This window comes from Primulina eburnea, chromosome 6 (assembly GCF_022965805.1).
Source record: "Primulina eburnea isolate SZY01 chromosome 6, ASM2296580v1, whole genome shotgun sequence".
NCBI classification, from domain to species: Eukaryota; Viridiplantae; Streptophyta; class Magnoliopsida; order Lamiales; family Gesneriaceae; genus Primulina; species Primulina eburnea.
The window spans coordinates 36,484,084-36,704,932 of NC_133106.1; the positions used below are offsets into that span (position 1 = coordinate 36,484,084).

General features: G+C 34.9%; 33 protein-coding genes, 4 long non-coding RNA genes, 3 other non-coding genes and 4 pseudogenes across 59 annotated transcripts; 22 read left to right on the plus strand and 22 right to left on the minus strand.

The window, feature by feature from the left end:
• Window positions 1-4,166: 4,166 nt before the first annotated feature.
• Window positions 4,167-7,358, plus strand: LOC140834880 (probable choline kinase 2). Of its 4 annotated transcripts, none has more exons than XM_073200066.1 (7): window positions 4,167-4,711; window positions 5,482-5,603; window positions 5,705-5,900; window positions 6,209-6,326; window positions 6,415-6,462; window positions 6,568-6,680; window positions 6,964-7,357. In XM_073200066.1, exons 1-7 carry the CDS (start codon window positions 4,340-4,342, stop codon window positions 7,057-7,059), a joined length of 1,065 nt encoding a protein of 354 aa, XP_073056167.1. In that variant the 5' UTR covers window positions 4,167-4,339; the 3' UTR covers window positions 7,060-7,357. The 4 variants fall into 4 exon arrangements, 2 of the variants coding, with proteins under 2 accessions (XP_073056167.1, XP_073056168.1); XR_012118774.1 differs by having other exon boundaries at window positions 4,168-4,711; window positions 6,411-6,462; window positions 6,964-7,358; XR_012118775.1 differs by having other exon boundaries at window positions 4,169-4,711; window positions 6,411-6,462; window positions 6,580-6,680.
• A 2,579-nt stretch (window positions 7,359-9,937) lies between these two features.
• LOC140834881 (uncharacterized) lies at window positions 9,938-11,981 on the plus strand. The gene is made up of 2 exons (XM_073200069.1): window positions 9,938-10,987; window positions 11,376-11,981. The coding sequence occupies exons 1-2, from the start codon at window positions 10,327-10,329 to the stop codon at window positions 11,726-11,728; spliced, it is 1,014 nt and encodes a 337-aa protein (XP_073056170.1). The 5' UTR covers window positions 9,938-10,326; the 3' UTR covers window positions 11,729-11,981.
• A 1,020-nt stretch (window positions 11,982-13,001) lies between these two features.
• On the minus strand, window positions 13,002-15,168 carry LOC140834882 (peptidyl-prolyl cis-trans isomerase FKBP17-1, chloroplastic). Of its 2 annotated transcripts, XM_073200070.1 has the most exons (5): window positions 14,650-15,168; window positions 14,142-14,566; window positions 13,909-14,031; window positions 13,619-13,759; window positions 13,002-13,255 (listed from the first exon to the last, which is right to left on the minus strand). In XM_073200070.1, the coding sequence occupies exons 2-5, from the start codon at window positions 14,418-14,420 to the stop codon at window positions 13,136-13,138; spliced, it is 663 nt and encodes a 220-aa protein (XP_073056171.1). In that variant the 5' UTR covers window positions 14,421-14,566; window positions 14,650-15,168; the 3' UTR covers window positions 13,002-13,135. The 2 variants fall into 2 exon arrangements, with proteins under 2 accessions (XP_073056171.1, XP_073056172.1); XM_073200071.1 differs by lacking the exon at window positions 14,650-15,168 and having other exon boundaries at window positions 13,643-13,759; window positions 14,142-14,582.
• A 194-nt stretch (window positions 15,169-15,362) lies between these two features.
• On the plus strand, window positions 15,363-16,483 carry LOC140834883 (protein PHLOEM PROTEIN 2-LIKE A9-like). Its single transcript, XM_073200072.1, has 3 exons — window positions 15,363-15,659; window positions 15,804-15,892; window positions 15,976-16,483. The coding sequence occupies exons 1-3, from the start codon at window positions 15,606-15,608 to the stop codon at window positions 16,334-16,336; spliced, it is 504 nt and encodes a 167-aa protein (XP_073056173.1). The 5' UTR covers window positions 15,363-15,605; the 3' UTR covers window positions 16,337-16,483.
• A 1,647-nt stretch (window positions 16,484-18,130) lies between these two features.
• On the plus strand, window positions 18,131-19,800 carry LOC140834885 (lectin-like). Its single transcript, XM_073200074.1, has 3 exons — window positions 18,131-18,432; window positions 18,790-18,908; window positions 19,278-19,800. Exons 1-3 carry the CDS (start codon window positions 18,187-18,189, stop codon window positions 19,645-19,647), a joined length of 735 nt encoding a protein of 244 aa, XP_073056175.1. The 5' UTR covers window positions 18,131-18,186; the 3' UTR covers window positions 19,648-19,800.
• On the minus strand, window positions 18,439-22,943 carry LOC140834886 (uncharacterized). 3 transcript variants are annotated; one of them, XR_012118777.1, is made up of 5 exons: window positions 22,629-22,943; window positions 22,305-22,372; window positions 20,234-21,831; window positions 18,765-18,989; window positions 18,439-18,641 (listed from the first exon to the last, which is right to left on the minus strand). It is a non-coding gene; the product is annotated as an uncharacterized lncRNA (long non-coding RNA). The 3 variants fall into 3 exon arrangements; XR_012118778.1 differs by having other exon boundaries at window positions 22,570-22,943; XR_012118776.1 differs by having other exon boundaries at window positions 20,234-22,372.
• A 414-nt stretch (window positions 22,944-23,357) lies between these two features.
• LOC140834884 (uncharacterized protein At4g19900-like) lies at window positions 23,358-27,144 on the minus strand. Its single transcript, XM_073200073.1, has 5 exons — window positions 25,880-27,144; window positions 25,580-25,729; window positions 25,165-25,299; window positions 23,840-24,034; window positions 23,358-23,644 (listed from the first exon to the last, which is right to left on the minus strand). The coding sequence occupies exons 1-5, from the start codon at window positions 27,079-27,081 to the stop codon at window positions 23,458-23,460; spliced, it is 1,869 nt and encodes a 622-aa protein (XP_073056174.1). The 5' UTR covers window positions 27,082-27,144; the 3' UTR covers window positions 23,358-23,457.
• A 598-nt stretch (window positions 27,145-27,742) lies between these two features.
• LOC140834889 (14 kDa zinc-binding protein-like) lies at window positions 27,743-30,694 on the plus strand. Of its 3 annotated transcripts, none has more exons than XM_073200078.1 (6): window positions 27,743-27,890; window positions 27,981-28,082; window positions 28,420-28,503; window positions 29,061-29,208; window positions 29,629-29,746; window positions 30,444-30,694. In XM_073200078.1, the coding sequence occupies exons 1-6, from the start codon at window positions 27,868-27,870 to the stop codon at window positions 30,509-30,511; spliced, it is 543 nt and encodes a 180-aa protein (XP_073056179.1). In that variant the 5' UTR covers window positions 27,743-27,867; the 3' UTR covers window positions 30,512-30,694. The 3 variants fall into 3 exon arrangements, with proteins under 3 accessions (XP_073056179.1, XP_073056181.1, XP_073056178.1); XM_073200080.1 differs by having other exon boundaries at window positions 27,754-27,890; window positions 27,978-28,082; window positions 29,061-29,118; XM_073200077.1 differs by having other exon boundaries at window positions 27,757-27,890; window positions 27,978-28,082.
• Window positions 30,695-30,744: 50 nt separating this feature from the next.
• LOC140834888 (uncharacterized) lies at window positions 30,745-36,220 on the minus strand. 2 transcript variants are annotated; one of them, XM_073200075.1, is made up of 5 exons: window positions 36,105-36,220; window positions 35,717-35,827; window positions 32,238-32,717; window positions 31,981-32,142; window positions 30,745-31,896 (listed from the first exon to the last, which is right to left on the minus strand). In XM_073200075.1, the coding sequence occupies exons 2-5, from the start codon at window positions 35,805-35,807 to the stop codon at window positions 30,800-30,802; spliced, it is 1,830 nt and encodes a 609-aa protein (XP_073056176.1). In that variant the 5' UTR covers window positions 35,808-35,827; window positions 36,105-36,220; the 3' UTR covers window positions 30,745-30,799. The 2 variants fall into 2 exon arrangements, with proteins under 2 accessions (XP_073056176.1, XP_073056177.1); XM_073200076.1 differs by lacking the exon at window positions 36,105-36,220 and having other exon boundaries at window positions 35,717-35,869.
• Window positions 36,221-40,736: 4,516 nt separating this feature from the next.
• Window positions 40,737-44,253, minus strand: LOC140834890 (uncharacterized; annotated as a pseudogene).
• Window positions 44,254-45,895: 1,642 nt separating this feature from the next.
• On the minus strand, window positions 45,896-46,779 carry LOC140834892 (small ribosomal subunit protein eS28x). 2 transcript variants are annotated; one of them, XR_012118779.1, is made up of 2 exons: window positions 46,666-46,779; window positions 45,896-46,247 (listed from the first exon to the last, which is right to left on the minus strand). XR_012118779.1 is itself a non-coding variant. In XM_073200082.1 (2 exons), the coding sequence occupies exon 2, from the start codon at window positions 46,227-46,229 to the stop codon at window positions 46,032-46,034; it is 198 nt and encodes a 65-aa protein (XP_073056183.1). In that variant the 5' UTR covers window position 46,230; window positions 46,666-46,754; the 3' UTR covers window positions 45,896-46,031. The 2 variants fall into 2 exon arrangements, 1 of the variants encoding a protein (XP_073056183.1); XM_073200082.1 differs by having other exon boundaries at window positions 45,896-46,230; window positions 46,666-46,754.
• Window positions 46,780-48,089: 1,310 nt separating this feature from the next.
• LOC140834891 (uncharacterized) lies at window positions 48,090-51,916 on the plus strand. The gene is made up of 7 exons (XM_073200081.1): window positions 48,090-49,300; window positions 49,387-49,502; window positions 49,689-50,285; window positions 50,582-51,032; window positions 51,120-51,273; window positions 51,465-51,549; window positions 51,664-51,916. Exons 1-7 carry the CDS (start codon window positions 48,491-48,493, stop codon window positions 51,779-51,781), a joined length of 2,331 nt encoding a protein of 776 aa, XP_073056182.1. The 5' UTR covers window positions 48,090-48,490; the 3' UTR covers window positions 51,782-51,916.
• Window positions 51,917-52,826: 910 nt separating this feature from the next.
• Window positions 52,827-53,746, minus strand: LOC140833585 (uncharacterized). Its single transcript, XM_073197919.1, has one exon. It carries the CDS (start codon window positions 53,563-53,565, stop codon window positions 52,975-52,977), a length of 591 nt encoding a protein of 196 aa, XP_073054020.1. The 5' UTR covers window positions 53,566-53,746; the 3' UTR covers window positions 52,827-52,974.
• A 2,694-nt stretch (window positions 53,747-56,440) lies between these two features.
• On the plus strand, window positions 56,441-57,939 carry LOC140835530 (protein FAR1-RELATED SEQUENCE 5-like). The gene is made up of 3 exons (XM_073201019.1): window positions 56,441-57,543; window positions 57,640-57,704; window positions 57,779-57,939. The coding sequence occupies exons 1-3, from the start codon at window positions 56,441-56,443 to the stop codon at window positions 57,796-57,798; spliced, it is 1,188 nt and encodes a 395-aa protein (XP_073057120.1). The 3' UTR covers window positions 57,799-57,939.
• A 1,018-nt stretch (window positions 57,940-58,957) lies between these two features.
• Window positions 58,958-60,814, plus strand: LOC140834893 (UPF0481 protein At3g47200-like). The gene is made up of 2 exons (XM_073200083.1): window positions 58,958-59,782; window positions 59,897-60,814. The coding sequence occupies exons 1-2, from the start codon at window positions 59,069-59,071 to the stop codon at window positions 60,638-60,640; spliced, it is 1,458 nt and encodes a 485-aa protein (XP_073056184.1). The 5' UTR covers window positions 58,958-59,068; the 3' UTR covers window positions 60,641-60,814.
• Window positions 60,815-61,173: 359 nt separating this feature from the next.
• Window positions 61,174-64,135, minus strand: LOC140834895 (uncharacterized). Its single transcript, XR_012118780.1, has 3 exons — window positions 63,924-64,135; window positions 61,505-61,608; window positions 61,174-61,315 (listed from the first exon to the last, which is right to left on the minus strand). It is a non-coding gene; the product is annotated as an uncharacterized lncRNA (long non-coding RNA).
• Window positions 61,677-63,924, minus strand: LOC140834894 (uncharacterized; annotated as a pseudogene).
• Window positions 64,136-65,877: 1,742 nt separating the features above from the next.
• LOC140835531 (protein FAR1-RELATED SEQUENCE 5-like) lies at window positions 65,878-68,318 on the minus strand. The gene is made up of 2 exons (XM_073201020.1): window positions 68,237-68,318; window positions 65,878-67,289 (listed from the first exon to the last, which is right to left on the minus strand). The coding sequence occupies exons 1-2, from the start codon at window positions 68,316-68,318 to the stop codon at window positions 65,878-65,880; spliced, it is 1,494 nt and encodes a 497-aa protein (XP_073057121.1).
• A 1,999-nt stretch (window positions 68,319-70,317) lies between these two features.
• LOC140835603 (small nucleolar RNA R38) lies at window positions 70,318-70,396 on the minus strand. The gene has a single exon (XR_012118926.1). It is a non-coding gene; the product is annotated as a small nucleolar RNA R38 (small nucleolar RNA).
• Window positions 70,397-70,499: 103 nt separating this feature from the next.
• Window positions 70,500-70,583, minus strand: LOC140835607 (small nucleolar RNA snoR20a). The gene has a single exon (XR_012118929.1). It is a non-coding gene; the product is annotated as a small nucleolar RNA snoR20a (small nucleolar RNA).
• Window positions 70,584-70,702: 119 nt separating this feature from the next.
• Window positions 70,703-70,781, minus strand: LOC140835602 (small nucleolar RNA R38). The gene has a single exon (XR_012118925.1). It is a non-coding gene; the product is annotated as a small nucleolar RNA R38 (small nucleolar RNA).
• Window positions 70,782-73,027: 2,246 nt separating this feature from the next.
• LOC140834896 (metal tolerance protein C4) lies at window positions 73,028-78,329 on the plus strand. Its single transcript, XM_073200085.1, has 13 exons — window positions 73,028-73,468; window positions 73,592-73,643; window positions 74,292-74,424; window positions 74,525-74,580; window positions 75,009-75,123; window positions 75,219-75,276; window positions 75,388-75,506; window positions 76,514-76,633; window positions 77,116-77,217; window positions 77,298-77,370; window positions 77,496-77,563; window positions 77,898-77,958; window positions 78,031-78,329. Exons 1-13 carry the CDS (start codon window positions 73,183-73,185, stop codon window positions 78,144-78,146), a joined length of 1,359 nt encoding a protein of 452 aa, XP_073056186.1. The 5' UTR covers window positions 73,028-73,182; the 3' UTR covers window positions 78,147-78,329.
• Window positions 78,330-79,549: 1,220 nt separating this feature from the next.
• LOC140835532 (exocyst complex component EXO70A1-like) lies at window positions 79,550-80,716 on the plus strand (annotated as a pseudogene).
• Window positions 80,717-82,033: 1,317 nt separating this feature from the next.
• Window positions 82,034-84,195, minus strand: LOC140833587 ((R)-mandelonitrile lyase-like). Its single transcript, XM_073197920.1, has 3 exons — window positions 83,958-84,195; window positions 82,289-83,804; window positions 82,034-82,187 (listed from the first exon to the last, which is right to left on the minus strand). Exons 1-3 carry the CDS (start codon window positions 84,049-84,051, stop codon window positions 82,148-82,150), a joined length of 1,650 nt encoding a protein of 549 aa, XP_073054021.1. The 5' UTR covers window positions 84,052-84,195; the 3' UTR covers window positions 82,034-82,147.
• Window positions 84,196-84,494: 299 nt separating this feature from the next.
• Window positions 84,495-86,885, plus strand: LOC140834897 (DNA-dependent metalloprotease WSS1-like). Its single transcript, XM_073200086.1, has 5 exons — window positions 84,495-84,677; window positions 85,071-85,250; window positions 85,343-85,538; window positions 85,826-86,260; window positions 86,515-86,885. Exons 2-5 carry the CDS (start codon window positions 85,096-85,098, stop codon window positions 86,617-86,619), a joined length of 891 nt encoding a protein of 296 aa, XP_073056187.1. The 5' UTR covers window positions 84,495-84,677; window positions 85,071-85,095; the 3' UTR covers window positions 86,620-86,885.
• A 2,723-nt stretch (window positions 86,886-89,608) lies between these two features.
• Window positions 89,609-91,130, plus strand: LOC140834898 (mitogen-activated protein kinase kinase 4). Its single transcript, XM_073200087.1, has one exon. It carries the CDS (start codon window positions 89,837-89,839, stop codon window positions 90,872-90,874), a length of 1,038 nt encoding a protein of 345 aa, XP_073056188.1. The 5' UTR covers window positions 89,609-89,836; the 3' UTR covers window positions 90,875-91,130.
• Window positions 91,131-93,324: 2,194 nt separating this feature from the next.
• LOC140834900 (uncharacterized) lies at window positions 93,325-94,013 on the plus strand. Its single transcript, XM_073200090.1, has one exon. The coding sequence runs from the start codon at window positions 93,384-93,386 to the stop codon at window positions 93,930-93,932; it is 549 nt and encodes a 182-aa protein (XP_073056191.1). The 5' UTR covers window positions 93,325-93,383; the 3' UTR covers window positions 93,933-94,013.
• Window positions 94,014-94,191: 178 nt separating this feature from the next.
• Window positions 94,192-96,869, minus strand: LOC140834899 (O-fucosyltransferase 36-like). The gene is made up of 3 exons (XM_073200089.1): window positions 95,460-96,869; window positions 95,124-95,373; window positions 94,192-94,830 (listed from the first exon to the last, which is right to left on the minus strand). The coding sequence occupies exons 1-3, from the start codon at window positions 96,758-96,760 to the stop codon at window positions 94,654-94,656; spliced, it is 1,728 nt and encodes a 575-aa protein (XP_073056190.1). The 5' UTR covers window positions 96,761-96,869; the 3' UTR covers window positions 94,192-94,653.
• An 864-nt stretch (window positions 96,870-97,733) lies between these two features.
• LOC140834901 (RING-H2 finger protein ATL3-like) lies at window positions 97,734-99,466 on the plus strand. The gene has a single exon (XM_073200091.1). The coding sequence runs from the start codon at window positions 98,225-98,227 to the stop codon at window positions 99,104-99,106; it is 882 nt and encodes a 293-aa protein (XP_073056192.1). The 5' UTR covers window positions 97,734-98,224; the 3' UTR covers window positions 99,107-99,466.
• A 1,633-nt stretch (window positions 99,467-101,099) lies between these two features.
• Window positions 101,100-105,835, minus strand: LOC140834902 (ubiquitin-conjugating enzyme E2 34-like). 3 transcript variants are annotated; one of them, XM_073200095.1, is made up of 10 exons: window positions 105,686-105,835; window positions 104,658-104,720; window positions 103,930-103,984; window positions 102,721-102,759; window positions 102,497-102,560; window positions 102,323-102,384; window positions 102,214-102,253; window positions 102,103-102,130; window positions 101,897-101,988; window positions 101,100-101,639 (listed from the first exon to the last, which is right to left on the minus strand). In XM_073200095.1, the coding sequence occupies exons 2-10, from the start codon at window positions 104,712-104,714 to the stop codon at window positions 101,366-101,368; spliced, it is 711 nt and encodes a 236-aa protein (XP_073056196.1). In that variant the 5' UTR covers window positions 104,715-104,720; window positions 105,686-105,835; the 3' UTR covers window positions 101,100-101,365. The 3 variants fall into 3 exon arrangements, with proteins under 3 accessions (XP_073056196.1, XP_073056193.1, XP_073056195.1); XM_073200092.1 differs by having other exon boundaries at window positions 102,214-102,384; XM_073200094.1 differs by having other exon boundaries at window positions 102,214-102,384; window positions 105,663-105,809.
• Window positions 105,836-114,272: 8,437 nt separating this feature from the next.
• Window positions 114,273-126,795, minus strand: LOC140834903 (1-phosphatidylinositol-3-phosphate 5-kinase FAB1B-like). Of its 2 annotated transcripts, none has more exons than XM_073200097.1 (11): window positions 125,278-126,795; window positions 123,780-124,523; window positions 122,693-122,846; window positions 120,935-121,279; window positions 119,744-120,595; window positions 119,281-119,612; window positions 118,796-118,919; window positions 118,542-118,712; window positions 115,634-117,169; window positions 115,143-115,409; window positions 114,273-114,921 (listed from the first exon to the last, which is right to left on the minus strand). In XM_073200097.1, the coding sequence occupies exons 1-11, from the start codon at window positions 125,874-125,876 to the stop codon at window positions 114,673-114,675; spliced, it is 5,373 nt and encodes a 1,790-aa protein (XP_073056198.1). In that variant the 5' UTR covers window positions 125,877-126,795; the 3' UTR covers window positions 114,273-114,672. The 2 variants fall into 2 exon arrangements, with proteins under 2 accessions (XP_073056198.1, XP_073056197.1); XM_073200096.1 differs by having other exon boundaries at window positions 114,274-114,921; window positions 123,780-124,526.
• A 993-nt stretch (window positions 126,796-127,788) lies between these two features.
• Window positions 127,789-130,462, plus strand: LOC140834904 (uncharacterized). Its single transcript, XM_073200098.1, has 5 exons — window positions 127,789-128,379; window positions 128,852-129,004; window positions 129,127-129,268; window positions 129,610-129,851; window positions 130,035-130,462. The coding sequence occupies exons 1-5, from the start codon at window positions 127,951-127,953 to the stop codon at window positions 130,239-130,241; spliced, it is 1,173 nt and encodes a 390-aa protein (XP_073056199.1). The 5' UTR covers window positions 127,789-127,950; the 3' UTR covers window positions 130,242-130,462.
• Window positions 130,463-132,660: 2,198 nt separating this feature from the next.
• LOC140834907 (uncharacterized) lies at window positions 132,661-135,313 on the plus strand. The gene is made up of 6 exons (XM_073200102.1): window positions 132,661-133,010; window positions 133,391-133,484; window positions 133,722-133,795; window positions 134,134-134,184; window positions 134,544-134,780; window positions 134,902-135,313. Exons 1-6 carry the CDS (start codon window positions 132,906-132,908, stop codon window positions 135,019-135,021), a joined length of 681 nt encoding a protein of 226 aa, XP_073056203.1. The 5' UTR covers window positions 132,661-132,905; the 3' UTR covers window positions 135,022-135,313.
• Window positions 135,314-143,303: 7,990 nt separating this feature from the next.
• LOC140834905 (oligouridylate-binding protein 1C-like) lies at window positions 143,304-147,825 on the minus strand. Of its 3 annotated transcripts, none has more exons than XM_073200099.1 (12): window positions 147,513-147,825; window positions 146,953-147,014; window positions 146,482-146,584; window positions 146,293-146,369; window positions 146,159-146,220; window positions 145,967-146,054; window positions 145,677-145,752; window positions 145,564-145,594; window positions 145,319-145,438; window positions 145,082-145,167; window positions 144,531-144,707; window positions 143,304-143,868 (listed from the first exon to the last, which is right to left on the minus strand). In XM_073200099.1, the coding sequence occupies exons 1-12, from the start codon at window positions 147,633-147,635 to the stop codon at window positions 143,587-143,589; spliced, it is 1,287 nt and encodes a 428-aa protein (XP_073056200.1). In that variant the 5' UTR covers window positions 147,636-147,825; the 3' UTR covers window positions 143,304-143,586. The 3 variants fall into 3 exon arrangements, with proteins under 3 accessions (XP_073056200.1, XP_073056202.1, XP_073056201.1); XM_073200101.1 differs by having other exon boundaries at window positions 146,293-146,334; window positions 146,482-146,610; XM_073200100.1 differs by having other exon boundaries at window positions 146,293-146,334; window positions 147,513-147,618.
• Window positions 147,826-158,562: 10,737 nt separating this feature from the next.
• On the minus strand, window positions 158,563-160,739 carry LOC140835533 (protein TIFY 10a-like; annotated as a pseudogene).
• Window positions 160,740-164,019: 3,280 nt separating this feature from the next.
• On the plus strand, window positions 164,020-166,609 carry LOC140834908 (pollen receptor-like kinase 3). The gene is made up of 2 exons (XM_073200103.1): window positions 164,020-165,443; window positions 165,537-166,609. Exons 1-2 carry the CDS (start codon window positions 164,147-164,149, stop codon window positions 166,298-166,300), a joined length of 2,061 nt encoding a protein of 686 aa, XP_073056204.1. The 5' UTR covers window positions 164,020-164,146; the 3' UTR covers window positions 166,301-166,609.
• A 1,263-nt stretch (window positions 166,610-167,872) lies between these two features.
• On the plus strand, window positions 167,873-170,225 carry LOC140834909 (exocyst complex component EXO70A1-like). Its single transcript, XM_073200104.1, has one exon. The coding sequence runs from the start codon at window positions 168,014-168,016 to the stop codon at window positions 169,871-169,873; it is 1,860 nt and encodes a 619-aa protein (XP_073056205.1). The 5' UTR covers window positions 167,873-168,013; the 3' UTR covers window positions 169,874-170,225.
• Window positions 170,226-171,542: 1,317 nt separating this feature from the next.
• LOC140834910 (putative disease resistance protein RGA3) lies at window positions 171,543-176,754 on the plus strand. Its single transcript, XM_073200106.1, is given in 4 exon segments — window positions 171,543-172,125; window positions 172,128-172,506; window positions 174,475-176,069; window positions 176,072-176,754. Coding segments are annotated over 4 exon segments (2,910 nt in total). The 5' UTR covers window positions 171,543-171,737; the 3' UTR covers window positions 176,620-176,754.
• Window positions 176,755-181,452: 4,698 nt separating this feature from the next.
• On the plus strand, window positions 181,453-185,356 carry LOC140834911 (probable GTP diphosphokinase RSH2, chloroplastic). The gene is made up of 6 exons (XM_073200107.1): window positions 181,453-182,514; window positions 182,614-182,799; window positions 183,440-183,900; window positions 184,094-184,252; window positions 184,338-184,689; window positions 184,865-185,356. The coding sequence occupies exons 1-6, from the start codon at window positions 181,840-181,842 to the stop codon at window positions 185,162-185,164; spliced, it is 2,133 nt and encodes a 710-aa protein (XP_073056208.1). The 5' UTR covers window positions 181,453-181,839; the 3' UTR covers window positions 185,165-185,356.
• Window positions 185,357-187,595: 2,239 nt separating this feature from the next.
• On the minus strand, window positions 187,596-189,984 carry LOC140835534 (two-component response regulator ORR26-like). The gene is made up of 3 exons (XM_073201021.1): window positions 189,843-189,984; window positions 188,643-188,792; window positions 187,596-188,044 (listed from the first exon to the last, which is right to left on the minus strand). Exons 1-3 carry the CDS (start codon window positions 189,982-189,984, stop codon window positions 187,596-187,598), a joined length of 741 nt encoding a protein of 246 aa, XP_073057122.1.
• A 1,765-nt stretch (window positions 189,985-191,749) lies between these two features.
• Window positions 191,750-195,858, plus strand: LOC140834912 (uncharacterized). 3 transcript variants are annotated; one of them, XR_012118782.1, is made up of 6 exons: window positions 191,750-192,154; window positions 192,619-193,296; window positions 193,733-193,827; window positions 193,897-194,072; window positions 194,153-195,227; window positions 195,594-195,858. It is a non-coding gene; the product is annotated as an uncharacterized lncRNA (long non-coding RNA). The 3 variants fall into 3 exon arrangements; XR_012118783.1 differs by having other exon boundaries at window positions 193,897-194,016; XR_012118781.1 differs by having other exon boundaries at window positions 193,733-194,016.
• Window positions 195,859-199,124: 3,266 nt separating this feature from the next.
• On the minus strand, window positions 199,125-200,609 carry LOC140833588 (protein BIG GRAIN 1-like A). The gene has a single exon (XM_073197921.1). It carries the CDS (start codon window positions 200,396-200,398, stop codon window positions 199,187-199,189), a length of 1,212 nt encoding a protein of 403 aa, XP_073054022.1. The 5' UTR covers window positions 200,399-200,609; the 3' UTR covers window positions 199,125-199,186.
• A 2,731-nt stretch (window positions 200,610-203,340) lies between these two features.
• Window positions 203,341-208,856, minus strand: LOC140834913 (protein Brevis radix-like 2). 3 transcript variants are annotated; one of them, XM_073200110.1, is made up of 6 exons: window positions 207,954-208,856; window positions 207,441-207,817; window positions 205,841-205,976; window positions 205,309-205,706; window positions 205,126-205,224; window positions 203,341-203,716 (listed from the first exon to the last, which is right to left on the minus strand). In XM_073200110.1, exons 1-5 carry the CDS (start codon window positions 208,074-208,076, stop codon window positions 205,146-205,148), a joined length of 1,113 nt encoding a protein of 370 aa, XP_073056211.1. In that variant the 5' UTR covers window positions 208,077-208,856; the 3' UTR covers window positions 203,341-203,716; window positions 205,126-205,145. The 3 variants fall into 3 exon arrangements, with proteins under 3 accessions (XP_073056211.1, XP_073056209.1, XP_073056210.1); XM_073200108.1 differs by having other exon boundaries at window positions 203,343-203,746; XM_073200109.1 differs by lacking the exon at window positions 203,341-203,716 and having other exon boundaries at window positions 204,834-205,224; window positions 207,954-208,122; window positions 208,414-208,856.
• On the plus strand, window positions 203,627-205,204 carry LOC140834914 (uncharacterized). The gene is made up of 2 exons (XR_012118784.1): window positions 203,627-203,766; window positions 203,892-205,204. It is a non-coding gene; the product is annotated as an uncharacterized lncRNA (long non-coding RNA).
• Window positions 208,857-220,849: the final 11,993 nt, after the last annotated feature.

Genomic DNA, 220,849 nt, shown 5'->3' on the forward strand with positions numbered 1-220,849 from the left:
CCCTAATCAATGCCAGTATACAATTATACGAGAGTTGATTCTTACAAGTTACAAGAGAGTATGACAACTAAGATACTTATTTCTTAAATAAAAAAAAATCCCATATAAAATGCAATGATAATGAATACAAAGAAAACCATGTAATATAGGTGTTTTTTTTATTTAAAAAAAAAAAACAAGAAGAAAGAAACACAGTCAGGGTCATGACAGGACCCCTACCGATCCGTATAACCAAAAAAAAAAAAAGAGTTTGACAGATCGTTGCTAATTCATATAACAAAAACAAAAGAGGGGGGGAATTGGGTCAAAACCTTCTAAACGATGCAACTACCTTATTTATCCTCACCCAATGAAATTATTAAGCTAAAATCCGTCAATTAATTAAATTAATTATTAAAATAGAAACGTGGATGAGACTGGCTTGATTTTTTTAATAATTATTTTTTTTGTTTTCCTTCGTTTTTTGTGTTTTTAGAGTGGGCTTGTTTTTGGAATGAATTATTGAAAAATAAAAGAAAATTCATCATGAAACAGATAACGAATTGTTTTGACAACATAAGAAACATGAGAAAGAAATAGGATTCGGAAAAATTAAATGAAGATTTTAAATAAGAAACCCAAGAGTAGAGCATCGTTTCTTTTCCAATGTTAATACACACGAATACACAATAAACGTGTTGTATATATACGACATGCTTGGCTCCTGGTACGCCACCCGCCTCACCCGTTCCTACGCCCGGAATCGGTGTCACCGTGTGGCATACAGGGAGCCAGGCATATCCCATCCCATGCATATATATCATATCTATATAATAGGAACGATTAATTAGCCATGAGGATCCACGTACGACATACGCGAGTCGTTGAAAGACGAAAGAGCACCACCATAGACTCTAACGAGTACTGAAAGAAAGAAGTAATAGCAGGACAATAAGGCGAGTTTCATTTCTGAAACATTTGGTGTGAGGCTATTTTAGGAGTGTGGATGGAGATTATGGGGTGCAATATATATAGGGTGAGACTCGAGAGAAGAGAGGTGATTCGCTTTCCATGTATAAAAGATAGCGCCTGGGATCACTTTAGTTGCAGAATCACAAATTTCGGGCGTCAAAGGTATATACATAGAGAGGTGACCCGTAATTTAATGCACTTCCACCGTCCACATAAATCTTCTATCCGATTCTTTTAGACACGATCACACTCGTTCTTTGTTCAGATCATTCGGTATGCCGACAATAATAACAATATGTCATCATTGTTTACTAAGGTAAAAAATGAGTGAACGAGAGTACGTAGTATCTTAATGGTGTATCGAAAAGTCATATCTCGATAACTGTTAATATTAACGTGGACAATGTTAATATTACAAAACACGTGTCGCTAAATTTAAGGTTAGGATAGTATCATTAAGATAGCTTGAACTCAACCGCTAAAATGAATATATGCATACTCAAAGTTATATTCATCTATTTGGTTGAGAGCATGCTAACATAAGGATAATACGCTCATATAAAATATAAGAGTCCAAAATTAATTTGGACACATGAGATCTATAAAAATATATGACTCCACATAACCAAGTTAAAATTGGACTCTTTGATGCAGAATGTACGTACTATTCTAATAGATGATTGCTTCTTTTTTTTTTTTATATATCAAATGCGCCTTTATTGCCTTTTTCTCGCACCATATGAGTAAAGCGGATTGCTTTAATAGTTTTGAGTGAATTTTGTCGGGTGTGATTGGAGGAAATTGCGATGTTCCCTTCGCCAACCATGGCCTTTAATGAACTTTGTCGCCTCCCTGGCTTTGTCAACCTTAGCTTTTTTGGCCCTTTAGTCTTCTTTATCATGTCATCCATAGCATGGTCATGCAACAGATTGAATTACAGATGATACTTCTGCTCAATCAAAAAATAATATTTTTTTATGTACTTTCCATTTAAATTTCGTTTACCGTCTGCCTGGACACCACGACCTGTTAGTAAATGTTAAATTTTGTGTTGGTGAACAAGGCATGTGCTTTAAAAGAAAAAATAAAAACCATATCTTATCACATCAGAATGCGTAGCTAACAAATGTACATATACCTAAACAAAACCACAAAGACACTAGCTAATTAGGCCGAGTCAGGCTGTGCCTCCACACTGCACTGCATGATCTTGTCAACTCGTCTATGCTGCGAAGAAAATTAATCCATCATCTGTGTAAGCTCTCCCATACACGCTCCAATAGAATGGGATATCTCCTTGCTTTATAGTTCAAGTTATAATTCACTTTCGATTTTCGAAGTATTAGCAATTCATAGATTTAATTGTCTCCACGAATTTTTACATAAAACTTTGAAAATGCTATACAAAAAGGTTTGAAAGGATTATTTAACTAACGTGATTTCTATACTATTGCGCACTTATGATTATTTACACAATATCCAAAAGTCGCTTTCTCGACGGGTTATATCAATTGGCCCCCTCGAGCACAAATCTTGGACACTTTCAAAGGTAGCTAAGGGCATCCAAACCCTAATCATATTTTTTTTCACGATCTTCACTTTGTCAGATAAAAAAAGCATCATTCATCTATGGACTATGCACAGCAAAAAAAAAAACCTCAAACTACTTTTTTTAATCGACCCAACATCCAATTCAAATATTTTAATATTCTCATTCATTCAAAATTTTAAATATAATTAATTTTTAACTATTTAAAATAAATTTTATAAATAATATTAATTACAAAAAAAATTTGAAAAATTTAAAAATAAAATCTAGTCTAGAAATAAAAAAAATACAGCATCAAGCAAATAAAAAAAATTCATATTTAATCTCAAAAAAGTTTTTTTTTTTTTAAATTAATAATGGTGGCTTTGGATTATCCTTCATAGAAGTCTTTAAAAAAATAATTACTCTCGTCTCACTATACCTATGTAATCATTATTTCATTTGTGATGTGAATAATAAATATATTAATTTTATAAATGGACAATTTCGGATTTTTTAAGTCGTTTTGAGACAAATTGACACTGTCCAAATTAATCATAATATTAATAGAGTATCAAAATCAAAATCAAGATCAAGACACACCGGTAGATTTTATATTATCTTATGAGCCATTCAATATGTTTTGTAAATTTTTGAATGTTTTGTAAATTTCACGATTCAGATGTTTAATTTTTGGTAAGAAAAGTGTATTAAATGTTTTATATCGGATAAATTAAGTATTTGAAAATTGTACATATGAACTTAAAAAACCATCTATTTTAATAACTTTTTAGAGCTTTGTTAGGTCTAAATACAAATCTTAAAAGCTGGACGAACAACTCATAAAAATAAAAACGCAATATAGTTTGTCTCCCTATCAAAATATTTTTGGGTAAGTTTGTTATACACAGTTTTTTCGGTGTAATTTTATTGACTAGCTAGCGTAGTTTACAAACAACTGCATTAGTCCGTAGATTTATCCAAACGATTTACCTGGTTAGCATGATTTACAAACTATTGTATTAACCTCGAAAATTTACTACGTAAACTGTAAACACCGAAAAATAACAACTACGTGTTTCATTATTATAAAAAAAATATAAAATAATAAGTAAATCTCCAATGAGACAGTATCACATATTTATTTCATTGGGACGGATTGATCTAATACATGACTATCATGAAATGAATATTATCATAAAAATTAATATTTTTCATGATTTGTTAAGTCAAAAATTTGTATCACGAAAGTAACCAATATGGATTTTTGGGGTATATAATATAGTTTGGTTGAGTGTAAGGATGACAATAGGGCTGGGCTGGGTGGGGTGGGGCGGGTTTGCCATTCCCGTTCCTGAATTCCATCATTGCCCCTATATCCGTCTCGATTCTCGTTTTTCGAGGTTTGGGGACTCCCCCAACCCGAAACTATGAGGATCAAATCTTCATCTTTTTTTCAAAAATATTAATAAGACAGAACGATGATGAATTCATAGATTTTCGAACCAAAATTTATTATTATCTATTATCAATAGGAATAATTTTATTATGATATTCCATGATGAAAATAATATTCTCATGCCTACTTCAAATTAAGAAAAATTCGGAGATACACGTTCTCGTTTCGGATTTTTCACGTATTAAACTATCAACTTGATCACGTGAAATGCACGTGCATTCAGTTTCCCGGTAAAACACCGCCACCTGGCAACGGCATTGCAAACAGGTGTTCGTGAATTCGTTTCGTCAGCAGTTATTCGCCTCCCCCTCCTCCATTTCCCTCCGAGTTCAAGCTCGCTGAATCTCTAACTTTCGAATTCCATACCATCGAAAAACAACTCAATCCCTTGTTCGTAATCTATGGGATCCACGGATAAATCAAACAATTGTGAAAGAAAAGAGAATCGGATTCCGGATGAGGCGATGATGATATTGAAATCGGTGGCGGCGCAATGGGACGACATAGCCGACGTGAACGCGCTGCAAGTGATTCCGCTCAAGGGTGCTATGACTAACGAGGTGTACCAGATCAAATGGCTCACCAATTCAACACTTGAATTGCATCCGAGATCCAGGAAAGTTCTGGTCAGAATTTACGGTGAAGGCGTTGACATATTTTTCGATCGTGAGAACGAGATACGCACGTTTGAATTCATGTCCAGGAAAGGACAAGGCCCTCTCTTGCTTGGACGCTTCTCTACTGGACGCGTCGAAGAGTTCATTCGCGCTCGGGTAAGGTTCATTAGGTTTGATATAGCGCTGTTTCCGGTTGGCTGTGCTTGTAAATAGTGTATGCTCCTCTGTTATGCATTTGATTGTAGCTTTTCATACACGTCTATGTTTCTTGCAAGTTCGGTATGTTAACACGTCCGTGCATATGTTCATACTCAAAAGTATACGCCTACAAATTAGGCTCAGCCAACAAAGCCACCCAAAATCAATTTAAAAGAATATATGACATTTCACGTTTCTGGGATTTCAAGCATTTGACTTCCTGTCGATTCTTCCGGAAGCTCGGGCTTTTAGGAGCCATAACAAATTAACAATGTCATCGACTCATAATGCTATTTCGAGGAGCTCCAACTAGTATGTCTAGAATCACAGATGGCATCAACATCTTTTAGTTGTTCGGCTTATTATGTTTGGAGTCTTTTGTGGTTGGGACATGGTGCGAAGGGTGTCTTCAAGAAATTTATTTGGCCGGATAGTGAGCTCTCAAGAGCTGAATAAAAAAAGTACAAGATGAGAGGTTCTATTATGGCAACTCAAGCATCTTGTCTCTGCTATCAGTTCATAGACCATAGCGTAGGTAGTGGGTGATTATTTCATGGGTGTTCATGCTGGTAGCTCATGAAACATGCTCATTTGGCATTAGCTTATTATCATTTTTATTTACTGACAGCAGTTTGTGCCAAAACTCTAGTCTTGGCACGGGTGTTGGGCTTTGTTAAGAAAAATGCTGAATTGTCTAATGTTATCTTCCCTTGGTTGTCTCATTGTAGACACTTACAGCATCTGATCTGCGTGATCCTGAGATATCTGCTCTCATAGCTGCCAAAATGAAGGAGTTTCATAATCTAGATATGACCGGGTCCAAGAGCATTGTCCTCTGGGATAGATTGCTGTATGTTTATCTCCTCTTCAGCAGTTGATTCAATAGGTTGATGTCGCTGAATTATTTATTTAAAGATTCTTACGTTAGAGTTCCTCCCTTTTATGGTTCAGTAACTGGCTTAAAGATGCCAAACGATTGTCTTCGCCCCAAGAAGCGGAGGCCTTCCAGTTGAGTGTCATGAATGATGAAATATGTGCATTGAAGAAGAGTTTAACTACTGCTCATCAGCTTGTAGGATTCTGCCACAACGACTTGCAATATGGTAACATAATGATGGATGAAGAAACCAAATTAATTACCATAATTGTGAGTATGGCAATGTTTGATTAACTTTATTTATGATTGCAAAACACAAAAATCATTATTGTTAAAGTGAATTTAAGAAACTAGATCTCTTGTATACTCTTCCAAACCCATCAGCTGAAATTGTTCGATCCACACAGTATCTTGATTCTAATGTTGCAAATTTCCTTGGAGTTAGGATACCTTGTACTTGCTTCCTAATGCAAAATATCAAAGCAAAATAAAAGCCAACTTAGTTTTTGTCGTATTGCATTGATTTTGTTTAATATGTCTATTGCCTTTTGATCTATGTTGCCAATCACGGACTGTAGGATTATGAATATGCAAGTTACAACCCCGTAGCCTTCGATCTCGCGAATCATTTCTGTGAGATGGCTGCTGACTACCATACAGAAACCCCTCATATTTTGGACTACAATAAATATCCAGGTAATTTTCCGCTTTTATTCCTCTAGCAATATGATAAGGAATATGCAAAATAATCCCTTGAAAAATAATATCTTCACTGTGTAGCCAGGTTTAAAAGAGCGTCAAACATTCTTGTGTATATATCTGAGTTGCTCAGGTACTGTATTGACTGATAAGTTTATCAGCATGATTTTTATTTTTGACGTGAATCATTTCATAAACAAACTATAAGATGTACTATGAATTTCCTTTGAACCACCAGAGTTTTGTGCAGGCCATCAACCTAGTGACTTTGAGGTTGAGCAGTTAGTAGAGCAAGTGGAGAAATATACTCTTGCAAGCCATCTTCTCTGGGGCTTATGGGGCATAATCTCGGTATTTGCTACATAAACTCCTTGATATTCCGGGATTTCAATATCCCAGCGCATCAACATCTTTCAATACTTAATCTGTGTTTTAATTTGATTGTGTTTATGTTTTATTTCTCTCGGAAAAATTCCTTTAATGAGAATCAGATGAAGCCAAACGGTTTAAGTTGGTGTCACTATTTTAGGATCTGAAGACATCAGAATGAGCCAACATTTTTTGCTGGTTTTGTAACAGTCTAAAATTAATTAAACCCCTCAAGCTTCTCATAATCTTTTTAAACTTGTATCAGGAACATGTTAACAAAATAGATTTCGACTATATTGAGTATGCAAGACAAAGGTTTCGACAGTACTGGGCGAAGAAATCTGCAGCACTGAAATGTTGAAGTTCTAAAACAGATACTAAAAGTTGATGTAATGGTACCGGTTTGTTGTTCTACGTCTTGTCTTGTTTTAATATTTTTTCTATTTTTTGCCAAAAATATGCCATTGTGGCACTTGTGATGTGTGAATAAACAGCAAGTTTAATTAGAGCATTACTCACATCCATACCCTCTATCCATGTATGGTCAACACCCTCTGGAGTACCTGGTGTGACTTAAATGTAACACTATCGGATAATTGGTTGACCACTTTCCTCAGTTTATTTTTTAATAAATCAGAAATGTTCTGAGTGTATGTATTTAGTTCAAATTTTAGTGCAAGTTTTAATTTTTTATGTCATTACCAATTATCAGTTTTATTTCGGCACAGTTTTGGTGTCAAAATATGGGGAAATGAGATGCTATTAGCACTCCCAATTGTGCATCTAAACATAAACATTTATCGACATATGTGAGAACTATTGATTTTTTAATGGATTTCCTTCAGTTGTATTCATGATGTATTCTCGGCAGCATGAAATTTCCAAATCTTGGGATAGTGTGCTAAACGTACACCATTAAATTTCCCTAAAATATCTAATTTCTGAATCAAACAAAGATATTATCTTTAAATCCCATCTTGAAATAGCAAGAAATCAAATTCGGTCCCATTTTCAGAGGTGAGCAGTGTTTCGGAAGATATATTCTTGAAATTATATTGAAAATTGTCATGTATATTTAATTTCGTTTTCTAAAGGATCTTTTTTTTACTGTCAGTTTTATATCATGTAAGAATGTGTGGTATTTTTTTCCTAGTTGAAATATAAGTTATTGGGATAGAATTAAAATTGAATTAAAATTAATATTTATACATATATAAATAAATATAAATTTAAGTTCCAAACCAGTAGACTGCTTACTATGGATGAGCAATTTAGTTGTTGAAAGTTGTGGGAAATTAAGGTAAAAATAAAAATGAAAATAAAAGAATCCTATTTTTTGAACAAATTTTAATGTTCGATAATTTAATTTCTGGAATAAGTCTGAAATTTCGCTTTCGTGACGGAAAATTCGACCCTGTCCCTGCAGACACACACATACACTTTGGTCATAATTCTGAATCCACTACTCGAGTGCCAACTCAGCCACACCCGCTTGGATGCCATTGCCAACACAATTATGGTCATGGATGACTTAAACATCGGCGGCGTCCATTCACGATTTCCTTTTCTTGTTTGCAGATGATATTGTCGCCATTATTTTTACTCAAATTCTCAAACATCATAAATTATTGATTTGACTTGTCGGAGCTCCTTGATATCAGTTATATTGTCAACACTTAGTTTACCGTGGCAGCAAATTCAAGTCATGAACGTTGTACAGCTTACCGTTGGGAGGTTGAAATCCCATGTTATCATTATTAAAACTCCCGAATTTCTCTTCTTCCATACGAATACATTCTAATCCCACCTCGTTTCTCCGGATGCACAGAGAGATCAGTTTAATCAATTACACTCGAAGAGATCGATGAGGACGATGATGGTAAAAGTTGTGACCGGTGTAGGGTTGGGGAGATGCAGGCTAGAGTCCAAGAAAATTTGAGGACAGCGACGGGTCATGGGATTGGGTGGCCCCAATGGTCTGTCCTTTCGGTCAAAGCCCCATAATCAGTCAAAGCACCTATCATGTTACGAGCATATTCTAAAAAATATTAATTTCGATGTTTTTCAATAACCGAGCTTTTAAATCTGAAAAAGTAAATGTGATATTTTGTTTGGAGTAAAATTTGTAATTTCTATTTGTTATTTGCAAGAAAAATAATATAATATAAGATTTGAAGTAAAAAGAAATTTATTGTATACAAACCAAGTCGGCCGAATGAGGTAGGTATGAGAGCTAGGTTCCATGCTCATAATAATAGCAATGGATTGCCAAGACTAAGAGAGAAGTTACTCCTATATCATTTATGTATTTTTTTTTTTAAAATATTTTGAAAAATTTACTATTTTACTGTAATTTCCAAGTGTTTCAGGCTGAGGTGTCAAATTATGACTTGATCCGCCAACATGATATGGGGCTACCCGCTACCCAATTTGAGATTTTCGGATTGGGGTTATATTGGATTGGACCTATAATAATGCCAAGTTCGGTTATATAATTAAGAAATATTGTTTATATTTTTATATATTGTATGTCTAAAAAAATTTATTGTCATAAATTTTTATCATTATTTTGTATTTTTTAAATTGTTTATTCAATTTAATATATATAATTTTGATTTTCAACAATAAGACTTCTAAATTTAAATTATGTATAACCGAGATTTTGTTATTATTTGTTTAATTTAAAATATTTTAAAAAATAAAATAAAAAATAAAATCGGTTTGATCAGGTTAACCCGGTTTGGGTTGAACAATTTTTTAGTATTATCATGCATTATCCCGACCCAAACCCATCGGCCCATCCAAATTGACACCTGTAGTTTAAGGGTTCATTTTTTTTATTTTAAATTTAATATATCTTCTCGATAATCACTCTCAACAATATACTGAAATGGTTCAGAAAGAGACCGAACTTTAGCCTCGATGATCTTACCTGGTTTCCCACTTGTAATGGATCTTTTATAAAGCTTCTTCTCCCATTCACTTTCATCTGAGAGAAACGTAAAGTTTTCATAATATTTTTTGACCTTATTGGATTAATGAAAGCTCATGCATGTACGAATCGAAGATTTGGTGGTATGATTGGGGCAGCGTGTTAACTACAGAGGAGTGTAGTTCGTTAAAATCATAGTATTTCAGTTCCTCCCATGCATGCAATGCTGTAAACCAACCAACTCACACCACTCATAATTTCAATCTCTGAAAGTTTTCTTGGGTTTGTCGAATGGATGGCCCTTTTTCTTGGTTAATTATGACATGCTACTGTACCCGTCTCAAATCTAGTGGCTTGAATTAGTAGTTATTTCTACTTTGAAAATTCAAAGATTCTCCACAATTTAAACGGGGTGCTCATTGATTGATATATCAGCCAAGAGCAAGAGCGTCAAACTCGAAAACCAGAGTTAATCCTTGCTGTGTTTAATAATGCTAGTAAATCATATCATTACCACTCTTCTGTGACACGATTACGTCTCTTTAATCTTCCAACTTGAGAAAGGGAAACTAAAAGTTGAAAAGTACTCTCCTCTTATGTCTTTTTCGTCCATCTCACGGGTGGCGTAACTTCTCTTGTCACACCACAAAATTAAATCAAACAAGCTTTCTGCCTCGGCTGCGAGTTGTTGCATGCATGGATCTGTCGATAGGTGACACTAATAATGTGATGATCAGGGACCATAGAAAAGGGAACTGGACGCTTCAAGAAACAATGGTTCTAATTGAAGCGAAGAAGATGGATGATGAGAGGAGGATGAAGAGGTCGGGGGACGGTGGCGAGAGGGGCAAACCGGCGGAGTCGAGGTGGAAATGGGTGGAGGATTATTGTTTGGAAAAGGGTTGTTTGAGGAGCCAAAACCAGTGCAATGACAAGTGGGATAATTTGATGAGAGATTTCAAAAGGGTTCGAGAGTACGAAAGGAGATTAGCGGAGAAATCAGGGGGAGAAGATGAAGAAAATTCTTATTGGGGGATGGACAAGAACCAGAGGAAAGAAAACAACCTGCCTCACAATATGTTGCCGCAGACATACGAGGCATTGGTGGAGGTGGTGGAGAGGAAAGGTCCAAGGGCGGCGGCGGCCATGAGTGGTTGTGGTGCAGGCGGTTCAAATGCCCTTATGCTGCTCACAGCCGTGGAAAAATCTACTTCTCATATTTTTCGTCGGGCAGCCTCAACACTTCCCCCTTCAATGGAACACCCCATTATTCAGCTGGTTCCACCGATCCCTCCACCGGTACAAAGATCAGCGGAGCCTCCAACGTTTCCCTTTTCTCAGCCGTTACCTTCAGTGGGTAATAATATACGTTCTTGCTATCTATTCTCTCCTACACACTCTCACAGACATGATGCGTATCCCTCTCTACCTGTCCAAATCAATTCTCGATCGTTTTGTTTAGTACTTCATTATAATGCTCAATTCCTGTTACAAAATCGATGCCTGTTATCTTTTTAAGAAATCATTAATGCACCATATGTTTCCCGAGTAAATTTATGTGAGATTCAGATTTAATTTTCTGTCCATACGAAGTCCAGTTAGTTTTCTTCTACATTTTACCATGAAAATGACTGCAGCTAGCTGATTAGTCCTTATTAAGTCCTTGAAGTACTGTCCGGTTCCCTGGTTGCAATGTCTACATCGTGTTCTCCATTATTGAGTTGTGTAAATCTGTGCCAGCTTAGATCCCGACAGAAGCGAGTATTCGGACTCACCGGCAAAGAGAAGGAAGACAGGAGCCACCGGAGGAGAGGAAGGAAGCGGCGGCTATGATAGCACATTACAAGAAGTGGGCACCGCGATATCAAAGAGCGCTACAATGATAGCAGAAGCAATCCAGGCCTGTGAGGAGAGAGAAGAGAAAAGACACAAAAAAGTAGTGAGTTTGCATGAAAGAAGGCTGCAAATTGAGGAGTCAAAGGTTGAAACGAACAGGCAATGCATTAATGGTCTGGTGGATGCCATCAACAAACTCGCAAATTCCATACTTGCTTTGGCTGCTTCTTACCACAAAACCCAACAAAACACCTCTAAATAATACTAAAAACTTGACCTCAATTCACTCGAAAAAAATGAATCTTGATCTTGAGCTATCGAATCAAGATTTTTTCTATAGATAGTCAGTCATCTTTTTTTTTTTTATGACGTGAAAACACGGGATGACTCACCTATTCTATTGATTGTATAGAACTGGTGATCGTGATTATATTTATTGGTCATTAACTAATTTTCTTTAATATATATGTAATTCACATACAAGAGGCATGGTGGTCAAACATTAGCATAGCCAAGATGAGATGTCCCTTAATTTTCTTTACCCATATTTTTATTTTTTCAATTCAAATTTAAAATATGATTATTAGATTATTAATCTTAACTAATTCCACAGCTTTACTACTTCTGAAATATATATGTCATTAAAATTTTAAAAGTAAATTTGGACTATAACTCAAAACAAAATTATTAAAATCCAAAATGGGATGATGAATGTCTAAACAAAACGGATGAATTTTGTCCAAGTACACGGATAAAATCCCGTTTGCTCAGCCTTTGCCGCCAAGGAAATATTTTTCTGTGCAGGGGAATTGAGGGAACAAAGTGATGGCAGATGTCATTGTGATAGGGAAAATATGAGGCATGTGCCAAGTTGGTTACCGCCTTTGCCATTAGTGGCGGTGCCAGCGGATGAGAAGGAAAGAAAGTGGGAGGGTAGATGGGGGTGCTTGAATGGTGGGCGGGGAGGGAAGAGGATGATCGAGGACAAAGGGCGGTGAAAAGAGAGAGAGAGAGAGAGAAATAAGGAAATTGAATTGCTGGGGCAGGGAAAAAGAATGAAACTGGGTTTTATTGTAGGAAGGAATAGGCAACGGTAGAGTGATTTGAGCTGTCATGGGCCGCAGGACCGGAGGAAATTAGGATGGTGACAAAGGAAAAAATGAAGTTATGGAGGGAATGACACTTGTATTTGGTCAACAGTTACGAGGATAGCTGTAGAATTGAGGCGGAGTTATGCATGAACAAGATTGAAGGATGATGCAGATGCTTATGGCAAAAGTTCATTATTAGCTACAGTGATGTTTATAACTCAATGGAGATCATAATCTGAACTTCGTGTTATCTTGTGTATTGGTTAGTAGACAACCGCATGATTCTGCTCATTTTAGTTCAATACTTCCGAACGAAGCAAGTCTTTTTGTGCTCGCAGGTAATGTCTGATAATGATGGTGCAATGTTCAAAATCATCCATGCGCATACAAGCTGCTAGTTGGCAAGCGACCTGCTGAATATTTACGAGGTAGCAGACAGATGTGTAACCCAAATTATACGAAGTAGCAAAAGAAAATTTACAAACGCGGGATACAGCAACTGCAGGCTTGTATCTAATGGAATAAGCATGGTGTTTATATGCACATCAATGGTTTACATAACCAATACCACAAATGAGTCAACGTCTGAGGCTGACCAGCTCAATATCAAATATGAGTGTTCCTAAAGTTGAGCCTTCTCCATTGGCCAGGCGTGTTGGATTGAAGATCGTGGTAAATAACCTCTGTCTGTCAAAAAACTGCACACCAGGGAACCGATCAGCAATTCATTTATTCCAAAATAAAGGATATCTTAGATCAAATATAATTATTTGACTTCTGAATCGTTTTGGCCTAAGGTTGTCTTAACAGACATCTGCTGCAACTTTTTGGTATTTATTTAAATCGACCGACCCTTTATCAAATTATCTTTGCTAATTATATTTCAGTTTATTTCTTTATGTTTTTTTTTCTGGTTCCAGAATATTTTGTGCCCAAAATAGAGATTGGCAATCTCCTACGGAAGATTAGACATGATACATCTAGCTTCTGACAATGGCGTCAAGCAAACCACATAACTGTATCGTATGAGAAACTTCAGCCAAAACCAAGCATAAGAAAACGGAATAACTCCAGAGATCACAGACATTCGGTGGAATCGGTTCTTGAGACATGTTTTGATATCCTTGAGATGGTGGAATAACGATTCTGCGAATGCCACCAACTCTCATTGATCTTACAGCTGATTCCACTCCAGATATAACCTACTTAGTCCAAATGTGGCAAACAGAATCTGTTACTTGACAAATTTCACATTACACATATTTACTGACTATTAGTTTAAAGACTTCCTTCTATCTTTGTAAAGGATGAGAAGTCATTCCAAGTTAGAAAATCGAAGAGCATTGCTTACTTTTCCGGAACCAAGGACGAATACAAAAGGAACAGGTTCTCCATTTTCATCCTTATGATCATAGGTCGAGTCGAAGCGCCATCCCTGCTTTGCCGCCAATCTTCCATAATAATGAATTGCTACCTTTATGGTCCAAATTAGAAAAAGAGGATGACACAATCTAATCATGAACTCTACAAGCATCCAGTCACAAAGTAAATAAACAGTGAAAAGAATATTAAGGCAGACGAGACCTTATCGCCATCAACTGGAGTATCCCCACCTTCGCCAACTCGAAGGTCCAGAGCCTTGACACCGCCAGAGTCGGGAAGCTCCACAAAATCTGAAATGGTGGGATTGGAGGAGGCGTGATTAGGATCCGAGAAGCCCAGTCCGGTGAAAATGGAGGTGAATGTAAACAGCGAGAGAGCTTTCCTTCTGGTAGTGGGCAACGCACATGTGTGATAGGAAGGAAGCCGAGTGATGGAAAACGGTGAGGGCAAAATAGGCGAGAGTCGCAAGTGAATGGACATGATTGGCGGGAGGACAAGGGCTTATTGGTTGGGAATTATACGATCTCTCACGGCAGTTATTTGGGCTCTGTTTTGAATTGATCAAGGCCCACTGAAGGGCCAGGTCCATATGCTGACCAAATCCAGTCCAGGCCCACTGAAGGGCCCTATCTCCTTCCGAAGCAAGTACATTTGTAAATTATAGAAACAATTAATTTGTGTTTATTTTTTAATTTTTTTTTATAAACACTCTGCACCTACCTTTTACCTAAACTAAATAAAATGAAGAAAAGCAGGTTAGCTCCGGTATTCTTCGAATCTCTCCATGTGGTGGCCAAAGGAAGCAGAATGAACATGGTGGAGCACAGCGAAGAAGACCTATAAATCAAGAAATTCATGGTTTTTGGATGAAGGGGGAAAAGACCATGGAAAGCCTCACCTCACAGGAAGAAGGGAGAAATTACCATAAGGATGTTGAGAGAAAACTGCTGGCAGTTTTATAATATATCATCAGACTGATTGATTGTTCAGGGAAAAGTCTTGTGTACAAAAATGGAAGGGGTGTTATTGTAAAGTGGAGAAAAGCAATAAGTTTACCAATTGAATACATCATTGTATATATAGATCAACTTACATATACAGCATTCCTGGAATTGAATGGCATGCCATTTTGAATAGTATTATGCATTTGTGTCTCGAGCTTGGATGATATGTAAAAAAGAATAAAATCCTCTTGGTTCAATCTTCTACTTCTTTTCTGGGGTATTAAGTACAAATGAGTAGTTGTTTCGTGTGTCTTTCGGAGAATCTCAAATATCAATGAAGCAAGCAAGCAGAAGAGGAAGAGAGAAAGCGTGTGAGCGTGAGATGGAATATTATTTGTGTGGTGGGGACTGGAATCTCTTGATACAATGAATTAGGAATTCAGAAGTGAGATGCCGTTTGTTTGTCAAGCACCAAATGATGGCTTAATGTGATTGGAATTAATGCAACCTTACTTTTTCATATTCCAAACTCACTTGCTTCGTTCTTTCGTCATTCCCTTTTCCCATTCAAACGCTGGAAACCATATTCCTTCCAACTTCTTCATTTTCCCCGTCATTTTATATATATATGGTGGTGCGATGGAAGAATAGACATCTTCTTCATATTCATTAATTAATTTTCTAGCTTGTGCGTACATACAAACATCCTATCAATTTTGAAATGACTTCCAATAACCCACACCACATAGGAAACCCTCGATTAACATACAAAGAGGTATGTGTTTTCTTGGAACTAATTTAATCATCAAGCTTATAGATTTCGGCTGCATATTGCTTGCATCATCATACTTGTTCAAATAGTAATACGGCTGAGATCGATATCATCAATATTTTAATGAATGACTTAACGTGCATGCAGAATCCTAGTGCCGGGAAGATGATCATTCGACCCCAAGATCTTAATATTGTTTGGGGTAAAGATGACCGATACTGGAATATAGGAAACGGGTACGTTAATATATATATATATATATATATATATACTCTTGTTAAATATAACCGAGGAATGACACTTAGCATTGTAACTACAGGGACATGGCTGCAGAGTTATATCAAGTGAGTTGGCTGGAGGTTACGGGTTGTGTGGACCAAACAAATCCGAATAGGGATTATGAAGTGGGGTTCGAAGTATCCTTAGCGCCGGATGCCTTTGGCTGGGGTGCCTCTCCTCTCTACCTTATGGTTAAGAGAGGGAAAGATGGTAAATTTGCATGGACAAAATTTCAAGTCAACCCCGACGAGACCCAGAGGTTCAAGATTTCTGGGAAATTGATGCGTGCAGATAAATCTTCTCCCGATGATAAAAAGCTTTACTTTGGCTTGTATGAAGTATGGAGTGGAAAGTGGAAGGGTGGCCTCAGAATTCACAATGCTTATGTCAAAGAGATATGATCAGCAACACAAACTATACATTTATTCTTATACTTAATGTTTGAATCTTTATTAATTTTGATGTCTTTGTGTAATAAATCACTTCGAATGTATTAATGCCGCCGATGGAGATATGGTGTTATACTTAACAGCTCATGATTAATGTGACACCTGAGAGAGTTTTCATTACTTTGTGATGTTTAAAGTTTGTCGAGAGTTGTGCATTTGTAATCTGCATTGTATTATTTGGTTATGTATATGAACCGTACTTTTCATGTAAAAATTTACTTCTGCCTCGTTATCTCATTCGTCAGCCTAATAGGAACAACGTGTACGGATCATTACTTGCGTTTCTCATTCGTAAAAATTTGAGACTGACTGAGGTACCTTTGGCACCAAAAATATAACATCCAGCATTTATATGCTCTTATTTCTTCCGTCTAGTGTTTGACTCAAATTCTAGAAAATATGTTGTCTGAATCATAGAATGCAAGTACAAATTAAAACTTAAGATCCATTTTCTGTGTCAGAAAATACATAGCTTCAACTTCGGTCCACATGTTTTTCCATTTCAGCTCCCCGAAATTAAAGACCTAAAAATTATAGTTCATATATCCAATTTGAGTCTATTAATACTATTAATTGGCGAGTCTCTATTTCAGTTTGAACGTTTTATATCCACATTTGTAATTTTAGTAACTACAAATATTATGTTTTACCAGTATCCAAAAATCATTATTCTACTTTCGTATACAAAAAATATCAATACAATCTCAATTTGAGTCATTCCGTACCTGGAATGTGTATATTGATATCATAATTTCAACTATATGTGCTTATATCGACTAAAAAAATGTAATATCTTGTATCCGAAAACTATAGTTACATATCTAATTTTATTCATTTGATACTTTAAATTTGTATATTTGAGTTGTGATTTCGACGATATATACCTATATTTCTTGTTTTAATTTTTGTATAATACATATTCATAAATAATATACTAAATCAAAATATTTAGTGATATTCATAATTCATAAAGTTAGACCGAATTTTCAACATGTACCTATTTTTTTTTTGTAACCTAAAAAAGTCAAAGGAATTGAAATGGCAACACATGTAAGGCCAAACAGTTCAAACAAAATCTTCTGACACGTTTGGTGTTGATTTCTAAGTTGCCCGCGGAAGGTGGTGGATAGCTAGATAGGGGAATAGAATCTAGCAAAGAGTAAAAGGGGGGGGATAAAAAGATAAAGATATCATCGAAATGAGCCGCTTGGCATATGCTAAAGCTTGTAGAAACCAACTTAAATAAAGCAAGCGCATCTGTCGTACATACACGAAAGGGATATTAATATGCCAGCATCCTCTCTTTAACTCCTGTTAACCTTTTTTAAAAAGTAAGAAGTTGCGAGGGAGGAAGGGATTGAAATTACAGTGTATTGAATGAAAAACGTGAAAGCCCTCTAGTGGAATTATAGCAGTATATACCGAAGTGACCACCTAATTGTAAACTAATGTCTACCGTATTAAAAGCGAAAATCATATCTAGAAGTCAGCTTATTGAGACCCAAGAAAACCCATATGTCTATTCATGCATTAGATTCCAAAATCAGAATCATAGATATTTGATTTTCATCCGCAGACAGTTTTGTCAAACAGGTTGGAGATGAGTGGAAAATGATGCTTGCGAGCTTTATTAGTGCGATTCGCACCAATTTTCCATCAATTTCCAAAGCAAATGTTTTTCTTTCCCGCAACACCACCACATCTATGTACACGGTATAAACCAAATACTATAAAACTGGATTTCTGATACTAGAAAAAACAACCAAAATATTTAAGGTGGTGACTTCCTCATCTTTAGCATTATGGGGGCAGGGTCATCACAAGAAAAAGATGAGGCTTCACACCCAAACAAAGATACAACAAACCCACCCATTACATATAACACAGATGGTAAAGCTACTAGCTCTGCTACAACACAAGTTCCACTGCCTCATAACTGGGAAGGTATATTAAAAGATGGCGGCTCACCAACTGAAAAATCATCAACAAACACGCAGCAGCTGCATGATCAGCTTTATGCAGGCATATTCTTGAATCAAAACAGGAAGGCGAGTAAACCATTTCTGTCACTGTCTAATATGTGATCAACTATGATGAACATTGGTATACAAAACGAGTGCTGCATATATTCCCATTAAACCAGCACAAAAAAATTTCAAAAGAAAGAATACCAAAATATGATACAATTTTATTATAACTGTCATAACATCATATCAAGATTATGAGCAAGGCTGACGGGCAGAAGTGCTGCACCATGCTTCTGGGAAAATAAAACAGCATCCATCATTTACTCAACATCAAGTAACCATGAATGTCAGCAATGGAAAATATAAATTTTTAGCAGTAAGAACAGCGAGTAGCCTTTTTCTAGTTCTTACACAATACAGTATTTCGGTTGTTTGCAGAAATACTGGGTTGACAAGGAGACTAATAACAACTGCTTCATGTTGTTTGCACGAGATCTCTCAATAACGTGGGCAGAAGATAATCGCTTCTGGAACTGGCCCTTGGTCCCAGAGTCCAGGTAATCACAACAGTAGTAGGTTGACAAGCAAACAACCTCATGAAAGTTGTTTTCTTCAGGAAAGAATGATGAATGATACTTCTGCAAAAGAAAAATGGCCGTCTATATATCAAATGTTTGACAAATATCAAAATAGTCGGACATTGCCATCTCAGAATAGAAGCAATATGGGTAATAACCCTGTTCAGAAGTGCATAACAGACATTCGACTAGGATTTCCACAAGGCAAAATCATTCTAGTATTATTTAGAACACCATGTGTCCATGTCTAATTGAACGATTTGTAAAGGTTTTACTTTAATTCGTTACTACATGAGGATGGGTTTGCAATATAAAATATTACGTCTTATGCAACTTTTATATGTACAGTAATGTGACTATTGCGGCTGCCGAACTGCTTGACGTCTGCTGGCTAGAGGTACATGGAAGATTTCAGATTGCTAGCCTTTCACCGGGAACTACATATGAAGTTATTTTCATAGTGAAGCTAAATGAACCTGTTTATGGATGGGAAGTTCCGGTGAATCTTAGACTCACTTTACCAGATGGAAGCAGACAAGAACACAAAGAAAATCTTATGGAAAAGCCAAGAGGGCGATGGATACAAATCCCAGCAGGAGAAGTGAGAGCCTCTGCCGAGAAGGTGGGAGAAATGGAATTTTCTCTATATGAATACGAAGGTGGACAATGGAAGAGAGGGCTATTAATAAAAGGAGTTAGCATCCAGCCAAAGGCATGAAGTCAGGAACATCAGTACTTTTAAATAACACGTTTCATACTTTCATGCATGAAGTTACCGTATAAAAAATAAACGATATTTTTCTCCTTGAATCCTAATTCACCTGTTTCATCCTCAAAAAGTAAAAGAGAACCAAAAAAATTGAAGTTATTAGTTTGATGCCTCTTATAATCCAATGAGTTTGATCCCCTTCTGTCTGTGTTGGAAGAGGGCTTTTAGAGTCACCCGGTTTTACTGTAGGTGTTTATTTATTGGAACAGAAGAGCTAAAAATGCAGTAACCAAACCTATCAAATGTTGGAATTTGATAGCAACTACGCACAGATAGTGCCCAAAGTGATTGTTCAGACCTAATATTTCGATGTATAACTATGTCAATATAAAAGAGAGACATGACAGTAGGAACATTAATTATATAACCTCAAATTGCAAGTGTTCATAATGTTAACAAAGAGAGTTCATCTCCGCACCAGTCAACTGTAGTAGTACATCTGAGTAAGTAGGTAAAGTTGTCAACGGCTGATGTTTCTACTAGCAAAATAAAAATCATATAGCAACAAACCAAAAGAAATTATAGTGATGTTGACCTGAAGTATCACTGTTGTCGAGACATGAAGAAAGTCCGTAGCTCTCAGGGTTGCGTGCAGTAATTTTCAGGCTCATACCAGAGTGAAAAATCAATGCCTTTGATCTTCGATTTCTCTGTTGCCGGACCAATTCTCTCAAGAAGCTGTATTCCATTTCAAGTCGATGGAATGTCAAAAACACATATTATTATATCCTTTTGCTCATTTATAAGGGTGAACAAAATCACATAGAATAATGATGCAATCTTAGGATGGAGGATTCCATTGGACACCAAGACAGATCTATCAAAAACCGAAAAATTGCACCCATCCATGCAAGAAACTGTCCCCCCCAGCCTCTTCAACTATCTGCTCAAAAATGTAGATAAGAAATTACTGTAAAAAAATATCTTGTGAAAGGAATGTAAGAAAATAAAAAAGTGCAAGGATATCCAAAGCAGCTGTGAATTCAACCATTTAACTGGTGCTTTCATTCATGCTCCCGTATCCTTTCTCATTTCTTCCATTTTTCTTTGTCATTCAATACAATCAGGATAAGTTTTCACTAAAACTCATTAATTCATCATATTTTTAATGCAAAGATATCTGTAATGTTTACTTTAAGTAATAATATCTTTGAGATGATGCCAATTTCCTGTTGCAAGTCATGGTACACACAAATGTGTCTATGGATCAGGCGAACATCTGTGATGTTTACTTTAAGTAATAATCTCAGTAGCTAATTGTTTTACAATCCACGACATCTGTCTTTTTGCTAAAATCTATGTAATTTGGAAAAAGAACTATTAACTGTGAACATCAGATACCACTGTGGCGGCGGCGGGCTTTCCTTTGAACAAGACACCCACAGAGACAGCAAAGCTAGGATAGCCATGAGCAAAATTTGTGGTCCCGTACACAAGAAAGAAGAAGAGGTCAATAATATTTTTCACTGTCAAAAGTAAGTTAGCAAACAGAAGATCAAAATAACCATGGGCACATCTAAACAAAAACAGTGAGCAAACGATCCGTACCTAAGGGTCCAAATGCAGTTCTCATAGGCCATCTTGAAACAATATCACAGCCACTCGCACTTTTAGGTCAAACACGATCACAACACCACCATCATATTTCAACCCAATTTTCCTCGTTCAATAAGTTTAATGCTCACAACATCAGATACATGGTTGACCCTTCTGGATAGAAAATAAGCACCACATGTGCAAGTGCAACTGTTGGAGTTTTTGTGGAGTTTTAGTCATCAAGCAATTCACTATCCTTGACAGCTTAATTTAAAAAATATTGGCTACTCAAGAAACTCTGATTTCTTAAAGTCTCAATAATTTACAGTATCAATATCACCACTTTAATAGTTTTGTAGAGCTAAACATGGAAATAAATTCAAGTTCCACTAGGAAAAGCGGAATTTGGTAAACAAGGCAGAGAGAGTTGTTCCAGACAAGATTGATGGTTAAACCACGCTTACCTAAGGGATCAATGCACCAAAGATAATCAGAAGATGAATCCCCAATGAGACCTCCATCTTTCCTAAGAATTAAGCGATCTTGGAAGTTTTTCGCACCACATCCAGAATAGCAGCCTCACTCATTTTAACTGTACTGCAAAGTATTTAAAAAATAATAATAAAAAAAGAAGCATTGAGAAGAAAGCTAGAAGTGAACTTATACTATGAGAGCAAGCACAGTTTAACTGTGTACCCCTTGAAATATTAATGGGTTGATATCTAGTTTCACAACACGCAGACACATTACAACTGAAAAGGGGAAGAGAAAGATGATAACATGAACGAGAAGTTTTTATCACCGAGCAAAGTCATGATAATGCGTTACTGAAACAAATCTAGAACAAATCCAAACCATGACACAAATGTTAAAGAAAAACAAAATAACCATGCCATCTCAAATTGGAGAAAACCTTCGCTTCAACTCATTTTCCACCAGTCATTCAAGAGTTTATTGATCTATAGATACAACAGACCAAAATATCCCTCCATGTCACGATTCAAAAACTGTCAGATAACAACAGCATGGGGATTAAGACATCTTTAGGGAGTCAACAGTGAACGGCTTACTCAGTCACCAGATCAGTTAGTCCCTTATAGGAGATATTTCGAGGCTTATTCACAGCATCCATTACGACCTGAGACAAAAAGAATATTATGGCATTCAAAGAGTAATATAAGACATTCAAACAAATGTGGATATAATCGCGTATGATTTTATAGTTTCACATACAAATAATTTCAATTGCTTTTCAGGGTGGTAGATGTTATGTTTGAGTTTAAAAAGCATTTAATATGGCTTCGGACTTTCTCCTAAAGCAAAATACATCAATACAACCACCATTTGTTCGATAGTATTCGATACATTACGCAGGAAGTGGAGAGCTAGCAAACCTGAGCACCAGTCTCTGCGGCAGTTTGAACAACATGAAGAAGCTAATCAAAAGAAATGGATCCCGTTGATTCTGCACCCACTTTGCGGATTTTTTTTTGATGGGGAACCTCTGATAGAACAGCCTTTATGCCGAACACCCTTTGAGGCTGCGCATTAGCTCTGATACTCACTGGAAGCGAGAACCTTGACATGGGTTTATGAGAACATCTGGAGGTAACGAGTGAGAATGAAGATGAGATTACAAGGTATCTTCCCTTCCCGGTAGATTTTCCGTCCGTCTGTTCAGCTCCTCGCATGGTCTAATACTCTCTTTTCCCCAAATATCTGTTCCACTATAAAACTTTATTTTTTTTATATTTTGGTTTTAAAAATAATTATTTTTTATTTTTAAATTAAATAAATTTAACACCTAATAATATTGATAAAAATAATAATAAATCATATGAAACATAAATTGATGATAGGAATAATAATGATGTTCCAAATTTCATATTTGTACGTGGTAATTGGGTTACAACAGGAAAAATCATACGTTTTAGCAAGCTTTTGAGAATTTACAACTATTAACTAAGTGTATACTCAAATTCATTTTACATGTCTCGATATTGATTGATAGAAACACACTTGCGATCATCTCCAAGGATCACAAATTTTAATATGTAGGAATGTGAGCCAACATGTTTCTAAATATGCATAACTCCCTTGTTCAAAAAATTAAAAATATACGCCCAACAACTCGATCATTAAGGTAACTGCTAATGGCCATCTTTTTATATCAAACTGAAATTTTATCGAGATGTATGTTATGCTATACACAGACACTGTACATTACAACACGTCAGAGCATTTGATACAAAACTGGTTAAGAAGCCTAAAAATAAGGCTCCCAGACTCTGGAATCAAAGAAGAAGTTACACTGTTCCAGAAATGAACAGTCATCGACTCATTTAGAATTTTCTTGAAGAGGCCATCTTGTTCAAGTTGCTTGGTATTTGTTGCTGGTGCACTGAAGTATCTGCCAAGCCAACAAATGTTGAGAAATAAGTCTGAATCTTTTCAACGACATTAATTCAGATTTCTAAAAGCTGTCTACATTGATTTCCTTTTTAAAAAAACCAAACATGCAAGGCATGCTTTTATTTTATGAAATAGAAGAAACTACACACGTATTGGACTAGGCCAAACCAACTAAATGCTTTACCCAGCATACCTCAACATCGTACTTTCACTAATTGGGAAGAAGATAAAAGAGGGTTGCAATAGGAGTTCTTTCTTCATATCAACAATATCTTTATTTTTCGAAAAATTCTTGGCTACTCTGCTTAGAAGATCAGCTCCATTCCATCGCAACAGGGTATCATCGTATGATGCATAAAACTCTGTCAAGCATTCCATAATAAAAGGACTGCAAGAAAGGACACAAATCATTTACTGGAGATGGCATCCACATAAATACAAACATTATATGAACAATCCTGACTAATAATATCTCGCATTTGCCTTCAACCTTTTTAAAATCTCACATGCTATATGGAATTAGGCATGTAGATCCGTTTCCTGTTCTATATTTACTTAAGGGCATGAACATCTCATTCATCCTGAATTTAAACCTCAGCTAGAACCCCAAAAAAATCCCCTATGCACCTACGCATGTTTTCATTTTATTATTGTGCTCTTGAGCCCCAGTTACGCATCCAATGGATTTTCCCTGCCTAGCTAACTATTGACCTGTAGTATACGTTCCTCTAGCAAAGTTCACCCCTTCGTGTTAATAAAAAGGTGAATCAAAACTTGAGTCTAGATTCTATATATTTCCCAGCACTCTATGTCAACGGCGACAATCGGTACAACAAAAACAAAAGTGCAGAACATAATTAATGATGTGATCAAATGAATAATCATTTGTCCATGCCTACGCAGAAAATGGGACAGAAAAATAAGAATGCAATAGGTGTTGAAATTTAATTTTCACGCAGATTGTAAAATTAACAGTTGTTTCTCTTGCAGCTGAAAATACAAAACAAAACTTTAATTATATTTTATATATGTCTGCAAGCAATAAAGCAAATAAACAGGAGCTCTTCACAAATATCACAAGTAACAGAAGATAAATCTCAGTGAGCCATACAAGAACATGAAAATAATTAAAACTTGTCGGTATTCATCTTACGACCACGTAACTTCAGCAAAGAAACTTGAATAAGAGCACCCACCCACGTACGTAGTGTTGAAAAGGGGACATTACCCATCCTACAGACTACAACAGATTAGCAGCATGAAGAATGCCATGATGGTGGTGATTATATCAATACCATGATTCCTTCCATTCTCAAAATTCAACAATCTGACCAAAGCACACCAATTTAAAACATACAGGACATATTTAAGATAATAAAGGAAGCAAAAACGGCCAACAATACAAACAATGTACTATAGGACAGGTAAATTTCATCGTGTAAGGAGGAATTTAAGTTACTTTAAGAGTGACACCAAGATTTAACAAAACTCGAGAGCAGATGCAACATTTGTTGGTACCTGTGCTTTCTAAATGACATCACTGCACCATTTAAAGTTTTTTCAGCAAGTTCATTCTCCAGTCCAACAGTGTTATTGAGTTCAGATAATGGCTTCAACACGATGATGTCAGAATCAAGATAAACTCCACCATATCTAAAGACCACAACAAAAGGATTAGCAATGACTGATTGTGAGCTGGAAAAGTCACACGAGAATTTCTGATTTCTCAGGTGATTAAAAAATAGTTGTAACAATTAATATTTGTTGTTTTAGTGTACCAACTGGTCTTGGCAATGAAATACACCGGGTATTCCCAAGTAAATTTCATGGCTTATTTCTTACTCATGACACAAAGAATACCAGAGAAAAAACAGCCGAACACATATTGTGTTCGAATTAACACGTCTGTAGATACATATTTTCAATTGCTTACTTGTAAAGAGCAGCGAGTCTCACAAGTTCGCTATAGTGAGTCGGGTAATTCTTTGAATTCTTCCATTCTTGCCACACAGAAGCAAATAAGTGAGTTGGTGTATCTTTCAACAGCTCATCGAGATTTGGCATCACAACAGCCACATTATAACTGGACAAGGCAACAACCTTTAACACAGGCATTTAGTTCCTATAATTTATATGTAGAGCATCCAAAGTGCGAAGTTGTATTTTGGCTGAAACAAATGTGCAACCTATAATGCGATACATGACTCTGTGTTTGAAACCAACAAGAGATTACCCATGTTTAACAAATTCACCGAAGAAATTGAGCTCTATCGTTTCAGAGAACACCACTACACATGCACGTCTGTGATGATAGAGAATGCTCTCCAACGCCCTCTGCTGTCGAACACCAAACATCCACGGTGGTGAATTCCACACCGTAAAGACTCTAGTCTTACATTTTACTCTTCGGAAGAATGCGTCCAAAAAGTTCCCAAAAGATAGCCTCCCATCCAACCCTGGATAGTAACCCCATCTCTTCCCATCTGCATGTAGCTCTTTACTCGAACCCTCGGCACTCGTTCTTCTACTAATATAATCATTATTTAAAGTCTTCCTCTCCGTCCTCTTCGCCTGAATATCAATATTTTCACCCTTTCGTTCGAGATTTGCATTTTCAGATCCAGAAATGGCCAATGGTTTCTTGATCAAGAATGGGGTTCTCTTGAACTCATAGAAAACACCCTTTTGCAAAACTTTATCACCTTTAGTCAATCCTGTTAACCCGGCTCCATCGGGATCTTGCAAAATTGGATTATTCAAGGGATTCAATACCTCAATATTGGATTTGAATATTCGATCCCTCCGTAAAAAGTTTCCTTTCTTATCAAACCATTCACCCCACCCTTCCCTCAACACCGACCCTTTCAACAACAAGGCATCTTCAACTTTCCTCACTTCACTCAATTTCTTACGCAATTTATCGTCCACCAAAACATCATCCGACCCAAACGCGGGCGCGGATTTGTCACTCTCAAATCCTAGATCTGATGCGAGTTTCAAATTGAAGGGAACATAATCTTCCCACTCCTCAATCGAGCGTTTATTGTAAACTCTCCGCACAACGCCACTGACAGGATCAAAAAAGTAGTAGGGGGAAGAAATGGCGGGAGTTTGATTCTGGAGGGAGTCGTCGTCCTCTTCTTCGGTGAGGATATCGTCAGTGTTCTCAGAAACGGCATCGTCCAACTCGTCGATGCGGTCATCATTGGGATTGAATGAGCTGAGGGAGTCATTATCAAGACCATCGAGGAGGGGGTCATACGAAAGAGTGGAATCTAAGGAGAGCTGATGTGGGTGATTAGGGGAGTGTGAGTTGAAAAAGGCAAGGCGGCTGTGAAGTAGGGAGACGGAGAGGAGAAGAAGCACCACCGCGATTAAAGCGCAAATGTGAGTGCCATAGCGGGGACGGCGGCGCGTTCGGAGGTGGCGAAGCATGTGACGCTTCAGATAACAACACGAAACAAATTCCCGAAAACTAATAGATAATTGCACCAAATCTTTGTTAAAGTTTCCAAAAATCAATTTAATTTAATTAATCAAATATGTTAATTACACCTTAGGAGATTTATTGAATTTCATGATTAATAAATTTAATAAATACACCAAATCTTTGTTAAACTTTCCAAAAATCAATTTAATTTAATTAATCAAATATGTTAATTACACCTTAGGAGATTTATTGAATTTCATGATTAATAAATTTAATAAATAAACATGTGACACCAACTTTGAATATAGAAGATGTACTTTAAAAAATATTTAAATAAGTTCAGATTTTTTTTAAGTGTTTTCATGAAAATAAAAAAAACAAATGATTATGATGTATAGATAAATGTTAAAAAAAAATTTGTTTTAATTTTTTAAAAATTTAGAAATAAAAGTGGAGAAGACATAAATTTCAAGTTCTAATCCATGAGATTTTTTAGCCAAACGGGCTCCAACTGAACACAGAGAAAAGGAACCAAGAGAAATCAATGAAGAGGCAATGGGTTAAAAACTAAATAGGGCTGGATATTCAGCTACCAGACCGACCCCCAGTAAGGACATGGGCCAGATTGGGCTTCTGCCGTTGTTCCGCCCCTGGCTTTGGATAATCCTATATATATATATATTGACACACACATATTTATTTACGGCCAAACCTCGTAAATTTCGTCCCTGGAACTGGATTTGCCAAGCCCTCACTTTGCGAGCGCTCTTTGGAATTTATTCTGATTATCCATGAATTCCCTCTCTATTTTACGGTAATTTATCTTCTTCTGTATTTTATTCTCACATTTTGTTCAGTTGCCTGGAATTCGTATGAATTGAGCTCCCTCGTGTCGTTTTAGCAGTGGCCCTTTGCTAGCTGGCCGAGCGGTTGGTTTTGGTTTGATCAATGCATCCAAAGTTACTGCGAAGAATCCATCTTTCCTACTCTCTCGCCTCCCTCTTCAGTTCGTTGTCTTTTCCCTGCCTATGTTGTTTGCCTACAGTTGAAACATGTTCTTCATTTCTTTTGAAAGATTTTTGAGCTAGGAAGCTCGTGATGTGGTAATGTTTTATGTAGCAATTGCTCAGTTATAAGAAAAAGTTACTAATTTCATTTAAAAAAACTTTTTTAAGTTTCTTTGCTGACCCAAAACTTTCGCCTAAAAAAAGCTTTTTCCCTTTTAAGTCATTTACACAGAGAAAGAACGAGTTCTCTTGCAGCTACCCGTGATTAGTTTCTTTGTAAATATTGACGAACTTAACAGGTTTTTGTTAACCATGCCTTTATCGTGTATCTTTCAGTGCCTTCTCATCTATACGTGCAAGTGATGAAGAGGCCTCTGCTAGGGCTGCTGCTCTCAATGCTGATAGTGAAGCACCAACAATGTATCAACATTTATTCTGGCTGATGAAAATAGTGCATTGATTCATTTCACGTGAAGTTTTTCCTATTTTTGGATGAAAATATCCGTGCATAAGTTCAGGCAATTTTATATGGTTGAGATTGATTTTGTTCCAGTTTTGGTTCCTCGTAGTTTCGAATTCATGGCTTTCCATTTCCTCCTTCCTCCTTAATATCAAGACTATTCTTGTGCTACTGTTCTTCAAGAGTTGGGACTTGGAATCGACAACGAGGAAAGATGAAACATTATGCATTGACCTAAACTTGTAGGGATTTTGAAATGCTGTATTGATTAATAGTAGGTTCTTGTGAAAAATCTGCTGGGGTTCATCCTATTCAATTTTCTTTTCGTCCTTTTTAATACTATCACTTTATGTGTTTTTCGCGTTCTATTACACCCCCTAGAAATTCTAGAATTCCCTCAAACTCATTTATTAGGATATTGAGTTTCACTTGTTTTTTTTTTTTTTTTGTCATTGTATAATATTTGTATTTACTGTCTGAAGTGTGTCTTGATGCTTTACCGTTCATGTCTTTCAAGATTCGACAAGATTATTGCAAAGGAGATCCCTTCAACCATTGTATATGAGGATGAAAAGGTACTTGCTTTTCGAGATATTAGTCCACAGGCTCCTGTTCATGTTCTTGTCGTACCAAAGTTACGAGATGGTTTAACGCATCTTGGGAAGGTGTGTCTTCCTTCATTTTACTCTGTCACTATTGGTTGCTTCATATGCTTAATGGATGTTATACGTGGTTCACAGTTCATACTTTAAATTATTTATGCTTACGCCAAGACATAGCAGCAGAAAGGTGGTGAAATATGTATGAATTTGACTTTTAGAACAATATTCAATATCTGCGTAAAGGATACAGTTTGCTGTGGCAACTGTTTATGATGATTATTCTTTGATATCGTACCTTTGTTGTGTGCTATCTGCTTGCAACCAGCATTGGCCCCATTATGATTAGATATTATTATTGATAATCAAGTGATGTTACTTTTTTCACCATTTATATGTCAGTATGATCATGGAAGAGAAATCATACTAAGATTTTTAGATTCAGATCGGTGATAGACTTTAACGAGAATTGTTAGTGTTTGATAGGCAGATCAAAGACATGGAGAGATTTTGGGTCACCTTCTTTATGCTGCGAAAATAGTGGCTGAGAAAGAAGGCATCATAGATGGTTTTCGTGTTGTTATTAACAGTGGCCCATCTGCTTGTAAGTTTCACTCTATTTTCCCGATTATTTGCTCTTGACTGTGTAGCTGTATGGGCACAAGAAATAAGTGAGAATGAGTGTCCAATTCCCTATGCTCAAAGCATTGTCAGAAGAGGGAAAAATTTAATCCTGGCCCCCATATTTGGTCTCGTATTTGATTCTCATCATTGTATTATTACAAACCTCATCATTCATCCTTTAACTTCCATTTTGTTGTCACATTTTGTTCCCATCATTTAATAAATGTTCAAATTGTCCCAATTTTAGCCTGAAAATGTCATCCTCCTCCCTCTTGTTAATGTTAGTATGTTACGAACATGTTTTCAAATGATTTGGCACATTGGGATTGGGTTGAAATGTCTTTCTTTTTTGTTATTGTAAGGGTAATATTTCAACTCATGGAATATGATAGTATACTACCGAGCCTGAAAAGCCCAAAGGCATTAGCACAATAATATTACACCAGTTTCTGTAATGCAGATGATAAATAGCAACCTTAAAATGATCACTCAGCCCTGTCTAACCTTTTCAAACAAAGGGATCATCCCGGCAAGAAAATTAAAGTATCACTGTTTATTCCAAGGTCACCTTACCACTTATATGTAATAAATTAATAAATGGATTGAAGTTGTGATGTATTAATATTTACGACCTGAGCTATCCAAAAATGATAACATCGTGTTCTCTTTAAATTCAGGTCAATCCGTGTACCATCTCCACTTACATGTGCTTGGAGGGAGACAGATGAAATGGCCGGCTGGGTAATTTTTACCAGTTAAAGGTGGATCACTAAATATTCATTTTGAAGATAAGACAACTTTGTGGCAAGTGTAAGGATCTTCATTCGTCAATAACATCTTAGAAAGGCAACTTAATGTTGTTGCTCGTGATAATAGGAAGCAGACAGTTTTTTCTATCGATAAATAAAAACATATAGATTTAATTACACTGACCGTACCCAAATTATAATACAATCCTAACTAGGTACTCTTGCTTTCGTGGCACAGGAGGTGCGGTCAATTTATTCGTATTATGCAAATTATAGGTAGCTAGCTATGACAACCGCCTTTTTGAAAGAAATAACCACTTGCAACTATAGGTACTACGTAGTATGGTAACTAGAAGAGGATACTTTAAGGCTATAAACGTGACCGGCACAGTAGCAAAGAAAAACAGAAGAACAGTTACTGGTGCTAATCCGTGTTGATAGAAAATAAGACAGGTGCCGAACGCAACCATCATCGCGGCTATGGACATGAAAAGGGATGCCACCCCAATCACTATCCAAAAAGGCAATGACTCCAGGAAATCATTTTCTGCATAGCGGGACGTCAGTATGGACAGAAACATCAGCATTGATGTCAAAGAGGATAGGGTTGCCACTGCCTCAGAGATAGGAAAAACATAAAAAAGCCTCTTGTGCTGTAGACTTGGAGAACCGGCATCGTCGTAACCACCGGGCACTGTAAAGGCAGTTGTGAAAACAACCGTGGCAATTAGCATCGCAACGAGCATGCATGATTTGGCCGTCTGCTTCATCATTTTTTCACCTTCTTTCATCAAGCCTTGGTGCTCTGAGATGAACACATCGTGTGGTGTTTGGCCTTGATTGTTTTCCATGTTTCTGTATGAGTGTTTGACTAACTTTTCGACTTCCTTAAACCACAATACTTCTCGTTGCATCTGAAGAGCTGCCCCTGGTATGAGATTGAGCTGATTTTGAGGGGCTAACCTGCCGGCCAAGTGCAATATGTTATTGCCTTCAGCGTCTATATATGTTAGTATCAAATCTCTGACACCGTGTAGTTCATATATCAAATTGAAGCATCGGACATGGCGATGCAAAACAGCTATATGAAATATGCTGTGTTTGGACTCGTTGACTTTGTAAATGAAATCCGGATAACGACCAATCAGCTCGACCAAGAATTCATCATTTGCTGATTCTGCGGCTGTAAAGAGCAGTTTTGCATTAGCGTTTCCAAAAGCTTCCGTATTATTAGCTTGTCCGGTTTCGATATCATTTTGTTGGTGGCGTGATGCGGTTATAATCCACAGATAATCGAGCAATGTATATGCATCACACGATTCGTCATCCACATCAGCTGGCGACAGTTCTTGCTTCGGCCACTTCATGTTATGAGGTAGCACTGGAGATCAAACAATAAAAATATCATTTAGCAACGTATAGGTAATTACAAAAAATAATGAAATATATTTGCAAAATCACTAACTTGCGCGGGCAATGGTTTTCCAACTGAGTCCTTGTTGCATGGTGTCTCTAGGGCCACGAAAGTGTGAGGGATCCCGTGCAAGCACTTGTAAAGGTGTCTCGCCATTGCCGTCTTCGACCCCAGCTAGCGTGTTATTTTGTTGTAAGATTTTCATAGCCAGATCTGCATCCATGAATTGTTTAGCGGTTACACATATTGTCCTAAAATGTTTTTTTTTTTTTTTCAGAATCTAAAATGAACCCGAGTTAATCACTCACCATACAACCCAGAGGCGATGGATGTCGTGAGAAGCTCAATTTGATCGCTCTCATTCCACATCTCAAAGCCGGATAATGGGAAGAGATAATCGCCCATGTCGTGGTGGCCTGAAAATGCCGCCATATAGAGTGGGGTGACACAACCATCACCATGGATCATGGGCAATTTTTTGTTCTTCTGTAACATCAAAATAGCGATATGGACATGCCCAGCGACGGCAGCAAAACTGAGTGCAGTGTGTCCCTTCTGATTCTTTATTTCCAGTACAAGGGAAGATTGGTCGCCCATCTTTTCCAGTAAATTAGCTACAAAAGTGTGGTGTCCTTCCAAAGCAGCAACATGTAATGCAGTTTCCCCCCCTTCTGTTATGCGAGATTTACCCAACGTCATATCGTTGGCTAACAAGCTTTCAGCAGCTTCCCAGTCACCCTTCAGTGCAGCTTTGTGCAGTGGAACACAAGCACTAAGATATCTTCCTTCTGCGTGCGCACAAACCAACTCGACCGTTAATATCTATCTATATATAGTATTTATCAAATTTAAACTTTCTTTACGGACAAACTTTTGTATTGTGGTAAATATTTTTTATAATTATCGAATCACTCCCTAACAACCATACAATAATATACACCGTATTTTTCTTTTACACTTTATTTTTCTCATACCACTTTAATTTAAAAAGAGTATGTCTCATATGAGATGAGTCGATCTGATAAATATTTACGCTGAAAACTAATAATTTCAACATAAAGAAATTTATGGATCAGAATGTGTCAAATATATGTCTCATTAAATTGACATGTGATAAGAATGTCAAAATAGGCTGGCTGGACGAGCCAGCCTGCAACCCGCCATCAGACAGGTGTGGCAAATGAGCGACGTAACCATGGTTCGTCGGAACGGTTGCGATGCTTGGAACGGCAACCACAGTTCCAGTTTATTATGTTGCGGAACGGTCACGAATTTATAAAAAAAATTAAAAATTTAAGAAATTAGTAAAAACTGCACAAATATTACTAGCATTAATAATATTCTATCATAAATACATATGAATAAATTAATTAAATAGTTTACTATTTTTAAGTAGATGTTGTCATAATTTTAATTTTATGTTTTGAACTTAGATGAAGAAATAATGAATAAATTATGAAAGTTAAAAACGACACAAAAATATAAAAATGTAAATACTTAAAACAAGCCACGTAAAATATCAAAAAATCGGATAAAAACCGTTCTGTTCCACCGACATATCACCGAAAAACGGCGTTACGAAGCATCCAACGTTTTTGCCCAGAACTTTGACTCGGTGAATGCCATTCTCGTTCCGGAACGGTCGTTCCAGCGAACCATGGACGCAACCTGAACAATCTTAATTGGAAAAACTGCTAATTTTTTAATAAAGAAAGTCTAAAAATAATTTGAAATGTTAAAAATAAAAATAAATTTTAATCAAATTCTTCAACTAAAATTTAAAAGTATTGTTGTGAGAAATTAATAAAATTAATTAGTTAAATAAAGCATGAAATTTTAAAAAAATACTATAAAGTTAATTATCATTAAAATTTATTTAAAATAAGTTAGATAAGACTTAAAAATATGAGTGGGTCTCATGTGAGACCGTCTCACGGATCTTAACATGTGAGACCGGTCAACCTTACCCATATTCACAATAAAAAATAATACTCTTAGCATAAAAAATAATATTTTTTCATTGGTGACCCAAATAAAAGATCCGTCTCACAAATACGACCCGTGAGACCGTCTCACACAATTTTTTGCCTAAAAATATATATCTAACAAACTTAAAAATACAATTTTGTTAAAAATAAAAAATAAAAAAAAAATCATATTCTAGAGGATCGTTCCAACCCACCATAACTTACGGCCCCCGCAAGCACAACTCGTTTGGCCAGCATTTGGTCGGCCTCCAAACGGGTTGAGATTTTCCCAACCCAGTCCGCCTCAATTCTATGGAGGGGCAGGCTAACACGGCGAGTTCAATCTAATTTAATAAGTTTAACTGGCGAGACAGCTTAATAGGAGTTTTATGTTAAAACTTTAAAAGAAAGTTTTATTTCGAGCTGCTGTTGGCGTAAATGGTATGTTCAAGGTGTCAAACTAGTCATGTATGTGTATTAAAACTATATTCAATCTTTTATGAATTTTATGAAAATTTAGTGGAATTCAAAATATTTTTTTTATTGTTTTAATAGTTGTGATATTCGATGTTGACTTTTAAAAACTATATAAAAATTTAAAGTTATTCAAAATTTTCTAGACCAAAATTGCTTATTTACCCTATTTTAAAGCAGAATGTTAAATAGAAAACGGTGTTAAAAAAATTGTTTTAAAGTTTGTGTTGCTTCAGTTCAAATTATTCTCTTTTTTAAAATTATTTCTAACTATTGCGTTCGAAATTGTGAATGGAATATATATGTTAAAAAATGAACTTTTAAAATAATTTTCAGTGGACTCGAGTTGATTTATAAATCAATCAATAATGATAATACAATCAACAAAAGTCATATAAATTAAAAGACATAATATACGTCATATGTTTTGTCGATCAGTACGCCACAAGTTATAAAATTAATTGTGAGACTTATAATATACATGCGAGGGGATCCTACATGCATGGTATAGGATAAAATTAGGATTTTAGTATTGTAAGTTGACATGTTTTGGATTTTAATTATGTAATTTGTCAAAATTTAGTTTTAACTTAGTAAGTTGGATAATTTTTTGTTTATGATCTTTTTTTTTTTTATAGGAAATAACTCAATTCAACGAATATTGTTTATTTGACATAGATTCTCTTTTGCACGGCTCATATGATACAAATAAAGTCTATATTACATACATTAAAATAAACAAAGCAAAAATAAAGGAAAAAATAAACAAGAACGACACTCAATATTTAAAATATGAGGAAAAAATCTTTTCATTTTGATTATCTTGATTTTAAGATATGTGTAGAACCGAGCATTTGGCGTTTTACTAAAAATTATAACTAATAATAACAATGCAACTCAATTTTTTTAAACCATACGTATAGCAGTTCAAGTGTCACGTTTTAATTATTCTGTCCATTAAAGACATTTTTTTGCACACTAGCAATCTCCCAATTGCATTTATTGCAATCAATGAAATCAAATTCGTGACTTTTATTCAGATACAAATTTTAGAATCAAAGGTTTGTCGTTTTACCAAAAGTGATAGTTGGTGGTAACGTTACAACTCAAATATTTTAAACCGCAAGTCAAATACAACGTTTCGATTACTCTGTCCGTCAGTGTCGATTATTGCACACCAACAATAAGTAATAATGTTATATTATCGTCATATGAGTGAAGTAGGATAACATTAATATAAAATAAAAAAGTATTATTTTGAATTTAATATTTTGGACAAACGAACAAATACTAAAACAAAAGAAAATCTAACTGTATTAACCGAAGTACCAATACGTAGTACTTACGAGATGATGAAAGAAGCAGACGAGTTGCTCTCCGTTCGAGCCGCCTTAGCTTCTCATGGTTCGCTTCTTCTTTCGATTGGTAACCACCCATTTCTCTAATCAGTAACACACCTACATATACATATATATGTATATATATTTAGGGCATGCATGCACGTTAATAATGATCATAAAATACAAATCAATCTGTTCTCGATCAAATAACATGGGATCGTCACATAAAATATCTATAATCTCAACGTGCTGCATATTAACATAGCCCTAGCCGGATAACACTTTTTTCGCAGACGGCGGAGTGAAATTATATGTGAGTGCACGTGTATTTGAAACTGTTATGTGAAGAATGAAAGGATGTTAATTAATAAACGGAAAAGGATTAGTTACGTACATAGCGAAGAGGAAAATGATGGCGTCGAGTTTTGCTTTCCTTCACTGCAGGCTTGACTTATTTATCACTTGAAGGAGCGGTGATCAGCGCGATTTTGGGAGTTTCTTTCTAATTGGGTTTTGTCAATGCAGAAACTACCAACTAATTTCACATACATACATATATACTAGCTACTCTGCACACGCGGTGCGTGTGTGTACAATTTTTTTTTATAATTATTTATGGACTAAAATGAAATTTGACAAATTATCGAGGTACTAAAATGCTATTTGAATAATTGTAATAAAAAAAATAAAAACAAAAATGTTTTTTGAAATTAAAAAAAAAAAACAAAAATGTAATTTTGATATCAAATAGGGGCAAAATAGGGAAACCAAAAAACAGACCAAAGACACCAAAAACAGTTATTCTAATATGCTTAAACTTAATAAATAGTAATATATATATATATATATATATATATACAATTTTGATATATATATATATATATATATATATAGTTTTGATATATATATATATATATATATCAAAACTATATATATATATATATATATATATATATATATATATATATATATATATATATATATATATAGTTTTGATATATATATCAAAATTGTATATATATATATATATATATATATATATATATATAACCAAATAACCAATGCTGGCCAAGAAGATTGTCCAAACGACATAACAAAAATATTTAAACAATTTACAATTGCTATATTATTAATCTAATGGGGATTTGGTACTCGTACGTGATCAAGTCGTTCCTAACCTCAATAATTTGATTGAATTCGCCTTGAATTATATATATATATATATATATATATATATATATAATATATATATATATATATATATATATATATATATATATATATCATATTTGTTCCTTAAATATTATTTTAGAAGAGACAATTGGGACCCATTCTTGAGGCCTTTCCATAGCCGCCGGAAGAAAAAAGAAGATATATAATCAAGCCAGAAATTTCACAGAAGGCCCCCATGTTGGAACATCCACCTAATTTTTTAAGTCTTCTATTTTAAGTCTTCTTTCATCTATTTTATATATATATATATATATATATATATAAGATAACAAGTCTATATATATATATATATATATATATATATAGACTTGTTATCTTATATATATATATATAAGATAACAAGTCTATATATATATATATATATAGACTTGTTATCTTGCACCCCAAGGGTGCAGGGTAACAAGGGCGACAGCACAGCTGGCGCCCAGCTGGCGGCGCCAGCTGTGCTGTCGCTTTTGTTTTTAATTTTTTTTTTAAAAGTAAAAAAAAAATTTGATTTTTTACAAAATCATACCAACCTTTTCAAAAAAATATTACAAAAATCTTATTCCTGTAATTCTTTTAATTTTTTTTTTTACTTATCAAACAATTATTTATTTTCTATTTTCATTTTTCCTGATTAAATTGATGCAAAATTCGAAAATTTAATTTATAGATATGCTGGCTAGTTCGTGGAAAATAAGATAATATGTTTGAGTCATTAATTAATTAAATTCCCAGAATGCGACCAAATTTAAACAACAGAAAATAGATAAGATACGTATAATCAGGCCACAATTGAATGTCAATTCAATTTTATAAATAAAAATAAAAAAAATCAAAAATACATCAAGATTTATAGGACAGCCACCGTTAATCAGGAAAAATGAAAATGAAAAATAAATAACTGTTTGATAAGTAAAAAAAATTAAAAAGAATTGCATGAATAAGATTTTTATAATATTTTTTTGAAAAGGTTGGTATTATTTTGTAAAAAATCAAAAAAAAAATTTACATTTTTTGAAAAAAAAAAAAACAGCACAGCTGGCGCCGCCAGCTGTGCTGTCGCTCTTGTTAACAAGTCTATATATATATATATATGTATATATATATATATATATATATATATTGTAGATGTATAATTTTAGTTGGTCTTCAATCCAGTTCTATCTCAAAACAATAAACATAGGAGGCGGATTTAGGATTTTAGTTATGAGAGATCGGTCGTTTACAAATGGCAGACAAAAGATTGAGATATAATGAACTAATTCGAACCAAGGTGTAATAGAAGGGGAAAAAGAGAGAGTTGAGATAAAAGATATTTGAAACTAGTTAATATATAAAACATTGTCCACCCGTCGAGACGCATGCTATTTTCATTTATTTGGGCAGTTTCTAACAAATTAATAAATAGTAAAAAAAGCGAAAAAATTTGTGGGTCATGAATTCTTTTTTTGACAATCCACGTGTCATAAACATGATCCCGGGATTTCCTATATCATGGAGTCTTTGATAAATTTTTAAACTTGAGGAATACTCTGCTCAATATATTTACATTTTACAAAGAGCTGTAGTTAATGAGAAAAGACATGTGTCAACATCAAATTATAAAGAGTAGGTTTCGTGTAAGACGATATCATGAATTTTTATCTGTGAGACGGATCAATCCTATCGATATTCACAAAAAATAAATAACACTTGTAGCATAAAAAATAATTTTTTTTTCATGAATGACCCAATAAGAAATCCGTCTCATAAAATACGACATGTGAGATCGTCTCACACAAATTTTTACCAATTCTATATCAAACTACTAGTTAACGCCACACTAGTAAAGCGGAGTACCCAGTATGTGCACATCATGATTTGCCCATAGGAGCTCAAAGCTCAGAGCTGAGCGAATGGATCTATCTTTCGACTAGGTTTTCTTTGTTATGACGAAGTCACCCACTTTACGTTCCATCTTTGATCCTATGCTAGATCCGCCAATGGAAAATATAAATCAATTAAGTTTCTTGTTTTCTTTATTTATTAGTTTGGTTGGGTGTGTTATAATGGATTTGTGAGATATTAAATTAATAAAATATAATTTAGTTTAATTAGTTGTTTAAATATTTTAATTAAATCTTAAATCCATTTCATAAAACCAACTGATTTATTATTGATGATTCCTTCCTTTTACTGAATATGTATATAGAGTTTATATGGTCTCGAAACCAAATACATACATACATACATACATACGTATCAATTGAAGAGATTCGAGAACCTAATAATTATCTATACTATATATAATATTTAAGTTATAACAGAAAAATGATATACTTTTTGTTGTAATTTTATCTTCAAAATTAAAGATGTTAAAATGAGTTAGTGTTGGGTTTGGCCCAATATTTTCTCTGACCCATTACTATGGCCACCCTTATTTATATATGGGCTATAGGGCTTAAATCAATAGAGACGCTCCTTCCATTCTTTCTTCCGGTAGCCGCCAACGTTTTTCTTTCTTCCCAAGAAAATTGTGAGCTGCCGATTGAGAGATGAGAGAACGTGAGTCTTGAGAGAAGAAAAAAGGTTGCATCGTGTGTGTCTTCCTTCGGTGACTGAGAGTCTTCGGTGTTCTCTTTGCTTTGTGCTATTCTGTGTGTTTCTCTCTCGTTTGTTCATGTTACAGGAAGGGAAATCTTTGTGGTCTTCGTCTTGGTTCACTGTTTATTTGGAGAAGTCAAAATCAGTTCGTCTGAGCCCGAGTTTATCCTAACATATTATATTCTATTGTTTCCTGTTGTGTTGAAACTTGCAGGTTGTCCAGCAAGGTAGAGGCAGCTACAGCATCATCGGTGGACACTCCTAACAGTTAGATTAGTTGGGTCGATCCACTTGCTATATAAAATATGTAGGTTGAGTTGAATTAGATTGACAATTTCTTAATCCATCCAAATAACAGACCGACCCATTCTTGTTTAATGGTGGGTTGCGGAGGGGAAACCTGCCAAATTAATTTTCGATTTTAATTTCAATTGTTTTTAAAACGATTAGTAATAAAAAAAAAAATGACTTGAATGATAATTTTTCTAAATATTTTACTATCATTCAAAAAGATTTTTTCCTAATGAAATTCTTTGTTTTTTTATGTGTGTAGGACTCTATACAAAGAATAAAATCTAGGGGAAAAGAAAATAAAAGAAGATAAAACAACATAGCAGCTCGAGAGAGAGTCATGCATAAAGTTATTGATTGTCGAGTTGTACAGGAAAACTGAGAAGTGAGGATTTCACGTGATTAATTTACTCTGTTTTGTTGTGTTGTTGTAATATGTTGGAGACGCTCGAAGGCAACACTCGTGCAAAGTGTTTGTGGAACAGTTACTTGTGGCTTTGGGATTTTGGCAAATACAATTGGTGTATCTGTGATTTTGTAATTGTTTAGTTGGATGCACTTTACTTCCTTGACCTGATAAAGAAGAATGTTTTCCGTAGTTTCACTGGTATTAATTTTGTAAACTATTTACAATTTTCTATTGAATATTTTGTCATGGGACAACACACAAGTTTTATATTTATGCATGATTTATTCTATCTTGTTTTAATCTTAAAATTTTATTTGTGTGATTAACTAATTTATTCCGTTATATGTTGCGGATAAGTGTTACGATGCCTCTGAACACAATATCTAAAATTCGATAAAGATAATCTAAATATTTTATGTACTTTTACTTTAAAGAAATGAACTTTCAATAGGCATGCAGCGTATTACAGGAAAATTTGGACAGACGGACGACTCAAGCACACAGCATAGACATCAGTAGAAAGTCTTGACGAGTTCAAACTTAGACTGCACAAGACATGTCCGGTACTTTAGCTTTCGGGACACGTACTACAGGAGATGCAATCAATTTTTTATTTAATTATAGTATATAAATTATAGCTAGCTAGGACAACAACCTATTGTTTGAAAGAAATAACCTCTTGCAACTATAGGTACTACGTAGTATGGTAACCAGAAGAGGATACTTTAAGGCTAAAAAATGACCGGCACGGTAGCAAAGAAAAACAGAAGAACAGTTACTGACGCTAATCCGTGTTGATAGAAAATAAGACAGGTGCAGAAAGAAACCACCATCGCGGCTATGGACACGAAAAGGGATGCCACCCCAATCACCATCGAAAAAGGCAATGACTCCAAGAAATCGTCTTCTGCATAACGGGATGTCAGTATGGACAGAAACATCAGCATTGATGTTAAAGAGGCTAGGGTCGCCACTGCCTCGGAGATGGGAAAAACAAAAAAGAGACTCTTGTTCTGTAGACTTGGAGAACCGGAATTGTCGAACCCGCCAGGGACTGTAAATGCAGTTGTGAAAACCACCGTGGCAATTAGCATCGCAACTAGCATGCATGATTTTGCCGTCTGCTTCATCATTTTTTCGCCTTCTTTCATCAAGCCTTGGTGCTCTGATATGAACACATCGTATGGTGTTTGGTCTTGATTGTTTTTCATGCTTCCGTATGATGGTTTGACCAACTTTTCAAGTTCCTTTAACCACAATACTTCTCGTTGCATCTGAAGGGCTGCCCCTGGTATGAGATTCAGCTGATTTTGAGGGGCTAACCTGCCGGCCAAGTGCATTATGTTATTGCCTTCGGTGTCTATGTATGTCAGTATCAAATCTCTGACACCGTGTATTTCATAAATTAAATTGAAGCATTGGACATGTCGAAGCTTAACAGCGATGTGAAATATGCTGTGTTTGGACTCATTAACTTTGTACAGGAAATCTGGATAACGACGAATCAGCTCGACCAAGAATTCATCATTTGATGATTCTGCGGCTGTAAAGAGCAGTTTTGCATTAGCGTTTCCAAAAGCTTCGATATTATTAGCTCGTCCTGTTTCGATATCATTTTGTTGATGGCGTGATGCGGTAAGATACCACAGATAATCGAGCAATGTATATGCATCACAGGATTCATAATCAGCATCGGCTGGCGACAGTTCTTGCTTCGGCAACGTCATGTTATGAGGCAGCATTGAAGCTACTGTACACATATTCGGATATAGACAACAAAAAATATCATTTAGGCTTTAGCAACGTATTGGTAATTACTAGCATGATGAAATATATTTGCAAAATCACTCACTTGAGCGGGCAAAGGTTCCCCAACTGAGTCCTTGCTGCTTGGTGTCTCTAGGGCCATGAAAATGTGATGGATCCCGTGCAAGCACTTGTAAAGGTGTCTCGCCATTGCCGTCTTCGACCCCAGCTAGCGTGTTATTTTGTTGCAAGATTCTCATAGCCAGATCTGCATCCATTAATGTTTAGTAGATATACATATTGTCCTATCATATATATATATATATATATATATATATATATATATATATATATATATATATCATTATGAGCATAAAATGAAACCGAGTTAATTACTCACCATACAACTTCGAGGCGATGGATGTCGTGAGAAGCTCAATTTGATCGTTCGCATTCCACATCTCAAAACCGGATAATGGGAAAAGATAATCGACCATGTCGGGGTGGCCTAGAAAAGCCGCCATATAGAGTGGAGTGACACCTCCATCACCACGGATCGTGGGCAAATTTTGGTTCCTCTGTACCATCAAAACAGCTATATGGACATGCCCAGCGACGGCAGCAAAACTGAGTGCAGTATTTCCCTTTTGATTCTGTATTTCCAGTACAAGGGAAGATTTGTCGTCCATCATTTCAAGTAAATTAGCAACAAAAGTGCCATGCCCTTCCAAAGCAGCTATATGGAATGCAGTTTCCCCCCCTTCTGATATGCGAGAGTTACCCAATGTCATATCGTTGGCCAACAAGCTTTTAGCAGCCTCCCAGTCACCCTTCCATGCAGCTTTGTGCAGAGGAACACACCCACTCAGATATCTTGCTTCTGTGCAAAAACCATCTCGACCGTTAATTTTATATATACTATCTGTATTATTATTATTTTATTAAGTCTGAGACACTTAGACTCTTAGAGTTTGGTGTCATGGTCTGTTTTAATAATTATATATATTAATAAAATGTTAAAATTTTAATTCAATTTATATGTAGTTCAGTGGTTAAAGTCATTGTTTTTTGGGTTTATGTTATAAGTTCAATTCTTTCTGAAGTTATTTTTTATTCTTTTATTTTTCAATTTTTTTTTTTAATTTATATATCAAAATTACAGTGTAGTCTCTCATTATTTCTTATAATTATATTTTGATCCTCATTTGAATATAAATCAAATGAATTATAAAAAACATTATACAAGTACGCAACGCGTGCGTCGATGCACTAGTATATATGATGAATGAGCAATATATATATCAAATATAGCTTAACTTGAATCCACTGAAGCCTATATATTAGAGAAATTATTTTAATCTCGTCCGCATGCAATATTTAGGTATCATTCAATTGACAAACGTCAAATAAAAACGCATAATATATGTTTTTTTTCACACCCCACAAGTTATAAAATTGTAAAGCTTATAAGATGTACGAAGGGATTATGCATGCATGTTCCATACGGTATAATTAATTTCTGGCCCAGACGGACCACTACGCCCACCTCTCACCCACCCACTTTATTTTAACCATATAACATTTTTTGTTCTCGATAAACCTTGGATCCATTTGTATCTAGCTACAATTAATAGCTTCCTAAGATTAATTTTTAGAAAAGCAGATCAAAAAATCAATGCATGAGCAGTGGCTCTCTCAAATGTAAATATAGATAAAATTGATATGTCTCACGATTAAAAAAAAATTTGTAGTACTTACGAGATGATGAAAGAAGTTGAGTCGCACTTCGTTCGAGCATCCTTAACTTCTCATGGTTCTCTGCTTTGGATTGGAAACCTCCCATCTCTTTAATTCATGTGCCACGTCGAATCCATAACACACCTATACACACACATACATACATACATATATATATATATATATATATATATATATATATATATATATATATATTAATGATCGATCATCAAAAACAAATGGTAGCTCAATACGTACCGGCCGGCCGGAAGGATGGAGCGAAGAGAAGAACGATGACTGGCAGAGTTTGGTTTCCGTCACTGACTTATTTAACAACACTTGAAGGAGTGAGGGAGGACCGTGGTTGGCAGTTTCTTTCCAAATGTCTTGGTCAATGAATGCCGAAACTACCAAGTAATTACAATATTGTCTCCAAATGACCATCCAAGTCAGGTGAATTCAATCCAATTATTGAGCACGTACGTAGGGACATCACGAGTATGCCAAAGCAAATAGCACCTATATATAAAATTAACGAGCTTTGGTTTATTTGTTGATATTGAAAGAGACTTGATCCATGTTCGACCTTCTTTGAAATTTCTTGATTAAAAAAGAAACATGAAAGTAATGGAGGCCGTCATGTCTCATCTAATCTAATTTAATTATTAAAACAATATTGATGAAGTTTGTGTTGTGGGGCAATGTTTATTCATTTTTTTTGTTTGCCTCCGATCACTAATTAATTAATTTATAGTGATTTCTGCATTAATTCATCTTCCATCAATTTAATATATTCTATACTTGTAATCTGCATGGACTATTTAAATTAATAACATATACATTATTAATTTTATGTCATGACTCAACTTATAAGTTTAGGAAACTAAATTAATATAATACAATAATTTCAGTATGAAATCTCCGACACCGTGGAGTTCGTATATCAAATGGAAGCATTGGACATGGCGACGGGAAACAGCGATATGCTGTGTTTGGAGTCATTGACTTTGTACATGAAATCTGGATAACCAAGAATTCATCATTTTCTGATTCCGCGGCTGTAAAGAGCAGTTCTGCATTAGTGTTTCCAAAAGCTTCCGTATTATTAGCTTGTCCTGTCTCGATATCATTTTGTTGATGGCGTTTTATACCACAGACAATCGAGCCATGTATATGCATCACACGATTCTTTTAATGCACATTCCCTTCACTAATTTCAGTTGCGAGTTATTGTAAACCGATAACCAAGAAATATACTCAAATTCAAATACATTTTAGCTGTATAATGCACAATTGGTATGTTTAAAAGCAAGGGCTTTTGTCGCATTTGATTACTTTTTGAACTTCCACAGTTTCCTCTGGTTCTTAGTGAAGCTTATTGTTCATGATTTTATATGTAACTTTGAAAGGTTCACAAGGGTATGCAGGAACTGTCCCTATGATCATACGGCAGGATCCTCTGGCTGCAGCTGCTGAACTGATTGCGTTCCTGGAAAGTCTTTGTAAACAACCTGAGGATTACTTGTGCTATGATGTAAGTGCACAGCATCTACAGTAAAAACTCTCGCAGGATCCCTTATTTGCACTGTTGGAGAAATTTCAACATGGCCAATTGCAAGTAATGTAATTCCTGGGCAGGCAAGCACAATAGGTCCAGAAAACTCATCTATGAAGAACTTCAGAAAAATGAGATTTTATTTTATGTTACTTTTAACAGGTAACCTTTACTGTTGATATTCGTGCTATGGATGACCTAGGACGAGAATATATTATCTACGAAGTGTTGAACAGAATGCACCGAATATGCGATAGGCATTCACTCCTATGCTGTTATCGAACGAAAGATATGAGATTTGGGTCCTCAATTGTCTTGATACTTGTGCCAAGAGGTAAATTATGGCACACTTGAAAGTTTCGATCATTTCAGCATGATGCCAATGGAGTGATCTGCGACCCTGGTTTAAGTTGCAAGCTAAAACCAGCTGCTGTTGCTGCTTTGAAACGAACGAGTGGCGAGAATCCAGATGATGTTCATGTATTGATGAGTGGAGCAGGACATGACACAACGGCTATGTCTCATCTAACTAGGATGATTGTTATTTTTAGATGGTTTGTTCGTGTTGTTGGTAATGAATGATATAATTGTTTTAGGTCGGGATGCTTTTTAGACAACCCCATACATACATATGGGAAAAAACCCGCGATCAAAACAGATTTCATCCAAATTCAATCAAAGCAAAAAAGAAGCAGGCAGTGTCAGCTGCTGATGTCTGGAAAATACCAACAAGCTTACATCAACATGATCATATAAAACTAGAATATATAGATATCTCGTCCTCACCGCAACCTGCGTGCCTCTCTTTCGGACTCGAGGAGAGTAAGAACATCACCCTCTCTAACAGGTCCCTTCACGTTTCTCATGATAAATCGGTTCTGGTCATCAATAAACTTGACTCTCACTTGGGTCACTTGCCCACGGGACCCGGTCCTTCCAATCACCTTCACCACTATCGCATGCTTGATCTGTGATTCCATTCTTCAAAAGCCAAAACACTGTCAAATACATGCTAAAAGTGAGTGGTGAACAGTGATAATTGCAACAGTGGAACACAATAACTAGTGGCATCCAATACTTGTTGCTCAAATGACTAAAAGATTATCCACGCGTAGAATTCGACAGCAATAACGATTTTTTTTTTTACTTTGAACATGTTTCATTAATCAGAAATTCAAGTTACGCAAAAAATACAGATCCAGCATTCTGAAAAAAACTTTACCAAAATCATACAACGCCGACAAATGATAACACAAGATAAAAATTACATAAACACGTAGAGTACAAGTCAAAATTTAAAGCGTAGGCAACAATAATCATCCGAGAAATACTGTTAAAACGAAAAAAAAAACAAACAAATAAATCAAGAAAGTACAACAGAAGCCAATGATCACTAAGAAGAGAAATCGGAATAACCTGGTCGGAGGAGAAATTTGGCTGCAAAGAAGACACTCGACGGCCGAGAGAATTAGTTCACGGAATATGGTTAAATTTGTAACCCTAGCTATGTATTTTATCGTAGAGTTTGGCCACAGAGCCCACTAAAACAGATTGTTGAAGCCCATGAAGAAAAAAATATTATAATTTGAAGCCCAATTAATATATTATTGAAGCCCACCAAAGGTAGAGAATATTCTGTTGAAGATTTGAAGCCCAATTTTGAATACATTGTAAAAATCCTTCGAATATACATGCATCTAAAAACCCTAAATTTTTTTTTTGTCTCATAATTTACTTTATTTTTTTAAAAAAATATTCCATAAAGATGTAAATAATAAATATATATCATGATTCTTGTATGTTCAAAGTAAATATTCACTAAAAAAAATGTTGTTTAACTACAAAGGAACCCACAAACCCGACCCGTTCATCAGCCCCAAGTATCTCAACTACTTGACAAGAAAATGCAGATTAGCATCGGAATATGTGGACTTCGACCCTGACGCCGCATAAATTCGATGTTCAGTACTACAAGAATCTTCAGATGAAAATGGGGCTCCTGTCCACCGATCAATTGCTCTACTCGGATTCGAGGACCGCGCCTCTCGTCTCCACTTTGTCTTCACAATCATCAGTTTTTAGCCATCAATTTGCGGTCTCCATGGCCAGGCTTGGCAACATTCAGAACTATTTAACTGATCATGAACATGGAGATATTCGACGCAACTGCGATTATGTCAATTAATGTTTAATATACTGTACTAATTAATACGACCACGACCATCATTATGAGACACTCATTATAATACATTGTCTGAATTTCTTTTTATATATACACCACAACTTATATATTTGCTTTGTGTTTTTTTCTCATGCAATTATACACTTAAGGAGATGAAATACAAAAAGATAAGTTGTAATATTTTATTATCAGCAGAAGGGACTGACCGAATCTACCAAATTGTTCTAAATCTCTTGCCAAGTTGTTTCCACAGCATGAAGCACCAATAATCAATGGAATGCATCAATATATATATGAGAAAGTATGCATATAACTCGAATAAATTGTCTCTACATATATATACTTCAATCCCCTGAAATTGATCGGAAATGGGCTCAAGATTAAAATTCCGAATCATAAATTATAAAATATTTGCAAGCGTTTAAAACGCATATCCACATATGCTAATTTAATTTTATAGTTTTTTTATGTTATCAAGAAAATATAGGTTGTAATATAAAAAATAATGCATTGGTAAGACAAATGGGTTCAAATAAAAATTTGAATATCGTAAGCTCCAGAATTAGTAAATATTAACGTGAACAATTTTAAAATATACATACGCGTATTAATTCAACGGTGTACACATTTATGTTACAAAGGACTCTCCTCTTTCTTCTCCCCTCTTCTCCTCCTATTCTAGTAATGTAAACTATAATGCAATACAACCGAACAACCATTCGTTTTCTTTCCATCCATTTCATTCGTTTTCTTAACCATTGCTATTTCTTTTCCTCAATCGTCTGCAAAAAACAATCTTCTGATTACCCATTATGGAAAGTTATTTTCTTTCCAAATTTTGTCACAATTTTTCATGGTCGTTGGGGAATGCAATGTTGAATGAATCAAGTGTTTTATTCAGAAAAGCAGCGCCAGTTTGCAGCAATTAATGAATTGATTGGAGTGATTTTATCCTTGATTATTGGATCATTGGTCAAACATTTATTACATCATCAATCAGAGGTGCAGCCAGCAAAATATTGGAATCAGTGATATCATCATCATCATCATCATCATTATATGATGATAACAGCGTCTTCTCAATTGGATATGATCTCAAGCTCCTCTCCATTTGGTAGATGCATCCCCAATCACCCTTTCGTCGCCACACGCATCGGCCCCGATAGTTCTGACTACACAGATTTATGGGTTCACTATCCTCAAAGGCAAGCCAGTTCAGAGACCAAAACCAACCACAACAGCAATTACCATGAACGCAACTATAACAAGAACAATGACCATGGCGCTCGCCGGGGAGATAAATGGGCAAGAGCTCGAGAAATGGTTTTTTCTAGTGAGGATAGTACTGGGAAATCATCCGATATTTCTCCGACGTCATCGGTGGATATTCCATGTTTGGTGGGTGTCTCTTCCCTGGTTCAGAAATGGCGATGCTTCGAGGTCGATGCTAAGTGCAGTAGCAGGAGAAATCCCAACAGTATTGTTGTTCCTGCGCCTCCGCCCTCTGTCTCAAATGAGGAAGATTCCATTGGTGATTGGGAATCCGATAGAACCGCTGTCAGCGGTCCACCTTCTTCTCGAGGCAGAGATTCTGATGCCACGGAGAACGAGAGGCTGAGGGTTGCCGACATCATCAGGAAATTGACTGATGATCGAATTACCTGCGATTCATTGTCTTATGTTAGAACCTCGTCGGATCAATCGGAGCAGAGGTGTTTTTCTCCAGTCATCAATTCACCGCGTATGATCCGGGGCCGTCAGGCATTTCAAGATTTATTCTTGCAGATGGAGCGTGATAGGAACAACGAGCTCCGAGCACTTGAAGCATGTAAAGCAGTTTCCAAATACTCTCATGGAGGCCGCATACAGGTGCCAATTAAGTTTAGAATAATATGTGATTCAATTCTCAAGTTCAATCTTTGTTTAACTACGGATTCTGTTCCAAATGATAATAGGCTTTGCTTAGGGTTAGATTTCTACGCCGTGGCCTGGAAGCCAGAGAATGCCGTCAATCAAATGGAGAACCAGCTGATCCAAAAAGATTAGCACAACCCGCCATTTTCCTTATAAGGTCTGCTCCTTCACCAATTTCATTCCAGGAAACCATTTGTCTCCATTTTTAAAGCATAATGCCTGTTTGAGAATATACTTGTAGGTGTAAGTTACTAGACTTCGTTGAAATCATTTGCAGTTTATGATACTTGTCGCCAACTTATGTAACCTCAAATTATACTGAATTTTACTTTATCTATTTCAGGGAGAGATTCGATTCAAATGTCCGCTTATGCAGAGAAGTAGAGGATGCTACTTCAGCAACAGAAAACGTACCCACATCCAACCAAGAAGAAATAGAAAATATAAAAGAGGAAGTTGTTCACTCAAAGAGTATGTCGAGACTCGGGACAGATAACAGCATGGACCAAGAAAGCTTTACAACTTCGAAAGAATATTCTTTTGACCATGGTTCCCACGAAGCTAGAGAAAATGTACAGGTGAACTCACCACAGTTGTTTGGTATTGAATATCTACCTCTCTCAGAGAGTTGTAAGGAAAGTAACCATGGCTTTCTTGCCATGAAACCTGAAGAGGTCACAAACCTGCAGGTTACAGATGCCAATTATAATGAGTCGTTAGAAGATTCTGCTTACTCGCAAGGAGAAGAATCTGGTAGCCCATATTTAGCAGGAAGTGAAGTTTCTCATCCAGAGGTTGGATGGGAAGAAGGGAAAAGCACAGACTGGATTTGTGAAATATCACGCCCTCGTGGTGATTGGGAAGATTTCAGAAAAGCAAGATATCAAGAGATGCTTGATCCATTCTCGAAAAATGAAGAGATTCGTTCACTACTTCAAAGGTGCTATTTTTCTAAAAGTCACACTGTAATATAGTCAGACAGATCCATTTATTTTCTCATACATACGCCTTCAAATCTTTATCAGTGTCCAACACCTAGGGGAGAACAATTATGTTGTCGAGTATGAATGATGACTTGGACAATCCAAACAGAGAAATTTTCCAACTGTATATTCAAATGTAAAACCTGCAAAGTTAGAGTTTAATTATCCCATGCTAGCTTGTGTATATGATTAAATTTTCCAACAGGCGTTCTGTCTGATTTTATATATTCTTCTCTCCAAACAAAATGTGCAGAGGAACCGTCTCTAGTTTTCTTTCTAGTAGTCTGAGGGAGCAGATAGATCAGGTTGTGCTATCTCGCTCTCAACGGCAGCTAACGTTGATAAGTAATCAGACCCAAGAAGAACAATTTCCCTTGGAGAAAACTCGAGACAAGGACTCGGAACTTGTAATATCCGAGGAAGTAGAAGCAGAGGACGAGGTGAAGGACGTGCAAGATGAAGAAAGGGATGAATTCGGTATTTATTATGATGAGTATGAAGAAACTGAAAGCTCAATCCAACAACAATATAATGATTACTTGGATACCACATCCACCCCCCCACCTTCATGGCCCCGACATGGAGGTGATCACGACGTGAGTGATTATTCATATCCAGTTGCATCTTCCTCTACGTACCAATCTCTTTCATCAACTCCTTACTCACAAGATCATAATCCATCTATTACTCTCCATTCTGCAAACGTGAGTCAGACTTTTGATATTCTTGTAGTATACTTGTCAGGGTTTACTTTACTCAAGTGATTGAAGAAAATTATCGTGGAAAAACAGGAAATGGACCTCTTGTATGATCTAAAAGGGCACATGGATCAACTACATCAAGAGATATCTGAACTGCGAAGATCGATTAAATGTTGCATGAGCATGCAGATGAAGTTACAACGTTCCATAAAGCAAGAGGTAGCCATAACCTCCAGTCATCCAGGTGATTGGTCTTTTTTTACCATTGCTTCATATATGATATCTGTGTCTACTGGAAAAGAGCTAGTATTTACCTACCATTATGAACTCCGATGAGAATTTTAGTTGTTAATTTACTATAGCACGTGTATAGTCTCTTTCTTTAATAACACAAATGCATGATATTGAACAGATCACCTTTATGTGACAATGCAGGTGATAAGAATGGACAACGGAATCCAGGTAGTAGAGGGAGATGTTACATATGCTACAAAAGGCAAGTCGATTCTCTTCTATACAGGTACCTCACAGTAAAAGTGAAATTTCTATAAAATCAACTTTGTTTATTTTCTTGCATACATCATTCAGATGTTCCAGAATTAACTAGCTGTAAATCTTTTTTCGCGGTGTCCAGATGTGGGCACATGTGCACATGTTTGAAGTGTGCCCAAGAATTGCAGCAAGGTGGCGGAAAATGTCCAATATGTAGAGCACCAATAGTGGATATCGTGCGACCCGATTTACATTTTTGATACATATAAAATCGAGTTCTTGCTTAGGAGGACCGGCTCACTCGACTCTATCTCATGAATCATGAGTTCAAGGACTGTTGTTTAAGTAGACTTAGGGGGTTTCCAAACTTGATGTTCTTGAGGATACGAAGTCAGCTTGAATGGTCATTCAATTGATCAATAAAAAATGTTTGTACATTGGACTTCCTTAACTGGAGTATGTCCGTGGAGATGTCAAAAAAATAAGCTACTGATTGAAGTTTCATCTATTTTCATCGTTAAATTTTGTCTATTTTTATTCTTAGTAATATAATTTTTATATTTTTTTTCATTGATGGTATTTTTTACTCAAGTTCATTGTGTCTTCCGCTAAAAAATAGCAAAAATTAAAAAACTTAAGTAAAAAGATAAAAATATATATATAGAAGTTACATGATTAAAATAAAAATTCATTTCATCATAATAGAACCAAAAAATATAAAAATAACAAGAGTGAAAATCAAATTAATCGCAACCAAAAATATAATTTTCTCTAACTTTAAAACACACATGCATATACTTTGATGAATCATAATTTGATTATACGTAAGCATTCTCTCGTAAAAAAATATTACGTACGATTTTTCTGTTGTTATGTTGACCGGAGCCACGTCATTCTACATCCACGAGCTGACTACAATTGACCATTGTTTTGTCGGATTCGAGCTACCGAATAATATGACCTTTAATTTGGCGATCTTCTCCATTTAGATTTTGCAGCCAAACATTATGGGAAATATTATTAGCATGCAATATATTGGTTTCTTCCTACTAATTTTTTTTTTTAGAAAATATTTTATTTATTCTGATTATTTTACCAACAATAAATATATTCAATATAATTAATTAAGGATTGATCCTGGGAAAATTATATGATAAAAACTAAAGCAGAGTTCAAAAATACGAGCAAAAATATGTTCGTAGCTAGATTGAAGAGCTGCAAAATACTTGATTGATCAGTACAATTATCATATATTCTCCACCGAGTTTCGACAAATCACATTTCGAAGTACGTACAATTATCATATTCTGCACACAAATAAAAAAAATTAAGAAAAGGAAGATATTAAATATGGACCATAATATAAAATTTGATTTGTTTCAAGGATTTCCACCATGAATTATATTACGAAACAATGCGATTGATCGCAATGAACTTGGTAAAAACCAATTACTTACACTAAAACTGATGATTTCTTCTTCCTCGTCTTCCGTTTACTCCTGGAAATACGGTTGCTCTTCTTCTCAGCAATGGTGTCGAGCTTCGGTTTCCATTGGTTTCGTCGCACGAGGACAACCAGCTGCTCATAGTCTTTCCGCAACTGCGGGGTCGTAATGATTAACGTTTTAGCCATCCCCGCCGCCTCCAGTTCTTGCCGTTGACAGTATTCTTCGGATAGTTTAATTCTGAGACTCCCCGCCGGAGTCTTTTCTATATGAAAAGCGGCGACGCCGAAGTTGGAGCTGCAGCGCAGGAATGACGCGAATGTGAAGGTGGACTGGAAAAAATTAGCAGGAAGGAGGAAATAGTTATGGCCGGGCTGGAGGCGATGGTGTTGGGGGAGAGTCGGGATTTTCTGGCCTATGTAGAAGCAGTCGGAGCGGCACACCATGTGCTTGGGGAACTCGTCCATCAGCTCTCCGGCTTTGATGGGTCGGTCGTAAATACGCATTTCGCCGTCGCACATAACGAGCTTTATGGTTTTGCGGTGTTCTTGTGGGTGCACACTCCGGCCCCTCATGCCGAAGCAACCTGTGGCCGCCATCCTCTCCTTAATCTTGCTTATCACACTTGATCTACATATATAAAATTTGTGTTTGTAGCCGGTAACTACTTTCTACGGTACTTTTTCAACTTTCAAATCGGGATCGCTTCATTTGAGGAGATATATATGATCATCTACAAGAAGAAGTTGAAGGAACATCCTTGAAATCCTTATATATACACACGTTCACTGATGAATATTTAATTTTATATTTTTCTGGAACAAAAATAGATTAAAATTAAATATTGATTCATTTAATTAAACGACGACTGTTAAAATATATAATCTTTTTATGCCAACGTGAATACAATTGAAATCCTTCTGATCAAATCCAACTAGTTCAAAATTCCAATCAACGAACTGCTTTTATTGACTCGTGCGGCTTTGATTCTCCTCTTCTAGAAGTAGAATCAGAATTTTGGCTCCCTGCAAAATTGCCTTTGATCCCGCTTGCTTACGTTAGGGAATGAACCATATTAATTAAGAGTGGGTCTTATGTGAGACCGTCTCACGGATAAACGGATCAACCATATTCATATTCACAAAAAAAAGTAATACTCTTAGCATAAAAAGTAATACTTTTTCATGGATGACCCAAATAAGAGATCCGTCTCACGGATACGACCTGTGAAATCGTCTCACACAAGTTTTTGCCATTAATTAATATATATTGGTCGGTCGATCGTACTCTGAATGCTTTGCCTGATTAACAATATTGCATCAAAACATGTTAATTAGTTATATCATTTTCAGTTAAATATAATTATTCTCTGCTAATCCGATCTCCCTTTAACTAATATGTGTGCATGCATTATTAATATTTACTTTTCGGAATTAAGTCGATCTCCATTAAAATTATGGGTACCGAAAAGGTAATTAGTACGTAGGGTCATGGTAAAAATTTATCTAGATTTTGCTATTGGAGCTGGTTTTAATTTGGAAATGATTTACACGTACATTAACTTGAACCCATCCCACGTACAATCTTCTGTCAGTTTAGCAACAAAATATATATATATATATATATATATAGGGAATTGATACCCTGGGCGCCCTTTGGTGAGCGCCCAGTGGGCGACACATGTGCAGTTTATTTTTTTTTAAAGATTTGACGTTTCGCGACGGTTTTACAAATATGTCGCAAATGGCGACGGATTTTAACAAACCGTCGCGAAGCCCACATGTGCAGTTTATTTTTTTTAAAAATTTGACGTTTTGCGACGGTTTTAAAAATCCGTCGCAAATGGCGACGGATTTTAACAAACCGTCGCGAAACGTCAAATTTTTTTTATAAAAAGAAAAGAGGGGACAGAGGGGCGTTCCCAAATTTCGTGTCCCACCTTCGCCCAACAGCCCTTCTCCCACCTACGCTCAAATCTTTACGTTAAGAAGATTGAGCGAACTTCTGGAGCTCTCGTGCGGGGAAATATTCCGACGACATCAGAAGGTAAATCGATGTAGTTCTAAATTTCATATTCCGAAGAAATTTCCAATTTATGATTTTGAAGGTTTCCGGTGTATTGGCATACATGTTCTTTAATGTTTGTGAAGTGTAAGTCTGCATATTTAATTAATTGCACTAGGAAATGGTGTTGATGATCTAGCTATTTATGTATCTGGAGTATTTATAAATTTATTCATTTCTAGTATGTTTTGTTAAAATATATTTTATACTTGATGTTGTTTCTCATATGATTATATTGTTACCGTCGCTAATCGTGCTCGGTTAATCCCCAGACAATCCTCGCCAGCACCTTACCGCCCGCAAAGATTTTCGAGCACCACCCCACGTCTGCCTAGCGCCACTGTAGATGAAATGGATCAATATAGTGGAGATGAACAATCGTACATCCCCCAAGTCGGTGATGATCAGAAACCCCAGATTGGTATGAGATTTGATTCGTTAGAGGATGCATTCTCATTCTACAACCAATATGCCCGAGAATCCGGTTTTAGCGCGAGAATGAGTAATAGCAAGAAAAGTAAGAAAACAAACGAAATTGTATGGAAGAAATTTGTATGCTTTAAAGAAGGGCATACAGATGATATTCGATGGAGCAAACAAACAAAAAAAGATCAACCAAGAAAAGAAAGAGCCCGTGGTGAGACTAGAACCGGATGTTTGTCCAAGATTTCAGTTGTCAAGGAACAAACAGGTCCGGGTTGGGTTGTCAGTACTTTCGTTGAAAGTCATAATCATTCATTATCGACTCCGTCGAAGGTGCATTTGTTACGCTCGCATCGCGGTATTTCTGCATCAAAAAAAATGTTGAGTCAACAATTTGCAGAAGCCAATGTGCCAACTTGTCAACAAATGAGATTATTTGAGATAGAGTCTGGTGGGCCTGAACATGTAGGTTTCATAGAAAGAGATATCAGAAACTACGAGCAAAGTGTTAGGGATGAGCATAAGGGTATTGATGCAGAAACATTGGTCGATTTCTTCGAATCTGAGAAAGAGAAGAATTCATTGTTCTTTTTTGATTATGAGACTGACTCGGACAACAGATTTACCAGGTGTTTTTGGACTGATCATGTGTCAAGAAGGGCATACACTGCTTTTGGTGACGTGGTTGTGTTTGATACTACATACAACACCAACAAATACGGGATGATTTTCGCACCATTTGTAGGAGTTAATCATCATCATCAGACCATTCTTTTTGGTTGTGGATTGTTGAGTGACGAAAAAACAGATTCTTTTGTTTGGTTGCTTAATAAATTCCTAGAAGCCATGTGTCAAGGTGCCCCAAACTTGATTATCACTGACCAAGATCCGGCTCTGACGAAAGCCATATCACAAGTTTTTCCTCGAACAACACATCGATATTGTTTGTGGCATATACTGAACAAATTCTCTGAGAAATTAAACCTAATGACTTTCCGTGATCACTACGAAAGCATAAGGAATGCCATTCTACATTCCTCCACAGATGAGGAATTTGAGAGTTCCTGGGAAGCTGCTATGTCTAATGCTAACTTGGAACAACATGATTGGCTGTCGTTGATGTTTGATTTGCGACATAAATGGGTGCCAGCATATTTTAATCATGTATTTTCTGCGGGTATGTCAAGTAGTCAGCGGTCCGAAAGTTCACATGCTTTTTTCAAGAGATATATATCTAGCAAGAACTCATTGATGGATTTTATCATTCGTTTCAATAAGGCACTCCGGCACCAAAGACACAATGAGTTAGTTGCAGATCATGTCGATATGAATGAGCGTCCCAAGCTACAGTCCAAATGGCCAATGGAATCTCAGATGGTGACGGTTTACACGAAAAAGAAATGGTTGGAGTTTCTAGAAGAAATGAGTCAGAGTCATGGTTATTACGTGCAAACAGAATCTGTGGGAAATGAGTTTGGGATTTACAAGGTAATGAATTTTCAAGCTTCTTCTTCTTCGAAACCAAGAGTGCTTACACATGTCATACAAGGGGATGATATATTGTGCAGTTGTATGAAATTTCAGTTTGAGGGCATTCCATGCAGGTATATGTTAGCATTTTTTCGTATAAACCAAGTCTTTCATTTGCCTGATAAATATATACTGAAACGTTGGACGCAAGCAGCAAAGAATGTAGAATTTTTTCCTACAGATGAGCCAAATGTGGTTGAAGCTCCAGAAAGATGTTTGATGTCAAGACATTTGAGGTTATCCTATAAAGCTTCTGCATTAGTTGATATTGCATCATTGACTGTTGAGGGAACAAATTTCTTGAATGCACAGTTTGATTATATTGGCAACAAAATGAAAGATTTGAATATGACTACAACAGTAAGCGGTGGAAGTCAATGTAGAAGAGCCACAGATAGGGCTGTTGATATCGTTGATCCTCAAAAAATTAGAACAAAGGGATGTGGGAAGAGATTAAAGTCATCAAAGGAGAAGGCAACCACACAGGGAAGAAAATGTCGTGGGTGTGGACGCCGAGGTGTGCAGCATGACAAGCGTAACTGTCCAAATTTGCAAGACGGGTATGTGTTTATCAACAATGTAAATTTTTAGTATTTTTGTATATATTTGGTTAATCATCAAAATCAATATATGGTGGCATACTCAACGTTCTTCAGGTCAACTATTAATAATAAAAACGAAGAAGAAAGCTCAGATGACGAAGATTTTGGATCGATAGATGGTAATTTAAATCTCTAAATATATGTTGTTAATCATCAATATTTTTTTTATTCATAACTGTTTTGAATTTTACAGGTTCTAACAACTGGATTTGATAAAGGTTATTATTTTATCAAGTTGAATATGTGCGATGGGGTAACCATTTTATAGTGCTTTATCAAACCTCTGTCGTGGATGAAACATCGAGCTTTGAGGTTTCTGTCACCATGAGAAGGATCCTCTGCTTAATTCAAGAATTAGCATTATAGAATTTTCAAATTCAATATGATAACCATTCTCTGTCAAGAAATCTTGGTGTTTTAATTTTCCTGCTGCCATATTGTTGTATCGTTCTCTTTCATATGACTTATGGAACATGTATAAAAACCCGCTGTGGTCGACGTAAAACATCATGTTTGTGTCGCGTAGTAAATTATTTCTAATTTCCACCTGTCTAATGCATTTGTGGGCTGTTGGGTGAAGGTGGGACACGAAATTTGGGAACGCCCCTCTGTCCCCTCTTTTCTTTTTATAAAAAAAATTTGACGTTTTGCGACGGTTTGTTAAAATCCGTCGCGTTTTGCGACGGATTTTTTAACCGTCGCAAAACGTCAAATTTTTAAAAAAAATAAACTGCACATGTGGGTTTCGCGACGGTTTGTTAAAATCTGTCGCCATTTGCGACGGATTTTTAAAACCGTCGCGAAACGTCAAATTTTTAAAAAAAAATAAACTGCACATGTGGGCCACTGGGCGCTCACCAAAGGGCGCCCAGGGTATCAATTCCCTATATATATATATATATATATATACACTCTTAGAGTAGATGTGTAGCTCATATAAACTATATATATTCATTAAAAAGATTTTAATTAATCAATAAATTAATAATTATTATATGACAGAGTAAATTCATTCAATAAAGTCTATACTTAATTAGATTAATGGAATTCACACAGTAAACGTTATAATATAATACAATTTAATTTTGAACAAATGGAATTAATAGTTTATATCTAAATTAATTTTACAAAAAAATAATAATTTATAATTCTGATGTGTTGCTTTAGCCTGCTCATGATAATTTTTACATGCCTAAGTCTCAAGGAAGGAATTAACATGGAAACAATAAAGGTATAACTCCAGCTCATGGCTTGCATTATTATAGAGAATATATCGCCCGATGTGTTGCTTCCATCTTGGGTAAGGCACGAATAAGCAGCTGGATACATAAATAATGCTAGTTAATATTAAGTAATATATACATATATGTGTGTGGACGCACGCGCGTGTCGGTGTATATATATATATACACGAACACACATCTATTATCTACTTATCTATCTATCAAGAGACAGGTTGGTTGCTCATTAAAAATCAATTCAAATGGGAGATGATGAGCCATGTGTTATCAAAATAAACAGTGAAGATGAGCCATGGGTCATCAAAATAAACAGTGAACTGAATAACATGTCGAATACTTCTACTCAATCGGCACAATGGAGTAAGCGATCCATTTACCGAGTGTCAGCTTGCGTTACCGATCTCAACAAGAAAGCTTACCAGCCACAGATGGTATCCATTGGACCATACCATCACGGGGAGGAAAACTTGAGGCCGATGGAGGAGCACAAGCACCGCGCTCTCCTTCACTTTCTAAAAAGATCCAAGAAACCCCTCCAAAGCTTTATAGACGAATTAACTCCAGTGGTGCAGGATCTCAAGGACGCCTATGATCAGTTAACAGACCCCAAGTGGCACAAAGATACTGAAGCTTTCATAAAGCTCATGATCATGGATGGTTGCTTCATCTTGGAAATATTGCGTACTACCTCCCAGCCCCAGCCCCAGCCCCAGCCCCAGCCCCAGTCACAGCCACAGCCAACTACTACTGATGGTGGTGATGATAAGACAACAGACCACAATTATGCTGCTAATGATCCTATCTTTAGCAGCCATGGCAGGCTCAACATTGTTCCTTATCTAAAACGCGACATGCTGATGCTTGAGAATCAAATACCCATACTGGTTCTTAAAAAGCTAGTTGACGTTCAAAATGATGAAAAGCAAGTTTCTGTTCAAAATGTTAATCCCTCGAAGGTCGAAATTTATTTTACATATCAGTTAAATGCATTTCCCGCTTTCCATTAAATATATATATATATATCCAGTAAATTTGGCTGTCTTTTTTACCTAATTTTATCTATATTCCAGAAAGGCAAGGATTTGACAAAAGCTATTCTCAGTTTCTTTTCTCAAGCCTCCGTGAAGAACACGGGGTTCGACAAGTGCTTGCACATATTAGACGTGTATAGAAAGAGCCTACTCCAGGATGACCACCATCACGGAGATAAAGACCAAATACACACTGATCAACCCCACCATGACAGCAACCAGGGTGGAGACGAAATCATACGGTCAGCCACAGAGCTCATCGAAGCTGGAATTCAGATAAAGGAAAGTAAGACAAGAAGCCTCAAGGACATATCATTCCGCAAAGGGGTTCTCAAGCTTCCACTTATTGTGGTTGACGACGCACTCGAGTCACTATACCTGAACCTAATAGCATTCGAGAGGTTCCATGTGGGTGCGGGAAATGAGATTACTTCCTACATTTTCTTCATGGATAACATAATTGACAATGCCAGAGATGTGAGCTTGTTGCATTCATGCGGTGTCATACAGAATGCACTCGGCAGTGACAAAGCAGTGGCTAACTTGTTCAACTCTCTGTCCAAAGACGTAACACTTGATCCCAAGAGCAGCTTAGACATGGTGCATAAGAAGGTTAGCCGTTATTGCCAGAGACCATGGCACAAATGGAGAGCTAATCTCATGCATACCTATTTCACTAATCCATGGGCCATTCTTTCCGTTGTTGCTGCAATATTTCTTTTTGCACTCACCATCATCCAGACCGTATACAGTACCTTAAGTTATGTTAACCCCTCTGACTGATACAACATTCTAGTTCGGAGGTATTTATTTGTGTGCACGAGAGTTTGTGTGTGTGCTAGTTCGTTCTCCAACGTTTTGTATTTTTTTCATATTTGCCTGCCAAAATTTGGGTAATAAACTTGAGGATTTTAAGCCACTTAACAGCTTCTAAAGTAGTGGACGTATGTAGAATGATAACTGTTGGGATGCAACCAAAGTCCCAAATTGGAAGATCTATAGAAAGATCATGAATTAATAAAGATGGCATGATATCTCCATTGGTATGAGGTATTTTGGGTGGTTCCAAAAACAAAACTATGAGGTTTAAAACCCAAAGTGGACAATATCATACCAGTGTGGAGATATCCGGATTCCATTGGTCCTAACAATAACTGATATTTTTGTCCAAAGCAACTTTTTCTTCGAGTCCAACAATTATTACCAATTTGGCCAAAAGGAACAAGGAAAAATGAGGGGGGCGGGATCTCTCAGCAGCTTTCCATCAGCTATAACTAACTTCTTCATCTTCTCTTCACACCAAAATAGTTGCTCTTTGCTAATCTTCGATATTCGGAGGACCCTTGACAATACTTTTACAGCTACAACCCCAAGCACCATGTCCATGTCCATGTCCTCTCTTGATTTATTTTTATAGCCCTTACCCCGCTTCTGCAGCTCTTTCAGTTTCATTGCTTTCTGCAATTTTATGAATTAAGTTTTATCACGTGATGATATTTTACAATACCAAGAAACCTCAGTATCATGAAACCTTAACCGACCAATTTTATGTTTTCTCCCCCAATGGAGAAAAAAAACCTTAGGAAACAACCTGAAATGATCAGCATCATAAAGTAAAATAGATATTGAGTCAAGAGAAGGTTTCACCTTCTCAAGAGAAGATTGAATCTGTTCAACAGGTGTAGCCATTTTGTTATGTGACCACGGCATTTTTTGTCATTTCAATCATTCATTCCTTGGATCTTTGGGACCTGGAGAAGTTTGGGCAAAGATTTTCTTGCTCGAAAGTAGATCTCGCGTCTCAAATCCACCTCAAAAGGTTCATTTTCAATGAACCTTTGCAACAGAACCTGGAACTGCTGAGCACTATGGTTGTAAGAGGTTGAGATTTCAGATTGGCTAGAAATTTTCTGACTCAACTGAGTGTATTGGCAGTGTAGAACCTCCCAAGCCAAGCACATTTGAGCCACATATGCAGTTTCAAGCTATTGTAAAGGGTCATTAACTGGCCCAAGTGCTCATTTTCCTCTTTCAATCCCTCAAATTTCCTCAAAGAAAGGCACCCAAGGGAGAAGAAAGCTTTCTAGAAGAAGACCTTGGGGTGAGTTGAAAGCACTTGAGATCCTGAGGCATTTTAAGCTTTATCGTGCATATAGGTTTAGAAACACACAAAAATAGCTGCCTTACCAAGTCCTGAAAACCTATTCATGTAATTTGACATCCATTCATGATCTAATCTGGTTGATACTTACAACAACATAGTACACTAAGTTTAAATGAGCCGTCAGAGCTAAGCATTTCAAGGCGGTCACGAACAAATTTTAAGAAAGAAAACTATTAGAAATTTGGAAATAAATAATAATAATTTCCAATAATAGAAGATTTTAGATAACAACCATCTATGAGGAAGTAAATTCTTATTTATGGGCTTGCATAGTTAACGTCACGATGGAGTCAACTACATTAATACAAAAGTATGAATATAATCCAAGCACAACTGGAAAGTTGGAAATAAGTAACAAAATTGAATGGTGCGGTGACCAAAAACTCAGATAATTTTTAAGGCAAAAGCACTTGCTCGTAAATATTTATACTTCGACACTATCTGTGGTACAATTTGGAATTACAATCTCTGTTTTTGGTTGCTTTATCAATGAACCGCATTTAAATTCACGGCGCTGGCTAACATTCAGCATATATTCTGTTTACACTTTGCATATTTAATACAGTGATGATATAACTTGCTAAGTGATCCTGTAACATAAAGAAAGTACCTTTTTTACGTGAATGCCATAAGATTGGGGATGATAATAAAAGGCAAAGGTAAAGATTCTAATTGCAAGCAAATAAAAAGAAAAACAAATAAAGATCCTTATATTTTATAATGATGAAGAAAAATTACCAACTTCTAGCAGTTGCTGGGCACTTGAGCGGTTGAACAACAGCAAGCGCTCACAAAATATGTCGTACACAACATCGAAACCAGACCAAAACTGTCTCCTTCTACTTCTACATCCCTCCACTCACAAGCACCCGTGCCCCCTTTTTCCTCCCCGTCTTCTCATCTACTAGAGAACTTTCTTCAGGTATTAACAACATGAAGCTGTTTCTTTTCAACTCTTTCAGCCTCTTCTTCACCTCATTTGTGATGAAATCATCATCGTCATCTTCTATTTCAGCATTTGTAGAATCAACATGAACTGACTTACCCAATACGTCACAATCCCCATTCCTGGGCTCCTCTGGCTCTCTCGCTGGCTGATCATGATCAACATTTTTGGCATCTGGTTTTTGGACATTCCTAAACTTTTTCAGTTTGAAGAAATCCATAAATGATATGGTTGCACAGCTGCGCTCTCTGTCCCTTCTCCTACAAGATTGGCAGATTTAGCATCACGAAAACTCTGTTATTTCTTTTCAACATATACCAAAAGCCATGTAAATAATTATATGGAAAGACCAAACAAGATCCACTGGGAAAAACAACATGGTCTTAATCCCTGGAGAACCAAAACCCCTTTTGGTGAAAATCGAATAAGATAATAGAACCATAGAAAGACATATATTATTGTCAATGATTTCAAACATAAAAATAATCTTTAAATTTGTCATCAGATCAACAATCTTTAGTGCAGTGGTGTAGGGAGGTGGGCCTCTTGTATTTTCTAGTGGTCATGGATATTTCCCAAACGCTGTTAATACGCTTCTGATCAGGTTCAAAGGCGAGCTTTACACACAAGGACAATTCAAGATGTCACTAGGACTACGAGTCACCACCATAAAGAAAAATTTATAAAGCTCGGTGCTTTTTCCATCCTGAATATATTTTCTGAAAAAAAAAAAAGCAGATAGAAGCTTCAAAACCAATTAGTCCCGGACAGAAACCAGAAAATACGTAACTTACGCTTTCCACGTTTCCTTTCCCCATATGAACATCTCCAACACCTCCATCCTCGGAGCTCCCAGAAACAGAGGAAACCAAAAAGAAATTTGATTAAAGCAAAAGAAAGAAAAAGAAACAATACAATTATGCAACAACAGAGGTAAAGCACAAAAGAACACTTACAAAAATGAAAGTCGGAACATTCAAGACTCCATCACGCAGCCATTGCACAAGAACTGAAGGATGGAATTGATTGCGTTGATAAACAGTACTTTTACTGCATTATTACATTGGGGAGAGGGATCCAAACAAAGCGTATTGTCAGAAGCAGCAGAATACGCGCCACCGATCCCCTTCGCCACAGCCAAGCTCTGGTTGCTACTTGTTTCCATAGTCGTCACTACTGAATCGACAAATCAGCTATTCGATGCTGGCCTTAGGCACAGCCCTAACCCATTGGGAAGATGACACGTGGCACTTGGTTTTTAAAAAAAAAATCAGCTAATCGACTTTGAAAAATTGACTCTTCTTTGACCATGGTTAAATATTGAACCCTTTCAACGTTTTTTCAATAAAAAAAGAAAATAAGTCAACAGAGCATTTCCCCAATTCATTTCCCCAATAATCTTCACCTTTGAAAAGCTGCCTCTCACCACCACGACTGTCGTCACCACTCCGCCACCGCCGAAAAGTCGCTACCTCCGAAAAGCTACCTGCGTTCATTGGTTGGTTTGGAGGTTTGCTGAAAAAAAATGACCATCTGCTGTCAACTTTTGCATATTTGTTGTTTTAATCGGTAGTAGTAACTCATGAACTTTGGTTGGTTTGTAGGTTTGATGAAAAAAATTGACCATCTGCTGTCAACTTTTGCATATTTGTTGTTTTAATCAGTAGTAGTAACTCATGAACTTGTCGAGCACTGAACCTTCGATTCTTGCACGATTTCATGGCCTAGTATGAGGACTTGAAATATTTTGTAATTAAATGGTAGAGACATTTGTTGTATAGTTGGTTATGCTTTTTGTGTTTTCCATTTGATAATATCTTAGGCATTTGATCAATCAGATTCGGATGATACTTTCAGAAATCTTTGGACTAGAACTTATATTTAGTTATTGTCTTTATATTTCAGAAATCTTTGGACTAGAACTTATATCTCTTGGTTTTTTGTTTTTATATCGTCTTAAATTTAATGTCACTTTTTGGTTCTCACTTGTATTGCAAACTTGCGTGGATTTTTGTACTCCACTATGGCAATGCTTTAAATTGTTCTCTACAAAATCAGCTATGTCACTCATTAGTTGTATAATATTCGTAAATCATTTTTATTCCTTGATATAACAGCCCTGCTCCAAAAGAGGCAATGTTCAATGATTGTTTAACTTCATTTCAAGTATTGCTTCATTTTGGATCAACTTCCTTTACATTAATCATTTTCGTAACCTTACAAGAATGAGTTCTGTTGTAGTAAAAACGGTTTGAACAATATAATGTAGTTCTAAAATCAACACTAATAGGTTGGGTTGTGGAGAAATATTAGGAATTGAACAAGAGTTTTATTAGTGTGGTGGTACTGCTGAAATAGGTTTGGCTTCTACTGGCTGTTCTAATTCAGTAAAGACTTGGACAATTGGACCTTCTCAGCATCTGCTGACTTCATAGTGCTAAAATGGTGAGCCGTTTAATTTGAAGTTGCTATTTTTTGTATTATTTATTGCATTTAGTAAACTAATTATTTTTTTTTTGGAAATTTTGTGTAACTATAGGGCAAAACATATGTTGTGTTTGTTGGACGCAATCCCGGCGTATATACGTCTTGGGAAGAAACGCATATGCAAGTCAACAAATTTAGTGGAGCTGTACACAAGTCTTATAAAACTAATGAAGAAGCAGTAGAAGCATTTACGACGTACAAGGAAAAACAATCTTGTTCGAGATCGAGTTCAAGGTCCGCTTCAGCGCCCGCTTCAGCTTCCGCTTCAAGTTCTACTACAGCTTCAAGTTGCAACACATCTGCCGACCAATATGAGAAACTAGCTAAACTAATAGATGTCCAGGTAGAGTTAGCACGTGATCAACGGGAGCAATGCTTGAAGGCTGCACAAATATTTGAAGAGATAGAACGACAATTGAAATCTCACAATGAAATTGCACTGTTACGACAATGGATTTTTTCGTAATTAACCACAAAATCATACAATGAAATTGCACTGTTACTTGATCTCTTCAACACAGCATTTGTCACCTCGCTTCTAGAAGTTGCCAATAGCCCGGCACTAAACTTGTGATTGCTAAACGCAGTAGCCCATTTGTATCTCAATGTGTACATACCATTTAACCATTTGTGGCCACTCAGATCGTATTTATCAATCATAGTACTCCATGTGGATTCAAATTCTTCTTCAGATTCACAATGAGTCATGCATTTATTCCACAATCTTTTAAAACTAGAATCACCATTCAAACTACCAAAGTGTGATGGAGCATTTTGGTTTATGTGCCATTGACATAACCGATGGTGTGAATGTGGAAAAATTGTTTCAATTGCATTCATCATTGCTTGGCATTGATCTGTAAAAATTGTTTCAGGTTGTTTCCCATTCATAGAATCAAGAAAAGTTTTGAACAACCATTCAAATGAACTCTCGGTTTCATCTGACATAAATGCCAAGCCAAACAGAACATTTTGTCTGTGCTGATTAATTCCAACGAAAGGAGCACATATCAAATTGTACCGATTTGTGCGATAAGTCGTGTCAACTGATAATATATCACCAAAAAACTCATAATCAACTTCACATCTGGAATCCCTAAGGAAGAAGTTCATGACTCTATTGTCATCATCTAATTGCACATTCCAATAAAAATTTGACTCTTTATTTGACTTGTTTATGAAATGATGAAGTAATGCAGAAGCATCTCCGTTCTCAACTTTCGTTTGTTTTTTTATGCGACCAAGATGATCATATGCATCTTTTCGAATAAAGCTCAAATTCTGTGGTCCTTGTGCTTCATTTATCATATAAGAGACAGCATTAGACACTGTTATCCCAGAATTTACCATGGACTCCAAAATAGATTTTTGAGCATATGAAATATTGCGTGATGATCTCAACAAATGTCTTTGATCAACCGCAAGCATTTCATGATTATGTTCCATGACAAATCTACCGACCGTCCATTCTCCACCACGTTGCCTAGTTATTCTGAGCTTCGCTTTACATTTACTTCTACTTGTCGGCTTCAAGTAAACAGGTATTTGCGCATTAGAACGTTTTTCATCTTTACTACCCTCACAAGAACATTCAAACTCTTTAGCTTGAAGTTCGTTAGTGCCAGGAAAGTAGCGTTGATCACCTTTTTTAACACTAAAACCTTTTGCATGACCATAATTACAATATAGTATATAAGCATCTTCCACACTTTTCACCACTTCACCAACAAATAGTTTACTCTCCAATTGATCTACAATAGAATTTGTAGATAGTACCTCAACATCTCTATGTATTACAGATTCCAAATTTGAAACTCCAACCTCTTCAACATTATCTACCACAAAGTTTATAAGAACAAAAAATCAGTTTGGATAGTATTTGGTTATATTATAAAAGGAAATTAATAACTATGGAAAAATATTACAAGAGTCAATATATCTACCATCGCAATTCAGATCCATTCGTCGTGTTTCAGGTCTCGGTTCAGTCAATGGGATGTATGTAGATGTGTAGCAACCACAGATGGACCAGGATCTAATCTTGTGATGAGCTCAGGAACAACAACAACAATACTCCAGTAAATTCTATGAGACAATAACAAAAAAAAATATTAGTAGTACCAAAGAGCATCGTATGCCAAATAAGAAATATGAGTTAGTTTATCAGTGATTTCGTCCAAATTACAATATAAACTTATAGTTAACATCTAAAACTCTGAAACCAAATAAAATTTACCAAAAACCATCGTAAAGAAATTTTTCCCCAATTTCTATCACTGCAAACAGAAATTCCCAAATATATCACAAAAGTTGAAACTTGAAATTATTGTAATGTACCTAAAAATCACTTCAAAAGCAAACAGAAATTCCAAAATATATCACAAAACACACATTTCCCTTCAACGGGAAATCTACCAACTTAATCCTTGAAAAAGTTTGTATCTTCAACCTAGTGCTCTGGACGATGTACGTCGGTGCTTAGCAGCGCCGCTGGCTTTTTGGTGGAGGTATGGAATGAATTTTAACAATGGAGATGGCAAAACCTGAAAGAAGAGGGAAAATAGCTTTTAGAAATTTTTGACGGGAATTTGAGATGCTCTGTTGAGCTGTTTTCTTTTTTTTAAAAAAAGAAAGAAAGGGTTCAATGTTTAACCATGGTCAAAGAAGAGTCAATTTTTCAAAGTCGATTAGCTGATTTTTTTTTTAAAAACCAAGTGCCACGTGTCATCTTCCCAATGGGTTAGGGCTGTGCCCTAAGGCCAGCATCGAAATATCCCCAAACAAAGCGTATTGTCAGAAGCAGCAGAACACGCGCCACCGATCCCCTTCGCCACAGCCAAGCTCTGGTTGCTACTTGTTTCCATAGTCGTCACTACTGAATCGACAAATATGATAAACTTATAATAACATGTTATAAGTAAAAATTTTATTTTTGTATGACTAAAGTTTAAACAATTTTAGGATTAATTTTATATAATCCTGATATTTACAATAATTACAAAAAAAATACCAGTTAATTTATAAAAATCATGTATAGCTCCTCGATATCAATATTACTTTTATTTTCACTAAATTTAAATTACATGTATATCTCTTGAAGTTTTAGTTTTCTAACAATTGTGCGCATAACTCCGGTGGATAATTTGTAAAATTGACATACATGTCGAGTGAGTTATATTAAATTTTTAAAGTTGTTCTCGACCATTTCGAAAAGGATGGTAATAAAATATTTCACTATTTTATTTTCATCTACAAAATATTTTGTGGAATTTAGCAAAAACATCGGGTCACAAGTTTTTGAAGTTGTTCTCGACCATTTCAGTTCGAATAATCCTCTGTAATCGACTCTTTGTCCCTCAGCCCACGATTCTACCTCCCCTGAGCAAACTAATGAAGTGAAGGAAAGAAATACGTCAGCAAAACCTTCAGAATCAGTAATATTGTAGAGAATAATCTTTATCCTGCCCCGCTTCTCTTGTTTCACTTTGTCGGTAAGTTGGGGCGCCATAAAATTTCATGCCAAAGTCTATGATTAGTCCGGATGTAACGGTTCACTCGAACCCATCAAGAGTGGTGATAGTATCACATCTCTGTCATACAAGCCTTTGTTGAGTGGTGGTTCTTAAGCAACAATTTGTGTCGGAACCGCCGTTACATCGACTTTTCCAGCAGATTTCTTTGTTTGACTCAATTTTGTTAATTCAACTCATGCATGCTCCTTAGTAGAGTTTATCCAACGGGTTTTTTGTGGACAAATGATTTTGATCAAGTTTAACCTCAAAGAAATTCAGATATATTCATTCTTGTCAAATATATGAAGCTGACTGGTAGGCAAACAAACACGTGCACAGACCGTTTAGTTTTATTATATATGAATAGAAAACCTAAAAAAATGCGTGGGGTGGAGAAAAATGGCTTCTCCAATAACTTCGACACCTGAAGAAGAAGATGGTGGCAATCTACCCGTCGGTGTAGGACCTGATTATCACAGATACTCATTCCTCTTCGACCACCACTCTCAGCTAACGTAAAACATCTTCGCTCCATCATGGTCCGCATTTTCCTTGGATTATCATCAAGCTTCCAATCATGAAAACACCTCTTGTCTGCAACAATTGTAAGCGACCGTACATCCATTCTTGTCTTATTACTTAATTTGCTTCTTAATATGTGTGAATCGCTCACTATTATCCATTCTAAACAAATTTTTTAAATTAGGTTTGCTTGCGTGGATACTTTTGCCATGATCTGCTTTCATTTTGAGAAATGCAGGTTACAATGGTCGGTGTTAAAATGTGGCTGTTGTTGGACCTCTATTTGAGATTGTACTCACAAGTACTACAACCAACAAATATTGGGGTAAATTGTAATCTTGTTTTCCAAATTTCCATATCCATATACAACCATAATAATCGAAAAAATATATATACAGCACAAAATAGTATTTCCGCTAGTTAACCAGCAGAGTACAGATCAATTCTTCTCCTAAACTATGCTATTTACAAATAAACAAAAGTTGCAATGGCAAAACCTTGCATTTCCTACAATAGGATGGACATTATCATATATCATATATATGCACAAACAAAATCAACTTACTCATCCATGCAACCCGTGAAATCCATGCTAATCTTTACAAACTTTTCCCTCTTCCTCTTCTTCTTCCTCTTCCTCTTCCACTGAGGATGAGTCTATTGCTGTTGTCTCGTCCTCAGATGAATGAGAAGGTGCATCTTCAGTTAAACATATGATAAATGTATTCATATTTCATAGTAGAATATAGTGTTGCCACATGCCCAAAATAAAATAAACTCAAATACAGAAGGGAAAAAAAATCTTCTGAAAACGAACAAAATTTCAAATGGTTTAGTCAGATAACAAACTTTCAACAGTAATGCATCAGACAGGGATAACTGTGAATTGTTGTCTCATCATCCCCACAGACCGTCAAAATTTCCAAGAAAAAAGAAATATAATGTTGCCATAAAAGAACAGAATCACAATTCATCAACTTAAATCATCCATATCAGTGGATAAGATTCACAGCCTCAGACCGTCCTAGTTCAAAACACTAACAGTTCAACAATTGATGTGTTTCTTCAGTTGTGCTTCCAAGTGTCATCATTGGCCATTTCAGGACTAATTACACAATCAAAGATTCAAAACAAAAAAATACAATTTGCGAAGTAAAATTGCTCTTGGTCGCGAAAAATAGCGCTTTCCCAGAGAAGTACGAATTGCTGCAGCATTTCACGTCAGATTACAAATATTCATCATAACTGATCAGACAGGGATAACTGTAAATGGTTTTATCATCATTCGTGAATATTGCAGACACAATAGTTTACAATTCCTGATGGAAAACAAATAATAAACCCATTCGTCAAAGCTACTTCCAAATCTGTCATTTCAATCCTTACAAGTATGTTTAGCCTCAGTCCGTCCTAGTTCAGATCCAAGTCATCATTATTAGTGATGTTCTATTTCAGGATAACCATGAGATGTCATCACTGGCTTCCTCATGAGACTGGAACCAGCAATGGAGGCATAAATACTATTCATCTGAGTGTCATCACACCCAATGTGAATTGGGCACTCCACTCCAAAGGCAAAGAGTACATAATTTTCCAATTCACGCTCATACATGGGACCAAAACATACACACCCTAGAACTACAAGGCAACTCTAATAAACAAAGGAACACCGATTCAGCCCGTAAAAGTTACAGTGGTAATAATGGTCAATAGTTAAAAAAAAGGCACATGACCCAGAGCGAACTGTAGTTCCTCTTCCCTCCATCGAAGAGAAAAGTCAAATTCCATTTTTCTAAAACTTAAAATATTCTAACAACATTTTTTTCCCTGGACAGCCCAGGTAACGACAAAAAAGACTAATGGGTGTTCGTTCACATACAAAGGTGGAATCTTTGATTTAAACTTGAACGGAAAAATATCATACCCTGTAGCAAAATGCAACGAAGTACAAGATAGCCCAGAAAAATTAAAACAAAACTTGATATGGGAAATGGAAAGCTATCAGATTTACCATTGTTAATGTAGAAAGTAGAGGAAGGCCAGCCATGAAGGGTTGTGATGGACAAATACTCCTCATCAGTTAGGGTGTTGGCGAGCTTTTCAACAATCTGCTCGATTCCGTACGAACTTCTGCGTGGCGGAACCCAATAGGAGGCTCCAGGCACGAAATGCAACCAATCCGGTTTGGATCTCTTGATGATGATGCTATGGATTGCGTCCTCGATCCTCTGCACCGCCCCAGCCTCCGCCTGGCTCAGCTCCTTGCTCTCCGTACGGTCAGACAGGAAACGCTGCACCACAAATCGGAGTCGTACGTGTTTTTGGATCGGAGAGGCAGATCTAGACAGAGATTGAGAGACAAATCTTGCCATACGTTGTTACACCAACTTACACGAATCAACATAGAAAATCTCGATTCCGCGGTCGCATATATAGAGGAGACAACTGTGGCAGAGTAGTAAATTTGTAAATTTGTGAGGGGTACTATAAAAGTTAACATATTGATTTAGGGCTGAGCTGGAAACAACATGATGATGGGCCTTAAATGGACCTAGATAACCAACCAGGCTAAAATTTGAATAATGGGCCAAGACCTCTCCCTTTTTTATCCTCTTAAGAAAATATATTTTTAAAATTTAATTTAAACATAAATTTTTATTATAAAATTATATAATATTAATTTAACTGTAGATAAAAATAAATTTATTTTCTTAATCATATTCAATGTATATTATTTAATCAGTGAGAAAGCTTTTATGTATCTAATTATTCAAGGTTAAATAATTCATATTTAATGTATGTTAATATTTCAGGCTAAAATTTGAATAATGGGCCAAGACCTCTCCCTTTTTTATCCTCTTAAGAAAATATATTTTTAAAATTTAATTTAAACATAAATTTTTATTATAAAATTATATAATATTAATTTAACTGTAGATAAAAATAAATTTATTTTCTTAATCATATTCAATGTATATTATTTAATCAGTGAGAAAGCTTTTATGTATCTAATTATTCAAGGTTAAATAATTCATATTTAATGTATGTTAATATTTCAGGCTAAAATTTGAATAATGGGCCAAGACCTCTCCCTTTTTTATCCTCTTAAGAAAATATATTTTTAAAATTTAATTTAAACATAAATTTTTATTATAAAATTATATAATATTAATTTAACTGTAGATAAAAATAAATTTATTTTCTTAATCATATTCAATGTATATTATTTAATCAGTGAGAAAGCTTTTATGTATCTAATTATTCAAGGTTAAATAATTCATATTTAATGTATGTTAATATACTTATATATATAATATAGAATAATTTTAAATTTTATTTAATGTAAATTTCAAATTTAAAACCAAAAATTATTTTCTATTCAAATTGATAGTATGATCTAATAAATGATTATGAAATGAACGAGGATGAATTTGGACAAAAATATTATATTTTGAGCAAATATAGTTTTTGGAATAAAAAATATAAAAGACTGATACAAAAAGTTATTTATTGTATTTAATTTAATATATATGTAATTTTACTATTAATATGGAAGAAGAGGTATTCCAATTCCTAGAAAATTTGCAAATGGCGGAACCCTAAACAATTTTTCGAAAGGGTTAATTGAGGAGAAAGGTTGTCCAGATCATTGGATCATAATTTGCTTGTCGAGTGTACTGTGATTTATCGATAAATGCGACGCTCTCGTATTCTGTCTCGCCTTCGTCTTGGCCAATTTCGTCACCAGCACAGCTTGTCGAGCTGCTCCGTCTCCCAAATTATTACCACCGAGGAGAATCCGGTTTTACCGGAGAACCAATCAGTCCATCTTCAAAACAATTTTGTTACCGATTTTCCTGCACAAAGGCAGAGATTTGCGCCATTTGGGATATTTTTTAGGTCGAATTTATCGTCTATCCTGCATTCAGCTGACTTGATTTTACCTTGTCGTAGTTACCACCAGCGTCATGTCACACGAAGTAAGCGAGTTCCCCCTTTTTTCTAATGGACTTAAATCTTGATTAGTCTTTATCATTGTTACTATAATGGTAATTATCATACGAGTTTAATCCTGGTACTGTAATTTTCCGGTTTTGCTACAGGTTTTCTCACTAGAGCTAAAAAAATCGAGCCTATCGAGGTGGATGGTCACAGGTAATTTCTGGCGGGTGTCCCTCTCATTTTTTGTGAGGTTTATTAAGTTCTTGCTTCGTTTCTGAAACTTGAAAAAATAATGACTTTAGACAATATTTATCCTGTTAGTCATTTTACATGCTAAGTTGTTGTGGAATAGTTGCTTCACGTTCCTTTTCCAATGTTTAAGTGAATGGAAATTGTTGAAGGAAAAGGCGTTCCTAGTATGATGTCTTATTTTACTGTAATACATGATGATTTTTTGTTGAATGAAGTGCCTTTTCCAGTATTCTCGTTTATTTCTCCATATGCTGTTTCCCATTAGTAAACAGGTCTAACATGCAATTATTTCCTATTTCTTCTTTCATATTTTTAACCTATCATTTAGTTGTAAATGTATCTCGTTCAAAACTTATGGATAATTCAATATTTTGTTTTTCCCAGGAGTATTTGCATTTCTTGAGATATGACAGGTTAAAATTTTGTAATCATACATACCCACCTTTTTTCCTGATTGTCGATGATTGAATTTTTCAATTTCCTTTCGGAAACCCACTTGCTCACTTGTTTGCAAATGTTCTCCTGTAAAAAGTTTTCTGGATTGAATTTTTTATATTGCAAATCTTTTGGTCTGTTTTCCATGCCCGCCCACCCGATTTGTTTTTTTAGCCAGCGAGCAGTGACAACAGCATTATGGTGCAACTTTCTTGTGTTTTCTCTCAAATTTGGTGTCTGGTTATCAACTTCAAGTCACGTTATGTTGGCTGAAGTCGTGCATTCTGCTGCAGATTTTGCAAATCAGGTCACTGTTTTCTTTTTTGTAATTTTTATTTTATTTTGTATCATTTATTTAGTGTTTACATTATTGCAGAAACAAAGAATAATTCGTGCTTATTTTACAGGCTCTTCTCGCATATGGTTTGAGTAGTTCACGACGTGCCCCCGATGCTTTGCATCCGTAAGTATTCCTTAGGATCATATAGAGTTAGCATCATGAACTTGAAGGAAAAAAATAGGTTGCTTCAATTTCATTTGAATCTGTTAAGATCTCCGTCTCACACCTAAGCTTATTGTGATGGTTACAAATTCCATATTTTTACTATCCAATTCTATGAAGGATATATATATATATATATATATATATATATATAAACACACACACACACACACACATATATAGGGCTTAAATTGGAGGATCAACACTGGCACCATGGATATATATATATATATATATATATATATATATATATATATATATATATATATATATATATAACTCCTTTCATTGTGATGAAGCACCAACATTAGTAAATTCGGATATTGTATAATTGGAAGGAAAATATGGTGGTCTAAAAATGTTGAACTTTATGCCTTAAATTATCTCAGATACGGCTATTCCAAAGAAAGATTTGTTTGGTCTTTGATATCTGCTGTCGGTATATTCTGTCTTGGCTCTGGGGCAACAATTATTCATGGCATTCAAAACTTGTGGACTTCTCTGGTAATGTACCATGGCAATTGTTAAAAAAAATCATTTTGCTAAATGATATTATTTTTCCAAGGATATCTGATGTAAAATTAGCATTTTCTTTTCAGCCTCCTGAACATATAGAGTATGCTGCTTTAGTGATTGGCGGGTCATTCATCATAGAAGGTGGGATTCTCATTTTACATGTTTGGCCTGCTGGACTTATTACAAATCAGTTTTTCATTATTCGTTTATACGTTTAGTTATTAGATAGATTGAATATTGCTTTTGTTTCAGGTGCTTCTCTTGTTGTGGCCATCCATGCTGTTAGAAAAGGTGCTGCTGCAGAAGGAATGAAAGTGAGAGATTACATCTGGCGAGGTCATGATCCAACGGCTGTTGCTGTCATGACAGAGGTTATAGCTTGCTAATTTTGGTAGTTCACATTCTCGAGTTTATTAAGAGTGAAGTAGCATAGAGTAAAGATTCATAATGATTGGAAACTATGTTGCATGGATACGGGTACGAGTATCGTATCGAATACGATACGGATACGGCGACACGTCAAAATTTGAAAATATAAGACACGATACGGTTAGGATACGACAATCATTAAAATATATATAAATATTATATATATTTATATTTATATAAATTTACTATTGAAAAAAAAAATTATAGATATAGATGTAATATTTCATTAATCATAATATCTGAAGTACAAAATATTAATGCAAAATTCATCATAAGCAAGTAAAAAGAAATCAAACATCCATATCGGTTGAATTGAGAGACGCTTGAGCAGAAATGGGATGAAAGAGATGGACAAATGTATTTAGGGATTTAAAAGCTCATCCTAATTTATTTTAAAATATTTTCCTTTTAGTCCTTTTTTTAATTAACCCCAAAAACTTTTAAATATTTGCAATTTTATCCAAACGTATCCGAAAAACGTATCCACGTCGTGTCCTCGCCGTGTCCAAAACGTATCCGGATGGTCAATCCTGAACAAAGTCAACGACACAGATTTTGAGGTATCCGACACGCGTATCCGCGTGTCGTATCCGTATCCGTGTCGTATCTGTATCCGATACTTCAAAAAAAAATTTAAGGTATTGCTATGCATTCATCTGATGCTACATTTCATGTCATATTTGTTGATATTTGAGGGCATAGATATTTATAATGTGACAGTGGAACATACTAAAGGGCAGAAGAATTGTTTTCTTCCAGCTATTGTGAATTATATTTTGTTGCATGGTAGGAGAAAATCAGATGTTTTCTTTAAGAGATGGTATTTGCTTGTATTTAGAAATTTCGCTGAAGGCTTGACTGCTATAACTGTCATTTTGTTGGAGACCATAAGCAAGAAAACAATATTCTCAAGTTATGTTGTATCTTTGCATCGATTTCAATTATGCAGGATGGTGCCGCCGTTACTGGACTGGCCATTGCTGCTGCATCACTGGTGGCTGTTAATGCCACTGGAAATGCAATTTATGATCCCATAGGTTCAATTATAGTGGGCAACCTTTTGGGCATGGTATGTATTTATTAACTTTGTGGCACCAACTCCTGATCTGCATTTTTGAAGATTACTGTTCAAAAGAATGTCAAGGAATTAAAAGAAGCACTAGCATATAGTTGTATACAATTGGTCATTAATTGTTTTTAATCTTTTATTTGGATTAATGTATAAATGGTTAAGAAATAATCAATCATTAAAGCTTATTGGATGGTTTTTAGATTGCAGAATAGTTTTTCAGAAAATAATCAATCATCAATCATTAAAGATTTTAATAGAGTACATCTCAGTGTCATATTAACTACCAATTGGGATTGGTGTGTCGGAGAAGAACTTGCTCAATGACTATGGAAAATAGCGGGAATGAGAATTTTGCAACTTACGTGTAACAATTTGAAGGCCACTTAAATTTTTCTTCCTTATTCATCTTTGCAAGATTGAAGAATGGGGAACAGCTTTTGTGAATTTGTGAGCCTTAATTTATGACGTATACTATGCAGGTCGCAATATTTCTGATTCAGAGGAATCGTCATGCTTTGATTGGTAGAGCGATTGATAACAAGGATATGGAGCGAGTTCTTCACTTTCTCCAAAATGACCCAGTACTTGGAAATACGAACTCCTAATTTTCTTGCTTGTAACAAATGATATCCAGGCTGAACGCATGGTGTTTTTGCCGTAGGTTGTCGATTCTGTTTATGATTGCAAAAGCGAGGTGATCGGGCCCGGGTTTTTCAGATTCAAGGCCGAAATAGGTAATAAATTGGTTTTTATTTTAAAAAATCATCTTGGTACACATGGTGCAGCTTACTTTTGGCTGTTGATAGTCCCATCTCAGTTTTCCACAGTTTCTGAATGATATAGTTTAAGTGTATCACAGACTTCAATGGAGTAGTGCTGGTGCAAAACTATCTAAAAAGAACTGGGCGTGAAGAGTGGGCTAAACAGGTGATCTCTCAGTCCTAAACTTTCTGCACTTCAGAGATCTGCCTTCTAAAATGTTTCTCGTGGACTGATTACTATCTATGTGTATTTCTTTAAATTTCTTTTCTCATGAGGGTGGATTGTGAAATAATGACTGTTGTTAATTTTCATTTCATACCAGAACTGTGCAGCTGTGGAACACGAGAGAAACAATAGCATAAACTTGCATATCTACTTCTCATACCTCTAATATCTTGCTTTATTCCTGTTGACTCTTTTTAGCATTTTGCTGTGTTGTTCTACTAATAATGATTCAACATTTATCCCATGCTGATTCATGTGACGGTGATCTGATCAGTTTCGAGAGGCTGCCAAGCAAGGAGATGATTCTGCATTGCTCAAGATCATGTCAAACTATGGTATGCTACACAATAAGCAATTACAATTTCTCAGTGTAGTCTAACAACCGTGTTAATTGTACGTTGTGGCAGGTGAGGAGGTTGTCACAGCTCTTGGGAGTGAAGTAGATCGACTGGAAAAAGAAATCCAGGAAATAGTTCCTGGTATTAGGCATGTAGATATTGAAGCGCACAATCCAATCCTATAAGCCCATCACCCTGATAATAACATGTATTTTTTGTTGTGGCACTCATAAATGAGCCAATAAATTTGTTCACTCCAGGTGATATCAATAGGTACCCATTGTATTTGGGTACTGCCTAATGTGAATAATGAATTATTATATACTTGAAGCTGGATGGCGTAACATCGGAAGTTTGATTTTCTCGTTGCCATTGCTAGCAAATATGTATGTTAAAATTTGAGTTGAATGTTGTGGATGAGTCTGAGATGAGTAAAATGCAGGAAAGAACTTATGTTTGACTTGATAAACAAATTTACTTATGTTGCATTAATATGAGGAAAGGCTCTTTTAACTGTGGGCAGGTGTAGATTCTTACCCTGGCGATAAAGTTTTGTTGGAATCTGGTAGACTTGTTTTCACTTCGCTTGTTGCCGTTAGGTAAAGAAACGATGTAACGAGGAAGAAAAGGAAACTAAATTTATATCCGGTCTACATTTTTGTTCTAAAACCACAATAACCTTAATCCAAGGAGGAAGATTTTCACGGAATGGATAGCTTAATTTCTGCTCGAGAAATTCTGAAGAGCAGGATAGAAAAATCCAGGAACATAGGCCTGCTTTGATAATGTCTCAATGGTCATGAAATTATTCATAGAAAAACATCCAAGGCGCTGATGATGATTGGCACCTTGATAACATCTTAAAAGTCATGAAAATATTCATGGAACTGCAGGGGAGAGGCGTTTGTGCATGCCAAAATGGTGGGGTTTTGGCTTCTGCCCTTGACAAGTGGGAGGGTGCATATATGCATCTTAATGGCTATAATTCTCTATTTCCGCCCAGGAATATGAGGATTACCCGAGTCTATCGCACTTTGCAGTTAATGTTAGCAGTCTATTACTGAAGTACGGGCAGCTACAAATGAAGCCGTACGGGCAGCTACAAATAGGCTTCATATCAATATTGGCTGGGGTCCGGAGTGCTAATGTTCAAGCTACTATACAAGCCCTCGGTACCGATTATGTTGCAATACAATTATCTGAATTTGACACAGTGCAAATTGTGGAGGGCTACCTTGATATGTGGGATGAACACATGGAGTTTTTTGTGAGATATTTGTGACAGATGGATTAACCCCCGAGGGTTCCACACAGAGCCGTCCCAAGCTCCGGCGTGAAGGGAGGTAAATCAGGGTTATGCATCGGCAGCAGGTACTCAGAGGAGAGGTTGGCGCGATTCACCATAAAGGAGAAGCCGAGACTCGAACCCTTGCCAACATGGATTAACAGTCTTTCACTCCAAGCCCTTACCACACGGCTTATGTCCCTGAGGGCGACAGATGGAATACAAGCTTTGCAATTAGGTGTACAGGAAAGCTGGATCCGAGGTACGGACTAACATCTTTGCAATTATTACATCACAATGTGACCCAATGATATTTTCAACTTGGGAAGCAGTGTTACTAAATGCTAGAAGGATGCAATCAAGCTCTTGATGCTGCTGAAAATATTTGGCACGTTAGACAAAAAGCGGTTAAGCTTCAACCAACTGTTCGGTGGGAAATCTTGCGTAGAGATTTGAAATCATATGAGGGATCTTGTCAAGAAAGTTGTTGAAGGGACATATGAAATGTTCCGGGAACTTTTGACGCAACCAGTCCACCACCAGATGGTAGTGTCCTGAGAACAGTTTGCTCCGTGACTGGAATACTGCAACCAGCTTCTCGATTATGACAATAGCTTAATTCTTAGGCGTATTTTGGAGATGCATCAAGAATGGAACAACAAAAGATTAGAAGAGGGCCTGCTTTTCAGTGAAATCAGCAAACATAATGGGGGCACTTGAGCTCAATTTAGAGACCTGGGCCAAAAAATAGTTGTCGGTACTTGTGCAACAATACCAGTGGGACCAAGCTTGGAGAAGTAATGGGCCATTCTTGGTCGTTGGGAAAAAAAATCGATGGATTATTATGCTGCTTTGTATTTGAAACAACATTGGGAGAAACTATTGGTGGTTTTAGGCGAAGAGGACCTAGTGCTGTTCGATGGGGCAGGGCCATCGATCGTGATCTGGTCAGGAGAAGAATTGGTATGTTCTGTGATGCCTTTGATGACATGTATAAAAAGCAATCCAAATGGGTACTTTCGGATAAAGTGTTAAGATTGAAGACATGCCAGATTATTGAAAAGGCTATGGTTCCATCTTATAAGAGCTATTTGCAAAAAAAAAATTGCCCGAGTTTGATATGGGAAACCATGTAAGGTACACAGCTGACGGCCTAGAGAATTTAATTAATTCTTTGTTCCAGATGAAACTGGGAAACTTTGAAGGCATGAATTGCAAAGATATAATTGGCATAATGAAGAATGTTGTTATCGATCACTTCTCATCCACCCCCGCAGCAGCATGATTTGATTGACCAAAACACTCTCTCTTACACCAGTATAACTCGATACAGAATATGACTAAGCAATCTTTCTCGTTGAAAGTTCTCCGGAAACGGGATTTCCATTTTATTAGCTCTCAGTATAGAGATTTATTTGCGATAAAGCATCTAAATCCTCATTCCTCAGTCCTTCAATAGAGGGATTTCATTATTACTTTGGCCATTGTGTTTAAAGATAGTTGCTCGATATAATACATTGTAATGAACATAATATATAGAACAAAATGAACTGAAACAATTTTTTTAAAAAAATTATATATTCAAACACCACATATAAAGTACAATAACCTAAAAATTAATCAAATTATGGGTTTATCAATGTCATAATCTGAAAAAAACGAAGCATATTAAAGACAAATAATTATCAATTGAAAATTACTGTGAGTAACTCATAAAAATAATATTAAAACAAATGAAATAGTAATATTGATAGTAAAATATAATTTATAATATTTAATTTAATCTCCTAAAAATTTTTTATTTTTTATTTTTATAATTCTGTATCATAGATAATAAATTCTATATATTGATCTTTCATAGACTAACATTGATGACTATTAATTTCTTGTTAAATAAGTTTTTAAAATAATAAATAAATCAACATATGTAAAGAAATGCACATTCAAATAAGCTTATCTGGTAATATCAAATAAACTCATATGATAATTATTAAATATATATTTTAAACTATTGATACAATGCCATTTATCCACACTTTTATAAGTATATAGATTTATTACTTAATTAAAAATTGCACTAAAAATATAATTACAAAATTACAATAAAATCATTGAAAAAAAATGTAAAGATAAAATTAAAAGGATAAAACATTTAAATGTAGTATAAAAATGAGTTATTTGATAAAATTAATATATGAGTTACATTCTATTATTGAAGTGTGTATAAAAGGTTAATTTTGTCATTGCACAATTGGAAAACAATGCCCTTTTATCCACATTTTATAGGTATATAGATATAGATATAGATTGAAATATAACAAAAGAAGTAGACGTTCATATATATTTTTGTGATACTATAATTTATTACTTAATTAGAAATTGCAATAAAAATATAATTACAAAATTATAATAAAATCATTGGAAAAACATGTAGAGAGAATTAAAAGGATAAAATATTTAAATGTAGTATAAAGATGAGTTATTTGATAAAATTAATGTAGGAGTTACATTCTAATCTTGAAGTGTGAATAGAAGGTTAATTATGTCATTGCACAATTGGAAAACAATGCCCTTCATCCACGCTTTTATAGGTATATAGATATAGATAGATAGATATAGATAAGAAAGCCATATTCTTGGCGGGGGTTTGGCATAATGAGTTAAACATTAGTCACTAACTGGAAGAATATACAAATGCTGAAGATCCGTCACTAGTGTGAAAAACACTAAATACATTTCATTATTAAACAAGAAACTTCTTTCAGATGCAATATTTCTTTGTTGTGTACATTATAATCTTTCTATGAATCAAAGAATAGAACACAATACAACATGAACACATCGTCAGGCAAAATCCTATATACACAAGCAACAAGACAACCTAGTTGAAGGGCCTCTTCTTTATCTCATCCGCTCCCTGAGTAACTTCAGACCAACATGCCTGCAACGAGAAAGACCCAAAAATAAAAACAATAATGGAATCTTGAGCATTTCAAGAAAAGTTATGCTTCATTCAAAGCACAGAGAAGAGTGGATATTTACCTTCCCATCATCAGAAGAGTAGCCTGAGGATTTGTACCAGGTGACACATTAAAGATTGAACCATCAACAACTCTGAGACCATCAATTCCTATCACTTTGAGATTCTTATCAATCACCTTTCCCACTAGGCATCCACCATGGTAGTGCCATATGGTGCTCACCGTACGCCTGCAGAACTCTCTCATCTCTCCATCGTTTGACTGATCAACAGGCAATTCAGGCCCAACGTATCTAAACTCTCTAGTTCCAAACCATTCGTGGAACTTAAAATCATCCAAAGCTCGGCTTCTCAAAATGTCCCCAATTTTTCGTGTGCCATTCACGCACCTCTCAAGGTCACCAGGATTATTGAAGTAATTGAAACGGACGGTAGGATTCACTCTCACATCTGTGGATGACAATGTTAGGGAACCAGCAGAGAGTGGCCCGATGATTTTTTCCATCAGAGTGGCAACAGTGAGATAAACAGACGTGCCAGGATTTCTTATGAAGACCGGTCGGGCAGGGGATGAAAAAGGGATTATATTTGATGCTGCCTCTAGATAAGCCCCTAGATTTGTAACACCCACAACTTGAATAAGAGAATGATCAAGTGGATTTGGTGGCACAATGGAGATACCGTTTCTGGGATTATCGTACAAAAACTGACCAACATACGGCGAGTGGTGTGCAATTGGAATTCCCCACGAAGCTAGATAAGGCCTTGGCCCGACTCCACTCAGCAGCAGGAGCTGAGGACTGCCTAGTGCCCCTGCACACAGCAAAACCTCACCACCATTTACCACCATGGCATGGTGGTACCGGCCCATTTGATCACGAAAAACCACCCCAATAGCTGATTGCTTCGCATTAGAATACGAGGATGAATATGCCAGCAGAACCCTCTCCACACTGGCGTGCACCACCACCTTAATGTTTGATGGGTTTGCATAGTTCAAGAGATCCGCTGAACTATGTCTTGTACCGAAGCTATCAAATGTTGAACCCCCTATTTTGGTTCCCAAAACATGATCCAAACGGAAATCATTGTAAGGGTCAATCCCAGCTTCCAACATCCCATCTCTAACCGCAGATTGCCAGTTCTTGAGCTCAGGCCTGAAAACGATAATCTTCTCAACCCAGTCATATGACTGATTAATCACCCTGAGATCCCAATTAATCCCTGATCTTTTGTAAAAATCTTGATCCGCTCTGCTATAGAAACCAGCATTTATCGCACTACTACCCCCAAGAACCCGACCTCGGGCATTGGGGACTCCATCTTCGGATGTAAAGGCTTGAGCAGGGGAATCATAGGCATCAACTTCCATTAGGGTTTGGAGAAATCCGTTTTGAGTCATTAAATTCGGCTGCCCATGGGGAACACCCCCTCTCTCAAGAACAAGAACCCGGTAATGTTCAGATAGGGTAGCAGCCAATGGACAGCCTGCAGTGCCACCTCCGACTATGATGTAATCATAATAATCCTCTGAGGGAAACTCTGTGGCATTTGACACGAACTCCATATAAGCTGGACCTGCAAACACAGCATAAATCGATTATATCAATACAGTTGATTCCAGGAACTCCTGAAAAATAAAAAGGAATCGTCAATGAAAGTGATCAAGAAACTGAAAATAATTGAAGCCTTGAATAAGAAAGAAGGAAAGAAGTAACGGAAGTTCATTACTTTGTTGAGAGTATAATCTGGGGAGGAAAATGAGAGTGTTGAACATCAAGAAAACGAAAAATGGGGGCCAAAAAAAATATGGTATTTCCACCATTGTTTAAGTTTAGAACTCGCTGGTCTCGATGGTGGAATGGTAGGCGTGCGAGAAAGGAAGAGGAAGAGGAAGAGGAAGAGTTATGGGGCTTGCGGGTGGAGTAGAGAGACGAGCAGTAGAATTTCGGTGGGAAATTCAGTTCAATTCGACGTATCTGTCCAACGGCTTCAAAGCCTTCAATTTATTAATAATTTTCTCTTCTAAATTGATACATTTTATAATACCTTTAGAATGAACTATTTTTAATCAAAATTTTCAAGCATATTCTCTAGAAATACTTTAGAGATTAATCGTTAGATCGACAAAAATGAATCTTTTAGTTTGCAAATTTGGTAGAATAAAATATTTTAATTACAATTTTATTATTTTGTTCTATGGATATGAATTTTGTGTAAAAGGAGAATGAATAAATAATTAGTTCGTACATAAAATCCACAAAGTAAATGGTGGGCTAATTAAAAACGTCAGCCTTTCTTTGAAATGGTGGTGTCTTGCAGCAAAAGTTAAACAGAAATTGCCACAAAAAATCTCATTCTTTTTTCAAGTGCTGAATTTTCATAATCTGGACAGAAAATTTATGCATTTGGAGTGATTGTTATTTGCGATTTCGTGTTTCCAATTTCCGGGTACTTCCATATTATTAAATATCTCACTTCCTGATATCTCGTGCTATGATTATCCTCTTGTATACGAAGTTCTTCGCGTCGTTGTAATTTGATTGTTGTGTTTTTGGCTAAAATCACAAGAGAGTTTTTGAGGTTATTTATTAATTTTTCTTGCAGCTGTTTTAAGATTAGGGAAGATCTCGTCGTACCCTTGTCCGTTTATCCACTCTATGACTAATTTCCAGACTAAACTGATACCAGGATTAAGTTCATCTTGGCGATGACAATCGATTGACATATTTATGTAGTTTTTAAATCAGATTTTATAATTATGATTTGGTTAGATGTTGAATGACTAGAAATTATATGGCTCTATCTGATTACAACTAACTTATTGGAACATATCCTCACCAGTTTGGTTGGGATTTGGGCAATCGACATGGACCTCAATGATCTTAACAAAGTTTGGGACGTCAAGCCTCTTAAGGAAGTCCGGGAAGATGAAGCCAGGGAAATTCTGGAAAAGGTAGCGAAGCAAGTGCAACCCATCATGCGGAAAAGAAAGTGGAAAGTCAGGGTTCTTTCTGAGTTTTGGTAGAATGTGACTTTCCGTATATTCCCTTTATGATTTCACTCTTTTGTTACTCTTGCCTATCTATGTGCTTAAACAGAGACATAATTTGCAGGCCAGCGAATCCATCTCTTTTGGGGTTGAATATTGGAGGAGGTGCGGAGATTAAGTTGAGACTGCGCAGGCCGAACAATAAGTGGGATTTTTTCCCCTATGCGCAGATTGTCGACACCATGCTTCATGAGCTCTGTCACAACGAATATGGCCCTCATAATACTGATTTTTACAATCTTTTGGATGAAATTCGAAAGGTTGTGATTTCGATACACCGCTCCTTTTTTTTTGTGTGGTAAAACTTTTACGACTTGGCCTCTTGACTATATCGCTTTTCTAATGTCTTTTTGGTTTCAAGTTCATATCTTGGGTTATAGAAGCTCGGCAGATGGATGTCTCTCTTGTACTCTAGATTGTGTATGTTAAATGTTTCTTCGTGTGGTTGATCAATTGGCATAGGCATTCATCTGATATGAACTGATATTCCCTTCTTCGTTCTGCTAGATATTTATTATTCATTTCGTGAAATTTTCTTGTTCTTTAGGAATGTGAAGAACTTATGGCCAAAGGCGTTACTGGCAGTGGGCAAGGATTTGATCTTCCGGGGAGAAGATTGGGTGGGTATTCTCTTCAGCCTCCTTTATCTTTGCTCCGTGATAAAGCTCGGGCTGCTGCAGAAACCAGAGTACAGCGTGAAGGTTTATTGTCTCGTGGGCCTAAACGCCTCGGTGGTGACAGCAGCATTAAGGCTGTACTAAGTCCAATCCAAGCAGCAGCAATGGCTGCAGAAAGAAGATTACATGATGATATGTGGTGCGGATCCAAATCAGTTGAGAGTGAGGGGTCCTCGAAAATCTCGGAAGTTCCTGTTACACAGGGTGATAGATCTGCTCAAACTTCATTTGTTGAACCCATATCCTTCCCAGGTAGAAAAGATGATGTGATGTGGCAGTGCACAACCTGCACCTTATTAAATCAGGTAATGTTCACTGCATCCTGCTTCTCTTTTGTTTGGACTTTGGTGGTGGTTAGTCACAAAGTTTTTGGCCTCCATACTTGATCAACAAATATCTCCAAGCTCGTAGTCAGTAGCTACAGAGACAAGCCATTCTTTACACCTCCCGCCGCTTGTACATACTCGAGTTTATTTAAATTATGTTCCATCCTTTCATCCACTCCATGGTCTCAGGATGTTTGATATTTGGATTCTACTAATACGGTTTATTGATTCAGACACTAGCTCGTACATGTGGAGCTTGTGGAACCCCAAATAACAAAGATTTTGGAGATTACATAGAAGCTAAAGGTCTGGCCGTGCAAATTTTGCACCCTAGATAACAGCATTGAAGCAGATAGATGCATGGCTTGTGGGGAATGGAGATACTCTTATGGCCCTCCGATTTCCACTTCTGGCCCATATCTTGGTACCTGAAAGGATGAGTGGTATAACATCGCCGCAAACTGTACGCTTGCATGTCAGATTTAGCCTATATGGCGTGATTGTATTCAAGTACCTACAAAACTTGGTAAAATGTGGTAATATTTGTTGGCTCTGTCATCTGTAAGCTTTAATTTTGGTGGAAGCTATTTCTTTTGTACTAATCTTTCCCTTTGTCGACCCCAACTTATTTTTTATCGGTAAAATTTTAATTTACTAATAAAAAATTATATACAAATTCACTTATCTCACTGATGCACAGAAAAATTAGATGTATCATAAGGATATAAATTGTTCAACATATGAACTTTAATTTTATGAAATAGAGAATCTAAATTCGAAGCAGTAATAAGTTCCACCCTTTCCAAAGGCTGTAGACCGTCACCGGGAAAGCTAAGAGGCAAGCGAGCCTTGACAAGGTGAGATGTATCCCTGTAGGTCTTCTTAAACCACTTGAGAGCACTTTTAATGGTTGTCATACGGTAGCTCATCCGAAGCCATGCACGAACAGTAAACTGGGAGGAAAAGAAAATACGATCCAGCAACTTTAGTTCTGTACTACAGAAACAACATTGCTAGCCTGAGACAAATAGAAGGCGATACTTTTTTGCTAGCTTCCGAAAGCCACAAGACAAAATTAGGCTTGAGCAGAATGATAAGCTTTCAAACAACTGTAGCCAAAGGCACCACCCTTTCCTTAGAAGCTGTAAGCCTTATCCATCGGGGACAGGGAAAGTTCTTTTGGTGGCCATGAAACCAGTTGTGGGCGTCTTTGGTACTTGTATTTACGTAGGCATGATTTCTTGTCTGGCTTGACAATGACTTTGGGAGCACTGCAATGAATATATATCTTTTGTTTATGGTCATTAGTGAATTGTTTGGCACTTTGATTTGAGCCACAACACCTCTCAACCCAATTGAGCATTGGCTTCTTTTGTTTTTCCTCTCTTTTTCATTAATTTTTATACAATGGGGTGAGTGTTTACGAGTCCCTGTTCTATACTTGTCTCGTTCTTTGGAAGATGGGGTGTCGTTGGGCTTCAAGGCCTGAGGCTCGTTTAGTCTCACTATATACATTGTGCTTTTCAGTGAGTTGTTTTATGTCCAAAGTGAAATTATATATTGTTGTAAGAACTTATTTTAATTGTTTTTAAACGTCTAATCAATATGAAAAATACTCAAATAAAATCTTACACGCACTAACTTATTATCTGGATTGTTAATCTAATATTTTCATGTAGGCAATGTATGATCCCACGTGGATAAAAATTGAACTCGTTTGCTGTTGCATTTTTACGGGGAAGAATCACCATCGAATGAATTGATTCTAGTCATTTACTCGACCAATTCGGGCGTCGATATTGTTGCTTGGATTGTCCTTGTCAACAATTGGATGAATACAAGAAACGGAATTGCTTAATTAATTATTAATTATTGATTATTGATTATTGAGTGGTAAAATCCAGTTTTGACTTTGCGGTCCTAGCCGATGACAAAGTAAAAGAAACGAGGGTTGAAATATGTAATCCAAAAGCATCGCTTGTTCCCATTGCCACATTTTCCTCTAATATCTAATGTTATATTATAAATAGTCTATTAACAAGAAATGGTGAATTGTTTTCGATAAATTTATAATCTTTATTAACCATCTTAAAAGTGGTTAAGATTATTTTTTAGGAAAAAAAACTTTACATCAATGAAGGAAGACGATAGGGAACCATAAACAGACAGTTCTATCACGATTCACAAAAATTCTTATAAGACAATCTTATGAGTCAATTTTTGTGAATCAGATCTCTTCCCGACTCGTTTCATTAAAAATATTATTTTTCATCGTATATATGGATTGAGTCGACTGATCATAGACACCTACTCCTCGGTCCTCATGATTTACCTATACTATAAATATTAATTGAGTATATAGTATAGATAATATATAATAAATATATTATGTAATATATTTAACATATGAATAAATAACAATAGTGATGAAAACAAAAGTAACAACCGTTGCGTGGAATTTTGAACAATCAACATAAAAAAAAATAAATTATATAAAATTCACGAAATTAGTTCGGAGAAATCGTATGAAAGGCGTTTGCATATTTGGTATTAGATCAAGTCCACCAAATCGCAAGCCAGCATAACGATTATTTATTTTGGTATACATTAAGAAAAGGAAAAAAAAAATGATTTGTCCCAAGACGATCCTTGAATTGGCAGTAGCTATAGCACACCACGTGTCTTCAAACTTTTTTTTTAAAAATAAATTAAAAACCATTAATTAATTTAAATTATTTTTATATACAAAAATACATTTGAAAGATAATGAAATATTTAAAATATTCTTTCAAACACAATTACGTATCTTATCTTCTTAAAAATAAATTATAAAGATTTAAGTAAAAGGTTGTTTTATGTGGAAAAATAATCACCAATAAAATGAACTTACAATTATGATTTTAAATAAGAATTCAACAAATATCAATACTGTAATTATAAAATCGAAAACTCTTGTGAGAATAGTTTATATGTGATGCTTGGAGGGGAAAAAGACGGGGAGTGATTGTCAGTGTCAAGAAGTTGTACAGATAATAAACGACTTTTTACGGAAATGAAAAAAATATAAACGAAGTTATCTCACACCTAAAATGAGAAGAATTCTAAAACTATATAAATATGATTGCATCATATTTTCGAAAACTCGTCACTTAAACTTTTACTAACACTATTCTAATAGTTCAAAAAACATTTAAAATAAACTTTACGAAAGTTCGTACTCATATCTATATTGTGTTTCACATTATTTAATTTTGGAACCCGATTTTATTTAAAAAAATTAAAACTTTTTCAATAAAAATATAAAACATTTTTTGTCTTTAAAATATTAATTTGACAAATAAGAAATCAAGCCTTCTTCCTCCCCTCTTCTCCCTTCGTTTTCCATGGAGTTCGTTGATTTTCCTCTGCAAGCAATCCTTTTCTAAGTCTTCGGATGATTCGATTATTAATATTTTAGTTGCAATCATTCAAAAAGGTGTTTTATCGTGGTAAACAATACAAACCCTATTTTTTTCTTGGATTCGAGAGCTGTTTTTGGGTTAATAACCAAGTATAATGAGACCCCTTCAACCGCCGCCTTCCGCCAATCGTTCCAACCGCCGAATCCTCCCTGACCTTACCCTCCCTTTGCCCCAACGAGACTTTTCCCTCGCCGTGCCTCTCCCTCTGCCACCCAGCTCCGCCCCTTCCTCCGGCTCCAGTGGTGGCTTCAACTACGGTGATCTGGACCGAATCAGCCGCATCGGCAGCGGTGCGGGAGGAACTGTCTACAAAGTATTCCATCGACCCACCGGCAAATTGTACGCCCTGAAAGTGATATACGGCAACCACGAAGATTCGGTACGGCGTCAGATGCTCCGTGAAATCGAGATCCTACGCGACGTCAACAATACCAACGTCGTCAAATGTCATTGCATGTATGATCAAAATGGCGAAATTCAAGTCCTCCTCGAGTACCTTGACAAGGGTTCTCTGGAAGGCGCACACATCCCCCATGAACCCACTCTATCCGATCTCACTCGCCAGATTCTCTCCGGTTTGTACTATCTCCACAGGCGTAAAATCGTTCATCGAGACATCAAGCCCTCCAATTTACTGATGAACTCCCGCAGAGATGTCAAGATCGCTGACTTTGGCGTGTCTCGAGTTTTAGCTCAAACCATGGATCCCTGCAATTCAGCTGTTGGGACCATAGCTTACATGAGCCCGGAAAGAATCAATACTGATCTTAATCATGGCAAATACGATGGTTATGCTGGGGATATATGGAGCTTGGGTGTCAGCATTCTTGAATTTTACTTGGGAAGATTCCCATTTGCTGTTGGGAGGCAAGGTGATTGGGCTAGCCTTATGATTGCGATTTGTATGTCACAGCCACCAGAGGCACCCTCCACCGCTAGTAAAGAGTTTAAGGACTTTATTGCTTGTTGTCTTCAGACGGATCCCGCTAGGAGATGGACTGCTGGTCAGCTTTTGAGGCATCCTTTCATTATGCAGTATGCATCTCCGGGGAGCAACGGAAGTGGAAGCAATCAGGTGCATCAGTCTCATCAATTATTACCTCCTCCACCGCCACAATTTTCATCTTCTTGATTAGCTATATCTAATTTTGTTTCTCATTACTTGTTAACTTTGATGGGGTTGCTTGAAATGAATTCTGTAACTTGTTAGGCCATGTTCTGCATAGTGGGTTGCGGAGTGGTGTATGTTGGGCATTCTCACGATTATGAATCAATCTTGTCTTCAATGATAATTGATAATGTTGAATTATAGTGTTAAAAAAAAAGAGATGAGTTCTATTTAATGCTTCATTTCGAAGTTTCAACAATGCATTTTACTACTTGGAGATGGAATTTACGAATACCCTTCTGTAGGGTTGATTTTCTTTTTTAGTGAATCTGCAAATTGGCGTGATTAGCCTTCTGAGGTTCATCTCGGCCTATGTTTGAAAATATGTATATATATAGTTCCTACTGTCCCAAAATGATATGCACAATCAATCAAATTAAGATCAATAAAGTTATTAGATAAAAATGCTACTTTTGGGCCTTTTTGTCAATAATGTTAACTGACATCTACGTTTTAAATGTGCATTTTATCTGTCATCGCATGAATAGATGACTAGTTTGGTTATATTATGCTCGACTCCTTTTTATGATGGATTGATACAAAGCTAAAAGGCAGAGGCTTGGTTGCATATCTTCCATTTCCTCTCTTGGAATCCTTGTCTTGTCGTGGATGTTTGGTTGGTATCTTCCATGTTTTGCTACTATGTTTGCTAGATTGTTTGTGTATTTGTGGTGAGTGCTTAGTTTAGTGCTAAAGTCTGATAGCCTTATGATTAGCTTTGGCCATAGGTAAGATTTGGTTTTTTGTTTTAAAGGATCCTGTGAGCTGCTTTGGAGGAAACTTTTAAACCTTTAACCTTTTTTGCTTTATGCAAGGACATTTCCAATAATAAAGCACAGACCAGACATGTGATCTTAGTATCGCTAGCTTTTATTCTTCTTTCTGTTTTCTCATTGATGGTCCATCCATGTTACTTTGTCTATCACCATATAATCAAGATTGCTGCATCGGCACTTGTACAGGAGGATTGGTTAACATTAAAGTATTATTATTTGTGGCCTGTGAATACGATCCATCCAATTGGTCTAACTTGGAATAATGAGATCCCATGGGGTTTGCTGTTTAATGTTGTGTACAAATTCTATAGAATCTGGGTAGTAAAAATTTGAGTTAAAAAACAGTATGCATGATTTGACATGAAGTTTCTTGGGATGTAATTTCGTCGAAGAAGACCAAAGGAAAAAATATCGAAATTTGGTTTGACATGTTCAAATGGGAGGCGTGAGTCAGATGGAAACACCAAAACAAAAAACTGAATTACATGGGACTTTCTTAGCCATTGACTAATTTTTGTGACGAGTGTGAAACCGAGTGAAAGTGGTAAGATCTATGTATTTCTTACCTCATTGAATTCGTCATGCAATTCCAACCAAATATAAGATGCAACCGAGGCACATCCAATATATATATATATATATATATAAATATATATATATATATATATATATATATATATATATATATATATATATATCCCTTTATTTAAAAAAAAGGTACTATTATTATATAATAAATTTACGAATTAATAGGTATATATATGTAATATAGACTATCAAAAACTTGTGTGAGATGTTTCACGGGTCGTATTTGTGAGACGGATCTCTTATTTGGGTCATCCATGAAAAAGTATTACTTTTTATATTAAGAGTATTATTTTTTATTGTGAATATGGATAGTGTTGACGGTCTCACAGATTATGATCCGTGTAACGATCTTACATGATATTCACTTTGATATTTATGAGCTCGTGACGTCATTAAGTAGAACGATTGGGTCAAACCAAAGATTTCTCGGAAGCTTTATATTCCCGTACGGGCTGGGCCCAATTAACTTAGGATACTTTACTATTGTTGAGAAATTGGGCTTTACTAGAAAGCCTATAACACAACCCAAGTTCTATACTTATTATTTTACAATTTCCGAGGAAAAAAATTCCAAAAAATTAGACCGTATCATTTAAAATTTTAAATATCATACTTTGTAAAGTAATTAATGAAAACAATAATAATAAATCTTGGAACGGTGGAAAGAAAGCCTTCCCCCGCTTGACATTTATGGATCAATAGCATTTCGCTGTCCACTAATTTAATACGGTTTTATTAATGTTATAGACTCGTAGTTGGGATTATTATTATTCAAACCACCTAATAACTATTATAAGTTATAATTTGATTTATAGATTAGACAGTTTCCCACTATTTTCATGTAAATCATCCAAAATTCCACTCTGATCCTAATTTTATAAATCCTTCCCCCAATATTTCGATAGTTTTTATGTAATGAATTCCGAAAAGAATCCGAATAATATATTACAAAAGAAGCCTTGAAAATTTATGTTTTTGTAAATGAGAATTTCACAACAATAAACAAAGGAATATAATATAATTTATTTTTTTAAAGAGCACCACAGATTTTAATATTGTCTGTCTACAGCCCGATTACCCAATCATCAGTCAGTGGCCACAACAGAAAAATGGCGACTCTACAACCGACTCTCCAATTCCCCAAACCATGCTCAGCATTCCCATCCTCGGCCCGCCAGAACCCACGACCTCGAAATCTCTCTATTCTCCGCGCCACAACCGAAGAAGATCCTTCCCCAGACGAAACCAAACCCGAGCCAGGCAAGGACGACAGCTTCGAAAACCGCCTATACCAGATCCGCCTTCGTAACCGAAGTGGCACGGGCAAGAAAGCTGAGCTTAGGAAAAGCAAAAAAGGGAAGAAAAGTGGGTCCGGGTCAGGATCTGGGACGAGCATTTTCCTGCCTCCGGTACCACTGAAAGAAGCTTTGTCAGAAGGGTTGAGTGTGGAATTCGGGTTCAGCTCTTTTGTGGAGCGTATCCACGGTCGGCTTGCCATTCTTGGATTATGTGCTCTGTTATCAGTGGAGTTGGCGACTGGACAGGGAGTCATAAGCTATCATTCACCACCTATTATTTTCATTCAGTTGTATTTCGTGGCTGCGGTTTCTGCTTTGTATGTCAAGTATGAGAAGGAGAAAATCAGTGTGTGGCCATAGAAAAGAAATCATGGTTTCTGTACGTATTAAAAAAGTATGTTTTTCAAATTTTTACTGGCCTGACCCTGATCGTTGCTTGTATCTAATGTTTTAATGCCATACAACAAATTTGTGTCCAGAGAAAGCTTTGGCATTATTCTAATTAGAAATTTAAAAGAACAAGACCGTGAAAAATGCATTTTCCGGGCATGTCCGGAGCCAGAGAACGCAACCGCTTGGGGAGTGCAAAAATCGTATATTAGCAGTCAAATTTTATAAATAAGCTGTCAAACATATATTCTCATTATTCAACAACATTAAGGATAATAGTTCAAAGTTGCCCCTTTGTACATCAGACCACTCCTGGGAGGAGATTCACAACAACGAAATGTTACATGTCCAACCAACACAATGCTCCAAACTGAGCTAGCCAAGACAATCAAATTGAATAAACAAAATCACTTATGCTGAAGCCTATGAATCATCCATCAGAATGCAGATGAAAAAAAATCAGTCCAGATCCCATCGCAGGATGTTTTTTGCCTGTTCAAACAAACTCCAACATAGCTAGTTTTCACTGCCATGTCTTCCGGTTGGTTATTCATGCCAACATAGTCTGCGGTGGGTGGTAATAAAAGAATTGGACAAAATAATCTAATAGAGCAACTCCTTTTTCTATCGTTGCCATCTAGATGACATAATGTTTTCCTTTTGAGTGTACATTAATATACAAATGACCCGTTCACTCATCTTCTGCAATAAAATTCGGATGTTCACCCTGGCACAGATATTCATCACATAAAGATGCTGATCCCCAGTCCTTACGAAGCCGCAAGATATCTTCCGTAAATGTAGACCCAGAGGATCCAATAAACACGGTAGACAAAGCACAAATAGTCTTGTCTAACATTGCTTCAACCTTCAGGATGAAAAATCAATTTTAAATTGAGTCGTGATCGTTTTCAAAAGTTACTTGCCAAATTCAACAATTTTCAAAGTGTTTACTGATTCCAACAATTAAAGGAAGATTTCTGATTCATTTATGGCCGTTAATCAAGAGCTAAATTGATCGAGTCTTATTTTATGCTAAAAGTTAGATTGCCTTTAACATAAAAAAACACAATATATCAACAAATATATTATCATAATTCATCCAGGTATAAATGACTTGCAATTGAAGCGATTAAATAAACAAGGAAATTGCAAGCTCACCTGAGGATCTTCCTCCAGTCCATGCCTGTATAGCAAAGCATCCCACTTTTCCGCAAAATTACGAACAGGTCTATGAACAAGTGGCACAGTCTTCCCGTTTGAGGCAATGAGAGACTGCAGTAAACCAGTTTCACTTCCTGCAGCATCTGTAGAAAGATATATCACAGGACTGCCAGCCCGTTCAACCACTCGATTTATGCAATCTGCAGCTTCAGGAACAGGGTAAAAGCAGCTTGGTTTCTTGGCGTTGCTGGAAAAACATCAACGAAGTTCACCGAGAGGTTAATAAAGCCACTGCAAAATGTGGAAAGAAGACCTTAATGAATGAGAACAAACCAAAATTTCAAGAAACCGTGTCGCCGAAAATGAAGAGCTATGAAGTCCTTCCCTAGGAATGTCTGAATAAAACGTTGAGCAGTGAGCAGAATAAGCCGATGTGGCTCAAGCAGCGTCTTACATTTGTGGGCAATAGGACCACCAGACTGCATTACCTGGTCCCTCTCCACATCTGCAAAGAACATGTCTCCAATTGCAATAACATCATCATCCGAGGTAAACTTACCTAAGACATCCTGAACCGTTCTTTCCTTTGGATTCTTCACATCCTCCTTCCAAACAGCTTCAATCTTGCCAAATGTGAGACCCAACCCCTTCAACTTCTTCACATGATCACCATCCACAAAACAAGGCTGCGGTAATGAGAAATAACATAAGAACTTGTCGATATGCACAGAATTCTTCTTAGTCTCCAACAATTCCTCAAACGTTACCACAACTTTCCTTCCCACACATTTGTTAATATGCTCAATATCCAGTACCCGATGGAACTCGTAATCAACCTTTGCACTAGGGATCACCAAAACACGATTAAGCAAAGCTGCGAAGAACATATGCTTCTCCAAACAAATCAAATGATTAGACATTTGACCAGAAGCACAAATTGCAAACAGATACTTGTTTGATTTTGGCTTCCACTCAATGGTCTTCCTCTCAGATAACCTCTGATCCACCTTCCCGCACCTACTCCAACCCCCAAAACTTGCATCTGTGTAGTTCTCAGTTAAATCCACGAAATCCCCGTTTTCATGGGATGACAAAAGAATCCCTTGAATTTGTTTGTTCAATAAAATTTGGCTAAAAACACGAGATTTCAAATCTTCAAGCATTGAAGAAGTCACAATGCCTTTATCATTATCGTCGACAGAAGTCCGATTCACAACACCACTATTCTTCACATCATCAAAATATAATTTCGTCATCAATGCGGTCCGATTCCACGTTTTGAAGAGCTCAGTTTCCTGCTGCTGAAGCAAATACAGAGCGCGCAATTCGGACTCGCGCATGCGATTAACCGAAGGATTGTCGCCGAGATCCTTAGCCATCGGTATGCGGGTTCGGAAAAGGTTCTTCAGGTCTGTTGTAAAATAGAGCAGCAAAATCATGATGGGCAAGAAAACGGCAAAAAGATACCTCTTATGGCATTTGCGGGAGGTGCTCGAGATTTGATCCTTGAAATCGTCGATCTGGAACGAGGAACGGCGGTGGTTAGGAGAATGAACGGCGTCGTTGGACCTGGCATTCTGAGAAATTAGGTTTTCGTGATCCTCCTCTTTTTCTGAGTGCTCTCGTTCCATCATCACCAAACCCTTGTACTACAATTTGAGGAAAAATCACAAAAAATTGTATGAGAAGAAGATGAGTGTGTCTGTCTGTGCAGTGGAAAGAGGAAGGACAACTAATTTCCATTAATGGATTTGTGGTTGGACAGTGACCCATTACCCGTCCAAGCCATATTTATTTGCTGGGTCGGCCCAATATTTCATTGGACTGTATACGGCCAATATCATGGGCCGTTAAGGAATACGCATCAGTCATCTATTTTAGCTCATGATGAAACTCGGGTTTTTTTTATTATTATTTTTTGAAAAAAAAAAAAATTAATTTCAAAAATAATTTTACTTGGACATTATTATACATTCATTTTAAAAAAAATCATGTAAGTTACAAAATACATATACATATATATGTATATATATATAATATGTATATATGTATATATTATTACATTCAAATCAAGAAGACAAATTTGAACACTCCACAAATTATAATTCCTTCCATGGTCAAACTAAAGCCAAACGAAAAGTCAAGATAGTTGCCTTTTCCCTCCTAACTAATGTAATCAAACATAAGTCAAATCAATTACATCAAAATTTTTTAAGATATAAACTTGTTGGAGTTGTTTATTTCTAGCTAGCTATAATTCACATATTTATATAAAATCAAATTGATGATATAACAACACATTGGTAATTGAATAAATTGGTCGACGTGTAGTAATCGATTTGATATCAAGATCTTAAACTTGATATAGATAAATTGAATTCGAGATTCAATTTAATTAAATTATGAGTGACGTGTGTTTCATCAAACATTTAAAAAATAGATAAACAAGAAGTTGAGATGAAGGGGGCAATACATGTGGAAGCATCCAAGAAGGGTAATCCAAGTTGATGAGTCGCTGGCCCGTTCAAAATGCCGCCGTGTGAGCTTCATTTAACACTAATCCTAAGTCTACGCTGACTGCTATTTCTTGAGACATTGTTATTTTCCTCTTTATTTCCAACTCAGCGGTTGTTGGACCCGAATGGATCACAGTTTTTTCCCTCTCTGGTATGATGACGAGAGTAGAATTTTCTTGAATCTTGTTTTTATATATAAATGCTGAGCATTCTCATTTTTCTAAAGCGTCCAAATCTTCATCTTCCCTTTTGCTTCCGCCATCTTTCTTATGAGTTTAACCTGAATCTTCTACAATAGACAATATATATATATATATATATCTTTCTTGGGCTTTGCTCGAAATCTCAATTTAGTGCTTCGAATTTCGAGGATCATTCATTGAAGCTAGCGTAAAATCTTGTTTGGGATCTCCCTGTATACCATATGTTTGAGGAGATTTCAATGCTATAGAGCTAAAACAAAATTTTCTGCTGAATTTCAAGAAATCTCGTCGACATTCTGAATCATTTTTGCCATCAAAATCTCTTCGAAAGCCGAAAAAAATCTCAACTTTGTCTTGTGGTTCCTGGGATCTGAAGAAAATGACAGACTCAGGGGCTGGGAATTTTGGTGACTCAAGTGTGATCGAGCGCACGGGAAAGATTATGGTGGTGACCGTTATCCTCCTCTTTTTCGTTGTAGTGTTTGTCTTCTGCCTCCACCTCTACGCCAAATGGTTCTGGTACCGTCGCCAAGTTAATCCCACAACCACCACCCGGCGCCGCCGACGACTAGACTTCTCCCCTGGCTATCATGAAGCAGCAGCTGTTGCCGCCTTGCGCCGTGGCCTCGATCCTTCACTCCTTAAAACCATACCCATCACTTTATTTGATCCCAAAGAGTTCAAAGATGGGCTAGAGTGTTCAGTGTGTCTCTGTGAGGTCGCCGAAGGTGAAAAAACCAGACTTCTACCGAAATGCAATCATGGATTTCATGTAGAATGCATTGACATGTGGTTTCAATCACATTCTACTTGTCCCCTCTGTAGAAACCCTGTTGCAAATCAGGGCCAATCCTCTGAGAATTCTGCTGCTGATTCAACATTAGAAACTACACAACAAATTCCAGCGGTGGAGAATCCAGATTTTTCAACAGAAACTCCAAATTTTCCAACCAATGTTTTATTCTGGGGTGATGAAACTCAAGTTAGCACTTTTGGTCCAAATTGTGTGGCGGAAGATCATCAAAGTTGTGCTATTGATGAGCCATCTAGCTCATCCTCAAAGTCGTTATCTAGGAATAATCGGCTAGATGGGATATTGGTGATCGATATTCCAATGCAGATTAATGAAGAGGAAGAACAAAAGTCACCAATGCCGACGAGACTCAGATCACTTAAAAGGCTCTTGAGTGGTAATAGAAGAACCAATCCTTCTAGTCCTAAGAATTTTGACCTGGAGCAAGGAGTCCGAGGACAAAGTTAATTGCTTCATTCTTTATACATTATGGATCGTTTTGGAAACTTCGTGAATATACAGATTCGGATGATTAAACATCCAGTTTATGCATTTATTTGTTCATGTTTTTTAATTCTTGGTGGAGATGAAAAGGTTGGATCCATGATTCTTGAATTCTATTCTAAACAGAAGCACTGGCAGTGGATATGCTGTATATTTGATAGATGTATAGTTTTGCTTCTCTGAAAAGATGGAAAAGTTTCCATATCTTAAAGAGAGAGTTAGATCATATAAAAAACAACTGTTGGTTGGATTTGTTAGTAGTTGTAATACATAATAGTATATTTCTTCATTAATCTTTCAATGGTAAAGCTTGTGCATTGTTTTTCCTGTAATTTTGTCACGCTTTCTACCAATTCTTCTGTTGTGGTTTTATGATGAAATTATCATCACAAACTGATATGGAAATATATATATGAAATTAACTGGAACTAATTTAGTAGGAAAGCATCTGATATATATGCATTATCTTTATTTTATGTATTACAATAAATAAAAAAGGATGGGCGATTGGATTGCACATTCTCTTTCCATCAACAATTACATTTTTTCACCATTCAAATATCACATAGAAACCCATAAAAAGACCTGTAAGAAACAACAATTTTCTGGTTTATTGCTAAGTCACCAAGTAAACCGGTCCATATGAATGAATCCTGTGTGTTCTGCTACCAGTGATGTTGCCCACACTTCCTTGGATTGGACCAAAAACATGAACCCGGCCACGCTCCAGTTTAGAAATGGTGGTACCGCTTATAGTTTGCTTTGTGGATTTGTTCTTCCTGTCAAACTTGAACCAAAAGAAGATCGAATTTTTCCGAGATTTCATGTTCTTCGTCTCCCCATCCAATTGCTGTTCTGGTGATGCTCCAATATTTGTTATATTTAATCTTTCCTGGCTTGCGTTCTTTTTTGCTTCTTCCATGAACTGAAATGGAAACCAGCTAAAATCTTATCAACCAACTTCAAGAACTGAAAAATAGTGCCTCAGAAGCAACAAAAGAACTTAGTATTGGAGAATGATTGTAATGTAAAAAATAATGCAGGCAACAGATTTACAAGAGCAACGATAAAGATTGTGCTGTAAATGAGCGTAATCATACAGTTGTAATGAATTTTCCCGTTTTTTTGTCATTAATATGCTTACCGTCTGTGGAACTGAAGCAACAAGAACGTCCTTTTGTGCTTCAGATTTTGCAGACACGAAATCAAGAAAATAGCAACTCAATTATAAGTAGTTCAGGGGAAAAAGGATTACATTATTTTGGAGACATGAGCATGTGAAATAATATGATTATGCTGGAGCAAGTAGCATTTTACTTTTAGTTGTGACTAAAAGTCTCATTCACTTTGTAAGATTTTGTTTTTCACATGAAACCAAAAGGCTTCAATAAAATAATTGGGTTTGGTACACGAAACTCAACTTTAAATCTATAATTTAGTAAAATACTAGCGGATCGAGATTTACGAGTTGTATAATATTAGAATTGATGTGAATTTTATTTTTATTTTTCTTTTTTATAGCGTCTACATGTTTTTCATAGGTTCTCTTCCATGGTTGATAAGCGAAAGGGTTTGAGGGAGGGAGGGAGAAAGAAAGTGGAGAAGGAACCTTTGTTTTATGGGTTTCTATCCACTTAACAAGTCCATCATCCATGTTAAGACAGTTTGTCTATAATTGTCAATTAATAGGAACAGAGACAACTCCCCTAAGGCTAATGTCTCAAAATGTAACCACCACCAATACCATTAAATCTCTTTCTATTTTTATAAAAGTTAACATATATCTTAATGATCTAAAAACTAATACTTGATTACAACATACACAAATAATTATACCAACTCGTCAGTATGTTTTCTGAACCTTATGGCCACTTTAAGCCATCATATGCCGCATTGAATACAACTCACATACTAAAATTTGAATATTCAACCCTAATTATTCTTAAAAACTGACGCATCGGGACTGAATCCACACTAAAAAATATAATAATACATCAAAAGTTGAACATAAAATATGTAGTAGAGCACAACCGAAAAAAAAATGGTGAACACACCACACCAGCATATTTGGACCAAAAATCTTAACAGTTTCCCTTCATTAATACAACTATACAAAATCTCCGAGAGTTTAGGCCCATAAGACAATGGATCGGTCACGATTCAGATGTTTGCTGGCTCACAAATAAGCACTTACAATTCTTCCCTTGAAGGGTCTGTATGTTACTAAAGTTGTAGCAGAGGCAGAGCCATGACACCGCCAAAAATGAAAACTAGCAACAACCACCACCAGGAAGGGAAAGATCTTTGCCTCAGGTTATTCACTTCTTTCGGGACTTCTATATTTTTCTGCTCTTCTCTGGTCCCACGTTTCTTCAACGAGGGTTCAAAATTTTCTTCTTGAATGGATGCAGGTGCTGACTGTTCTGCCAATTGCTGTGCTGCTAGCTGCCGTTCGTATTTTTCCACATGTTCTGGAAAAAGTTTCCTGAATGTTGGGCTGTTTCAACAAAAGAAAGAATGGGAAAAAAAGAAAAAGAAATAGTGAGAAACCCAACTCATAAATGCAATGCTAAAACATAAATAAACAATGTTAAGTAGCTGCAAATCTTTCAAAGACACATAAGTAACTTTTTGTTAGTTCTTAAATACGTATGTTGAGGCAAACTTTACACTCATTGAGATAAAAAGAAAATAGATTATATTTTTCAATCATCTTGTTGAGCAGAGGATGAGCATCAAGTTTGTAAAACTCACTTTTTACAGTTGAATGCCAAAGAAGACTTCGCAAGCCTTTGTTTCTCTTCTGCAGTAGTTGTGACACTGCCAGTAGTGGGACTAGTGTCCATCTGAGAACATATAAACCAGGACGTTCAGCCGTTCAGGTAAGTCACCATCTAATTTCAGCTTAAACTTAGAACTATAATATCTTGTCACTCTCAACAATTAGAAAGCTAACTCACCATGAAAGAAAGAAGCCCTGTCAATATGCTGCATGGGAATAAGAAAAATCAGCACAAGAAACTTAAGACTGATACAGGAAATATATACAACTATCTTCCTTGCAGAAATACCTTGAGACAGACCACATAGGGTTCCAACTCTCTGGATGGACTGGAAAATGACAGTGTAAGTGAAACAAAATGTAGAAAGCATTGACATGATTTACCATAATTAACTTACAATCGCTCATAGACAGGCATATCTTCTTTTGAGTCATAAAGCGTCCATTCGGAGTAGTCATACTACATGAGACAGAAACAACAATATACATAAAAAAAAAGCTATACAAATTTAAGCAGATCATGGCACCATCACACTTAGAGCATTGTGCTATGTTTTACCATAAAAAATCACCTGATTCCTGGAGGTTTAAACGGATATTCTGGTGGAAACTTTATCTTTCCATAATAATAACCACCTACATCGATCGAAAATATAAAAATGAAAAGGAAATAGCATCATGAGTATTCCATATATAAGCACTTTAGCATAAATGGGCATGCAAATAATAGTCCAAATACCAACGTAAAGTCTCTATTTAAGCTATACACACACAATGAAACCATGAGAACCAAAACCTGCAAATGGCGTTCCATCACTCCCCTCCAACAAATAATCTGACCACAAAAATAGCCAACAAAAGATATGTCAGCAGATGAGGACAGCATTACAGAAAATGATGCTCACTAAAATTCATATCTCAACAAAGATGAATTTTCAAGTTAATCAGAAACTGTAGGACATGTGCTGAGTTTTTAGAGATTATTTCTTCTATCCTTTCATCCCTAAATATATCGCAAAGTAAGGTACTCAATTTATCACATATACTTCTTAAAGTTACTCAGAGATACCTTGTATATAAAACACATCAAAATGTAAAGAATGTAGGATTTTATTCAGGAGAATGTGTAAAATATCCTTATACAGGAGAATGTGTCAAATAATAGACAAGGAACACCCATTCAACCCACATCATAGTCGACCATGGACAAAGTGGAACAATGTACCTAGAAAGGCGTACATAAAATAACAATCAACAAAACATAGAATATCAAAAGGCACGTCTCAACGTGCATAAAAAATCTTTACTATGATTTGTAAGTTTAGGGAGTGACCACAAGAAGCTAAATTTGTTAATATTGATACTTGGACCTAACTCAACCCCAAAAGCTAGCTCAAGGTGGAGGATTGTCCAAGTCAAATATACAACTCCCAGATATTTTATCTAACCGATGTGGGACAATTAACACACCCGATCACGCAATGAACACCTAGAGCTTGAAGTTTACAAGTGGCTCAACTATGGACAGTCCAATACATAACGGTAGAACTTGGTCTCTGATACCATGTTAATATTGAAGCTTGGCCCTAACTCGACTCCAAAAGCTAACTCAAAGGGGATGATTGTCAAAGTCTATATATGAAATTCTCAGGAACTCTATCCAACCGATGTGAGACATCTTAACACATATCTTTGACGTCCAAGAAAGAAATCTGGAGCATGAAGTTTACAAGTGGCCCGACTATGGGCAGAATGGGTGGTCGGACCGTCCAACACATAACGGTAGGTCTGAACTCTGATACCGTGTTAAAATTGAGACTTAGATCTAACTCAACTTCAAAAGTTAGCTCAATGAATAAGATCATTCAAGTCCATATATGCAACTCTCAGGGATTTATCCAAACGATGTGAGACAACTAACAGAATTGAAAGAATATGATTGAGCTGAGAAAAAGATGCAAGGTGCATTCATACAGAGGCATACAACAAAATCCAAGCAACTTACGCCACTCAAGGATGTCGTTGGGAAGAGGGCGTGCCACAACATTGGAAACAGGTTCCTAGGAATGCATAACAAAATAATCAGCAAAGCAGAGATGAAGATATATATATAACTTAATAATACGAAAATTCATTTTATAAAAACAAGTTGTGCTAGAGTAAGTGATAAACAAAACCATTTTTATTGGTTCTAACAAACATCCTCGGTCCTCAAACAATGGCTGATTCATCACCACAACAAGACTCGATAAGAAAGTCTGGTGATCAAATAATCTTTTAACCATTGATGATGGTTTCTTCAAATATAAATAGGAATTAGGGCCTTTTTGTCCTCATTCTACATGCTTGATGCTACATAATTCTCCCTTGTCTCAAATTTACAGATTTAAAATGGCATTAATACATAAAAATTCTTAAATTTTTGGCATTTTAAAAGGGCCTTAAATGAAGTATCATCCAACTTATCTTACTTCACATAATATCTCCGGCCATGGCCAAAGTTATCTTAACAATATTATGGAATACTTCTGCAAAACGTTTTCCATTATACTTGCTCATTCCTCCAGTGCTATACTCATCAAATTTCAAGTGATGAATTATCTGACATCCAAGCAGCATAACTCATTGTGTCCTTCAGCAAGTACTTTTTTATGCATCCAGAATAAAATAATGAAGGTATATGATTCACACTGAGAACACATGAAAGCGTTTCCAGGAAAAAATGGTACTTACTTTACAAAGTGCTCTATATTCCTTCTGAAGGCGCTTTACGCATGCTTTTTCAGCCATCCCAGCCTGCACAACCAATCATCACAGGTTTCAAAAAAATTCAACTGTATTCACTGTTATAATATGAAGTTCCTTGTGCAATGAGAAAAGTTGCCTTAAAATTTTAGGGCAGAAAAGGTATTAGATGTTTAAGGTTTTCCACCAAGTGCCATAAAAATATCACAAATTTACCACCGGAATCACGCAAAGAAAACATTAAACATAAGTTTCAGTGTCACCAATTTAAAACAATAGAAACAAGACCAACATTGAAGAATCTGATGTTAAGGGTCAAAGCAGTAATTCATCTACAACATTATCTCGGAAAAAAATTTCAGTCCAATCTACTGACGTTTTTCACTATTCGTCAACTCATTCAGTTTATGCAGTTTTCGAAAAATAGCTCTCAGAAATGCTCGCGGAAATAATTTTACATAATCTGATAATATCTTGTTACCCAGAAGTATTAATGTTCCCGCATCTAATTAAAGTTCTCTTGATAACAAGACTACAGATTATGACAAAGAAATCAACGTGTTTTCAACCTAATAGGAATAGTTACAATAACAAATGAAATTACTAGACAGCAGTTGGTGATTTAGTGCCAGCAGAGCCACAATCTTCGTAATTTTTCAACACAACAATTTTCAGTATTGTATCTCTAACCCACCCATAAATTACCACAAAGCATAGCAATTCCCACAATGACCACACAGAAAATTTCTGCCATGGAAAGATGGCATCACACTTTTCGTCCATTAATTATATGGGATCAATAATATAAAGCTGCAGACGATACAGCAAGAACAGGGCAATATATCAATCAAAGCGCACATGCACACAAACCGAACAAGGTGATTGTCGAATCATCAAATTAACCCAATTTGATAAAACCCAGATCAAAACCTAGTAAGACTAAGAATTTATTACCCAAAAGAAAAATTATATCAACAGCAGAGAAAAACATACATCTACATAAAATGTAACAAAACCTGAATTCGTAGAGATATCTGAACTACACGATGTGATATTCTACACTATCAACAGGGGGAATTCTGAAGTTGGTGTTGGATTTGTTGAAGCATAAATTTCCTCTTTCCCGGAGATGTCTGACAATTTATTTATCCCGTCACGTAGTTTATTGTTTTTGCGAGAAGTGAAAATACCTTTTCAACCCTTGTATTGTGGATGAGTGGGATTCGACAAAGGGGTAAAGATGGAATTTCGATATGATGCTTTGCAAACTCAACCTTTTATGTTTGAGCAGGTATATTGTAAAATAATTCGACATATTTTTATAAACTAGAAAAATGCACGTGCGTTGCACGTAAAAACCTAAACTACTGAAAATATATATACGGAATTTTGATAATATTTATTTGAATTAAAACATGGCTAATAATATTTCTCAACTGAAACAAACCAAGCCATATAAAATAAAAAAATCATGACCATAGACGGTATATGAATCAGATAAATTATCTTATCCACTCGACACACTTTCCAATATACTTTTTGGTTGATTTTGACAACTCAACAACTATTTGTCGTAGTTTGTTATAATATGCATATAACTATTTTGGTATGCTCAGCAAGTATCTGATCGTCTTTAATATTTTGGTATGCATATAACTTATTTTTCCGACTATTTTTTTGTTGTTAAATGATTTTTCAGTTTTTGAAAATCATCAACTATAACTCCTAAGAAAAAATGCTTTTACTCGTGATAAGTTTTCACTTGTGACGAAAAATATGTATAGCATATATATTTTTCAATAACATAACCAATGAATAGTGTTGCACATTCTTCAAATATTGTGATATTTGTGATATCATTTATATATATTTAGTATCGATATTACAACATATAGCTATAAGGTTAACAAATTTTTAACAACTGTTTCTCAATCACTGTGAGAAAAATACTTGAAATCTCTTCAAATGGCTATATCCTAGAATTGTGTTCTCATTTAATTTGACGCAATTCAAGAAAGTCATCTTGATCGTCATTTTTTGGAAGCTTTGAAATAATGATTGCGTGCATCATGTCATGAGGATGATATAGTTTCAATATCATTTGTTGCGTTTAAAACATCATATTATATTATTCATTGAAACAAAACAAATTTTCTTATATCGAGTTTATATTTTGTTTTATAATATTTTATATCTTGTGGAACGATATACAAAATTAATTATTGTATTTTAAAAATATTGAGAAGAGATACGAATAATGTAATTAAGATATGCATATGAGATATCATTCAAATATATGTCAAAGTATTTGTCTTATTCAATATCTCATCTAATAATATAACCGCTTAGATTTCATGAGCATTTTATGATAGTCAAAATTAATTTGATGAAATATTGTAGAATTTTATTTGAATTTCAATATTTGGCTAAGTGAATTTATTTGACGAGGAGTTTTCTATGCTACCATCATATATGTTATGAATTAGCTGGTTAGACACTTTGACTAAAAAAGAGACAAAAACAATCTCGTAGTCACCTCGAAATATATAGATAATATTGGAGGAAATAAAGTGAAACTGGGTTAATATCTCAATAAAATGCACAGAATGGATCTATTATATTGTGTCAATAAAGTTTTAGAATTTTTCTCATACCATTATAAATAGAATGAGAATTATGCACAATTTGTTTTTCATGTATTTCTTTTTCTGAATGAAGAATTTTTTCTTTTTGAAAAACTATTTTATTGAAAAATATTAACATTTTATATTACATACATATGTCGCACAACCATGAAGTAGCAACATAATCATTACATAACACTTAACGTACACATACAATTCTTAAATTTCTTCTTCATTGTGCTTCGTTGAAATTTAAATCTGAATCATTCTTGATCTTAACATTTTGCTTTAAATATGATTTAATATATATGTATATGTTTCATGTTACTTAGTTGGACCTAATTTCAAAAATCTATAAAAAAAAATGTGCTTGAATTATATCATACAGAAATTAGGACATAATATGTAGGACCGAGCGCTTGCCGTTTTACCAAAACTATGGCTAGTAGTAATGGTGCAAATCAAATATTGTAAACCTCACATCTGCTCAAACACCACGGTTCGGCCGCTTTACCAAGCAGGGACAATTATTGCACCCAACAATCTTCCTCCCAAGAATTGAACTCCTTGCAATTAATGAGAATCGAACCCGTGATCTTGGCTCTGATACCAATTGTAGGACCGAGCGCTTGTCGCTTTACCAAAAGCTATAGCAAGTAGTAATGGTGCAACTCAAATCTTTTAAACCGCATAGTTGCTCAAGCACCATGGTTCGACCACTATGGTGCAACATGTCTCTTTTTTTTCATCCACTATGTTTGTCTTAACTTTTTTGTTCGAAATTTGACGCATTTCGTAGACTATATGTATGAAAAACCAAGAAATTATATAATTCACATAAATCATTTATTATTCTCTTCGTACAACAGAAGATCCGGAATATGTGGCTTTGATTGGTATACTCTCATACTTATTTTTATATAAACTAACCAATTGCCGCCAACAATACTAACCAAAACGTATAAAAAAATCATAACGCAAAGAACCTCGATAAGAAAAAAAAAATGATACCTCAAAGTTTAAAAATAATTTATTTAGTACAATAACAAAGAAATTGAAGTACATACGAGCAATAAAAAGCATAAATCACTCTCCAATTAAATATTAACTCATATTATTCACAATTTGTATAAATTTTCCAATATTTTTTTCAAATAAAGAGAAGACGCCTTATTAATGTCATCGTTTTATAGATATTCATTCCACTTCTTTAAAAAAAACACAAATGAAAAATGGTGACTTGAAATCATAATAAAACCATTTAGAAAAGCAGCCGTAAAAATATAATACAAAGTCACACAATTTTTCTTAAACCATAGAAAAATATTACACTATTGACAAAATATATCTAGTAACAACAAAGCATGCGTTAACTTGTGATATAATTAAAATTTAGAATAATGCATAATCATTGAATTAGAACAAAATCGCATTCCAAAAATCTATTGGATATTATATATTTTAATAATTTATCCATATTTGTCGTTCATGAGAGGACTCTTAGACCGACCAAATTTTGTAGTTCACCTATTATTTTCATAATAAATAATATTACAAAAATAATATAAGCAAGAACATAAAAACTTAAATTAAAATGCCTTCTATCAATCTAAGTAAAAAAATTGATTAGAGAATATAATAATATCGTAAAAAAATTAAATATTGATTTATAGACAGAAGTTTGGAAATATATTTGCCCAATAAATAAAAAAATATTATCTCTTGATATTCTGATACATAAGGTAAAAACGAAGAACTATTTCAATTTTTTTAGTATTTTGTAAGTCACTTCAAACTAAGTAATCTAAGCAAACAGAAAACATGCATTATGTGTTTAAAAATTAAAAAATATCTCAACAATAAAAAAATGAAAAATAAACATTTTTGTTGGATATTTGATTTTGTTTATCTTTTCTTTGTGCAAACAAACAAATCACATAAACAATTCAAGCACAATTACATGATCAATACAAATGACTTATAACAATCAAACATGTAACGCTAGGGTAAAAAAACTCCTCTCATTGCAAGAACACAAAATAATCAAATGGAGCATATTATTTAGTAATATTTATTTAGCAGCATTTATAAAAAAATTGACTAAATAACTTAAAAACAGTGTTTGAAATCACTTACAGACAAACATTTCTCTCAATCACATATCTCTATTGACAAATAAAGAGTCTGAAAATATTTTTATTTTAAACGACAGAAAGAAATTTTGTATGACATTAATATTTATTAATAATTTATTTTTATTCAGTCCGACTCATCTCCCTTTGTCTTCCTATTATTATTTGACGGCAATATATAAATTTAACTAATAAAAATTAAATTTAAAACTAAATTAAAATAATAATTAGTTTGATTGAGTTAAATACACTATTAATGATCTTATTAAACTAAGATAAAAAATGACTTAAATAACATCATTAACATGACAAATTGTAAACAAAAAAATAATATAATAGTAAGCACACAAATAAAAGTCATAACAATTTAATAGATTAATTAATAGATAATATATTATTTAGTAATATGTATTTAGCATCATATATTGAAAATTGATTAAATAACTTAAATGTTTGCAATGAAATCACTTACATACAAACATTTTCTCTCAATCACATATTTTTGTTGATATATAAGTAATCTATATATATCTACCTTCTAAATAGGAAAAAAATGTTTTATATGACGTTAATATTTATTAATAATTTAATTTTATTCAATCACATTCATCTCTATTTGTTTTCCCATTATTACCTTAATGTTCGTAATATTAACGATTTATTTAAATTTATAACATATGATTTTCTGTGAATTTGATGTCAATGTAAATATTAAATTAAATAATTTAAAATTTAAAAATAAAAATATATTAATGATTATTATTAAATTAATAGATGGAAAAAACAAAAAAAAATAAATATGTATTTATGATAGTGATTTTATGTGAATTTGATGTCAATGTAAATATTAAAGTAATTAATTTTAAATTTAAAAATAAAAATATATTAATGATTATTATTACATGAATAGATGAAAAACAAACAAAAAAATAAACATGTATTTATGATAGCGATTTTCTGTGAATTTGATGTCAATGTAAATATCAAAGTAATTAATTTTAAATGTAAAAATAAAAATGTATTAATGAAATGATTATTATTAAAAGAATATATGAGAAAAAAAATATTTATTAATGATTATTATTAAATGAAGGTAAGAATATTTATGTAAATTATTATTATTATTAAATGAAGATAAGGATATTTATGTAAATTCACAATTCACATTCATATATATAGATTTGTATATAGATATAGATATAGATTAAACCTCGACATATAAATTTATAATTTCTTATTTTATGTTTTGTTAAATATAATTTTTTTGTATTATTTATAAAAACTAAGATTATGAAAAATATAAGTAATACATAAATTGTAAAAATAAGTTCGAAACCTATAAATTTTTTTTGTATTTTTTGTAAAAAACTAAGATTATGAAAAATATAATTAATACATAAATTTTAAAAATAAGTTCGAAACCTCTATTAGCATAATTTTTTGTATTATTTATTTTAATAAAAGAATGTATAACACTATTACTATTATTTATAAGGTATTTTCACAAAACCAATTCATTTTATAAATAATATTATTACATATTGATTCGAATCATTAGTTGTTGAACAAATATTTTGATATTATTTGTAGTCATGCCATGAAAGTGAGTGAAAGAGTAATAAATAATAATTAGTCAATGGACTAATAATAATTAACTAATTACATAAAAGGAAGACAAATTGGTATATTTATATTAATAAAAGAATGTTAACACTATTACTATTATTTGTAAGATATTTTCACAAAACCAATTCATTTTATAAATAATATTATTACATATTGATTAGAATCATTAGTTGTTGAACAAATATTTTGATATTATTTGTAGTCATGCCATGAAAGTGAGTGAAAGAGTAATAAATAATAATTAGTCAATGGATTAATAATAATTGATTAATAATAATTAACTAATTATATTAAAGGAAGACAAAGTGTCATTAGAGTATAATTTTAACGAGGATAATAGAGGAAATTCACAATTCAATTGGTATATTTATATAGATATAGATGAGACGATTTAACGTGGTCTATTTTTTTATTGTAACAATTAATATTTTTTTATATAAAAAATAATAATTTTTTATAAGTTTGATTGATTAGATATACGTCTCACATTAATCTCCACGGTTTTTTTTAAAGACAACTTTTTTTTTTTTTGAATAATTCATGCATACAATAAAGAAACATTGCATGTTTAATTTTTTAAAACTCGTTGATACTTACGGAAAATTTAAAGTCCGATTCCAGCAAGTGTCACTAGTCCAGACATAGGTTTCGAATTTGCCCTGAGCCTGAAATCACGAGGAAGACCGTTAGAAAGGGGCCTAGAGGGTGTCCCGGTATAGTCCTTCTGACTCTCAAGTCAGAAACTGAGGATATAAGAAGAGCAGCTAAAAGTACTACTGAAAAATAATATATTTAATTTCTTTGAACTGAACACTGAAACCTAATATTTTTAATAAGATACTTGAGCTTTGACGGACCTTCTATCTTGGACGAGGATGGGCATGGAGATTTGAGCCTAACCCTACCAATTCAAAAATTAGTTGTAGCAGAAGATAAATGAAAAAAGAATTATAGGTCAAATTTAAACTTTGGACTCCGTGACATCAATTAAATATAGTAAAGATTCACAACTGATCTTAAGCACAATTAATTAATTAGAGAATTATGACTTTTCAAATCAATCCAAGAATCGAATGCATAAAAAGCTACGTTACCAACCACATGCTCTTCCAAATAAATTCTTGGTGTTTACATGCTAAACTTTACTTTCATTCTTACAAAAAGTATTCGTCTAAAAATCAAAGGGGCTGTCGAGTAAAAGTAGTAGTTGGCCACAGTCCCTTTCCAAGCTCCTGTGTTCTGTGCATTGTGGCAGAGCTTTACGACAAGAAATCTATGTCTTAACAATCAAATTTTGAATAGATCAAACTATTATTATTAGTATTATTATTTTAATTTATTGCACAAAATTTTAAATGAATGAATTCAGCATATGAAAATATTGACTGAACCAGAAACAAGTCATTCTCGAAAAACACAAACCAGATGCAAAGATCCACTGTTTATCATTACTTTTTTATACGTACTTACAACAGATTGAGACAAATAGAAAACTCTGCTTTCAAGTTTATAAAACATAAACATGCAGGCATGCAGCGTAATGTTGTAATATAAAAATATCAACTTCTGCTATTCTGATGGTCGGGAATCCCTTAAATGCAAAATAAAGAAGAAGAAAGAGATCAAATCTTACCTCGTTCTCGTAAGATTAAGATATAATCACGTGTCAAACCACATGATCGCACTAGAAATTTTAAAATCAACCAACCCGTAAGTCAAGAATCGTAACACACGATAGTCAAAGAAGCAGCACATGCATGGTCGCACTTACATAGGATTCCAACAACTTTGTGAAAACAAATACAAAAGTATTATATATATATATATATATATATATATATATATTTCGTCACGGAAGCCTGATCACATTCAAAACCAATACTGAAAAATTCAAGTGTCATCTTTTCACAACATTACCATGAAGCCCTGCCTCAGATTGTTCATGTTGGCCACTTATATTCTGGCATCAGTGCTTGTTCTGCATTTCCATCAGCATAAAGCGCAAGCAATTCGAATCCCATTGCGGAAAACACAAAAACCCTCTTCCGCAGGTTTGGATCCATCTTCACAAGCTCTCAGAGATTTGCATGTAAAACAGAAGAATCCATACAAGAAGGTTAAGTCGAGCTTCCGAGACATACCTCCTAGCAGATCGAATCCAACACAGAACAAGTAAGCCTCCATATATAGGAAGACAGAAAAATGCTGCAGTGAACTGATCAAGAGTGCCTGCTGGCTGCTGGATAATTCTTTCATTTTATTTTGTTACACTCTATCCCCTGGCTAGGATTATAGATTAGAGCTCATGACTTTTGTTAGAACATTAAATACATTGTAACAAATTTTTTGTGAGGTCACATTTTGTAATTCCTAGCTTGGACATGCGAACACAACAATTTATATAACAGCTTCGATCATCGCATATAGAAAGTCAACGGAATCTGTATAACTTCTTCAGCCTAAGGTAATAATTGTTCAACAGCTTCGAAACAAACAAAAAGTGCAGAAAATGAATATAAGAACAGCCATCGATGATTTCTTGCCTTTAAGAAGGCCTCGACTTCAGGAATAAAAGGAAACATGAAATAAAAACGAAGATGAAGAAATCAAGCTCAGCGTTATAATTCAAATTCCAAGACATCGTTTTTATTTTCCTTTTCGTTATTTTTGCCATCTCTCAAATATCAGACGAGTTTGGAGGTTCGAGATCGATTAGAAAAAGAGTTCGACACCGATCAATGATTTAAGAAATTGTTATATAAGTTTTCCAAAACTTATATATTGATTAAAAAATAAATAAATAAATATATATAAGTAAATATAAAAACTGAACTATATATTTGTGTATGTTTTAGATATTACAATCTTGAAGCAAATGTCATGTAGTTATTGTTGAGTCAATGACAAAGGTAAATTATTTCTTTACAAATAAAGAAAAAATCACGTTCCACTTAGGTAAGATACCAGTTAACATCGTTATTATTATTTTATTTCAAAATAGTTAATGTTATCTGTATCATCGATATTAAACCGTAGTTAAATATTATTTTCAAGAATGATTTAAAGCCTACTTCTTTGATTCACCAGGGAGATTATCCAAATTCCTCCGTGATCTAACAGCCGTTATAATAAGAATCAAATGTGTTTGAATACAGAAAGAATAGCGCCTGCCTCCCACCATCAAACTGATAATAATAATCAAACTATGAAAATACACAAAAGCGCAAATGGTACTATTCAAAGGAACCGAATCTTACAAAAATAGCAAAGCTGGCCACAAATGCTAATTTCATATACAACATAACTTCCATTTTCCAAGCATAAAATATCAAGGGGAAGAGAGAACCACACAAAAAATGTATACAAAATATCCTCTCTCTTTTTTTGTGGGAGGGGAGGAGCTTCATTAAGTATATAGACTGGGACAACAATAATGGCCTTAACTACATTTGTTATTTCCTACAAATAACAATCACATCATCTAAAGAGAATAAAAAAAAACGAACTGATTCACAAAAGAATATATGAAAATGGAGAAACCGATTCAGGATTAAACACACTATGTGCTTTATTCTAGTCGCACAGATCTGTCTGTGACTTGCTGGGAATGATTGTGGCGGGCTACCATTGATCTGGAACCATCAGAAAATACGTGGTCATGGCTTTTCTGAACCTCCTCTTGTATTGTTTCGGGGAAATTACAGTTGGGGAAGCATTTTTTGGTCCACCAAGGAAGCCCGATGCCTTCACCCATGTCTCCAGGTGCTTGTCCCATGTATACTGTCTCATGAAATCTATAATCCCAAGAACAAGCTCATGCTTCTCTTCATCGACCCCGACCAGTAGCGAGTAATCCATCACATCTACCGACTGCATTAAAATATTTTTTCCGTTCCGCATGTTAACAAACTGGTTGAGTTTAGGGTCTCATGCTTTACAAATCAAGAATGAAAATAACAAATATGCATGCAGGAGCAAAAGAAAATGAAATACTAAAAGAATCAAGAATCAACTATAAGACAAACAGTTCTTGTACATCTCCAGCTTATGCTTGGATTGTAATAAACTATAACAAGAAAAGACAAACTTACAGCAAGAAAACCGGTGTCATTCCAGACTGCTCTTTCCAATAATCTCTTGGCCTTGTTTCCAACAAAAATTGGGGAAGTAGGCATAGCTTCAATCAAGTTCTGATCCAGCAAAACCTTGTTACTTCCAGAAGAATCAGGATTATACCGAGACCTAGAAGATCCTTTAAGATCATAGAGCCGTGTCAGATTTCTACCAAACAGGAGATTTTCCATGACCAGCACATCCATTTTGGAATCTTTCCCACCTTTCAGATGCTTAGACGTGACCTTGTAAAAACACCAGACAGATAAATGAGGTATTTCAGAAAAATCACGAGTCAACTTATTTTTATGCAAATAAAAGTGCAAATATATGCTATGATGGAGTATCTAACCAAGAGCAACAAAAACAAGCCCTGCTACTAAGATGAGCACCTAAAGGACTCTAGTCCTAGTGACCTAGGTAGAAAAATAAATTACTTTCAACTTATATTATTTGGTTCCTAGTGTACCTGATAAATTCCAAGGATCTTCGCTAGGCATGTTGGGCTTCCTGAGCGTATTGATTCTGAAAGATAACTGAAATATCCAGGAGCAAACTTAATGAAAGATTCCAGCTCGGTCTTACTAACTTGCTTTATGATAAACCGATCATCCAAGGTTTTCGCGAAAAATGCATTGCTCTTGCCACCTTGAGCTCCCCACTTCTTACATCGGCTAAGGGATCTAATAAAATCCATTTCGGACGGACAACATATACTCCTAAGAGCTTCAAAACGCTTCGCATAGTAACAAGTAACTGCGTATTTCACCTTGGGTCCATCATCCGAAAAAGACACTCTGGCGTGCAAAGCTTTTGTATAAGACAGTGGATCCACAGGCACGGAGCTACGAGTACTTGACAAGGATAAGATGCTCTCATCTCCAGGTCCAAGACTTTTGTAAGAGTCCAGCACCATTTCGTCCAAAGAATGAAACGATTGAAAATGCCCAGGATCGAGGGATAACGTAGAAAACATCGAGTCAGCAATGTCCTTAGATCTCTCCGGCTCATCAGAAATTTGGGTAACATAATCAGGAGAAACAAGTGCATAAGCTACAATACTAGTGGGTTCATCATCATACACTGAAATGACAGTGTCATTAATCCCCAGAGGCAGAAGCAACTTGCCCCCACCTTGGAGTTCAGACTCCCGAAATGATGAAATGTAAACTGGATCATATTCGCCAAGCGTATCCAGTTTCTGGGTAGTTCCAACAAAATTTTTGTTTAAAGATCGATAGAAACTTATAAACGGCATACTCAACCAGCTAACAGTGTCTTTTATATTATCAGAACCTCTAGTTGACAAAACAGAAGGCGACCGAGATATCTTTGACATCCTCAAATCCTCCGCCGAGTCTTCCACATCCAAATTTTCAGATACGCCTAATGTAGATGATGTATCTGCTTCTAATGATTCGTAAAAGTTGTTGTTCTTAGGGATCCCAGTACCAGGCTGGTTTTCACCAGTCCAAGCTGCCTCAAGAGTATCTGATAAACAAATAAGAGCTTGCCCGTCAGAGAGGGATTTATGGACGCTAATATTTAACTCCAGAGGATCAGACTCACTAGTGGTATTCACCCCAACAAAACGTGTAGTTGGATCTTGATTTCCATGTTCAGGGTTAAGAGACACATCGGTTGGTTGATGAACAACCTCAGAAGAATCTCTATGCCTATTGCTGACCTCTTCATCAGGATTTTGGTCAGATTTTGCATCAACAGGAATAGATTGAGCAGGACACAATGTTTCACCATTTTTAACAGGGACGTTGATATCATGAAGATTCTCACCAACACTACAAGATTTCTGAATGTGTTCTGAACATGAGACTTCCACATCAACTGTTTGGTTATTGTCACCAAAACTATCTGCATATATCAGACGGCGGTCCCACATATAAGATTGGAAAACTACTTGTCGTCTGAGTCGATACAGCTCAAGAATATCTATAGCAGGCAGCCCTTTTTTTGCATCCGTCTTAACCACTTTTCGGAAGGATTCCTGCCAAATTAGGAACATGTATTCGTGCCCACATTAAGCTTAGAAGAACTAGAAATATACTTTCTAAAAATATTCTTATATTTTTCCACCAGAAACATGGTGTCTATTTTCTATATAATTTCACAATTGGCCATTACAGGCTTCCAAAAAAACTAGCTTTACTTCATACTAATATAATGTTATTCCATTAAAATTTAGCAAAAACGCCAATGCCGAAGATCGATTCAACACTAGACTTTGAAATTTTGAATTTCGTCCTTGGGAAAAATCGAAATCTGGATATCAATGACACACACCGACCAAAAATGTTACATTTCAATCCAAGAAGTGTATGGTACGCAACAAAGGATAAAATCTCAATAAGAAATGACAATTATCACGAAGGTAATAAAAAAATTTAACTGAATAATGACAAATTTAGAGAAAAGGATCGTCAGAGATGACTCACAATAATACTTTTAAGCTATGAATGCATCTATACCGATGAGACACGTTTTTCCTGTTAAATATTTGTTTATAAAGCAATAGCGCTTATAATGCTGGACTAGATTGTAGTTTTACAAATCAGAACTACACGTATAATCTCTTAGAATGAATAGGCCTCCAAAATGCAACAACACGACCTATAGTTGTCAAGTGCGCATAAGTGCTCGATTTAAACGCAGAGCGCAATGCCTGCGCTTCAGTGTCATTCAAAGCGCACAACTTCCATGAGATGCACTTTTTTGCGCTTCTGTGCGGAGAAACAAAAAAAAATCTGATAAGGGTTAAATTGCAATTTGTCTTCTATTTACCATAAAAGGAGGAAAGAAAACCCCAACATCGCATTGTCTTCCTCTCTCCATCGCCTCTGCCCTTGTGTCACCTCATATTTTATCCTCCCATTTTAATGTTTGATATTTAACAGATGAAGATTATGATGATTTCAATATTTGATATCTCATGTTCCATATTTTTTTAAATAAAGTTAAATTATTTTTATTTTTTAGAATATTTTTTTATTGTATTTTTTTACCTCCCATAAAGCGTGCACATCGCTTTGCGCGCGTGCACATCGCTTTGCGCTTTGAGCTTAAAGCCCAAGACACTTGAGCGCTTTAATGCTCCATGCTTTTGACAACTATTATTCGACCACATGTATAGCTATCAACTCTGCAATTAGGTAGTCAACTGGCCCCAAAATACTGTATATAATCTCTCTTTTACCAAAACCATGTGCACAGCAAGGGTAGGATTAATCAACATAACCCACTGCAACAGATGTTTGCAGTTGCAGTGATATTCACATCAATTATGAACAAATATGTTGTCAGCATACAAAAGATTATCTTCATTACAGAAAAATGACTTTACTTCGAAATTAATATCAGACCTCAAATTCTTCCTTCTCTTTCTGCAACATCCCTTCTAGATCTGTTATTTGGCGTCTTGATTCAGGAATGTTAATGCCATTATTGGGCTGACTAGGGCCAAATTTTCTTTCCACCAGAAGACGAAGAGAATTAAGCACTTCAGAGAACAAAAGCTCTGCGCGGCAAGCCACCTGTCAGATAAGAAAGATAAACGTCGGGCAATAGAAACAAGTTAAATAAAACTGAAAATAAGATAAAAATGAATGTTGTTCACCTCATTCAATTCTTTTTCAATCCACTCCTGACTTCCATAATTAAAATCAAGCTTTGAGGGAGGCAGGTAGACTGAGTGAACATCAATGGATGCATACCGAAAGCAAGCAACCATTTTCCCAAACCTGCATGTAATGCAGAATCATGAAACTTTCACACACACACAGAGTGCTGCCCGACAATACAGCACTCTTGAATCTTTATGAAGCAAAAAATGCAGCATGCTGTTTAATTTTGTTTCCATAGCATGCTAGCCATTCATCAAGCACTCTTTGAGATTTATGAAAAAATATATCATCCAAAATAGGTAACAAAATGGCCCAGTTGAACAGACCTTGTTCATTGACCACTGTACCTCACTTCAATATTCCCCGAGGCCAGGTTTTCATGTTTACGCGACAACCAAAACGCTGATAACTTATATTCATAACTCGTGATCATAATAATTGAGAGAAGAGTAAGTAAGCAAGAATGTAGACACCATACCCATAAAACCTAAGACAGTCTCTATGTAAAGAATGGCCGCAGCTTGCCACTCTGCTTGCTGCTGCGTGATTTGAAAAGCTTAATTCCAAAAACTTTCCAAAGGACAGTCCCCATGCAGCATCAGACATCACAATCCTTCGAGTTGCAGGAGGGAAACCATTAGTACGTGGGCACTTTAGGCAACGATGCCACATCCAAATCTTTCCTTCCTTTTCACCTCGAAGAAGAATTTCTGGCAGTTTCTTAACTGAGATTGTAAGAGTACCTTGTAGATGAGTATAACATTGAACATGAGCTTCTGCCGGCATCTCACATGAGCGGCATCTATAATCCTATCAAACATATTAGACTCTCTAAGTACCATACAAATCTAAGACAACTCTAGCAAAAAGGCACGAGTGCATATCTTATTGATGATCATCCTTCCAAGGCCCACCAGGTAGAGGAATAGAGGATAGAGTACCTGATCAAACAAATGATCCCGCAGAAAACGGCCCAATGGCTTGTCAAAGCTTCCATAATATTTGATCCGAAATAAATGAGATCTCTCACAGACGGTTCCTTTCCACACACATCGCGATGATAAGGAAACCAAGATGCTTTGATGGTTCGAGGGGGAAGGCCTAAAATCTTCCTTCAAACCAGTTTGTTCCGGGGTAACTTTTTTATCAGCGAGAAAAGCTGATGGATTTGAACCATTTGTGTTTGCATCCAGGTTGCAGAAATTCTTATTCATACTTCTGATAGTTGAATCACAGTAATCATTTACACTAAGAAAATTTTCGGTAGCAGCCAGTCCATCTGCTTCAAAAGTTTTTACCTCCGAATCCATGACAAAATCTACTAGGTCTCTTTCCTCTGATGAGTGGGAAGCAGATGGTTCATTAGAAGGACAATGCTGATAGTTATTAACAGAAGATGAGACGAGAGATTTGGGATACTGAAAACTCATAGGAGCTGGAAGTGTAGATGTATCTGTACATTCATTTTTGTGGAAGGACATGATTGCAGCATTCACCAGATCAGAAGTAGGCAGACTATTTGATCTCTGCTGTTCATTGAATGAGTGAATTCCGGGAGTTTGTTCGTTGGCAGGGATGGTATACCCAGTAATATTTGAGATGGACCTCCCAATCTTAGATGGCTTTTCTGGAATTGCAACAGTAATTGGGGAGTTTGATGGTAGTTCTGGCAGAGCACCTTCATCAGCAAGAAAAGATGTCTCCAGAGCTAAATGATAAGCAGCGAAGATCCCATATTGTATAACATGCTTTACTTTCTTTAACTCGTCCCCATTGGCACCTCGAAGTAATATCTGATGTAATAAACATCAAATCGCCATCAGAACAGTAAGGTTTCTGAAGAGAGTTAGTATACCCTTAGGTAGAAAAAAATTTACATTTTTCCGTAAAAAAAAGAAAGCTAAGTTTTAAAGAATGGAGAACTAGGTGATTTGTTGGTAGACTTCAATAATCTTAAATGTAAAAGTTCAGAGAATAGGCTCCACGAGATATTAAAATTGTCTAAGAAACTGAAATATTAAAATTGCACTCACTGTGATATCAATTTGGTGTTCAAAAGAATGATGATAGATAGAACTTTCATTATCTTATCAACATCAGTATCATTAGTATTGTCCTGGCAGTAGACATACCGTGCAACCAAACGGCTTTGGACAACCTTCAAAATACATCAGCGTCTTCACCAGCTTCTTTCCACTCTGTCCAGCCGTTCCATGCTCTTCTAACAACCTTTCGACATGGAACATATCACAATATCCCAATTTTTGAGAAGATAGATTATCAATTGAAGGAGCTATTTGACCACCCGTGCAGCGAGCTATGCGCTCCAAGAGTGGCTTTTTGATATTCAGAACAAGTGATATATCTTTTGCAAGCAGATACTCCTGTGCATGTCGCGAAACAGATTTCTCCACCAAAAGAATGTCAGGATGGTGTGCATCTATTTTTGCAACTGCCATCTTAAGATGATCCATTTCCTGAAAATGAATGTAAATAAATAAGCAAGAACAGAATAAAAATGCATTAATTTCATATAGAAGAAAACAGCATAATATGGAGACCATGTCTCATATCTTCATGCATGGCGAACTAGCAAGGGAAATTCGAGATTTCTCAGCTTTGGTATTTGGAGTCAACTGGAAGAATCAAATTGTACTTTACTTCTAAATTGATGGAAGTTGGTCTTAATTGGGACAATTTGTCTCACATTCAAGAACTTGTGGCCTTTTTCCTCTTGCGGATCTTATGAAAAGGAAAATGTTGACCGGAGTTATGGATCACGTTATGGGGCTGTTAATGGGCCTGGAAATGGAGGCTTACTTCATAGAGAACCACAAATCTCGCAAGTAACAGTTTGTGAATAAATATTTTCCTTGTTAAAAGTCCCCACTTGTATATGGGGTAATATGTAATTGGATCAAGACATGTTTCTTTATTTTGTGTTTCCTCCCTTAGGTCAAGACATTTTTCTTTATTTTGTGTTTACACCCTTAGTGACCTATGGCGTACTTAGAAATGAGGCTCGAATTAATGACCGAACCTCAGATCTCTTCGACCACTTGGTCAGAAGAAGATATTCAGGTGATTTTATTCATATTAATTCTGCAAAATAAAAATAGAGCTAACAAGATTAAATCAAAAATCACATCCCTAAGAATCCTATAGATTTGGAAGAATTCTAAATGGAAAGATAGTTCAGAATCCCAAAATAAAGAAAATCATGATCCCACCTATCTAATTAATATTTTGTTTGAATTTTCCATGAGTTGCCCATAACAGAAAAATGGGGCAAAATATAAGGGAGTCTCCACATCTCTTTTTATAATTAATTGGAGGATTAGGAACCTTTTCTCACCAATACACTACAGCAGGGGACTCAAATATGGAAGGATCGGGAACCTTTTGGCGTTTAAGAACTTCTAAGGGTACAAACATATTTGGGAAACCTTCGGGAATGGGGCTCAAAACATGGGTTGGTTTCGTCTTTCCAATCTGGAACAAACATGCTCTTTGAGGTTCTACGATTATTCAAATTAAGCATGTAAAATGATAGTTATTGACTTTGTATCTCAATACTAGAAGATCTATAATTCACAACTGGTAATATTCTCCAAATTTTTCGGGAAGGAGATATGGTGGCTCATACATTAGTTAATTGGGCCTTTATTGAGAGAAATCTCGGCATCTTTTTCAATCTAATTCCTCAACCAAATATTTAAAATTTGCAATTTTTTCTTTTTTTCGTTGCCAGAAGTCTTGGCCTAGTTCAGCTCTCATGTACGCCAAAACACCCATTTAGGCGCAGATGGTGTTTAACAAAAATAATAAGAATAATAAACTGAAGATTCAGACTTCGCTTAAAATCGTTGAAAAATGATGATCAACTCCACCTGCTGTAACAAAGTATCAAAGCTTGAAAGAGCATTAGAAACACGCTGGTATTCGAGAGCTCCACCGAGCATTAGAACCCGAGGTTTCTCAATGTTTGAAGTCATCCGTCGATGAGCTACATTTTTCTTGCAAACAACTCCTTTGACCACCATGCTATCAAGGATTAATAAAAATGAAGTTTGTAAGGCTGCACGAGAACAATATATCGAAAAGAAGTAGAATCTGCATTAAAACTGAGGAATGAAACAGAGTTAAAATCATTCACATATGTGTTTGATGGCAGTGAGTTCTCGGAAATCATGAAGACAATCCCCGAATCATCGGTTATCATTTATAATTATTCATCAGTAACAGCCTTATTAATTCTATGGAAAATAAGCCACATATTGATATTAAACAATCAAATCAATCAACATTTCACTCAATTGTATGAAAATTAGGAATAAAGCCAATGAAGAAGATTCAATTGAAAACACATATACAAAGAGAATAAATAAAAAAGGAAATCAATACCCTCCCAGTAGATCCCCTCCCTTCCATGCCTACAAAACATATGAAACAGATTGAGAACAGCTGAATAAACCAGGTTATTATTTCTCACAAAATCATAGTTTAGACATTTCCTCTAGACAACCGAGCCCAGCACTAATTCACGGCCTCAGACTTCCAGTTCCCCAATCTACAAATTTCTAAAGAGCTCAGGCAACTTAAATAGCAGACATATGACTGAGAACTGTGTTTCAACCCAAAAGCAGTTTTCATATATTATCTGGAATGACACCAAAATATTTCTAATGACTAAATGTTGTAAAGAAACAACATCGATTTAATAAAATTCATTGAAAATATAAGAAAACACTAATGAAGAGTTAGTCGGGCATATAATCACCTGTGTCATTACTATTCCCAAATTAATGTCAAATTCAACTCCGTTTCATTTTTTTGGTGGGATTATACAATCTGTCCTCAGAAGACCAATAACTCATACCGAAACATTTATATATGAAGCCACACATTCACAAAAAACATTATTAGGCCCCATAAAATAAGTACAACAAACAACAGAGCAAAAACTCAGGCTATCACCTCTCACTCCGACGCCCAGAAGCCAAACATTTGACTTTCACATAGCCCCCTGGATCCATCTGCTCACCCTTGCTCATATCTGGCTTTAACAATGTAGCAGCCTCCCATGACAAGACAGTGATTATTTCTACCCAACTTTCTCCATCAGTTTCCTCTGCTGTATGAAGATTCTCTACCTGCAAGAGTTGCACTATTAAAGCACGGAAATGGCCATCAACTACGTTCTTAATGACTTTCTTGTGCTCCTCATTTGATTTGTCCCTGCTTCGATATTCGCCACTCCCAAAGCTGCTTGAACTGCGCAAGTACCCCCATTCTCCAGTGGCATCCCCATCATCGTCATCCTCAAACAAAACTGCCTCCCTTTCATCTTCTTCATCTTCTGGTTCAGGAGGGAGCCACAGAACTCCATTATTTTCAAAATCAACAGGTTTGGTATCAACATCTTCAGCAGAATATAAAGAAGGTGCCTCATCATCGTCACCTATGTCATCCTCGACACCTTTTTTCACGATCTGCTGGACATCATCAGAGGCCTGGGAATAAAAAATATCATGTAGTGGAGAACTGCTCCGACTTTCTATATCAAGAGCAACGCTTTCAGGATGGACTTTATGGGATTCATAGCCATTGCCCATATCTTCAAATTGAACATGACCATAATAGCCATTAATCTGAGAAAATGGACTAGTCCTTGGACCCAAGTGATATACTCCGTATTCATCATCATCATCATCATCATCACTCCTGTACAGACAATTCGAGGAACAATTAGTAATCATACCAACAGACAGCACATAAATTGTAACTTTTCAGGAGTAAAAGCTCCCACGATGCTGATGGCACCTGTGTCCTAGTCGGTAAATAGAAACTGATTCAGTTGGCAAATAGACACTGATTGCATTATTATGGATATGCGTAAATAGAGCTCTTCCAAAACGATTGATACACGGATACCTTTAAGATCTATTTGAACTGCTTGATATTCAAGGAAGAAAACAAACTTAACACCTTATTACATTATAAGTAGAAAAACTATAAGAACCAACTCGGCCATTTTACCAAGAGTCACATTCACAGCACAAATCCATATAAAATAATCAACTTCCACAGGAATGAAATAGAAAGTTACACCACGGGGTATATTTGAATTAGCTATCATGTGATGGCTAAGTTTCAGATTTTACACTCATTGGTACGTGAATTACGAATTATGAACCCATAGGAATGCCAATAGCAATCACATGCCACAGAAAATAGCTAACACAATGGGAAATATCCATGAAACAAGCAAAAGACCCTTGATTGGAATAAAACTTCACGTGCAATGCCTCCGTCCATATTGAAGCTGATATCATGCACACTTTGGAAGAATCCTAAAGCCGCTCACTGAATAAGCAGAGAACTGTTAACTATCTAAGAAACCTACGCTTTCTCATGAAAGAAAAAGCTAACTGTTTAGTTCAAGCAGTAAAAAATGAAATGCAGAAAGAAGAACCTGTTGGAGCATAATCCAAATTGGTTTTGAGATAGGTTTTGTTCTCCTATCTCCATGGCATAATCATTGCTTGTTGTTGCTGTAACACTTTGTCTTTCTATTGTAGTCTCCATTGTTTCTGATTGAGGTGGACTAATTGCACAAGACTGAGGTAATGAAATAAAGGTAACACTACTACTGTCACAGGTTCCACAGGATTTGGTGCTGATAAAACTGGTGGCAGATGGTGAGGTGCTGATGAGGTCCACTTTGGAGACCTGGATTCCATCATCAACAGGTGCCGATAAAACTTGCTTCCATTGTCTGAAACAGTAATTACAGACCCTAATCTTATCCCACTCTTCCCGTGGAATCTCAGGTTCGCTGGGTGGCGTAGGAACCCAATTTGAAGTGCACTTTCCACAAAAAATTCGGCCACAGAGGCGACAATGGTGTCTACGGTTGAGTAAGGTGAACTGGGTATCACACTCGTAGCATACTCTGCAACTCTGATCGGGCATCCAAAAATCCCTTGACACATGAGCTGGCTCGGATCGCCAAGGGATCCAGGACTTTAACAACCCAATCAGATCAGAGAAATTCTTATTGGGAGCATCCATAGACTTCTAAGTTTCCCTCTCATTTTGATATTATCATTTGCTGACTACAACATCAACTTGTACACCCTTCCCCCAAGTATCAATAAGAGAAACATGCCAACTATACAATTTCAAAAAGACTCTGTAACCAAGATAATCAAATGCCAAATGGATGATTTTGAAACTATCTGGAAAGCCGTCAGGATATTTAAGCAAACCTGAAAAAAAAAGCTCTAGATACTCGGATACACAGAATACATAATTTCCTTCAATCAACACCTAACAAAAATGACTGCGGGAACTGCACTAATTCTTATTTTTCCCATACAACAATACCGTAATATCATCAATTCCCACGACAGTAAATCTAACACCAAAAAAATCAAAAGAAATGAAATCACCCCCGCCGCGCGTCCGTAATGAACAACTTCAACAAACTCCACCAACAGAAACCTTAAATGTGCCGATTATCAATTCGGATATTCTAAAGCCAATGTAATTCGGATTTCCAAGACTAACACACTACTCAAATTCAAATTTCAAGACATCTAGGAATCGAAAAAGGCAAAAATTATTCAAAAATCTATTACCCCAAGAAAACAGCAAAAAAATTATAAATAAAAGAAATTCAAGTCTCAACCCTCGTACATGAAACGCACAAAAAAATTAAGAGCACACGAATCCTGGAAGAAATCTAAAGCCAATCGATCGGTCAGCAAATCACTCCCAACTCGAAATTCCGGCGGATTCTAGTTCAAGAAAGGCACCGTACGACTGCCCAAATTCTTTCATCATTTCTCCCCTATAATGATTCCAAATACATCGATCACACGCGAGAGAAGTAAATTCATAATTTTCTCCAAACATTAATTAAGAAAACATATGTGCTCAAATTATAAACAATGAATAATAATATTGAATTGGGGAGAGGGAGAGGGAGAGGGAGGGACTGTAAATTGATGTTTTGTGCTATTAAAATAGAAAGTCAAAAGTATCAACCAATCACAATTATCCACGTGTCGATTTCCTTTTTGGCCTCTGCCTTCAGGGTCAATTTAGGGTTTTCATAAGTATTACGAATAATTTTCATTAAGGACATAAAGTTGTGTTTTTTAAAAATCTTTCATTACAAAAAATGAAATTATTTAGTTTTGTAAAATGAAAATTTATCATATTAAAACTGCGTACGATCCACAAAAGTATCATCTTCTTGAAATAATGAATCATCTTCTTGAAATAATGAAGTCGTTGCTTGATGATGATTAATTTTTATCGAAATTATTAATTTAGTATATTGGTCCAAATCAAGATTGCTAAAAAAATATTACTTTAAAGAGGTCATTAATTTATCGAGTATTATTTTATGGAGGTTCTACTATATATAGAATTGATTTTCTGGTCACGCAGTGTTGGTACCTATGTAATTATCGATGAGGTCATCTATTGAATATAATTATAGATATCACCTCAACAAATCTTTATCTGTTAGACGAATCAACTCTACCGATATTTACAATAAAAAATAATACTATTAGCATAAAAAATAATATATTTTCATGAATGACTCAAATAACAGATGTCTCACGCAAGTTTTTATCTAAAAAAAATTGGAATGTCAATTTTTCATCAGAAACTATGGATCCAAATTGAAGGTTGATAACATGCGTGAAGTGCTTATAAACAAATGAGATGAAAATAACATACAATAGTAAAAGGCAATTTTCCATGGATAAGATTGCTGTGAGCCAAGGGTGGAGCCATGTGCGCTCGGGTGGTCCAATTTTTTGTTTAAATTTTTATATATTTTAAATTTAGTATAAATATTTGACTATTAATATATTTTATTTAATCCACTCAATCAAATACACCCAAAAAATTTCATTTATCAAAGAAGGCTAACATGTGAATTGTTCAGAAAAGGAATAAAATTTTCATAAGGATCACAAAAAAATTAACTTTAATTAAACCCAAGAAAACCTCGACAAAATCACCCGATAATTCCCAAATTCTTTCCCAGGCCGCGAAATCGCAGAAATTCTGATTCATATTCGATTGCTTTACACCCTCAAAACAGGAGAAATTCAAGAATAAACAGATGTGGCACAGGTCAGCTTCCTTCATTCTCGACAAACGGCACCAGAACGACACCGTCACTAACCCTGACAGCAGGCCCCTTTCCTCCGCTTCCACCGTCATGGCCGCCGGTAATCCTAACCCTCAACTCTCCCTTTATTACCAAACACGTGCGGCGCACCATGGGGTTGTGACTAGTGATTGGCTGGCTCAAGCGCAATCCGCCGTTGGCCACCACCCCGATGATGACTTTTCTGATAATTATACGTCCGGAGGGGAGGAAGATAAGAAGCTCAGCGTGGTGGACGAGTTTAATAACTGGCGGAAACAGCCGGATTTGGCTGAGGCCGTGGCGGCGATTAGGGCTTTGTCATCGGTTATACGATCGAGTCAAGCTACCACTATGATGGAACTTGAGATCGAACTCAAAAGAGCGTCTGATTCGCTTAAAGTACGTAGTTTTTTATTTGTTTATGGTTTATCTTTGATGTTCGCCGCGCAGAAATGAAGCCCTTTTATGGTTTTTACTTGTTTGCTGGAAAAACAAAGTATCCGAGAACCTAGGTACGATTGTTCAGACGAGTCACCCGCACGATTCATAATTTCATAGTTTGCATCTTATTGTGAGATTGGGGAGAATATAAGCAGAAATAAGAAACAAAATAAAGCAGAGAATTTAACCAGAAATAAGAAACAAATTAAAGCAAGTATGTATGAGACCACTCGACCTCTACTGCTTTCCACACATTTTCTAAAAAAAATGAATCATTTTTTTTAATCTCGGACAAACTTTGTTCTCGTCATATTGATGTTCGCCGTTCATTGGGCTGGTATTTTATTCACCATTTTGAGATTTGTATCTTCAAGTCTCACAATTAAAGTTGAATGATAATTATCGTTGTTATTCCTCGTGTTTTTTGTAGTCATGGGACACAACTTCCATCTCTTTAACAGCCGGATGTGATCTGTTCATGCGATATGTGACAAGAACTTCAGCCTTAGAGTACGAGGACTTTGGTTCAGCAAAGTCTAGACTGATTGAACGCGCTGAGAAGTTTGGGGAGATATCATACAAGGTATCTGTTGGCAAGATGATTTAAATTCTCTAATGATCATCATTCTTCACATATCAAATTGCATGTGTCGCCGCATCAATGTCTAAATGTATTGATGTGGAAAGCTGTTAAAAAAATCTCAGGCACGGAAGATCATTGCAATGCTTAGCCAAGATTTTATTTTCGATGGCTGTACCATTTTGGTGCATGGCTTCTCTCGAGTAGTGCTTGAAGTTTTGAGAACAGCTGCTCAGAACAAGAAGCTCTTTCGAGTTTTTTGCACAGGTGTTTATTCTTGCTTCAGCTTCTTGCTATTTGTACTTTTTTGCTTTTTATAAGATTGAATTTGATGACCTTGCAGTATAAATCTAAGGTTTGAGCATTAATCATAGTTTTCTTTATGCCCAAAATCTATGTGGTCCAGCGCATTGTTGGACTTGTATCTGCCTATACTTAGTGGGATGTTGATTGACGTTCGAGAGAGGTAACTAAAAAAGACTACGTGGCAATTTAAATGTGTATCTGGATATGTGAATGGTGAAATAGATTAAACCATATTAGCTCAACAGTTTAACTTATACAAACTGGTGGCTTGACTAACCATATAAGTCAACCATGAAATGCAGAAGGGAGACCAGATCGAACTGGATTACGATTATCCAATGAGCTCACCAAACTTAATGTGCCTGTCAAGCTCTTAATCGACTCGGCTGTGGCATATAGCATGGATGAAGTAGACATGGTGTTTGTTGGTGCTGACGGAGTAGTTGAAAGTGGAGGTATAATAAATATGATGGGTACCTACCAAATTGCATTGGTTGCTAAGAGCATGAATAAACCAGTATATGTCGCTGCTGAAAGTTACAAGGTAAACTGCAACAATTTGTTTTCATATATAATAAATGATGTGACCATATTTTGAGTCATATCAAGAAAAGGGAGACTCAAACAGGCATTTCTGCATACTGAATTTGGTTCATTATTCTGCATATGCATTGATGTTTCAGATAGCATTTTGTTTGAACGCACTATGGTTTCGTGTTACTTGCAGTTTGCTCGCATGTATCCACTTGACCAAAAAGACATGGTGCCTGCCCTACGTCCCATTGATTTTGGGGTACCAATCCCATCAAAGGTTGAGGTTGAAACGTCGGCCAGAGATTATACACCACCACAGTATCTTACCCTACTATTTACGGATTTAGGTGTTCTAACCCCGTCTGTGGTTAGTGATGAACTTATCCAGCTTTATCTATGATGAGGGTCGCATAAAATTGTTGCTAGAGTTGCCGTTGCGGTTGTATTCAAGTGATAGGTAAGAGCATTTTTTTTCCCTCTTTTTGCCTGCAATCCAAATAGCATTGCGATTTAGTATACTGCCGTATTCTTCCGCAAAACTGTGAATGTCATCGGTGTTGTTGCGCGCATCTAACCATTCTGGTCTGCGTGAGTTTTATCCATGGGTTATATTAGAGGAAAGATAGGTTCGAGTGCCTGGTTGATTATAATGATGTGTTATGTTCTTGGATATCTTTTCAATTACCCGTCAGCTAATTCGCAGGCTTGAGCATGATTTAAATGTGATACGGAGTTTTAATAACAAATAAAAAAACATAATAGTGATTTAATGTTGAAATTTGCATCCTTATTTACTTTGAAATTTTTGGAATATCGCTTAATTGTTTTGTTAAAACACAAGGTATGTTTTGGACTAGTTTTCCACGTCTTCATTTCTCGAATCTGGTAAAAAAAAATCCTAAATATTGTAGATTATTATATTAAATTACATCATGATAAAACCTGAAAATAATGGGTTTGAAAATGTTTTGTGCGTCGTTAAACATTATATATGTGATTTAATATTTAACTCAACATTGATATTTATAAATATAGCTCTTCAAGAGAATGGTAAAAATTACATATATATATAAAAAATCAAATACAATGATACCAATCGGACAAAAAAATTTATCCTATGATTCATGTGAGTTGTTGTAGGATCGAGTGTTTGTCGTTTTATTAAAAGTTATAGCTGGTGGTAATAGTGTAATTCAAATTTTTTAAACCGCACAGCAGTTCAAGTACCAAGGTTCGGTTATTCTATCACGATTTAATAAAGATTTTTTTAAAAAAATAAAGGTTTCTCTTCGATTTACAAGTAGTGGTACATAAGTAGACGCTCTCTGTCTTTGAGGCTTTGTGCTTGGAAAAAGAATTTGTCTTCTTTTTACGGCTGAAATGTATCACAAAACTTGACTCTTACTCCATTTTAAGTTCTTGAAAATTTGGTGAAATAAGTGCACCATTGTTTCGTTACATAACATCTTTCTTGTGACTGGAAAGAGTAGTAGAAGCATTTTAGATGCACGATATAAATTTGAAATAATTTTTTCAGCAACATTTTCGCCAATGTTTCAAACACACATAAAAAATTTCCAAACTTTATGACCAAAAAATACAGATAATATTATTAAAGTATACTTTAATGAATTCAGGGGTATAGTCATGGTAGTGTGTTAAAAATCACTCTTTTAAAAACACAATAATATAATATATCTCGTTGATGGATATTTTACTCCACTCATGAAAAATTTAAAATGAAAAATAATATTCCAAATATAGATCGGATCAATTTATATCATAGATATAGATACATGAAACAGTCTCACCAGATATCTACACTTATTTGAAATTTAAAAATCGAAAAAGAAAATCGACACACATTTTAGTAGTGGACCGGTATGGTATCCTCATCCTTCCATTTGTTTCTAAAAATATTTGGACGCAATGACTGGGTTACATGAATTAATATTATTTTGACAACTATTTGGCTATATAATTAATTTGAGGAGAAGAACTCAATAGCAGGTTCTACCACCATCTTCTTCTTTAGTCAGCCTGTCTGCAAATTGCGTGCATATTTATTTCGTTTTTAGGAAGCATTCATTGTTATATATTTGCAACTTGCCCACTTGTTCTTTTTTTCTTTAATTAATAAAACTTGCCACTTGTTTTACTTTGTCATGTGCCTGACAAAATGTACATGTGATATTCATTGTCACATCATAATTTGTACAATATTTTTTATAATTTATTTAATTTATATTTAAATAAAAATTAAAATATAATTATACGAAATAACGATGAATTATATTATAATTTTGAGATAATTTTTTTTTTTATAAATTTGTCTATAATAAAAGGACAAAATAGATGTAGATGTTTTAGTGTTTTTTACGGTTTTTATCGTATTCTCAATTTTAATAAAATAGAATAGATATTTGAATTTATTGTGATATTTTAATTGATGTCAGTGACAAATTTAAAATTCGATATCCATTGTTATATAATTCTTCTAATATTATAAGTTTTATTGGAATAGAAGTTAGTTTAGCTAAAAAATTTGATAGCTTAAATTTTAATTATGAATGTATGTACGTGTGTATTTAAAAGCATGAATATTTTTATAGTGTGAACAGTTTTTAAATAAAATAAAATTTATTTAAAGAAACAATTTTTATTGTATCTCAATTTTCCATAAATGCTTAAAAACAAAAGTGAGAGATATATAATGTTTAATTTGAGTAATAGTAAAAATATAACATAATAATTTATGTATAGAATGAAACGTAGGAGGAAGTGTGGAAGAGGATTGCACTTGGACACCGCTTCTGGAGGCTTCGTCTCTCTCTCTCTCTCTCTCTCTCTCTCTCTAAATGGACCAGTTTCCGTGTCATACTCCCACAAAGATGTGATTTTTATGACCACTTGCCCCTTGTGATGCTTTGTAGCATGTGCATCCTATTGAAAGCGAGCAAGAAAACACGCAACTTCTGTGTTTGCGGCTGCTTCTTATTTGAGAAGGGTTCGTTGGGAGAAGGAAAATTCCCGTAGCTATTGTTTGTTGGGAGAATTTTGAGGAATGGCTGACTGGGTGGAGAAAAGCAACGATTTTTACGCGGTTTTGGGGTTGAAGAAGGATTGCACGACACCAGAGCTTAGGAATGCGTACAAGAAGCTTGCACTGGTTAGCTTTGAAGCAACATTTTCTTCTTTCTTTTTTGTTTTGTTTTTTGGGTTGAAATACTGAGAAAAACTTCTTTTTTATATATTTCCGATATGGTCATAACCGTGACAATGGTGTTATTGAAACTTGCTTGAACGTGCACTCTTACGTGAATCAATACGTGCTCAGTCACGGGAAGGGGTCCTTGAGAAGGATGATCTCGGAATTTGTTGAAAACATCGATTGCGATTGGATTTTTGACGAGAATATATGTTTCTTAGCTTTTGTATGTTATTTTGAATATGAAAACTTATGTGCTTTGCGGCAATCATGTTTTTCGATTCTTGTTTCTCTTCTGAAATCTGAAAGCTACTCGTGGTCTATTTGGTTTAATGTTGTAGAAATGGCACCCGGATCGCTGCTTCGCCTCAGGCAATGCAAAGCATTTGGAAGATGCGAAGAAGAAATTTCAGGCCATTCAGCAAGCCTATTCTGGTGACTGCAAATGAACTCATTATAAATATTTGTCTGTTGTAACTTGTATGTTAGTTCAAGAATTCAAGAGGGAGCCAATTTGTATTCTTTTTAATCCGCTGCCGCGAAGGGTCAATTTTTTTGTATGTCAAACGATTTTACGAATAAAATTACAAATATTTCGTTCTTGCTGTTATCGTGTGATAGACAAGTATTTGCTATTTAGACTTATGGTCTGCATTGTTCGAATTTGTACAGTGCTCTCAAACGGCGATAAAAGGTATTTGTATGACTTGGGAGTCTATGACTGCGAAGACGATGATGACAAAAACGTAAGTCTATAAATTATGTTATATGACCTCGCGTTATGTATGAGCCCTTCTGATCTCATGTTTGTGTGAGTGATCATGGATCCGGCAAGGGAACTGCAAATAATTTTAGCTTATTATATGTTAGTTTTCCTCTGGTCCCATAATACGAAAATTAGTGCCGTCCATATCTATTCAACATGCCCGTATATGAGATGGACATGGGTGTTTGGTATGTCCAAAATTATGAATTTTGAAGTGTGATATCTTCGACATAAAGTTGGTGCTGGATCTATACAGAAAATTACCCTTGGTGTCCATTTATTGATTATGGAATGTTTTTGTTTGTGTGATGCTTGCAGGGTATGGGTGATTTCTTGAATGAAATGGTATCAATGATGAGCCAATCCAATGTGAGTGCCTGATCCTGTAGCTTATGCTGTAATTTTTCATTTTTTTCCTCAAAAATACCTTTTCGGTGCTTGGAAGAAGATGAGGGGAGCACCTTTTGATCTGCGAGTCGTATGACTGAGTTAATGATTTGTAATTTATGTTTTCACGTGATTGTGGAACTTATATATCCCCATTATTTGCATCTTGGATGTCCACATTTCTAATATGGGTTTTTGATACACAATCCTGAGAAGTGCATCAAACACTCCCTAATTTAAATCAGGACCCGCTTATGCATTAAGAACAAATTTTTTTGATTGGCCGGTGACTGAGTCATGGAAACATGTTCCAATGCAGTTCTTTGATCTGTGGTTGGCAGGAAAATGGGAATGAAAGTTTAGAACAACTGCAAGAACTCTTCTACGATATTTTTGATAGCGACATCAATTCCTTTGGTTCTTCTTCTTCATCATCGTCTTCTTGTTCTGCTGCCCCTCCTACATGTTTGTCATCGCGCAACCCTTCTTACAGCGAGACCCATTGTAAAAGAAACTTCTCTACGATATCGGGCAATTCAAAACCTAAAGCTGCTAAATACGAAGGATTCAATGAAGAGGTAATGTTCACAAAATGTATCTTTTTCTATCGTTCTGCTAATTAGTTTTACTGCATGCCTTTCAATGATGAAGCTGTGCAGCAAATTCGAGGAAGTTGGGAACATTTATATGTGAATGCAGGTTGAGTCAGGGGAGAGAGTGGCAGGAAGGGTCGTAGATAACAGGAGGAATGGAAGAAAACAAAAGATCATGCCTGGCCAAGATGTCTCCTCCACTATATCAGCTAGAAACGTGCTGTAGCTTTGCTGGTTTAACATTTGGAAATCTAACTCCGCATGGATTATCCATACACGACAAGAAACAAATCATGGCCACGCATGTTTTTGAATCATTGGATTGGAGTTGGGTTTTTTAATCATACCGGATTGATTTTCTTGAGGCATGTGTGTCTGTGTTCTTCTAACTGCTGTCGCAATGTTTCGTTTCCGAGCGAACTATTTTGTTGTTCTTTGTCAGTACAAAATTGGAATAGCTTGCTTATGTACTTACGGATAATCTAAGGTTGAGATTTAACAATTTTTACATCTAAATATGATATTCTTGATTTATTTATTTTTTCATTCAACAAGGAAGCATTTTTCAATCAATCACAGGGAATCATGGTGGTTCTTCGATTTTTAAACCTAAAGAAAAGGTGGCCGGCAGCATTAGAGGGCATTTGAATGGCAGGTGCTGTTGCGTTTAAACAACTTAAAAAACAATAAAAACATGCAGCATCTTCCTTCTACGTTACGTGATGTTAATATGTCCAAGAAAAGTCAAATAGAGAAAAAGACACCATGCCAGATGACTAGTGCATGGTGCAACGTCCGCGAGCCTTTAACTTGAAGGAAGCTGTTCGTTCAACTCGAGTGGTTTCAATTGAGACAGAAAACGATGAAGATTATGGGACAACGAGTAAACTATGAATTAGATCTTTTCTTGACAAGTAAATTAGTTCCCGTCTCTTCAACCATTTTAAATGCTTTGTATGCTTGTCTGCGAGCGGGATTGCCAAAACTATAGCAACAATCTTTTGTATATGCATCCGCCGATTGCTGACTATAATACTATATATCTTTCTTTGAAACCAATCAGTCCATCACCAAGCATTGTGCATCTGCTTCAAAATCAATAATAGATTGTAAAAAGCTCGAAGAATTCCTCCCTACGACGAGCCTTTCAATTGCTTGGTCAATCAATGTTAACTAACATTGATGGAAGATCACGCATCTTAGATTATAAATTCGCCAATGTAAGCCTTTGTTGTGGTGGCACAAATACAAGAAATGATGTGGCACAAATTCAAGAAATGACGGCGGAGAAGATCAACACATGTTATGCTATATTTCCTTCTCAGTATGTCCATATTCTCAAGTTGAAACAAGTCTAACGTATATGTAAATTTGTAAATCAAATGGCACATTTTGTTCATCATATATTTACCTTCATATGAGTCTATATGTTTGGTTTCATGTAATCATGGAAAGTCTCCCTTGCAGTATTTGCTGTGACCCCAGTAACTATTGCATGTGGCATAACCTATAAGGCAGTATACGAACATCTTGTATTGGATTCATCAACTGAGTTATTGACCAATATCCTTTCTTTAATAAAGGTGTTTTACAAGAAAGCTGGAAGTATTGCAGAACAAGCCATAAGTTCTATCAGAACTGTGCTTTCTGTTGTAGCAGAGGATGCTTTGGCAGAAGAATATGCCAATTTTCTAGAGAGATCGATGCCACTGGGAACAAAAATTGGTTTCGCAAAAGGTGCAGGGATTGGGATTGTCTATCTTGTTACTTATGCGACATGGGCTTTGGCATTCTTGTACGGCTCCATTTTGGTTGAAAAGAGCAACTCTCTGGTTGTTCTGCCATCGCATGTTTCTTGGGTGTAATAAATGCTGGGAGCAGGTAAATGTTTCAGCTATTCTTCCTCCACAACGCTCAAGATATGAACATTTTCTCAATCAAGTGTGTTTGTTACATCGAATACGTAAGGAAAAAAAATCATGAATTTATATTATGGTTTTATAAGAAAATTCAACTTACTAGCATTCACGTCACATGTGGCACGGGCACTGGCGTATTTTGCTCAATTTTTACAAGGAACTGTAGCAACTACCCAAGTGTTTGAAGTTATTGATCGGATCCCAGAAGTTGATCCTTATAGTTCCCATGGATTTAAACCACCAAATATTTGTGGGAATATCGAATTTAGAGACGTATCTTTTGCTTACCCTTCTCGACCAACTATCCAAATTCTACAGTCATTAAACCTAGTAATCCATGCATCAAAGACTACCATTAGTTGGTGCCAGTGGAGCTGGCAAATCCACCATTTTAGCTCTCATAGTGAGGTTCTACAATCCAAACCAGGGTATAATCACGGTCTTTTTATCTCCTAAATGCTGATGGTTTCAACCACTCGATTCCTTAAAAACCCCACTAAATCTAACCAGTCGTGATTCAATTTTTCAGGCTTTATTTCCTTAGATGGTTATGATCTAAGGACGTTGCAAATGAAATGGCTAAGAAATCAAATAGGTATGGTTGGTCAAGTACCAGTTCTGCTTGCAACAACCATACTTGAGAATGTGATCGTGGGGAACAAAAATGCCACCAAGAAAGAGACCATCAGAGCCTGTATGGCAGCAAATGCTCACAGCTTTTTTACTAACTAGCACGATGCACGTACGTTGCACGTAATATCAACTATATTATAAAAATTAAAAAAATTTTGATATTTTAAAAAACAATTTGAATCATTTTGTTATTTATCTGGGTTTAATTTCTTATCATATTAGACGATTTATAAGAACTTATATAACTTACTTTCAAAATTATTTCTCAAATTAAAATTCAAGCAGTTGATTTTATGTTATATAATAAATTATAATAAACATAATATATATATATATATATATATATATAATGAAATGAAACAATTTTTTTTTACAAAGTACATATTCAAACACCACGTATAAAGCATAATAACTTAAAAATCAACCAAATTATGGATTTTATCAGTATGAATCATAATCTACATAAGCGAAGCATACTAAAAACAAATAATTATCAATTTAAAATCAATGTGACTTACTCATAAAAACAATATTAAAACAAATAAAATAGTAATATTGATAGTAAAATATAACTCAAAATATTTAATTTAACCTCCTAAAGAATTTTTTTTACTTTTTATTTTTACAATTCTATATCAAGGATAATAAATTATATATATCGATCTTTCGTAGACTAACATTGATGACTATTAATTTCTTGTTAATAATAAAATAATTATGCCTATAACATATATATTTGTTATAGATAATTTTTCACATTTTTTTGAAATCAATATGTTAGTTATTCTGCTATTGCACATATAGTTATAAATTTTTCATATATCTTTTTATCATTCTGTAATTTATTACTTAATTAGAAATTTGCACTAAAAATTTAATTACAAAATTACAATAAAATTATTGGAAAAAAAATGAAGAGAAAAAATTAAAAGGATAAAATATTTAAATGTAGTATAAAGATGAGTTATTTGATAAAATTAATATAGGAGTTACATTCTATTCTTGAAGTGTATATAGAAGGTTAATTTTGTCTTTGCACAATTGGAAAACAATGCCTTTTATCCACACTTTTATAGGTACTAGCATGATGCACGTGCGTTGCACGTAATATCAATTATATTATAAAAATTTGATTTTCTAAAAAATAATTTGAATAATTTTGTTATTTATTTGGGTTTAATTTCTTATCATATTAGACGATTTATAAGAACTTACATAACTTACTTTCAAAATTGTTTCCAAATTAAAATTCAAGCAGTTGATTTTATGTTATATAATAAATTGTAATAAACATAATATATAAAACAAAATGAGCTGAAACAAATTTTTTAAAATATATATATTCAAACACCATTTTTAAAGCATAATAACCTAAAAATCAATCAAATTATGGATTTTATCAATGTATAAATCATAATCTACAAAAACGAAGCATACTAAAGGCAAATATTTATCAATTTAAAATCATTGTGACTAACTCATAAAAACAATATTAAAACAAATGAAATAGTAATATTGATTGTAAAATATAACTTATAATAATTAATTTAACTTCCTAAAGAATTTTTTTACTTTTTATTTTTACAATTCTATATCATGATAATAAATTTTATATATCGATCTTTTGTAAATTAAAATTGATGACTATTAATTTCTTGTTAAATAAGTTTTAATATAATAAATAAATCAACATAGGTAAATAAATGCACATTCAAATAAGATTATATGGTAAATATCAAATAAACTCATATCATAATTATTAAATATCGATTTTAAACTATTGGTATGATTTTCACCAATAAAATTTGAAATATAACAAAAGAAATATACTTTCATTAAAAAATGTTATTTTTGTATCTATTGAATTAATTAATTTGATTTTAAAATAATTAAATAAAGATATTAAATATCATATGTAAAAAATTCTGATTATTGACAAATGCTAATCAGTTATCATTATAATTAAATTTATTATAAGGATTATATCATATATATTGTTTTTACTGTAGAAAATAACTTAGAGTCTTTTTAGTTCTCATTAAATATCTTTTCATGAATTACATATTCAAAATTTTGATTAATGATTGATTTTACAAGCAATACGTGTAATTTTTTAGTTATAAAATTGAATAAAATTATGCCTATGACATATATAATCTTTATAGATGGTTTTTTTCCATAATTTTTTTGAAATCGTACTATCTTTTAAAATCAAAATTAAACTCTTTACTTTCAATTCTTTGTTAAAAAACTCATAAAATATGTTAATTATTCAATTATTGCACATATATATAGTTATAAATTTTTTTATATATCTTTTTGTGATACTATAATTTATTACTTAATTAGAAATTGTACTAAAAATATAATTACAAAATAAAAAAAAAATCATTAGAAAAAATGTATATAGAAAATTAAAAAGAGAAAACATTTAAATATAGTATAAGATGAGTTATTCGATAAAATTAATATATGAGGGAAATTAAAATGTTCTGAATGTCAATTAGTACTTATTAGTAATGATGAGGCATTTATGTCTTATTTTTATCTTTATATTACAATAATAATAGTTTTTTTGTCCAATTTTGCACGGAGGGTATTGTTATCAATTCAAGTTTGCAAGGAGGGTATTCTTGTCAAAGCACAATCGGAAAACAATGTATATTATACACACTTTTATAGGTATAAGCAATACATGTAATTTTTTAGTTATAAAATTGAATAAAATAATTATGCCTATAACATATATAATCGTTATAGATGGTTTTTTTTTCATATTTTTTTTGAAATCGTACTATCTTTTAAAATCAAAATTAAACTCTTTACTTTCAATTCTTTGTTAAAAAACTCATAAAATATGTTAATTATTCAATTATTGCACATATATATAGTTATAAATTTTTCATATACCTTTCTGTGATACTATAATTTATTACTTAATTAGAAATTGCACTAAAATATAATTACAAAATTTAAAAAAAAAATTATTGGAAAAAAATGTAGAGAGAAAATTAAAAAGATAAAATATTTAAATATAGTATAAAGATGAGTTATTCGATAAAATTAATATATGAGGGAAATTAAAATGTTCTAAATGTCAATTAATTATTAGTAATGATGATGCATTTATGTCTTATTTTTATCTTTACCATTCAAGTTTGCAAGGAGGGTATTCTTGTCAAAGCACAATTGGAAAACAATGTGTATTATACACACTTTTATAGGTACTAGCAAAAAGCACGTGCGATGCATGTAAATATTAATTATTTAATAAAAATTAAAATTTGATTTTTTTTAAAAATAATTTGATTCATTTTTTTATTTATATTGATTTAGTCTTTTGTCATATTAGACGAATAAATTAATTAAGAACTTATATACTTTACTTTCAAAATTGTTTCTCAAATTGAAATTCAAGTCGTTAATTTTATGTTATATAATAAATTATAATTAGCATAATATATAGAATGAATTGAACTGAAACAAATTTTGAAAATATATATATCTAAGAACCACGTATAAGGTATAATAACCTAAAAATCAACCAGATTATGGATTTTATAAATGTATACATCATAATTTATATAAGTGAAGTACACTAAGGACAAATAATTGTTAATTTAAAATATTTATGACTAACTCGTCAAAATAGTATCAAAACTAATGAAATAATAATAATTGATAATAAAATATAACCTATAATACTCAAAATTTGCTTTTAAAATTTGTTTTCAATCATTTTTACACGGTTGAAAGATTTTCTCAAACATTTATAAATATTAACCACGTGAAAAGTGTGAAAGACGGTTCAATATTTCTAATGATATTTTCAACCAGTTGACAATCTAAACAACAAGATATAGTTTGAAGAGTTAGTCTCATGTGAGACCGTCTCACGGATCTTAATCCGTGAGACGGGTCAACCCTACCCATATTCAAATAAAAAGTAATATTCTTAGCATAAAAAGTAATACTTTTTCATGGATGATCCAAATAAGGGATCCGTCTCACAAATACGACCCGTGAGACCGTTTTATACAAGTTTTTGCCTAGTTTGAAATGTAAAAACTTGTGAATAGTAAAAACACGGGAATTTTATGGATGTAAAACACTCACACGTCACTCATTCCTCTGTAAAAAGATTTCACTAAAAGACTTTGTCTTATATATATATATATATATATATATATATATATATATATATATATATATATATATATATATATATATATATATATTGAACCGTCTTTCGCACTTATATATATATAAGTGCGACTAAAATATTTAAACTTCTTATTATAGCTAACTATTTTAATTTTTCTATCAGATTTGTATTTTATGATATTATTAGTATATTAAAATTCATAATTATTGATATAAATTCTAATAAATAATTTATTAAATTCTTTACTTTCAATTCTTAGTTAAAAAATAATAAAATATATTAGTATTAAATTTCATATTATTAAATTATTATATACTTATCATGTTATTGTACTATTGCATATATAATTATTTTTTTCTTATATCTTAATGTGATACTATAATTTATTACTTAATTAGAAACTACACTAAAATATAATTACAAAATTGCATTAAAATAATAAAATAACATGTAGAAAGAAAATTAAAAGGATAAAATATTTAAACTTAGTATAAAGATGGATTATTTGAGAAAGTTAATTTAGGAATTACATTTTATTCTTGAAGTGATATAAATTATTACAATCAATGTATATTGTAGTGATAATTCATTAGCAATTGTTAGACTATTAATTATATATGATGTGGAATAATTAGGCTACTATTAATTATATATTAGGTGGAATAAATAAAAAAAATTGATATTTTCTTTTTACACTTACAACAATTAGAAATTTACAAATATATCTTTATTGAATTTTTGGATTTGTATTGATGAGGATGTCATTTTTATCTTTTGACAATTGAAAAAATTGTCAATTATCTACACTTACGTAGGTTTATAGATAAAAAAATATATTTTTATTATCAAACATATATTCATTTTTAATGCATAGATTTCCCATAAATTATGTAGAAAATTTCCATGCAATTAATCTAATAACACACAATTTAAGGGGATGGTAGAAAATTTACAATGAAAAACTTTGTTATTATTTTTACACTTTTATAAGTATAATAGTTAAATATATATTCTTTTAATATTTTTAATGATTTTTTAAAATTAAAAAAAGCTATTGTTTTAATATTTTTTCTAAGAATATGTATCAAGAAAATATTATTTCTCTAATGTATTTTTATTATAAAATATTTATTCAATTTTTATGTAACATTATTTTCAAAGATTCTTATGTTGCAATTTTTATTAAAAAATAAAAACAAGTTTTTTGATTGTGATTTTACTACATTGCCCAAAAACTATGCATTAGTTTGTATTAATTACATGGGCATTGTCCAAAAACTATGCATTTTACATAATTAATACATAAATAAGAAATACATGAACTTAATATTTTATTTATTATTTCATTGTTAACAATGAAATTATAATCAAAATCTTTGAATTTCAAATTCATCTCTTAAAATACAAACTTATTTCATTTTTTTATAAATAATTTTATGCATGATTTTTTAAACAAACACAGTTTTATATGCAATCAATTTCACATTGGTTTTTTGGGTTTTTTTCCCTTGTACTTTTCATAGGTTTTTGCGTGGAATTATAAGATGACACGTTCACGTAAAATGTAAATAGGTTAAGAACTTAAGATTATTAAATATAAACAATAATCTAATAAAGGTGTGTGTTATTCAAATCAAAGTGGTACCATAACCATCGAGCAACTGTCAACAAATTTCAGACCCGTTCACACAAATTCGACCACCCTTGAAGTAAAAGAGCAAAAGCGTCGCCATAGCTTACATTCTTGAACACACTGGAAGAATCAACGGAAAATCTGAAGTCTCAAACAGATAATAGTATAATTGTATAAATGCATAATGCAATTAAGTTAATTCGCGAAGTATTAAAAAAAAGGACGAGCCATAATATTCCTCAAAGAAGACACTAATGATTCCCACACGAAAGAAGATAAGCATACATCGAAGTCTACAAATACATAAAACAAGCACACACCATATGTCAGCCCTTGAGAATCCACCCAAAACAAAAATATGACAAAACATCCTAAAAAGTTAAAAACTCTACCATGCGGGGGCACACAGAGGGTATATTCCAAATATACGATCTTGATGAATTACTGGTAGTACATGAGCTGCTGTGCAGCAGCCATATTCCCAAAACCCCCATCATAAATGGCTTGGCTCGCACCAGCACCCATACCCATTGATGCTTGTTTCAGAGGGTGTTGGCCTTGAGGGTGCATGAGGGTGTGAACGCTGCCCATCTTGCTCATAGCAAGTTGTCGTTCGTAAGCTAGAAGATCCGCCGCAGAAAGGCCAGGTAGGAGTGCAGGGGCAGGTGGTGGGAGCGGGTTTGAGCTTGTTCCAGTTGGAGTTGGTTTGTTACCCCACGAGCACTGCAAAAGCACTCAACAGAACTTAATAATATCAGGGGTCAAGCTAGAAAAATAGAAATGTAGACAAGAAACCCGTCTTACACATTTAAGAGTGATAAAATTGAGAAACAAAGTTCTGCGTCCGTTTACACGTGTAATTCCTTTGGAAATGCTCAACACGTTTGGTTAAATCTTTAAAGCAGGGAGCAATAGAGAACACGCATCTTCATATAAAAGAAGATCGGTCTCTAAACTTCCAAAATAAAAAGATTCGGGAAAAAACTAAAGGGAAAAACAGGCCCAAATAAAGGAGAAAGATGGTAGTGCAGAATTTTTAGAGGAAATAAGTTATTTCTACTTTAAATGCAGTTTGCAGGGTATTTACTCTGAACTTTTTACCAGATTTAGGGGAAAAAGAGTATATATATTTTTCACAACGCAACTCTTGCAAAGATGCTCTTCATTTGTGTACGCTCTTCACTTGTGTACTAATTAATTCTGTTGATATAGTTGCCAAAAATCATTGTGCGTCATCTTGTATTGGATCACTAATGCAATTCACTACACCATGAGAGCCTTAACCGTACTGTATCAGTAATGAGATATAGAATTTTATTAGGTATACATGTCTTTGTGTTCGAATTAAATAAGCTGCTTGGGTACAAAAATGTGAAACAACATACCTTAATTTGCTTCCCACAGAGAAATGACTGAGCATTTCCAATTGAAATAGCCATTGCGGCCTCCGCATGGGTGCTATACCTCACGAAACCAAATCCCTTATCACGCTGAACTCGAACTTCCTCAATTGATCCAGCACCAAGTGCATGGAAATGGCGATGAAGGTCAACCTGGGTCACCTGGCAGAATAAAAGCAAAGTATGTTTTGCATTTCAGCGAGTATAAACAACAAAAGAACATTAAGCATAAACTACAAAAGAAATATGGTTGCTAAAGCACTTTAAAGAATAGAAAAGGTTCACTTTGAGATACAAGTAACTTTTAAGATTTCTAGTGCACCACAGGTATTGCAATATTTTTAATGAATATTTTAAGCAAAAACACTGCTTACCATTTCTGTTTTCCACTTGGTCCAAATTTTCCAGAAAACAAAACCGACACTAGTGAGGAAAACATATAAAAATACCCACAGAAACCTAGCTGTGTTTTATTGTTTCAAAGTTAAATGTATGAATGGTAGGGGGAGAATGTGATGTGTTGAAGAGCTTCCTACCTCTGGAGCCAGATTACCAACGTAAACAGTTGTGTATTGAGGATTATTCTCAGGAGCCTCACCACTAGCAACCTCTTTGACATCTTCTGTAAAAGCAAATTATGGCATTAAATTTATATGAAACCAAAAAGGAAAATCACGATGACCACTCATAGCAAAAGTCTAGGCATGCTATGAATGATAAGATCTTCATTTATATTACAATAATCACCATTTTCATCAAATCAACCCACTAACCTGAGGAGCCATTTGTCAACTCCACGACACTTTTTGCATCAGAATTCTGCTTGTCATCACTGGTAACAGCACCTTTCGTAGCCCAGTTGCAACGTATCTGCCTACTGCCAAGCCATTTTCCTGAGATGTCACATAGAAGAGCAGCAAATAAGTCACTTAAACCAAAAAAATTTTCAGCAATGAAAGCAACTAAAACTATGCTAATAAACAAATTGTTACGAGAAACTAATTCAAACTGTTCTCACCAGTTAAATCATTAATTGCACTTTGGGCCTCCTGAATGAAAATGAAAGGATTGAAGTAATCTAAAGGTGTTCTGGTTAAAAAAACAATTCAGATGTAAGCTACTAAAACATACCAGCTGGTTGCGGAAAGACACAAATCCAAATCCCCTGGAACGCCCTGTTTTTTGATCCCACATAACCCTTGCATCACTAATTCCAACATTGTAATCAAAATCACCTAAAGGCTAAAACAAAATCACATGTCCAATATGTGGCAAAACCTAAATGACTATTTCTATGCATATTAAAGAAAAAAAGGAAAAAAAAAGAAATTGTGGAGGTACTACATTTTTGTAGGGAAACCAAAAAAATTTAAATCACTTATGTGTGCATACATGGATCATGGTCAAGAGAGGATTCTTACGAGCAACTTGGGTAAACGGAAAAGCATGCGAACAACATGGCATCAGTAACCTCTGGGCTAAGATCACCAACAAAAATGTTGTAATGGCCTAAATAAAAGATATAACTGATATGAGACAAAAACTACTAGAAATTTATGTTACACTAAACTAGTTAAACATCACAAGCATAGTGCATTAATCGGTAGACCCACCTGATGTGTCCTCCCTCTGGCCACTAGCATAAGCCCAGTTAACTTTGATAGGCTGCCCAAAACTGAAACAAAGAAAATGACTTATTCTAAATAACAAGGTGATTAAAGTCACACATTTAATGATTCTGACTCACAGATGCCTTCCGTTGAGGTTAATTATTGCAAGTGCAGCAGATCTACGATCAAAGTAATGAATAAATCCATAGGATGACTGAACCAAGTAAAAAGAAGAAGAAGACGAACATCATCATCATCATCATCTTAAGAGCAAAAATATGTGCGACGATATCAGCAGGAAAGAGAATACGTGAGAACAATTGTACCTTATCTTTTCTAATAAGCTTACAACCTTCCACAGGACCAGTACTAGCAAAAACTTCTTGAATAAGGGGCTCAGTGACCTGTGTGTGTATATTTCCAACATACCTGCATTTTCTCAGAAAATGAAAAACCTAAAAGTAAAAAAAAGAAAAGAAAACAAAATAAAAAGAAAAAGAAAAACAGATGAATTTATGAGAACTTCTTCCAGGCATTAACAAAGTAATCAAATGAAAAAAAAATTACAATGACCCAAAGTTACAGGTTAAGAGGTGGGGGGGGGGGGGGGGGGGGGGGGGGGTGGGAGTTCAAAAAGTAAGATGGGCTGTCGTAAAAAAAAAATTTAAAGGCACTAAAATCTTACATTACTCCAAAGACTCGTAAAATACCAAAATACTTGGGACTAATTTTTTTTTGCGTCAACATGGCATTCCGCATCAAACAAAAAATGAAAAATATATCTTAGCAACACTCACACGCTGCGGCAAGAACTTGGATCAAACCCAGGAGGTAAATTTCCACTTGGGATTGGTTCAATCTGCAAAAATGATTAAATGGGGAAAAAAAATAAAGATAAAGGTAAAAATCTTGATGAGGCTGCCGAAATTCACCATCCAACCCAAAGTGGAAAAACTATAGATACATAAGTAAAAAAAGGAACGACAAAGAATTCATTTAGATGAAAACCAAAACCTTCCGTGATCAAATGACTCATTGTAAGATAAAAGGACGGAACAGTTTGTGAGCCCTCTAGATAAAACATTATCTACAGACTACAAGCAAGCAGTCAAACAAGAACTCGATTGCAACACCACAACAAGAGGAGAAAAAGGAAGCCTCGAACGCACAGAAAGTAAACAGGAAAACGGGACATAGTCACACGGTACATACTCGTTAAAATTTGCATAAAGGACAGAACGATGGATGGCATCAGATAAATCGCAAAAGCGTACAAGAGAGAGAGAACGAATAATTATCGCGATCGCAAAAGCTAAACAGTCGTAGATTCACACCAAATCCGACTCTTAAAAAAAACCTGCGGAGCAGCTAAGAGACCAGGATGATACAGAGACTGCTGTTGGAGGAGAGCTTGCTGCATCAAAGCCTGTTGCTGTTGCTGTTGCTGTTGCTGTTGCTGCTTCAGCCTTTGATTCTGCATGTTTATTAGGTTTCAAATAAAGGGTTGCGATAACCGATTGGAACAATCGATCGTATAATTTTTCTGAAGGGCTCGAAAATGGGTAGGGTTTCAGGGAGGGAAAGGGGAAAATGCCTCGAACAAGAAAGAAAAACCAAAAAAAAAAAAAAGGAAAGCGAAAAAAGAAAAGAAAGAATGAAAAGCAGAAAATTATAGGTGAGACTTAAAAAGGGGGAAATATAGGTGGAGTTTTGGATATTTATAGCATTTTTACCCGCGGGAAGAAAAGGGTTTCGATCTCAATAGGGCGGGGGTTAGGACCTGGCCCATAAAATCATGAAGATAATGGCCTTGGTGATGACAAAATTTTCTGAATTCATAATTTTAAGTAATGGAAGTATAAATAAGAAAAGTCTTTTATGGTACAATTTTGTATAAAGTTTTTGTAACTATATTAAAATTACTTCTTTCCAGAGAAAACATTGTTTTTTTCCGATATGACCAAAATAATATTGATATCGTACCAGAATCTCGATATACAATAAATATTCGGTATAATCGATATGTTATTTGTAACATAGTGATTGCTGATTTTGATAAGATATCGACATAATTTTTTTATACTGAAAATTTTGATATGTCATTGATATAATTTTTCTTATACCAAAAATTTCAATACGGTCTAAGATATGGGCGTAAATTTTAGGTATAACGTACCACACACCCTTTATTTAAAAAAATATAGGCAAAAATTTGTGTGAGACGGTCTCACGAGTCGTATTTGTGAGACGGATATGTTGTTTGGGTCACCCATGAAAAAGTATTACTTTTTATGCTAAGAGTATTACTTTTTATTGTGAATATAGATAGGGTTGACCCGTCTCACATATTATTTTCCGTTAGACGGTATCACATAAGACCCATTCAAAAATATATATAGAAATTGAGGGTGGTAGAATTTCTCCTTTTTTTTTTAAAATAATAGTAATAACGACAATAAGAATATTGGTAATGATAATGATAAAACAAAAAATAAGAAAAATATGAGTTACACTCGCTAATAACACTCCCGCCACTCTAACAGACAAGATTAACACTAAATAATTAATGATAAAACCTCAATTTACCTTTAAAGATATCAAATTCTTCTATATTTTTCAATGTTTTTAAATATATAGAACGAACAAAATTTAAAACATTATTGATTAGAATAACCATTCATTTGTGTTATATTTCAAATTTTTGAAAGAAAAAAAATCAATTTTATGTATTTCATATTTTATGCTACTTTTTATTATGACTTTAAAAATCAAACTTTTAATTTAAGAGAGAATTGTGGATCAGTCCCCAAACCAAACTACTTTTCCTTTCAACTCCCTGGAGAGAGAAGCTTTGTTTTTAAATACCAAAAATACCCATAGACACCCTTATTCTTATTAAAAATTTATTGATCCTCCGCGCTTCAGAAATGGTATCAGAGCATGGTTAATTTATTTCAAACACAAAAATTTTATTATTACTAATAACTAAATGTATGAGAAGGAGAATTTCGAAAAAATTATGAATCCGAACTTTAGTTCGAGAAGAATAATTTACAAGAACTATTCCAATATTTTGGAATATACACAAGTTTATCTAACTATTGTTAGATATCAGAAACAGGAGAACAAAGGTATGTTCCAATGGTGACCACCAAGTTATGGTATAGATCTGATGGAAACATCAGACATATGACGGTATATGTCATATATCAAGAAATGAAAGGATTTAGGTATCCCCGAAATCATTTCAATCTCTATTCCAGAAACATTAGTTTCCGAATAGAGCTATTCAGATGTTCTATAAAGCATCTGAAACAACTCATTGAATCAGGAAATTTATCTCCTGATGAAAGACAGCAGTGTTTGCAAAACCTTGCATACACAAAAGGTAGACTCTTACAGGCCGAAAAGACCAGATCTTCAATGATCTGTTAAATATGCCAGGGACTACCATCCAGTTCGAAATTGAACTTATTTCCCTGGAAATAATTCAATTAGAACAAGAATTACAGCGAAGTACATGCTTCACTGAACTCAGAACGAAAGGTATGCGTTTACAAGATCTAAAGAACCGTAAAAACATACTTCAAAATCTACTCAGAAGAAATTCTTCAGAGAACAACGGATCTGTATAGACAGAAGATCTACGAAGGGAAGCAACAGCACCCTCAGGTAAAAATTTATGATTCAGAATAATAAATTTCTGGAAATAGTACCAGACTCCTCTAAGCTCTCTCTGGATCTTAGAGAAATACAGAAAACGGTACAAAATTATGGCAATGTGCTATATTATGTACCTCAAAGGGTTGAAAAGGTCCTAGAGAAACAAGAAGAAATTCTTGAGATCTTAAAGGATATTCAAACAAGAATACAGAAACTAGAACAACAACCAAGTTCTAGTAGAAGAACTTCAGGAGGTTGGTTACCACCATCCTTTGGTACCGAACCTTTGTTACATCAACAAGGGAAGGCCAGAGTGGTGTCAAAACCTTTAACTGAAGAAGAAAAGATGATCAATCTAATCAAGTCTGTCTCAGAAAAGAAATTGATCTGATGACAACTCTAGAAAGGATTGGTTTGGAGGATCTACAAGAGCTTGCGGAATCTTTCGCAAATCTCAAAGTAGTAGATCTAAAGATGAATACAGCAGTAGGTGAAACACCACCTGCAATAACCTGGTCATCTTCTCAGGAACCACCAAAGGAAAGTATGGGATCTCATAATGTAAATATGAGAGAATCTTGGACTGATTTCCATACTGGTGGAGGATCACACCCAGCGGGAACAAGGGCAAGGAGAACTCAAATTCCTTTGCACCAAACACCCTATGGAAAAACTGTTTTAGATCCCATACATCCTTACGGGGTTATGCTTAACCTTGATGTATTGGACTTCAAAAACAGAGAAGATCTCATAGACGATTGGACATCTGCTATGAGGATTGCAGCAGGAACACTTGATCTCAACAAAGAAGGATTCATTAAACTTTTGGAAATGAGTCTTATGGGATCAGTAAAAATTGCTTGGGACATGACTTCAGCAGACATGAAAGAGTCAGTCCTAGTTGGGGAATCTCTTAGTGAGATCGCTGGAAAAATGGCTACCCTATTCAAAGCACACTTTATAGGGGTAGACTATTTCAACAGTCAAGATACAGAGAAGAAGAAAAAATATACTCAAGCTCTGTATAGTCTTGAATTACATGATATATGTTTGGTAGATGAATACATTATGTTATTCACCAAATATAGATGGAATTCAGGAGTCGAAGAAGATATAGCTATGCAGCTTTTCTTCGCAAAAATGCCAAGTCCTTGGAGAGAAATGCTCATAAGGGAATACGTACCTGGTAATCCAGATACATTGGCAAGAAGAGCCTCTTTCCTCAAAGGAAAATTGGCAGAATGGTGTCACATGGCAGCATTACAAAAGAATTACAAACGACTAAGGGGTATCAACAAAAGGACTCATTTGTGTTGCAAGGAAAATGATCTTCCAACAATTATTGGAAGTAAACCACAGAAGCATAAAAGGAAAAGTTTTAGGACTCATCCTTATGCACAAAGTAGAAGAAGTTCTTGGAAACCAAGAACCATATGGTCTAGACAGAAAGCCAGATCTTATAAATCTGGACAAAGAAGCGGACCATCAAGAAGTAGGATATCATCCCAGACATCGAGTTCATCTCGAAGCACAGGAAGAACACCTACAAAGAAAACTTTCAGAAGAGCTCATACTAGAGCCAATGAAAGTTTCAAGGATTGTAATTGCTGGACATGTGGAGCAAGAGGTCATATCTCGACCAACTGTCCAGAAAATGAGAAAAGAGGTATTAAACGCTTCGATCCTACTCCGGATATAGAAGATGCAGTTTATTACCAAGATCTCATTCAAGTATACCGATTTGAGGACATTGCCTCAGATGAGAGTATATATGAAGAAGAAGAAGTCTTAAGTCAGGAAGAATCTGATGGAACAGAATCGGAATCTGACTGAAGACGAGGTGTTTCGACACGAAACACATGAAGATCTGTCTGGGTTTTTTAGCCAGACAACAATATCTCATAACATGGTTCAAAGAATTATGAGAGAAAATCCAAGTCTACAGAGATACCAAGGTTTCTCTGCAGGACATGTAGAAAAGTTCTTAGGAAGTTTTGGCTTAAGAAACAGAAAGCATCACCTAATCTATAAAGTTTCTAGAAGGGAAATGGCAATCCCGATGGAACTTACAGGAAATAGAATGGAGATGCAGTTAATTCCTTCCGAAGAAATTAAGGAGGAATTACAAAAACTCAAGATAGAAGTAGCAAGGACTATGTCCTGGATTCATATCGGAGCAATCCAAATTATGATAAAGGCTACTTTCAAAGAAAGAATAGATTCACCTATCGATATTGCTATTTGCGATAAAAGAATGGGGAATCTACAAGATTCAGTAGTGGGAACAATCTCAGGAAACCTCTGTGCAGGAAAAATTGTAGGGGTAATCTATCCAAGGATAGCCTACAACCTGGCAGATCGAGATTTCAGCCGAGCCTTGACACTACATCAGAACTTCAAGGAAAAAAGGCTGATGAAAGAAGGTAATAGGCCATATTCTATTACCTATCAAATTTCATATGCTCTATCTAATACACATCATTCTGAATTGTTTATTAGAAACGAGTTTATTGAAATCCCTGAAATATTCGGAAAAGTTGCTCAGGCAATTTATCCAGAAAGAGTTGAGTTTCCTTTAATACAGGAAACAGATATCCAGATCCAAGACAAACCGATTCTACAGAGGAATCAAAGTCTTAGATTGGAATCAAGAAGACTATCTTTTCAAGGAGATAGAATTACAAGTTACAGATGGGATAAAAGGCCTGTCATAGAAACCCAACAGGAGCTGAAAAGTTTTTCTACAATAGGAAAACTTAGATGCCCAGAAGGGTGGAAGGAAGTAGAAATAGTATTTGACATTACAAAGCAAAGGAATCAATTTCCTTGTAATTCAATATACTATTTGGAACAACCGATGATAGGAACTTACCAAGGACTGATTAATATCGGAGAATTGGAGGTTCATATTCAAGGAATTTCAGGAAAAGAATCAGATCGACTGATTCTTGGACTAGAGTTTCTCGAGGAACATAAACCTTGGAAACGTCTAGAGTATGGAATAGAGTTTATGGCAGATGATAAAATGTGGAAAATCCAATGACCACAAGTCCATTCTCCATATACATTCCAGTAGGAATGTTGTATGAACAATATAAGGCAGAATACTTTGCTGCATATATTGATTCAGGTGCTGGAATATGTACAGCAAAACGAGGAGTTTTTCCAAATAATTTGGAAGAAGAGTTACCCAAGATTGCTGGAAGAGATTTTTCCAGAAGAATCTTAATCTTATGTAAAGGAATTAAGATGACTGAAATCATGATTGGCGGTGCTGGACAAACACATTGGTACAAGGTAAAGACACCACCAATTTATTTTCATGATACAGGAGCTGACATATTGTTAGGAAATAATTTCCTACAAATGTTCAAGTCCTATACACAAGAAAATGAGACTAGAAGATTAGTGTTCACAACACCATGTGCTCACAAAATCATAGTCCAGAGACTTAGGGAGGCATTTTACAGAAAATTGCCAATCCAGTTTCGCAGCAAGCGTGGTGATTCAGGAAAACTTCTGAACCCAAAAATGAAGGATTCAAGACGGTTTGGAGAAACAATGCTCCAGTTAAGAGCAGATAAGGAACTCCAACCAGAAGATATAGAATGCCTTAAGATAACTCTACATACAAATGAAGTAGAGTTTGAATCTAAGGTATCACTGGAAGATGTCAAGAAAAGGATCAAAGAAAATTACAATGAAGATCCCTTGGCATGGTGGGACAGAAATCAACTCAGAGCTTGCCTTAAGATTAAGGAAGGCAAAGAGTATGAATTTGTCCGTTGTAAACCCATCCCAATGAACATGATTGATCAGAGGGATATGCAGATTATAATCAAGGAACATTTGGACCTTGGATTAATCAAAGCAGGTATGTCACCATATAGCAGTCCAGGTTTTCTGGTAAGAAATCATGGTGAGATTAAACGAGGAAAACCCAGATTGGTTATTAATTATCAAGAAATTAATAAGATTCTGGAGTTTGATGGATATTTTATACCTAGTAGAGAACACTTGATTAGTTGCATTCGCAATGCCAAGATATTCTCTAAATTTGATTGCAAGTCTGGATTCTATCAAATACGGATGCAGGAAGAAAGCAAGAAATTCACAGCTTTCTCCACACCTCAAGGACATTATATTTGGGAAGTATTACTAATGGGATTGGCTAACTCACCCCAAATATTTCAAAGAAAGATGGATAATCTTTTCAAAGATTATTTCAAGTTTATGTTCGTTTACATCGACGATGTTTTAATAGCATCCAAAAATATGAATGAACATGTTAAACATTTGGAGATTTTCTCTAATGTTTGCAAGAAAGAAGGACTGGTTTTATCTGAAAAGAAAGCAGTCATTGCTACAAGAAAGATTGAATTCCTCAGAATTGAAATCGATGAGTCAGGAATAATTCTGCAAGAACACATAGTAGAAAAGGTGCAGAATTTTCCAGAAAATCTCAAAGACAAGAAGCAACTTCAAAGTTTTTTAGGGGTTGTTAATTTTGCTGGGATGTTTATTAAAAACCTAGCAAAACACAGGAGGGTGTTCAGTCCATTATTGAAAAAGGATGCTAGATTTATATGGACAGACGAACACACAAAAGGACTTATCCATTTAAAGAAGGTTTGCAAAAATCTTCCAAAGATGGCTATTCCTCAAGACGAGGATGATCTGGTATTATATACCGATGCCAGTGATCATTGGTGGGCTGCAGTACTAACAAAGCTCACACCAGATGGAGAACAACCATGCAGATATTGTAGTGGGTTATTCTCAGATGCAGAAGCCATAAGATGGCATATCAACGAAAAGGAATTTTATGCAGTAAAGAGGGCTTTTGAAAAATGGCCGTTATTTTTACTTGCAAAGAAATTCACTTTGAAAGTTGATAACACTCAAGTTAAAGCCTTTTTGAGGAATAGAATTGAATCTAAACCGGAGAAGGCTAGATTATTACGATGGCAAGCTTTATGTCAAAATTATATTTTTGATATTATGATAATAAAATCTCATGAAAATATTCTTGTAGATTTTTTAACAAGAGATGGACAGCATTGACATTGATGCTATTATCAAGATGCAGAGGCATTTGAGGGAACACCTTGAAATGCTTCAAACCGAGTTCAACAAGTTAGCTGTTAACGCAGAAGTTGCGGGAAGGCTACAACAAGCTGATAAGAGAATTGTCTCTGATCAAATTACAGGATGTTTACAGGCATATACTCAGTTATGGTCTGTAACGCAAAGGCCTATCCTCCAGGGCATTGAGAGACCACTGGTTTCTCAAATGGAGAGTTTTCGAGTACAGGGCTCTATACCTGTAGCGGGGGATTCAAATACCCCTTGCACAAGTGTTAAGTCGGGATCATCACGAGATGAGTCGGCTGAAATAAAAATTGAGACTCCTGATCCTTATCTTGAGTCCTCAAGTCAACCCTTCACCTCGGGGATTGAAGAGGGAGAGATCAACCTTAGGCCTCGTATTGACAAAGGCAAAGCTAAGGTTGGTACTAATGAAGGTGTAATTTCTCCAATTCAGGATTATCAGCAGAATTGGGAGAAATTAAAAACACGTATTGGCATTAACCCAGCTACAAATAGGGTTGATGTTTCAGGAAAATATCCAAGGATATGGATGAAACCTAATTCATATCCCAAGGAGGTTAAAGCTTGGTATGAATTTGGGGCTCTTGCCTCAGTTTATACTACATCACCCAGCTTTCCGGAGATTTCATGTTTACTAAAATGGATCCAGGAAACTGTTCACGAAACTTGGACGAATAATGATTATTTGTCCAGAGGAGATATTCTGGAGTTGTATTTTTTCAGTGCAGCACCAGAACCAGCAGGGAAAGGCACACATGAAGCCTTTCATTTCATCAAGCTAAGGAGGCCAGATTTAAACGTCCAGAAATTCATCAAGGACCCTCCGACAGAAGAAACACCCCTGGTGTCTTCAATTAACGAAGATGATATTTCTACCAGAAGAGCTTGGGGTATTTGGGTCTGTCTCACTGAGATGGACAAAGTTAAGTTTCCGTTCAAATTCTACAATCATTCAGTGAACGGATCATTCCTGTTAAATACCATGACAGGAAAGACAACAAGTTTTGCAGAAGATCTATTTGAGAAGAAAAGAAATCTTTTGTGGAACAGCAAGCTACCGGCAAGCAAAGAGACTCGCCGAAAGTTCTGCAATATGGCACACATAGGAAGATGGTCGGAGAACATCTGTCCTGAATGCCAAATTCAGAAAGAGCCAGAGTTCGGTAAAGGTTTCAAACCGAGATCTGATCGGAAACATTTTACCGAAGCAAGAACAAGTGGGGAAAAACCATATGCACATTTTCCTCGGGGAAACAAAAAGCCTAAGATTCCTCGACAAAATTGATAGAGGACATGTGACTCACCCACTAACCAAAAGCAGGACCACTACCATGTGAGTGGCAGAAACAAGACAACCACTAATTAGTGGAAAAGGACAAATGAACCACCAATAACAAATGGTGGATGACTCAGAAAGCATTGGATACCAATCTAAAAGGAATCCAATGAATAAAAAGTAAATTAACTGGTCCCGAAAATTCATCTATAAATAAGGACAAGGTGAAAACCAGTTAAAAACACCAGAATCAAAACTTAAAAATGTATCGAGTATATTTAAAAGTTTTGAAAAGGAGGATAACATACAAGAGGAAAGAGGCAGAAGCTCTTAAATGGTTAGTAAATCATTTCAAAGAGTATAAAAAAGATGAAATTACTGCCGATATCCTGGAAACTCATCGTCATTGGTATCTAAAAGAGATAAAGGAGGATGAGAAGTTGATGTCCAGATTAATAATCTAGACAGGGACCCTTCAACCACTACATGGTCCCCTAGCAAGCTGTAAAGGCTAATGAAGATTTGAAATCCGAGTTTCAAATCCGAAGAAGCCTTCTATAAATAAAGACGGAAGAAGGAAGTGAAGATCATCAAATATTTTCTCCATTTCTTTCATATAAGGTTGTAATATTTTCTTTCAAGTTTTATGTGTGTTAAGAGTTCAGCTACGATAAGTAGCTAAACAAGTTTCTCCTCCTCTACAGGAGGTTACTATGTAATAAATAAATGTTTGTGTTTGAATAAAAGAGATCTTTGCTCTTAGTCCCTCTCATGTATTATTTTCAAAATTTGATCTTTTGTTGTACGCTCTAAGGTAGGAAACGAATTAGAGCTGTGCCAAGTATTGCTGAAGGAATCTGCTTAGTAACCATCGGTTGCGATCGTGTGGTTGGACTGTGAGGAGCAGTTCGTAAAATACGGCGGATATAACCCGGTGATACGCTGGTCAAAAAGGTAAAATATTTAATTTATTTTACGGAAGCATGATGGACCGTTATATTCAAAAAGAAAAGTCAATTATTTTAAATAATGATTTAAGGGTATTATGGGAAATGGGGAGTTAGAAGAAAGATGGTGGGGCTCTAGGTACTGATTTACAATTTCCCCTTAATTTAATCACAATAAATGAAAGAGATGTGGTACCAATGAAAATGTTATTTTAAACAAAATATTTTCAAATTTGAAGTTAATTTATTTGTATAATAAACATTCTTCTAAACAATCATTTGACGGCATATTAGGTATTTGAGAGTAAGTAATGAAATATGAATTGTATATTTGTATTCATCAAAAAGTGAATTGTAAATAACACTTTCCTTGAATGTTTGCATTAATTATATCATTCATTTAATTTGGGTTACAATTTTAAATTTTGTGTTACTTTTATATATTTAATTCTCACTACCTTTAAAAATATTAAATAAAATATAAATTTCTATATATAGTATTAAGTTTTCCAACAATTTAGTGAATAGTATTATCATAAAATTTGTTATAATGATTTATCTGTAAATAGATATTATTATCATGAATCTTAATTAGAACTTTTGTATAAAATTATAAATATGTTTTAACATCTCATAAAAAATAATTTAATTTTTAAACAAATTATTTTTTAAACTTTTGTAGACAAAATAATATAAAATTTTTTATTTATTTTTATATTAGCGACATTTTCACTCAGTTACTTTCGACCATATTTCGGTTGCCTTACTCTCTTTGTTTCGGAATGAGGATGGGAAGGCCTTCCACTCCAATAAATGATAGGACAGCTTTTGGTGCCCTACTCTCGCGGAACGGAAGGAAAGCATATATTAAATACAATTATAAATAAATCAATTCGACGAAAAAAGATCATTATGCTCATTTGAACATTATCTCAAATGATATAAACACTATATATATATATATATATATATATATATATATATATATATATATATATATTTTATAATAACATATAAAATTTAAATATATACATTACATTATAACAATAGTTTTAAGCAACTATTAAAATGTTCACACTTAATAATTTTAATAACTAATTATATAAAATAACATTTCATGTATATCATATAGTAACTAATTATATAAAATAACATTTCATGTATATCAAAGTGATCAAAATAAGAGCGACTGAGCAAGCTTGATAAAGTCTACTAAATTCCCTTGGAAGAGAAATGAACCCTAATTTATCCTTAAAATTGAAACCGTTCAGCTTATGTTAAGAGTAATAATTTCATCAATCTTATTAACAGTATTAATAATTTCACCGATCTATAAAAACAAAAAAGATCTTTCCAACCTAAATAAAATATCAATTAATATATAAAATAAAACAAGCAATGGTAAAACCCTAATTGGTTGTTCTGATCAAATGATGATTCATTTTCATTACCAGGTAACAATATATAAATAAAGATCCATTCTTGAACGCCAGCAAAGGCTATAATTTGAGGTCCAGGTGTTCATCTCCTTTGGAGGAAGAAGAAGAGGGTGCATGTTCTTGAATTTGGTATGGCTCTCTTGCAGCAGCTCTGTTCGCCCAATGTGTAGATAGATAAATAAAATTAAAAACTTTTCAATAATTCACTAACATCATTTGTTCTTCATGCTAAAAATATTTGATTTGTTTCTACCAGACCACCGTGCTATCTTGATTTATTTTTCGGCATAAGCCCCTCATTCTAGAGCCAGATTAAAACCCCTAACAACCTCTTCGGAATCGATCTAGATAGACTTGTGACTTGTGAACCTGTTTTAGAGCTCAAAACCTTGTTTAAAGTAACTGATCTCTTTGAGATGTTGATTGACATGCTCTGTATTTATATCTGTTTAACCAATAAAGCATCTCAACAAAGTTAAAACATATCAAAGGGAGCGAACCGATAGCTTTCTTTCCTCTTCTCAAGAACCGATGAACTGAAGACCTCCTAGCAATAGGCAAATCTGTATACGCAATACCACACTCTGTTTTAGACTTATTTCTTGAATCAAACTTTATAATCTCATTTTCTTTTCAAAAAAAAAAGAAGTATATTAGTTGTTCCTGTAATTAATTACCAGATCCATTAACTTCAGGCTGCGGTGAAATGCTAGCTTCGGTCCCAGAGCTCAACACCACGTCGCCACTCCCATTGTTCGCTATGTCCTTAGAGGTGTTAGACAAGATGCCACCAGCTTTTTGGTGGCCAACAACATTCGAAGATATACAGCCAGCGGTTTGAAAACTGGGTACAGGTGTAAGTCCATCTCGTGAGCTAGGTGCTGTAGCCGCTACTGCGCTGGGGCTTGGGTTTTGATGCAAGATGTTATACACAAAGCCATCGGAGATCTTTAGGGGCTGTCTTTGCTGGCAAATTTTACAAGATCTTTAGCCTTGTCTGCTGGACAACCATCAAATACTAGGACCTGACCAGCGTAAAATATGGTCAGCTGGGCAGTCTTGGATTCAATCTTTGTTACATCTTTGCTGAAAATAATCATGAAAATAAATATCACTTTGTTGATTATTGATGACCACAGATTGTAAAAAAGCTAGTTTAGAGGATTCTCGGTGTTGAGGGTGGTGATCCTTGATTCTTCAAGGAGGAAAAATGAACCTTTTGATGTCTTTCTTTGATGTATCTTCGAGGAAATTGACGGAGGATTCAGGCCTGGCGGGACGAGGGAACGAATCCATGGAAGGTCGCGCTGGTTTATCCATATGGGTAAGTAAATTAATCAGTTGAAGAAGCTGATGCAGCATGAGCGGATCCGGATCTCACTGTCAATTAATAAGTAGTATGATAATGAATTTTCAATCCAAAAAAATGAGCGAAAACAGGTAAAGTTTTCAGAATCATGACTCGGTAAGTAGAAAGTTTGCAAAGTTAATACAAGCCTAGAGTCTTACATATCCTGCCGGATGCAGATCTATGAAGATTGTGAGGAATTCCCACAAATATTACAGGTTACTAATTTCCTCACAAATCTCAATATATATAGTAATCAGACTCAACAGTTTTAAAGGCTAAAACAGAAATTAGTTAGAGATATAAAGTGAACTAATTGCACGAGGAAATTAAAACATAGAAACCTGACTTTAGATTCGAGGCTTTCAATTTTCCCATCAATCTCAAGGTTGAAATCTCTGACACTACCTTTCTTCTTAATATACCGACTCAAAAGATTGCAAGTACGCATAAAACTCGACCTTTCCGGCGCCTTCCCGGGCCTCCGGCCGTCTGAGAACTGCTGTAATCCCGACATATCTCTACCTATCGAAAACAACCCTCGATTTGTTCAGCACAGATCTTCAAATTTCAGCCACAAATTTGGTGTGATTGAGATTGTTGTACATACTTTCCTTTTCTTGAATCTAAAGGAACTACATAAATCTTAAACTAATTAGCCAAAAGTGTAAGGCGTGACGAATCTACATTTTTTGGTAATTAATACCAAACATGAGCCCGAAATCGGATCAACCATCGAAAGTTGAGATTTTGTTTTCGAAAACTGAGTGAACTAGTAAAGAATGGGGGAATTAGCACGTGATAATTGCCTTTTGGGGGCCACAGAGAGATGAGTGGTAGGAGCCACCAAATGTTGGGAAAATAGTAGTAGTAAATGGATGAAAGAAACACGAGTTTTATATTCATTATGCTATTTTGCACGTATTCTCCGACTACAAAAATTTGTGTGAAACGTTCTTTTATATCGTATTTTGTGAGATATATCTCTTATTTGACTCATCATAAAAAAATATTATTTTTTATGCTAATAATATAACTTTTTATTATGAATATCGATAGATTAACTCGTCTCAGAGATAAATATTTGTGACATCATCTCAAATGAGACCTACTCTTCCATCACGATATATTATTACAAGTGGAGCGTATCAAATTGTTGGGTTAGGCGCATGTTTTTCAAGTGCTTTGAAAATTTGTATAGGGAAAAAAATTCAGCCACATAAAAGTACTAATTAAATAAATAATTGAGATATAGGTATTGTGTGCAATATTATAATACATTAAATAATATGAAGTATAATAATTTAAATTAATAATATGCAATATAATAATTTAATTTAATACACAATTATTTTGATGAATAAAATAAAACTATTAATGATGCACAAGCGTGTACACTTGTACAGTGCTTCAAGGTAAAAAATTTATTAGAAAATATTGTTAATTTATACATTAGAAATACTATTGAATAGATAAGATACAAATTCCTCAAAAACAGTTAGGGATCAAAGTGCATCCAAAACTCTTATCACAAGAATAATCAAATAACAATGGATGCAACTTATGTGAAACCAAAATTCTATTTGATGAACAACATTCTAATCAGGACTGTAATTAATTGTTGTGTATGCTTGTCTTCAACACTTCACGACAACGCAACAATACAGTCTTGGTTTGAACACTTGATATCTTCGAAGTAAATCATCAACTCTTGTGCTTGCTCTCATGCGACGTTTATTTTCATCAATCAATCGCATTATCTATTCACTTTTATTTATAAGCTATCTTTCTCTTTGTCAAATACATTCTTCCTTGAATAGTAGTTATGTGTTTTCAGTCCTAAACTTTTACCAATTACTTTTAATCGAATCCTACTGTATTATGTTTTTATAAATTTTTATATCATGGAAAATTTTCTATGTTTATTCAATATCAATTGGCTAATTGCACTACTTCAGTCTCAACCAATGTAGAATCACCGACGAAATGACTACCTCCTCCTTTGGGATATCTTCATTTGGATGTGGATCCTTCTTTTAACACGAATATGAAGGCATATGCAATTGGAGGAGGTGTGAAAAACCACCAAGAAAAGTTGATTTGTGTTGTTGGACATAAAATCAAGCAACCCTTATCGGTTACACATTGAGAATTGGTATCATTACACAAATGGCTAAAAATTCTATGTGATAAAAATTATCAAGAGTTCACGTTACATCAGATTCTCTATCGACGATACAAACGTGAGGATTTTGGATACATGTGAATCATTGCGACATATATTGGAGAGTTGTTGAAGGGCCCAATAGTATCACATTTATATCATATCAGACTATGGCTAACGAGTTACTCTTTAGCACTTTTTTTTTGCGACTTAGTTTAGAATGTAGAAATAGAATTAAAATATATATATATATATATATATATATATATATATATATATATATATATATATATATATATATCCGGTCTCTCGCGCAATCACCCGGGCACTTTCTCCTCTTCCCGGGCAGTCATCATAGCCAGGGCTCTCATACAAAGTACCCGGGTAACCGACTATCCGGGCTACCTCGAGAATTGAACCACACTCGAGTATGATTGATACATGCCGTCTAATTTGTCAGAACAACTTGGGCTTGGAGTGTCCTAGATAAGGATGGCAATTTCCTCCGAACCCGTTGGAGGATCCGATACCCGACCCGAATAGAATAGGGTATGGAGGGATTTTTAGACCCGATTAAATAATTGGGTAATCGGGTATTGGGATTTTCGGGTTTGGGTATGGAGGCGGATTTGATATAATCCGACCCACACCCAACCCGAATACCCATTTAAATTATATATATACACATATGTATATATATAGTAATTATATTTATTTATATTAAAGATTCATCGTCTCAAATCAAAGTAAATCATACATATACAATAATTATATTTATTTATATTAAAGATTCATCTTCTCAAATTCAAGTAAATCGATACTTTTTCTTTTCTCTTCCTTTTCGCTTTCACTTTTACGTTTCAAGGTTTTACCGCTCTTTTATTTTTCATCTTCTCCATTGATAAGTTTATTCCATGTTTGAATTCAAAAATTGAAAAATATTTTATTTTTGTTGAATTGCGTACTTTTATTCAATTAATATAAACTATTTTTAATATTTTGTTATTTTTTCTATAAAGTTTATTTTGCAAATTTTTATCATTAATAATTTTTCATATTGTTCATTTAAATAATTTTTTAAATATTCATAACTTCATTGAAACAATTTAAATTTGAAAAAATTCAATTGTATATGATAATAGAGTATTTGGGTAGGGTATGAGTATCCGAAAATCCGATGGGTATGAGGATGTGGATGAAATTCAATACCCGATAGGTATGAGGATGGGTATGATGATGAATTTAATAAATGGATGTATGAAATCCGACTCATACCCTACCCATTGTCCATCTCTAGTCCTAGAAGTCATCAGAATCTAGAGTATGGGCAACCGACTTGCCATACTTAGTAGGTGACACTGGAATCGAGGTATCTGCCTCATTTTCTACTATAAATAGTAGATATACTTCTCATTTAATGATTCTGAAATCTTTTCACTCTCAAGCATTACACATATTTTCTCTTAAATATTGCTTGTGTTCGTGTGAAAGCCTGCTGACTCAAGCATCGGAGTGGCCACGTCGGACACTCCTCCGACGCCCATTCATGAGTTACTTTCTTGTTTGCAGTTGTTAATCACAGCCGTTATCCTCACTCAAAATTCACAAATATTATTAATTGTTGATCTGATCCGTTAGAGCTTCTTACCCGATTCATCAATTTCAGCGAGATCACATCAATATATATCATATCCATTATTTGTGCAAAAATATCAGTAATATTAATTTAATATAATAGTACTTGTTACTGGTATATCAAACTTGATGATAAAATTTGGATATTTCTATTATTATTTATAATTTTAGGACCAGCCACATAATTATCAAACAAAAAATAAATTATCGGATAAGGAGACAGTTATACTTGTATATGACTACCTAAAAAAGGCAACCTTACTCGCGACATTAACGGTTGTCCACTTACAAGATCAAACTATTTTCCTATGAAAAAATAAAAAAATAGAAAAAAGAAGAAGAAGCTGTGAAAACGTTAGAAATCGTGAAAATGGATTCATGAACACTTCGAATTTTAAAGTTCCTGTATGGCCATTGTTAACATTCATGGCGGATTCATTTTCTTCTATATTTTTCTGACAATATTACCTTTAATAAGTTCAGATTCGGATTATGAAGCTCTGTTAAAGCTGAAACGATCTTTCACATTTACCGCGCTTCTCGATTCCTGGAAGCCCGGAACAGAGCCTTGCGAAACTTGGGCCGGCGTTGTATGTGAAAACGGTGTCGTTTCCGGGCTTCGTCTCGGGCATATGGGTCTGTCTGGGAAGATAGATGTTGATGCATTGGTATCGCTTTCAGGCCTGAGAAGCATTAGTATTACGTCGAATTCTTTTTCCGGCCAGATCCCCGATTTCCGTAAGATGGGAGCTTTGAAAGGGCTGTATCTCTCAGGTAACAAGTTCTCGGGCGAAATTCCATCAGATTACTTCACAGCAATGACGGGCCTGAAAAAAGTTTGGCTTTCCGGGAACCAGTTTACGGGCCCAATCCCATATTCGTTGGGTATGTTATCCCATTTGACGGAATTGCATCTTGAAAGCAATCAGTTTTCCGGTACAATTCCTCCATTTGAACAGACAGGTCTGACCTCACTTGACCTTTCGAATAATAATTTAGTAGGTGAAATCCCTTCGAGCCTGTCAAGATTCGATGCCTCCTCATTCAAGGGGAATCCCTCGCTTTGTGGAGACAATATAGGCAGAACATGTAACCCATTCATGTATTCGTCAAAAGGGCCCGTAGAAAATGACATTTCTGTAAATGCCACCACTAAGAAGACAGCACTTTGGGTTCTAGTGGCTTCGATCCTCTTGCTCTTGCTAATGGTGGCCGGGATATGTGTGCTCAAACGAAGGCAAGAGGAGGATATTGATGTATTGGAAAAGGGGAATCTTGATGATCTCAATTACAAGAAAAAATCAAGTGTTGGGAAGAAGGATTACAACTCGAGTCGGAAGGGGTTTGGGTCGGGCCATCGGGCTGGGTCCAGCCGCAGAGGTTCTGGAGATCTTGTTATGCTAAACGATGAGAAGGGTGAGTTTGGATTGGGTGATTTGATGAAGGCAGCAGCTGAAGTGCTTGGAAGTGGAGCTTTAGGTTCTTCATATAAGGCCACAATGACCAATGGGTTAACAGTAGTGGTGAAAAGGATAAAAGAGGTCAATAAAATGGGGAGAGGTCAATTTGATGCAGCAATGAGAGATCTTGGAAGATTACAACACAAGAATGTGTTGACACCATTGGCTTATCATTACCGAAAAGACGAAAAGCTGCTGGTCTATGAGTATCAACCAAATGGCAGTTTACTTTTCTTACTACATGGTATGAATCAAGAAACATAGTGTGTTTTGTGTGCATATGTAGTAACTCTTACTATAAGAAAAATTTTCTCTAATTGTTTTTCCAACATCTTAGGTGATCGTGGGATCTCTCATGCTAAGCTGAATTGGCCTGTTCGGTTAAAGATAGTTAAAGGGATTGCCAGAGGACTGGAGTACATTCATACAGAACTCTCCACACTCGAATTACCCCACGGTGACCTCAAATCAAACAACGTCATTTTAACAACAGACTATGAGCCTTTACTAACAGAATATGGGTTCTGTTCCTTTATCGGTAGTGCCCAAGCTGCCCAAGAACTGACGGCTTATAAGTCTCCAGAGGCGATATTACATTATGAAGTATCACCAAAATGTGATGTGTATAGTCTAGGAGTCATCATTCTTGAAATTCTTACGGGAAAGTTCCCTTCTCAGTATCTCAGCAATGGCAAAGGTGGGATAGATTTAGTCCAATGGGTAAAATCAGCTGTTTCTGAGGGCAGAGAGGTCGACTTATTCGATCCTGATATAGCAAATACTGTGAATGTTACAAGTGTTATGCAGCAACTTGTGCACATAGCTGTAGCTTGCACGGAAAACAACCCGGAGAAGCGTATGGACATTAGAGAAGTGGTTAGGAGGATAGAGGAAGTGGACGTACCTGACAAGGGAATTTGGCATCAAGGCATGAAAACTTTGGACGTTTTGCCATCATTGAGTGATGGATTTGGTGATCAATCCATGGTTCCGCATCAGTCTCCAGCATTTGAACACTACGACACTCATGGTTCGGATAAAAGGGATGTCGATGTTGGTGATCAGTCTGGTCGTATTAGTTTTGCTTTTGATGCTACCTGATCCTTATTTCTTCTGCGCGTGTACAGTGAATTTATGAAGCTCGAATCATTATAGCCATTCCTTCACTTTCATATGCTGGTCGAAATCCCATATAGGAGGTTGATAGAGAAGGATTCGGAACTAAGAAAAGATTAGATACGGTAGGCGAATCTTTTTAGTATGTTTGGAGTGGGGGAGAAGGGACATTCAAGAAGCACTAGTTATAGTTTCTCGCAATTCTGAAACCATCTTGTGTGTTTTACATTTCATGACAGCAATGCTCAAATTTTGCCGAATGATGTTATGGCAAATAGATTTTTTGTATTCAGCATTACATACACATGCATGATCTACAAACGCTTTTTTCGATTATATTGATGAGCGTATCTTCGCATCCTTCAGCCATGTTAGGGTCCAGAATTTCCGACTCTTGAGTGGGCTAGGGACTGTGGGCTTGGACTCCTGACCTTTTGATGGGCTAGGGGTCATTTTTAGATGGACTCGAATCCATACGGATTTACCAAATTTAGGGGCATCACCAACCAAACAACATTAAATTAAGCATTATTCTCATCACAAATCTTATTTTGTAGATTTTATTAGTTTTAAGACAGTTATTATAGTCAATAAATATGATGAAAAATCAAGCATCTTTACTGTCCAGTTATTAGTCTCATTTATGAATGTCATTTGGTGGACTTGGATTTAATTTTCGGATTGAAATCCTCGTTAAGTTAGACGTTGACTTCATTAAATTCCATCAATGCTTTCTTGATCTGGTTCTTGTAAAGATAATAAATCAATTTTTCCTTTTTTATAAAACATTTGACCAAAGAAAGATGAGCTAATCTTCGAAAGAATTTTGTTCATCCTCTGACATCATCTGTTCTAGAAAATGATACAGATTACTAATTGTATGATGATATGTTTTCGTACGAATTCACGACATATAATTTTGTTTCTAGGAAAAGGTTCTTAGAAATACACCCCACAATCAAATAATCAAGTGTGTTTGGTCGGAAATTAAACATTTTTTTTATAACTTTAATAGGAAACAAAAGCTGAAAATCCAAAGAAAATCGAAAGTAAGCAGATAAAATGAAAAGCAGAAAACTAAGATTGCTGAAATTGGAGAGTCGTTATAGACGTTGATCGAGTGATCATCGTTGATTGGGAGAAGTTTTCTTGCTATTGGTCAAATACTGGATCATAATCGGTGAGCTTTGTAGCAATTTTGACCAAAGTCCAAATATATATACACTCGTGAAAGAATATAAAAATTCGTGAAAGAATATAAAAAATTCGTGAGACCGTCACACGAATAAAGATCCAAGAGATTTTTGCACATATTCTTTAATTGAATATATGTATAATTAATTTAATGTAAACTATAATTATAATAGAATTATTTTTTTTCACTATTCAAGTTTATACTCGAGTTTTTATTAATTTTTTTGAATAAAAATAAAAAATGAGGATTTTTAGGAAAGAAAATTTGATTACTTTCTACGACAGCTAAAATTTAGCATTAAATAATGATGACGACGATATATTTTGGGTATTGTTTATTTTTTTGAATTAACAGATTAGTAAAAAAAGAAGGCTAGTCTGGTCTTCCTCAATGAAGCAAAATTCATAAAAAGAAGCCTTGTCTGACGTCTGTTCTCAATTTCTTCCACCATCATTCATTCAATCTCCCTTTGATTCTCCTTCCAAGAAATCTGTTCAATACTCATGGAATCCCCAGAAACATCCACCTACGAGTCCCCGGAAGAAATTATTTTCAGTTGGGATTCCAGCGCCGCGGTTGACTCCCGCGACAAGATGATCTTCGAAGCTGATCGCTGCGAGATTGACCGTTACCTCAACGCAGTCGACGACCTTCAAAGATCTATGGACTCCATGGATATCTCCGCCACCTCCTCCGCCGCGTCTTCCGCTCTGCAGATAGCCATGGCTCGACTTGAAGATGAGTTTCGCAACATCCTTCTGTCGCACACTTCGCCTATCGACGCCGATTCACTCGCAGATTCGGCTCATCTGTGGAGTCACTCCTCGATCTCATCTCGCAGTGATAGTCTCGAGTTTAGCTCTCACTCGCAGGAATTCGAGTTCAAGGAAGAGAATGAGAACAGTTTCGTGAAGCAATTGCAGCACTCGGATAGCTGCATCAGCAGCGCAAGCAGCTGTTACAAGTCCGATAGCAGTATTAGAGGAGTGGATCTCATCCCAAGCGACGCAGCATACGATCTCCGCTGCATCGCGGAGCGTATGATTGCTGCTGGTTTCTTGAGGGAGTGCATCCAGGTGTACGCCAGTGTACGGAAGTCGGTGGTGGACGCGAGCTTCAGAAGGCTGGGGATTGAGAAATTAGGCATTGGAGACATTCAGAGGCTGGAGTGGGAAACTGTGGAGCGGAAGATAAGAAGGTGGATACGCGCCACAAGAATCTGCGTTCGCGTGCTTTTTGCTAGTGAGAAGAAGCTATGCGAACAAATCTTCGAAGGTTTGGAAGATGACACCGATGACACTTGTTTTACAGAAACTGTCAAAGGTCCGGTTATTCAGTTGTTTAATTTCGCTGACGCGATCAGTATTAGTAAGAGATCCCCTGAGAAATTGTTTAAGATACTTGACCTTCACGACGCTTTGTTTGATTTACTGCCTGACATTGAGATTGTTTTCGAGTCAAAATCTAGCGAATCGATAAGGGTTCAGGCTGCTGAGATTTTATCTAGGTTGGCGGAGGCTGCAAGAGGGATTCTTTCGGAATTTGAGAATGCTGTGCTTCGTGAGCCCTCAGAAGTCCCTATTCCTGGGGGTACCATTCATCCCTTGACTAGATACGTGATGAACTACATCAGTCTTATATCGGATTATAAGCAAACTTTGATTGAATTGATTGTGTCTAAGCCCTCAACTGGGTCGAGATATTCAAGCGACCTCAATGTACCGGACATGGATTTTTCCGAGTTTGAGGGCCGGGCTTCGACTTTGGCTCTTCATTTGATTTGGATAATTGTGATTTTGCAGTTTAATTTGGATGGCAAGTCTAAGTATTACAAGGATGTTTCATTGGCTCATTTGTTTATGATGAACAATGTTCACTATATAGTTCAAAAGACTAAAGGGTCTCCTGGGTTGAGGGAGATGATTGGGGATGATTATCTGAGAAGGTTAACTGGTAAATTTCGCTTTTCTGCCACTAATTACCAGCGGGCAACCTGGGTGAGGGTCTTGCACTGCTTGAGAGATGAGGGTTTGCATGTGAGCGGAAGTTTTTCATCTGGTGTGTCAAAGAGTTCTTTGAGAGAGAGGTTTAAGTCTTTCAATGTTATATTTGAGGAGGTGCATCGAACTCAGGCCACATGGTTGATACCTGATACTCAGCTACGAGAGGAGCTTAGGATTTCCATATCGGACCTGCTTATCCCAGCTTATAGGTCGTTTCTTGGACGATTCAGAAGCCATATCGAGAGTGGGAGACACCCTGAGAATTATATCAAGTACTCAGTGGAGGACCTTGAGAATGAGGTTTTGGATTTCTTCGAGGGGCACCCGGTGTCCCAACATTTGAGAAGAAGATCTCAATGAGAGGAGTGTTTTTGCTGCTTAGAATGTAGGATACAATTCTTTGAAGGATTGGTTCTGAGACGAAGTTCTGGCCATGGGAGGAATGGGTTTTTTGGTATCTTTGAGAGGAACATGTTATGATCACTGGAGCAACAAATATCTGTTCTAACTGTTCCAAACAGCTACTGCCTCTTCCAGGACTCTTCTCCACTGTAAGCATGTGTGCGTGTGTGGATTTCCACAGTTTTATTTAGATTTTTCTTGGTTTGTTTATATGTCAATTCTTGTATTTGATGTGCTTCATGAATATTCACACTTGCTACTCTTCACAGCGAGAGTTTTTTGAAATCAAATTCGACTTAATTTTTCGGCATGTTCGATAAGTCGGTTGGTGAGTTTTTTTATCAGGTCTGTTTTAGCAGTCTTGTTGCATACTGTAGTTAGATTTGCCCATATGATGGATTGTTCCGGCTTCATAAAAGTAATATTTTCGACATAAAAAAAATATTTTTATCAGGAGTAGGATATTTCATACACAAAATTAAATCGTGTATTTCATAGAGTTTTTCTGGTGAATAATTCGAGGGTAGAGATGTAATGGAAATTAACTAAATGTAAAAACTTGTGTGAAACGGTTTCACGGGTCGTATTTTGTGATACTGATCTCTTGGATCATCAATGAAAAATTATTACTTTTTATGATAAGAGTATTATTTTTTATTGTGAATATGGTTGATTCGTCTCACAGATAAAAATTCGTGAGCCCGTCTCACAAGATACCTACTATTGTCTAAATAAACAAATGCATTTAATCAAGTGTATGGGAAATTGAAGCGTGTAATTCTTGAAAAGAAAAAAGATGTAGCAGAAGAAGATGGCAAAGAGACGGGAAAAAAGTTCTATTTTTTTTTTTGGTTTGCTCTTTTTCCGTGAATAAACGATAAGTTTGGATACAAAATTTATAGCTTAAAAAAACATTTAAATAAGTTCAGTTTTTCAAAGTGTTTTTGTATAAAAAAAACTATAGGATTTTGACGTTTGAATAAATGATTTTATTTTAAAATATAAAAAAAAGAAAACCATAACTTTTGTAACTAAACAATATTATTTTATAAAATAATATTTTTTTCAAGAAAAACCCAATTATTTTGTTTTTTACTCCATTGATATTTTTCCAACCAAAGGCAGTCGGAAACCCAATGAAGAGGAGCACTATGTTTCTTGGAGCGGGCTCCAGTCGCTTCCGTCTCCACGACATTTTCCACAAAAGTGGTACTGCTCAAATCTGTGAGAAAGTTGAATGAGATTTTACAGAGGGAAGAAAGGAAAGGAAAGGAAAAAAAAATCTGGAAACGTGTTATAGAGATGAAGAAATCGGAGCGATGATAAAATACTAAAATTCTCAATTTAATTATAGATATATTATTATCCTAAATCTAATCAATAAATCAATGGCAAATTAATAGAAAAATTGAAATGTGATATTTCGGGTGCCCAAATATGACGCTCCACTCTGAAATTAATTTATGTTGTGTTTAAATAAAAAGATTTAGATTTGAAAAATATTCGAATAAATAATTCTACGTTACGAAGAAATTGAAATCCACGAAAATGATTCAATAAAATATCCTTTATTATATATATATATATTGGATATTAAAAATGTTTTAAAAGTATTGTGAACCAGGGTGATCAAAATAATGGAAGTCTTCTGTCCCAACTCCCAAGTCTTCCTTGTAGTTGTGACGCGTAATTGGAAGTCTTCCTCCATTTTATATTATCCAGCCAATGATCTAACTTTTGTTTCCCATTTTCCAAATTCCAAACTTCTTTCTACGAATATTTGCATAATCTTGAACCAGTTTCAGTTTCTGCAATTTCAACAATGGCCGATCTCATCATAACTGAGATCCTTACCCAAGTAGGAGCAATCGTGGAAGAAATGGCTCGCGAAGAGATAAGATTAGTATCCCGGGTTGAAAAAGATGTCATGAACCTAACCCGAACATTCAAATCCCTTCAAGCAGTGCAGCTTGATGCAGACAAACGACAAGTGAAAGAGGAAGCGGTTAAAGTTTGGCTTGCTAACCTCAGAGATGTGTCCTGCGATGCCGAGGATGTTCTGTTCGAATGGATAACCGCAATCAACAAGTCAAAGAATGATCGGGAAACTGAAGAATCTTCGTCTCCAATTTATCAAAAGGTGTGTTCTTTCGTCACACTGCCTTGTTTTGGTGTGAGAAGAGTTGCCTTACGTAGAGATATAGCTCTTAAGATAAGGAAATCAACCAGAGACTTGACCTTATAGCTGCCGATAAAGATAGATATAAGTTGAATACTCTTGAGGGTAGCGGCGGCCTCGAGAGGCTTAAAATTACGTCTTACATTGATGTATCAGATATTCTAGGTAGAGATGTGAATAAGGATACTCTTGTTAGGAAAATGTTGTCCGTTCAAAATCAAAAAAATGCTTTAAACGTGATTTCAATTTTGGGCTTAGGAGGGATGGGAAAGACAGCACTTGCGCAACTAGTTTACAATTCTAGTGCTGTGTTTGAGCATTTTGATAGAAGAATGTGGGTGTGTGTTTCCGAGCCATTTGATGAGGTGCGGGTTGCGAAAGCCATCGTGGAAGATATTGAAGGGAAGGCACCGTATGTTAGAGTAGATGCCCTACAAGTCAACTGTTGACTAGGGATTTTATTGACTCAAGTGTAATAAACAATCTTTATTTTAATATAATTCATTATTTCATGGTTTGTTAATTCTTTATCTGTATACCCATGTTATCAAACATAGATAAAGACCTTGATTATACTTTAATACAAATGAATCGTAATTCGATGTTGAAACTCGTTTGTAAATACTGTATGATCTAAATTCGTTCCTAGTCGATTCAGCCGCCTAAAACATGGATAAAGGTCGCTTGAGCTTGAGACTAGCATCTGTGATGTTGTGTACTACGTTTCTTAGTAAGGGCATAGAGATGTCCAAACATGCAGATGGATAGTCATAGGATGATTATACCGAACAACCCTCCCTCGGACTTTCCAAGTGGTTATCATTCATCGAGAGGATAAGTCCGTGGTTATGATTGTACACCATTAGTCCTTATGACCCGGGACAACACTGAGGCTCTATATGCTAGGGCTGTGCTTTGACTCGTTTACCGACTCCAGGAGAGTCGTCAGGTGGCGAGGTTGGGTACAGTTGCAACACATATGGGAGCCAGTGCATTGTAGTCGGGGATTCACCGCTCACCTACGGGTGTGGATATCCTATGTGATCTAATGAAATAATAGTGCATGGAATCTCTGGCCAGAGTACGAGATGTACGTTGGAGAAAGAGTTCTCCAAATAGTACACGCGATGCCACTATTATAGTTATCACATAGTTATCGAATTAATATGCAACTCTCGATGAACCAATAGTTGCAGATTCGATCGGGATATATGAGATGAAGGGACCGTACTGTACGTTAATCATAATCGACTGGTTCTTGCAGGCACTATCAGTGATACCTAGGGGATCATGGGGCGATGCTACTAGACGCTCTTACCATGATCCGATTGGTGCAATCAGAAATGAGTTCTGACATTCTTGATCAAGGTGTTGATGAATAGAATGAGGCTAACTAAGGTAAGCCCGAATAAGAATAAATGTTATTCTGAATCACAAGGAGTTGTGAACTCACGGCTAGCTGTATCCCTGAACCATTGAGGGTCACACAAGTACTGGATTGTTTGTTCCCGTTGAGAGAATAAATTCAAAAGTTGAATTTATATTATATAGTAAATTCAAGGAGTTGAATTTATGATAATTAAATTTTGAGAGAATAAATTCAAGGAGTTGAATTTATAAAATTTGATAATTTAATTTATTAAACTCAAATGTTGGGTTTATTAAATATTAAATTTTGGAGGTGATGTAAATTCAAGTAGTTGAATTTATAATTTAAATAATAAATTCAAATGTTGAATTTATAATGTATTTAATTTATTAAGCTCAAAAGTTGAGTTGATTAATTAATAAATTAAATATGGTGGGTATTATGTTTAATGGGCTTGTAGGAGTACAAGTCCAACATAATAAATAATTAAAATTTTAATAGGCTTTGATTAAATTAATTAAACTAGTTGGACTAGTTCAATTAATTAAATCAAGCTCATTAATGTTAATTATGTCATTAGACTATTATTTAATTATAAATAACCTATGCAAAGTCAAACCCTAGCCTCCAATATATAAAAGTTACGTGAGCCTCCATTATTTGAGAGAGAATTCGGCCACCTTGATTAATTTTTAGGGTTTGAGCCGTCTCTCAATTATTTCTCTCCTACGTAAAATCTTTCTACCTTTCTAGTGCAAATTAGAAGAGGATCAAGCAATCTAGTCGTGGACTTGATAGGAGGATTTCTTGAAGAAAGTTCGTAGGGATTCATCAAGAGCCAAATCTGTTATACCGGATCGGTTGGTGTCTAGTGATTAATTCACCAAAGGTATAACGATTCTAACATCCTATGTTTGTTTTGATAAATCATACGAACGTCCAAATCAATATTATTTTGTTTTTCAAAATAAAATAAAAATTTTAAATCTTCCGCTGCATTTGGGCGTGTAGAAAACCAGATCCAACACCGTATGCATTTGAACTTGAAACCGTGCTTCGCCAACTTAGGAATGACATAACAGGGAAGAGGTATTTGCTTGTGTTGGATGATGTGTGGACCGGGGAGTATCGAAAATGGGAGCAAATTTTTAATTCTCTCCGGACAGGTGCAGCTGGTAGTACGATTTTAGTCACGACTAGACACGAAAAGGTTGCGAAAACAATGAGAAGCAGCCACGAGCTTTTGTTGGGAGAGTTGTCGCAGGAGGACTCGTGGTTTCTATTTAGTAAAATTGCATTTTTCGAAAAACGCAAGGAGCAACGTGATGAATTGGAAGATGTTGGTAGGGAACTAGCTCGTAAATGTAAAGGCTTGCCTCTAGTTCTTAAGACTATGGGTAGTTTAATGAGATTTAAAACATCACTGAAAGATTGGCAAGAAGTTTTGTCCAGTGAGTTTTGGACATTGGAGGAAGCAGAGGAAGAGCTTCTTCAACCTCTTATGTTGAGCTATTATGACTTGCCTTCACCTTTGAAACGATGCTTCTCGTTTTGTGCTTTCTTTCCAAAAGATCACAAGATCGATGCCGATAATCTAATCAAGCTTTGGATGGCACAAGGGTATATTGAATCAACTGAGCATGAGGAAATGGAGACAACAGGTCAAAAATACTTGCAGAATTTGGCGATGAGGTCATTTTTCCAAGAGTTAGAGAAAGATAAGGATGGTAAAACGATTTTGAAGTTCAAGATTCATGATATGGTGCATGATTTTGCACAATATCTTACCAAGAACGAATGCTCTTTGATTGAAGTCAACAGTGATTTAGTACGAAAAATGGAGTCGTCTCAGGTAAGTGTTCGTCATCTGACGTTGATGCGTTCAGAAGATGCTCATTTTCCGACCTCTGTCCCAAATATAGAAAAACTGCACTCCTTTTGGGTTCAGTGTTTCTTTGATTCTCCGCCTATCTTAATTAAACTTGACAGACTTGAGCCTGATTTGTTTCGTCGTTTGTCAAGACTCAGGGCGTTGGATTTGAGCCGAAATATGCTCGGAGACCTACCTAAAGATGTAGGCAAAATGACGGCCTTGAAGTACCTCAACTTATCCCACAATCCATTATGGGAACTGCCCGAAACCCTTGGTGAATTGTATAATTTGCAAACATTAAATCTTAGCTCCTGTGACCATCTCAAGAAACTACCTCAAAGAATCCGGAAATTAGTAAACCTGAGGCATCTTGAAATCGATCACACCAATAGCCTCAAGGCATTGCCCAAAGGAATTAGTGACCTACACTCTCTCCAAACATTAAGCAAATTCGTAATTATCAGTCGAGAGAACAAAGATGAAGAGGTAGCATGCAGAATAGCAGACTTGAACAGCCTCAACAATCTTCGAGGGCACCTCAAAGTCGAAGGGCTAGGCTATGCATCTGATGGAGAAGAAGCCAAGAAAGCTGAGATGCAAAAAAAGGAACACCTTTCTGGTTTGCACTTGGATTTTAGCCCTATAACTCAATCTTGTAGCAGAAAAGATGAGGTGATAGAAGCTCTTCGAGGGCACAAAAATCTTCAGGTTTTGCAGATAAGTTCATATGGAGGCCTAAATTTCCTACTTGGATCATGAACTTATCCAATATGAGAGAACTTTCCTTGCAAGACTGCCAAAACTGCACAAATTTACCTCCTTTGGGGAAACTTCCATCACTGGTAATACTCTACATTGAGGGCATGCATAACCTTAAGTTTGTAGGAGCTGAATTTCTGGGACTTTGTGTCGATGCTAACAGCACACTGAATGGTGAAGCCAAGCTTGAGGGAACCTCATTTCCGAAGCTAAAGAAACTGAAGATTTCTTACATGGAAAATTGGGAAGAATGGGACCTTTTGAATGGAGGAAGCTTTGATGAAAACGTTAAGGTTATGCCTAGTCTCAAGTGTTTGAAACTGGCTCATTGCGGCAAACTAAAGACATTGCCTCAGCATCTGCTTCTCAACATCACACCGCTATTGAAATTGAGTATAAATAAATGTGCTCTACTACAGGAACAATTCAAGAAAACTGGAGAGAAACGGAGCACAATTTCACACATTCCCACAAATCACAATCAGAATCTCCTGAGGGAAGAGGAGAGAATAGGAGCAACTTGATTTGCCAATGATGCATCTAGAGTTCATTCTTCAGTCCATCCTTTTCATCTTCTTTGTTTTGATACTGTCAAGTATATTTTAATGTATAATAATAACTTTTTATGTAATAATTAAATGTAAAGCTTTTAACGTTTATTATTGAAGAAGGTAGCTTTTTTTAATGCTATGGATCTAGACATGTCAAGTGGGCTGAGTACAGCCCAGTCAAGGCCCAGGACCAGTACGACCCATGTTTTTGTCTCGGAACGCTGGCCCGGGTCTTTGTTATGATGAACTGATGAGCCCAAGTCTAACCTTTTTTTTTTTGAATCACACACAGCACCGGTGTTGTGTAGTTTTTACATAAATTTATGAGCTGATTATTTCGTGAATCTCACACAGTATCGAATAAATTCGAAAAAAATTATCAGATAGAAAAATATTATCGGGTTTAAAAATGCACAGCGCCAGTTCCGTGTTTTCGGCCCCGTAGATGATAATTTGGAGCTACGACATTTTTAAAAAGAACACAAAAATATATAAACCCTTTGAAAATAAAGTTAAAAGAAAATAATTTTTTTATATGATACTTAGGGAGGTATAGAAATATTTATTTTTGTCCGCCTAATTCTTTCCACGAGTAGAGGGAATAACCTAAAATTTTGATTGATAGGATATATGATTATTTAACTACTTGTTAGGCAGTTGTTCAAGCGTCTTACGAAACTTCCTTTAATGGCAATAACTGTTGTGTTTTAGCTTTTAACAACAAAATGTATCTTATTTTTATAAAATTCATCATATTTATACGAGTGAGTCTAATGTGAGACAGTTTCACGGATCTTAATATGTTAGACGGGTCAACCTCATCGATATTCACAATAAAAAGTAATAGAGTGAGTCTCATGTGAGATCGTCTCACGGATACTAATCTGCGAGACGGGTCAACCCTACCCATATTCACAATAAAAAGTAATACTCTTAGCATAAAAAATTATACTTTTTCATGGATGATCCAAATAAGAGATCCGTTTCACAAATTCGAACCGTGAGACCGTCTCACACAAGTTTTTGCCAAAGTAATATTATTAGAATAAAAAGTAATATTTTTTCATGAATAACTCAAATAATAGATCTGTCTCACAAATACGACCCGTGAGACCGTCTCATACAAGTTTTTGCCTAATTATAATATAAAATAACAAAATTAATTAATATTTATTCTAAAATTTCAAATGTTTAATAGATTATCCTAGGCTTTAATACAGATGACAACATTTTGGTTTTTTTTTTTTTTGGTTTTTTTTTTTACATGAAACCTAAAAATATGGAGTGCACAAATTTTGATTTAGTTAAATATAGGTCAAAATTTTGTTAAAGCTTTTGATCACCTGTGAAAATAATTTATATAATAAGTATCAATTCAATAGTATCACTGACTCATTAAAAATTAATTCCATTGGCATCTCATATAAACACAAATCTGGGAAAATTGTAATTTCGGTATTGTACGTGTTTTTCGATTTTTTTTTAAATACGATTCATTTTCCTCCACGGAAGTCACGCGCGTGTCGGCTCGATATTTGTGCCGACATTGACATAACATTGGAAAAAAAAAACATATTAAAGTTGAAATTCAATACTACATAAAATAAAAAAAAAAAAAAAACAATTTTCCATGGATAAACGTATAGACGCGAAGCGAAGGTAGATCGTAATGTAGCTTGTGCTTCATCGGTAGAATGCTCGTTTCAAAAGTTAGAGCCGACGCTATCCTATTTGATCTCCACATGCGAACACGTGCTTGCCCACTTTGGACATGCACGTATCCCATAATAATAATAATAATAATACTACATTTTTAAAGACCAACGGTCCCAACTTGGCCTCACATGTTCGTGTACACTTTTCTTTTTTCTTTTTTTTTTTACCGCATGGTGCAATAATCATATATTAATACATTTTGTATAATTTATTTGATTTATATTTATATAATGATCAAAATATAATTATAAGATATAGTGAAAGTCTACATTGTAATTTTGATATATGAATTACAAAATATAAATACAAAAAAAAAAAAGAAAAGGAAAAAAAGGCCAAAGTAAGAATTTAATCGACAACATGATGTTTAAGAAACAAAGAATTCAATCCGCTAAATTACATGTGACTTGCATTAGAGTTTTAACATTTTAGTAATATATATAATTATTAATATGACACAAAAGTTAATTATTCTAAGAGTACTCTCAAACTAAATAATATAGTATAGATGCTAGGAAATCGATTGATGTAGGTAATTATAATGTTATATAATTTAAACGATTGAATTATACTATGTTTTCAAAACCGTAGGTGGTAGGCAGGGTCCTATCATTTGGTGGTTTTTCGTTTAAGCTTAAATGTCTAATCGTTCTTGTTAATCTCTATATTTCTTCCATATCTTATTTTTATCATATTCAAACTCAAAATCCTCGATATCTTCGTTCTTTACATCCTATACACATTATTTTCCGTGAAGTTCTATTAAATAAAAAGAGAAAAGACGTGGAACCGCTTAAGTAGATTAATATATGCAGTCTATTGAAGTGAAACTGCCCAAAAAAATCAACTTTGAAAAAAGCAGGGCGATGAATGACCACTCAATACCTAAAACAATTTATACTACATTTTAGTAACGACATATTTTAGGGACGCTCGGTGCTAAGTCCGAAAGTATCTTTCAAATTAAACATTCAACTATACTCGCTAAGTGCTCTTATATGTATTTTAACTTGAAAGGAATGTTAATCGGTCTAGATATACACGACAAAGCATTTTTGATGAAGACCAAGTGAATCGAGTAAGAGCTTGGTGGGTGTTTGCACCGGGTCGAGTTGATGAGTTGAAGATGATTGCCCGAGCACCTAAACCTGCACTTTCAAATGAGGAAGAACGTTAATGGACGCGGAAAGATTCTTCGACGTGGTCACTTTGACGCTCAAGCCAGTAGAGGGTTTTTAGAGAGAATCTGGTAATAAATGTTGCAGGCCATATGAAAATGAACCAGTGCTTTAATGTTAAACAAACAGACTTGATATTTATAGAAAGTCAATGATGACATTGTTTTCAGTGCTTGCTTACTAATTATGAAAAGATGGTTGCTTGTACCCTGTTTTCTGACACTAACTGCTCCAGACCATCCATTATGTTCCTTGATTCGACAACGATGATTACTGATTCGATGTGTCTCATACCTATGCACTCAAGTGCGTTGCTTTTATTGAAGCCATCCGAACAAAAAGATATCATCCCGAATCTATTTGAGAGCCTGAGCATCCTTAGCATGGGGAAACGATGCTCCAGACATCCATCTATCTGGGCCCTTACATGATACTGTTAAAAACTTTCCGTACTTTGAGTCATTTTAAGATTATCCTACGACCCAGATCCATGATCTGTTTCCCTTGGAGGTATCACCACTGTTAATATTCCATCTATATTCGCTAAGTGCTCATATGTATTTCAATCGTCTTAAATATATAATCTAATTTTTATATTTAATATTTTTGCTAATCTATCCCTATTCGATTTGTTTTCAATTTACTTATTTTTTTGGAAGAGTCTACGTTGGACGGCAGCCAGTGACTGAGATTGAAGTGATCTGAACCAATAAATGATTTGATCCAACGGTGATTGGGTACAGTTTGAACGATATGATGACTTGCACGCATTACACTCTAAAGTCTAAACAAAGGACACAAATATCTTCATACATGACATATATTCAGCAATAAATAATAAATACATCACACCAGCAATATTATTACTATTATTATTGATAAAATATGTCGATTTTTAAAAATTTCAAGTGTTAATTATTCGACAGTAAATATAATGAAAAAAATCCTAAACAACGTGACTCTCTCTCCTTCCCAATATATATAGACAGATAAATAAAGAAAATAAACAAGATTTCGTCATTATTATTATTATTATTATTATTATTATTATTTATGTAAAAAAGTAGAACTTTCGTACAACTCCATTTTCCTACACAAGGAAACATACGGTGTGGTTCATATAGAAGAAACAAGTGTACACCGTCGTTGTTGACCACCTTGCAGTCAACTCCCTCCATCTCAAGCCAACTGTCATATACGTACGTATTCCTTCTTTAAAATTATAAAATTAACATTTTATAATATATATTATTAAAACTTAATAATTATTTTTTCTCTGTAAAAATATGAAAATTTTTAAAAAATTTGACTCTTTATCATTATTATCAATTATAACTTTTATCGAAGATTGTTAGCTTATATAAATAGTAAGAAAGGTCAGATACGACTGCAGTATTATACTGTAGTTAGACAAACGGAAAAGGTCAATAAATGCGTTTATTACTAATAATCGGCATCAACTTTAATTTTTAAAAATTATAACGAAATATAGTCTGACAGTAATCATAAACACCAAACACCACTATTATATTATTATTTATTACTATATGCTAAATATCCGCAACAGTAATAATAATTTAATCGTCATTTCATTTTCAAACCTCAAGTGGATCAGATATCATCTTCAATTTTTAATCCGATAACACCAATGTTGTGAGAGTTGGAAATTTATTCTATTTTTGTTACTAAAAAATCGATTGATTTATATACTCAAGAAGCCACATAATTTGAACTTATTGCTATTTTTTTTTTTTTAGAATATACATCTGTAACCAAAAAAAATCATTTATAGATGTTGATCCCTAATATTATATTAAAGTTTTTTACTATTTATTAATATATATAATGATTAAATGATTTAGAAGACACAAACAATAATTATTTTGATTTAATCCGATAAAAGTGTACTAATTTAATCCTGCCCAGGTTCGTTGTCCTTAAATACATGTCTAGAAGGATTGCAAGAAAGTTATAAAGTAATACGCCGGAGAAATTTATAGCGTGGAAGAAGAAGAAGAAGAAGAAGACACTACATCGATCCCTCTGACCATCTTTCTTCAAATTGTTAAATTTCACCATGGCAATCACGCTTCCCCATTCACTTTCTTGACGAACACCCAAATATTTTTTGTGTTTATTCCTCTTGATTCGCTCTTCTTATTGCTACAATCCATCTGAACATTTTGCTCTTGTTTGCATTTACATTTCTGGTTGTCGTGGTATACTACAAGATCGAGCACGACTTTAGGAGTTTGAGATTTCACTTCTTTGAAGTGCTCAAATCAGGGATCAGAAGATTATGCCGATTCCGACAATAGCACTTTACGCCAGTCCATCGAGCAGTGTGTGCCAAATCAACTCCCACGCCTCTTATGATGTAGACATCAATGGCCGGTCAACGTCGTCGGCATCAGCTTCGCCTTCGCAGAAAGATATGATTGGAGGGCTCTCGTGCTTGTTTTCATCGCCGTCTGTGAAGCCGGCGTATTCGAGTGGAGCCGAGGAATTGGGATCTCTGTGGCACGACATAACTGAGGAGTTGGGTTCCTCTTCCCGATGTTCTTTAAGCTCGTCCGTGAAGAGAGATCAAGGCCGTCAGAGCCCGATCTCTGTACTCCAGGTTCCCCATAGTTCAATCTTATCCGGTTCCCGAAGCCCGTCTTTAAGAGTTAGCGCCGATTTGAAGTCGCTGAATGGGGGACTGTTTAATGGGTTCATGAGGCATGCTCTGGGTTCGTGTGTGGAATATGGTTCCTCGCCTTTGACTTTAAATATGAAAGACATCGACCCATCTTCGTCGAATATCATAACGGAGGAGCTAACTTTCACCATGGATGATAACAATTTTACGGAGTTGGATTTACCCCCATATGCTAAAGACCTGCTTTTTGAAGCCCAATCGAAGCAATTTATCTTTCGTGATGATAACGTTGTTAAGGCGTTTTGCGAAGCTGAAAAGGCTCATAGAGGCCAGGTATGTGAAATTCCTCGAACGGATTCTTTTTCTTTCTCAATTCATAAGATTTGTGATGACATTGAACTCAATTCTTTTTTATTGTTGTGATGTTTTTAGATGCGTGTTAGTGGGCATCCTTATTTGCAGCATTGCTTGGAGACGGCGGTCCTGTTGGCAAGTATCGGAGCTACACCGACAGTTGTTACCGCTGGACTTTTGCATGATACGGTTGACGATTCTTGTGTTACTTATGACCATATTTCCAGGACTTGTGGAACTGAGGTTGCAGATTTGGTCGAGGGGGTGAGTCACAGAGACTACATACGCTATAATTCTTATTTGTTGCACTGTTTTTAGGCGTATGACGAATCTGATTTTGTTAATGTGCTATTTGGCGAAGGATCAATTTATGTTGACATGTTAGTTAAACCCTTTTTCTTTTGGTTTTGTTTTGTCCCTTTTTTCTAGTTATTCTTTAATTTACCCAGTTCTTCCTGGTTAATTCTTTGTTTATTTGTCAAGTGTAAGATGTTGAGTTCCCTTCCTTTTCGGCAACAATAAGTTTTGTATTACCAGCATGTGATTCTATGGATAATGTTGCAGTGCTAACATGAAATTTTTTCGTACCTTGAATACTACTTTATTGTAAGCTTGTAGAATTTTTCTCATGGTCGAGCGATATATTATTTACATAGCACAAGAGTTAACTTCAGCAATGGTGAGGTCAGAGGGGGCTAGGGATGGTCGCCCCCTTCATTTTTAAATTTTTTTCTATTTATTCAATTTTTTGTGTATAAGTATTCATGAAAGCGGAATTTCGTCCCTGTTAAATTTTTTGAGCTTTAGTTTTGCTACATCACTGCTTTCTCCTGCATTTCCCCTTCTAGATTTTGACTGAAGTAATTGCCTTATGGATTTTATTCAATTATTGTTGTTCTTCCAGGTGTCTAAGCTCAGCCACTTGAGCAAACTTGCACGGGAGAACAACACGGCATGTAAAACCGCTGAGGCAGATCGATTGCATACCATGTTTCTTGGGATGGCAGATGCAAGAGCTGTTCTTATAAAATTGGCCGATCGATTGCATAACATGATTACTTTGGATGCATTACCTTTGCTCAAACAACAAAGATTTGCAAAGGAAACATTGAAAATATTTGTTCCCCTGGCCAATAGATTAGGGATCTCGACTTGGAAAGAGCAGCTGGAAGATCTTTGCTTCGAACACCTCAATCCTGATAAGTACCAAGAATTGTCATCCGAGCTTGTGAAGGCCTTTGATGAGGCAATGGTTACTTATTCTGTGGAGAAATTAGAGCAAGCTCTGACAGCTGGAGCTGTTCCCTATCTTTGGGTGTCAGGCAGGCATAAGAGTTTGTACAGCACATATTCCAAAATGTTAAAGTAAGTGAATCCTCTCCCTTAGCTTAAACCAGTGTTTGTTTCACAGGGTTATTTGTATAGAATGATAAAACTTGCGGATGATTCAATGATGACCTTGTTCACTTTAGCAGTTTAATTGTGTAAACTAAATTTCATATGGTTTAATATGTGTCCTATTTATTTCATGAGTCTCATTCGATTTTATCTTTTGTAGGAAGAAGCTCAATATAAATGAGATCCATGACATTCATGGGTTTAGATTGATTGTTGAAACCGAAGAAGATTGCTATAGAGCCCTAGGAGTTGTCCACCATCTATGGCACGAAGTTCCTGGTAGATTCAAGGACTATATTGTTTCTCCAAAGTTGAATGGGTATGCTAGATTCGATACGATGACAATGATATATATTTCTGGAGCGATTATAATTTAAGCTTGACTTGAGCCCTATAATTTTTAGGTACCAATCTCTTCACACAGTGGTGATGGGTGACGATATGGTTCCCCTAGAAGTTCAGATTCGAACCAAAGAGATGCATCTGCAAGCTGAATGCGGAATCGCTGCTCACTGGAGATACAAAGAAGGTGATTCAAAGCACTCTTCTTACATCGTTCAGATGGTTGAGTGGGCGCGATGGGTTGTTACTTTGCAGTGTGAGGCCATGAGCAAAGATATGACGTCTGCGGGATTTATTGACTCCATGAAGCCACCTCGCACATTCCTTTCCCTCTCTGAGAATTGCACATTTTCTTGCAAACCTTGTTACGGCTCCGAAGGACCCATCTTTGTCATATTGATTGAAAATGACAAGGTTTGTTCGTGACCGCTTTAGTTGCCTGAATAATGTCGTGCTTGCATGCCATTCTGGATTTCCGAATAGAAATCTCAACTTGTGTATTTTTAACTCGATATTTATTCCCCTCTTTACCATTTTCCGAGCTTGTAATGCTGATATAAATGTTTGCATCGATGGGTTGAATCTGCAGATGTCTGTCCAAGAATTCCCAGCAAACTCATCAGTGGGAGATCTATTGGTACGAGCTGGTCGAGGCAATTCTAAATGGACGTCATATGGATTCCGGATGAATAAAGAGCTGAGGCCACGGCTAAACCGTGTGCCTGTTAGTGATACCATGTCGAAGCTGAAAATGGGGGACGTGTTGGAGCTAACCCCAACAATACCTGATAAGTCATTGACAGTGTATCGGGAAGAAATCCAGCGGATGTATGATGGAGGTTTCATGAAACCAATCGCAGTGCCCGCTGCACGTACCTTGCTAACGTGAGAAGATGAACCTTAGGCTAATTCTTTTATTTTTGGGTTGGCAGCACAGCATTCAGCGACCAGAAAAATTAGCTAGTTTCCTGTGTATATTGATTGATAAATTAAAACCGCATTTGTAAATAATAGCCCGGCTTCGTATATGAAGGGAAATATCTTTAAGTGCACCGTTTTCATTTTACTCGCTAGTTTGGCACTGGCTGTCTTGTTTATTATTCCGAAAATATCAAATTCAGAAGCTCACACCTTAGGCAATGTACAGCAAAATTTAATTTTTTTAACTAGAAAGTCCAAACATGGCATCTGTTTCAAAGGGCAAGGATAAAGATCACGGCACTGCCATTCATGAGAATACATGATATACGTGAGTTGGTCGAGCAGGTGAAAATACTTGTTTAACAGTCGTGTGTTCGATTTTTCAATCAACATCTTTTCAGGCGAACCTGTCGCATAGAGCTTGTCATTGCAGTTTACACGACTAACATAATTTGCAGATTAATGAATTATCCGAAAATTTACCTAGTGTACACTGAACGAGAGCGCATTCGAGTTCCACCATCATTAAAAAAATAATGGAAAGAACTGAGAAGCAAAGTCCAACATACGCAGTAATCTTGTATAATTCTAGCTACATAAAATCATCCAACACTTCAAAGTATCTGCACTCAACAAAGTAATAAAGATCAAAATCAAAGACAAATCGAGCTAGCAGCTCCCAGAATTTCAAATAAAAATATCGAATCAATTGTTTGTTTCCTCGCAAATAAAATGTTTGGGTCGGCACTAAATTCATTCATCCACTCTTTATATTGGCTTCGGTCTCGGAGACATCGCTCTCCACGTTTGAAGTCTCTGAACTCCACTGGCCCATGCTGCTGCTATCCACGCTCGCCACTGCTGAATTCTGTATACAACTAGTTGAAAATTAATTTTCCCTTTTTTAATATATAATTTTCAAAATTCACAATTTATTTGGGTCTACAAAGAACAAGTTTGTAAATAACATATAATTTACCTGCCCAGGATAAGCTTGATCGTGCAGACAAGGGCTTGGGACCGGGATAGAGGTTTGCTTAGGTGCCCTGGATCCTTGTGGCACAGTAATGGAAAAGTTGCGTATCGGGCAGACCGGATCTTGCAAAAGGAAGAAATCGTCAGTCATGGTTGATGGTACATATCCTACGTTTCCAAAACTATTTTGGATCTCGTTTCCAGGTTGCATTCTGGATATTTGTGCCGATTGAGGAGATGCATGAGCTCGATCTAATTGAGGCATTGACCCGAATTTCCTTGGCTTGTACTGTGAACTATTCAGGTCGCGAAACGTATGAGCCGGTCTTCGTTCCTCTGGAGTCTGCCAATTATTGTTTCGACATTTCTGTTCAAAATCAAAAATTTAGATCAACCTATTATCTGTTTTCTGTGACATGACTTGATCTGATATATATATCAGATAAAAGATACGAGTCGACCGTGAAACAATATTACAATTTTTTTTTTATCTAACAAGTATTGACAAATACTAATATCAAACCAATTTGCATGTGCAGTTCGTGCGCGTATTGCGTGCAAATTATGTGCGTATTAGTATTACATGCATCAAAGGAATATAGACATCTATACTTACTATATTATATAAAGAATTAATCACCCCGAATATATAGTGTATGGTATTTTTAAATGATAATACGAACTAATCGTATAAGCAAGTATAAAGAACACACCTGGAGATGACTTGCTACTTGCATTCTTGTCAGACCGGGTATATCCATAAGCTCAAGAATCTCCTTTGGGAAACATCCTACACAAAATTGTATAACACTCATTTTCAAGTATATATACATGAAGAAATTTAAACAAAATTAGTTTAATATTACGCAAATTAAAGGTTGTATTTGGATTGATTGATTTCAAATGCATTTTTGGAGTTTCGGGTAATCAGAATCATAAACTCTAAATTCACTACTGCTATATATGTTTATATAATGTTTCATCTTAATTGGGACGATTTTCAAGTACAACCAATATTGGAGTCATTTGAAATATATTTTACTTTGTGTGTATATAGATAATGTATGAATTTAAGATTACATCTATTGTTTCATTGTTACAGTAAAATTATAATTCAAATTCGTACGTAGAATTCAAAATCATCCATTCAGATGCAACATAAAGTTACTCAAAATTCAAGAATAACTCTCCATTTAAAAATACAGGAAAGCTTCAAATCTTACTATGATTTTTTAAATGAAAAATGTTATAAACTAGGGTTACAAAGTGCATTTTAAATTATAAAATTATCACTGCATATATATTATTTGGAAAAACTATTTCAAAAAATGCGATTGCGATAGTTTTATAATTTCAAATATACTTCGTAACCCAATAGCATAAACTTTTTAAATAACATCAACATCAACATCAACGATAAGGATTTACGAACAATGATAGATAGAAAAAGAAAAGAACTCACTCCCTTCACCAAGATGTGTCACTGCATCCACAAACTTCGCATGAAGCTCTTCCGTCCAGTCCGTGCAAACTTTCCTCTTGACCCGCTTGCTGCTATTATCATCTATAACCAGATTATAATTATCCCTATGGTACCGTCGATCTTCATCGCCCTTAAATTTCTCTTTGTCTCCCCCTTTGCCTCCGAGGATATAATCCGGGTTCTGAACATCCATCCCGGATCTTCTGCTATACTTACTCGCCGTTATTTCTTGAAATCTCTCTTCGTTTTCCTCATTTCGCTCTTTTTCTCTGTAAACATGTTGCCACAGACAATGTAGGATCTCCATCGGCGCAGGTTTCTTGATGAACAGGAATGCCCCATTCTCGAGTGCCCTCATAGCCAGGTATGTATCATCACCAGCCGACATGACTTCATCATGCATGAACGTAAGATAACATTCAAAAATGGTATATATGACAATAGTCTTAACTTTGAATTTTTAATCTTTTTTCCTATATATATGCATTTAAATAACATTAAACTTAGGAGCAATTACATAAATTTCATTTTTTTTTATTAAGACTTTGTTATACGTACATTGATATATGTTTCAAAAGAATAGCAAGAATAATGGAAAAGATTGGACGTAAATAGCTTGTAAGGACATCAAAAACCATAATGCTACTTTAGCGTCATTTACAAACATTTTAGCACTAAAATAGTAGAATTTTTACGTCAAATATAACATTCATGTCCAATTCATCTACTTTAAATGACAACGCTAAAAAGGAATAATATATTATTTGTTTTGCTAACATTAATTCTTGTACTTGAAGAAAATCAAAGCGATCAAAAATTGTTCCAAAAAAATGGAGAAAAGACACCAGAATACTGAATGGTGTGAATTAACACGTAAAAATAATTTAAAATTGGAAACAATGGCAAAGTAAAATCAGAGAAATGATATAATATGGATCCCTATTTTTAAAAATGGAGATATAATATTGAATTTATAATAAGAACTCACATATGACAGGTAAATCCATGTTGACAGCATGATACAGAAGCTCGAATGCTCGGAGGTCGGGTGAGTTCACATCCGCCATCACAATATCGAACTTGGCCTTCCCACTCGACAGCGTCGATATAGCACCAGATGCCAATCCCGCTACTGTCACTGAAAGCAAAAAAATAATTAAGATTTGCTAAGTATAGATAGAAATTAGGGATGCTCATCGACCCAGCTGATTCGGTCTGATTTAATCCGGTTCGATCCGGAAACCCATTTTATGGATTCTGGATGGAGTCGAATCTAAAAATAGTTACCGATATTGGTTGTTGAATACTTTATTTGATAAATAATTCATCCAATCCAGTTAAATTCGGTTCTGGTTTCAAAACGGGTTACACTCTCAATCCGATAAATATGAAATAATCTAATCCGGTACCATACAAGATTGGAATGATGGAGAACCGATTTAATCCAATCCGGTCTGGTAACATGATCAGCAGATGAAATTATACAAATATATATTTAACACAGATAACAAGTCTATGACAAATTTAAAAAATGTCAAGTTTTTATAATGAATTATGAATATATAAATTATAAAGATAATAATTATTAATATTATTAGTATTTAAAAAATCAGGAATAAAGCATGGAACTTTAGAGAAAATTCTCAAATGATAAGATTTTTTTTTAATTTTAATTTTTTAGAATGGATGTTGGTGCAATCTCTCTCTATATATATTAAGTAGGTGTCTTGTGAGACGGTCTCACGAATATTTATCTGTGAGACATGTCAACCATACCGATATTTACAATAAAAAGTAATACTTGAGACCGTCGCACACAAGTTTTTGTCATATATATTATACTTGAAATTGATAATGACAAATAGGTAACATAATTTTCTATAATAAAATGTTATATAATTATTTGAAATAATTTTTTAATGAAACCTCTGATAAATGTTTCATTTTTTCACACGATACGAATTAAATAGAGATATAATAGGAAGTTTGTAATTAAATTTGTTTTTCCAATCTATATGAAAAATAAACAAACTTATATATTTGAAACGAATATAATAATAAATATAAAACTGGAACATTTGTTTTGCGCAAATCTAATGAAAAAACATGTATACTTTAAAATTTTTAGTCCACAACATCTGTGATTTATAAATTTATCTAAATCGAGTTAAATTAATTTTTTATTTACCTCTGTACGAACACATTTCTAGCATTTTTGTTGTGTTCATCAAGGATTCCGTATCATGATCCACAAGCAACACATGAATCTCTCGCACCATCCCATGGCAAGAAATCGATGGGATGTTCCCAGCTTCATTTGCCATCTCCATTTCCACTAGTCGGTTGATTAGTTCTACATACAAAAAAAATTAAATGTAACATTGAATTCTTAGTCACAAGTTATTAAATGGCCGCAGCCAAATAAAAAATAAGAAAAAAAATTATACGACGAAAAAGAAATGACAAAGCACTGAATATATTCAGATTTGAACAGAGAACTACTATTTTCGGTATGCGCTGATCAATAAACTTCAGACTAACGCAATAGATTTTAACGAGAATTTCGAAAGAATTCACGGCGGATATAGTGGTTTGTAAAAAGAAGGCCACTGAAATGTTGTATTTATACTAGGGAAGGTATTTTTATGACGTCACGTTATATTTTTATTGTCAAATACAAATTAATTCGCGAAATCATACTCTTTATTTTAAATGCTCAAAATTCAAGTCTAAACCATTTTTAGCATTCTAAAAATTAGTGTAAATTAGTTTGAAAATAATTACTCTTTGACTAATGCAAATTTTCTTTTAGGATCGATGTTTTATTATATTCTGGATTAATTAATATTTCGTCGAATATTTTATTATAAAAAATGCTTCACACATTCGATTTTTATGCATGCGATATATGAGAAATATTTACTCAACGTGTTAGAATATATGACAAATATTGTAATAATATAGAACAAAATGCCATAATGATAACCTAAAAATAGGATTGATATTATTTGATTACTTTAAAAATAAAAGAAAAAACTCGTGTGAGACGGTTTTATGAGTCGTATTTTGTAAAACAGGTCTTTTATTTTTTGTTGTGAATATCGGTAGTGTTGATCTGTCTCACAGATAAAGATTTGTGAGATCGTCTCACAAAAGACCTACTCAAAAATAAAAAAAAAATGAAAAGGAAAGATGGCAAAACACAGGAAGTCCTTGAATGCATTTACATAATCTGATTTGTGAATTATTGTTCTGATTAGGCCAATTGTTCCAAAATCCATGACATCTCTCTCAAGATGTGAAATCATTAGTCAGTAGTTAATTCTCTGAAAAGACTATATTTATGAGGTCGTGTGAACCAGAGATTTGGATTCTAGAGAATGTTTCAAGAAAAATATAAAATATATAAATGAATTTGAAATACATCGCAATGGTATAAAAATGAATAGTCGTGAATTCGAAATTCGATGTTAAGTGGATGTATCCAAAAAAATAAATGGATTGCTTATTATGAGTTTGAAATCATTAACATCAAATATATTAATTCAAATACAATATACTCTTTTTGTCTTATGTAAGTTTCCTTTCATTTTTCGGTTATCACAAATATATATATAGTCTAGTTTCTATATTTAGTAATATTTTTTCTTGTTTTTATTAAGATACCACACTAGCGCAATATTGAAAAAATTGAATAAGAATAAAATAGGAAGTTTGATGGTAACTTGTAAACTTTTTTCAATTATTTTCTTATTTTTTGTGAAAACCAAGTAAACATATATATTTTTTGTGCATACATATATATTAATTAAAAATATAAGTAAGGGTATTAAATTATCTGCGTAAGTTGTAACAAGTGAAGGGTTTTTTTTTATATTGTATTATAGTTTTTTTTTAAAAAAAAATTTATAATTTATAATTTTCATTTTCTTAATTTGATAAAATAAAAATAAAAATTTGTACGTCTCATTGATCATATTTTATAAAATATATCTTTTATTTGAATTATTAATAAAAAAATATTATTTTTTAAACAAAAAATATTGATGTAAATATCGATAGGATAAAAAAGCGTCTCACAAAAACTACCCCACGATACAATGGAAAATGTACAGTCAAATCCCCCTTTGGATTTCGGTTCACTTTCCTAACGCCAGGCACTGGATTATCCCCTTGCATGTTATTCTTCGATGATTCTCGGTGTAGTTACGGTTACTCCTTCTAGTATTATGATGTTTTCTGCACAGTTCGTGAATTATGTCGTGCATGAGCTGTATGATTCTGCGTCATCTAGTTTTGAAGATTAAAATCGAGTTTGATTGAGGAGATTTTGTGTTTTCTTCCTCAATTTGTTGGCAGAAGCGGCATGTGAGTTATTTTCAATGGAGACAGTGGTCGATGAGGAAGCTAAAGTTAAAGATAACTCCACCGAGATAAATGGAACCCACTATATCGCCGCCTTCAAAGATTGATGTTCCTGTCGTTTACCACCTTGTTCGGGTATATCAATGTGTGAAAAGACTGTTGTAATTTATCTTTAACTAACCTATTCTAGGATCAACATTGTGTTACATCTTGGCGGTGAAATTAGTCCTGCAAGGATGATTGTACAGCAAGGGAATTCCTATTTTGGGAGTTTTTTGAGCTCTTTGTCAATGATGTCTTGATTTGCGCTCTTAATATGTGTGTTCCCGGTGAATATACCTGCCAAGTTCAGTCCAATTCTTGGTTAGTGTGATGTGTATAGCAAGGCTTTGTTGCTGTTTGAGTTGATTGGTACTTGGGGAGTGTCATTAATGCAGTTTTTTTTTTGTTAGAAGTCCACATGTTAGAAGTGCCACTTGATCCACTTATTTTCCGTGCTATCTCCCTTTTGTTGTTCTCTCAAGTCAGAAATTTGATGGAGAACTGTTTCGTTAGGGAAAAAAAATGATTGATCTATGATCTCAATATCTCATATTTAGGTTGTTGGAGATGGGACATTTGTTCCTGCCACCCATGATCAAGTTATGACAGTAAAGGACTTGCTTGATGATGATGAAAATTGAAGGAAGAATAATTTCAGACACTGCGTAAATTCTGAAACGTGCCCACACTGGATCTGAATTGAACAAACAGTTTAAAATATCAGAAGGTTCATCAATATAAATTTTGATTCATTTCTTCATTTTTGTGCTTCCTGCTTTCTATGTGGCCTCTATAACCATAATTACTGTTGCACGGGAGGTGCTTATCTCATGGAGTGAATTCATTTCAAAGACAAAATATATTGATCTTCATGTGTGAATATTCTGTATCCCAGTTTATTTTTATAGTTTTTTTTCCATTTTACCGAGTTTATGCTCAAACACGCAATATCTTTCTCCTTATTTGCATAAAATTTTACTTGCTCGTAATAAGATGGGTTTATTCCATTTTGTCGTGCTCTGTTGATGGAGATTACTTCAATATAGGTGCCTTGAACTCTCATGGACAACACAATTTGTTTTAGTCCGCTGACCAAAAGGCTTGAGCTTTTAGGGTTCGAGACTTGTGAGTTATGGACAAATTGGCGTTTACAAACAAGTGTCAGATCTGTGTTCATTCTTGCATCTTCCCCTGGGCTGACCTGATGGGAAAGGAGAAAGGACATCAGTTGGAGAGTATGATATTTGACCTTATTGGTTGAAAAAGAGCCTTCCACACACGCACTAGGTGTTACACTGTGGCATTACTAACAACTCTTAAATTGCCACAAGGTTTCATGGCTTTTACCTTTGCACCATCTATAAAAACCCCAGGCTCGCGAGCTTTGCTTATACAGCATTTGCTTTGAGAACTACTTGAGCAGTATAGTTTGGTCTATGTCAATTTTGATGTTGTCCGTTGTGCACGTTGTAGGGTGCCTTGGCATATTGAAGGCAGTTGAATCCCTGTTTACTTTTAGTCGAAAAATATTATTGGATTAGTCCACAATTATTTGAGTTATAAAATCACATGGAGAAATATTTGGGCATTAATCACCTCCCTTATTCATTTATATGCACACGTGTTTAAGTTTCCAACTCAGAAATAAGTATAACATGTAATAATATTTAGGTGGTAAACTTCTCTTGGAGCTGAATCGTTTACTGAGGCCTGGTGGTTTCTTTGTTTAGTCGAGAAACTTCCTGATGATATTGGGATCTGGGAAGGTACATTTTTATTCTGCTATCCCTCGAAGCTGATACGGTTCTCTAGCTCTAATAAATGTGTGTCGACAGCGATGAAGAAACTCACTGAAGCAATGTGCTGGGAAGTTGTTTCAATTTCCAAGGATGAAGTAAATAGAGTAGGGATGCTGTATATCATAAGCCTGCCTCAAATGAGTGCTATGAACAGAGGTCACAAAATGATCCCCCCCACTTTGCTAAAATTCTGATGATCCAAATGCTGCCTGGCATGCTCAGTGTCACTCGTGCTGCAATTGCTTTCTCTATTTGATTGATCTTGAATGTTTTCTTATCTTTATCTGCTCAGGAACATACCTTTACAATCATGCATGCACAAAGTTTATTTTGCTTCGTCCGAACGTGGTTCTCAATGGCCAGAACAGTGGCCTGCTAGAGTGGAAAAAACGCCTTATTGGTTGTTGACTTCCCAGGTTGGAGTCTACGGTAAGCCAGCTCCAGAAATTTTGTTGCTGATAATGAACACCGGAAACGTGTGGTGAACAAGTCATATGTAAATGGACTGGGAATTAAAGGGTCAATTGTGAGAAATGTAATGGACATGCGAGCTATCTATGGAGGATAAGTGAAAAAAGGAAATTGAAGAATCATCGTACTCCTGTTCTTTTCTCAAGAAAACTAGCCATAATCAACAATCTTCTTTGCTTTTGAACATTCTTGTCTTGAATTTGTATAAGCTACCCGTTACCCCATGGTAGCATTATTGGGATCTATTTATTTTTCCAGTCTCGTGCTATCTAGCTTATTCTGATCAATGGCTTTATTTGCAGATTTGCTGCTGCTCTGAGAGAATTGAATTGGTGGGCTATGAATATTGTCTCTATAGATGCTCCTGATACACTGCCAATTATATATGAGAGAGGTCTATTTGGAATTTACCACGACTGGTGTGAATCATTTAGCACAATTACCCAAGATCATATGATCTTCTCCATGCCGATCATATTTTCTCAAAGATAAAAGCCAGGTCAAGGTGCGTGTGAGATCCAGTGTTTTGATTCGGACAACTCATGTTTTTGGCTTGTTCTAATTATTTTGATTTCTAGCCTGCAGGTGTGGTATCATGGCTTTGGTTTCGGAGGTTGATCGGACTCTGAGACCTGAAGGAAATATTATAGTCCGGGACACTGTCTCGAAAACATATTCAAGTCTATCCGGTGGGATATCCGCATGACCTACTCAAATAACAATGGAATGCTGTGTGCACAAAAAAATGTGTGGAGGCCTAAAGATGAGGAGACAATCAAATATGCCATTGCTTAAAGCATCACTATGATAATACGAATCTTGAAGTTTGAATGTCAGCCACTTATAAAGTCCACGTCAGTGCTTATTCAATTGCTGCTTACTCCATCTTTCTTCAGGTTATCAAGTATATAATGCTAGCCAATTAGAGTAATTTCTCTTTGTGGAGAGCGTTAGTCCTGACAAGTGTTCACTATCACACCTCTATTGTGATGACCTATAGCTATTATATTTAGTACGTGAGGTTTATGTTTGGAAAAGTTGCATACAAAAATAAAATCTTTCATTTTGCGGTGTGTTGAGGGGCTTAAATATGCCCCTGCCCCTTTAGTTTATAGAAATGGTTTGCATCATGCATTTGCTGCTGCTGCATGCTCTCTTAGTCCGTGGCTGTAGTGAGAGCAACAATCCTATTGAGTTTGGTATCTGTTGCCATGTGTTGGATCTCAAGTTTTTTAATCGTGAAATCGCTTCTCTTAATGCAGGTGTAATAGGTGGTACCATGGGGATATCACGGTTGGATTAATTTTCTGTTTGGTTGATTTTGGAGACAGTTGCAGTTGTAGCATGTGTATATGTAAGACTACTTCTGTTTTACTTGTGTTGTATGTACCGTGGAGTGTGGAGGACGTTATATGAATTGGCGATGAATCGATGATTGATGAGGACAGGTTAGTGTATGTTCAAATAACATATTCCATGTAAAGTTTTTCATTGTATAAACCCTGCGTAGTGAAGTGAATTCAATCATTTGCCAAAACTTTCGACTTTCCCAAAATTATGATCTAATCCGTTGAGCAACTCGGACCAAATTTGTTGGGCTACCTTTGAAACAATTTGGGTTTGGATTTAGAGAAGGCGCCCTGATAATCTTGGAAACAAAGAATTAAAATAGCAAGGGAATTATTTAAAACTCGTATAAAACAAATTCATCTAGATTTCAAACCCATCAATAAATACATGCATTTATATATAAAGGCCAAAAGGGTGTGTTATTCATTATATTTCAATTTAGAAATTTGATCAACAGCAGCAAAAACTCAACACCAATCAAGCCTGAAATAGAGGTTAGAAAACTTGTGTAACTGAAGTGGTACTCGAGCTAAACTCTACTTGAATACACTCCATCATATAATTCCAAGATAGTTTATTTTTAATATCTACTCCTAAAGTAGACCCCAATAAAGCTAAGGTTTTGCCGATAAAAAAGATATCATCGAGTTTTAAAATGGAACGACTCCCACCATGTCATTTTAACGAAAAGAAGTGATTACAGTTAAGTCTATACTGTCGTGGTGGCCTAGCAGAAAAAGGCAACCAAAAACAATAGTTTGATTAATGGATTAATATATATGGGATCGAACCCCTTTTGCACCCCAAGCATGGACAACTGATTCTTTGAAATCGGGCCCTACCAAGCAATTTAGCCACATAAATGGATTTGTATAGAGATTTGCCACTCAATCCTGCATGGTTGGTTTTTAACAAGATTTGCTCACTATAAACATTCATGTAACAACTCTTGTGGCATTTGGTTAATAGATGGTGTTTGTTTATGAGTATGTTTTTTGTGAGATGGTCTCACAGATCTATGTATGTTAAACAGATCGTTCCGGTGTGATACACTTGTTCCACATCTTAAAAATGAAATATTTAAAATGAGTTTATAATGACTTACAATTGACTTCTATAGCAACTTGAGTTAATCATTTTCGTAAAGCAATGACGAATACAAAATAGTTACTATAGAAGTTCATTGTGCAGTCACGCAGGTGCAGGCTCGGCTCGGGACGTGACACCCGGTCCACATATACAATAAAAATAATAATATTTTTTATATAAAAAATAATAAATTTCATAAATTAGATTGGATCGAAGATTTGTCTCACAACATTAACTTATATATCACGATAGTTTTTGTATTTGATCAGGGGCTGATGAAGAATTGTGGATTCAAATCTTAGATAGACGTGCTAGCTATGGTTTCACACGATCGAGGTAGGACGTCAAGTCACAAATAAATAAATAAATAAATGGAAGGATAGTAAAAAAAAATTCAATAGACAATGTGTTTTAACTTAAAAATTCTTTTTTTTTCTTTTCTAATTTTTTTAGAGCCAATTTTATAAAAGATATAAGCTCCTTCTTACACCTTTGGCATTGCAATTCCTATATATCTTGTCTAATTGAAATGTTATAGATAATAAAAGAATTATAATAATATATAAAATCTAAAAATACTTGAAATTCAGAGGGGTGGTCTCAATTTAAGTATTTAATTTAAAAATTGCAGCACTCTAGTTATTGCAATTAAGTACACTTGACATAGGGAATGAGTTTATTAACTAATCTATAAATTACCATGCGCCAAGCATTAAAACAAAATGACAAAGAAAGGACTGCCATAATTTTCATAATGACTACTGCTTTTCACAAAATACAATGTTTTTAATCTTAATTACCCACTCCAAAAATTTTGAAATGGAGTTTTTTAACGTAAAATGTTGTCACTTTTTTTTCTGTTGTTATTATATTTTGAATTTTAGCCGAAATATTCAAATGTTGGTTAACAAATTTTTAATATTTGGCTATTCTGATCACGTCAACAATTTCTAGTACAACATTAAGAATTTGTGATATCGCGTCAATATTTTATGACGTCATATTAACCAAAATTTGAATATGGAGTAGATCAAAAACTAAAATAAGACAAATAAGTAGATAAAAAATTTATTTTCCCTTTAATTTCTTTTTAAAATTAGGATGGCGACTCTCGGCAGTCTCGTCTCTAGCATACGTATATCATGATTAAACTTTCTATATTCATATACTTAATGTGCATGCGTCCACTTTCTTATCCAATGATTAAGTTTCAAGTACATTAATTAGTAATGAACCGAAGCTTTGTTCAGTGGTATGTGCCAAATAGGTTGCATGCGTGAAGCTATTGCATTGGAACTGAACCTTAGAAATTAGGCTCTCTTTTTTATGGTAAATGAGATCATACTTATGTGGGCACTACTCTCACTTCATTTTTCAAAAAAAAAAAAAGTGGATCTTATATATGCATGGACAAATCTTGGCTATACATCCTATCATGGGGATAATGTCCACATGGATAGGATGAAATAAACCTTTTTTCATAAACTCAAAGCTTAATTACATTAATTTAAACTTGTGCGTGTATTGATTATTAATTGGGATAACCTGATGAAGAAAAACGTGTCCATCCTATATATGCATGGGCAAAAACTTGTGAATATCGGTAGGGTTGGCTCGTCTCACAGATAAAGATTCGTGAATCCGTCTTGTAAGAGATTTACTCTAAAAAAAAGTTCAAACATCACAAAATAACTTTCAATAGTTAATTTAAAAATCAAAATTTTACAAAATAAATATTTAATCATGCAGGCTCATTATGAACAAATTCATAAATTTGAAAGTTTACTACTCTACTTGTAGAAAATTTAAAGTAAACTTACTAAAAAATAATTTTTTTTAAAAAAAATCAATATTTTACAAAATAAAAATCACGTGATGAAAATTTATGATATTGATACATATACAACAAAAAATTCCAAGATACAATATATAAAAATGTGGTGAATGTATCTTAATACTATGTAAAACAATAAAAAAATTGGATCGTCTCGAATCAGCTTGGATTGACATAAACCCGAATCAACCTGATTATTTTTTAGTCAGATTTCGGGTCCAAGCGGATTTGATACAACAATCTTCAACGCTAAAGTGATTTTTTTTCTAGTGGACGGATCGAATTCTTTTTTTTTTTTAACACTATTAGTTCCATCAATGTTTATTTATTTAAAAAAAAACCTTAATTAGAATATTGGAATATGTTGTTGCTTCCCTTTTAAACCTCATCGAGTTGGCTTCATCACAATCTTCATTTTCACTCATCAACTAACATTTTAAATTTTTTAAAGATAATTAATAAGCAATGTGTAATCTTCTTTGTAAAAAAATATTAATAAAAATGCTGAGAGATAATTTCTAATTTTCCTTAGAATTAACAAAACCCACAAATTTTTTATTTCAAAAAAATTACAGAACAACCCTAATTTATAACGACTCGTTTGGCGTCAGCACTGGTGGTTTCATACACCGGCAATTCTTTCCTATACCTCTCCACTCCAATGGTGGAAAGATTATCTAATTCAAACAGATCAGAACTTGCACAGCTTTCCATGTCGTCATCTTCATCTTCCTCCTCAGATTCTTGATCGAAAACTCGGTTCGTGAAATGGGTTTTTCTCAGGAAATCCATTGCTGCATCCTCCACTCTGCGATTGTACTCCATCACATGCACCTTAAGCTCTTCATCAATGGAGGATTTGATACTGTTGAAGTCATTAAAGTTGTTCTTTACGAGCTCGGAATATAGAGCTGCATTGATTGGTTTGTTTTCTCGAGGTAATGCTTTCCGCCTACACGGCTGACAATCTTCGTCATCAATTACGCTTCCGGGGAAAAAATGAACCGACCTTTTGGCGACGCTGGAAAATTTTCCGGTAGAAGACGGTGGTTTGCCGAGACATGATCTGGAAAAGGACGAAGCGGACGAACAAGTGGATGTGTTGGCGGATTTTGACGCCAGAGAGTGGTGAGGATTTGCGTTGGCTTTGTGTTTTTTTGAACTTCCGGCGGCGGCGGTGAAGAGTGAGTTTAAGAACGTGGCGAGCTTGCGGCCGGGAGAAATCGGCTGTTTCACCTTCTTCAAATCGGCATATATTTTCAGTGCTTTTGATTTGGTCTTCAGGAACCCGCTTTCATGCTTCGGATTCGGCTCTGATGGATCAGCTAAACCTCGTCTCTCACGACGGTTCATTTCAAAATCCTGGAGATTTTCCCGACTTTTCTCCTTGTGATGATGACCAGAACTTCCGGTTCTAATCGGTTTCGGCCGCCGTGAAGTATCTCCGGGAAAAGATATTTCATCAGCTTCGCCTCCGCCGGAGCTCGAATCGGAAGAGCTGCTGAAACTAAAACTATCCCCATCTTTCTTCCACTTTCTGGCCTCCGACAACTTCCTCCGCGAAACACCTTTATCACCAACCCTCTTCTCCATCAATTTCTCGATCATGCAAACCCGCTGAAAGTTTGCCATTTCTTCCTGATCACTTGGAAACACATCAGCAGTTGTGCTCTTGTTGATGGGTTCCCTGTAAATCCCCATTCCCTCTTCTCCAAGATCAAAGGAGCGGTAAATGGAATCAAGAAGTGTAGAGGAAAACGAAGGGTAATTAGAAGAACAGTTCGAAACATACATGATGATATATATGGTGACAGCAAGAGTATCGTTGCTTTATTGTCTGGTTTCCAAGAGTCAAAAGTTGCAGGAAAAGAAGTAAAGAAGAAGGAAAATTGAACGGAAAGGGAGCAAAGAAACAAAGATTGAGACAATTGTAATGATGAACCAAGAACCACACTCCAGCTCCATTACTTCCCAACACTACCCCCTTTTTAAAGGACTATCTTCCACCCTTCTAATTTATCCATGATGCTGCTGCTACTGTTTATAAGTAAATTATACATACATACATACATACATATAATTTTATGATTATCGTCATATATAATTATGTAAGTATCGCTGACGTGACTATCACAAATTTAAATAGATTTGAGAAACATAATTATCACCAACTATAAATTTTGATAACGATAATATTGGATTTTATAATACATCAAAATATTAATTTAACACCTTCGTTCAAGTGAAATTACCATTGATCTTGAAATTTTAAATGTCCGAACAAAGGAAAACGTACGTACCATGTATTAGCTCGCCAAAAATTGTAGAATGCCTCTGTCGGCACATAAATTTTTTGCTAAGGAAAAATAGACTTAGACTTGATCGTGTCCAAATTGTATACGTCCAAATCAATGCTCTCTCATTTATTAGGTGTGGGCCGTGTGCATATATATATATACGTGCAACAATTATAGCATTTTAGTCTAATTTGTTATGAGATTACCCAATTATCATCCAATTTTTCACTATTACATAACTCAAAAATACGAAACAGACGAGCTCTATAATAGTATAAAGATCATACTCTATATATTTATTTATATAATCCTATCTTCTAATTAATCACATTCTAATATTCACTGAAAAAACGGGTTCATTCTCGGCTTTTTCGTCCATGGCTACTGTGTTTGTGTAAGGAACAGGTTAACCCGACTCACGGAAAACCTATTTTTTTTGTTTTTTAAAGAATTGTTATAAGTTTTACGCATAAAGTGAAATGTAAGCAAGTGCAAATAACAATTCCTTTAATTTTTTATTTTATGTAACCAAACCGAGATGAAGCTGTGGTTTGCACTCGTGGGTCTAAACCTTTTTCTCGAATGGTTGGCAGTGTATGATATATATTAATTATTAAATAAAGAATTTGATCAACATTCGAGCTTACTAGATAATACAAAATATTAAACCTTATCTCCTTTTTTAACATTATCTGATTTAAAAAAATTCATGGCTTACTAAAGAAATAATAAAAACAGTAGATGATGTTATATCTTTTGTCCATATTTGATGCACAACAAAATTTTATTTCCAAGAATAAAAACAATAAAATATATTGAATATTCACTATCTCAAAATAATATGTTAGCTATATATTAAAAAAAATATCTTTAAAATGAATAGTAATTTAAAATATTTATAATTAGAGGTCTGGATTGTGTTAAGCTAAGTGGAGTGTGATTGCAGTCGTGGGGTCTATTTTGTGTGTGAATGTATTCAATGGAGAGAATTTACCGAAGATTTGATTCGGTTCATGTTTTGTGATATTATATTATTAACTAACTTATTGACTTCACTTTAATGAAGGACCATTTACATTAAGAAAATAATGCGATCGTTGAATGTAATTATGTAAGGCCATACTTATATTTTTATTTTTATTTTTAAAAAAAAGAGGGGAAATCATGTTTTTTAGTCTTGCATGTTTGTTTTTTCCGACTTTAGACACATTTATGTTATTAAATTTCAGCTTTAGTAATTATCTTTGGATTTTCAACAATTTTATTCATTTTTATCGAATGTGTTGATGTGATACTACACATGTCAGCATCACGTAAAAAAATCTAAAATTTTAAAAAACTAATATTAATAACGGACTACGACGTAAATTTGTTAATATAAAGGATCAAAATAATAAAGAAACGACAAACATACATGTTAAATATACAATATTCCGAGAAAAGAATTTTACAATCCTAATATATGTTTTTGTTGAGTAACTAAAAACTACTGTTATTTAGAAAAATAAAAACTCACTCATTTAACTATTTTTTTTCTGTAGGAAAGATGAGAAAATTAGGATTTATGTTATCATACGACCGACCAAAAAAAAGGAAAAAATATATATATCAAGAGAAGATCAAAATTGAGAAGTATAGGTATACATTCCTTTCAAAATGATTGAAGCCATGGGGGTCTCTACAAGGCCAATTTTCCCAACTACATCTAATACATTCATTCATATGGACATATATATATATATATATATATATATATATATATATCAACGTGTGTATATATGGGGGTAGGTACAGATATCCCTCAAATGAGAAACCGATATGAATGAATGATGAAGACATGAACCTCTTATGTGCATTCGACGTGGAAAAATCCCGACAAAACTATTGAGAAATCTTCTGTAACATTTTTAATAACGATCTGTATATCACTGATAAAGATTTATCACGTATATTTATTGACGAGAAGTTAAAACAAGTGACAAGTACTCATTAAATTTTATATAATCTATATGAATGTTACAGTTGCAGAAGATTGGACTTGTTAATTGATAAGATTTGGAGTTAACATGGTACACCACTATGGTGATTTACGTGCTTTTCATCTTCCGAATTTTTATACTGTTGAAGAAAGGTAAAGTGAGCAAAAGGGTTAAAGCACATCAAAATTGACATTACATTAAAACTTTAATACTCAATGTATTACTCTGGTGGACCAAATCTACTGTAACAAGCAAGATCGGGTCGGATTTAAATTTATACAAGGAAAAAAGTGGATTTTGCCCTTCAAAATTCATTAAGCTGTATTTCTTTGACTAAGGGACTATTTGGATAAAGAAATAATTAGTTTTAGAATATATTTTATAACGTTGGTATTTTCCAAGTAATCTTTTTCCCTTGAAAACAAAAGGAATTTCATGTTTGGGGGAAAAATCGATTTTTTTTTAAAAAATTAGAGTAGAATTTCTAAATGGATATGAATTAATCCAACCATTAAAAGGAAACCAAAAATGGGAGGAAAATAAAACTCTACTCTTCAAACGAACTTCTACACTCGAATCATCCAAGCGGGACTGTAGTACACACACAAACACGAAGCAAAGACAGAGGAAGATTACTTCAGCCTGGGGACATAAGAATCAAGAAACATTCACAGGAAAGTGGCAGCTTTTGCCAATCCCTAGGTTGGATCAGCCACAACTGCTGTATGTATGCATCTTAAAGTGCGCACAATGCAACTGCAACCAGGTTCCTTACCTTTAATTCTCAGGCACATCAGCATCATCAATCTCTTTATGCATGTATAAAGAAATGGTCACTGTAAAAAGCACGATGGATGATTCCAAATCTGAAAGACCAAGATCCAAGGTTATTCAAAAGAAAAGTATACGAGATTACCAAATGATCAACTGAACATAGTTATTTAAGAGATGTTAATTCAGGTGTAGGCATAGACTCAACCATCTCGACCTTATGACTGACTAATTAGATAGTGACAAAACGGGTTAAACCACTCCGGAGAATCACAAGGCATCTTATCTTCTATTTCCCGATTGCCTCGCCATTTGTAGAGAACAGAGTGTACAAAAGAGTATAGAACAACACATAAAGGAGACAACTTTTGTTAATCCCGGGGCTGAGTTTAAAATCACCTCAAACAATTGGCAGGAATCACAAAGTAAACACATAATGCTGCTCCTTAATCAATCAAGAAAGACATAAAAGGGAGAGCAAAACATTCATAAAACAGTGCTAACATCAGAACGAAACAGGAAGCCCCAGTCACTTGCTGATTTCTCAAGTTACTGTTCCAAATATTACAAAGTTTTTGTTTCAAGAGAGAAATCAAGCCTGGTTCATTTGGTAAATTATTGATAAATACATCTCAATATAGAGTCGTTTCAAATCATCACGTCAAACACCGTCTCAAATCCAAATTGTGATATATACAATAATAAAATTTATGAACCCCTGATTTTCTGAAGTTAAATCAATCAACCCAACCAATTTTAAATTGGATTTAGATAGTTGATAGAAAATGATAGGTACTTTTTCGCATCAAAAAACAAACTTATATTTCTGATAATGTGCATGTAGAACCACGAAAAAATTTAAATTCGGTTGATTTCACCGTTTTGGTTCTTGTGACATATTAGTCAAAATAAATTTAGTTTATTCTATTTTTATTAATTAAATTAATAATACATGGATCAGACTTGTCTGCCTACACTGACTGACTGTCTACAATTTGGGGAAAGCATGTGTAGTGAGTGCCTGGGTATAGCAAATGATATTGAATTGAACAATTTCCTGTAAACGTTTATCTCTGAAATCCCACAACCGAAGCTTACATAATACAAGTTCGTGGCACTCCATGTTGGCAAATACAATACGAAAGGGTTGTCTAAAAATATACTACAATTTGGTGTATTAGATGGATAATGTGCTCATATTTTACACATTATTCATCTAATATAAGGAGAGAGAAAAAAGATGCAAATTTGCCAGAAACAGCATCTAGCTACAAATCCACATTCTCATCGGATCAAACATCTCTGATTCCCTCTTACCACAGCCAGATCAAGAAAACATCACAAAAACGAATAGAGAAAAGAGGAAAATACAAAGAAACAGTGAAGAAAACTACATATTTTCCTAGCAGAGACAAGCTACATGAACTGACAGGGGTTGAAGAAAACTACATTCAAGAAAATTATTGGCTATTACCGATAACCTCGCTAGCTCATTCACAGGTACTGCCGCTGAATCCTCGCTCTGTTCTCTTCCCACCACAACCTTGCTTGCATTTCTCCAAACCTTTCTCGGCTGCATTCAATTTGTAAGATCTTTAATAATCTGTCTAGGACACGAGATAAAAGCAAGAACATGTACAAAGGTAGAATGGCTCACCAAAACCGCACTCTTTTAAGCTCGCGAGTACCATCTGACGAAGCCCGGATGGTAATATATACTCCAGGCTCGTCCTGCTCGACCCACTCGGTCTCTAAATCACTGGCATTGCTCAATGAAAGCTCTCCAGAGTGGTCCACCTCCCTCGAATTATAACTTGACCTTGCGGAAGCATCTACTGACGATGTCTCGGTTTTTACAGCACTGATGCTCGAGAGTTTAGGTGTCGAATTAAGCATGTTGGAATCATGGCCTTGCTCACAATGCATCAGGTGGCATTCAAGTGAGTCTGATGACGAGTAGCCCACCCCTGTCAGGCGATGCAAGTTGCGGGGTAGTCGCTCTTTGCTCAATGGTGGTGTAACTGGGCTATTCTCAGCAGATTCAATTTTCGAGTTCTGATTAGAAAAATAAGATTCTTAGTTCAATTATTTTTGTCAGAGCCCATAGAAAGAGACTATTTCCACACTGCATTCAACAAGAACAAAAATTTTGCGTGGGACAAGGCTCGACCACAGTCACACTCACTCACCTCGTCTTCAGATTGTGGTAGAGTTGGCATGGGTATCCCTTGACGGTTGAACATCCGGACATTATATAATTCCATAACTTTGTCGTAGTTCTCCGCCCACCATTGTTGTGCTTGCCATTTATTAAAAACCTCTCGGCTATAAAAACAATAAAGAAGAAGTAATATGATGAAGTATTTGAGCACAACTTGTACATGGGATTTCTAAAAAGGGAGCTCATATGTTGTTCCTTCAGGATAATAGGTCCTAAATCACACAACTACTGGATGCCAATTTCGTGTCAAATATGTGCTTGGTCTAAAATTTTAACTTGCCAAGTAAAAGAGTGTATTCCAAACTCCCACGTTTTCACAAGTAATTTTGGATTGATATATAACTTCAACAGATTCTCCAACCTAATAGGCTACTTTTTTGTTAGATTCTACTCATATTTCATTCAGGCAATGCAACAACCGTTCACTGATACTATCAATATGGACGCTTGAATTTTTAACCTGATGTGTCACTTGGTAATTCAATAAATTGCATGTAATTCAGCAACAGATATACACCAAAGAAATGTAGGAACAAGGTCCATCACAACTTCGGTGACCACCCGTTCTCCTTTCATCTCATGATAAATTTAAAAGGTATTGAGCCCATTGACTACAGACATATTACCATCTTTTTTCCTATCTACAGTGTTTTAACATTTTCAATGTTTTATTTATATGCTATCAATTTTTTTGACAATCAATTTCTAGCCACTTCAACTGAAATACTCTAATTTTCTTTCCTAAATCAGAAGGTATTTTTTTTATTAAAAAAAAGTCTGAAACGACTTGGGGTGGGGTGGGGTGGGGTGAGGGGACTTTTTTCGCTCTTATGTAGGTTCGAGCTCGCGCCTCTCAAAGTGAAAGTTTAATGTCACTTCACCCAAGTTGTGAGAAATGATCAATATTCCTTATGGAAACTTGTTGCAGGCTAAACTCGGTAAATACGTACACAAATTGTTAAAAGGACAAGAATGGGTCATCTAGGATCCCCAAAATTCAAATCAAATATGTATATATTTAAAATCTACGATAGAGCAATAGAGCAGCTCTTTAAAGATTTTGTTTCGTGTGGAGAGTGAGTGAATGAGATGAAGCAAATTTTATTAGCCAGTGAAGACCACCCTTTGTCACCACTTGATTTGGAGGTTTGAATAATTGGCTTCCACATGCCCCCCATTCAATACGACCACGCCACTGTATGATTCAAAGCACAAACCCCCAAAATAAACAAAAAAATCAGAGCATCATGAATCTCACCTCGCAGACAGTTTAAAACTTTCAGCTCAAATGGGTATTTACCTCTGGCAATGTTTGGTAGTACATTATCGGTCTCTAAAACACATTGGTTGGTCAAATCAAATATGTTGAATTTTATTTAAAAACCCATCAAACTCAAGGATGGACCAAAAAATTTTCTGAAGATATGAACCAAAAACTTCAGATTTAATTAGGCCATACAGACGACAGAGTGAATCTTGAAAATACAAAATTTAAATTTTTAGAAAAAATATTCGTCGAATTTTATTTTTTTTATTAGAGGCATGTACGGCTGTAACAGTAACTGTACCTGAATCGAATCCTTTTGAGATCATTTCCACCCTGAGGCAGTGAAACAAATGTAATTAACACCCCCGGCTCCACCTGTGCAACCCACTCTTTCGGTTCATCTTCCGCCATGAACACTACTGTCTCGGTTCTCCCACTCACAGAAGCAGGGGTGCACGAGCCGCTTGAAAGGGCCTTCAATTTTGCTTCCATTTCTTTTCCCCAGGACCTAGGCGTGGAGTTTGAGCTGCAAGCTCTTCTGTAAGAACCGTAATATCTCTCGGACATGGAGCCGGCCTCCGAGTCTACATAGGCTCGGCTCTGATCGTTCTTAAAAGAGCCGGAACATGGCTTGCAGCTCTTGTACGCACCTGACGCCTTCACGGCCATGTCCTTGATCTAGAACACAAGAATTGAAGATAACGAAAATTCCAATTCCAATATTTTAAATTAATGAATATGCCTCTTTTGGGCAACTATTACTTCGTAATTGCAATGAACGAATGATGGATTCAGAAGAGAAAATGGTGTTTACTTGGGCTGTAAGGACTTTGATGGCCTGTTTAGTGGAGGGAGTAGCAGCGGTTTCTTCATCCTCCGGGCCCTCGCGTAGAGATCCAGTATTTAACTGCTTCGAGCAAGCTATACAAGTCAACATGTTCGTTCCACAGACCTCAATCTACAATCAATATGTCACTGAAAATCTGGAAGATGCGAAATGATTACACCGAAAGTGTCACGCGTAAAATCAAAATCTATTGAAAGTTGTGAGAAGAAATATACAAGCCACGTGCAATAAAAGAAAAAAAGTTTTAAGTCCATATCAACAGAGAAAGAGGGATGACATTCTGAGGAGAAATAATATTAAAAGGGAGTGATCCACGCATCTCCATTGCCGAGAAAATCGCAGAAACTGAGGGCCAAAGAAGGTAAACACGAAACTGTTCGTTTATGAAATGATATTTCAGATGAAGAACGATGGAATCAACATTCACCGAGACGGTGGAAGTACATGTGGTATTCTTGACAGTGTTTCTCGCTGATTCAGAGAGGGGTGGCTTCAAATTTCCATCAAATCAATAACATGGCCCTTCCTTCACAAAAAAGAGTGATAAATTATTCTATTTCCTCTTCACAAACTACAGCTCACAGGGTGGAAAGAGTGAGAAACAAGAACAATCTTTCTCACAGATCATCGCCTCTCATCTCCTCTCCTCTCCTCTCTCTCACGCACAAGTCACAAGACACACAACAACTACAAGTGGTTTATCGATGTGGGGAAAGAATAAAAAATGGTGGATCGAAGAGAAGCTGTTAAGATTTGTGGGGTTTCCGAAGCAGAGGAAGAGGTGGCAGAACAGGGTGTCGAGGCAGGCAGGCCGGCCAGAGAGAGCTGCTTTTGGCTTAAATGACTCCCTCCACCAATTGACAATAATCCTTCCTAAAGTCATTATTTATGGACATATTATCTACAATATATAAAGTCAAATCGCCAATTATTTAATATTTGATTAATGTCCATTTATTTTTCTTGACAATTTGGTATCAACCGAATTTCAATTTATACGGTCTCACATACTTGTTTTTTCTTCAAAAAACATTAACTAAAATTTTAAACACACGTAAAAAGAGTTGGAAACGATACATATTCCATACATATATTTATTTAAAATTTAATTGTGATTTTGCATTATTATCTCCAAACTTTAAAAAAAAAAGTTGTGGAGGAAGGAAGATTGGGGAATTGTATTGGTTTAGGTAATAGGTTGTATTTGAGCCACCCAATATGGTTTCTAAGCCAACACAAGACAAAGCATGTTGTTGCCATTAAGGAATGAGAGGTAAAAAAAGGTGGTTTCTTCTAATAATGCATGCTTTATCTACAAATTCAATGCCACGTGAATGATGCATGTTTTAGGTTCATTCTATCATATTATATTCACGTGACAATTCATTCCATTTTAATTGAATGGAATTGAATTTAATTCACCAGCAAAAATATGATCTCTATTTCTTTATAATAATAATAATAATAATAATAATAATAATAATAATAATAATAATAATAATAATAATAATAAAAAGCAGCAGTGTGATGTGGGAGGAATAAATTATTAATGGCCAACTGTATGTATACTGTATTCTGACACAAATTAATATATAACAAAATAATAACTCGAATTGATTAATTTTTGTTGCATACTATTAATTGTGTTTTAGATTTGACTTTTCCTCACGCACCAGGCATGTTGGTTAACGAGTAAATTCAACCTTTTTTAAAATATTCTTTTTGTAAATTAAAAATAGAATAGATTTCATTATAATGTGAGCACATATTTTACTGCTATCTGATATAATTATATCAATAAAAATGTAAACAAACTAGACATTGAAGCTATTTTTTTTTCTAAAAAATAAACATTTAATTTTCGTGTACTTTTAAAAAATGTGAAACTTGGTATCCAAATTTTTGTGCATATTTCATCTTATAGTTGACATCGAATTCTCTTGTCAATGATATCCGTTAGAAACAACAATTAATTAGAAAAATAGTAGATTAAATAGGTTCTCGCCGTTTTAAGTGACATGTTTGAAGTGATCATTGATAGATTATAAATAGTTCTTCTACCCTGAAATTTTGTGTAAATTTCGAATTGAAGATTCAACTGTTCAAAAAAAATTCACAATTCTCTGGGAAAAAAAAAAAGAAAAATCGAGCTATTGACTTAGATTATGATATTAATTTATAACATGATTTTTATCGTTTCAAAGCAAAATCTCTGCAATATTTTAATATTATCAAGATTTGACTAGTTTTTATGTATATTGTAACTATCATGAACTATTTCGATTTTGGACTCTTTCTAAAGTCCGGTCGGATATTCTATGAGTGACGAGAAATTCCATAAGGGAGAATTTTTAGATGGGTTCGTTCACGAGAGAAGGTCCCATAAATCCCAATATAGGAATTGATCATGGTCGTTGCAAAAAAACGTATTTTTAAACGACCGTATGTTATCTCGATCTTTAGCTCCCTCTGAGACGTTCTCTCTCGCGAGTTTTCTCATGTGCCGTCATCCATAGAATATCACTCAAGTAAAGTAATTTTTTTCGCTTCCATATAGTCGAACCTAAAACCTCTGTAGCTCAATCAACCAACACTCAGATAATTTAGGTACTTTAAGTCTTGATATCTTGAGTTCGAATGTTGAGAGAGACGAAAGAAACCAACTTCCAATGAAGAGATATTCTATGAATGACGGTGTACGAAAAAGCCCGTGAAGGAAAATGTCCTAAAAGCAGTCGTTTATGAGAGAAAACCCCAAATATAACTCAAGATCAAAATAAATCATAATCGTTATATATAATAACAAAAAATAACTTCACCATGCATTCGCATCACAGTATCATATGCTAAAATGGTGGTGAAATAATTAGTTCCATTTTAAATGTTTTGATTTATTGTTGAAACCACATGACCACCCAGCAATTCCGTAACTATGTGTTTTGTTCGGACTTGGCAATTTAATTAGCTAGGTTCTACTCAATTCAAACTAAAATAACTATGCCTATAATTTTTTAACAGGTAATCTTTTTAACTTGTTTGAATTTTTTTATAACTCGATTTTGAATATATAATGACTAAAAAATATTTATTTTTTTAAAAGAGGATTTAAAATAGAAAATAAAAAGCCTTTCGGTACCTCTCTCATTTCACACGAAATAAATTATGTTATAGATTCATAGAAATCGTGAACTATCGTATGGAATAGTTTATAGTGGATAGTAATGCCAATGGACAAGAAAACATAATAAAGTGTGGCAGATGAGCATTTATAAAATTAATTTTTGTACGGAGTTCCATAAATTAGGAACCATGCCTAGGGGGAATAGCTTTTAATAATTGGCACTACCATTTGGTTTTTGACCAAATGACAATCTCGAGAATCAAGGCTTGTTTTAGTACACAATGTTCTTGACATTTTTGCCAGATTTATTCCTATTTCTCGCCATTTTTTTATTAGGTGGATTGTGTGTGTTAATAAGCTTTTTATTTTTGTGAATGAAAACTAGAGAATCATAGGTTTGTCCCACGTAGGAAAAGGAGGTGGAATAGATGAACTTATATTGAGTTACATTTTACGAAATTGTAAGAATGATTTGTCAAGAGCCTATACAAATAAAAGATGTGTTAAATTCGAAAACACACCAAAAAACGTCCACTTTGTCCTCCGTTCCCTTTCTTTCTCCTGCTTTCACAATGCACAGACTGATTGCAGTTCTGCGTGGTTCGAACTTTTCGGGTGCTAATTTTGTTCGTCCATGTGGTGATTTGTGCTACATTGCTACAGGTCTGCATGTCGTATCATGTGAAACAGTCGTGCGGTTTAATCTTCGGAGCACGTATCATAGGGGAGGTATCTGTTTTAAAGAAATTGTACTTGTTACATGTTTCAATTTGATTTACTTTTTATGTTGTTCTTATGTACATGACTTTACATGACTTTATACCTTCGATAATATACTTATTTCGTTTGGTATTTTGTCTTTATAAATATGATATTGTTATCATTCACTGTTCTTTATTGGTGGTCTTCGTATTATTTAATTCAAGCACTTTGGCTAACATGGCTAGTATTAGATTTCCGTTCAGTCATAATTTCGGCTTATTTGCTGACAATAAAGCACAATCTCTAGTGGAGAAAGCAGTAAATTCGAGGAATTTGAACAAAGAGCATGAGGGAAAACTGAGAAGCCTATCGACCCCAATCAAACAACTAAACAATTTTTTTTATGTTGTGAAAAAGTAAAAATTTACGGTAAAAAGTAAAAATCTCAAACTCTCAAAATTTACCAAACTACACACTTTATAATATTTGTCTCTCTATTCAATTGTGATTTTCTTCACAAATGAGGGATCTATTTATAGAGTTTCATTACACATAATCCAAAAAATAAAATACATCATTACCTACATCATCACACACAAATTTCTAACTTTACAACTCTTATTTTCAACATTCAAATATTCAACTATTACTTTTCAATATTCAAATCATTTATTTTCAACACTCCCCCTTGTGATGATGATCATGATACGATGATGTCTTCATTACGTGTTTTGTACTGCCTCGTTAAAAACCTTACTTGGAAAAACTCATTGGGATAAAAACCATAGTAAGGGAAAAAGAGTGCAGTCACGTAAACTCCCCCTGATGTTGACTTGAACAATTCTTCACAAATTTCGTAGATTGCGCATCCCAATATTATATATGTGCTTTCTGAATATTGACATAAGAAGTGTCTTTGTGAAGAGATCTGATGAGTTTTCACTTGATTGAATGTGACGAACATCAATACATTTATTCTTCTCAAGCTCCTTGGTGAATGCGAAGAACTTAGGAGGAATATGTTTAGTTCTGTCGCTTTTTATGTATCATTCTTTCATTTGAGCAACACATGCATCATTATCTTCATATAGTATCACAGGCTTCTCATCGAATGATAATCCGCATGAAATTTGGATATGTTGGGTCATTGATTTTAACCACACACATTCACGACTTGCTTCATGTAGTGCAATAATCTCGGCATGATTTGATGAAGTTGTTACGAGCGTTTGTTTCTGTGAACGCCAAGATATTGCAGTGCCTCCACGAGCAAATACATATCCAGTTTGGGAACGTGCCTTGTCTTGATCAGATAAGTATCCAGCATCAGCATAACCAATTATACTTGGATTAGCATCTTTTGAATACAAAAGTCCAAAGTCTGTCGTTCCTCGTAGATAACGGAATATATGTTTAATTCCGTTCCAGTGTCTCTTTGTTGGATATGTGCTAAATCTTGCCAACAGATTCACGGCAAAAGATATATCAGGCCTTGTACAATTTGTAAGGTACATAAGGGCACTGATAGCACTTAGATATGGTACTTCTGGACCAAGAATATCTTCATCATCTTCACATGGACGGAATGGATCCTTTTCTATATTTAATGATCTAACAACCATTGGAGTACTTAAAGGATTTGTTTTATCCATATTAAAATGTTTAAGGATCTTTTCTGTATAATTTGTCTGGTGAACAAACATTCCACATTCTTTTTGTTCAATTTGTAAACCCAGACAATACTTGGTTTTTCCAAGATCCTTCATTTCAAATTCTTCCTTCAAGTATGACACAACTTCTTGAATTTCCTTATTCGTTCCAATGATGTTTAAATCATCAACATATACAGCAATAATTACGCATCCGGATGTTGTTTTCTTAATGAAAACACAAGGGCATATTGAATTATTTACATATCCCTTTTTCATCAAGTGATCACTTAGTCGATTATACCACATTCGACCTGATTGCTTTAACCCATATAATGATCTTTGTAATTTCACAGAATAACATTCTCTGGGTTTTGAACTTTTTGCTTCAGGCATCTTAAATCCTTAAGGGATTTTCATATATATATTACTATCAAGTGATCCATATAAGTAAGCTGTAACAACATCCATAAGACGCATTTCTAAATTTTCAGATACCACCAAGCTAATCAAATACCAAAACGTAATTGCATCCATCACAGGAGAATACGTTTCTTCATAATCAATTCCAGGCCTTTGAGAAAAACCTTGTGCAACAAGTCGAGCTTTATATCTTACTATTTCATTTTTCTCATTTCGCTTTCGAATAAAAACCCATTTGTATCCAACAGGTTTTACACCTTCAGGTGTAAGGACTATAGGTCCAAAAACATTACGTTTATTTAGCGAATCTAATTCAACCTGGATGACATCTTTCCATTTTATCCAATCCTGCCGATTTTTACATTCACCAAAAGATTTTGGTTCATGATCTTCGTTATCATTTATGATGTCGATTGCCACATTATAAGAAAATATATCATCAATTTCATATATATCTTTTCGGTTCCATATTTTTCCAGTATTAATGTAATTGATAGAGATTTCATGATTCTCGTCAGTTTGTGGTTCTGACAGAACATTTTCATCATCGTGTTTCTTTAGGAACACCATTCTCTATTTTGTGATCATCATGTGTTTCTTCAGAAACATCATTCTTTATTTTGTGATCATCGTGTTTTTCTATGAATTTTCTTTTTCGAGGATTTTTATCTTTGGAACCGACTGGCCTTCCACGCTTCAGGCGTTTAATGACATCATGAGTATCTTCCATTTGTTTCTTTGGAATTTCAATTCGAGCAGAGGCATTTGCAGCATGTATATATGATTTAGTTACCCTTTTGTGTCTGCAAATGCATCTGGTATTTGATTTGCTATTCTTTGCAAGTGTACAATTTGTTGTACATCTTTTTCACATTGTTTTGTTCTTGGATCCAGATGTAACAATGATGATACATACCATGTAATTTCTTTTTCGGTATGTTTCTGTTCTCCCCCTAACATTGGGAAGATTTCCTCATTAAAATGACAATCAGCAAAACGTGATGTGAACACATCTCCTGTCTGAGGTTCAAGATATCGAATGATTGATGGACTATCATAACCGATATAAATGCCAACCTTTCTTTGAGGTCCCATTTTCTTTCGTTGTGGTGGTGCAATAGGCACATACACCATACATCCAAAAATTCTCAGATGAGAAATGTCTGGTTCTTTACCAAATGCAAGCTGTAATGGGGAGTATTTATGATATGCACTTGGTCTGATGCGAATTAATGAAGCAGCATGTAAAATTGCATGTCCCCATATAGAAATAGGGAGCTTTGTTTTCATAATCATTGGTCTAGCAATCATTTGCAAACGTTTAATCAATGATTCAGCCAATCCATTCTGTGTATGTACATGAGCAACAGGATGCTCAACAATGATTCTCATAGACATACAATACTCATTGAAAGTCTAGGAAGTAAATTCACCAGCATTATCAAGTCTAATTTTCTTGATTGTATAATCGGGAAATTGATTCCTCAATTTTATTATTTGAGCAAGTAATCTTGCAAATGCAACATTTCGATTTGACAATAAACATACATGTGACCATCTGCTGGAGGCATCAATCAATACCATAAAGTATCTGAATGGTCCACATGGTGGATGGATTGGTCCACAAATATCACCCTGAATACGTTCAAGAAACATTGGTGATTCAGTTTGGATTTTGACTGGTGATTGTCTTATAATAAGTTTTCCAAGAGAAAATGCTTTACATTGAAACTTATTATTCTGAAAGATCTTCTGGTCTTTCAGTTGATGACCATGTGTATTTTCTATAATTCTTCGCATCATTGTTGAACCAGGATGTCCCAATCGATCATGCCAATTGGTTAATATCGAAGAATTATCAACTACCATGTTTGATTCAATGGGACTTATACGTGTATAATGCAATCCAGTAGGGAGCATTGATAGTTTTTCAATCACATATTTCTTTCCTGATTTATATGTGATAAGGCACATATATTTCTCATTCCCTTCATTCATTGTTTGAGTATCATACCCATGGGAATATATATCATTAAAACTCAACAAATTTCTTTTCTATTGTGGTGAATATAAAGTATCATTGATCAAAAATTTTGTACCATTAGGTAACAAAAATTGTGCTTTACCACATCTTTTAATCAAGTCTACAGGACCTGATATTGTATTCACCGTTGTTTTTGTTAGTTTTAGTTCCAAGAAATATCTTTTATCTCGGAGGATAGTGTGCGTTGTACCACTATCGGGTATGCAAACTTCAGTTTTGCTCATAGCATTTTCCATATTTGAACTTTAAAAAAATATGCAATGAAATAAATTACTGACAATATATATTTAAATATAACACATATCATAATTATACAATAAAACATTATTCTATGAATAAATGAAAAAAAATTATTGTACAATTATATTCTACCATTATATTGTTCATTTTCAGAGAAATCATTGAGAAAATCTGTAGCATCAAAATTGTTCTTTCTATCCCACCAACATGTTGATCATTTCCAGAAAAATCATTCATAAAATCACCAGCATCAAAATGAGTTGAATCACTCAAACGGTCACTGCGTTCAGTGAAGTTGGTCTCCTTTTCTTTCCCCTTTAATGATTCTTTATAAAGTTTACAAAGGTGCTCAGGGGCTCGACAAACTTTGGACCAATGTCCTGGAGTACCACATCTGTAACAAGAACTTTCATATCTTTTTGAGTGATTTTCATTAACACTTGTATTCTCATGATGCCTTTTCTGTGGATGGTTTGGGACGCTCTTTTGAGATGAGTTATAAAAATAACTATCTCTATTATTTTCAAAATCACGGCCGCGTCCACGACCACGACCAATTCCACGTCCACGTCCACGTCCACGTCCACGACCTCGACCTCGACCTCGACCTCGACCAAAATCTTGTCTTTGAATTTGATTTTGATTCCGATGTTTAAATTCATTTTTACTTACATCATTTACTTCTGGAAATGTTGTTGATCTAGTGGGTCGGGACTGATGATTTCTCATTAATAGCTCGTTGTTTTTTTCCGCCAGAAGAAGACAGGCGATGAGCTCAGAATATCTCGCAAATCCACGTACTCTATATTGTTGTTGTAGAGTAATATTTGATGCATGAAACGTGGAAAATGTTTTTTCAAGCATCTCAGATTCTGTGACCTCATGTCCACAAAATTTTAGCTGCGAGATTATTCGATACATCGCTGAATTATAATCACTGACTTTCTTAAAATCTTGGAATCTTAACATATTCCATTCACAGGCGGTCGGAAGTATAACTTCCCTTATATGTTCAAATCTTTCTTTCAATCCTTTCCACAAAGCCATGAGATTTTTTTCAGTCAGATATTCACATTTTAATCCCTCGTCGAGATGTCGACGTAAAAATATCATGACTCTTGCTTTTTCTTGTGATGTACATATGCCATTTTTTTTAATAGTCTCGCTTAGACCCAATGACTCAAGATGCATTTCTACATCGAGAGTCCATGACATATAATTCTTTCCCGTGATGTCGAGCGCAACAAATTCGAGCTTTGTTAAATTTGACATGGTGGTAATAAAAAAAATTACGATGCATTTTATTAGTTAATAAATATTGCAATACAAAGTAACGGATAAACAACAAGTACAAGAATTTGTAAAAATAAAGAAAACACACGAGGATGATATTCTCCGATAAATACAAGACTCGTGAGTATGATAACCAAAATAATTAAAAATAACTTTGAGAAAGCCATCTTCTTTTTTCTTCGAAAAATTTGATGAAGAATAATTTTTAGAGAATAAGAGAAAGTTGTAGTGATTGAATGTGTTTGTGAGATCATATTTATAGGGCAAAAACTAGCCGTTTTTTACCATTTATGACCGTTGGTGTACAAAAAAATAAATGTATGTATTTGTATAATTTTATGGTAATAATATGATGCATATAATATTAGACATGTTTAAATAATTATATATATCATATCATAATATTATAATGAGTGTCATAATTTATTTTGTTTAAAAGCTTTATAGGCTTTATACTTGTCGTATCCCTTACCGGGAGTGTGGGATGTCGTCTTAACATCCTCCCAGGATTTATAACAAGTTTATGAAAAATTTATTTTTATTATTTCTAATAATAACATTATATTGTATATTAAATAAATACACAATAAATAAATAACAGTAAAATAAATATAATTACTTTTGCTACCTTTTTCTTCTGTTTGGAGTTTGAAAAAGTATGTAGGACTTTTAGAGCTTCGTGCTGATAATTTGTTGTGAAAAAGTAAAAATTTACGGTAAAAAGTAAAAATCTCAAACTCTCAAAATTTACCAAACTACACACTTTATAATATTTTTCTCTCTACTCAATTGTGATTTTCTTCACAAATGAGATATCTATTTATAGAGTTTCATTACACATAATCCAAAAAATAAAATACATCATTACCTACATCATCACACACAAATTTCTAACTTTACAACTCTTATTTTCAACATTCAAATATTCAACTATTACTTTTCAATATTCAAATCATTTATTTTCAACATTTTCATGTATTATTATTATTATTCATTTTTATAACATGAAAACTTGCATCCATTATCCTTCAACAGGTACTTATAAACCACGTTAATTAAGTAAACAAAATTGGACAAGCTCAATGTGATAAGCTCGCATGAAAATATTGGTAAAAAAAATCGAAATTTTGATCAATGACCAAACACTCACCTACTCTATCAAATCATACACCCAATTGCGAGCATTTTAGTGGTTGAGATCAAACTACCCTAAATGTATTGCCACAACATATAATTCAATAACATGTTTTTGCCACATTAGCATTTAACACTTTCTACATCAATATTACCTATATTTTAATATCGAATATACCAATATCATTAAAATTTCTCTTACATAACTTATATTGAATACAAAGATTATACAAATAATTTCAAATAAATTTATCCGGACACTTTTTCTTTACTACCAACCTTTGTTTATTTAATAATAATTATTATAATCTAGATATACACATACACACGACAAACATGTAATATGGTTATGGTGAAATCTTAATTTTATTTTGTACATATAGGAACATGATATTTGTAGTCATATGGAACAAATTCAATGTCAATTTTCATCGTAATCATGTAATTAAATAGTTAATATCATTACGAAACATTTATAATCATGCGTTTAAATAAAATACATATCACAATATATTTTTATATCGTTAAAGCTCGTTATAAAAATCTATTAACCATATCTCCAAATCATTTCTAATCTTTGATTGCAATTATATAAAATTGCATTTGGATATAATGATTTGAGTGAATTTGATTCCAAATACATACCTCAAATTCATTCTATTTGTTTGATTCAAAATCAGAACAATGGATTTAAAATCTTTTATGTCACTCAATAACATTTTGAGTAGGTCTATTGTGAGAAGGTCTCATGAATCTTTATCTGTGAGATGGGCCAACAATACCGATATTCACAATAAAAAGTAACAGTTTTAGCATAAAAAGTAATACTTTTTCATGGATGATCCAAATAAAAGATCCGTATCACAAAATACGACCCGTGAGACCGTCTCACACAAGTTTTCGTGTAACATTTTTATACTTTAATTTCAAATTCACTCTTCAACTTAGTCATTTCAAATCTATAAATTTCAAATGTTCGATAAATTATAATCCATTAATCCAAATTCAACATAAATTTTTTTCATATCTTAACGTCTTTCCCTTTTTTAGTGTTAGGTATATAGCAAATTAATATCGAGGTTCCATAATTGAAAATTATCTAATTTTAAAATATTGACAAAAAATGAAGGCCAATGCTTTTTTATGTGACACCTGGCACGGGCGGTAATTGTTACTTGGACTGATTTTGCTTGATTAGAACGTGATATACTTACAAAAATTTATTGGACCAAAATTAGCCCGAAGTTACTCTTGGGCCTTAATGCGGCGAATCGAGTGATAGTTAACACGGCCTGGGCCCAGTCCTTGGAGCTGAAAGCCACAAAAATACGTACAAACTAATGGAGTTTAATTTTCATAATTTCCCGCCACCTCCTAAGTCAGGAGTAAACATTTCTAACCAAGAACCATTTAATTTTTAATATAATATGAATATGATTTAGATATTTATTGATAATACAAATTTTTTTATTTGACATACCCATAGATTTTACATATATTTTATATGCATTTTTATCTGTATAACATGAGTACATTATGAATGGATAAATTTATAACAGTTTTATATATCTATATTCATGAGACAAATCGATGCAATCAATGTAGGCGGTGAAAATTATAGTTTTGACATTAAAAATAAATTTTTAACTCAAATGAATATATATTACACAATATACTTTTAACATAAAAAATAATAATTAAAATTCAAATCAGCGTAAATTACACAATATTTCACCACAACTTAACTAAAAAAATGATACTTTTGCAGTAAAAAATTAATTTTGACATACAAATAATTTTTTTTATAAATAAAGTCGGGTCGGATATCTATATCATAAAGTTAAAGTTGATTTGTGGGATAATTTCATAAAAATTTTGTGAACAAATATGAATAAATGGATTATGCTGTCCCATATAAATATGTTTTCTTAATCCTCACACTATCACTCTAGAGGCCATTTGGCTCGTAAGATGAATTGGTGAATGATGCATGATATATGACTGATATGATATATATGGATATATATCTCGAATAATTTGTAGAATTTTAGTCAATTATTGAATACAACAAAAATGTATAATCAACTAATAAATCATTTTTCGCATCATGACAACAATTCATTATTTTATATAATCTAAAAATATCGTTATTATATATTAATTAAGATGTTATTATAAACTTCTCGATATCAATAGAAATAGAGTTCATAAGAAATTTATAACATATCAACATCTCTACAAACCAATAGAATAGATC

What these genes read in the sequence shown, in the direction of transcription:
- LOC140834880 (XM_073200066.1), top strand. Translation starts at nt 4,340, where the DNA reads ATGGGATCCACGGATAAATCAAACAATTGTGAAAGAAAAGAGAATCGG. An exon ending in GGACTACAATAAATATCCAG is followed by an intron (nt 6,327 to 6,414) that starts GTAATTTTCCGC and finishes CTGTGTAGCCAG; the next exon opens with GTTTAAAAGAGCGTCAAACA. An exon ending in GCTTATGGGGCATAATCTCG is followed by an intron (nt 6,681 to 6,963) that starts GTATTTGCTACA and finishes AACTTGTATCAG; the next exon opens with GAACATGTTAACAAAATAGA.
- LOC140834881 (XM_073200069.1), top strand. Translation starts at nt 10,327, where the DNA reads ATGGATCTGTCGATAGGTGACACTAATAATGTGATGATCAGGGACCAT. An exon ending in TCAGCCGTTACCTTCAGTGG is followed by an intron (nt 10,988 to 11,375) that starts GTAATAATATAC and finishes GTGCCAGCTTAG; the next exon opens with ATCCCGACAGAAGCGAGTAT.
- LOC140834882 (XM_073200070.1), bottom strand. Translation starts at nt 14,420, where the DNA reads ATGTCCATTCACTTGCGACTCTCGCCTATTTTGCCCTCACCGTTTTCC. An exon ending in TCGTCCTTGGTTCCGGAAAA is followed by an intron (nt 13,760 to 13,908) that starts GTAAGCAATGCT and finishes TGGACTAAGTAG; the next exon opens with GTTATATCTGGAGTGGAATC. An exon ending in GTGATCTCTGGAGTTATTCC is followed by an intron (nt 13,256 to 13,618) that starts GTTTTCTTATGC and finishes CCTGGTGTGCAG; the next exon opens with TTTTTTGACAGACAGAGGTT.
- LOC140834883 (XM_073200072.1), top strand. Translation starts at nt 15,606, where the DNA reads ATGACTTCCAATAACCCACACCACATAGGAAACCCTCGATTAACATAC. An exon ending in CTCGATTAACATACAAAGAG is followed by an intron (nt 15,660 to 15,803) that starts GTATGTGTTTTC and finishes ACGTGCATGCAG; the next exon opens with AATCCTAGTGCCGGGAAGAT. An exon ending in TACTGGAATATAGGAAACGG is followed by an intron (nt 15,893 to 15,975) that starts GTACGTTAATAT and finishes TTGTAACTACAG; the next exon opens with GGACATGGCTGCAGAGTTAT.
- LOC140834885 (XM_073200074.1), top strand. Translation starts at nt 18,187, where the DNA reads ATGGGGGCAGGGTCATCACAAGAAAAAGATGAGGCTTCACACCCAAAC. An exon ending in TCTTGAATCAAAACAGGAAG is followed by an intron (nt 18,433 to 18,789) that starts GCGAGTAAACCA and finishes GGTTGTTTGCAG; the next exon opens with AAATACTGGGTTGACAAGGA. An exon ending in CCCTTGGTCCCAGAGTCCAG is followed by an intron (nt 18,909 to 19,277) that starts GTAATCACAACA and finishes TTATATGTACAG; the next exon opens with TAATGTGACTATTGCGGCTG.
- LOC140834884 (XM_073200073.1), bottom strand. Translation starts at nt 27,081, where the DNA reads ATGCTTCGCCACCTCCGAACGCGCCGCCGTCCCCGCTATGGCACTCAC. An exon ending in GGTGAATTTGTTAAACATGG is followed by an intron (nt 25,730 to 25,879) that starts GTAATCTCTTGT and finishes TGCCTTGTCCAG; the next exon opens with TTATAATGTGGCTGTTGTGA. An exon ending in ATGTCATTTAGAAAGCACAG is followed by an intron (nt 24,035 to 25,164) that starts GTACCAACAAAT and finishes CCTTTCTTGCAG; the next exon opens with TCCTTTTATTATGGAATGCT.
- LOC140834889 (XM_073200077.1), top strand. Translation starts at nt 27,868, where the DNA reads ATGAATTCCCTCTCTATTTTACG. An exon ending in AATTCCCTCTCTATTTTACG is followed by an intron (nt 27,891 to 27,977) that starts GTAATTTATCTT and finishes GTGTCGTTTTAG; the next exon opens with CAGTGGCCCTTTGCTAGCTG. An exon ending in GTTTAACGCATCTTGGGAAG is followed by an intron (nt 29,209 to 29,628) that starts GTGTGTCTTCCT and finishes AGTGTTTGATAG; the next exon opens with GCAGATCAAAGACATGGAGA.
- LOC140834888 (XM_073200075.1), bottom strand. Translation starts at nt 35,807, where the DNA reads ATGGGTGGTTACCAATCGAAAGAAGAAGCGAACCATGAGAAGCTAAGG. An exon ending in CATCGCCTCTGGGTTGTATG is followed by an intron (nt 32,143 to 32,237) that starts GTGAGTGATTAA and finishes TCATGGATGCAG; the next exon opens with ATCTGGCTATGAAAATCTTA. An exon ending in GAAAACCATTGCCCGCGCAA is followed by an intron (nt 31,897 to 31,980) that starts GTTAGTGATTTT and finishes TTTGATCTCCAG; the next exon opens with TGCTACCTCATAACATGAAG.
- LOC140834892 (XM_073200082.1), bottom strand. Translation starts at nt 46,229, where the DNA reads ATGGAATCACAGATCAAGCATGCGATAGTGGTGAAGGTGATTGGAAGG.
- LOC140834891 (XM_073200081.1), top strand. Translation starts at nt 48,491, where the DNA reads ATGATGATAACAGCGTCTTCTCAATTGGATATGATCTCAAGCTCCTCT. An exon ending in CATAACCTCCAGTCATCCAG is followed by an intron (nt 51,274 to 51,464) that starts GTGATTGGTCTT and finishes GTGACAATGCAG; the next exon opens with GTGATAAGAATGGACAACGG. An exon ending in GTCGATTCTCTTCTATACAG is followed by an intron (nt 51,550 to 51,663) that starts GTACCTCACAGT and finishes CGCGGTGTCCAG; the next exon opens with ATGTGGGCACATGTGCACAT.
- LOC140833585 (XM_073197919.1), bottom strand. Translation starts at nt 53,565, where the DNA reads ATGGCGGCCACAGGTTGCTTCGGCATGAGGGGCCGGAGTGTGCACCCA.
- LOC140835530 (XM_073201019.1), top strand. Translation starts at nt 56,441, where the DNA reads ATGACTTTCCGTGATCACTACGAAAGCATAAGGAATGCCATTCTACAT. An exon ending in TGTCCAAATTTGCAAGACGG is followed by an intron (nt 57,544 to 57,639) that starts GTATGTGTTTAT and finishes AACGTTCTTCAG; the next exon opens with GTCAACTATTAATAATAAAA. An exon ending in AGATTTTGGATCGATAGATG is followed by an intron (nt 57,705 to 57,778) that starts GTAATTTAAATC and finishes TGAATTTTACAG; the next exon opens with GTTCTAACAACTGGATTTGA.
- LOC140834893 (XM_073200083.1), top strand. Translation starts at nt 59,069, where the DNA reads ATGGGAGATGATGAGCCATGTGTTATCAAAATAAACAGTGAAGATGAG. An exon ending in AAAATGTTAATCCCTCGAAG is followed by an intron (nt 59,783 to 59,896) that starts GTCGAAATTTAT and finishes TCTATATTCCAG; the next exon opens with AAAGGCAAGGATTTGACAAA.
- LOC140835531 (XM_073201020.1), bottom strand. Translation starts at nt 68,318, where the DNA reads ATGGAAACAAGTAGCAACCAGAGCTTGGCTGTGGCGAAGGGGATCGGT. An exon ending in TGCTTCTGACAATACGCTTT is followed by an intron (nt 67,290 to 68,236) that starts GTTTGGGGATAT and finishes ACTTTGTGGTAG; the next exon opens with ATAATGTTGAAGAGGTTGGA.
- LOC140834896 (XM_073200085.1), top strand. Translation starts at nt 73,183, where the DNA reads ATGCGACGCTCTCGTATTCTGTCTCGCCTTCGTCTTGGCCAATTTCGT. An exon ending in ATCGAGGTGGATGGTCACAG is followed by an intron (nt 73,644 to 74,291) that starts GTAATTTCTGGC and finishes TTGTTTTTTTAG; the next exon opens with CCAGCGAGCAGTGACAACAG. An exon ending in ACTTTCTCCAAAATGACCCA is followed by an intron (nt 77,218 to 77,297) that starts GTACTTGGAAAT and finishes TTTTTGCCGTAG; the next exon opens with GTTGTCGATTCTGTTTATGA.
- LOC140833587 (XM_073197920.1), bottom strand. Translation starts at nt 84,051, where the DNA reads ATGGTGGAAATACCATATTTTTTTTGGCCCCCATTTTTCGTTTTCTTG. An exon ending in CAGATTATACTCTCAACAAA is followed by an intron (nt 83,805 to 83,957) that starts GTAATGAACTTC and finishes CTGTGTTTGCAG; the next exon opens with GTCCAGCTTATATGGAGTTC. An exon ending in ACTCTTCTGATGATGGGAAG is followed by an intron (nt 82,188 to 82,288) that starts GTAAATATCCAC and finishes TTCTCGTTGCAG; the next exon opens with GCATGTTGGTCTGAAGTTAC.
- LOC140834897 (XM_073200086.1), top strand. Translation starts at nt 85,096, where the DNA reads ATGGACCTCAATGATCTTAACAAAGTTTGGGACGTCAAGCCTCTTAAG. An exon ending in AGGGTTCTTTCTGAGTTTTG is followed by an intron (nt 85,251 to 85,342) that starts GTAGAATGTGAC and finishes CATAATTTGCAG; the next exon opens with GCCAGCGAATCCATCTCTTT. An exon ending in CCTGCACCTTATTAAATCAG is followed by an intron (nt 86,261 to 86,514) that starts GTAATGTTCACT and finishes TTATTGATTCAG; the next exon opens with ACACTAGCTCGTACATGTGG.
- LOC140834898 (XM_073200087.1), top strand. Translation starts at nt 89,837, where the DNA reads ATGAGACCCCTTCAACCGCCGCCTTCCGCCAATCGTTCCAACCGCCGA.
- LOC140834900 (XM_073200090.1), top strand. Translation starts at nt 93,384, where the DNA reads ATGGCGACTCTACAACCGACTCTCCAATTCCCCAAACCATGCTCAGCA.
- LOC140834899 (XM_073200089.1), bottom strand. Translation starts at nt 96,760, where the DNA reads ATGATGGAACGAGAGCACTCAGAAAAAGAGGAGGATCACGAAAACCTA. An exon ending in CACGGTTTCTTGAAATTTTG is followed by an intron (nt 95,374 to 95,459) that starts GTTTGTTCTCAT and finishes ATGTTTTTCCAG; the next exon opens with CAACGCCAAGAAACCAAGCT. An exon ending in GACTGGAGGAAGATCCTCAG is followed by an intron (nt 94,831 to 95,123) that starts GTGAGCTTGCAA and finishes TTCATCCTGAAG; the next exon opens with GTTGAAGCAATGTTAGACAA.
- LOC140834901 (XM_073200091.1), top strand. Translation starts at nt 98,225, where the DNA reads ATGACAGACTCAGGGGCTGGGAATTTTGGTGACTCAAGTGTGATCGAG.
- LOC140834902 (XM_073200092.1), bottom strand. Translation starts at nt 104,714, where the DNA reads ATGGCTGAAAAAGCATGCGTAAAGCGCCTTCAGAAGGAATATAGAGCA. An exon ending in AATATAGAGCACTTTGTAAA is followed by an intron (nt 103,985 to 104,657) that starts GTAAGTACCATT and finishes ATGCATTCCTAG; the next exon opens with GAACCTGTTTCCAATGTTGT. An exon ending in CAACGACATCCTTGAGTGGC is followed by an intron (nt 102,760 to 103,929) that starts GTAAGTTGCTTG and finishes TTTTGTGGTCAG; the next exon opens with ATTATTTGTTGGAGGGGAGT.
- LOC140834903 (XM_073200096.1), bottom strand. Translation starts at nt 125,876, where the DNA reads ATGGATGCTCCCAATAAGAATTTCTCTGATCTGATTGGGTTGTTAAAG. An exon ending in GGGATCATTTGTTTGATCAG is followed by an intron (nt 119,613 to 119,743) that starts GTACTCTATCCT and finishes TATGTTTGATAG; the next exon opens with GATTATAGATGCCGCTCATG. An exon ending in TTGAAAAAGAATTGAATGAG is followed by an intron (nt 118,713 to 118,795) that starts GTGAACAACATT and finishes CTTATCTGACAG; the next exon opens with GTGGCTTGCCGCGCAGAGCT.
- LOC140834904 (XM_073200098.1), top strand. Translation starts at nt 127,951, where the DNA reads ATGTGGCACAGGTCAGCTTCCTTCATTCTCGACAAACGGCACCAGAAC. An exon ending in GAGCGTCTGATTCGCTTAAA is followed by an intron (nt 128,380 to 128,851) that starts GTACGTAGTTTT and finishes TGTTTTTTGTAG; the next exon opens with TCATGGGACACAACTTCCAT. An exon ending in TCGCTGCTGAAAGTTACAAG is followed by an intron (nt 129,852 to 130,034) that starts GTAAACTGCAAC and finishes TGTTACTTGCAG; the next exon opens with TTTGCTCGCATGTATCCACT.
- LOC140834907 (XM_073200102.1), top strand. Translation starts at nt 132,906, where the DNA reads ATGGCTGACTGGGTGGAGAAAAGCAACGATTTTTACGCGGTTTTGGGG. An exon ending in CATTCAGCAAGCCTATTCTG is followed by an intron (nt 133,485 to 133,721) that starts GTGACTGCAAAT and finishes GAATTTGTACAG; the next exon opens with TGCTCTCAAACGGCGATAAA. An exon ending in ACGAAGGATTCAATGAAGAG is followed by an intron (nt 134,781 to 134,901) that starts GTAATGTTCACA and finishes ATGTGAATGCAG; the next exon opens with GTTGAGTCAGGGGAGAGAGT.
- LOC140834905 (XM_073200099.1), bottom strand. Translation starts at nt 147,635, where the DNA reads ATGCAGAATCAAAGGCTGAAGCAGCAACAGCAACAGCAACAGCAACAG. An exon ending in CCAGAGGGAGGACACATCAG is followed by an intron (nt 146,055 to 146,158) that starts GTGGGTCTACCG and finishes TCTTTTATTTAG; the next exon opens with GCCATTACAACATTTTTGTT. An exon ending in TCCGTTTACCCAAGTTGCTC is followed by an intron (nt 145,753 to 145,966) that starts GTAAGAATCCTC and finishes TGTTGGAATTAG; the next exon opens with TGATGCAAGGGTTATGTGGG.
- LOC140834908 (XM_073200103.1), top strand. Translation starts at nt 164,147, where the DNA reads ATGGCCATTGTTAACATTCATGGCGGATTCATTTTCTTCTATATTTTT. An exon ending in TTTACTTTTCTTACTACATG is followed by an intron (nt 165,444 to 165,536) that starts GTATGAATCAAG and finishes CCAACATCTTAG; the next exon opens with GTGATCGTGGGATCTCTCAT.
- LOC140834909 (XM_073200104.1), top strand. Translation starts at nt 168,014, where the DNA reads ATGGAATCCCCAGAAACATCCACCTACGAGTCCCCGGAAGAAATTATT.
- LOC140834911 (XM_073200107.1), top strand. Translation starts at nt 181,840, where the DNA reads ATGCCGATTCCGACAATAGCACTTTACGCCAGTCCATCGAGCAGTGTG. An exon ending in AAAAGGCTCATAGAGGCCAG is followed by an intron (nt 182,515 to 182,613) that starts GTATGTGAAATT and finishes TGATGTTTTTAG; the next exon opens with ATGCGTGTTAGTGGGCATCC. An exon ending in GTTTCTCCAAAGTTGAATGG is followed by an intron (nt 184,253 to 184,337) that starts GTATGCTAGATT and finishes TATAATTTTTAG; the next exon opens with GTACCAATCTCTTCACACAG.
- LOC140835534 (XM_073201021.1), bottom strand. Translation starts at nt 189,984, where the DNA reads ATGGAGATGGCAAATGAAGCTGGGAACATCCCATCGATTTCTTGCCAT. An exon ending in AGAAATGTGTTCGTACAGAG is followed by an intron (nt 188,793 to 189,842) that starts GTAAATAAAAAA and finishes TTTTGCTTTCAG; the next exon opens with TGACAGTAGCGGGATTGGCA. An exon ending in CATGGATTTACCTGTCATAT is followed by an intron (nt 188,045 to 188,642) that starts GTGAGTTCTTAT and finishes TGCATGATGAAG; the next exon opens with TCATGTCGGCTGGTGATGAT.
- LOC140833588 (XM_073197921.1), bottom strand. Translation starts at nt 200,398, where the DNA reads ATGTATGTTTCGAACTGTTCTTCTAATTACCCTTCGTTTTCCTCTACA.
- LOC140834913 (XM_073200110.1), bottom strand. Translation starts at nt 208,076, where the DNA reads ATGTTGACTTGTATAGCTTGCTCGAAGCAGTTAAATACTGGATCTCTA. An exon ending in TCAAAGTCCTTACAGCCCAA is followed by an intron (nt 207,818 to 207,953) that starts GTAAACACCATT and finishes CTTGTGTTCTAG; the next exon opens with ATCAAGGACATGGCCGTGAA. An exon ending in CTTAAAAGAGTGCGGTTTTG is followed by an intron (nt 205,225 to 205,308) that starts GTGAGCCATTCT and finishes AATTGAATGCAG; the next exon opens with CCGAGAAAGGTTTGGAGAAA.